Genomic DNA, 288,358 nt, shown 5'->3' with positions numbered 1-288,358 from the left:
CAAACTAATGTATAAGGTACAGATCTGAGAGTTGGACCATAAGGAAGGCTGAGCACCAAAGAACTGATGCTTTTGAACTGTGGTGCTGGAGAAGACTCTTGAGAGTCCCTTGGACAGCAAGGAGATCAAATCATTCCCATATGGTGCTAGTGGTAAAGAACCCTCCTGCCAATGTAGGAGATGAAAGAGATATGGGTTTGATCCCTGGGCTGGAAAGATCCCTTGGAGAAGGAAATGGCAACCCACTCTAGTATTCTTGCCTGGAGAATCCCATAGATAGAGAAGCCTGGTGGGCTGCAGTCCGAGGAGGGTAGCAAAGAGTCGGACATGACTGAAATGACTTAGCATAAAGGAAATCAACCCTGAATATTCCTTAGAAGGACTGATGCTGAAGCTGAAGCTCCAATACTTTGGCCACCTGATGCAAAGAGCCAACTCATTGGAAAAGAACCTGTTGTTGGGAAAGATTGAGGGCAGGAGGAAACGGGGGTGACAGAGGATGAGATGGTTGGATAGAGTCACCAACTCTGTGGACATGAGTTTGAGCAAACTGCAGGAGATACTGAAGGACGGGGAAGCCTAGTGTGCAGCAGTCCATGGGATTACAAAGAGCTGGACTTCACTTTGCGACTGAACAACATGGTGGATAAACAGCAAGGTCCTGTATTCAGTAGCCTGTGATAAACCATATTGGGAAAGAAAAAATAATATTTTAGTGCAAATACCCTCATCGTGCTTATTTTAGAATCATTCTCAGAATGATTTCTCTGTCCCATCGGGGCTCTCTGAGGGCAAAGACCACATCCGTGTCACTCTGCAGTGTCCTGGCAGAGAGCCTGGGAGTACATGGGTGGATGAACTGTTCTTAACTTACCAAGTTCATCTGTTTCCAAATCGTTGCCATTTCTCTTACTGCCAGTAAGACTAGAGCATCTATGGGACAAACAGAAATGATCCACATAATAGACCTGGGTCCATCACTCCCACTGTGATGGTTGCAATAAATATATTTTTTCAGAACACTTAATAAATATCACATGTTACACAGAGCCGTGAGTATGGGATCTTTCATTGAGTCGGTACAGCCTTGAAAGGGAAGAGGCAGGATGCTTTCAAAGATTTACAGCTGCTGAATCAAATATACTAGTAAAGGCAATAGAATATCTAAACCTGGTTTCCTCTCAAACTCTGTACTTCCTACTGGTATTTCTCATGAAGATGTCATTAATGGATATGGACCACCTTCTCTACTCCCGGTGTTGGAGTCTAGTTGTTCAAATATGGGAACTGAAAGGCTCTACTATCTCTAGTCAGTAAAGTTGCCTTCTATTCAAAGGGCACAGTTTTCAGCCCTGATTAGAAGGTTGAACCTGGAGAAGGCAATGGTAACCCACTCCAGTGTTCTTGCCTGGAGAATCCCAGGGATGGGGGAGCCTGGTGGGCTGCCGTCTATGGGGTCGCACAGAGTCGGACACGACTGAAGTGACTTAGCAGCAGCAGCAGCAGAAGGTTGAACCAGAAGGCTATTGAGAGTACAGTTGCTCCCACTGTGAATGAAAGAACTGATTACAGTGTGTGTATGTGTGTGTGTGTGTGTGTGTGTGTGTGTGTGTGTGCACTCAGTCATGTCCAGGCTCCTCCGTCCATGGAATTTTCCAGGCAATAATACTGAATTGAAGTGAAGTGAAGTGAAGTGAAAGTTGCTCAATCGTGTCTGATTCTTTGCAACCCCATGGACTATACAGTCCATGGAATTCTCCAGGCCAGAATACTGGAGTGGGTAGCTGTTCCCTTCTCCAGGGGATCTTCCCTGCCCAGGGATCGAACCCAGGTCTCCCACACTGCAGGCGGATTCTTTACCAGCTGGATACTGAAGCAGGTTGCCATTTCCTTCTCCAGGGTATCTTCCCAACCCAGGGACTGAACCCACGTCAGTTGCGTCTCCCGCATTGGCAGGCGGATTCTTTACCAGCTGAGCCACAGGGAGGGCCCCGTGTATCTGAGGGGAAATAATTGTTTTCAGAGTCAGATGTATGTAAGTAATTACTGAAATTAATTCAACAGCAGGGGATGTCAGGGGCAGCTTGACTTTTATGTGTTGTTGCCAGCTCCAGGGACATGTAGACTAATAGGACAATCTTAATAGTGCCAGTTTATTTTGTATTTTTCTCCAGTTTTGTCTGAGTAGCTCTGTTCTAAGTCTGCATTTATCTCCGAAGAAGCTGGCAGTTAATAAAAGGAGTTTGCCTGTCCGTATGCTTCCATCTGTCTTTTTTTTTAGATCCAAACATAGAGTTAGGGACAGTTGCCTCTGCCTGTCCTTGAGCTCTTCATTCATTCTACAGATATTTTCTGCGCACCTGTCAGATATTGATGGACTTAATGCGACTAACAATACAGGGTCCCTCTCTGTTTAGCTTTTTAACAAATCAAAAACTGTGTCCATGGGGGCTGCACCATTTTGCATTCCCATTAAGAATGTATGAGAGTTGACATGTATCTAAATCTTTGCTTACACTTGTTATTTTCTGGGTTTTCTTTTGTTTCTTAAGAGAAAAAGAGCCACTTAGTAGGTGTGAGGTGATGTTTCACTGTGGTTTTGATTTGCATTTTCCTAGTGACTAAAATTACTGAGCACCTTTTCATATGCTTATTGGCAGCTTACTCAAATCCACTGTCCAAGGAATTCCCGCATGGTACAGTGGTGAAGACTGCGCCTTCCAATGCGGGAGACATGAGTTCAATCCCTGGTTGGGGAATTAAGATCCCATAATTGGTGTTGTTCAGGTGCTAAGTTGTGTCCTGCTCTTTTCGACCCCATGGACAGCAGCACACCAGGCTTCCCTGTCCTTCACTATCTCCTGGAGTCTGCTCAAATTCATGTCCATTGAATTGGTGATGCTGTCTAACCATCTCATCCTCTGCTGCCCTCTTGACCTTTTGCCTCAATCTTTCCCAGAATCAGGGTCATTTCCAATGAGTTAGCTCTTCACATCAGGCCAAAGTATTGGAGCCTCAGCTTCAACATCAGTGCTTCCAATGACTAGTCAGGATTGATTTCTTTTAGGATTGACTGGTTTGATCTCATTGCTGTCCAAGGGACACTAAAGAGTCTTCTCCAGCACCACAGTTCAAAAGCATCAATTCTTTGGCACTCAGTCTTCTTTATGATCCAACTCTCACATCCATACACAACTGACTATTGGAAAAACATAGCTTTGACTATATATGCCATGAGTGGCAGCCAAAAAATAAATAAATAAATGTTAAAAAAAAAATCCTTTGCCCATTTTTCAACTGTGTTGCTTGTCTTTTTGTTGTTGAGTTGTATACATTCTGAATATTAAACTCTTACACAAAAAAATATGTAAGATCCCTGCCCTGATGTGTGATGGGAGAGATGCACTGAGCAGATGACCGACCAGGTGCCGATGCTGGGGAGTGTTTCATACCATGAAGGAGAACAAAGCCATGTTATGCGGGATGAGAAGGATGTGGAGTGGGGAAGGGAACTGGCTGTCTTTTATGGGCGTGGTCAGGGAAGAAACACTAATAGGATGGTAACTGAGCAGAAACTTGAAGGAAAGGCTGGGGGTGGATACTGGGAAGTAAAGTTTTCCAGGTGAAGGGGAAAGGCAGTGCGACCCCCTGGGATGAGGCTATGTTTGGAGTGAGTGAGGACCGTGAGGAAGGTGACTGAAGCAGTGAAGTCTGGGAAGAGCGGCAGGATGCAGGTGAGAAGGAGTGAGGGGCCAGACACATCAGGCTTCAGAGGACCTTGTAAGGACCTCAGCTTGGTGGGGAGAGAGGGGGAGACACTGGACGGCTTTGTTTAGAGGAGTGTTGTGAACTAGCGTGGGTTTTATAAGAATTACTTTGGTTGTTGGTCCGTGATGTGATCAATAGTGTCTACATAATGCCGCCACCGCCAGGTCGCTTCAGTCGTGTCCAACTCTGTGCGACCCCATGGACTGCAGCCTACCAGGCTTCTCTGTCCATGGGATTCTCCAGGCAAGAACACTGGAGTGGGTTGCCATTTCCTTCTCCAATGCATAAAAGTAGAAAGTGAAAGTGAAGTCACTCAGTCGTGTCTGACTCTTAGGGACCCCATGGACTGCAGTCTACCAGGCTCCTCCGTCCATGGGATTTGCCAGGCAAAAGTACCGGAGTGGGGTGCCATTGCCTTCTCCCGTCTACATAATGAGGCCTCCATAAAAACCCACAAGGATGGAGTTTGGAGAGCTTTTGGGGTGGTGAACACGTGGAGATGTGGGGAAAATGAGTTGCTCATAGAGAAGGTAGAAGCTTCATGCCCTTTTTCCATGTGTTGCTCTGTACGTGTCTTGCCTATATTTGTTCCTGAGTTATCTCCTTTCATAATAAACCAATGATCTACTGAGTTAAAAGAAAAAAAAAGAATCACTTTGGTTGGTTCTATGGAAAATCAGATGGTAGGAGAACAAAGGCAGACTCTGGGAGAACTGGGTGGAGGAGAGGAGCTCCTAGACCCACCCCGGAGAGACCATGGCAGTGGTCTGGAGGTCTGCGGAGCGACTCCACCCACTGACCCTCTTCATGTGCATATGTTTGTACTTTCCCCACCAGAATCCCAATCCCAGATGGGAAGGTGTGCTAACCGTTACTTCTGCCGCCCTTCTATAGACCCTTGGCATAGATGGATAAACAGAACAAGAGAGACAGAAATGAGGAGAAGGGAGGCCAGAGCAGAGACCTTGATCAAACCATCCAGCCCACAGATTGTAATGCCTTACCCTGACTTCTGGTTCCTTACAAGATACTAGGGAATCTTTCTGAAATTCTCTGGATCAGATGGATTTAAATCACTTTATCTGATAGATATATGGGATACTCTGCTTTGATTTCAGATGGTGAGGGTATGCTTTCCTGTATGCCTCCATTACTTGATGTCTTTGGCCAGGGTTTCTGCTCTTGGTCTGGTCCAGTAGAAAGCAGAACACACAGTCAACTCTGCACTGTCCAGCTTTGGACCCCTTGGGCAGACTGGCATTTGGCACCCCTTCAAAGCAGATCTGTCTGTATTTGTTCTATGAGACTAAGAGGGGTTGGTTTTTATATTAATATACAAAACAGATTCATGTAATAATTCATGTTTGCCAGAGAAGTGTCCTTATAAAATTGTCCTTACCAAATTTTATAGGAAAGCAGAAACCTTTCCTTCAAGTTTCTGCTCATTTGTATCTTATTTCTCTGTGGTTCTTGTTCTCTCCTGTTTCTTCTGTCACTTCGTGTACAAGACAACTCCTCAGGAAGTATTTTGAAGGGTTTTATATGTAAATAGCAAGAATCCTGTAAGCATCATGACTTCATGCATTATTCAGGTCTAAGATTTCAACTTACTGCCTGCTGAGGGCTGAAATTAATTGCCTACATCACAAAAAATTCTTAAGAAGAAAAAACCAGGACAGAGCAGTGTTAAGAGAGTTAAGAGGGTTTGCTTGCTGTTTTGTTTTGTGCTTGTTTTAATTCCCCATCGAAGGTAATGCCATGTGTCGCTTGTATAAGAATTCTGTTTGGAAACCTGAGTTAACAGGCATCCTTTTGTAAAATGGGTTCCAGGGATATTTTAGTTTACATAGAGATTTCCATCCCAGGGAGCCGACCCTGGCCTCTCTCATCTGTCTCCCCACCCTGAACAATCCCATAGTCTTTGGAAGCTTGTCTAAGGATTTAATGGGTTTTAAAAATTTTTTATTGAATTGTAGTTGAGCAGATGTAAGCTTATATATATACACAATATATGAAGAGAGACTAAATAAGCAACTAGCACAGTTCACTGTGCTACTATGTAGCTAGACAGTAGCACAGGGAACTATATTCAGTATTCTGTGATAAACCATAATAAAAAAGAATATATGTAAAAATGTATATATAAGGATTTTTTTAAAATCTCAAGTTACCTATTGGGCAGAAGAAGTAAGAAGACATTTTTCCGCTTTCTATTTTTTCTTTTATCTTTTCTTCCTTAATTCCTCTGTCCATGGGATTTCCCAGGCAGGAATACTGGAGTGGGTTGCCATTTCCTACTCCACACAATATTCCCGACCCAGGGATGGAACCCACATGTCCTGCATTGCAGGTGGATTCCTTACCACCAGCACCACTGGGTCTCTTTTAACTGGGAGTAGGATGACAAGTAAATACGAGACACAGATTCCTAAGCTGAATCGACTTAATCCAAAAGCAAAAAACAACATATTCTTCCAGGCCTGGGACCAACTACAATTTGCAGCCTCAGCATGGCTATAAGACATGTGTTTCTGTTAATAGAATTGATGTATTATGAAAGGTTCCAAAGAACATCCTTTGGTTGATGACAGGAAAATTAGGAACAAGCGGAAGGAACCTCTTATTGACTGAATGGAACCCCCAGCTTCCAGACTTTATCCCAGGCTTCTCATCTCCAGGTGTTTTATTGGAGTCAGAGGAGCTACATGTTACTAGAATCACACAGAAACAAGGTGGGAAATGGGTATATCCATTCTTCTGTCAATGGACATTCAGGTTGCCTCCATGTCTTGTCTTGGAGCAGGAAATGGAAACTCACTCCAGTATTTTTACCTGGAAAATTCCATGGACTGGAGAGCCTGGGGGGCTCTTTGTGTCACAAAGAGTTGGACACAGCTGAGCACACACGTGCACGCTTGTCTTGTCTATTGTGAACAGTGCTGAAATGAACATGGGGGTGCGTGTACCTTTCCAGTTGGTTTTCTCTGGATATATGTCCAGGAGTGGGATTGCTGGATTATGTGCATGACAAGATCTGCTTGTCCTTCTTACTGGTTGGACATCTCATAGCATCTTCAAATTGGAGCACCTTCCTGGGCTTGTTTTTGGAGCGGGGTCAGGAGGGCTCACCCTCACAAGGACCAAAGGGCCTCCTTAGAAGTGGGCATTCTAGAATCAGCCTAAGTCCTTTATGCAAATGGCAGGAGCTCTGGAAGGCAGACTAAGAACACCAGTGTCGTCAGGTTTCTTACTCTCTCTTACAGAAGAGCCCCAGTTCTGTACTCACAATGGAGATTTGCCTAGACTGGGTCTAGAGAGTTTGTTGCCTTCTCCCATAAGCCTTTGGCAGAGGTACACCTTTTAGAGAAGTGAGAGGCAGTCATGGAGATTTCCCCAGCTTTTGATGATAGTTTTAAATTCCTTGTGCCCAGATCTTTGTGATCAACTTGGACCTTCAGTAATGCCGTGTCTTAGGATTTTTGACTTGCAGATTTGAGGACAAGCATTCCCTCAACCATCCTTAAGCTGTGTCTCATATTTCCCTTCTGTTCTTAACTGGAATGGGATATTCTTGTTTTGACCGGAGTCTGGGTCTATAAGGCAGCCAGTTTTGAGGTGTAATTTGTACCCAGGCAAGCTTGTACCTGGATCTCAACATCCCTCCCATTAGATATTTGCTTTTTGTTATTATTAGTTTGCTCCTTTTTAAATTTCACTTTGAGGTTGATTTATTTCTTTAATTTTTTGCCTGGGCCACGTGGCATGTGGGATCTTATTTCTCTGACCAGGGATCAAACCCGACCCCCTGTATTGGCTGCATGGAGTCTTAATCACTGGGCCACTAGGAGGTCCCATAGAGATTTGCTTTTATTTGAAAGCAACAAAGGTCAAAGCTTTAGACTCCTGTCAATGACAGTGCCTTGAATATAGCCTCTTCTCTCTGCCCCTGAACCACGGGAAAGTCAGTGGTTGTATAATAAATTCCATGCCAGTTTTAGTGATGTTTGGACGTTCTTGTTGTGGGGGGGGGGTTGTCTGTGTATGATGAGGGGCCCAGTGTAAGTCTATTTTGATTCTCACTGTGCTCTGGGGAGTTTCAGGGGCTGTCTGAGTTCAGCAGGGACAATGTCTAGTCCTTAATTGAGAAATCAGTTTGGAATAGTTTGTGTTTAGCATAACTATTAGGTGGTACCGTTTGGGAACACCTGTTCTGTGGGTCAAAAACTGTCAGATATCAGCAATTATGTATGTTTTAATGGAAAAGAGTATGAAATCATGAGGTATTTATTCATTTTTCTCTTATAGTTCTATCACAGTACCTTAACATGGTGACTGGTAAGATCGTTGGAGAAATAATTGAGTGAACGAGTGAATGAATGAATTTGGTGCCTATTTGAATTGCTCATGTCTAGCTCAGGCTCTGCATATGTTTCTGTATGCTGCATCCATATCCTTAAAATCAGAAGATGACCCTTCATGACACCCGAACTGGCAAATGGTAAGCTGTCTTGTTTAGCTCAAGCATATAATGTGAGCTGATGAGTGGGCAGAATGAGTCAGGGGCTGGTGTTGGCATGAGATTATGAAGAGCTTGGTGAACCATGCTTAGGAGTTGGGACTTTAGTCTTTAGCCATCTGGGAATTATCTCTGGGCTTTGAAGCAGAGGAGTTAGATGCATATCTGTATTTTATTTTACTTTACCTTTTTATTGCAGTATAATTGCTTTACTCTACTGTGTTAGTTTCTGCTGCTCAGCAAAGTGAACCAGCTATATATATATATATACATATATATACACACACACATACACATATACATATATCCCCTCTTTTTTTGAATTTCCTTCCCACTTAGGGAAGCTCTGAGCATTTAGAGCACTGAGCAGAGTTCCCTGAGCTATACAGCAGGTTCTCATTAGTTGTATATTTTATATATAGTAATGTATATTTGTCAGTCCTAATCTCCCAATTCATCCCATCCCCTCCTTCCTTTCCCCGTTGGTGTTCATATGTTTGTTCTCTACATCTGTGTCTCTATTCCTGCCCTGAAAATAAATTCATCTGTACCATTTTTCTGGATTTCACATAAGAGTTAATACATGATATTTGTTTTTCACTCTGCATGACAGTCTCTGGGTGCATCCACATATCTCTATTTTAAAAGAAAACAATGTTCTTAATTTAATGGACAGAATGCTAATATTGAAGAGAGAACTATTTACCTCTAGGAAAGGGCTAATTTATGTGCATTCAATCCTTCCCATAACACAGTATAAGCTTGATTATATGTGATTAATAATTGCAGTTTGCCTGAATGCTGCGTTTTCTTGGCTGGGATGTATTTATAGATCATAAAAGATTTATCTAGGTTGCACATACCTGAAGAGTGATTAGCTGTTGCTGGTAAATGTCAGGACAATGAAGGTGGATGGTGTCTTTGGCGAGCCCACTTCAGGAAGGTGGTGTGGGCCACATTTAGAGACCCTGGCCCCAGTTCCACGCCCTCAGTGGCTTTGTCCTGCTCAGCAGGCGTTTCTGACTGGTTGTCACAGCAGCGCCAAAATGTGAGCTAGACGCCCCGCAGGATGATCAGCCCAATTTCTCTGGCAGTAATACGCTACCCTTCCCTCTGATCGTTTCATTACTTTGTAAGCCTGCCGTGACCCGAAGGAACTTTCAGGAAGGGAAGGTGCTTGATAAGTAAAGGGACAGGTGAGAGGAAGTCCTCTCCTTTTCTGCCCTCCTTTCTGGCCACTGGCCTCTCTGCCCTCACTGTTGCCGCCAAACCTTTGGGTGGCTGTGTTCACCTGGGGGTGGGGAGAGGCATTCCTATCTTATCATCAGTCATTCAGAGTAAAGATTTATTTCTGTTTTGCTTATTTATTTATTTTTGGCGGCACTGGGTCTTCATTGCTCTGCGTGGGCTTTCTCTAGTTGCGGTGAGCGGGGGCAGTTCCCTAGTTGCCTCTCACTGCGGTGGCTTCTCTTGTTGCAGAGCACGGGGTCTAGGGTGGGCTCAGTGGTTGTGGCACACGAGCGTAGTTGCCCTCTCAGATCTTAGTTTCAGCATGTGGGATCTTAGTTCCCGGACCAGGGATCAAACCCATGTCCCCTGTATGGGCAGATAGATTCTTAACCACTGGACCACCAGGGAAGTCTGAGAATAAGGATTTCGTGCTCACCTTTAGAGCTTCCAGAAGTCTCCGATGCCATGTGCCAGCCCAGCCACACGGGACAATGACTAAACACTTGCTTAAACTGGTGATGTTTCTGTTAAGTGTTACCAGATGCTCAGTGCCCAGATTCAGAATGAAGTCAGAATCCAAGGTCGCTCCATTACACTGGGGAAGGGGCATAGGGCTGCCCAGAGTTGATGTCCTTCCCAATGCTGCTCAGCTAGTGAGTGAACAAGCCAGGCTGGGCCAGGGACTCCTGACCTGAGCTCACAGCTCTACCTCACTGTACCTCCTTCATCCTCTTCCTCAGCAACAGTGTTGGTGAGCTTTTTTTTCTTTTCTCTTTTTTCAGTTTACTTGGAGCTTCCCTGGTGGCTCGGACAGTAAAGAATCTGCCTGCAGTGCAGGAGACCCAGGTTCAATCCCTGGGTTGGAAAGATCCCCTGGAGTAGGGCATGGAAGCGCATTCCAGTATTATTGCCTGGAGAATCCCATGGACAGAGGAGCCCAGTGGGCTGCAGTCCATAGGGTTGCAAAGAGTCGGACACAACATTTTATTGGACTCCCTCTTCTGGAGTATTAAATGTTATCATCCCATATGTTACTGAATAGATTGTCATTACCGCAGGGGACATAACAGAGCCACGAAAACTTTTCCTTGAGATTTAAACTCTGAAGGATATTCTCTTAGGTTGGAGGATTTCTCTTCTGCCAGCTTATCTCTGTCTTGCTTTTATCTGCCAGTGTCTCTGCAGAAACATCAGTAGGATTTCATAAAAGCAGAGAAGTAAAGGATAGAGTTTTGAATGTCCTTCCAAGGGTGTCCCTTCTCTCCTCCATCGCCTTTGGAGCTCTCTTAAGCAGATGGTTATAGCCCTTGTGCCCCCAGGATTTCTGGCGAATTCTGAGAACCCCAGGGGCCCGTGTTGTTACAGAAGAAGATGTTGGAACCAGCATGGAATGTGAAGATTTGACCTCTGGGTTGCAGATTGGTTTTTTGTTTGTTCTAATTTTTATTATAGGATAGTTGATTTACAATAAATATTGTGTTAGTATTAGGTGTAGAGAAAAGTGATTCAGTTATACACATACATATATACATTCTTTTTCAGATTCTTTTTCCATATAAGGTATTACAGAACATTGAGTAGAGTTCCCTGTGCAGTAAGTTGTTGATTATCCCTTGTTGATTATCTGTTTTATATACAGTAGTGTATATGTTAATCCCAGTCTCTTAATTTATCACTTCTCCCCACATTTACACTTTGGTAACATAAGTTTCATTTTGAGATCTGTGAGTGTGTTCAGTTCAGTTCCGTTTAGTCGCTCAGTCATGTCCGACTCTTTGCAACCCCATGAACTGCAGCACACCAGGCCTCCCTGTCCATCACCAACTCCCGGAGTTCACCCAGACTCATGTCCATCAAGTCGGTGATGCCATCCAGCCATCTCATCCTCTGTCGTCCCCTTCTCCTCCTGCCCCCAATCCCTGTCAGCATCAGAGTCTTTTCCAATGAGTCAACTCCTTGCATGAGGTGGCCAAAGTACTGGAGTTTCAGCTTTAGCATCATTCCTTCCAAAGAACACCCAGGGCTGATCTCCTCTAGAATGTACTGGTTGGATCTCCTTGCAGTCCAAGGGACTCTCAAGAGTCTTCTCCAACACCACAGTTCAAAAGCATCAATTCTTCAGTGCTCAGCTTTCTTCACAGTCCAACTTTCACATCCATACATGACCATTGGAAAAACCATAGCCTTGACTAGATGGACCTTTGTTGGCAAAGTAATGTCTCTGCTTTTGAATATGCTATCTAGGTTGGTCACAACTTTCCTTCCAAGGCCTTGAGAACCCCATGAACAGTATGAAAAGGCAAAATGATAGGATAATGAGAGAGGAACTCCCCAGGTCAGTAGGTGCCCAATATGCTACTGGAGATCAGTGGAGAAATAACTCCAGAAAGAATGAAGGGATGGAGCCAAAGCAAAAACAATACCCAGTTGTGGATGTGACTGGTGATAGAAGCAAGGTCTGATGTTGTAAAGAGCAATATTGCATAGGAACCTGGAATGTTAGATTCATGAATCAAGGCAAATTGGAAGTGGTCAAACAGGAGATGGCAAGAGTGAATGTCGACATTCTAGGATTCAGCAAACTAAAATGGACTGGAATGGGTGAATTTAACTCAGATGACCGTTTTATGTACTACTGTGGGCAGGAATCCCTTAGAAGAAATGGAGTAGCCATAATGGTAAACGAAAGAGTCTGAAATGCAGTACTTGGATGCATTCTCAAAAACAACGGAATGATCTCTGTTTGTTTCCAAGCCAAATCATTCAATATCACAGTAATCCAAGTCTATGCCCCAACCAGTAACACTGAAGAAGCTGAAGTTGAACGGTTCTATGAAGACCTACAAGACCTTTTAGAACTAACAACCCCCCCCAAAAAAGATGTGAGTGTGTTACTGCTTTTAAAAAAAAGTTTATTTGTAACATTTTCCTATTAGGTTCCATGTATAAGTGATATCATAAGGTATTTGTCTTTCTCTGACTTACGATAACCTCTAGGTCCATCCATGTTGTTTCAAATGGCATTGTTTTGTTCTTTTTTATGACAGAGTAGTATTCCATTGTGTATATTTGCCACATCTTCTTTGTCCATTCCTCTGTTGATGGGCATTTAGATTGCTTCCATGTCTCGGCTATTGTGAACAGTGACACAGCAAGCATAGGCATGCATGTATCTTTTCAAAATTATGGTTTTCTCTGTATATATGCCTAGGAGTGGGATTGCTGTGTGATATGGTATTTCTGTTTTTAGTTTTTTAAGGAACCTCCATACTATTTTTCATAGTGGCTGAACCAACTTACATTCCCATCAACAGTGTAGGAGGGTTCCCTTTTCTCCACATGCTCTCCAGCATTTATTGTTTGTAGACTTTTTGATGATGACTCTTCTGACCAGTGTGGGGTCATATTGCATTATAGAGTGCTGCAAATAAAAATAAACGTTAGTCACTGAGGAAACACGTGTGGCCTCCAGGTGGCAGAGCCTCCCCCACTGTCTGTCTTCAGTGGACCTGGATTCAGCTGTTTATGCTCCAGGGCAAATCCTCCAGCACTGGGTTCACATCCCTGTGAATGAAGTCAGGAGTCCTGGCTTGGCCTTACCACATAGAGTGTTGAGTGTTTGCATTGTGGGAAACTCATTTAACATATTAAAAAAAAAATTTTTTTTTTGTCTTTGTGGCTTGCAGGATCTTAGTTCCTCAACCAGGGATTGACCCTGGGCCCCAGCCATGAAAGCACTGGGTCTTAGCCAGTGGACCTCCAGGGAATTCCTTCTTTTAGCATCTTTGGGCTTCAGTTTCCTAATTTGGGAGAAGTTTTTCAGGCTATTATGTGAAGACAGCATGAACTAATATATATGTCAGCCCTTGGAAACTGTAAAGACCAACCCACGTGGACATTAGGGATATTAGGGTTTTTTTTTTTTTTAATATTATTTATTTGGCTGTGCCAGGTCATAGGTGTAGCTTGCAGGATTTTCAATCTTCGTTACAGCTTGTGACATCTAATTCCCTGACCAGGGATTGAACCTGGGGCCCTTGCATGGGAGCGAGGAGTCTTAGCCACTGGACCAGCAAGAAAGCCTCTATCAGGGACCTTCATGTGCGGTTCTTCACAGCATGTGTCCTGGCACCATCCCTTTGCCAGAACACAGATTTGAGGACCTTCATGTGCAGTTCTTCACAGCATGTGTCCTGGCACCACCCCTTTGCCAGAACACAGATTTGAGAGCAAAGGCTTTATCTGTCCCAGTTTTGAGAGTTTCTGCTTCAGGATAACTTTCCTGACTTATTCCCAACCCATTCTGATAACATAATGTATATATTAAAAAGCGCAAATGGATAAGTGCTACAGACTGTCCATGATGATAACCCAACGTGGTTCTTACTGGTTCCCACCTCAACGTGATTTTTCTCCAGCCTTTCTCTGTGCTTATAGTTAGTCATTTCATGGAGAGAGACCAAGCCTTTTCTTCCTGTTCTTTCTCCCCTAAAACTGCTTAAATATGCAGCAAACATCCCTGGATGACCAGCTCCTCCATGGAAGACCGCAGGAGGTCTTCAGCTATTCACGTGCCTGGGACGGGACGAGAAGCCTCGTCTCCCATCCCCAGCCTCTCCAGCACACTTTCCACCCGGTTTAAAGGGAGAACCCGTCCAGCTGAGGAAGAAGGAAGTAACCAGCCTCTTAGGCGCACTCTGGGCAGGAGGAAGGACGCATTCCTCTGAGTTGGCCAGTTCCCTGTGCACCTGGTAACAAGATGATACAAACGGGCAGAGGAGGGCAAGAGGAACTGGAACGCTGCTGGAGGGGGCGTCTGCAGCTGCGGGATGTTTTTGCCAGATGCAGACATGTTAGCTGAGGCTGGTGCTCACTCTCCACCAACTCTGCAAACAGCGGACCACCCAGAAGACGGACAGGCAGGTGGGGCAGCAGCGTTTCCGGTGCTCAGACCTGCAGTTGTGTGCGTTCAGCTGTCAGATCAGACTGATCAGACTGAGGTCTTCTGTGTCTCATTTCCCACAGCATAAACTTGCCTTTTTCACTCAGAGCTGAGCCTTTGCCCGGAGTTTGATTCCATCTGTTAATACCAGCAACTTTAACTTGAGGGAAATATTAGAAGCCTGTTATTTTTAAGACAAAAGAAGGAATCTATGCCAGTTCCTCCTCTGCCTCCATATTTAGAGGGAGGCCAACTAAATGATCCTCAGCTTTGGAATCCAACAGGAACTGGGAGAAAATTGACTTGCCTTTTAAATCCTCCAAATCCACACTTCATGCAGTGATTTGAAGCAGGGTGTTAGATGTTAGCAGCACCAAGTGTTCCTGGTTAAGTTTCTTAAGCCAGCTCCACATCAGAGGAGGGATGCCCTATAATTAGAGAGGCTGTTTAGATGCTACAGGCAATTCTCAGTGGATGCCCGATTGTGTTAGTTGTTTCCACAGAAACAGTGTGCAACTGATGGTCATTTCTGGGGACAGCACTGCTGCTGCTGCTGCTGCTAAATCACTTCAGTCGTGTCTGACTCTGCGACCCCATAGATGGCAGCCCACTAGGCTCCTCTGTCTCTGGGATTCTCCAGGCAAGAATACTGGAGTGGGTTGCCATTTCCTTCTAACCCTTAAAGCAGGTATGCACTGACCCGGAGGCCCACAAGGGCCATTAATTTACAAACAGCTATTTCAGCTGTTTCTGAGTCTCATGAGTGATGGAACATCAGGGAGTCTTGGTGGTGAAACTGAGCGGGACCCTGTGGGGCTCCTGGCACTGATGTCTTTTCTGTGTCCCCCATTTCTTGTTTGTCGGGAACAGACTTCAGCCTCCGTGACCTTCCCTGAGTTCCAGCGGGAAGGGAGGGGGTGCAGAGACAAGGGAGGAGCAGTCAGGAAACAGTAGTGCAGCCTGGTGGAGCAGGGTCCTGCTTCTGCCTCAAGGGACTCACATAACAATATCTTTATGCTCTTTTCAATAAATGGAAGATGTCAGCATTCTTCATTCCAGAGAAGACCACCTAAGGCCAGATTAAAGGGATGCGGCCCGTGCATAACACCCTAATCTTGTCATCAGTCCCACCTTGAACAATTGCCATGAAACGCCTCACCAAATCTTCCTGGGTTGGACACACAGGTTTTGTGGGCATGAGCTTGCTGTGTCCCCCTTTGCCTGACAAAGCAATGAAGTTATTCTTTTCTACTTCACCCAAAACTCTGCCTCTGAGATTCAATTTGACACTGGTGCACAGAGGCCAAGTTTTTGGCCTCAGTGGGGCTCTGGTGGTACCACTGGCAGTTGTGGAAGTAGATTTTTATCTAAAGGGGCAGATATGGCAAGTGATGGCTTTTAATGGCAGGAGGGATGAACAGCTCTTTCACTCTGTCTACATGGATACACATATCTATACATACTTACACACAGACTTATCTCCATAAATACACATAACGGACAGGGAAGAATTATGCCTCCTTACCTGCTGCTCTGAAGAAAGCTAAGCGCCGAACAATTGATGCTTTTGAACTGTGGTGTTGGAGAAGACTCTTGAGAGTCCCTTGAACTGCAAGGAGATCCAACCAGTCCATCCTAAAGGAAATCAGTCCTGGGTGTTCATTGGAAGGACTGATGTTGAAGCTGAAATTCCAGTACTTTGGCCACCTGATGTGAAGAGCTGACTCATTGGAAAAGACCCTGATGCTGGGAAAGATTGAGGGCAGGAGGAGACGGGGACGACAGAGGATGAGATGGTTGGATGGCATCACCGACTCAATGGACATGGGTTTGGGTGGACTCCAGGAGTTGGTGATGGACAGGGAGGCCTGGTGTGCTGCGATTCATGGGGTCGCAAAGAGTCGGACACGACTGAGCAACTGAACTGAACCTGCTGCTTTAACTGGTCAGAAGGCCTTTGTTGGTATCCAACTTTCTTTTCACACTATGTGATATGACTGCACCGTTACGCAGGTACTTGGCTGATGGGGGTTTTTTATCTGATGGTATATCTTAACCTTCATTCCTAAAAGGTCTAAATTATCAGTGGTGCTTTTCAGGTTGCTGTCATTTCCATGAATTTACTACTGAACCTGGAATTACCCCCAGATAATCAGGAGCAGACCATCTAAGCTTAGGAAACTATAGCAGGTTTGGGGGAAAGTGCCAAGGGCTGAGGTGAAGTTAGTGGTCATTCAGTACAAATGGACCAGCCATGTATGGCGTGTGTATCAATATTAATGAAATAGAGGTTTTGCTTGGTGAATATGAATAAGGGAAAGGGGGTAGGTGGGAATATATCAGAGAACATGTACGAATGTTGACTAGCCATGTGGTCCAAGCTGGATGAGGAGTGGAGGGCGGGCATAAAAGAGAAACAGGGTATAAATTAGGTAATGTTGATAGACTCGAAGCCAAGAAAGGTGATGTAACTTGACATCACATTACCTTTTTGTTTGTTTTTTTTTCACTCAAGAGATAAAATTCTATTGACCTGGCGGTCTGGGTTCAGGGTATTTCCCAATATCATTGTGTGCTGTTCTACAGGTGATTTACACTCCTTATGTCAGAGCTAGCAACTGGGAGACCATATGAATTTCTTGTTGCTGTTGTTAAGTCGCTAAGTCGAGTCTGACTCTTTTGCAACCCCATGGACTATAGTCCACCAGGCTCCTCTGTTGATGGGGTTTCCCAGGCAAGAATACTGGAGTGGTTTGCCATTTCCTTCTCCAGGGGATCTTCCTGACCCAGAGATCGAACCCGTATGTCCTGCATTGGCAGGCAGATTCTTTACCACTGAACCACCAGCAAAGCCCATATGAATGTCTTAGGCACACTTCATGTGAATGAGAAAGGATTGGAAGTGTCAGAACATGGGACTCGGTATTCTGAAGGGCAGCAGGTTGTCTTCATTGATAAGAACATCCCTGGAGCCCAGCTACCTGGGGGCCAGCTATAGACCTGCCACTTACTCACTGGAGGAATTTGATAGGTTGTTCAGCTTCTCCACACTTCGGTCTTCTTATCTGTAAAGTGGGAACAATAGCAGTATCTCTCGTAGGGAGATGATGAGGACGAAGGAGTTTATGTGTGTAAAGCACTTAGAAGTGTGCTTGGGAAAATCTAAAAAAAGAGGGATATATGGGTACATAAATCACTGCAGATGGTGACTGCAGCCATGAAATTAAAAGACGCTTACTCCTTGGAAGAAAAGCTATGACCAACCTAGATAGCATATGCAAAAGCAGAGACATTACTTTGCCAACAAAGGTCTGTCTAGCTATGGTTTTTCCAGTTGTCATGTGTGGCTGTGAGAGTTGGACTGTGAAGAAAGCTGAGCACCGAAGAATTGATGCTTTGGAACTGTGGTGTTGGAGAAGACTCTTGAGAGTCCCTTGGACTGCAAGGGGATCCAACCAGTCCATTCTGAAGGAGATCAGCCCTGGGTGTTCTTTGGAAGGAATGATGCTAAAGCTGAAACTCCAGTACTTTGGCCACCTCATGCGAAGAGTTGACTCATTGGAAAAGACTCTGATGCTGGGAGGGATTGGGGGCAGGAGGAGAAGGGGACGACAGAGGATGAGATGGCTGGATGGCATCACTGACTCAATGGACGTGAGTTTGAGTGAACTCCAGGAGTTGGTGTTGGACAGGGAGGCCTGGCGTGCTGCGATTCATGGGGTCGCAAAGTGTTGGACACGACTGAGCGACTGAACTGAACTGAACTGATAGATGATCCATTTTGCTGTACAGTAGAAACTAACACAAAATTATAAAGCATCTATACTCCAATAAAGATTAATTAAAAAGGAAAAAAGATATGTACTTGGCACATCATGAATACTCAGGAAGTATTAGCTATTAATCTTGTATCTCGGAGGATACTTTTATACCATGAAGTGGGGGCTGGATTTATTCCTAATTCCATCTGACATACGTGGAACGTTCTGCTTAGTTTCCTCTTTGTTCTGTGTTGTCTCTACTTAAACTTCACCCAAGCCAGGCTGGCAGAAGGCGCAGCATGCAGCTTCTACTGATGAAAGCAGACCTTCAGCACCTTGTCTACTTCCTAACATTTGTTTGACAACCCAGATGTTCTGGAAATATTTCCTTTCCCCTTCTCAGTGTTCTCTGCACAGATGTTACTATCTGTGGGTCTTTCCTAAACTCACTGGTCTCTTAAGAAATCAGAAAACCTTAGCAAAGCTCTTGCTCTTCTTATCCCCCAACACCCTCTGACCTCGCCCCCTCCCAGCCTCCCTGGAACTTCAGCCAGTTCCTCTCTGTTTTACTTCTGAGGAAGAAGCAATTGTAAAGATGCACTGGGAGAAGATTCTGAAATAAAGATGCCCCCCTGGCTCTGTTCCTCCTGAAGTCTCGTCTCCTCCCCATTCCTTTTTTTTAAAGGGTAAATTTTATTTTTTTAATTAAATTTTTATTGGAGTATAGTTGTTTCACAGTGTTGGGTTAGTTTCTGCTGCACAGCAAAGTGAATCGGCCATATGTATACATATACCCCCTCTGTTTTGGATTTCCTTCCCATTTAGGTCACCACAGTGTACTAAGTAGAGTTCCCTGTGCCATACAGTTGGTTCTCATTAGTTATCTGTTTTATAGGTAGCAGTGCATATATGTCAATCCCAGTCTCCCAGTTCATCCCACCCTCCTTCCCCCTGTAGGGTCCACATGTTTGTTCTCTACGTCTGTGTCTGTTTCTGCTGGAAAACCCCCCACCCTGCGGTCCCAAGCACATTCAGACTCCTCCCCATTCATTTCATTGTCCATCCTTCCTCAGGATTTAGGCCTTATTACCTGTGGAACTGCAAAGAGTGTAGCTCCTTATCTATTTTGATAGGTTTGAGTCTCTCCGTTTCCAGAAAGTCTTTATTTGTGGGATGTGTGAGGAACTACCACCCTGCATGGTTAGAACAGGGCCCTGGGACAGTGGTGGGAAGCAGGGCTGGAGAGGTGAATTGGAGGCACGTCTTGAATCTGGATGTTCAGGCTTCACCGACGCATGTTACGCTGGGATAGGACCTCACTCAGTGCTGCACCAAAGAAAGGCACTCTCACTAAGACGGTAGTGGATGGAGCCTCTGCCATCCACCCTTGAGGGGATGGCACAGTGGCGTCAAGGAACCCTCTTACAAAGCCACTTCTGTGACCTAACATCACAGTGATGGAAACAACCGCTTCCATTTCTGGAGCACCCACCTTGGAAAACGCACTATACATAGTAAAGTAAAAGGTCTCTCAGTCGTGTCTGACTCTTTGCAACCCCATGGACTGTAGCCTTCCTGGCTCCTCCGTCCATGGAATTCTCCAGGCCAGAATCCTGGACTGAGTTGCCATTTCCTTCTCCAGGGGCTTTTCCCAACCCAGGGAGCGAACCCAGGTCTCCCACATTGTAGGCAGATTCTTTACTGTCTGAGCCACCAATAAATCCCCTATATATGAACAAGTTCCACTCCAAGAGTGCGTTTGTAAGTTCAATTTGTTCCTAAGTCCAAGAGAGTTAGCCTAGGTACCCAACTAACACAATCGACATTATAGTACTGTACTATAATAGATTTATAATACTTTTCACACAAATAATACATAAAAAGCACACAAAAATAAAGATAACATTTTTAATCTTACAGTACCTTGAATAGTACAGTAGTATAGTACAACAGCTGGCATACAAGGGCTGGCATCAAATGAACAGGCAAGAAGAGTTACTGCCTGAAGGAGGGAGAGGAGATGGGAGATGGTAGAGCTGAAGTATCATCAGCGATAGGAGACGGAGGGCAAGCTGCAGTTTCACTTACGCCTGACATTGACAGAATGCATGTTCTCATCTTTCAAAGTTGGCAACTTGAAGGTTCGTATGCAGGAGACTTACTATATACCCCAGGACCTCATCCAAGCCTCACAGAAGCCAGGGGCAGCAAATATCACCTTATGTTTTACAGAGGAAGCGTCTGGGCTCAGAGAAATGAAGAGACGGCAGAGGCAGAACCGAGACTTGAGTCAAAACCCCTTCCGTCTCGCCCCACTTCATACCACCTATCATAAATAACCTCCCCAGTCTGCGAGGTCAGTTATGGAACCTGAACTAAGTCATGATTGTGGAAATTGAGAGGAGGAGGAAAAACTCAGATGACTTGGTGATTGGATTTGAGGAGGAAGAAAATGAAAAGGAATCCAGGATGATTCCCAGGGCTTGGGTGTGTCTGAGCAGTAAATACTGGTGTGATCTACAAATGTAGGCTGCTGTAGGAAATGCGGATGTGGTTGGTTGGTTGTTCAGTCCTCAGTAGCATCAGACTCTTGGCGACCTCATGAACAGCAGCACGCCTGGCCTCCCTGTCCTTCACTATCTCCCCGAGTTGGCTCAGACCCATGTCCATTGAGTCAGTGATGCCATCCAACCATCTCATCCTCTGTCATCCCCTTCTTCTGCCCTCAGTCTTTCCCAGCATCAGGGTCTTTTCCAATGAGTCGGCTCTTTGCATCAGGTGGCCAAAGTATTGGAGCTTCAGCTTCAGCATCAGTCCTTCCAATGAATATTCAGGGATGATTTCCTGAAGGATTGACTGGTTTGATCTCTTTGCTGTCCAACAGACTCTCAAGAGTCTTCTCCAGCACCAGTTTGAAAGCATAAATTCTTCAGCGCTCAGCCTTGTTTATGGCCCAACTCACATCTGTACGTGACTACTGGAAAAACCATAGCTTTGAGTATACGGACCTTTGTCAGCAAAGTGATGACTCTGCTTTTTAATATGCTGTCTCGGTTCATCATAGCTTTTCTTCCAAGGAGCAAGCATCTTTTAAATTTGGAGCCCAAGAAAATAGACATGATAATTTTGCAAACATGAAGGAGATGAAGAAACTAATTGGTGCCTATACATTCAAGGCACATGCCAGGGCTTTCCTGGTGGTCCAGTGGTTACGAGCTTCCAGTGCAGGGGATGCAGATCAGTCTGTGGTTGGAGAACTAAGATTGTATAAATCATGCAGCTCAGTCAAGGGGAAAAAAAATCAAGGCATTTGGCAAGTGGAAGTGATGTGGTGATGATGGTGGTGGTACAGGTGATGTTATAAGGGTTGTGATGGAGATGGTGCTGTTGATGTTGAATGTGTTGCTGATGGAAGTAGAAGCGAAGGTGGTTTTGAAGGTGTGGTGATGGCCTTGGTGGTGGTGATGGTCATGATGATGGTGATGAGGATGGTGGAGGTTGAAGTGGAGGTGGTTTTTGGAGGTAGCGGTGATGGTGGTGGTGGGTGATGGTAATGGAGGTAGTGGTGATGGTAGTAGCAATTGCATAGAAGGAACAACAATTGGAGTGAAGACAAATTGTTGACATCATCATCATTTTTTCATACTTTCCATTTTTCTGGTTGAGAGGGAAAAGTATGAACAGAGAAGGCAGAAATCATACCGTGCACTACTGATTGAGTTGTGAGACTGTTATGGACAGGCTAAAACTCAAGCTGCCAGAGTATACTTAGTAGTGGTTTCTGGGAAGCAATGAAGAACAGATTTAATAATTTTGAGTAAGAATTTGGCTCTTCTTGACATAAACTTAGAGACACCTGAAAATGCAGTCGTAATTTGAAGCAGGTTTTGGTGAAATGCACTGACTACATTTTGGTTCGGAGACCAACATGATAAGAGCACAGAGGTGCTTTCTTTTCCAGCACACCTACTTCCATGAAGATTATCTTCTCCAGGTGGGAGGCACCTGCCCAGCGTGTGGAACAAAGCCCATGTCCAGTAACTCTTGGATGACCAAAGGAACTAATGCGGAAACGTTGGCATGGAATGGAGAATGGAAATATTCTGCACCTTTGAATTGACATGAGTTTGTTATCACAAGCCTGATTTAGAAATAGTCACCAAGTTCACAGCCCAGAGCATCCTACAACTCTATTAACAGAGTTAATAGAAAGATCTTAGAATGTCAATGAGCTTTGACTAACATTTGCTTTCCATAATATGCATCCATTGTAGGACAAGTATTCTGAAGACCCAATGTATTCTGAATAATTGGTTGTGTGAACCTTATTTCTTAATTAAATAAATATAAACTAGATTTTATGATGTTCATAAAACGTGACAACTGAGTGACAGTCAAGGGAAAGAAACAAAATCAAAACAAATACCATTATGACCACCATTTCTATAAACAACAATTACCTTTGGGTCAAGATTCTGAATAAAACATTTCTGAAAAGAGCCAGACCTTCTCACATACTTCATTTCCCTCCAGCACCCCCCAAGGCACTTCCTCAGCTTCTTCTGTAACATCTCTAATAGCAGCTATTGGAGATGATCTTATTATGTATATGTACCCATAGCGCCCTCTTGCTTTCTGTATCTTGTTCCTCAAGGGATATTTTTGTGTGAAACCCACTCTAAAAAGTCAAAGGGCACCCAGGAAGCTGGTGTTGCCTTTGAGAGAGATAATCAAAGAGGGTTGGTGAGTTTCCCGTTCAGAATCCCTGGGATATTTCTGGTCAGTTTCTCTACGTATTTTCCAAGGAAATGTGCAGAATATTTCCTGAATCTGTTTGTTGTTATAATGAAACCAAACAGTCCTGGAACAACGTGATGTTCTAACTTGGAAATAAATAGAGTGAAAGTGTGGCGCACACACGCACATTTCTACTCTATGGGGGGGAGACGAGAATGGTGGGGGAGGGGAAAGGTGGTCCTTTTATCTCCATTTAACATGATGAACTCAAAGTCAAATGTGGTCTTCCCGGGGATTCCCAATTGGTGCCTTGTAAGGGGGATGGATCATGACTGTATGTCTTTCCCCAGAACCTGTAACTTCTGCCAGAAAGGGCAGTGCCAGGATAGAGCAGGGACCTGAGCTAAGCCACTGTCATCCATTCCCTTTGTTACATATCCTTATCTCTAAAGAGGGAGTTTTCCTAGAGCTCTTCTTCGAAAGTGAAAATCATGCCTGACTCTTTGCGACCCCATGGACTGTAGCCCGCCAAGCTCCTCTGTGCATGGGATTCTCCAGTCAAGAATACTGGAGTGGGTAGCCATTCCCTTCTCCAGGGGACCTTCATGACCTAGGGAATCCAACCCGGGTCTCCAGAATTGTAGGCAGATTCTTTACTGTCCGAGGCACCGAGGAAGCCCACAGAGCTCTTCCGTGGTGGTGAGCGAGCTCATCAGCCTCCTCTCTTATCCCTCTTCATTTCATCAGGCACACTTCATCCTCTTGGGTCTTCTTTGAGTCCCTGAAACATGAGCAACTTCCCACCAAATGGTCTCCACCCATGCCTTACCCACTGCTGGGAATGCTTTTTTGTCTAACTTCTTCATCTCAGATGAGCTAAGTCCTCCTACCCTGGTGGAACTCGGAGGAGACATCCATCCCTGAGCCACAGAAGCAGCCAAGTATGTCTTTCCACATCATTCCAGAAAGGCATCAGAAGATCCATAAGTCTAATAATGGCAGACGTTCTTCCTCCTTTAGCGACAATTGGGCAAAGTGTTTGATTTTTGCCGTGGCACTATCTAGATGAGCTTAAAATTGGCCAAATGCATTTTCTGCCTCAGATTCAAGAAGCCTAAAGCATAGATTGGAGGAGATCTGTTCTGCTCAACAGAGAGGAGAATGCCTTATTCTCACACGACTTTTCACTGGAGGAGTGCGTGATTGCCATGCCACACGTAACTGCCATGGTAGTTTCTGGGTTCAACTTCCAGCCCTTCAGATAATAACAGGAATGGGGGCTTCCCCGTTGGTCCAGTGCTTAAGAGTTCGCCTTCCAAAGCAGGGAGCGCAGGTTCAATCCCTGATGGAGGAGCTAACGTCTCAAATGCATAGAGGCCAAAAAACCAAAACATAAAGCAGAAGCAGTGTTGTAACAAACTTAATAAAAACTTAAAAGGACGTATTGGTACTGAATTTAAAAAATAAAGGATGAATGTATATGTACAACTGAATCACTTTGCTTATACCTGAAACTAATACAACATTGTAAACCAACTGTACTCTAAAATAAAAATTTTAAAAATGAAAAACGGCATTAGTACCAATGGTTACGTAGAATGAATTTACTCTTCACCTTTCCATGTGGAGGAAAAAGAGGAACCGCGTATCTTCCATTTCCTGGGACTTCTTCAGAAAACAAACACTCTATCTCTTGAACAAAAACTTGAGGGTTTTTTTTTAATTCTTATTTATTTGCATTTTTAAAATTTTTATTGAAAGATAGTTGATTTACAATGCTGTGTTTCAGGTGTACAGCAAGGTGATTCAGTTTATATACATATATTATTTTTTTACATTCTCTTCCCTTATAGGTTATTGTGTATAGTTTCCTGTGCTATACAGTAGGTCCCTGTTGTTTATTATTTTATGTATAATAGTATGTATGAAAGCTTGAGTTTTAAAGTCATTGCATTCTTGGAAACAGAGCAGGATCTCAGACCAGATTCATCTCTGGGTTGATTTGGGCGGAGGGGGGAAGACTTGCTATTGTTGTTTATCTTATTCCTTGTTTGGGAGAAGATAGGAAAACAAGGTTAGGGATGTGTCCTGGACTGTCTGAGCAAGGAAGGATACAGAAGGCCTTTTCCAGAAGAGTCCAGCCTTGTGCAAGATCCATCCTTTCAGCACATGTGCTCATTTCTTGGTCTGTAAACTGTCAACATTATTTCCTCCCCAGAGTGGATAAAAGATGAGTGAGCGAGGGCCTGGGCTGTGCCACGCTTCACTGTCTAGAAGGTGAGCCTCAAACAGGTCTGAAAAGCACCGAAACCCCAAACGTTGCCGCCACCGTGACTGCTGCCGGTGACATGACATATCCGGCTCCCTCCATGCCCCCTCTCATTCCTTCTGCAATTACACAGCCCGCTAAACATTCCCAGGAGTTAAGCTGCCCAAGCAGCTGTCGACTTCCCGCATGAAGATTCCAAACCGCAGCAGTTGAAGTCTGAACTTCTGCAAAAAATACTTGGCAGGAAACATCCACAGATGGCCCAACAAGCTCATTGATCTGCTTGTAACTGAAACAGAAGCCAAACACATGCGAGAGAAGGAAGAGTGAACGGAGCAGAGCCTGGGAAACTCACTGAATCCACATCGTGCAAAATGACATGTCCTTCTGTACACACGTTCTAGTGCATTGGAAAACCGGCTGGAAATATACGTGTAAGATTAGACTCCCTGTAAATAGAAGGCAAGAATGGTGAATGTAGCTTGGGGTGACATTTGGAAGCCAGCCTTCTAATTGACGTGTGGGAGAGACACCAGTGCATTCAAGTTCAGTCTGCTTGTCCAAGTTTCCAAGGAAAGGTGACTCAAGAGAGGATGTGCATTCGTACCTCGATGACTCCTCCCAAACCCTTCTCAATGTGTCCCTGATGTTGCCTGGGCAATTCTACTTCATGATTATTCATGAGAGAAATGAACTGCATGTGAGCATCTGCCTCTGATCACAGCTACATCTGGCCTTCAAGGCCACCCTCAGAGGCCAAGTATTGTGAAGTGTGGGTCATGGGCAGATGGACTTTGGAGCAGGCTGTGGACCCTACACAAGACTGTGAACCCTCTGGGCTGTGGTCCAGGAATGCCTGCAGAACACTGAGCTGGGGGGTCATGTATGGATGGGTGAGCCTTTGTGGAAGCCCGGGTTTCCAGAGAAGTTCCAGCATCTTATTGGAGAAAAAAAAAGAACAGTTTGGCCACCGCGTGAATGTGTCAGCATCACCTCTCCCCAGTGGCAGCACACTTAGTCACAAGACACCCAGTGAATTTTCCTGTGTGGGGAGGGGAGAGCCAGTGAGGAAGCCCAGTTTTCACAGCTGGGCAGGATGCTGCCAAAGGGACTTACTTCTAGCTCTCACAGCATCCAGACTATTGAATTGGGAGCTCCATGACTGGGAGGAGGGGGCAGATTGGGAGAGCAGCGTATAAGATACCTGGAGGGCATTAAAGGACATGGTTCCAGCCGACAGCATCCTTGGTTCCATCAGGAAGCCAGCTCATGAGCCTGGGGAAAAGCTCACCCCCAGATCCCCCCAGCTGGCCCGTGTGCATCCCCAGCATGCCATGCGCCAACCCACGCCTCACTCACTCTGTGGCAGTTCCCTGTGTGAGCTCCCCAGGACCGCGGCAGAAAGTTGGACCAGTCTGCCCACAAGGGTGAAGCCACAAACTTGAATGGTAGTGCCACCTTCAGGAAGACACAGGAAGGGCGATCCGCAGTCCACATTGTATATAGAGAAGGCTCTCAGGCTTAAGAACTCTGCCAGGAGAAGGAGCAGGAAGCTTGGGGCGGGTGTATACATACAGGTCTGAGAAAGCCTCAGAATCTGGCAAAACTGATGAAAGGTATTTCTACCCTGAAGGCATTTATTAAAAATTAGAGGAAGTGAAAGGGAAAGTCGCTCAGTCATGTCCAACTCTTTGCGACCCCATGGACCATAGCCCGCCAGGATCCTCTGTCCATGGGATTCTCCAGGCCAGAATACTGGAGTGGGTACCCCTTCCCTTCTCAGGGGATCTTCCCAAATGCTACTTCAAATATGCAAACAACAGTGCAGAACTCCGAGGACCATGAGAAATCAAGGAAATGTGGCACCATCAGAAAGATCAGTTACTAGGATCTTCTAGTAACTGAGCCCCAAAGACATGGAGATCTGCAATTTACCTGATAAAAAATTAGATATAGAACTTTTACAGAAACTCGTTGAGCTACAAAAAAGCACAGAAAGATGAGTCAGTGAAATCAGGAAAGCGGTACACAACCAAAATGAGAAATTTAACAAAGAGATAGAAATCAGAAAAAGAACCAAACAGATTCCGGAGCTGAAGAATTCCATGAATGACGTAAAAAATCAATAGAAAGAATCGACATTACAGTAGACTAAATAGAAGAAAACAGCCAGTGAGATTGAGGAGAGGAGCTTTGAAATAAGCCTGTTCAGGACTTCTTGGTGTTCACAGGTTAAGACTCTGCCTTCCAATGCAGGGGACAATGGGTTTGATCCCTGGTTGGGGAACTAAGACCTCACGTGCTGCAGAGCAGCTAAGTCCACACACAACTAGAGAGCCTGAGGGCTGCAACGAGAAGCTCACTCACTGCAAAAAAGACCCAACACAGCCTAATGATAATAATAAATATATTGTTTAAAAAAGAAGTGACTCAGTTTGAGGAGACAAAAGAAAGAAAGGGAGGAAAGAATTTTCGCCTATGTGTTCTATCTTCTCCCATGTGATCTATGAGACAGTGTTAAGAAAACCAACAGCTAAATCATTGAAGTTTCAGAAGAAGAGATAGAGAAGGAGGTAGAATGATTATTTAAAGACATGATGGCTGAGTGCTTCCCAAACTAGCAAGAGATTTGGAATTCCAAGCTCATGAAGCTAAAAATCATCCTATTATTTCAAACCAAAGCAACCTTTTCTAAAACACATAATAATAAAAATGTCAAAAACCAAAGACAAAGAGAGAATCCTAAAGGCAGCAAGAGAAAAGACTATAATGTACAAGGAAACCTCATTGGCTATCAGCAGATCTCAGCAGAAACCTTACAAGCTGGGAGGGAGTGGGATATTTTCAAAGGGCTAAAAGAAAAAAAGTGTTGACCAAGAATACTCTATTCAGCAAAGTTATCCTTCAGAAATGAAAGATAAAGACTTCTAAGACAAACAAAAACTAAGGAAATCCATCCCCACGAGATCTGCCTTAAAAGAAAAACTAAATTGAAAAGACACATGCGACCCAGTGTTCATAGCAGCAGCACTGTTAACAATGGCCAAGACGTGGAGCAACCTAAGTGTGCATCGACAGATGGTAAAGAAGATGTGGCATATGTATATATATATACACACATGTATATATGAATATTCAGTTCAGTTCAGTTCAGTTCAGTCGCTCAGTCGTGTCCGACTCTTTGTGACCCCATGAATCGCAGCACGCCAGGCCTCCCTGTCCATCACCAACTCCCGGAGTTCACCCAAACTCACGTCCATCAAGTCAGTGATGCCATCCAGCCATCTCATCCTCTGTCATTCCCTTCTCCTCCTGCCCCCAATCCCTCCCAGCATCAGAGTCTTTTCGTCCCTGGGATTCTCCAGGCAAGAACACTGGAGTGGGTTGCCATTTCCTTCTCCAATGCATGAAAGTGAAAAGTGAAAGTGAAGTTGCTCAGTTGTGTCCGACTCTTCGCAACCCCATGGACTGCAGCCTACCAGGCTCCTCCGTCCATGGGATTTTCTAGGCAAAAGTACTGGAGTGGGGTGCATTGCCTTCTCTGTTTTCCAGTATTACTCAGTCATAAAAAAGAATGAAATAATTCTATTTGCAGCAACATTGATGAACCCAGAGATTATCATATTAAGTGAAGAAAGTCAGCCAGAGAAAGACAAATGTCATATGATATCACTCCTACATGGAATCTAAAGAAAAGATACAAATGAATTTATTTACAAAATAGAAATAAACTCACAGACATAGAAAACAAACTTATGGTTACCAAAGAGGGGAGACAGGGGCAAGGATAAATTGACAATTTGGGATTAAAAGATATACACTACTATATATAAAATAGATAAACAATAAGGCCCTAGTTTATAGCACAGGGAACTATATTCAGTATCTTATAAAAAACTGTAATGGAAAAGACAGCATATTAAAAAGCAGAGACATTACTTTGCCAACAAAGGTCCCTCTAGCCAAGGCTATGGTTTTTCCAGTAGTCATGTATGGATTTGAGAGTTGTACCATAAAGAAAGCTGAGCTCCAAAGAATTGATGCTTTACAACTGTGGTGTTGGAGAAGACTCTTGAGAGTCCCTTGGACTGCAAGGAGATCCAACCAATACATCCTAAAAGAGATCAGTCCTAGGTGTTCATTGGAAGGACTGATGTTGAAGCTGAAAGTCCAATACTTTGGCCACCTGATGTGAAGAGCTGACTTATTGGAAAAGACTCTGATGCTGGGAAAGATTGAAGGCAGGAAGAGAAGGGGACGACAGAGGATGAGATGGTTTGATGGCATCACTGACTCAATGGACATGGGTTTGGGTAGACTCCAGGAGTTGGTGATGGACAGGGAGGACTGGCGTGCTGAGGTCCCTGGGGTTGCAAAGAATCGGACACGACTGAGCAATTGAACTGAACTGAACTGAACTGAACTGAACTGAATGGAAAAGAATCTGAAAACGTATATTCTGGATCACTTTGCTGTACATCTAAAACACTGTACAGTTTTTAAAAAATAAATAAATAAATAAATAAATTATCATATTGCTTAAGGATTTGTGAAAGAAAGTAACACTCTCTACTGAAGATCTCTTTGTTTAGAATCTTAGGGCAGGTAGGAATTTTACAGAGGGGCTAGGAATAGAAAATGGGGCTTCCCAGGCGGCACTGGTGGTAAAGAACCCGCCTGCCAATGCAGGAGGCCTATGAGACACGGGTTGGATCCCTGGGTCAGGAAGATCCCCTGGAGGAGGAAATGGCAACCCACTCTAGTATTCTTGCCTGAAGAATTCTATGCACAGAGGAGCCTGGTGGGCTATAGTCAATGGGGTCACAAAGAGTGGGACATGACTGAAGCAACTTAGAATAAATGCATATTTACATTTAATTATAATATACCCTGAAATGAAGTCTTTCTCCTTTCCTTGGCTTTAGTTCATGGCACATGGTGACTTGTAAGATACTTTTCACCGAAGTACGCAGACTGACGCAAGTGTTCTCTTGTCCTCCTTATGCAGTGATGCTCTGGTAAATATTTTACCACCAAATCTCCAGGAGGGGAGGCAGAGCTCTTCTTGTAGCATTTGCCAATGTCTGTGGTGTCAGTGCTGCCACACTGCTGTTTTCAGACTTCCAAAGTGACATCACCAAATGTGTGTTTGGGAGAAGATGCACATAATGATCTTATGAACCAGCAGGAGTTAGCCTGAAACATCACTGCATACCATTAATAGATTTCTACTGTTATTTGGAAATAACATGTGCGTTCATTGCTAAGGGAAATATACTGAATTTTGCTTAAGTTTGGGGAAAAAAATTTGAAAATGTGCTCTTGAATCATTTGAATTTCTGTGAAAGGCTTATAATTTTTTTAAAAAAAGATTGCCTGTGTGTTCCTTTAGATGTGAAAAAAGGAAGGTAAATACAACTACATATTCAACATGGCTGATTTATCTTTAATTATAAACTGACGTAATTAGGGGAGGTTCCATTTTAGAGGTTCCGTGAAGGATGATTAGTTTAAGGGGAGAATTGCAGAATACTATGAGAGTTAAAATATTTGTGAGTCATGAGTGATTCAGTTTTGTTATTCTGTTTTGGACAGAACCATCAATCTCTCCTTGGGTTCATGTACACTTGACATTTGATTGTTTTGAATCTGTGTTTTGTTTTTGTTTTTTTAATCAGCCTCAGAGCAAGAGATTTAAACACTAGCAGAATTTTAGGTTGGCCTGAGAAGGGATGTTCTTTCTTGGACATTTGCGGGAGAATTGAAGAGAAATTTTTCATCAGGTAAATATAGACACAAGATGCTGCTCAAGGAGTGTCTTTTACGCATAGTTCCTTTATTTTAAAACCGTATTTAGAAATGAGTAATTTTAAGATGTGATTTACATATCGGTGTGTCTGGGTGTTTAAGGATCTTTCAAGAGGAGATCGGTACTGAATTAATGCAAAAATGTGGTGGAAAAGAATTCGTGAAGACTGTGAAATGAACAGATCAATGTGAGGAGGGCAGGGGGGTTGCTTCTGTCCCCCTGACTTCTCTTCTCTCCAAAGAAGTGCATTCATCTTACCTTCTCCTGCTTGTGGTCGACTAAGAGCTCAGGTTGGTATCTGCTCCAGGAAGGAAACTTGTCAGAATTTCCTGGAAGAACCTTTAAAAAAAAAAAAATCTGTATTTGACTGCGTCAGGTCTCAGTTGTGGCACTCGGGATCTCCATTATCTTATGCAGGGCGTGGTTTCACTGGTTGTAGTCACCTTGGGACATGTGGGATTTTAGTTCCCCAACTAGGGATTGAACCCCCACCCCCTAAAGATTCTTAACCATTGGACAACCAGGAAAGTGCCTCCTGGAAGAGCTTTAATGTGCAAGGTTTCTCTCTGCCTTGGGGAAGATTTCCTAGTCTGACCTCCCATCCCATCTTCATTGATTCGTATCTCTGCCCTCTTTGCCCACTGCTGCCCCTATGTCTGTTAATGTATGGAGATGCCTTCACCAGATGTACTCTGGTCCCTATGTACCCTTACATATGGACTGCTCAGAGGACCAATGGAGAGGGCAATGGCACCCCACTCCAGTACTCTTGCCTGGAAAATCCCATGGATGGAGGAGCTTGGTGGGCTGCAGTCCATGGGGTCGTTAGGAGTCGGACACGACTGAGTGACTTCACTTTGACTTTTCACTTTCATGCATTGGAGGAGGAAATGGCAACCCACTCCAGTGTTCTTGCCTGGAGAATCCCAGGGACGGGGGAGCCTGGTGGGCTGCCGTCTATGGGATTGCATAGAGTCGGACACGGCTGAAGTGACTTAGCAGCAGCAGCAGCAGCAGCAGCAGCAGCAGCAGCAGAGGACCAAAAGTCCTGGCTGCTTTCTTTTCTTCTTATCTTTTACATTATTTATTTATTTGGGCTGCACTGGGTCTTGGTTGCTGTGCCGGGACTTTCTCTAGTTGCAGTGAGCAGGGATTACTCTCTAGAACCTGAGTCTCCTGCATTGACAGGCGGATTCTTAACCACTGGACCCCAGGGAAGTTCCTGACTCTCATTTTAAAATTGACGAAACTGAGACTCATGGAGGTCAAATGACTTTTGCCCAAAGTCACACACGGATACATGGCAGACCAGGGTGCCAGCTATTCTGACAGAACAGTCAGAATTTTGATGTATTAGTTTGCTTTTCCTTTAATGAAAAGCCATCATTGCTTATTTAGAGGAAGACCACAAACAGAGCCAAGGAGGTCTGAGTGAATTGTCTGAATCACATCATATCAGTTGGCTTGGCTGCGAGGGAGCAGAAGCCAGGGTTGGCAGGAGCTCACAACCCCTCTGGAAGCTTCTGCCTGGGCCAGGCACGTGTTATGTCCACACACATCAGCTGCAGCACTCCTGACTGAGCTCAGGGCACTGGGAGGAGGCTGTCTGCTTCCCACACAGGATCACAGGGCAGGAAGGGGCAGGAAGGAGGTAGGAAGGGGCATGCGACTTCTGGCACAGTAATACAACTACCTCTTTCCCCCAAAGCCTGTGCTGCCTGGGCCTTCAACTCTAATCCAGTAACATTACCACAACCCAGTAGAGCCAAGTGTTAACAAAAACAAAATCTCTTAACTGCCACAGTCTCATGGAGACGTCAGGAGTGGAAAAATCAAATTCATCACCAAAAAATCTGACTTGTGACCATCTGTAGCTGACCAGTTATGAAAATGTTTAGAATGATGTGATGAGTCAGCTGTGGTGTAGAAATGTCTCGTGGTTAGCAGCAGCATCACAAAAACTCTGGTGCGGGGGGTGGGTCCTTTCTGTGTTCTATGCCCATCTGATGCAGAAATGAAGCCCAGTCACTTCCTATGTGAGCCTGGTGTCTGATCTTTAGACCGTATCTGACTTGCACCCTTGGGAGATATAAAATCCTCTAGCCTCTTATATTAGGTGATTAACAATTATACTCAGACAGCTAAACCAGCTAGTATTCTGGTGAGGGTGTGGACATAATAGTGATAATAACTAGAAGGTACAGATGAGCTGCTAAAAATAGCATCCTTGCCTATTCTATAAGAAGTAAACCTCCATCAGGCAGCAACATACATCAGATTTTTATCCTTTGCACATCCCCACCAACAGTAATACAGTCCTCAATGATTTAAAGAGCAAAGCTACTTTTTTCTCTTGGAATCTGACTGTAATTTGTGAGCTGCCTTTGTACAAGCACCCTGGCTGGAAAGGTCCATTGGACAATGTCTCTGTGATTCTTAGAGGTGAAATTGAAGCAAGAGAATGACTCGTACCCTTATTACTACTGAATGGAACTTGGGGTTCTCGTTTCTTACGGAATGAAAACAAATCCTCAATATCTTCTCTTAAAGAAGACTGCATTGGCAGTCAGTGATAATATCTCTATCATATAACTGTTTTACAGTTCTCCACTCAAAAATAGAGTTAGCTTGGCAAGCTGCTTGGTCCCACTGGGCTGGCTGCCTCAGGGCTGGATCCCTCAGATGTGCTCCCTGCAGGAAGCCGTCTGAGTATCTGACATCCGGGGCTTGATGGTGTGACAGGGGACAGAGCCCACAGCAGAGCTGCAGTGTCGTAGAGGTCAAGGAGCTTTCCTGCTGAGGGTCTTCAGTGCTCATTTTACCAATAGCTTTGATCGCTTACTGGATACCAACCAGTGTACTAGGCACTGAGGATTCAGAGACAAATAACGGAGCATCAGTGAAACCTCCCTGTGGCGCTGCTGAACAGTGCCCTGATGCTTTCTAGGCATTCAGCTCTCCTGGGTGGGGCAGCAAAGATGACATTGTGTCCAAGACTCAGTTGTGTTGTTCAGTCGCTCCGTCATGTCTGCTTCTGTGCAACCCCATGGACTGCAGCACGCCAGGCTTCCCCGTCCTCTACTGTCTCCTGGAGTTTGCTCAAATTCATGTCCATTGAGTTGATAATGCGATCCTACCATCTGTTGCCCCTTCTCCTCCTGTCCTCAATCTTTCCCAGCATCAGGGTCTTTTCCAATGAATCAGCTCTTCACATCAAGTGGCCAAAGTATTGGAATTTCAGCTTCAGCCCTTCCAATGAATATTCAGGGTTGGTTTCCTTTAGGATTGACTGGTTTGATCTCCTTGCTGTCCAAAGGGACTTGCAAGAATCTTCGCCAGCACCACAATACAAAAGCATCAGTTCTTCAGTGCTCAGACTTCTTTGTGATCCAGCTCTCACATCCGTACATGACTACTGGGAAAAACCATAGCTTGACTGTATGAACCTTTGTCCACAAAGTGATGTCTCTGCTTTTTAACATGCTGTCTAGGTTTGTCATAGCTTTTCTTCCAAGGCGCAAGTGTCTTTTAATTTCATGGCTACAGTCACCATTAGCAGTGATTTTGGAGCCCAAGAAAAGACTCAGAATTTACCTTTATTAATCAAATATCTTCCACCCAGTATTTCTGCTGAGCTTCCCCTACAGCTCCTTTGCACACATTTGAAGGTAAATAGAGAAGTCAGAGGATGAGATGTTTACTTGAGTAAACTCCAGGAGATAGAGGAGGACAGGGAAGACCGGAGTGCTGCAGTCCATGGGGTCAAAGAGCCGGACACGACTGAGTGACTGAACAGTGAGAGAAATCAGGCTTGACTTTTTTGGTCCTCTTCCCACAGTAACCTGAGGACATGTTGCCCCCTAGAGGTTAAAATAAGTCATTACCTTGCAACACAGTCCTGTTTAGTAGCATTCTACTTTAGGTGAGGAAATAATGAAAACAAAGATGATGAAAATGGAAATATTCTAGAGAAAGAATGAAGCTAAAGGAATTGTGAATCTGGAGATTCATAGTTCTGATGATGGGGACTATAGGGGTGTGTGTGTGTGTAGGTATAAGATACACTCATCTTTTCTCAGTTCTGTTTTGTTTCATAAGATCACCCTGGTGATCTCCAAGTGGCAGTGCCCTATGCCAGATTCTAGACACTGTGTTTTCTGGCCTGTCACTTTTACTGGGATTTGGATGGGGGCTGTCTCAGAAAATAACTCAGTGTGCTTCTTTTGTGTCGCCACACATGGCCTGCCTGTCGTGAATGATGAAACCAACACTGCTTTCCTTTTACAGACCCACACCTGACCTGGCCACTGAGGTCCTTCCTCTTCCTTATCATCCTGCTTGTATCAGTCAAGGTCACCCAGTTTATGGCGCAGTGACAAGCGACCTGCAAATCTCAAGAGTTGGTAACAGTGTAGGTTGGTTTCTCACTTTAGTGGTGCGTGCATTTTGGGCAGACTTCACTCTGACTCACATCATCTTTTTTTTTTTACGTGTTTATTTTTGGCTGCACCGGGCCTTTGTTTGTGTGTGAGGGCTCTCTCCAGTTGTGGCGAGAGGGGGCTACTCTCTAGCTGTGGTTCTTGGGCTTTTCACTGCAGTGGCCTCTCTTGTTGCGGAGCATGGGCTCTAGACCTGCAGGCTGCTGTAGTCGCAGCTCTCAGGCTCTAGAGCTCAGCGGCCACAGCACACAGGCTCCGTTGTCTCAAGGCATGTGGAATCTTCCCGGACCAGGGATCAAACCCATGTCCCTGCATTAGCAGGCAGATTCCCAACCATTAGACCACCAGGCAAGTCTCACAGCGGTCACATTTCAATGTGCCACCAATCAGATGAGTGTTCTTGACTTCATGTACTCAGGAGGGGCACTCTTAGTTCCTTATCTGTGTCTGATATCCACCCACCCCATGCAGAGGCAGCTCATGTTTGTGTAACAAGATGGTCTGGTGCGCCAAGCTTTCCCAGCTCCTGACTAATCATTGCCTGTGAGACCCACCGTGTCCTGACTCCACTCTCTTGTCTACTCGTGTCCTTAATCCACCTTCTTTGATGCCAACAGAGTTATTTTCCTAGAGAGCAGCTCTGTCACTTCCATTTGGGAAGGCTTTTCCTCATATTCATCACTCATGGATTATAGTCAAAATTACTTATGAGGACTCTTCTGGCAGTCCAGTTTTTAAGAATCTGCCTTCCAGTGCAAGGGTCATGGGTTCCGGTTGCTGAACGAAGATCCTGCATGCTGTGGGGCCGCTAAGCCTGTGTGCCGCAACCACTGAGCCCACAATTAGAGAAAGCCCAAGTGCCGCAAGGAGGAGACCTTGAGCCACAAAAAGGCCCAGTGCAGCCAAAGTAAAATTAAATAAGTTTTTAAAAAAGTACTTAGCATGCTGCTCACAGCCTTCTCAGGTCTGGCAGTAACCTACCCCTCCATCTTCCTCCGTAACTCACACAGCATCACTTACTCTAACTGCACAGAACCACTAGCTCCTCTGGGGACATAAAGGATATGGTTAATTAACAGTGTGGCCTCTGAAGTTGCACAGCTGCATGATCCTAGGCTTCTGGGTCAGCTGTTGAATGGGGATCAGAGGGTGCACTTTTCAGGGTTCTGTGACTTCCAAGGACTCAATGTGTGACAAGCTTATGCCTGGCTGATGTGGTGCTCGATTGATGGGGACTGTTGTTTCTGCTGCTGTGACTGGTTTTATTATTAGTATTTGTTTGGCTGTGCCATGTAGCATGTGGCTTCTTAGTTTCCTAACCAGGGATCGACCCAGGACCCCCTGCATTGGAAGCATGGAGTCTTAACCACTGGACCACAAGCAAAGTCCCTGTTACTACTGTTTTAGATGAAGTATCTTTCAGATTCACCCATCTCAACCAAAGCTGCTTCCTCTGCCTTGAAGACTTCTCCCACCCCACCCACACCCAACCTGTTGAAGTCTTCGTTGTCTTTCTGCTTGAACTGATTCTTCAGTAGACGTAACCGCAGACTTACATGCCATTGTTAAGAAATGACACAGTGATCCCAGGCACCATTTACCCAGGTTCTCCTGTACTAGCATCTTACAAAACTATAGTCCAACCAGGAGACTGACATTGGTACAATCCACTGATGTTAGTGTCAGTGATCTGACTTGTACTTGTGTGAGTGTGTGTGTATGATTTTATCATATGTGTAAGTTCAAGGCTCTATCATCACAAGGGTGTCTCGCTGCCCTGCTATAGTTGCACCTCCACCTCCCACCGCAATCCCCCTTCCCTAACCCCTATGACCACTCATCTGTCCTCCATCTCTATAATTTTGTCATTTCAAAAACGTGGAAGCATACAGTATGCAATATTCTGGGGCTGCCTTTTTGCTCTCAGCATAATTTCTGGGAGAATCATCCAAGTTGTGGGCATTCATAATTTGTTCCTTTTTATTGCTGCCTACTCATCTTTGAAGGCCTCCACAACACTATCTCAGGGCCCCTGACTGGAATTAATCACTTGTTTTTTGCTCTTGTATCAGCCTTGAATACCTCTCTGTGATTTGAAGCTATTTAATAACCTGGTTTTGTATTTGCATAACTCTTCAGGGTTTGAAAGGTACTTCTGCGTGCATTATTTCACGTCATTTTGTATAAATGTCTCTTTCTGGTGCCTTTGTGCACATCTTGATGCCATCAAGCTGTGCCCTCTCCTAGCTTTGTGAAGGTAAAAGGCAGCACCTCTCCTGGTGTCCCCCAGTGGTTGCTGATGTGAGAATCTTTCAGGCAGATTTTGTGTGTGAAGTCGTCTCCTGACGTGATCCAAGTGGACTGAGTAATCCTGTCATTTTGGTGCAGCTAAAAGGGCTGTTGTTCCTGGTTCTGTGTAAAAGAAAATCATAGAACAAGGAGATTGTTTTTTAAAAATAAGATGATATCATCAATACACTGATTTAAAAGCCTCCTATGGGGAATGATAGCTTAGGTGTTGTGGTATGCAAGTATTACCATAGTGAAAGCAGAGTATTAAAAATAGGGTGCCCTAGGACTCGATGGACGTGAGTCTGAGAGAACTCCAGGAGTTGGTAATGGACAGGGAAGCCTGGCGTGCTGTGATTCATGGGGTCGCAAAGAGTCAGACACGACTGAGCAACTGAACTGAACTGAACTGAGGTTTTCTTTAAAGGGAATAAATTGAACACTAGTTTAGAGCGGAAGAGATATGTAGGTGTGGCAGTGTTCCTTTTTAGTACGAATTTGTAAAGATTGAAAGAGAGTGTTTGTTGCTCAGTTGTAGCTGACTCTTTGTGACTTCATGGACTGTAGCCTGCCAGGCTCCTCTATCCATGGAATTCTCCAGGCGAGAATAATGGAGTGGATTGTCATTCCCTTCTGCAGGGGATCTTCCTGACCCAGAGGTCAAACCCCGGTCTTCTGTGTGGCAGGCAGATCCTTTACCATTTGAGCCACCAGAAAAGATTATATGTTGCCCAATAATGCACTGGAAGTGTCAAAATAAAAATCTACTTAAACATCACATGTATTTAATGCATACCTAACTGCATACACACATTTATGGCTAAGGTCCTAACATGGCATGAGTCAGATATGCCTGGTGATTTGCAGCATGCCTTTAAGAATCTTCTGTCCATTACTCCAGCCAGAGGACCAGGGCACACTCTACAGGCCTGACATCAGGTTGGTGTCCCAGGCCGAGGGCTCAGATGGGAGAGGTGATTAACAGAAGTCGGAAGAGCCAAGAGGAAATGTTGGCCTGCTGTGTCCTCAACACTGCAAAAGCAATGTTGCAATGGAAAAAACGAGTTGGCATCAAGATCATAAAGAAGAGTCAAATCTAGAAAGGTCAGGAAGGAAGAGATTCAGAAACGCAGTAGAAGTCAGGAAGGAATGCAGATTCCCAGCAGGGCCGGGTTCTGCCCTTCAGTGACTCTAATCACCTGGCTAAAGAGATTGCAGAGGCCAGCCCCGAAAGCCACAGTGGTTGTGGGTTGAGTTCTTCAGGAGGAGGCTGGTCAGGGGGGCAGCCCATCCACAGGGTCTCCGAGGTGGAAGGTGTCGGTTCTGAAAGTCAGGACTCAGAAGGTGGGATGAGGGTTGAGAATCAAAGTAGATTTCGCAGAGTGCTGGAGAAAAACTGGAAATGAATAAGAGCAGTGTTGGGGCCATGGCTGAGAACCTACTTCCGTGGGGGAAATATACAAAGAGGAGGTGATAGTTGAGCTTCATTTTGAAAAATAAATAGGGATCAAGTGAAAGGGGATTCTGGACAAAGAACCTCCAAAAAGGCAGTATGGAAAAGGCAGATTATAGGTTATGTTCAGGGAATTACAATAGTTCCTCGGTGCTGTAGTGTGCGCCTGTCCCCTTACCCAAGATTTGAGTGTCTGGAGATAAAGGGTTGCAGCTCGCATCTTTTTTGCTTTGTCATAAAATTTAGTACATCTCAGTTGACTCATTTAGAGAACGGGCTTTAAAGACACCATGCAAGAGGTCAGAGTTGGTCCTAAAAGATCTCTGAAGTTGTCCATAAAATGCAGTCAATTCAACACAAACACATTATTCTCCTGCATTGGAAGAGATCAATATTTCTGCAGCTGAACACAAGGTGTAGTGGTGGATCTGCACCTATGCTCATCAGGAGAGGGGAGAAGTAAGCAACAGAGCAGAAGATGGTATTCGCAACATACATACCCTAAAAATTCAGAATATATAAGGAATGCTTTCAGATAAAGAAGAAAAAGACAGCCCGCTTATGCTGACATGACCTAAAGATATCAAGAAGCACTTTACAAAAGAGGAGCTCCATTGGTTAATACACATGAAATGGTGCCCAGCCTTGCTGGTCATCAAGGAAATACAAACTGAAACAAAAATGATACCCCGGTACCTCCATTCAATGGTCATAGTTTAAAAGAAAGTAGTAATACAGTATACCCCCAAACTACCAGATACCTGGGCAATAAAGACACAAATAAAAGGTGTACAAGGCTTTCAATGAAAACCGTAGACATCGCTGAGAAATGCTAGATGGAGGAGGCCTAAGTAAATGGAAAGATACATCATGTCTGTGTTATGACATCAATACTAAGACATCAGTTCCCCACAGTTGCTCCATAGAGCTGGTGAAATTGCAATCAAAGTCCTTGAGAACTTTTATTTAGAAATTGATAAACAGATTATAAACTGCATAGCAGAGAACCTAGTAGCAAAGAACAAGTTTAGAAAACTAGACCACTAGATTCTAAAAATGATGTTACACTGATTGAGAGAGTGAGGAATTGGTGTTAGGATAAACAAATAGACAAACGAACACAGAGATCATAAATACAGCAGCTCCTGAAGCTGCTTGAGTTTTCCTGAAGATGCCAATGGCACAATAATATGGAAAAAACCTTTTCAATAAATGATATTGAAACTACTGAATACTCAGTTGGGGAAAAAATAAACTTTGGCCTATACCTCTCACCATAAACAAAAATTACTTCCAGATGAATCACTGCTCTAAAAAAAATTTTTTTTTAACTCTCTAAAAAAGGATAGAAAAAATATCTTTATTACCGAGATAATATTTCTTAGAAGGGGCTTCCCTGGTGGCTCAGCAGTAAAGAATCCGCCTGCAATGCAGGAGTCTCAGAAGACCCAGGTTCGATCCCTGGGTTGGGAAGATCCCCTGGAGAAGGGAATGGTAACCCACTCCAGTATTCTTGCCTGGAGAATCCCATGGGCAGAGGAGCCTGGTGGGGTGATCAATGGGGTCGCAAAGTGTCGGACATGACTGAAGCGACTTAGCATGCACACAGTATTTCTTAGAAAGGACCCAAAAAGCCTAATAATGAAAGAAAAAAGTGATAAATTCATGTTAACAAATATAAAAACTTGAAAACTAGTAAGCAAAACCAGCCACAAGCTGCAAAACATATTTACAATGTGTGTGTCTGAACAAGAACTTCTCCGGTAGAAAAATCATTCTTTCAAATTAATGATAAAAGTTCAAACCACCTGACTTTTTTGAATGGGCAAAAGACTTAATAGGCATTTTGCAAAATAAATTACCCCAAATAGACAATAAGCATGTAAAAAAAATTGTTCAGCATCATTGTTCTCAGATAACAGGGTGTTAAAATTCCAGTTTCTAAGAAACAGACTCACAGACATAGAAAACAAACTTATGGTTACCAAAGGGGATACTGGGGAGGGGGGAGATAAATTAGAAGTTTGGGATTAACATGTACACGCTGCTGCTGCTGCTGCTAAGTTGCTTCAGTCATGTGCAACTCTTAGCAACCCCATGGACTGCAGCCTACCAGGCTCCTCCGTCCATGGGACTTTCCAGACAAAAGAGTACTGGAGTGGGGTGCCATTGCCTTCTCCAACATGTACACGCTACTAGAGATAAATTAGGTTAAGAGTAGGGACCTACTGTACAGCACAGGTAACTCTACTCAATATCTTATAACAACCTATAATGGAAAAGAATCTGAAAATATATCTGAATATAAAAGTATATATAACTGAATCACTGTGCCGGATACCTGAAACTAACCCAACATTGTAAATTAACCATACCTCCATGAATCAGGTTATACCACCTAAAGATTCTGTCCCCAAATCCGGTGTTGTTGTTATTGTTGTTTTTACTATATGTATACAATTACCAAGCAATTAACTCAGTTCTGACACTAGCTACCAAGTGTCACACCCAACAGATTTAGGACTCAGTCCTACAAAACTGCCCGCCAAACCTCCCACTTTAAAACACCAATCACAAGTCCATGCTGCCACCCGTGCTTCTGACTGACTGGCTGTAGACTGGAGGTTTCCTCTACCGTCTCTTGGGTTTGATTAATTTGCTCGAGTGGCTCACAGAACTTAGAAAAATCACCAGTTTACATCCACACGCACCCACTCAGTGATTAAAATTTTAAAAGAGTCTCAATCTCAAATGTTGGAAAGGATGTGGAGCGAGTGAAACTCTCATCCACTGCTGTTGGGTGTGTCAGTTGATACAGACACTGTAGAAAATGTGGGACAGTCCCACAGGTTGTGCCATGCTACCTTTATATAGTTCAAAAAGAGGCAAAATGAATCTTCAGTGTTAGAAGTCCAGATATTGGTTAATTTGGGGATAAAGGAGGGAATAAAGATAAGGACTACCAGGAAGGTAATTTCTGGGTCCTTCCTGCTCTTGATGTATATGCTTAGCATCTGTCATCTTTCTGTGTTTGTGTTGTACTGGAATGAAAAGTTGATCGAGGGGACTTCCCCGGTGCTCCAGTGGTTAAGAATTCGCCTGCCAGTGCAAGGGACACGGGTTTGATCCCGGGTCTGGGAAAATCGCACATGCTGAGGGGCACTAAACCCAGCACCACGACTGCTGAGCCTGTGCTCTAGAGCCCACGCTCTGCAACAAGAGAAGCCGCCTCAACGAGAAGCTCACACGCTGCAACTAAGGAGGATCCCCCGCTCACCGCAACAAAGACCCAGCACAGCCAAAGATAAATAAATTAATTTTTTTAAAAGTTGATCAAAGTGTTATTATCTCTTTCAGATGGGTTTTCAGATTTTAGAAGCAATGGGAAATAGTTGAATACTTGCATGTCTTGTTTGCATATCCGTCTTTGTGGTTTTCCACTGTGAGGGAAGCGTCACCTTGGAGCTATAAGCCATCTTCCCCCACCCAGCTCCCCTCCTCCCCAGTCCTGTCTCAGCAGCTGCTATTTCCTTGCTTGACATCCTCGTGGAGAATTAATGGACACCATGTAAATAAATAACTTAGGCCAAGGTGAGAAGCAAATCAGAGATGGAGCTAAGGTTGAAGACTATGGCTGTCATACATCTTATCGGTCTGAGCTCATGGTTGTGGAGAGGAGTCCAGCCCAACATCCATCAGCATGCATGTTGGCGATCACATTTCCCAGCTAGAATCTGTAACAAATTCGCCCGCAGCATCTTCTTCCTTATCGGAGAGAGGAGTCTGGAGGGGAAGAGCTTTTAATAGACGCCAAACTAGAAAGCATTTGGCAGATGGCTGTGTTCTCTGGGGCCAGGCACTTATTAGTCAGCCTAATTTAGAACAGATCACTCTTCTCTTTTTATAAATAACTGTTGATGCTCGGCAAATAATATGTAATAATAATAAGGTTCTCTTGTGCAAACAACGTTTTTGTTTATTCTAGACTATGGATCAGCTCAGGGGAGTGGGGCGGAGGACAGGCTGTGCAGCTCTTTTCCTTCGAAGCAGCTGAGATGGGGAACATCACAAACATTGCTTGAACACAGAGGTCAGAAGGGAAATATTTAGCAGGAGGGAGTTTTGGAGCACATGGAGCATGAACTTCCTCTGACAAGGCGGAGGTCAGAGAAGACTGCTGTCCTGCCACGTACCGGTCTTTGCCTCTCTCTTTCCCTCTCTCTCTGGGTGTGGGTGTATTGTTACTTTTTGCTTATCACCAAATTAATTCATGCTCACTCGCATCTAAGTAAGACAAACAGAAAGAAAGCACCTACCACCTCATTGCTCAGAGTTCATTTTTCCAGTGTCTCTTTCTGTATGCATATGCTTTTAAAGACAAATTTGCTAGTGTGCATCCTGTCTTTTAATTGCTTTCACAGCTGAAAAATATGTTTTGAAAATCTCCTCATATGGTGGCATAACCTGCTTCAACACCATTTGTATTACTCCCTAATAAATTGCTAATTTAAATGGCCTCTTTTTGTTACATACCTTGGTTATTTAAACTATTTAGTTGCTCTAAGCAATGCTGTGATGAATATACATTGGTATACATCTATAATTGTTTTACCTAAGACAATTTCTGGAAGTGGATTTGTTGAAATTGAGGGATATGCAGATTTAAAAATTTTTTGGCCTGTATGGGCAAGTTGACATCGAGGTTGTAATTCTTACCTGCAGTCTGTGGGCAATTTATTGGAGAAGGAAATGGCAACCCACTCCAGTGTTCTTGCCTGGAGAATCCCAGGGACGGGGGAGCCAGGTGGGCTGCCATCTATGGGGTCGCACAGAGTCGGACACGACTGGAGTGACTTAGCAGCAGCAGCAGTGAGCAATTTCATTGCACTCTTGACAGCATTGCATATTAACATTTCATCTGATAGTTCTAATTTGATTTGATGGAGGAAACATTTTATGTTGTGATGTTAACCATAGTTTTCTGAATTAACTTTTCTAATATTTTGTGAATTTTATCATGCTATTACATTTTCTATTATTAATAAGTTGGAGCTTTTACATATTAAGGATCTTATGCTACAAAATTTTTTCTTTATTTTGCATTTGTCTGTGAATTTTGTTCACTATGGTTTATCATGCTTAGAAAGGGTAATCCCATTCTAATATTATATGACTATTCACACATATTTCTTTTAGAACTTTTATGTTTTAATTTTCATGCTAAAGTTCTAGTGATAGTTAACAGCTATTGAGTGCTAACTTTGTGCTGAGTAAAGTACTGTTGGGAGTGCTTTACATTTATACAATCATTTAACCCTCCTTACTAACTATGATGTCATTTAATCCTCCTTACTATCTATGAGGTAAGCTACTATTGCTGTGCCCATTGTATAGACGGGTAAACTGTGGCAGAGAATAATTAAGTAACTTATCTAGGGTCCAGAGCTAGTAATGAAGGTGGAACTTTAATATAGTAAGTCTGACTCTGTGCATAATCTTCTCTCACCTTCAATTTTTTCCTGGTAGTGTCTTTTTAAAGAATTAGAACAACTTGCTTTTTTATTTACTAAAAACTCACCCCAAAATAGCTGGAATAATTTAGAAAGAATAAGATCATAAATTTCTGAAAGAATCAGTTCAGTTCAGTCGCTCAGTCGTGTGCGACTCTTTGTGACCCCATGAACTGCAGCACACCAGGCCTCCCTGTCCATCACCAACTCCCAGAATTCACCCAAACTCATGTCCATCGAGTCGGTGATGCCATCCAGCCATCTCATCCTCTGTCGTCCGCTTCTCCTCCTGCCCCCAATCCCTCCCAGCATCAGAATCTTTTCCAATGAGTCAACTCTTTGCATGAGGTGGCCAAAGTACTGGAGTTTTAGCTTTAGCATCAGTCCTTCCAAAGAAATCCCAGGGCTGATCTCCTTTAGGATGGACTGGTTGGATCTCCTTGCAGTCCAAGGGACTCTCAAGAGTCTTCTCCAACACCACAGTTCAAAAGCATCAATTCTTCGGCACTCAGCTCTCTTCACAGTCCAACTTTCACATCCATACGTGACCACAGGAAAAACCATAGCCTTAACTAGACGGACTTTTGTTGGCAAAGTAATGTCTCTGCTTTTGAATATGCTATCTAGGTTGGTCATAACTTTCCTTCCAAGGAGTAAGCGTCTTTTAATTTCATGGCTGCAATCACCATCTGCAGCCCCAAATCTACTCTACAAATCTACTCTACAACAAGTAGAACAATGTAACTTTTTAAAAGACCCAGAGAAGTGAAATGTCACTTGGATTCCTGAGGGAGCTTTCCTTTGACTTATGTTTAAAGACATCTGTTGCAAAGAGTCTGACACAACTGAGTGACTTTCACTTTCATTATGCTGCTTCCCTTGTGGCTCAGCTGGTAAAGAATTCACCTGCAATTTGGGAGACCTGGGTTCGATCCCTGGGTTGGGAAGATCCCTTGGAAAAGAGAAAGGCTATCCACTGTAGTATTCTGGCCTGGAGTTGCAAAGAGTAGGACAGGACTGAGCGACTTTCACTTTCACTTTAAAGGCATCTAGAGACCTGGATGAAGATTTTTCACTCGCTGGAGGACCAGTTCTATGGAGGAAGCGTTCTTCACCATAGGGTCCCCAGCTCTTCAGAATTCTAGTTCCCTGCAGCACATAAAACAACAGAAAATTTTGACATGGGATTAGTATTGGAACATGGCTTCCCTGGTGTCTCAGTGGTAAAGAATCGACCCGCAATGCAGGAGACATACTTTCCATCCCTGGGTTGGGCAGATCCCCTGGAGCGGGAAATGGCAACCCACTCCAGTATTCTTGCCTTGGAAATCCCATGGACAGGCGAGCTGGGTGGGCTACAGTCCATGGGGTCGCGAAAGAGTTGAAGTTGGTGACTAAACACTGGAACTAGCACTTTGGCATTCTGTAATTTTCTGCTTTCTGCAGGAGGGGTTCAGTCCTGGCCCAGCTGATTAAGAGGTGAATGAACATAGGACTCAGCCAGTAAAAAAAGAACAAAATAATGCCTTTTGCAGCAACGTGGATGGACCTAGAGATTATCCTTCTAAATGAAGTAAGCCAGACAGAGAGAGACAAATACATATGATATCACTCATATGTGGAATCTAACATATGACACAGACGAACTTATTTACAAAACAGAAGCAGACTCACAGATAGAGGATAGACGTGGTTGCCAGGGCAGGGTGGGGGAGGGGTGGACTGGGGGTTTGGGGTTGGCAGGTGCAAACTATTACTTATAGGATGGATAAATGACAAGGTCCTACTGTGCAGCACAGGGAAGTATATTCGATATCCTTGGATAAACCATACTGGAAAAGAATATTTTAAAAATGTGTGTATGTGTGTAACTGAGTCACTTTGCTATACAGCAAAAATTAACACACCACTGTAAATCAACTATACTTCAATTAAAAAAAATAAATTTAAGAGAAGAGCTGAACTTAGGAAAAAGCAGAGCAGGCGTTGGACAGTGATGTTAGGCATTTTCCAGGTTAGGAGTAAGATGGCGGCTCTCTTCTGTTAAGTGACTTAATAATCAGTGACTTAATTAATGCTTCGGAGAAGGCAATGGCACCCCACCGCAGTACTCTTGCCTGGAAAATCCCATGGATGGAGGAGCCCGGTAGGCTGCAGTCCATGGGGTGGCTCAGAGTTGGACAGGACTGAGCAACTTCACTTTCACTTTTCACCTTCATGCATTGGAGAAGGAAATGGCAACCCACTCCACTGTTCTTGCCTGGAGAATCCCAGGGATGGGGGAGCCTGGTGGGCTGCCGTCTATGGGGTCGCACAGAGTCGGACACAACTGAAGTGACTTAGCAGCAGCAGTAGCAGTAATGAATGCTTTCTCTGAAACCCATTGCTTTTACGGATACAGAACACATTCAGTGCAATTCACAAGCAGAACAACTGCTTTGAGCAGGTCAGTGTCCTCAGTGACCCTGGGAGACAAGTAGCCCATCTCATGGAGGAGGTAGGTGGGTATATACTCAGATGAGGGGAGAAAACATAGCCCAGAATACTTGAAGTGTATTCGACAGGAGAGAATAAGCACGGCAAGATAAGTCAGCTTTTTAAGATCAGAGAGAGGGACTTCCCTGGTGGTGCAGTGGTTAAGAATCCATGCATTGACCACAAGAAGCAGAGGTTCAATCCCTGATCAGGGAACTAAGATCCTTCGTGCTTCGTGGTACAGCTGAGGAAAAAAAAAAATCACAAAGAGCTCTGAAAGCCGCACGAGAGGATAATTTATTCTTTCATTTAAAAAATATTTACTGAGCAGCCAGTGGATGGCAGGTACCATTCTGCCATCAAAGATGTGGGAAAAAGGCCAAATTCCTACTCTTATGAAAAGTATTTTCTAGCGGGGAAGACAGGCAAAAAAAGTTTTTAAATAATAAATATCAGGTAACATTAAGTACAATGAAGGAAAACAGGATAAAGAGAGCGAGCTGTGGTCCTCAGCCTCAACCCTGCCTGCATGCTGCAATCTTCCAGGGAGGTTTGGAAAACACTGATGCCCAGATCCCTGCCTGAAGACAAGGGGATTAAAACCTTCGGGATGGGCCCTGGTGGTGATATTTTCTAATGTCCTGCCCAGGTGAGACCACCAAGTCAGAGAATGAGGACAGGGCCCTTCACTAGATGTGCTGGTCAGAGAGGGCCTCTCTGTTTGAGCAGAGATGAGGCTGGATGAAAGGCCATCCTGTGGATACTCGGGAAAGCTATGTTGCCAGCGTCCAGCTCCACATCAGGCACTTAGGAGGCATGAAGGAGTGAATAGATGAATGGACAGACTGCATCAGTGTATAGGATGATGTCAGCGAAGCTTGTCTGGAGAGGATTAAATTAACTGGGCACCTTATGTTGGGGGTCACCAAGGCCACCCCAAGATTACACAGTTTCCTAGAAGGCTCACCATTGAGCCTACACAGCACTGAGGTTTCTTATAGCGAAAGGATACAAAGGAAAAATCAGCAAAGGGGACAGGCACGTGCTGCTAGATCTGGTGGAAACTGGCTATGAGCTTCAGAGCGGTTTCCCTCTGTGGAGTCACACAGGACACACTTAAGACCTGGGGGGGCAAGTGGCGACAATGCATGTGAAATGTGATCCACCAAGAAGCTCGTGAATGTAGCACCTGGGTCTTTCTTACGTGCTCGTCCTGTAGGCACTCTTGCCTGACACCAAGAATCCAGACTCCCAGGAGGAAAGTAGAAGCAGAAAGTGTTCGGTAGAAACCACGCTTGTGTTCTATCTGAAATCTGAGTCCCCAGATGCCAGCCTTTTTAAGGAGGGCCATCTTAGGCCTGCTGTGTTAACGCTTCTTCCACACGATGCCATCTACTGAGGGTGAGATGGCTTCTCTGTGTTCTAGAACAACCCTATGTAGTTCCCAGAGGGACCATTTCTTGTAAGTTGTTTAAAAGTTTCACAAAACTAAAATCTGTTATGCATGGCTGCATATAGGTTTGAGTTTTGCCTTCCTTGAGATATTAGGACAATTTTTGAGAAATGTTAATATGCCACCTCTGACATCTAGTCCAGTTCAGACTCCATTTCAGGTTCTTACGTAAGATGTAGAAAGCCCAAGTGGACAGCAAATCGGACTTATTCTTCTTCCTGAAACAGTGCTATTTATTCCCCAAGTGTTAGTTGCTCAGTCATGTCTGACTCTTTGCAACCTCCTGGACTGTAGCCTGCCAGGCTCCTCTGTCCGTGGGATTCTTCAGGCATGAATACTGGAGTGGGTTGCTATTTCCTTCTCCAGTGGATCTTCCCAACCCAGGGATCGAACCCCAGTCTGCTATGCCTCGTGCACTGCAGATGGGTTCTTTATCCACTGAGCCACCTGGTTGGGGAGTTAAAATCCCACATGCCTCCAGCCCCAAACAACTAAAACGTGAAGAGCAGAAACAATGCTGTAACAAATTCCATAATGACTTTTAGAATTGTTGTTGTTCAGTCGCTTAGTCTTGTTAAAATTGTTGTTCAATCGCTTAGTCTTGTTCAATTCTTTGTGATCCCGTGGACTGCAGCACACCAGACTTTAAAAATGGCCCACATCAGAATAATCTTTAAAAAATTCAGCAGTGGAAACGACTTGATGTGTTGGCTTTCGCATTCCTTGTTCTCTAATTCAGATTCAGGGAGCACTACCAAGCCTCTTCGGTTTATCTAAAAACTAAGAATAATAAGATTGACCTTGTCTGTCTCACAGCCCTTCCCTGATTAGTTTTGCCCAATGGCAATTTGATTTACACCTGGCGTTGCTGCCAAGGAGTCGCTGTTCTCCTGGGTTGACAAAATAATTCACTGCATGGTGAGCTCTTTAGAATCTTTGATGGGTGGACTTGAAAATTCAGAGAAAGAAGGATGACACGGAATGTGGCAGCTATTAATTGGACTAGATGAAATTTATCGGTGGACATTTTGCGCAGGGTGGCAATTCAATTATGGAGTGACCGTGTGGTGTCACGGACACCGTGTTTAGAACAGTCAGTAAGGCTGAGCCTGCGAGAATGACAGTCAGCATGCTCTTGTTTGATATGCCTGTGGCATCTTCCCTGGCTTCGTCTTGAGTAACAAATTACCAGAAGAAGGCTTCTAATAAATGAAGAAGTAAAACTCAAAATAATGACAGAGCCTTGTGAGCTGCTGAGCGATGTCCTTTCTAAAGCCTTCCAGATGTTCATTGTGTCTCCTGCTCCATCCGGTGTAGGTGGAGACCCAGACGCTGGACTCAGCACTGTCCATCCCTCGTCTCGTGCCATGAGCGATTCACCTCACGTCTCTTTGTCCTTCAGTGGCCCCACAGTGCCTTTCAAATCAATTCCAAAGCAGATCACAAGGGTCTTCATGCTTGCCAGCTGTTCTTTGAAGAAACCCCTCTTTGCCTCAAGTTCACCCAATGAACCACTTGCTAAGTCCTCTGTAATGTCCAGACTGTTGGCCATGGTGAGTCCTTGCCTGAACATCCCTCTATAGATCCTCCTCCCTCCTCCTAGCTCCAAAATAACACCTACTCATCCCTTAGCTGTTTACAGTTTATTATTTCCTCCCAATGGCCATTCTCACCCTTCTGGGAGCCCCACAGTGTCCCCTGTTCCTCTGTAGCCTAGCACTTGCTTCATCATATCGCAGTGATCTTTGTCCCCGGCAGACGTGAGCCAAGTCACGTCAAAGACCACATCTGCCTTTCTCACCACTCTGTCCCTCACTGCCTCCCGGGGACCCGGTCATGGTCGTCCCTCAGCAAATGTATATTAAGTGAGGTAGATAATCGTAAGGATAAGCTCATGATACTTGAGGAGGGCATGGCAAGCCACTCCCATATTCTTTCCTGGAGAATCCCATGGACAGAGGGGCCTGGAGGGCTACAGTCCATAGAACTGGACATGACTGAAATGATTTAGTCACGTGTTGAGATTTAGCACTCATGCGCTAGAAGGTAGACTTAAGAAGTGCTTATATTTGTAACTCTGTTTCTGTTTTGAAGACAAGTTCATTTGCATCTTTTTAATTTAGATTCCACAGATAAGTGATATCATATATTTATCTTTGTCTGACTTACAGATGTAGAAAACAAACTAATAGTTACCAGGATATAAGGAACGGGGAAGGGATAAATTGGGATTGACATATACACACATATGCTACTGAATGGAACTTGGGATTCCATGATTTTGGAGCCCAAGAATAGAAAATCTGTCACTGCTTCCACTTATTCCCCTTCTATTTGCCATGAAGTGATGGGACCAGATGCCATGATCTTAGTTTTTTGAATGTTGAGTTTTAAGCCAGCTTTTCCACCCTCTTATTTCACCTTCATCAAGAGGCTCTTTAGTTCCTCTTCACTATCTGCCGCTAGAGTGATACCATCTGAGGTTGTTGACATTTCTCCCTGCAATCTTGATTCCAGCTTGTGATTCATCCAGTCTGGCACTTTACATGATGTACTCTGCATAGAAGTTAAGTAAGCAGGGTGATATACAGCCTTGACGTACTCCTTTCCCAGTTTTGAACCAGGCCATTGTTCCATGTCTGGTTCTAACTGTTGCTCCTTAACTGGCATACAAGTTTATATCAGGAGACAGGTAAGATGGTCTGGTATTCCCAGCACTTTTTTTTTTTTTTATTCTTCCAATTTTATTTTATTTTTAAACTTTACATAATTGTATTAGTTTTGCCAAATATCAAAATGAATCCGCCACAGGTATACATGTGTTCCCCATCCCGAACCCTCCTCCCTCCTCCCTCCCCATACCATCCCTCTGGGCCGTCCCAGTGCACCAGCCCCAAGCATCCAGCATCATGCATCGAACCTGGACTGGCAACTCGTTTCCTACATGATATTTTACATGTTTCATTGCCATTCTCTCAAATCTTCCCACCCTCTCCCTCTCCCACAGAGTCCATAAGACTGTTCTATACATCAGTGTCTCTTTTGCTGTCTCGTACACCGGGTAATTGTTACCATCTTTCTAAATTCCATATATGTGCGTTAGTATACTGTATTTATGTTTTTCCTTCTGGCTTACTTCACTCTGTATAATAGGCTCCAGTTTCATCCACCTCATTAGAACTGATTCAAATGTATTCTTTTTAATGGCTGAGTAATACTCCATTGTGTATATGTACCACAGCTTTCTTATCCATTCATCTGCTGATGGACATCTAGGTTGCTTCCATGTCTTGGCTATTATAAACAGTGCTGCGATGAACATTGGGGTACACGTGTCTCTTTCCCTTCTGGTTTCCTCAGTATGTATGCCCAGCAGTGGGGTTGCTGGATCATAAGGCAGTTCTATTTCCAGTTTTTTAAGGAATCTCCACACTGTTCTCCATAGTGGCTGTACTAGTTTGCATTCCCACCAACAGTGTAAGAGGGTTCCCTTTTCTCCACACCCTCTCCAGCATTTATTATTTGTAGACTTTTGGATCGCAGCCATTCTGACTGGTGTGAAATGGTACCTCATAGTGGTTTTGATTTGCATTTCTCTGATAATGAGTGATGTTGAGCATCTTTTCATGTGTTTGTTAGCCATCTGTATGTCTTTTTTGGAGAAATGTCTATTTAGTTCTTTGGCCCATTTTTTGATTGGGTCATTTATTTTTCTGGAGTTGAGCTGTAGGAGTTGCTTGTATATTTTTGAGATTAGTTGTTTGTCAGTTGCTTCATTTGCTATTATTTTCTCCCATTCTGAAGGCTGTCTTTTCACCTTGCTAATAGTTTCCTTTGATGTGCAGAAGCTTTTAAGGTTAATTAGGTCCCATTTGTTTATTTTTGCTTTTATTTCCAATATTCTGGGAGGTGGGTCATAGAGGATCCTGCTGTGATGTATGTCAGAGAGTGTTTTGCCTATGTTCTCCTCTAGGAGTTTTATAGTTTCTGGTCTTACGTTTAGATCTTTAATCCATTTTGAGTTTATTTTTGTGTATGGTGTTAGAAAGTGGTCCAGTTTCATTCTTTTACAAGTGGTTGACCAGATTTCCCAGCACCACTTGTTAAAGAGATTGTCTTTAATCCATTGTATATTCTTGCCTCCTTTGTCGAAGATAAGGTGTCCATATGTGCGTGGATTTATCTCTGGGCTTTCTATTTTATTCCATTGATCAATATTTCTGTCTTTGTGCCAGTACCATACTGTCTTGATAACTGTGGCTTTGTAGTAGAGCCTGAAGTCAGGTAGGTTGATTCCTCCAGTTCCATTCTTCTTTCTCAAGATCGCTTTGGCTATTCGAGGTTTTTTGTATTTCCATACAAATTGTGAAATTATTTGTTCTAGCTCTGTGAAGAATACTGTTGGTAGCTTGATAGGGATTGCGTTGAATCTATAAATTGCTTTGGGTAGTATACTCATTTTCACTATATTGATTCTTCCAATCCATGAACATGGTATATTTCTCCATCTATTAGTGTCCTCTTTGATTTCTTTCACCAGTGTTTTATAGTTTTCTATATATAGGTCTTTAGTTTCTTTAGGTAGATATATTCCTAAGTATTTTATTCTTTCCGTTGCAATGGTGAATGGAATTGTTTCCTTAATTTCTCTTTCTGTTTTCTCATTATTAGTGTATAGGAATGCCAGGGATTTCTGTGTGTTGATTTTATATCCTGCAACTTTACTGTAGTCATTGATTATTTCTAGTAATTTTCTGGTGGACTCTTTAGGGTTTTCTATGTAGAGGATCATGTCATCTGCAAATAGTGAGAGTTTTACTTCTTCTTTTCCAATTTGGATTCCTTTTATTTCTTTTTCTGCTCTGATTGCTGTGGCCAAAACTTCCAAAACTATGTTGAATAGTAATGGTGAAAGTGGGCACCCTTGTCTTGTTCCTGACTTTAGAGGAAATGCTTTCAATTTTTCACCATTGAGGATAATGTTTGCAGTGGGTTTGTCATATATAGCTTTTATTATGTTGAGGTATGTTCCTTCTATTCCTGCTTTCTGGAGAGTTTTTATCATAAATGGATGTTGAATTTTGTCAAAGGCTTTCTCTGCATCTATTGAGATAATCATATGGTTTTTATTTTTCAATTTGTTAATGTGGTGTATTACATTGATTGATTTGCGGATATTGAAGAATCCTTGCATCCCTGGGATAAAGCCCACTTGATCATGGTGTATGATCTTTTTAATGTGTTGTTGGATTCTGATTGCTAGAATTTTGTTAAGGATTTTTGCATCTATGTTCATCAGTGATATTGGCCTGTAGTTTTCTTTTTTTGTGGGATCTTTGTCAGGTTTTGGTATTAGGGTGATGGTGGCCTCATAGAATGAGTTTGGAAGTTTACCTTCCTCTGCAATTTTCTGGAAGAGTTTGAGCAGGATAGGTGTTAGCTCTTCTCTAAATTTTTGGTAGAATTCAGCTGTGAAGCCGTCTGGACCGGGGCTTTTGTTTGCTGGAAGATTTTTGATTACAGTTTCAATTTCCATGCTTGTGATGGGTCTGTTAAGATTTTCTATTTCTTCCTGGTCCAGTTTTGGAAAGTTGTACTTTTCTAAGAATTTGTCCATTTCTTCCACGTTGTCCATTTTATTGGCATATAATTGTTGATAGTAGTCTCTTATGATCCTTTGTATTTCTGTGTTGTCTGTTGTGATCTCTCCATTTTCGTTTCTAATTTTGTTGATTTGATTTTTCTCCCTTTGTTTCTTGATGAGTCTGGCTAATGGTTTGTCAATTTTATTTATCCTTTCAAAGAACCAGCTTTTGGTTTTGTTGATTTTTGCTATGGTCTCTTTTGTTTCTTTTGCATTTATTTCTGCCCTAATTTTTAAGATTTCTTTCCTTCTACTAACCCTGGGGTTCTTCATTTCTTCCTTTTCTAGTTGCTTTAGGTGTAGAGTTAGGTTATTTATTTGACTTTTTTCTTGTTTCTTGAGGTGTGCCTGTATTGCTATGAACTTTCCCCTTAGGACTGCTTTTACCGTGTCCCACAGGTTTTGGGTTGTTGTGTTTTCATTTTCATTCGTTTCTATGCAAATTTTGATTTCTTTTTTGATTTCTTCTGTGATTTGTTGGTTATTCAGCAGCGTGTTGTTCAGCCTCCATATGTTGGAATTTTTAATAGTTTTTCTCCTGTAATTGAGATCTAATCTTACTGCATTGTGGTCAGAAAAAATGCTTGGAATGATTTCTATTTTTTTGAATTTACCAAGGCTAGCTTTATGGCCCAGGATGTGATCTATCCTGGAGAAGGTTCCATGTGCGCTTGAGAAAAAGGTGAAATTCATTGTTTTGGGATGAAATGACCTATAGATATCAATTAGGTCTAACTGGTCTATTGTATCATTTAAAGTTTGTGTTTCCTTGTTAATTTTCTGTTTAGTTGATCTATCCATAGGTGTAAGTGGGGTATTAAAGTCTCCCACTATTATTGTGTTATTGTTAATTTCTCCTTTCATACTTGTTAGCATTTGTCTTACGTACTGTGGTGCTCCTGTGTTGGATGCATATATATTTATAATTGTTATATCTTCTTCTTGGATTGATCCTTTGATCATTATGTAGTGACCTTCTTTGTCTCTTTTCACAGCCTTTGTTTTAAAGTCTATTTTATCTGATATGAGTATTGCTACTCCTGCTTTCTTTTGGTCCCTATTTGCATGGAAAATCTTTTTCCAGCCCTTCACTTTCAGTCTGTATGTGTCCCCTGTTTTGAGGTGGGTCTCTTGTAGACAACATATGTAGGGGTCTTGTTTTTGTATCCATTCAGCCAGTCTTTGTCTTTTGGTTGGGGCATTCAACCCATTTACATTTAAGGTAATTACTGATAAGTATGTTCCTGTTGCCATTTACTTTATTGTTTTGGGTTCGAGTTTATATACCATTTTTGTGTTTCCTGTCTAGAGAATATCCTTTAGTATTTGTTGGAGAGCTGGTTTGGTGGTGCAGAATTCTCTCAGCTTTTGCTTGTCTGAAAAGCTTTTGATTTCTCCTTCATACTTGAATGAGATCCTTGCTGGGTACAATAATCTGGGCTGTAGGTTATTTTCTTTCATCATTTTAAGTATGTCTTGCCATTCCCTCCTGGCTTGAAGAGTTTCTATTGAAAGATCAGCTGTTATCCTTATGGGAATTCCCTTGTGTGTTATTTGTTGTTTTTCCCTTGCTGCTTTTAATATTTGTTCTTTGTGTTTGATCTTTGTTAATTTGATTAATATGTGTCTTGGGGTGTTTCTCCTTGGGTTTATCCTGTTTGGTACTCTCTGGGTTTCTTGGACTTGGGTGATTATTTCCTTCCCCATTTTAGGGAAGTTTTCCACTATTATCTCCTCAAGTATTTTCTCATGGTCTTTCTTTTTGTCTTCTTCTTCTGGAACCCCTATGATTCGAATGTTGTAGCGTTTAATATTGTCCTGGAGGTCTCTGAGATTGTCCTCATTTCTTTTAATTCGTTTTTCTTTTATCCTCTCTGATTCATTTATTTCTACCATTCTATCTTCTAATTCACTAATCCTGTCTTCTGCCTCTGTTATTCTACTATTTGTTGCCTCCAGAGTGTTTTTAATTTCACTTATTGCATTATTCATTATATATTGACTCTTTTTTATTTCTTCTAGGTCCTTGTTAAACCTTTCTTGCATCTTCTCAATCCTTGTCTCCAGGCTATTTATCTGTGATTCCATTTTAGTTTCAAGATTTTGGATCAATTTCACTATCATTATTCGGAATTCTTTATCAGGTAGATTCCCTATCTCTTCCTCTTTTGTTTGGTTTGGTGGGCATTTATCCTGTTCCTTTAACTGCTGAGTATTCCTCTGTCTCTTCATCTTGTTTAAATTGCTGAGTTTGGGGTGTCCTTTCTGTATTCTGGCAGTTTGTGGAGTTCTCTTTATTATGGCGTTTCCTCACTGTGTGTGGGTTTGTACAGGTGGCTTGTCAAGGTTTCCTGGTTAGGGAAGCTTGTGTCGGTGTTCTGGTGGGTGGAGCTGTATTTCTTCTCTCTGGAGTGCAATGAAATGTCCAGTAATGAGTTATGAGATGTCTATAGTTTTGGGGTGACTTTGGGCAGCCTGTATCTTGAAGCTCAGGGCTGTGTTCCTTTGTTGCTGGAGAATTTGCTTGGTATGTCTTGCCCTGGAACTTATTGGCCCTTGTGTGGTGCTTGGTTTCAGTGTCGGTATGGAGGCATTTGATGAGCTCCTGTCAATGAATGTTCCTTGGAGTCAGGAGTTCCCTGGAGTCAGGGTTTGGACTTAAGTCTCCTGCTTCCGATTATTGGTCTTATTTTTACAGTAGTTTCAAAACTTCTCCTTCTATACAGCACCATTGATAAAACATCTACATTAAAGATGATAAGTTTCTCTACAGTGAGGGTCACTCAGAGAGGTTCACAGGGTTACATGGAGAAGAGAAGAGGGAGGAGGGAGTTAGAGGTGACCCAAATGAGATGAGGTGAATCAATAGTGGAGAGAGTGGGCTAGCCAGTAGTCACTTCCTTATGTGCACTCCGCAACTGGAGCACTCAGAGATGTTCACGGGGTTATACAGAGAAGAGAAGAAGGAGGAAGGTAACAGAGGCGGCTAGAAGGATAAAAGGGGGGAATGAAAAGGAGGGAGACAGATCCAGCCAGTAATCAGTTCCCTAAGTGTTCTCCACCATCTGGAACACACAGAAATTCACAGAGTTGGGTAGAGTAGAGAGGGGTTAGGGAGGAGACACAGGCGACCTGGTGGAGAAAAAGGAGGGTCCAAAGGGAGAGAGAGCAGTCAAGCCAGTAATCTCACTCCCTAGTGAAAAATGGGTCCTGAAGATTGGGTCCTTAAAGGTACAAAATTGGTAACAAATACATAAAAGCAAAAATTAAAAATCTAGAGTAGAGTTTGGAATTTCAAAAATACGATGTTAAAGAAAAGAAGAAGGAAAAGAAAGAGAGAAAAAACGAACAAACAAAAACAAACAAGGTCGCGAAAATTATAAAGAAAGTACAGGTACAAAATTGATAACTAATACCAGAAAGCGAAAATTAAAAATCTAGAGTAGAGTTTGGAATTTCAAAAATACGATGTTAAAGAAAAGAAGAAGGAAAAGAAAGAGAGAAAAAACGAACAAACAAAAACAAACAAGGTCGCGAAAATTATAAAGAAAGTACAGGTACAAAATTGATAACTAATACCAGAAAGCAAAAATTAAAAATCTAGAGTAGAGTTTGGAATTTCAAAAATACAATGTTAAAAAAAAAAAAAGAAGAAAAATAAAGAGAGAAAACAAATGAACAAATACGAACAATGTCACAAAAATTATAAAGAAAATACAGGTACAAAATTGATATCAAATACCAAAAAGCATAAATTAAAAATCTAGAGTAAAGTTTGGAATTTCAGATATACAATGTTATATAAAAGAAGAAGAGAAAGAAACAGAGAAGAAGAAAAAAAAAGAAAAAAAAAGTCACAGAAATTATATAAAAAAAAACTATAGGTACAAAATTGATAACATATACCAAAAAGCGAAAATTAAAAATCTAGAGTAGAGTTTGGAATTTCAAAAATACAATGTTAAAGAAAAGAAGAAAAAAACAAAAAACAAACAAACAAACAAAAAACAAGGTCAAAAAATTATAAAATATATATATATGAAGTTTGCTGAAGAAGAAAAAAATAGGGTCTTTTTTTTTTTTTTTTGCAAAGTAATAGGTTATAAAAGTGAAAATTAAAGGAACAATAGAGGACTTAAATTTTTTTTTTTTTTTTTTAGTTAAAAAAAAAAAAAAGAATGATCGTAAAAATAATAAAAATATATCTAGGACTTTTTTGTTTTTTTTTTTGTGGGTGTTGTGGGTTCAGTTCATTTTTGGCTAGTTCCTTGGTCAGATTTATATTTCTCAAGATCTATAGGCCCCTTCCTATGTAGTCCGTAGTAACCACAGGGTTTTGATCTATTGCCTGTAGCTTCCAAGGCGTTTCCCTCTGTTATATCTTCTTCTGTTTGCTAGTCTCTTCAGTATCTGGTTTCCGCCCTGACTCAAAGGGCACGGTGGAGGACACTTTTTTTTTTTTTTTTTAGGCTTACTTGTTCAGTCGCGCTGTGGGGATGGAGGGAGGGATGCTGCAAACAAATAACACTGGCGTGGGCTCGCAGTGCCTCAGCCACCCTGGGTCTGCCCCCGCTAACGGCGCGTGTAGCCTCCCTGTCCACACTGCTCGGACTCTAGGTTGTTCCGCCGGGAACAATCCGAGGCTGGCCCTGGGCTGCATGCACCTCCCAGGTCCAAGCCGCTCAGGTTCAGGCACTCGGGTAGTCTTCAGAGGCGCAGACTCAGTTGGGCCTGCGTTTTGTGCTCTTCCCAGGTCCGAGCGCCAATTTGCTCTTCCCAGGCGAGCGCCAATGCTGCGACTTATCGCCTCCCCGCCACTCGGTTATCTGGATGTAAAACCGGCGCACCTTCTCAGGCAGATGTTGACCGTCCAGACCCCCAAGAAGTTTTAGTTAGCAAATAAGCCTGCTTACAATTTTATAGATAATGTCTCTCTGGGGCTGCGATTGCCCCCTTCCGGCTCTGGCTGCCTGTCACCGGAGGGGGAAGGTCTGCAGCCGGCTATCTCTGTTCAGTCCTTTGTTCCGTGCGCGGGCCTGGCGGTCTTAGGTTAGGGCTGGCTTTTCGCGTGGTAGGTATCCCACAGTCTGGTTAGCTAGCCCAAATTATTTCGCTCAGATAGCGCTCAGGGTATTCAGGCCAGATTCTTACTCTCAGCGATGCAGCCCACGCCGCACCTCCCCGCCCAGCCCCGGTTTGCTAATGGCGGATGCAGGCGTCTGCGCTGCTTCTCTGCTGGGGGAGTTACCGTAGGGCTCGCAATCTGCGAGTTTTAAATTGTTTATTTATTTTTTCTCCCTGTTATGTTGCCCTCTGTGCTTCCAAAGCTCGGCACAGATTCGGCAGTGAGAAGGTTTCCTGATGTTTGGAAACTTCTCTCTTTTTAAGATTCCCTTCCCGGGACGGAACTCCGTCCCTCCCTCTTTTGTCTCTTTTTTTTGTTTGTTTTTAATATTTTTTCCTACCTCCTTTCGAAGAGTTGGGTTGCTTTTCTGGGTGCCTGATGTCCTCTGCCGGCATTCAGAAGTTGTTTTGTGGAATTTACTCGACGTTTAAATGCTCTTTTGATGAATTTGTGGGGGAGAAAGTGTTCTCCCCGTCCTACTCCTCCGCCATCTTGGCTCCTCCCCCCCTTCCCAGCACTTTAAGGACTGTCCACAGTTTGTTGTAATCCACACAGTCAATGGCTTTAACGTAGTCAGTGAAGCAGAAGTAGATGTTTTTTCTGGAATTCCCTTGCTTTCTCTATGATCCAACGAATGTTGGCAATTTAAAGACCTACTGTAGAGCACAAGGAAATCTATTCAATACTCAGTAATGACCTATATGGGAAAAAGAATCTTGAAAAGAGTGAATGTATATATATGTATAAGTGATTCACTTTGTTATATAGCAGAAACTAACACAACATTATAAATCAACTATATTCCAATACACCCCACTCCAGTACTTTTGCCTGGAAAATCCCATGGATGGAGGAGCCTGGTAGGCTGCAGTTTATGGGGTTGCTAAGAGTCAGACACGACTGAGCGACTTCACTTTCACTTTTCACTTTCATGCATTGGAGAAGGAAATGGCAACCCACTCCAGTGTTCTTGCCTGGAGAATCCCAGGGACAGGAAAGCCTGGTGGGCTGCCGTCTGTGGGGTCGCACAGAGTCAGACACAACTGAAGCGACTTAGCAGCAGCAGCATATTCCAATAAAAATTTCTAAAAAAGAAATATTTTAGGTGGTCCTGAGTGCCTGAAAGGGCTCAGGGACATAACTGAAATCGACATAACTCTTACCAGTTCTGTTCTTCCGGGCTTCACTGAGGGCGTGAGGGACTTGCTGGGAGAGAATGAAAATCAGAGCCTAAAAAAAAAGGAGGACCTATTGGGTGGAGTGAACAGAGGGGCAGAATCTTGCATTTTACCAAAGCTCCCCTCTTGGCCCCAAAGGCTCATGGGAGATGCTGCTCAAAAACCAGGAAGGAGCTCACTCCACGGGCCTGAGTCCCCTGAGGAAGTCGGAGTAGACAGAAGCTTATTTCAGGACTGATGTGGAAAACAGAAACACCTGGAGGAAGATTTCTGGGTCCAGAGGCAGAGCACTGGAATCAGCATAAACAGGAATCCCTTTTTAATCAAATGGGAATATTTGCTGCCTTATAGCACATGGTGAAGAACAGTTTGGTCTTAAGAAGGAGTCTGGGCTCCTGTGCTTTTGATAAAATTGTTATGTCAACCTCAAAAAGAGAGTATGACACTTCAGCATGTGGGACCCTATGGCTGGAAGTCTTACAAATACAGTGTTTTCCAGAGTATGAAATGCGGCCCTTGGGGAATGCCCTGGTGGTCCAGTGGTTAAGAATCTGCCTTCCAATGCAGGGGAGGCAGGTTTCATCCATGGCAGGGAGCTAAGATCCCACATGTCTTGGAACAGTTAAGCTGACTCACTTTGCTGTATACCTGAAACCAACACAACATTGTAAGTAGAATATATTCCAATAAAAATTGGAGAAAAAAAAAGTTGGATAAAGTGACTTTCAAGTCATAAGCTTCTATAAGTCTTTTTTTCCCCCAAAGTCCAATCTGAATGCTCAACCTTTCTTTACTTTTTTAGTTGTTATGTGTTATTAAAGAGTTAGTGATGTTTTTTCGAGAATGATAATGTGCCTACTGATGGGAGATGTTCCAAGTGGCCATGATACTGTAACTGTGATATTTACATGAATGGTTTCCAATAGTAATTTAATCCAGAGAATTCCCTGACTCCTGTCCATCAGCTTGTCCCTCCTGATTTCCTCCAAAAACCAAAAAAAAAGAGGCATCCTTGATCTTGTGTAAATTCTGGGACATCCATTTCTTATGCTCTTTTCTTCCTCTCCTTGAAGAACACCCCTGAGAGCTATGTTCTTGTGATTGATATTTCAAAAGGAATGTGAGCTGCCTCATACCACTGGCCAAAATCAGTGGAATCAGGAGCAGCCTTTTGGGATGAATAAAAACAGTTTCAAATATTTGTATAAGAAGTCACTGCAATCAAGAGAGAAACATTTACAATGTAAATACCTTGTATTTTGTCGTGCACATTGATTTTAACTGCCCCAAACAGTCCGGTCTCCAGCAGACCAGGTGGTACCTGGAAATGCAATCCTTTTGGCAGTATCAATAGTAAGCATGTGGTGCAGGTAGCATTTTATGCCTTTCCCCAGAGAGATGCCTGATGCTGATTCTCTGCCATGGTGAGGTCTCAGGGCTGCCAGGTTTTCCCACACATCCTGACCCCGTATGTCCTTTGACCCTTATATGGCCTTTTGAACCAGAAGTGAAACCACCCTCTGATAGTATTTGCTCAACCAAACCCAAATACGTGGAACAACGAAGTCCAGGGAAGGAGATTTATTCTTTCAAGTTTCAGTTAACTGATTGATTTAAATTTTTCTCAAATGTAAGGGCTAATTATCTGTACTTCCTGAGGCAGGATATGTATGAATGGAAACTCATTGTAAATAAAGCAACCAATCTGTTTTTTTTTTTTTCCCCCATTTCTTAAGGAGTAGCCCAATTTGATGACCCAGTTAGAGGGAAAGATGATATTGCTTTTCAGACTGCGAGGTAGGAAGGACTGGTGACTGGGCTTTCTCTGAGCTTCTCTGTATCTCCACACAGTGCTATCCCATCCTCTCATACATTTTTGCCAGGCCCATGGGTCTGCACTTTGTCTACTTTTATGCTGTCTAAGTATATTTAGATACCTGTGATCCCAAGATTTTTTAAAAATGTGTATTCCCCTTCTTTTTCATCCTTCTCCCCTCCCATATCTTCCCTCATTGGATAATATCATCAGAATATATCCCATTGAAATCTGCCACTGATTATCTAAAAGTTGGCCAGGTGTGGAGAAGATTCCAAGAAAATGGTAGCAGTGACAGTGTAGCGTTTCTGTCTGTATCCATGACAGAAGATGGATAGAGAAGCATAGAACAGATATAGGTGCAATACAAGGGAATGTTACTCAACCATAAGAAATGAAATAATGCCATGTGCAGCAACATGGGTAAGCCCAGAGGTTATCATACTAAGTGAAATATCCTACCAAGAGAAAGACAAATATCCTATGACATCACTTATATGTGGAATCTTAAAAAAATGATACTAATGAACTGATTTATGAAACAAACTCACATACATAGAAAACAAATTTATGGTTACCAAGGGGAAAGATGCAGAAGAAGGATAAATTGGGAGTTTGGGATTAACATATACATACTACTATATAAAAAATAGATAATCAGCAAGGACCTACTTTATAACACAGGGAACTCTATTCAGTATTCTCTAATAACCTACATGGGGAAAGAATCTGAAAAAGAGGAGGTATATGTGTATGTATTACTAAATCACTTTTCAGGTGTGTTAGTACATCTGAAACTAACACAACATTGTAAATCAATTATTGTTGTTATTCAGTTGCTAAGTCACGTCCAACTCTTTGTGAACCCATGAACTGCAGCACACCAGGCTTCCCTGTCCTTTACTATCTCCCAGAGTTTGCTCAAGTTCATGTCCATTGAGTCAGTGATGCTATCTAACCGTCTCATCCTCTGTCACCCTCTTCTCCTTTTGCCTTCAGTCTTTCCAGCATCTGAGTCTTTTCCAATGAGTCGGTTCTTTGCATCAGGTGGCCAAAGTATTGGAGCTTCAGCTTCAGCATCAGTCCTTCCAATGAATATTCAGGGTTGATTTGCTTTAGGATTGACTGGTTTGATCTCCTTGCTATCCAAGGACTCTCAAGAGTCTTATCCAGCTCCACAATTTCAAAATCAGCCATACTCCAATGTAAAATTAAAATTAAATAACTAAGCAAAGACAGAAGCCCTTGAGGATTTGTAACAAAATGAAACAAAAAGATATCCCAGGACCCCAGAATACAGGCAGGTGGAGACAGACGATGAACAAGCCAGAGGTCCTGCCTGCTGGCGGCACCTGTGAGGGAGAGAAGGAAGGGATGGGCAGCTTGCTGATGAATGTGAGAACAAGAGGACTCCAAGTGGCCAACAGGTCATCTCTGGAAAGAGCAGACCATTCTAAGGACCTCTAACACAGGATCGGGTTTTATTCTCTCTGATACCAGGTCAATGGAGGGGGCCCAAGGCAAGAAAGACTGAAGGAGCTGGAGCCAGAGTCCTTGTGGGTGGGTGCTGGAGATGACCCCCCCACCAGACCTCCCTCCAAGGACAAAACGCACCAGGGGGCTACTGCTTAGGGGTCAAGACTGACCATGATGGGGATAGACAGGAAGGAAGAAAAGGGAAATTCCAGAAAATGGCTGGGAAGGGTGACAGAGCCAGGACAGCCCAGAGGCAAGCTGCCATCTATGTAAACTACGCACAAAATAGAAGCCCTGTGGAGCTAGAGAAACTTTCCCAAATCCCATCTCACTCTAAAAGTTCAGGGGAAAAAAAAAAACCAAAACAATTTCACATCAAAATGAACAACAGAAAAATTCTATAGTCAAATCCCATACAGAGTTTAATTGGAAGAAAAAAGAGACTAAGGAGCAGAATAAAACCCTTACACAATAAAATCATGATGCCAAGACATGCCCAATAACAGTGTTACCTAATATTTCAAAATAGTGGGAAATTCTCTAAGACATGCAATAAACAACAGAATTAACCACAGCTCAGAAATGAGGTGGGACAACTCAGGAAAGAATTCAAAAAGAAAGGAAAAGTAACTTCAGAGATTAAGATCGATGTCAAAGGAACACAGGAACAAACAGACCTAACGTAATGGCTTAAATAGAAGGTAAAAAAGAGGAAACTGTTACAATGAAAAAGAAATGACTAGATGAAAAAATTTGTTATAAGTGTTGAAGATGGACAAAAAGATCAAACATACGGTTAATAGGAGTCGCTTAAGAAAAAACGCAAAGTGACGGGATGGAACAAATACTGAAAACTATAATTCAAGAGAACTTTCCCAAAATAAAGACAAATTGAAACTCCATATGAAAAGAGCATAATGTGTATCTGAAAAGAATGACCTCAGAATAGCCAACACTAAGACATTGCCTTGTGAAACAACTGGATTTTAGAGATAAAGAAAATATATCGTTAGACCCTTAGGAAAAAAGAATACATAATTTCAAAGGGAAAGAAAAAAGAGGTTATTATCCGTTTTCAAACAGCAATCCCAGAAGAGAATGGTACTCCACATTTATCTACACAAGTGGAAAAAAAAAAAAGTGTGATCCAAGGGTTTTATATCAAGTATAAAAGACAAAAACTCTTAAGAACTCAGGGCATATTGTTCCCATGAACATTTCCTGTGGAATCTTCTTGAACACTGTCTTCAGACAACCAAACAACTAGCAAGGTGTTGACATAAGAACTAGTGTGGAGCTGGGATGAGCTCAGTGTTGGGATGATGTTATGACAGTGTAGATAGAGCCATAGGGAGAATACATTGAGAACCTGGGCTTGTATTTTCAGCATTTATGTGGGACGTTGTATCAGACTTATTCAGAGACTGTTGTGTGTGTTCTATTGGATAAAGCAAATGAATAATTGTGATAGACTGTATTTTAATTCGGTCATCCCCTGTAGCCTTTGAAAGCCCATATTCTGAGTGTGCAAGATCAGGGTCAGTCAGTCAGTCAGTTCAGTTGCTCAGTCATGTCCGACTCTTTGCAACCCCATGAATCGCAGCACACCAGGCCTCCCTGTCCATCACCAACTCCAGAGTTCACTCAGACTCATGTCCATTGAGTCAGTGATGCCATCCAGCCATCTCATCCTCCGTCGTCCCCTTCTCCTCCTGCCCCCAATCCCTCCCAGCATCAGAGTTCTTTCCAATGAGTCAACTATTCACATGAGGTGGCCAAAGTACTAGAGTTTCAGCTTTAGCATCATTCCTTCCAAAGAAATCCCAGGGCTGATCTTCAGAATGGACTGGTTGGATCTCCTTGCAGTCCAAGGGACTCTCAAGAGTCTTCTCCCACACCACAGTTCAAAAGCATCAATTCTTCGGCGCTCAGCCTTCTTCACAGTCCAACTCTCACATCCATACATGACCACAGGAAAAACCATAGCCTTAAGACAGTAAATAAGAGCCCTGAAGTCTTGGACTTGAATTGGAAGTCTCACTATGAACTCAACAGTTATTTCACAGATATGTCTAATATCTGTCTCCTTAGGAATATTTTCTAGTTCACTAGTTCAATATTTTCTAGAATCACTTGCAAGCATTCTTGCAAGAATAGTTGATTCTAGGTCTTGACAGAAAATATACAAAATGAACCTGGGATCTCTTGGAATATCAGACAGTGAGGAAGCTATCAGAAATCATGGTGTCAGACTTTCCTGGTGATGCAGTGGTTAAGACTCTGCCTTCCAATACAGTGGGGGCATGGGTTCAAACCCTCGTCAGGGAACTTAAGGTCCCACATACTTCGGGGTGCAGCCAAAAATTAAACAACAACAACAAAAAAGAATCACAGGGTCATACTCAGTTTTCCCTAAAAGTATGAAAACTATAAATGGACTTCTTTATTTCATTATCTGTATAATAAATATTTCACTGGCAAAGCATAAGACAAAGCAGAAAGAAACCACAGGGCCATGCAGGGCCACCAAAGCAAATTTAAGAAGAACAAATTTGATGTTTGACACCGTCCCTCCACCTTCCAAATCTAAGTGGCCATCATAATTAGAACTTTAAAAAATAAGATCTTTGTCAGTTTTCCTTATACTTACTTTCCTGTCAGAAAATTTTATTTAATATACGGGCATGAAATGCCATCATAACCATTTTCAGTGTTTGGTATTCTAAAGATTTTAATCCAGCCTGCAGCCTGTCCAAGAGCTCTGACCCTTAGCTGCCCCTGATGCTGTAATGACAAAAAATATCCACCAGGGGGCAGAATAAGCAAGTACAGGTAGAATTCATTTCCGTTTTCCTTTGTTTTATTGTTTTAAGACAGCTTTAATTTATTTCAGGGAGAAATATCAGGGACAGATTGTCTAATGAATATTTCTCTCATGACCTGATCCTTGTCCCTTTCTTTTAAAGGGTCTTGATAAATTTCCCTGCCCTTCTGAGTTAAAACTGCTATTTGTTATTATATGTTGAATCAGATAGTTAGCTGATCTCTAGGCTTTTTCAAATATGAGCCATACACACTAAAAACATCCAAGGTAAACAATTGGATTTTAAATTAGAGTCATTTAATTGGAAGCAAGTTCCATCACTGTGTCGACTAAAAATTATAGTCAGAACCTGAAGGTAGAGACTTATTTTATTTGGTAGGAATGCTTAGGACTCCAAGCCTGGGAGACAACATCTCAGTAGCTCTGAGAAAACTGCCCCCAGGAGGTAGGAGTGGGAGTCAGGCTATATACAAGTGTGCAACAAAGGAAGCAGGCCCTCTTAACAGCAAAGATCAGATGTCAAGTTAAGGAATTTAGCATTCTGTGTGTGGGAAGGTGGAAGCCTCTGGGCTGCTGAATCCACTCTTTTCACTTGCACCTCAGCCCTCTGGGCCCAATCCTGTTTCCTGTTCACCATGCTCCCCTGAATCCCCCCAGCTCCTCAGCAGTCAGACTGCAGTTTGGGAGCCCTCATTCACGTTTGGAGGCCAGAAATCACTGATGGTTGTGACATTTCTTGTTTATTAATATGGCAGGAGACATTGTCATTTCACAACTGATATTAACAAGTTTGGAAAGCGTTAGTTTCTCATTCTTTCACTGAGTCAGTTCTTATTGTAAAGTTTTAAAGGATTTTCTTTGTTTATGTTACTGTCCACAAATTCCTCACTCATGTCCGGAAATTCCGGCTACCTTCCAAGGTCAGATCTCCACATCCGTGGAGTTCATTAACCATCTTAGATGCTATAATATTGTTGTAGGGTTGCAGGAAGGCGGACCCCTTCCAGGGCCCGAAACTGGGCTCTTGTCTAACACTTGGAAATGAATTGTCCGAGGAGACACATGTGCTGACAAAGCAAGGGATTTTATTGGGAAGGGCACCCAGGTGGAGAGCAGTAGGGTAAGGGAACCCAGGAGAACTGCTCTGCCCCGTGGCTCGCAGTCTTGGGTTTTATGGTGATGGGATTAGTTTCCGGGTGGTCTTTGGCCAATCATCCTAATTCAGAGTCTTTCCTGGTGGCGCACACATCACTCAGCCAAGACAGATGCTAGCGAGAGGGATTCTGGGAAGTGGACGGACACGCGATGTCTCCTTTCGACCTTTCCCGAACTCTTCCTGTTGGTGGTGGCTTATTGGTTCCGTATTCCTTATCAGGATCTCCTGTCATAAAACAACTCATGCAAATGGTTACTATGGTGCCTGGCCAGGGTGGGCAGTTTCAATCTGTGTGCTTCCCCTAACAGTAGTAGAGTTTCTTGGATTGTCTCATATCCCGAGAAGACCAGAGGAAATAAGCTTATGTGACTCACTGAGTTGGGCTGTCTGAAGAATCTTCCCCTGCACCCTTTCAGCATCTACAGCAGAGGGTCCTAACATGGGGCTCCATCAGTGACCCATGGGACCTTGGGTCTGCATGCTATTCTGCAGCCTGCTTTGTCATGAGGACCAGGGGATGAAGAGCACATCTTCCTATCAGGGGAGGTTTTCATCCATCTCTTTAGAAATAACACCTAAAATTACATATTTTCAGAAGTTCTTCAGATGAATCTGAGGCACAGCCAGATTCACAGATCCTTGACCAAGCTGGAGGATGCTATGAATCTCTTAGTTGGCAGTTAGACTGTTCACATGTGTGTGTGTGCTCATGAGCACAGCTTTTCTGGCACTAAGAATCATGGTTTTCATCACACTCTCGAGAGCCTGGAGCCCACAAAGGGGCGTGAACCATTGCTATATCAGAAGTGCCTCCATCATGGAGTCCTGATGTGGCCGAGTCCACGCTCTTTCTGCTCTCTGCATCAAAGGCCAATGAATCTGAAAAATGAGGTGTTGAGGCAAGGAATATGACTTTATTTGGAGAGCCAGCTGACCAAGAAGTTGGCAAACTAATGTCTCAAAATAACCCTCTTGTCTGGTCTGGATGCCAGATTCTTTTATGGATTAGAGATGGGTGGGGGAGGTGAGGAAACAAAGTAAAAAAGTCCATTCATCTTGCAAATATCTCCTAGAATGGCAAGCCTCAGGCAAAGGAATGTGTTAATTTCTTTCTTCCTGCAATCTGCAGGTGGACAGGGTTGTGGACAAAGGCACTTTAGCTCACTGGTCAGGCAGAAGGGCAGGATTCTCTGAGGCAGGCCATTATGTATGATTATAATAACAAAAGCAATGGAAAGCAAGTCAAAGAAGCATTTGCAACATGGAATAAGAATCTCCCTGCAATACCCACACCTGTGCAAGAGAACCGGTCACTGTGGTGGTGACGAAGTGCTTCTCTCTTCCATTCAGTTCTACCCATTAAAATTTCACTGCGTTGTGCAGGACCCTTGAGTGGGCACAGGCTCCTGGTTAATAAAGGCTGTAGCCAGACAGGCACTCTTTAAAAAAACAAAACAAAACAACTATTTGGCCGCATCACATGGGATCTTCTTTGCAGCCCAAGGGCTCTAGAGCTCAGGCTCAGGAGTTGTAGTGTACAGGCTTGGTTGCTCCATAGCATTTGGGATCCTCCCAGACCAGGGATCAAACCTATATCCCCTGCATTGAAAGGTGAATTTTTTTAACCACTGGACCACAGGGGAAGTCCCAACCAGGAACTTTTTAAAAATTATTATTAATTTTTTAATTGAAGGATAATTGCTTTATAGAATTGTGTTGTTCTCTGTCAAACCTCAACATGAATCAGCCATAGGTATACATATATCCCCTCCCTTTTGAACCTCCCTCCCATCTCCCTCCCCATCCCACCCCTCTAGGTTGATACAGAGCCCCTGTTTGAGTTTCCTGAGCCACACAGCAAATTCCCATTGGCTCTCTATTCTACATATAAGTTTCCATGTTACTCTTGCCATACATCTCACCCTCTCCTCCCCTCTCCCCATGTCCATAAGTCTATTCTCTATGTCTGTTTCTGCATTGCTGCCCTGTAAATAAATTCTTCTGTACCATTTTTCTAGATTCTGTATATATGTGTTAGAATGCGATATTTATCTTTTTCTTTCTGACTTACTTTACTTTGTATAATAGGTTCTAGGTTCATCCACTTCATTAGAACTGACTCAAATGCATTCCTTTTTATGGCTGAGTAATATTCCATTGTGTATATGTACCACAACTTCTTTATCCATTCATCTGTTGATGGACATCTAGGTTGCTTCCATGTTCAAACAGGCACTTTTAGAACCAGAAGGCGTGAAGAGATTTGCGAGTTTCTTCAATGACCTAGCCTGCAGCATGCTCTTTGGGAGATTGCCTGGCTCCAGAAGGTGCTCAGAGAACCTACTGAACATTCTCATGTCTGCATTTTATGTTCTTTCAGTTGAGCAGCTCATGTGCTTTGAGGAGTTGGCAGATTCTTGACTGTAATCAATCCATGAATATAAATGAGGTGCTAGCTTGGACAGAGTTTGGTAATGACTTTGATTGTGTCAGTAGTTGCCAGAAAGATAATGGTTATAAACTCCAGTTTCTGAGTGGCTTAGGCAGTCTAGAATCACAGCTTCATCCAGATTAATTTTTCTGGGACACACAGGATCTTGTCAGTCTTGATTCTGCTGCTGCTGCTGCTGCTGCTGCTGCGGCTAAGTGGCTTCAGTCGTGTCTGACTCTGTGCGACCCCATAGACGGCAGCCCACCAGGTTCCCCCATCCCTGGGATTCTCCAGGCAAGAACACTGGAGTGGGTTGCCATTTCCTTTTCCAGTGCATGAAAGTGAAAAGTGAAAGCGAAGTCGCTCAGTCGTGTCCAACTCTTCGAGACCCCATGGACTGCAGCCCACCAGGCTCCTCCATCCATGGGATTTTCCAGGCAAGAGTACTGGAGTGGGGTGCCATTGCCTTCTCTGGTCTTGGTTCTAAACTAAGGCAAATACTATTAAACAGCACTGAACTGCAGTGAATGTCATTTCTCTTCTCCTCCGGACAGCAGAGCTGTAGACCACTGTCTCTTCTTGTAAGCCAGAAAATGTCACCATTAGAATGGACCAGGACAGGAGAAAGGACACAGTTAACTAAGACACACCAGGCCTGATGAGAGAGAAAACATAAATCTGTTAGAAAGACAGATGTAGAAATTCTAAATAAATGACTGGCAAATCTAACCCAGAAGTATATTAAAAACAGTAATGTAGCATCAATCAGTAGGGCTAATCCAAACCCTAACCCTATCATTTCATACTAGGAAAGCTGTTCATGATCTATTCAGTACTAATGTATCATCAGTGAGCTATTAACATGTATTAACATGAGCTATTCAATACTTATGTATTAACAATGAATATCCATATGATTCTCTTCTTAGACGCTTAAAAAGCATTCAATGTAAGAACTGACTCCCGATTTTAACTAAAACAGTTCTCAGTAAACTAGAAATTAACAGATACCTCTTCCCTCCAGTGAAAATGTATGTCTGAGACCTGAGGCCCACATTGCAGGTATTTCTATTCCTACTGAAGTAAAAAGCAGTCAAGGACACCCACTAGGATTGTCCTTATTTACTGTTATCCTGAAAACTCTGACCAGTATAGAAAGGACACAGAAGTAAGAGGAGGCATTGGACCGGAAGCTGAAAGACTATAAATTGTCGATGGTAATGACTGCCCAGGTGGTGCTAGTGGTAAAGTGAAAAAGTGAAAGTCTCTCAGTTCTGTCCCACTCTTTGCGACCTCACGGGCTGTAGCCTGCCTAGCTCCTCTGTCCATGGGGATTCTCCAGGCCAGAATACTGGAGTGGGTTGCCACACCCTCCTCCAGGGGATCTTCTCAACTCAGGGATCAAATCTCTGCCTACCAATGCAGGAGATATAAGAGACACAGATTCAGTCCCTGGGTCAGGAAGATCCTCTGGAGGAGGAGATGGTAATCCACTCCAGCATTCTTGCCTGGAAAATTCCATGGACAGAGGAGCCTGCCAGGCTACAGTCCGTGGGATTGCAAAGAGTTGGGCATGACTGAGCATGCACATGCGTGCATGCACACACACACACACACACACAATGAATCTCTACCTGGAAAACCCAAGGGAATCAATAAAATCTGTTAGCGTATAAGGGTAGCTCAGCTGATAAAGAATCTGCCTGGAATGCAGGAGACCCCGGTTTGATTCCTGGGCCAGGAAGTTCCTCTGGAGAAGGGCATGGCAACCCACTCCAGTACTCTTGCCTGGAGAATCCCCATGGACAGAGGAGCCTTGTGGGCTACAGTCCATGGGGTCACAAAGAATTGGACACGACTGAGTGACTAAGCACACACAAAACAGCATAATAGGCAGTGTAGTAATAAATATAGCTGATGGTGACATAAGATATTTGAAAAAAATAAAATGTTTTCCTACTTACTAAAAATAACCAGTAGGAAATACATTAATTTTAAATCCTATTCAAAGTAGACACAAATGTAAAAGGTTTAAAATAAACTAAATTAGAAGAATGTAACATCTATGACAAAACACGAATAAATAGAAAGTTTCTTACCCTTGTGTATCTGAAAGTGGGGTCCAGCTGCTCACCACTCAAAAGCCAATAAAGAGTCAAGGTTTGTGGGAAGGAAAATTTGCTTTATTTTGGCTGCTGGCAATCAAGGTGGGGGGAGAGCAGATACCTGACCAAAGGCCAACTCCCCCTCCTTCCTGGGAGTCAGTGGGCAAGAGCTTTTATAGGTGTGGGGGTGGGGTGGTTAGATGCAGAAACAGCGCGGTCAGCCTTGACAAGTCATCTTGAAATTGGTCATATGGTGGTCTGACGGGCGTCATCTTGATTGTTTTAGGTACAGTTAATCCTTAGTTCCAGGGTTGATTTGTTTCCTTTTCTTTGAGGCCAGTTCTTGGGATTGAGGCAGCTGATGTCATGGCTACAGTCTGGTCATCATGTAGTTAACTTCTACCTGGCAGGGGTTTCAGTATCTCACAGGATATGGCTCAGAATATTATCTGTAGCCCTTGAGGAGGAACTAAAAGTCCTTAACTTTGCTAATGACTGAACTGTTACTATTTGGTCTCTTTGACTGTTTTCCTTTGTTTCTGCATGTCCTCATTTCTGTGAGTAAACTCAGTCTTTGGCTAAAGTTTTTCCACAGACAGAAGTCAGTCCAAGGATATGGTGGTGGGGCAAGGATGCGAGAGTCCTGCTCAGTTTCACTTGTGTTGCAAAATTCTATATTATACAGATGCTTACCAGAGTTAGTCTGATTTAAATAGTGCTTAATTTATGGATTAGCATTGGGTTTTTGCAGGGAGGAGCCTGAAAAACTATCAAAATTCACTTGAAAGCAAAAACAGAAGATAATCAAGAAACTTTCAAGAGGGGAAAATGCTAAGGAGATATTTGCCTTAACGACTCTTCAAATATCTTTTATAAACTACAGCAATTAAAATATTGTGGTATTGTCTGAACATACATATTTTAATAGAAAAGAATAGAAGATAGATTTATGAACAGGTAAGAATTAAAATAATGATAACAATTACTGAAAAATGCTAAGAAATGGATGGTTTTTTATTCAGAGATGAAAGAGAATTTTATTTCATTTATTGTTCTTTACTTGCTCTGTCGTGTCTGACTCTTTTGCAACCCTATGGATTGTAGCCTGCCAGGCTCCTCTGTCCATGGGATTTCCCAGGCAAGACTACTGGACTGGGTTGCCATTTCCTACTCCAGGAGATCTTCCCTTCTCTAGGGAAGGTCTTCTTCCTGACTCAGGGATCAAATCTGCATCTCCTGCATTAGCAGGCAGATTCTTTGCCAGTGAGTTAATACCTCCAGTTCAGTTCAGTTCAGTCGCTCAGTCGTGTCCGACTCTTTGTGACCCCATGAATCGCAGCACACCAGGCCTCCCTGTCCATCACCAACTCCCAGAGTTCACTCAAACTCACGTCCATCGAGTCAGTGATGCCATCCAGCCATCTCATCCTCTGTCGTCCCCTTCTCCTCCTGCCCTCAATCCCTCCCAGCATCAGAGTCTTTTCCAATGAGTCAACTCTTTGAATGAGGTGGCCAAAGTACTGGAGCTTCAGCTTTAGCATCATTCCTTCCAAAGAACACCCAGGGCTGATCTCCTTCAGATTGGACTGGTTGGATCTCCTTGCAGTCCAAGGGACTCTCAAGGGTCTTCTCCAACACCACCAGGCCTTAGCTAAAGGGACCAGGGATGCGAGTGCAGGAAAGTCACGGAAATCAGGTAGGCCCTGTGCAGCTTTCTGGGAGGATAGCAAGTAATAAGTCTCAAAGCCCTGTGTAATGAGCCAGGTCTGCTGGCCTGAGGCTCCGTCCACACATTTCCCTGGGGAACCTGGCATGTGAAGATGATTTCCTCTGGCCACGTTTGTGCTAATTAAGAGTGAGGTGTCCCACATGTTGCTGCTCTTGGATGTCCACGTAGTGCTGAGTGTAGTAACACCTTGAGAAAATAAGTAGTCATCAGAACAGTGACCTAGGTCTCGTGCTGAGCGTCTGTAAACTCCAGGTCCCCATCACAGCTGTCCTACCTGTTTGCAGACAGTTTGCTCCTTGGGGAGCTTTCCTCTGCCTTGCAGGTTGCTGTTGATGCCTTTGCCCCCGCAGATTGTCTTTATTTCTAAGGCTTCACAACATTTTGAACTTTGCTCAGTTTTTTTTTTCACCTGGCAGTATTCAATATTTCTATCACAAATTGCCCTGTATAATTGGATGCTGATGCAAATATATTCGTTCTCTCCTACACACCAAGGCAGGTTGGGAAAGTGGCGCATCTCTTATCTGCTGGATGATGCTGATGCACGGGAGGAAGTGGAGGAAAGCCGGGGGCTCACGGTTGATTGCAGGCAGGATAGGGAAGGAAGACCAGAAGGAGACCTCCTGTAGGGCAGGGTCTGCTCCTCCGAGGCAGGGTGAAAATGTGACTTGGGGATGGGTTCGGGGAACGGGATGCCTACTGTGCTGGTGATGGTGATGGGCAAGGAAAGCACAGGGACCAATGAGAGGGATGCGCTTGAAATTCCTGGAGGAAGGGTAGCCTGGAGCCTCCGTCCATTCCGTATGAAACCCCCTCCTCTTGATAGATTTCCCAGAAGAAATTCTTTCTATAGGGGAGGAGACCAAGAGCAGAACAGATTTTTCAGCTGACCCATCAAACAAGCTGGACATATTTTTAAATGCAAGTCCCTTTCTCTCCCATATCACCTCTGAACTGAACTCTGATTCTCCTCCAACTCTGCCAGCCCTTCCTCCCGAGAGGGTCCCCTTCCTCCTGAGAGGGTCCCAGTGTCCTCTGAGTCACTCATTTTCTCTTTGCTCAGTACCCAGGAGGGGAAGGGCTTATTCAGAAACTGTCAGCTTCTCTCAATTTTAAAAATCAAAGTAATATTCCTTCTAGAAAAGAAAGAGGAAAAAGATCTCTCCTGTATAATGCATTTAAAAAAAAAAAAGACTGATTAAAATGCAGGAGAAACTGTATAGAGAAGCGATCTCATTGGTAGAAACGTTCCCCTCTCTCCCCCCTCCCCTGTTTCTTTTTGTCTGTCCCTCATCCCTCCTTCCATCTCCCCTCCACCCCAGCTGTGAGTGACAGCTGAGCTGCTCACCACGGCTGTTCCTCCAGGCACAGTCATTAGAACCCTGGTCATGCAGCTTACCCCAACAGTCCGACTTTAAATACAGTTGCCCAGGCTTTTCCAGTTGTCATTTTCCCTTCTTGTTCAGCAGAAGACAGGGTTGCTTCATTCCTACCGGCCCATCCCTGGTGGCAGAGATGAAGAAAGAATCCTCCGATCCGAGTGGGACATCCGGTGGGCCAGTTCACCTGTGCTCTCTGTAGGAACATCACCAGGTTATTGCTGGCACTTTTCTCAAGCACAATTGTGTTTCGCATCCCCGAGACACTGAGAAAGATATTTTGCTGACATTTTGCACTAGAAACTGTGATATTTTAAGACAGTCTTTTCTTTATTTTACGAAAATAACATCTTATAAAAAGTAGCAATGTCTTTCTGAAAAGGGCTCCTAATTTAAAAAATGAAAACAATTATAACTCCATCGTATTGTCTGTAAGGAGAAGAGCATCTGAGCTGTTGATAGAACCCCCTCTGTGAGAAGCTGTGGTCCTCGGATACAACAGCTAGGACAGCCTCCTGAGAGAGTTGCTGGTTTCATTTCGTGGCCAGCTTATCTCTAGCCTCAATTAAAAAAAAAAAAAAGGCTTTATTTTTTAGAGCAGTTTTAGGCTCCCAGTGAAATTAAGAGGGCTCACAGTGAAATTAAGAGGGCTTACAGTGAGTTCCTACATCCCTGCTGTTCCCCATCATCACCCAAAGTGATGGCTTACCTTAGGTTCACTGTTGGTGTTGTACATTCCATGAGCTTGGAACAGTGTGTAATGATGAGTGTTTGCCACGATTGTGCCATAAGGAAGCCTTGATTTTAATACAAGGGAAAATAAGAAAGTCCATCTCCACAGCCAGCAGTTGCCCTGGCAGAGAGGGGTGTGCCATCCTGGATGGGATGGTGTGTGCCTGTCCCTCATGGTAGGCGGCTTCTGTCCAGCAGGACAGGCTGGGAGGGGGCCCAGGGATCTGAAGAGATTGGGTGGCCCTGAGGCCACAGCTCCTGAGCTTCTGTGACCCTCCAGGTTCCTCAGGATAGAAGGGAGCAGGGGAAGCCCCTCTGACCTTGGGCAGCAGAGCGTCGTGTCAACAGCAGTTATATCTGGGACTCTTGAACGATTTTGCCTTGGCTCACACTAAGGCATTTTAAGGTCTTCTTTTAAAAATGCTTCATCTTGAGGTTCCTTTCTGAATTTGCATTTCTTCAGTGCTGTTGGTTGCATGGGATTAAAAAAATATCCCTAGGGGACTTCCCTGGCTATCCAGTGGTTAAGACTTTGAGTTTCACCTGCAAGAGGCACAAATTTGATTCCCGGTCCGGGAGCTAACATCCCACAGGCTGTGCAGTGCAGCCAAAAATAACAGAAGAAGAAATATCCCCAGACAAGCAGCAAAAATGTAAAAACTGCCCGGCTCCCCAGTCCAGTTGCATGCCCAAGGGAGACAGGATTTTAAAGGAATTTTCACCTCCTCTTACTGATGTCGGCTGCCCCTAGCCCATAGGAGGATCACTTAGGATTCTAGGTCACTCGGGGGTCCACCTAGAGATGGAGAGATGGCTCCTGTCCCTGGGAATCAGACCCATTGCAGGGGCCCCATCAGGACCACATACCATTGCGACTAGAGGATTCTTCATCATCCTTTGGCTCCATCTCAGACCCCGAGCACATCCCTGCCACTCTGCCAGCTGTTTGCTGCAACTATGGCTAGAATCACGATGAAAATAATAACTAACACTTTAGAGCTTCCTGTCTGGAGCTTTTTATGTGTCATTTCATCTCATGACATCCTCACAGCATTTCTCGGAGAAAAGTGTGATTGGCATCGATGTTTTTCACGTGAGAAACTGAGGCTCAGAGAGGCAAAGGAAGTGCTCAAGGTTCCCATAGCCTGCAAGGGCTGCAGCCCTGGTGGGAAGGTACACCGCCTCCAGGGAGCCCCCCAAGGATGCAGATAAGCAAGTTCTATAAAGAGGTGTTGTCCACATCCATGTGTGGGTGAGTTTCTCATTGACCTGCAACCAAAACAGAACTATTTTGACACTTTTTTTTTAAAATTTTGGTATGCAGGGCTTTCTCTAGTTGCAGCTCGAGGGCCCTAGAGTTCGAGGGCTCAGAAGTTGTGGCATGTGGGCTTTCTAGTTGTGGTTCTTGGCCTTAGTTGCTCCATGGCATGGGATCTTAGTTCCCAGACTGGGGATTCAACCCACATCCCCTGCATTGAAAGGTGGATTCTTAACCACTGGAACCACCAGAGAAGTCCCCCAACACAGACCTATTTTGATCCCTCTTGGCGTGCAGCTCCAGACTTCTCATGTCAAGAACAGTACGTGTAGTGGAGTCTTGCAACTACAGAACACCTTTAGCTTTTCAGAACGCTGTCACGTCCATTATAAAACAATAACTGTTTTGAAGCAGGTCGGGCTGCCATCTGCAGCCCCCTTCCATATCAAGCAGAGGGGAAATAATGACTGAATATATCCCTTTTGCCAGGAAGTCACATCGTTTATTTCCCTCCCACACACCACTTGGTGAGGTGGATGTCATTGATCCCATTATACAGATGAAAAAGGTGAGGCATGGTTTGGCTAATTTGGCTAAGGTTCCCCAAAGGAGCTGACCTGATGCCCAGCCCATGTTCTATCCCCTAGTCCAGAGGACTACAGACTTTTTCTGGAAATGGTCAGTATTTTAAGACTTTGTGGGCCACGTGGTCCCAGCTCTGCCATTGCAGCCCAGAGAGCAGCTGCTGACAATAGCTAAGCAAGAAGGTATGGCCGTGTCTGATGAAGTTGCACTGACCAAGACAAATGGCAGGCCAGACCCTGGTCCACACAGCTGTTTGGAGACAAGAACCTCTGATGTAGCTGAACTTCCCTCAGGCCATCCTAAAACCACAGCCCCAGGGCCCTGCACCTTAGGGCCAGAATATGACTTTCAGACGATCTAAAGGTTTGTTACACCTTCGTGACATCGAGCTTTTCAGAGAACCGGAGGTGGCCAGGGTGCTCCCTCTTGGTCCCTGCAAGTCACCCCACACGACCCAGCCAGGCTGCAGTCACCTCTCCAGGGACCTCGAGAGCCCCGTGTCCTTGTTTCCCGTACTGAATGAGGTGGAGGTGCCGGGCTGTGGCTCTGCCCATCCTGGAAGTATTGGTGTCATCCTGGCCACCATGCCTCGGCATTCCAAGTGGACAGGACTGCTGGCCAGAAGGTCACCGTTATTTACAGCAGTGGCTCTTAATGACTCTTGACATGTGGAACATAGCGTCTGTGATTCCATTGCTGACTACCTGCCCGGAAATGCAAGGTGAAGGTTCAGGGCTGCAGTTCACCATTCCTGGTGGATGGTGAGGCTGGAACGGCTGGTGACTTTGGGGTCTCAGGAATCTGACCCACCCCTGGAGACTCTTTCCAATCAGATGACTTGAAGCTGGAGCAGACACACAGCCAAACCCCTCATCCCTGCCTGTTGAGGGGCTCAGGTGTGGTCCATACTGAGGAGGGGCATGACTGCCCACCTGCCTTCACTGGCCCAGGGGTCAGGGCTGTGGGTACTATACACTTAGCATCAGGACAGGGGTCAGGGCTGTGGGTACTATACACTTAGCATCAGGACTGGGGTCAGGGCTGTGGGTACTATACACTTAGCATCAGGACCGGGGTTGGGTTTCTGGATGCCTTAAGCATAAAGGAAATTCTGATAGAGGACCCGAGGTGTTTCTTGGAATCCACAGAAGTATGAGACAGCCAGTCTAGGCAGGGGAAATCAGGACCACCATGATGCGTGACCCTCAGCACAATGGCCACCTTCAGGAACCCAGCCCCACGACTCCCGGTCTGTGTGTCTCGGCCGGTGTTCCAGTCTCCAGCAGTAGGAAGTCAGCTGGCCTGGCTGTGGTCAGGTGTCTCTCCTGGATCAGCAGCTAGAGCTGGTACTGATGTCCCTGTAGACAAGCCCCCAGGGGAGACCCTGCCCCAGGAGGCGTGGCTGCCTTTGGAGGGCTCCTTTCCTATGGCTCCAGCTGTGTCAGAGCTGTGGTCAGGGGCCTGGGCTCTCAGCCCAGCTCTGTAACCAGTTAGTGATGTCACCTTGGAACAGCTGTCCTCCACTCTGCTCAGGTTTCCCATCAGGGCCTCTGGGCTCTGGCATTTGGTAGCCGAAGGGGTGCTGATCTCGGCCTGGAAGCTTTGTTGGATCCCAAGTATTCCTGGCTGTGACTGGCTGAGAGTAATGCCTTGGACAGAGGCATCCATCCTGCTCCCAGATACCTTGATAACCACGGGAACCACAGTCCCACTGCCACCTACCAGCTTCACGGAAAGTCCAGGCTCAGAGGCTGCTAGCCTTTGGTCCAGTGGATAACTGCAGAGCCCCACATATACCCAGTAATGAGAGTGAAGCATGTTATCCCTGAGTGGACATCACTTTATGTCATCAGCCTGTACATGTCTTCTCCAGCCCCATCCTCAGTCTCTATGATGGTTAATTTTTGTGTCCACTTGGCTAGGCATATTACTCAGGTCAAATACCAGTCTAGATGTTGCTGTGACTTAAAAAAAAAAAATCAGTTGATTTGTAATCGATTTATAATGTATTAGTTTAAATCATTTATAATTGATTTATAATGTATTAGTTTCAGGTGTACAGCAAACTAATTTAATTATGTGTATAGTTTTATATACATGCATCAGTTCAGTTCAGTTCAGTCGCTCAGTCGTGTCCGACTCTTTGCGACCCCATGAACCGGAACACGCCAGACCTCCCTGTCCCTCAACAACTCCTGGAGTCCACCCAAACCCATGTCTATTGTGTCGGTGATGCCATCCAACCATCTCATCCTCTGTTGTCCCCTTCTCCTCCTGCCTCAATCTTTCCCAGCATCAGGATCTTTTCAAATAAGTCGGCTCTCTCATCAGGTGGCCAAAGTATTGGAGTTTCAGCTTCAACATCAGTCCTACCAATGGACACCCAGGACTGATCTCCTTCAGAATGGACTGGTTGGATCTCCTTGCAGTCCAAGGGACTCTCAAGAGTCTTCTCCAACACCACAGTTCAAAAGCATCAATTCTTCGGTGCTCAGTTTTCTTTATAGTCCAACTCTCACATCCATACATGACCACTGGATGCATACATATATATATATATATATATATACACGTACTCTTTTTCAGATTCTTTTCCTTTATAGGTTATTACAAGATATTGAATATAGTTCCCTGTGCTATACAGTAAGTCCTTATTGTTTGCCTATTTTATATATAGTAGTATATATATGTTAACCCCAAACTCTTAATTTAAACCTCTCCCATCTCTTCCTCTTTGGTAACCATAACTTTGTTTTTTATGTCTGGGAGTCTGTTTCTGTTTTGTAAATAAGTTCATTTGTATCCTTTTTTAAGATTTGACATATAAATGATATTATATGATATTTGTCTTTCTCTGACTTCACTTAGTATGATAACTCTAGGTCCATCCATGTTCCTATAAATGGCATTATTTCCTTCTTTTTATGGCTGAGTAATATTCCATTTTGCATATGTACCACATCTTCTTTATCCATTCATCTGTCGATGGACACTTAGGTTCTTTCCGTGTCTTGGTTGTTATAAATAGTGCCGCTATGAACATTGGGGTTCATATATTTTTCCAAATTATAGTTTTCTCCAGATATTTGACCAGGAGTGGGATTTCTGGATCATAGGGTGACTCTGTTTTTAGTTTGTAAAGTCATCATCTCCATATGTGAAAGTTCTTTTTAGATGAGATTAACATTTAAACCAATAGACTTGGGGAAAAGCAGATCACCCTCCATGACATGGGTGGGCCCTATTAAACCAATTTGAAGGTCTTAAGAGAGAAAAAATTGACCTCCTCCAGGAAAGTGGGGATTCTGCCTGCAGGTTGCCTTTAGACTCAAACTGTAGCACCAGCTTTCCCCTGTTGGCCGGGCCTACAGATTTTGGATGGTCCAGCCTCCACAATCACACGACCCAGTTCTTTAAAAGACCTCTAGGCAGATGTGAAGGCCCTGTGTTTCAGGCCCTGTACTGGGGACGTCACCCGCGTACCCATCTCATTTCCTCCTCACCGGAGCCTCGTGAAGCTGGGGGCCTGCTCCGTTACTGAGGAGGACACTGAGGCTTCCAGAGGATAAACCGTGTGCTGGGAAGGGAAGTTGGTCAGGCTCAAGCTTAATAAAACTGATGCCCAAAGCAAAGCTCTTTCTCCCTTACCATGCCACCTTCCAAGTAGGGACTGAAGCCCAGGCACCAGCACAAAGGTGAAATTTCAGCCATTGCAGATCATGCATTTTGGCCAGTGGTCCATAGGAGGCTTCCTGGTAGTTAAGCCACCAACTGTCAGGCAAACCTTGGGGTATAGCGTGCCCATTCCCACAAACCCAGCCCCAGGTGGACAGCAGACCCCTCCCAGGCATCCACCCCTTCCTGGGCATAGAGACAAAAGTTCAGGCTCCCTTGGCATCCTCCATGCTCTCGCTGTAGTCCTGTGCATGTCCTGGCCCCTAGGAGCCCCAGAATCCAGCTTCAGAGTTGCAGGATCCACAGCACGTACAGAACAAAAGCTGCAGAAGCATCTGGGCAGAGTTCAAGGAAGTGCATTTACAGCAAGTACTTACACTGTCAGTAAAGCATCACTTCCTTTCCTCCCAAGTCATTCTGACGTGGCCCTGCCGTGGGGACAGTCGCCCTCTGAGGATCTTGGCAAGCCAAACACGTCCTTGCTGGGTGATGCCAAGAGACAATTAAGAAATTTAATTTGCACATTCATGCTTAGCTCACTTCAGAGATCCTTCCGTACATCCTGTGATAACGTAAGTAGGTTAAGTACCTCACAGCTTCGAGACTCCTCATTTTGTGCAGTGGTTCTCAAACTGTGACCCTGGTACCAGCAGCATCAGCATCTCCTGGGAGCTTGGTGGAAACACCCATTCCCAGGCCTCTCTTCCGACATCCTGAGTCACAAACCCCCGGGATGGGGCCCAGGAATCTGAGTTGCAGTGTGCCTTCCAGGCGACTCTGATGGATGCCTCCCCAACATAGCCATGTGTGGTGCTCATGGGATCACTGAGGGACATCTGGAGAGTAGTAACGCCTCAGCCCTGGCCTCAGAGGTCCTGCTTTCTTGGTCTGGGGGGCACCTGAGTACAGCAGCGGTTCTCAGACTAGGTGATGTCTGTGAAATCACCTGGAAAACCTATTGCTGTTGTTCAGTTGCCAAGTCCTGTCCAACTATCTGCCACCCTGTGGACTTCAGCATCCCAGACTTCCCTGTCCTTCACCGTCTCCCGGAGTTTGCTCAGATTCACGTCCATTCAGTGTTGCCATCCAACCATCTCATCCTCTGTCGCCCCTTTTCCTATAATGCATGTCTGTTCCATGGCTGGACCCTCAGGGATTCTGAGTCTGTGCAGCAGGGCTTGTCCCAGGAATCTGCGTTCAGAATACACTCCCTAGATGATTTTTGACATTGATGGTCTGCCAACCTTAATCTGAGAAACACAGGCTCAAAACACCCAGCTGGGGATTTCCCTAGCAGTCCAGTGGTTAAGAATCCATCTTCCAATGCAAGGGACGTGGCTCGATCCATGTTTGGGGAATGAAGATTGCACATGCCACAGAGTAAACAAGCCATGCCTTGAGAGAAGCCCCCACGCTGCCATGGAGACCCAGACCAGCCAAAAAAAAAAAAAGCATCCAGCTGCACTTATAGCCACTCTGATTCACAGAATACAGAACACAGATATATTCATTTCCTAGGGCTGCTGTAACAAAGAGCACAAACTTGGTGGCTTAAAACAAAAGGAGTTTTTGGATTCACAATTCCAGAGGCCAGAAGTGAGCAGTCAAAATGTTGTTAGGGCCACATTCTCTTCAGAGTCTTTAGAGGAGGATTCTTGCTTGTTTCTTCCTGGCTCTGGCCGCTCCAGGAGGTCCTTGACTCAGCCATGAAACTAGTCTCTGCCTCAGCCAAATCCTCTGTATCTCTCCCTCCGTGTGTCTCTGTGTCTCTCCTCCTCATCTTATAAAGATGCCACCGTGCTTGGATTAGGGGCCTCCTGGCCCAGCATGATCTTGTCTTAACTAATTAGCAACTTCAAGGACCCTATTTCTAAACCAAGTCACATTTTTTGTTTGTTTGTTTTGCTTTTGGGCTCCCCAGGTGGCTCAGCGGTAAAGAATATGCCTGCCAGTGCAGGAGACTTAAGAGATGCAAGTTCGATCCCTGGGTTGGGAAGATCCCCTGAAGGAGGGCATGACAGCCCTCTCCAGTATTCTTGCCTGGAGAATCCCATGGACAGAGGAGCCTGGTGGGCTACAGTCCATGGGGAGGCAAAGATTTGGATGTGAGTGAGCACACACACATAACTAAATATGTATATTATATATATATTTCTTTTCCAGATTCTTTTCCTGTTATTTCCTGTTATAGGTTATTACAGAATATTGAGTAGAGCTCCCTGCACTATCAGTAAGTCCTTGTTGATTATCTATTTAAGGTATAATAGCATGTATCTGTTCATCCCAAACTCCTAATTTACCCACTCCCTTTTGCCTTCAGTAACCATAGGTTTGTTTTTGATGTCTGTGAGTCTGTTTATGTTTTGTAAATAAATTCACTTGTATCATTTTTTAGATTCTACATATAAGTGATATCATGTGATGCGTGTCCTTGTCTTTCTGACTTACTTCACTTAGGATGATAATCTCTAGGTCTATCTGTGTTGCTATAAATGGCATTATTTCGTTTTTAATAGCTAAGTAGTGTTCCAGTATGTATGTCCCACATGTTCTTTATCCCTTCCTCTATTGATGGACGTTTAGGTTGTTTCCATGTCTCGGCTATTGTGAACAGCGCCACTATGATCCTAGGAGTGCATGTATCCTTTTGAATTGGCGTTTTCTCTGGATATTTGCCCATGAGTAGGATTTCTGGATCACATGGCAACTCCATTTTTAGTTTTTTAAGGAACCTCCATACGGTCCTCCATCGTCTTCTATCAAGTCACATGTTGAGATGCTGAGGGTTAAGATTTCAACATCTCTTTCTGGGGGACACAGTTGAGCCCCAACCATGGGCCAGGTCTGAGGGAACTCCAAATGCTCAGGTGCGGGAGGGAGTGGGAGAGGTGAGTGGGAATCTGAATGCTCCAGATTAAATGTGATTCATCCCTGCCTCCTGGCCAGGACAGGGACAGGAAAGCAGCAGGCACCGCCCTGGCAGACACTGGGCTGTCTGTACCCGGCTCTTCTGCCTTCTCTCCAGCCCCGTTTGCTCCATGTGAAATCTCTTGGCACTTATCTCCTCTGCAGAGCAGATAGCCCTGCCAGGCAAGAGAACAAAATGACACAGAGCTCTTGTCTGGTTTGGTTTTTCTTGAACAGCCCCAGGGCACTCAAGTGTCCAGGTCATCCCTGAGTGCAAGTTTTCTCCTGACAGTGGGCTGTGTCCTGACCTTTCCTGACCTCGAGCCTCCATCCATACCGCTTCCTAACTTTCAAATTCCCACCTGCCCTTCTAGCTAGATCCTGACCAGAAATATCAGGATGTCTTGCACTGCGGTCAATGTCACATGCCCGAGGACCCACCTATCATTCTTTAATGATTAATTTGAGATCATTTAGACTCACAGGATGTTGTGGAAATTGGATGAAAAGGTCCCATGTGCCACGTGTGTACCCTTAGCTAAGGATTCTAATGTCTAGCTTATCAAAGAGTGGAAATCCCAGTTCATCATCACATCAAGGGTAGGGGAGTGGCTTCAACAGAAGCTGTGATCTTCTGCTCCCTACTTCAAAACTCATGAATGAGAATCATGAAAATATCAAACATCTTCATGCTACCATTATCTGCCAGGCATGGTTCTAAGCGTATGTGTGTATGTGATCAGTCATGTCTGGCTCCATGAACTGTAGCCCACCAGGCTCCTCTGTCCATGGGATTCTCCAGGCAAGAATACTCGAGTGGGCTTTCATGCCCTCCTCCAGGGAATCTTCCGGACATGGGATTGAACCCATGTCTCCTGCACTACTGCTGCTGCTGCTAAGTCGCTTCAGTCGTGTCCGACTCTGCACGACCCCATAGATGGAAGCCCACCAGGCTCCCCCGTCCCTGGGATTCTCCAGGCAAGAACACTGGAGTGGGTTGCCATTTCCTTCTCCAATGTGTGAACGTGAAAAGTGAAAGGGAAGCCACTCAGTCATGTCTGACTCTTAGCGACCCCATGGACTGCAGCCTACCAGGCTCCGCCGTCCATGGGATTTTCCAGGCAAGAGTACTGGAGTGGGATGCCATTGCCTTCTCCTCTCCTGCACTGCAGGCAGATTCTTTACTGCTGAGCTATCAGGGAAGCCCATTGCTCACCATAGGGCCAGATTGGGAAAGGTGGGATATTTGATATTACTCCAAAAGCAGTCATCATGAGGATTAGAAAGTCCTTGGGAACTTTCAGGATAAGACTTGGAATTTTTAAGTACATTTTTGCCTTGACCAAGGGCCATTCTGACCATAGTCCCTGCCTTTAGGAGCTGTGGAGTCACCTGCTAGGCCATTAAGACTCTTTCTGTGAAAAACAAGGGCTTCCTCTTCGTGCTGACAGATTCATCACATCTGAGAGTAAGAAGATGGGCTTGTGAATGGTTTCTCCCCCTGGACACTGGGCGAGGTGCCTGTGGGTGCTGAAGAAGGGGAACTTCCCTTCTGTTCTCATATCCACTGCTGGCATCTGGGACCTTCCTGCCAAGTAGCACAGGGCTCTCTGGGTAATTAGAACAAGAGGCCTCTTCCAGACGTTGCTGGACTGGGTGGGGTGGGGGGGGGTGAGGCTTAGCCAGCAGAGGCTGGGTGGGTGCAGCCTCATCTGTGACGACCTCAGACGGAATAGAACTAAGGTGATGGTTTCAGTGAATAGAAGAATTTTAGGGAATGTTCCAATTAGGCTGCAGGCCCATATTCTTGACTCTTATCTTGATGAAGCTGACAGATGGAAGCTTGAAAGTGTCTTAATGTGAAGAAAAAAAATAAGTTTTAAAAATCAAACCTTAATCACTGGGACAGCAGTCTTGATTCAAATGCTCAGCTAATATCCATTTTCTTATCAGCACTGAATTGGAACACATCCAAGGAAGAATAAGTTATGAGCCCAGGGACATGGCATTAACACTTAAATTTTGACAAATTATGTTAAAAATAACTTCACAATTCAAGTTGAATTAAAGAAGAGGATAAGGGGAGGGGTATATAGCAATGTGAAGCATGCCAGTTATCTGAGACAGATTGCAAAGCCTCTTTGACTTCAGCAGTGGAATTCAGGAGTACTTCCTTCGAATTAATAGCTGGAAGGGCCTTGTGTGTGCGTGCTCAGTCACTCCCCTGGTGCAGGTGCAACCTGGGTGACTGCAGGGAGGTCCTGTGTTGCTGTTGCCGTGGTGCCGTGTTGCCATGGGAAGATGCCCTGTCCCTGTGCTGGCGATCTCCTTGTGGCACCAACTCTGCACGTCTGTAAAAAGGATGTGGGACCAGTCAAGGGGGGTGCCTGGGGCCCCTGCTTACCCTGAGCTTATGCCAAGGGCAAGCAGAAAGACTTCTGTCAAGACCAAGACCCAGTGGAGGGCTTTCCTGATGGCTCAGTGGCATAGAATCTGTGTGCAAATGCAGGAGACATGGGTTAGATCCCTGATCCAGGATGACACCACTTGCCTTGGAGCAACTGACTGTGAGTCTGTTCTCTCAAGCCTGGGAGCCGCAACTGCTGAAGCCCACACAGCCCGGAGCCCGTGCTCTGCAACAGGAGAAGCCACTGCAGTGAGAAGCCCGACACCGCGGCTGGAGAGCGGGCCCCCAGTCACCAAAGCTAGAGAAAGCACTCACAACAGTGAAGACCCAGCACAGACAAAGATAAATAAACATGCTTAATTATTAAAAAAAAAAAAGACCCAGTGGAGGTCCCTACAGAACTGCTAGGCCCCCCAACCCTACTTCTTTAGTGTATGTCAACCTGACCTTGTATCAGTGGATTAACAAATGGGCAGTTGGAGGAATTCCCTGGTTTTCCAGTGATTTCCATGCCAAGGGCCCGGCTTCAGTCCCTGGTCAGGGAACTAAAATTCCTCAAGCTGCACAGTGCGGCCAAAAAAACAAAACCAAAAAACCAGTCGTTTCAGCCAATTTGGATGCGTAACAGTTTATAGAATATATATTATATATATATATGTAAAATGCATGATGCATTATAATAGCTACTATTTATTGAGCACCTACTATGTGCCAAACATTGTTTATGTTGATGTATTACAGACCCTGTCTTTTTAAAAATTTATTTTATTGAAGTATAGTTGATTTATAATGTTGTGTTAATTTCTGCTGTACATCATAGTGATTCAGATATAGATAGATAGATAGATAGATTTTTTCATATTGTTTTCCATTATGGTTTATCCCAAGATACTGAATACAGTTCCCAGTGCTATAGAGTAGGACCTTGTGGTTTATCCATCCTACATATAATAGTTTGCATTTGCTAATCCCAAATTCCCAATCCATCAGTCCTCCTCCTCCCCTCCCCCACAGCAACTATAAGTCTATTCTCTAAGAATGTTGTTAGTCGCTAAGTCGTATCTGACTCTTTGCAACCTCATGAACTGTAGCCAGGCTCCTCTGTCCAAGAGATTTTCCAGGCAAGAATACTGGAGTGGGTTGCCAGTTCCTCCTCCAGGGGATCTTCCCTACCCAGGGAATGATCCTGCGTCTCCTTCGTCTCCTGCATTGCCGGAGGATTTACCGCTGAGCTATAAGACACCATCTTATTTAATCACTCTGGTGTCTCTAGGAGAGAGGTGGTTATGGTCTTCATTTTGCACATGAGGAAGCTGAGATTCAGAGCATCAGCCACCTGCCTGAGGCCAAGTACCAGGTGCCGAAACAGATTCCACTCCACTGCATGCATGTATATGAGTGTCTTAGCAGATGCAAAAGCTCATATCTCCCAGTCAGAGGCCCTGTAGAAACCCTATCACTGAAGAAAGCTCAAAATATCTGCAACCAGAAGGCTGTAAGTTCTCCTTGATGAACAGGAAGTCCTGGAAGATGTTTGTAGGAAACGTCATCCTTGATAACCTGCCAACGTGATTCAGGGAATAGCCCGATGCCTGCCCACCAAGAGCAGCGTTCTCATCTGAGCCACATGGGGAACGCTTTCACTATCAGGGACCATCAGGCAGAGAACAAGGGATAGAAAGCTGAGATTCTTGTCCAAAAAATATTTCAGTCCCAGTGGGAACCGAGAGGTCTTATCACCTGATGGACCAGCACATTTGGAGGTGGATTTTGCTTCTGCTCACCATCCTGTATTTTCTTTTTGAGTGTGAGCTCAGTCATATCCGACTCTTTATGACCCCATGGACTATAGCCTGCCAGGCTCCTCTACGGGGTTCTCCAGCCCAGAACACTGGAGTGGGTTGCCATTTCCTCCTCAGGGGATCTTTCTGACCCATGGATTAAACCTGTGTATCCTGCATTGACAGGCAGATTCTTTACTGCTGAGCCACCTGGAGCTCTCTTGTGAATTTCAGAATTTTCTTAGGCTCAGAAATGTGCCTAAGCTTCTGTATCTCAAGTGGAGATGTCACCATAGTTACCCTGTCCAATAAACTTTTTTCATTTCTATGCCTCTCGTTCCCATATATAATTTTATTCAGATTTCTAATCAAGAAAGTTTCGGCAGTATCTACCCTGGGAAAATCCTCTTCAGTTTGATCAAAAAGAACACTCTGTATTAGCTATTTTATTCTCTCATCATGTTTAGAAGAAAGAGGACAATTAATTAGTTTTCATTCTTAGCTGCTGCCTGTGTGCATGCTCAGTTGTGTCCGACTCTTTGCAATCTCATGGACTGTAGCTCCCCAGGTTCCTCTGTCCATGGAATTTTCCAGGCAAGAATATTGGATTGGGTTGCAATTTCCTACTCCAGGGGATCTTTCTGACCCAGGGATCAAATCTGCACCTCTTATGTCTCCTGCGTTGGCAGGTGGATTCTTTACCACTGCCCCACCTGGGAAGCCATTCTTAAAAACCATCTTAATTTCCTCTTGTGCATTACAGGCAGGAAGAAACATTCCTTTACCTTTGAGTGAAGAAAACAAGACAGGGCAGGAGAAAGTCAGTACTTAGGGCCGCTCTGCAAGACTGTTTATGTCATCCTGTCTTGGAAGAAATGCTGGGTGCATATCAGTTGGTTAGAAGGGAAGTCTGGGTATGCCAGCGGTCTGAAAGACTGTCTCTGGATTCTAGGTGGCAAGAAGCCATGGCCAGAAACTCAGTGGTCCTGAGCATGGCCAGGTCAGGGCAAAGGGAAAAACCCTGGGACCAGTGCAGGAGTGTAGGAATACAGGGATCAGACCCAGACACACAGCACATCCTCTTTTTATTCCCAGAGCAGCCTCTTTCTTCCTTCCTGTTTGAAGTCTCTCCCTCCCTTCACACCTGCCAGGCTCCTCTGTCCCAAGAGCAGCCCTGAGCCCATCCTTACCCTTCAAAGGATTCAGCCTTCAAAGGGCTTCCCAGTAACATGTGCTGGGTACCCATTCCCCATCCACCTGAGCCCTATTAGTCAGAGAAGTTAGAGGGGTTCAGAAGCAAAGTGTGACCCTTTTCTGTGACGTCAATGAATCTCCTTCCTGAAATGTGCTAAAATTCTCCATGAGGCCTGTTCCACCAGGAGGCTCTGAGGACTTTATATACACTTCTGCTTTGCCCACTCCAGTATTCTTGGGCTTCCTTTGTAGCTCAGCTGTTAAAGAATCCGCCTGCAATGCAGGAGGCCTGGGTTTGATTCCTGGGTTGGGAAGATCCCCCTGGAGAAGGGAAAGGCTACCCAGTCCAGTATTCTGGCCTAGAGAATTCTATGGACTGTATAGGCCATGGGGTCACAAAGAGTTGGGCACGACTGAGTGACTTTTACTTCTGCTTTGGATGGTAGGTTTGTAGTCTTTGCCAACGGGGAAGAATTTCATGGCCGTTGCTGATGGCTAGTGATTTCAAGTGTTTGAAGTAGTCCATTTTTTTAACAGAATTGTTTTTTTGACTGAGCTGAACCTTCACTGCTGCACGGACTGTTCCCTAATTGTGGCAAGCGGGGTCTGCTCTTTAGTTGAGGGATGCAGGCTTCTCGTTGCGGTGACTTCTCTTGTTGCGACAGCGCAGGCTCCAGGGCACGTTGGCTTCTGTAGTTGTGGTTCTCGGGCCCTAAAGCCCAGGGTCAGTAGTCATGGTACACATTCTTAGCTGCTTGGCAGCACGGGGGGATCTTCCTGGATCAGGGATAGAGCCCAGGACTCCTGCATTGGCGGGCAGATTCTTTACCAGTGAGCCAACAGGGAAGCCTGAAGTTAGTTCATTTTTGAGAAAAGGAAGCTGGTCCACCTCTTCCTAGAGTGTCTGGATGCTACTCTCTTCTATGGAAAAGCCAGTTTCCAAGCAGGGATAAAGAGAAGATCTTTGCGATCTTTGTTGTGATGATGAGAAGAGAGTCAATCCCACGAAACCCGGGTTCAACTTGTGAAACTGGCAGCCCCCTCCTTGGCCATAAATGTGCCAAATAGGTTGGTCCCTCAGGCCCCCCCAGTTTCCACTGTTTTGAAAGAACAACATCCCCATCAGAACAGACTGGAAAGTCCTTTCAGAAAGTCAGCCTGCATCAGAGCCCTGTGCACTCTGATGGCTCCCAGAAGAGCACCCAGCCGGGGAGCTGACAGGGAGCCCCTGGGCAGCCTTGTCTGTCCCAAACCATCTCCTTCAGAACCACTACTGCTCAGTCTGGGCACCTGTGAGAAACTCAGACTTCTGGGCCTCACCCCAGATGTACTGAATTAGAACATCTGCAGGTGGTAGCCAGGAACCTGCTTTAAAAATTCTCTCCAAACAGACCCATGGTTGCTAACGGGGAAGGGAATGGGGGAGGGATGGATTGGGAATTTAAGATTAGCAGATGTAAATATAGCATGGATAAATAGCAAGGTCCAACTGTATAGCACAGGGAACTATATTCAATATCCTGTAATAAACCTTAATGGAAATGAATATGAAAAAGAACATATATGTGTGTGTGTGTGTGTGTGTATCACTTTGTTGAACAGGAGAAATTAACACAAAATTGTAAATCAACTATACTTTTCTCTGGGTTCTTGTTATAGTCTCTAAACCCTGATAATTACTGTTTCAGGGGTTCCAGTAAGCTTTTCCTCATACCAGAATGGCTCCATAGCTGGAATTCTGTCTTTGGAGGATTACCCTTGGGGATCTTGGAATGTTGGTTTGAATTTGGATCTTCTGAGTCTTCAGGTTGAATCAGAAATGGTACTAAAGGGGAAGTACTTTCAGACCAGGTCCTAATGACACATCAGCTTCCATAGTACCTGTGACATCTCGTGGTCTGGTACAGATTTTCTCTCTTGCAAATAATACTATCTGAACTACAGTTTTTCTAGTTATGGTTTCCCTTGCAGTTCTCACAACTAAAGCAGAAAATCAGTTCATGGCTAATTTATAGCCACACATCATTCAAGGCATACTTTATTCATCAGACTTAACTCTTTCCAGAAACTAAATCCAGGCCCTGAGAATATAAAATACCATTCTGGCAGCTTGTTTCAAAACAGGAATTCCAGCAGTGTTTGAGCAGTGACAACATTTTAGTAATAAGAGGACCATCCCCCAGTGTCTTACAGAGTCACCTGAAAGGCACTGGTCGTTTGGATGTGCTCTTTCCAGTGTATATAGTGATACTTCACTGTACACTTGGGGTGCTCATCACATAAAATCTCAAGGCTCAGTGGGGAGAGGCAGTACCCAGCCCCCACCCCGGCACCCACGCCCCCGCCTCTGGCATCTGCAGTCAATTGACTGCGGGCGTCAGAATCAACTCTTACTAGCACTGCACTTGGAATAAAATCTTCTGATTTTTAATGATAACTGGCTGTTTTCAAGCAGCCTTCATATTGTTTCTGTCATTGAACTTCACAGCAACCCTTTAAGATAGGAGAGTTGTCATTTTCTGTTTTTTAAATAGATTTTTATTTTAGGACAATCTTAAGCTCACAGCAAAATTGAGCAAAAAGCATAGAGTTCCTATCTACTCCCTCCCCCACACGTGTCCACCCTCTCCCATTATCAACATCCCCACCACAGTGGTACGTTTGTTCCAGTCAGTGAATCCATACTGGCACACCACAATCACCCAAAGTCCATCATTTACCTTGAGGTTCACTCTTGATGTTCGACATCCTGTGTAGACATTTGGACAAGTGTCCAGTGACATGTGTCCACCTTGTCAACATGCTGCCGTGAAGGCGTCCTGTCCCCCACCTATTCATTCCTCCTTCCTGCAAACCAGGGGCGACCACTGATCTTTTCACTGCTCCACAATTTTGCATTTTTTGGAATGCCATACAGCTGAACTTCCGTCTCCTTTTGATGGACCTGGAAACTGATGCCCAGAGATGTGTGTGACATAGTTAAGAACCTCAGTCTTAGGACTCCTAGACCTACACTCCCTCCATGAACCACTGCCTGTGCCTTGCCTCAACTGTGATGACCTCAGACTCGAGTAGAATAGAACTAAGGTGATGACTTCGGTGAGTAGAATTTTAGGGGATGTTCCAATTAGGGAGCAGGTCCATATTTTTGATTTTTATCTTGATGAAGCTGACAGGTGGGAGCTTGAAAGTATCTTAATGTGAAGAAAAATAAAGACAATGTTTTAAAAATCAAACCTTAATTATTGGGACAGCAAGCTTAACTCAAATGCTCAGAAATGCTCAATTAATACCCACTTTCTTATTAGCACTGAGTTGGAACACATCCAAGAAAGAATAAATTTTTATGAGCCCAAGGACAAGGTATTAACACTTAAATTTTGACCAATTGTGTTAAAAATAACTTCACAACCCAAGTTCAATTAAAGAGAATAAGGGGAGGGATAGATAGCAGTGTGAAGCCTGCCGGGTATCTGAGACAGACTGCAAAGCCTCTTTGACTTCAGCAGTGGAATTCAGGAATACTTCTGTAGGATGAATAGCTGGAAGAGGCATTGTATGTGCGTGCTCAGTTACTTCAGCTGTGTCTGGCTCTGTGTGATCCTATGAACCCACCAGGCTCCTCTGTCCATGGGATTCTCCAGGCAAGAATACTGGAGCGGGCTGCCATCCCTCCTTCAGGGGATCTTCCTGACCCAGGAATTGAACCCATGTCTCTTAGGTCTCCTGCATTGGCAGGCGGGTTCTTTATCGCTAGCACCATCTGGGAAACCCAGATGAGGCATTGTTGGAGCACAAAGTAAAAGCATGCACCATTCTACTGGGTGACATGAAATTGCCCTCCGTAGTAGTGAGGGGGTGAAGCAGATTCTGAAAACGTGGGTAGGAGGAGTCTTCACTTCAAAGAACAGAAGCAGCCTGAAGAAAAGTGAACATTTGGGAGGCCAGCCAATGTATTTATAGTATAAATTTACTTTTTTCCTCTTATTTTTTAAATTATGAAACTATGATTACACATTTACAGGAGACTTGGAAAACACAGAACAAAAGTTACCATATAGGTACCTATCAGTTCAGTCCAGTCGCTCAGTCCTGTCCGACTCTTTGCAACCCCATGAATCACAGCACACCAGGCCTCCCTGTCCATCACCAACTCCCGGAGTTCACCCAGACTCACGTCCACTATATATTACAATTATTTTTAAGTAGATAAATTAAGATTTTTTAATTGGAGTTTCAATATTAAGCTCTCAAAAATTAATAGAATGGGTATACAGAAAAGTAGAAGGATATAGTAGACCTGAAAAGCACCGTTAACCAATTAAGATTTGTATCGTTTGTACACAACAATAGTATAAGTTTGAGGCCATTCACAATACACTGCGGATGGTGACTGCAGCCATGAAATTCAAAGATCCTTACTCCTTGGAAGAAAAGCTATGACAAACCTAGACAGCATATGAAAAAGCAGAGGCATCACTTTTCAGGCAAAAGTCCATATAGTTAAAGCTCTGGTCTTTTCAGTAGTCATGTATGGATGTGAGAATTGGACCATAAAGAAGACTGAGTGCCAAAGAATTGATGCTTTTGAGCTGTGGTGTTGGAGAAGACTCTTGAGCTTCCCTTGGACAGCAAGATCAAACCAGTCAATCCTAAAGGAAATCAACCCTGAATATTCGTTGGAAGGACTGATGCTGAAGCTGAAGCCCCAATACTTTGGCCACCTGATGCAAAGAGCTGACTCATTGGAAAAGACCCTGATGCTGGGGCAGATTGAGGGCAGAAGGAGAAGGGGGCAACAGAGGATGAGATGGCTGGATGGCATCATCAACTCAATGAACATGAGCTTGAGCAAACTCCAGCAGATAGTGAAGGACAGTGGAGCCTGGCATGCTGCAGTCCATGGGGTCGCAAAGAGTGGGACATGTCTTAACAAGTAAGCAACAACAAATGTGCACCTCAGGTGTGTATTGAGTTGCATGGTACAGATGAATCTAATTGCAGGGCAAATGAGATGTTGACACAGAAAATAGATATATGGCTGGAGGTGTGGTGGGGCTTGGGAAGAAGCGGGAAGGGGAGGGTGGGATGAACTGGAACATTTGGATTGACATATATACACTACTATGTGTAAAATCAATAGCTAGTGGGAAGCTGCACGGGGAGTTGAGCTCAGTGCTCTGTGATGACCTAGAGGGATGGGATGGAGGTGGGGTGGGAGGGAGGAACAGGAGAGAGGGGAAATATGTATACATGCAGCTGATTCACTTCATTGTACACTGGAAACTAACAACATTGTACATTGTTGTACGTTTATAGAACTTCCCTGGTGGCTCAGATGGTAAAGCGTCTGCCTACAGTGCCGGAGACCCGGGTTCAATCCCTGGGTCAGGAAGATCTGGAGAAGGAAATGGCAACCCACTCCAGTATTCTTGCCTGGAAAATCCCATGGACGGAGGAGCCTGGTAGGCTACAGTCCATGGGATTGCAAAGAGTTGGACACGACTGAGCGACTTCACTTTCACTTTTCACTTTCGTGCACTGGAGAAGGAAATGGCAACCCACTCCAGTGTTTTTGCCTGGAGAATCCCAGGGACGGGGGAGCCTGGTGGGCTGCCGTCTCTGGGGTCGCACAGAGTCGGACATGACTGAAGCGACTTAGCAGCAGCAGCAACATTGTAAAGCAATTGAAATGCTAAGTCATTTCAGTTGTGTCCGAATCTTGGAGACCCCATGGACCACAGCCCACTAGGCTCCTCTGTCTGTGGGATTCTCCAAGCAAGAATACTGAAGTGAGTTGCCATGCCCTCTTCCAGGGGATCTTACCGACCCAGGGATAGAACCCATATCTCTTATGTCTCTTGTATTGTCAGATGGATTCTTTACTGCTGGCACCACATGGAAAGTGCCAAAGCAACTATACTCCAATTAAAAAAAAAAAAAAAAAGATGTGATGATGGCTCCTTTCACTCTATTACTGATGCTTTTTTCCCTCTCTTGGCTTGAGCCATTCATGGAATCCTGCTGGTTTTCATTTCCACCCTCTGGGAAACAAGACTTTCAACAAAGCCTCCTGTTTTACATACTGTAGGCTCGGGGGCCATGTGACACTGTCTGAAGACGGCATTGCCAAGAGGTCCCCATTAAGAGATGAACGGAGGCCCTGGGGTAGGGTCACGCAGTCCACTCAGCTGCCCGGAAGGCTGCCCATTCATACTCCTGTTTTGCTGTAAAGCATCCTTCAAGCAGGGGACGGTCTCGCCCTGCTGAAGTCATCCATCCTTGTATGGTATTGACCAAGTCCTGGGTTTGGCTACCATGGCTAAGTGACTTTGAATCCACCAACATCCGTTTATATGATGTGGTCAGCAAACAGAGAGTCAGTGTAGGGATGGGGCCAAGTCTCAGTGGATGCGCAGCAAGTTCCAAGCCATGGGCTGATTCGGCCCTCTACTCTGAGAAGTGGGACAAGCAAGGTACCCTCTCCCGGTGCTGCTTCCTCCTCCCAGTGTTTTCAGATTCTCTCTGTGGGCCAGCCTGGCACCTGTTTGATCTGAGAGAGACCTAAACCCGGAGACTTGCGGTGTCCTGTGGCAGGTATAGAGGGTAGACACGCTATCGGGATCACTGGTGACAGTTACAATTCTTCCCCATCAGCCTGATCACGTATATGCTGTTCTGTTGACATAACTTACATCTGGTGAGTCTGCCGTTTCAGCAATTATTTTCAGTAACTGCGGAAATAGTGACTCACTGCGTGCAAAGTGCTGGGCTAGGCACTTGGTGAACATGCCTCACCTAATCCTCATGGCACCCTTTGCAAGGTCATAATCTCTGTTATTATCATGATAATAAGCACCATGGCAGGGGGCTCAGGGACAAGCCTGGCACTTGAGAAGCAAGAGGCTGTGCCTCTTCCCTTTCTCTCAGCTCCTGCTGTGCTCTCTGCTCTCTGGCCTGGCTCCTGTTCTTCCTTCTCTTTGGTTCCTCCTTCCTCCTCTTAGCTACTCCAGCTTTCCTACCCTCCACCATGTGCCCAGCTCTCCTGGCTCTGGACTCCAGGGAAATTGACCTGATATGCACAGCAACTCCTCTATCAGAAGGGGAAATCAAGCTCATGTCCCTAGTTTCTCGATTCTGGAGCTCTTGTCATTATCTAGAGGCACCTCTTTAGGGGCCCCAGCTATCACCTGCTGACCCCACCTGTGTGAAAGGTTTTTAAATCAGATGCTGTACCTAAAGCTTCTGTAGGTAAACAGAGACCCATCCAGGCTCGCCCATACAAGCACAGGGTTATCAGAAGGTGACTCAGGAGGGGAAGAGAGAGGATCCCAGACACAGAAAGTGAGGGTGAGCAGCTTCTGGATACACACAGGGTCAGCGAGACCTGTTCAGGGCTTAGGAATAGACGTGAGCCCTTACATAAGAAACACTGGGCATCTCCAGACTCTCTCTGTGATAGGGGGTGACTTTACTTCCCCAGGGCATCCCAATCCTAGAATGTTCCAATTCTGGTGATTTTCACCCCATTTCCCTGTTTCCTACTATGTCCAGTTCTGCAGAAGAGCAATTAGAAAGACAGACAACAGGGAGTTCCCTAGCAGTCCAGTGGTTAGAACTCTGTGCTTCCATTGCAAGGGGCATAGGTTCAATCCCTAATTGAGGAACTAAGATCCCACATGCCTCACAGCACAGCCAAAAGGAAAAAAAAAAAAAAAAGACAACAGGTGTGTCTGCACATTTGGAAAGAGCATATTTGCCCGGAGCTGCATAAGCAACCTTCCAGCCAGGTGCCTGATGAGCTAGAGACACTCCTTTCCGAGCAGGAGATAAAACAACAGCTCAGCATTCCTGCTTCTTAAAGCTTCACGCAGCTGTGAGCAGGGCAAAGAAGACCAACCACAAGCAAGTGGACCAGTGGGAAGGGAAGTAGCAAGAGATCACACGTGGCCAGAACCCTTCCCTTCTCTGCTGCTTCCTCCATCCTATGGCTGTCCTGGCCAGGCCTTCCCAGGAGCATTTGCCAAGATGGTCTTTGTCAAAGAACCCAGAAACCATCCCAGTCCCCGACTCCTTCCCTCCAGCTTCCCCAGCCACAGAATGATTCTGACTATCACTCTACAAATTAACCTCTTGCCTCATTTCCATCCCATTCCCCCTGTACGATGTCTTGATTCAAATTTGACTTTATTCTACCTAGTTTCCCCCACTTCTGGCTCCCAGCGTGGCCCCAGCAAGGGGCAGAAGGAAATAAAGGAAAATTTTAATAATCCAGATTTGTCGAGGCCTTGAAACCACCTGGACTCGGTTCCTACCCGAGAAACTTGTCAATATTATCTGCAACGCTGTGTCCCAGGCTTGAAGTCTTCCGAACGTCTGCCAAATAAGACATAATGCTCAACTTTCAGGTTGCGTATTTTTTTTTTCACTCAACAAGTAAATGCTCAGTAAACATTCACTGAATCAAGGAACAAATGAGAGAATGAGTAACAGCCTGGTGTGGGTCACCAGGTGGTGCAGGGAGAATGGGAGGCATTTGCTCATCTATGGAGAATCCCAGGGTGTAGGGTGACAACTCAGTGGATCCTGGGCTGTGCCTGCCCCAGAGAGCACTGAAGTCCTTGTTCTAGAGCATCTGCAGAGATGCTTCAGAATCTTCATTGACCTTGACTTCATATCATTGATTCCAGGAATGAGAAGAACCAGATCAAGTTGTAGTATGAGTGTATTTGCAGTAATCTGTTGTGATGAAAAGCCAACAAGAAAAACACAGACAGCTGAACAACACCCACGTTTTTTATTCTTAAAAGATTAAGTGTATTTATCCCTGTGATATCCCATACACACCAAGGTCATCATTAACACTGAGCTGTTAGGAACGCCCTCCAGGTTTCCCCCTCACCTGTAACATACTGTAAATATACACACAGAAGGATGTGTTGACACGTGAATACCAACTCACACCCCAGAGGCACTGGAGAGACTTTTTGGTAGACTGTTAAACCTAGTGAGTATCAACTCTGGTAGCTCAGGTGATCTCAGAGGAAAAAGAAAAGAAATATCTAGAACAGCCCTCAATCGATGTTTTCATGTCTTAATTAAGAGAGTTGACTAAAGTAAGAAATGAATTCCTGTGAAGGTGTTTTGCTCATTTTCCTGTTGATTACCTGAGTGAAGTATTTCTTTTTAAAGATGAAACTGTTGCAGGAAACTGATGGATGGGAGCGTAAAACATTCATGGCAGATGGATGGGATTGCACTCCAGTCTCTTAGGTGCTTTGGAGCTGGTCTTTGTAGGAATAGAGCAGAAACTTAGCATCCCCGGCCAGTTGGTCCAAGTGTTCAGGCCTGAGGCGTCTTACCGAGCCCTCCCCCTGCCGGCGCCTCAGAAGGCAGACCATTCATCAAGAATTTTGTATCCAAGGCGCAGAAGTTTGTTACCGAAGATGATGAATGCTGACATGGATGCAGTTGATGCTGAAAATCAGGTGGAACTGGAGGAAAAAACACGACTTATTAATCAAGTATTGGAACTCCAACACACACTTGAAGATCTGTCTGCAAGAGTAGATGCAGTTAAGGAAGAAAATCTGAAGCTAAAATCAGAAAACCAAGTTCTCGGACAATATATAGAAAACCTCATGTCAGCTTCTAGTGTTTTTCAAACAACTGACACAAAAAGCAAAAGAAAATAAGGGATTGATATCTCTTACGTCTTACGGAATTGCTGCTGATCTTTTTTTTTCTTTAAAACTTGGATAGATTCCAAAAGTTACAGTACTTTTGTTTGTGGCTTCACTGAGTATTTATGAAGATAATGTCAGATCTAGGCAAAATTAAGAGCATAACAGAAGACTTCCATGAGTTTGTGTATGATGTTAGTCTATGAAAATGTGCAAATGTAGAGACTTTATAATTAGAAATGCATATATTTATGAAACTTGAAAATGAATGTTTTATCAAGTTTGTTTTGCTTTATAGGGTTAGCATTGTCTTATATTATAGGCATAGAGATACAAGCAAGTAACTACCGTGTTGTGAAAAAGTAACCAAAATCATGTACTAAATGCACAGCTTTATTTACCCTGTCTACCATCGTGTGCCTCTCTTCCATTTGCTTTCCTCCTGTTTTTCCTTCCCCTAGGGAAAAAATTGGTTTCACGTTTGTAAAAAGTAATTTCAGTAGCTAATCATCTAGGAGAGTAGCCTGAACTCTAACTGTTGAAACTTAACCAAAATAAGATACTTTCTCAGTTAGGGCTTATTTATTATGTTTAGTAGTAGTAAGGATAGTAGGTTTCTCTTACATTAATTGAAAATGGAGGCTATAAAAATGAAGATTTTTCTTTGAATTATGGTATGGGGAAGATTTGTTATTAAAAACTTCCTTTGCACAAAATAACCCACTTGGTATCTGAAAAGATGAGTTCTGGTTGTGTGTGTGTGTTTGAAATAGAAAATTTTGAGGAAAAATAGAAATAGGGTGGGAAAAGTACTTCGTAAGTACCTGTAACCAACTCCACATGTTTCTACTCCAGATTTATGTTCTCTCTGGCACAGATTGCATTTTGGAAGGAACATTTTAAAAAATGGATTGTTTGGCTAACCTTACGTAAACCACACCTGGAAGAGAATAGAGTTTGGTCTCAGGTTTATTTGTAGTACCAGCAGATCAATTTTGCAAAGTCCATTAAGAGTGGATTAGTATCAGAGTCATGAATAAGATGGGAGAGTTTTACATGTAAACTAATTGATGCTTTCTCAGTATTTTATCACTTCTCCCAGAAGTTTCTGCAAACCCAACTACTGGTTTGCAGAATTTTAGTTACTTAACCGTTTTTTAAAATTTAGTTTAGTAGGTTCCATTTGGTAAGGAAATCAGTAGTTAATTAAAATGTTAAATAGGAAAAGAAATCCACTAATATAGTTTATAGTTATTAAATTTAGGCTAATCATGGAATAATCTTATGTTTGTATTGGTGTAAGATTTGATGACTTTAGCTGTATGAATATATAATAGTCATACTGCAAACATTTTGCATCTCTTTGTGACCTAATTTTCAAACATTTAAAATTGTGTTGCAGTTACGCTTTGCTGTTTAATAAAAAGCTGTTTCAAAAAAAAAAAAAAAAAGAAACTTAGCATCCCCCTTCTGAGCAAATGTATATTTAAACTTTATTTTTGGCTGGACTGGGTCTTCATTGCTATGTGAGGGCTTTCTCTAGTCATTGTGAGCGGGAGCTGCTCTCTAATGCATGGGCTTCTCATTGCAATGCCTTCTCTTACTGTGGAGCACGGGCTTTTGGCATGGAGACTTCAGTAGCTGCAGCACGCGGGCTCTGGAGTGGGCTCAGTAGTTGTGACACATGGGCTTAGTTGCCTCCAATCATGTGGGATCTTACCAGACCAAGGATAGAACCCGTGTCCCCTGAATTGGCAGGAGGATTCTTAACCACACTGGACCAGCAGGGAGGCCCTGAGCAAATATTTTGAAAAAGCAAATGCCAGAAATCCTAATAGTTGAAGCTACACTAGAATGAGTTTCCACATAAATGTCAAAGCACTGGACTTCGCTTGTCTGTACCACTGCAGTCAGCCAGCCCAGGGGCGCTAACAGCTGGTGGAAAACTGGGCCGTGTGGACATCAGAGTCTGAGGATCACAGTGAGCAGTGTAGAGTCAGTGTTTTAGTTGGCTCACCATCCCTTTACTGATATGTACTCACACTATTCTCTGATGGCTCAGAGGGTAAAGAATCTGCCCACGATGCGGGAGACTGGAGTTCGACCCCTGGATTGGGAAGATCCCCTGGAGAAGAGAATGGCTACCCACTCCAGTATTCTTGCTGGAGAATTCCGTGGACAGAAGAGCCTGATGAGGTTGCAAAGAGTTGGACAAGACTGAGCGAGGAATTGCATTGCATGTAGACAATGGTACTGTAATCCCTGAACCGGATGGTCTAAAATTGTATGTCATTCATGTGTGCTTAAACACACCTGGCAGTATGCAGAAGCTGGCTCATGCGAGCTCACTAGAGGCAATGGTACACATCTTCCAATTTCATGTCCAGTGACTTCATATTGGTAACCTGAAATGGACGATAGAGTGGGGGTTTCTGGATAATAATAATAACAACTCTGTGTTGAACCTTTTGTGTAACTGACAGAATGTTTTCTAACAGTGGTTGCACATTTTCCAGTTCTTCCAGCACTGTACGAGGTTTTCCTCTCAGTTTCTGCACATCCTCTCCAATCCTTGTTGTTGTCTGATGTTTTGGTTCTAGCCATCCAAATGAGTGTGAAGTAGTACCTCTTTGGGGTTTTGATTTGCATTTCCCTGAGGCCCCAGATAATCACGATGGTGTGATCACTGACCTAGAGCCTGGAATGTGAAGTCCTGGAATGTGAAGTCCTGGAATGTGAAGTCAAGTGGGCCCTAGAAAGCATCACTATGAACAAAGCTAGTGGAGGTGATGGAATTCCAGTGGAGCTATTTCAAATCCTGAAAGATGATGCTGTGAAAGTGCTGCACTCAATATGCCAGCAAATTTGGAAAACTCAGCAGTGGCCACAGTGACTGGAAAAGGTCACTTTTCATTCCAATCCCAAAGAAAGGCAATGCCAAAGAATGCTCAAATTACCATACAATTGTACTCATCTCACACGCTGGTAAAATAATGGCCAAAATTCTCCATGCCAGGCTTCAGCAGTACATGAACCGGGAACTTCCAGATGTTCAAGCTGGTTTTAGAAAAGGCAGAGGAACCAGAGATCAAATTGCCAACATCTGCTGGATCATGGAAAAAGCAAGAGAGTTCCAGACAAACATCTATTTCTGCTTTATTGACTATGCCAAAGCCTTTGACTATGTGGATCACAATAAACTGTGGAAAATTCTTCAAGAGATGGAAATACCAGGCCACCTGACCTGCCTCTTGAGAAATCTGTATGCAGATCAGGAAGCAACAGTTAGAACTGGACATGGAACAACAGACTGGTTCCAAATAGGAAAAGGAGTACGTCAAGGCTGTATACTGTCACCCTGCTTATTTGACTTATAGGCAGAGTACATCATGAGAAATGTTGGGCTGGAAGAAACACAAGCTGGAATCAAGATTCCCAGGAGAAATATCAATAACCTCAGATATGCAGATGACACCACCCTTATGGCAGAAAGTGAAGAGGAACTCAAAAGCCTCTTGATGAAAGTGAAAGTGGAGAGTGAAAAAGTTGGCTTAAAGCTCAACATTCAGAAAACAAAGATCATGGCATCCAGTTCCATCACTTCATGGGAAATAGATGGGGAAACAGTGGAAACGGTGTCAGACTTTATTTGTTTGGGCTCCAAAATCACTGCAGATGGTGATTGCAACCATGAAATTAAAAGACGCTTACTCCTTGGAAGGAAAGTTATGACCAAACTAGATAGCATATTAAAAAGCAGAGACATTACTTTGCCAACAAGTTCCATCTAGTCAAGGCTATGGTTTTTCCTGTGGTCATGTATGGATGTGAGAGTTGGACTGTGAAGAAGGCTGAGCGCCGAAGAATTGACGCTTTTGAACTGTGGTGTTGGAGAAGACTCTTGAGAGTCCCTTGGACTGCAAGGAGATCCAACCAGTCCATTCTGAAGGAGATCAGCCCTGGGATTTCTTTGGAAGGAATGATGCTAAAGCTGAAACTCCAGTCCTTGGCCACCTCATGGGAAGAGTTGACTCATTGGAAAAGACTCATGCTGGGAAGGATTGGGGGCAGGAGGAGAAGGGAATGACAGAGGATGAGATGGCTGGATGGCATCACTGACTCGATGGACATGAGTCTGAGTGAACTCCAGGAGTTGGTGATGAACAGGGAGGCCTGGCGTGCTGCGATTCATGGGGTCGCAAAGAGTCGGACACGACTGAGTGACTGAACTGAACTTAACTGAACTGAGGTCTGTTGATGCTGTGATTATGCTGTGAAAGTGCTGCACTCAACATGTCAGCAAATTTGGAAAACTCAGCAGTGGCCACAGGACTGGAAAAGGTCAGTTTTCATTCCAATCCCAAAGAAAGGCAATGCCAAGGAATGCTCACACTACCACACAATTGCACTCATCTCACATGCTAGCAAAGTAATGCTCAAAATTCTCCAAGCTAGGCTTCAACAGTACATGAACCAAGAACTCCCAGATCTAGAAGTTCAAGCTGGATTTTGAAAAGGCAGAAGAATCAGAGATCAAATGCAAACATCCCTTGGATCATAGGAAAAGCAGGAGAATTCCAGGAAAACATCTATTTCTGCTTTATTAGCTGTGTCAAAGCTTTTGACTGTGTGGGTCACAACAAACTGGAAAATTCTGAAAGAGATGGGAGTACCAGACCACCTTATGTGCCTCCTGAGAAATCTGTACGCAGGTCAAGAAGCAGCAGTTAGAACCGGAAATGGAACAACAGACTGGTTCCAAATTGGGAAAGGTGTACGTCAAGGCTGTATATTATCACCCTGTTTACTCAACTTATATGCAGAGTACACCTTGCAAAATGCCGGACTGGATGAAGCACAAGCTGGAATCAAGATTGCCAGGAGAAATATCAACAAATTCAGATATGCAGATGACACCACCCTTACGGCAGAAAGCGAAGAGGATCTAAAGAACCTCTTGATGAAAGTGAAAGAGGAGAGTGAAAAAGCTGGCTTAAAACTCAACATTCAGAAAACTAAGATCATTGCATCCGGTCCCATCATTTCATGGCAGATAGATGGGGAAACAATGGGAAAAGTGACAGACTTTATTTTCTTGGGCTTCAAAATCACTGCAAATAGTGACTGCAGCCATGAAATTAAGACACTTGCTCCTTGGAAGAAAAGCTATGACCAACCTAGACAGCATATTAAAAAGCACAGACATTACTTTGCCAACAAACGCCCGTCTAGACAAAACTATGGTTTTTCCAGTAGTCATGTTTGGATGTGAGAGTTGGACCATAAAGAAAGTTGAGTGCCAAAGAACTGATGTTTTTGAACTGTGGTGTTGGAGAAGACTCCTGAGGATCTCTTGGACTGCAAAGAGATCCACCCAGTCCATCCTAAAGGAAATCAATCCATTCATTGGAAGGACTGATGCTGAAGCTAAAGCCCCAGTACTTTGGCCACCTGATGCAAAGAACTGACTCCTTGAAAAAGACCCCGATGCTGGGAAAGATTGAAGGCAAGAGGAGAAGGGGATGACAGAGGATGAGATGGGTGGATGGCATCACCAACTCGATGGACATGAGTTTGAGCAAGCTCCGGGAGTTGGTGATGGACAGGGAAGCCTGGCGTGCTGCAGTCCATGGGGTTGCAAAGTCAGACACGACTGAGCGACTGAACTGACCTGAGGTCTGTGGATGCTGTGCATCTTCTCACATGCTTTCATTGGCCGTTTGTATATCTTTTTTGGAGAAATGGATATTCAGATCTTTTGCCCTTCTTTTTAAAGATCTAATTGTTTTGAAGCAGTTTTAGGTTTATAACAGAACTGAGAGTAAGGCACACAGATTTTTTACACACCCCTGACCCTGATACATAAATAGTCTCCACTATCAACATCATTTACCAAAGTGGTCCATGTTTTACCAAGAATGAACCTACATGGACACATCATAATGACTCAAAGTCCATAGTTTACTTTCAGATTCCCTCTTGGTACCGTACGTCCTATGGGTTTGGACCAATGCAGATACCTATGTCCATCATTATAGTGTCATACAAGGTATCATCACTGCCTTAATATTCCTCTGTAGTCTGTATATTTATTTATCCCTGCTTCTAACAAACCCTGTCTCTGGCAACCACTGATCTTTATACCATCTCCGAGTTTTGCCTTTTCCATAATATAATTTAGTTGGAATACTACCGTAGGCAGCCTTATCACATCAGGTCTTTCACTTACTACGGTGCATTTAAGGTTCTTTTATGTCTCTTCATGGCTTGACAACTCATTTCTTTTAGCATAGAATAATATTCCTTTGTCTGTGAAGTGAAAGTGAAAGTTGGTCAGTCATGTCCAACTCTTTGTGACCCCATGGACTATAGCCTGCCAGGCTCTTATATCCATGGAATTCTCCAGGGCAGAACACTGGAGTGAGTAGCCTATCCCTTCTCCAGTGGATCTTCCCAACCAGGGAATCGAACCAGGGTCTCCTGCACTGCAGGTGGATTCTTTACCAGCTGAGCTACCAGGTAGTCCATTGTCTGGATGGACCACGATTTATAGACCCATTCACCTATTGAAATACATCTTCGTTGGCAATTATGAATGGTTATCAGTTCAATTCAGTCGCTAACCCTATGGACTGCAGCATGCCAGGCCTCCCTGTCTATCATCAACTCCCAGAGTTCACTCAAACTAACATCCATCAAGTCAGTGATGCCATCCAACCATCTCATCCTCTGTCGTCCCCTTCTCCTTCTGCCTTCAATTTTTCCCAGCATCAGGGTCTTTTCAAATGAGTCAGCTCTTTGTATCAGGTGGCCAAAGTATTGGAGTTTCAGCTTCAAAATCAGTCCTTCCAATGAACATTCAGGACTGATTTCCTTTAGGATGGGCTGATTGGATCTCCTTGCAGTCCAAGGGACTCTCGAGTCTTCTCCAACACCACAGTTTAAAAGCATCAATTCTTCAGCACTCAGCTTTCTTTATAGTCCAACTCCCACATCCATACATGACCAGTGGAAAAACCATAGCCTTGACTAGATGGACCTTTGTTGACAAAGTAATGTCTTCGCTTTTTAATATTCTGTCTAGGTTGGTATAACTTTCCTTCCAATGAGTAAGCATCTTTTAATTTCATGGCTGCAGTCACCAACTGCAGTGATTTTGGAGCCCCAAAAAATAAAGTCTGTCACTGTTTCCCCATCTATTTGCCATTAAGTGATGGGACTGGAGGCTGTGATGTTAGTTTTCTGAATGTTGAGCTTTGAGCCAACTTTTTCACTCTCTTCTTTCACTTTCATCAAGAGGCTCTTTAGTTCTTCTTCGCTCTCTGCCATAAGGGTGGTGTCATCTGCATATCTGAGGTTATTGATATTTCTTATGGCAATTTGATTCCAGCTTGTGCTTCATCCAGCCCAGCGTTTCTCATGATGTACTCTGCCTATAAGTCAAATAAGCAGGGTGACAATATACAGCCTTGACGTACTCCTTTTCCTATTTGGAAGCAGTCTGTTGTTCCATGTCCAGTTCTAACTGTTGCTTCCTGACCTGCATATAGGTTTCTCAACAGACAGGTCAGGTGGTCTGGTATTCCCATCTCTTTCAGAATTTTCCACAGTTTATTATGATCCACACAGTCAAAGGCTTTGGCATAGTCAATAAAGCAGAAATAGATGTTTGCCTGGAACTCTCTTGCTTTTTCCATGATCCAGTGGATGTTGGCAATTTGATCTCTGGTTCCTCTGCCTTTTCTAAACCAGCTTGAACATCTGGAAGTTCCCGGTTCATGTACTGCTGAAGCCTGGCATGGAGAATTTTGGCCATTATTTTACCAGCGTGTGAGATGAGTACAATTGTATGGTAATTTGAGCATTCTTTGGCATTGCCTTTCTTTGGGATTGGAATGAAAAGTGACCTTTTCCAGTCCTGTGGCCACTGCTGAGTTTTCCAAATTTGCTGACATATTGAGTGCAGCACTTTCACAGCATCATCTTTCAGGATTTGAAATAGCTCCACTGGAATTCCATCACCTCCACTAGCTTTGTTCATAGGGATGCTTCCTAAGGTGCACTTGACTTCACATTCCAAGATGTCTGGCTCTAGATGAATGATTACACCATCGTGATTATCTGGGTCATGAAGATCTTTTTTGTACAATTTTTCTGTGTGTTCTTGCCACCTCTTCTTAATATCTTCTGCTTCTGTTAGATCCATACCATTGCTATTAACTGCTATAAACATCTGTGTGCAGGTTTTAGTGTGGGCATAAGTTTTCAACTTCTTTTGGTAAATACCAAGAAGCATAATAGTTGGATCCTATGGTAAGAGTATGTTCAGTTTTGAATGAAACTGCCACACTGTCCCCAAAGTGGTGTACCATTTTGCATTCCCGAAAACTATATAGGAGTTCCTATTGTTCCACATCCTTCCTGTATTTCGTGTTGTCTGTGTTCCAGATTTTGGCTATCCGAATATGTGTGTATAGTGATATTTCATTGTTGCCTTAATTTGCATTTCCCTGATGACATATGCAATGGCACCCCACTCCAGTACTCTTGCCTGGAAACTCCCTTGGATGGAGGAGCCTGGTGGACTGCAGTCCATGGGGTCGCTAGGAGTCGGACACGACTGAGCGACTTCACTTTCACTTTTCGCTTTCATGCATTGGAGAAGGAAATGGCAACCCAGTCCAGTGTTCTTGCCTGGAGAATCCCAGGGACGGCAGAGCCTGGTGGGCTGTCGTCTATGGGGTCGCACAGAGTCGGACACTACTGAAGCGACTTAGCAGGATGACGTATGATGTGGAGCATCTATTCATATGCTTATTTGCTATCTGTATATCTTCTTTGGTGAAGTATTTGGTTGGTGAGGTATTCTTTGGCCCATTTTAAAATCACTTTTGCCTATTTTTTAGTGGAGTTGTCTTTTTATTATTGAGTCATGAGAGTTCTTTATATATTTTGGATACTCATGCTCAGTTGCTTCGGTCGTGTCTGACTCTTTCTGACTCCGTGGACTGTAGCCCGCCAGGTTCCCCTGTTCATGGGATTCTCCGGGCAAGAATACTGGAGTGGGTTGCCATGCCCTCCTTCAGGGGATCTTCGTGTCCCAGGAATCGAACCGTGTCTCTTACTTCTTCTGCATTGGCAGGTGGGTTCTTTACTACTGCCACCTGGGAAGCCCCTATATTTTGGATACAAGTCCCTAGTCAGATATGTGGTCTGGGCATATTTTCTCTCCTTTCATTTGTTATCTTTTGGGTTTCTTAATGGTGAGAAGCATATGAGTTTGCTCTTTTTCCTTTGCCTATCTTTCTGACAAAAAGCCTTAACAGATGCTCTAATTCAGAAGTCCCCTCCCTACTCTTTTGGCACCAGGGACCAGTTTTGTAGAGGACGGTTTTCCACGGATGGAGGGTGGGGATGGTTTTCAGGATGACTGAAGCACGGTTCATTCGTTGTGATCTTTATGTCTATATTATTACATCGGCTGCACCTCAGACCATCAGGCATTAGATCCCGGAGGCTGAGGACTCTTGCAGCCTAATTCACCTGATTCCCCCTTGTGAAACCCCCTCTCCCAGAAAGCTTTCGTGTGGAGCTAGGAAGCACTCACATTGTCTTTTAAGAGACTGAATTTTTCTTTTCCTAGAGGCACAACTTCCTTTTCTAAAAACGAGTCACTTTAAAGACGTTATAATTTACCTGAATCTTGTCCAAAGTTTAAAATTGAAGTCCAAGAAAGAGTAGCCTCTTTATTTTACCTCCAGAGGAGTCTCTGAAATGCAGGCGGGTCCCATCCATCTAAAACGCTCTCGGCTTCCAAGCAGCAGCTGCAAGACAGACCTCATCATTCTGGCCGTTTGTACTTCTACGGGTATATTTAGGTTGTTTCTATTGAGTGTTCCCAGAATAGCCATAGTCTTTGGTTTCTCTGCATTCCTCTGAGCTTTATTCCTTCCTGGCCCAAATTAAGAGTGATGTACTAGGTGATTTCCAAAGCTCTTTCCGCCTTGAAGGGTCTGTGTTCTTAGTCACTGTCCATGCTCTCCTTTGCCTGGGCACACAGTGTTATCTGGAAGCCATACTCAGTGTAAGCAGGACTGAACTGTTGCCAAAATGCAGAAGAGGTCCCAGCTGCGAATCGGATTAGGCTCAAGCCCTCTGAATCCCAGTACGTTTCTATCATGCTCAATAGCTAAGTCGTGTCTGACTCTTTGTGACCCTATGGACTGCAGCCCACCAGGCTTCTCAGTCCATGGGCTTCTCCAGGCAAGAATACTGGAGAGGGTTGCCATGCCCTCTTCCAGGGGATCTTTCCCACCCAGGGATCGAACCTGCACCTCTTAGTTCTGCCTGCATTGGCAGGTGGGTTCCTTACCGCTAGGGCCACCCGGGACTCCTCAAATTCATAGAGACATTTCCTACAAATATATATTTGGGTGAAGACAAGTTATGTTTACATATATCCTTTTTTGGCAGGGTTGTGGGCAAATATTTTGCAATGAAAGTGACTTTTTTATCATAGTTTATGCTAATGCCTTAAGTTACCTTTTTTGTTTGTTTTTGGGTTTTTTGCTTGTTATTTCCAGTTAGCTTTGAGGATAGTTGAGTTGAACCCTCTGTGGTTTATTTTTCCCACCTTATGAATGATTTGAATAATGCTTCCAGGACCACAAATGAAGTGTGCCTTAAATTCTGAGAATGCCGCTACTAGGGACAGATTTTCAAGTTCCAGTCATCATGTCTGAGATGTTTCAGGCTGTTACTCATCCCAAATTAGAATTCTGCTATCAACAGAGTGTTTGATGCCAGCTCACTTTAAATAAGCAGTCAAGGTTAAAACAAAAATCAATGAGTGGCTCTTGTATTTCCCATAACCTGGACCCCAAACAGAACTGCACCAGGCTTGATTCTCACTGCCAAAAGCGGAGTATTCAATACTTGAATGCAAGTGTCTGTGATGGTTTCCTTTTTTCTTATTTTTACTTTTTTTAATTAAGAAATTCTGTTGAAGTATCATTGGTTTACAGTGTTGTGTTAGTTTCTGCTGGACAGCAGAGTGATTCATATAAATGTATTTTTTCAATTCTTTTCCATTATGGTTTATCCCAGGATATTGAATGTATTAATAGTTCCCTGTGCTATACAGTAGGACCTTGCTATTTATCCATCCTATATATAATAGTTTACATCTGCTAATCCCAAACTCCCACTCCTTTCCTCCTCCATCCCTCTCCTTCTTGGCTACCACAGTCTATTCTCTATGTCTGTGAGCCTGTTTCTGTTTTTCGGATAAGCGCATTTGTGTTTTATTTTAGATTACAAATATAAGCGACATCATATGGTGTCTTTCTCCTTCTGACTTACTTCATTTAGTATAATAATCTCTAAAATCATCCATGTAGCTGCAGATGGCATTATTTCATCCTTTTTATGGCTGAGTAGTGTTCCATTATACGTGTATGTACCACACCTTCTTTATCCATTGATCTGTTGCTGAACGTTTAGGCTGCTTCCATGTCTTGGCCGTTGTAAATAGTGCTGCTGTGAACACAGGGGTGCATGTATCTTTTTGAATTACAGTTTTGCGTGATGATTCCCTTTGGATACTGTCTTTTTGTTTCCATCTTTATAGTTTTACAAGAAGAGTGGGCTCAAAGGAGGGGTAGAGTGGAGACGGAAAGGGGCATGTTTTAGACGGCGTAAAGAAAGAAAGAAAGCTTGAGAGAAAGGGGGATATTGACTTGTGTCACATTTTGTACATTTGAGCTTTTAGGAAGTAGAGAGAACAGATCAGACCAAATAAACCCAAGCTGGGAAGTATTTTAATAAACAATGGGTAATGGGTATACACAAATCCATTAATAAAAACTATGTCTAATAATAATTTTTGCCCCCTGCCCTGAAGCTGAAGTGATGGGGCAGCAAGGAACCCAGCCAGGTGCAAGGAGACAGCCATCTTCCCATCCAAGATGGAACGATTAGCCTTTCCATTAGCCTTCCGGCTGGCCCATTAGCCTTTCCACTCTTGTATACTCAAGGGTGGGCTTCCCTGGTGGCTCAGACAGTAAAGAATCATCTGCAATGCAGGAGACCCGGGTTCGATCCTGGGTCCCCTGGAGAAGGAAATGGCAACCCACTCCAGTATTCTTACCTGGGAAATCCCATGGACAGAGGAGCCTGGTGGGCTACAGTCCTTGGGGTTGAAAAAGAGTCTAGAGACTAAACAGCATCAGTACTCAAGGGCGAAATCTAAACCTGCATTGAAGCAGGAATAAAAAGATGAGGCGGAGAGAGGATGAGGAAGGATTTCACTAACACTGGAGCAAAGGCAGAAGCAGTCAGTCTAGGCAACTGGTCACTGCTGAGCCCAGGAATGTGTGTTTGTTGCTTAGTTGTATCCAGCTCTCTGCGACCCCATAGACTGTAGCCCTCCAGGCTCCTCTGTCTGTGAAATTTTCTAGGCAAGAATACCGGAGTGGGTACCATTCCCTTCTCCAGGGGATCTTCTCTACCCAGCAACTGAGCCCATGTCCCCTGCGTCTCCTGTGTTGGTTCTTTATCACTAGCGCCACCTGGCAAGTCCCCAGGAGAGTACCATCCAGGTAAGAGGGGTTCAGTGTCTCTCACCCGCTCAAGAGCTTCCAAGGTCTGCAGTCCTTCTCGCCTGCGGGAAGAAGTCAGTGCTGTTCTTAAAGTACCTTTCTCATCCTCCCTTCTCTTTGCTCATGACTAGTATTATCTGAAAATTTACACAGTAAGGATACAAAAAGGATGTGAGAAAGCAAAATATTTAAAATACAGAGAATGGAACTGTGTATTTATTTTTGATGTTATAATAGACACTTCTACAAAGACAGAGGAACAATGGCTTTAAAAGCATGGACCTAAAAGTGTTTTCTATAAAAAGAATAGAAATTGTCTAAATATTTTGAAAGAAAAACCAGCCACACCATTATTTTATGCACTCCTGTATATGAAAACTTTTCCTGTTTTTGTTAGCATTTTATCTGTTTACAAGAAACACATTTTTAGACCCTGAAGATTATTCTTAAGTATCAAAATTGGTTTCGACCCCACCCCATCCTCTACTGAACTGAACTTCTAAAAGCAGACAAAGTTCTCCTTTAGAGAAGTCTGGAGGAGAAAGTGAATGAATCACTATTTTTATTTTTGGTGGTGAGAGGAAGAAAGAGGGGGGGAAAGAGGTAGCCTCTTTAGTTTTTTATCCAGTGTGATAAAATGTGTACTTTGCTTTTTCTCTAGCACGTTCCCTATCTTACTGAATAACTTGTTTCATCACATATATAACACATATAACTTGTGTTATACACAGCTCTTTTGTGTAGATACACCATACTTTATTTCCTATTTCCCTGTGGTTGAACACTTAGGTTGTTTCCAACTTTTCGCTGATTAAGAATAAAACTTGGATGAGCACCCTTGTCATATATCTCTATTCACACCAGATGATTTCTTGGGAAGAATTCTTAAAAATGGAAATAGTGGGTAACAGATCAAAACGTTTTTATTTTGGAGGAATTTTAATAGATACTGCTAGCTTTCAGAAAGGGTATATTTTTGCTTCTACCAGCAGTATATTGATTCAAAGATAATCATCTTAAAAGCAAAACGGGGATTGACAAAAATCCAAGAAGAAATTTTGACTAGATAATTTCAAAGGTTCCCGTTAGCTAGAAAATTACGATTGTGTTGACATGCTGTGGCCAACCTAAACCAAATCTGGTGGTCTCACCAATGAGTGCCCTGGACTGGTCACTAACCCATCACCTCAAGTGTGCCCTTGAAACACTGAGAAGCTCACCTTTGTCAAAATGTCAAGGAGTTTCTTGTTTGAATATAGTTTTGGAATCCAGAAGACAGAAATACTCTAATACCAAGGAGCTAATTTTAGGAGCAACCATTTAGGGGGTTCTCTAGTGGCTCAGATGGTAAAGAATCTGCCTGCAGTGCAGGAGACCCAGGTTCTATCCCTGGGTCAGGAAGATCCTCTGGAGAAGGAAATGGCTACCCACTGCAGTATTATGGCCTGAAGAATTCCATGGACAGAGGAGCCTGGTGGGCTACAGTCCAGGGGTTGCAAAGAGTAAGACACGACTGAGCGACTAACACTGATGCGAGCATTGAACTCTCCAACCCCCACTGGACACCTCGAGGCTTGTCCCCTTGCTCTACATTCACCAGTCATTTGGGAGAGAAAAGCTAACTGACTGCCTCAATCAGGAGTAGCAGAATGTAACCTCGAGACCTCTGGCATCTTCTCACTTTTATCCAAAATCGATGGTAACGTCTCTTTCAGCCTCCAAGCAAACAAGAGACTTGGTCTTAAGCAGGACTTTGGTTTGTTTGCTTAAAAAAAAAAAAATGAGGTGTGTTCCTCATGTCTGATTAAAATGTGGAATATGTTTATAACTTTGCCCCGCACCAGCTCCTCTGGTGAGCCCTGCAACCAGGCCCCCGCATGCTCAGCACAGGCCAATAGATGTCTCATGCAAAACAAGAAAGAAAAGGACAATTCTCACTGATTTTTGGGGGGAAGACACAGTTGTTTCTTTGGGGCACTTTAGACTTTTTGGCCAGTGGGTCCCTTGGTAGTAATCTCTAATGGGCAGAGTGGTCACGCTCCCTCGGGGAGTTGGTAGAGAGTTCTAGGGGAATTGGTAAGCTGTGCTCTGAGATGTGGCCTCAGCGTGTCATGCCACGGAGTATCACTGGTCAGAACTCACTGTCACGGAGCAGGGAGCACACCCCCAGAAACAAAATGTGCTCTTCATGAAAGACTTCCAGTGAAGCGATTGGAAAGAGAGTTCCAGAAGCAGGAAGGGCAGAGCCACGCTCTGGTCCCTTCCTTGCCAAGACCCCATCAGGGCCCCGCTTTCTGTGAAACCGGAGACTGAGGTGGCAGAAACAGCCAGAAGCCAGGATGGGACATGAGGGCTTCTATTTTATTTTTTTCTATCATATTTTATATTTAGTTTTCTGCCTGGGCTGAGGGCATCCTTAATTTTTTTAAAAATATCTATTCATTTATTTTATTTTTTGGCTGTGGCGGGTGGGGATGGGGGGAATCTTCGTTGTGGCCCAAGGACTTTCTCTGGTTGCAGGGAGTGGGGCTGCTCTTTGTTGCAGTGCACGGGCTTCTCATTGCAATGGCTTCTCCATGGAGCACAGGCTCTAAGGTGTGCAGGCTTCAGTGAGGGCAGCGTGTGGGCTCAGTGGTTGTGGCTGGCGGGCTCTGGAGTGCAGGCTCAGTAGTTGTGGCACGCAGGCTTAGTTGCTGCCGAGCACGTGGGATCTTCCTGGATCAGGGATGGAACCCCTGTATCCTGCACAGATTCTTGAACTTTGGACCACCAAGGAAGCCCCTTGAGTGCTTCTAAAGAGAGAGAGCAACCTGGCCAAGAGTGAAGCCCTCTGCTGGGAGCAAAGTGGTCTGTTCTTTGGATGGAAGCAGAGGACCCCAATAGCCAGAGGAAAGTTCATCCTCAGGGGGAGGAAAGAGCCAGACCAAGATTTCAGAGAAGCCAGTCAGCGAGGAGGAGGGTTTTAGGCATGAGAATTCCAGGGTCAGGTCAGCAGAGACACTTCCCAGGAGTTTTGCTTGGTGGGGTGGATGGTGGACCTGGATGGTGGGTTGAGGGAAGGGCAGGCAAAGGTGCTGTGTGGGTGAGGGGCGTGTGACAGCTGGGACTGGGAAACTGTGGGGAGGGGAGAAGGAGGCATGACCCCCTGTGCCATCCCTACAGGAAATGCAGACTCTGTGATTCTTGGAGGCTCCTGTTACTTTCATGATATATGGAGGGGCAGGGCTCAGCCAGGCTTCAGGAGAGCTGAGCTGGTTCCTGGATCCTCCAGCCTAAGTGAAGAGCCAGGTCCTCGGGAGAGGAAAGAAGTCACTGGGCATCAGTGATGCCCTGAAGAGCTCACAGGGCATTTGTGCTGCCTGAGATTCCTTGGACAAATGGGTGAGATTTCCCTGGTGGCTCAGACTATAATGAATCTGCCTGCAATGCTGGAGACCCTGGGTTGATCTCTGGGACAGGAAGATTACCCAGAGAAGGGAATGGCAACCCACTCCAATATTCTTGCCTGGAGAATTCCATGGACAAAAGGAACCTGGTGGGCTACAGTCCGTGGGGTCACAGAGTCAGGCATGACTGAGTGACTAACACACACTTTTCCTGATTCCTGAAGGAACTGTTTCCGGGGCTGGTTCAGGACAGCCATCCTGACAGAACTTGCCTCTTGCAGTCCTGCTGAATCTACTTCTCTGCAGTGAGTCTCTAGTCCATCTCAAGCTGGCAAGTTCCAGCTCTTTCTGCTCTGGTGATTCTTCATTCCTTCCCTCCATGATGCTTACAGAGGCTCTGTCTGTGGGCAAGACCCCTCTCTCAGGGCTTTCACAGCCCAGCAGGGTAGGAGGAGAAGGGGGCGACAGAGGATGAGACGGTTGGATGGCATCATCGACTCAATGGGCATGAGTTTGAGCAAACTCCCGGAGATAGTGAAGGACAATGAAGCCTGGCGTGCTACAGACCATGGGGTCGCAAACAGCTGGACACAAATGAGTGACTGAACAACAACAAGGAAGCTGAAAAGAGTATAAAAATAGCTGCAGGGTAGGGCAGAGAGGATCACAGCCTCCGATAATACAAAGGGTGTTAAGAGCAGCTCCTGATCAGTCTGAGACATCAGAATTTCAGAACCTCTGTCAGCCCCTCTTGGAGCCTGGTGCTGCCTGAACAGGATCTTGCCTGTGGGTCCTGACTGACACTTAGTAACTCAAGAGTGGAAAAATTTGGAATTTCGTTGATGGCCCTGTGGTTAAGACTGAACTTCCGATGCAGGGGCCAAGGGTTCCAACCCTGGTTGGGGAACTAAGATCCCACATGCCGTGCAAATGACAAAATGAATGAATTCATTAATTGCTGCATACTTAAGGAAAAAAAGTGTGGGTGGCTCCTTCCCAAATCCACACATTTTTCCTCTTTTAAGCTGAGTCTTAAGGCCAGTCCCCTTGTTTCACCCTTGGAAACAAACACCACCAAGGGAGTCCGCCCGGGGTATTGATGGGGATCTGATGTAGGTCAGTCTCCTGGTTCCCACCTTGCAGGGGAGGAAGAGCAGAGGGATCCGGCAGGAGGCCAGCTGTGGTGGATGAATCATCCGGAAAACGGCAGGCAGCTATTTCTGAGCCAAACGCCACCCGATCTGCCTCCTCACCTTGAGTCCAGTGTCCTGGTCTCCAGAGCACTCCCTCTGAGATGGAGCCAGCGAGGGACAGAGAGCCCGGGCAAAAGTCACCTTGGTCACTCCTGCTACCTCATGGGCAGAAGGCATGGTCTGGGAGGAGGGCAAAGCCGACAATTCTATAAAAGCTCTAAACTCTGGGTCTGTGAGTATCCCCTCCCTCCCTCCCTCCTTCCTGCCTTCCTCATTCCTTTCTGCCTGCTTTGAGCACCTGCTTTGTAAGCCATATTCTGTATCCAGCCCTGGAGATGCAACGAACCAGGGGTGGCCCTTCCCCATGAAAGAACCTAGAGGGAGAGACTGAAAGTAGTGCCTGATGTGTTCTGAGTGCCTGCCATTTGCCACATACTGTTACAACCACTCACCGTGCATCAATTCCTTTGCTTTTCACAACAGCACCATAAGGTATCTGCTCCTTTGATCCCATTTTTAGGATGAAATGGCTAAGCATGGAGAGATTGAACATCTCACCCTAATGAAACCATTTATAAGCAGGGCCCCCTTGCATACTGGCTCACAGTATTGGGAGGTCTTTGTGAAGCTGGTACATCCATTTCCCAAGGCGGAGGAGAACCATCGTTTCTTTTTTTTTTTTTTTCTTATTGGGGTTCAGTTCAGTTCAGTTCAGTTCAGTCACTCAGTCGTGTCCGACTCTTTGAGACCCCATGAACCACAGCACACTAGGCCTCCCTGTCCATCACCAACTCCCAGAGTCCACCTAAGCCCATGTCCATTGAATCAGTGATGCCATCCAACCATCTCATTCTCTGTCGTCCCCTTCTCCTCCTGCCCTCAATTTTTCCCAGCATCAGGGTTTTTTCAAATGAGTCAGCTCTCTGCATCAGGTGGCCAAAGTATTGGAGTTTCAGCTTCAACATCAGTCCTACCAATGAACACCCAAGACTGATCTCCTTTAGGATGGACTGGTTGGATCTCCTTGCAATCCAAGGGACTCTCAAGAGTCTTCTCCAACACCACAGTTCAAAAGCATCAATTCTTCGGCACTCAGCTTTCTTTATAGTCCAACTCTCACATCCATACATGACCACTGGAAAAACCATAGGCTTATCTAGACGGACCTTTGTTGACAAAGTAATGTCTTTGCTTTTTAATATTCTGTCTAGGTTTGTCATAACTTTCCTTCCAAGGAGTAAATGCCTTTTAATGTCATGGCTGCAATCACCATCTGCAGTGATTTTGGAGCCCAGAAAAATAAAGTCTGACACTGTTTCCCCATCTATTTGCCATGAAGTGATGGGACCAGATGCCATGATCTTAGTTTTCTGAATGTTGAGCTTTAAGCCAACTTTTTCACTCTCCTCTTTCACGTTCATCAAGAGGCTCTTTAGTTCTTCTTCACTTTCTGCCATGAGGGTCATGTCATCTGCATATCTGAGGTTATTGATAGTTCTCCTGGCAATTTTGATTCCAGCTTGTGCTTCCTCCAGCCCAGCGTTTCTCATGATGTACTCTGCATAGAAGTTAAATAAGCAGGGTGACAATATACAGCCTTGATGTACTCCTTTTTCTATTTGGAACCAGTCTGTTGTTCCATGTCCAGTTCTAACTGTTGCTTCCTGACCTGCATATAGGTTTCTCAAGAGGCAGGTCAGGTGGTCTGGTATTCCCATCTCTTGAAAAATTGTCCACAGTTTATTGTGATCCACACAGTCAAAAGCTTTGGCACAGTCAATAAAGCAGAAGTAGATGTTTTTCTGGAACTCTCTTGCTTTTTCAATAATCCAACAGATGTTGGCAATTTGATCTCTTGTTCTTCTGCCTTTTCTAAAATATATATTTTATATTTTATATATAAATATAGCTGATTAACAATTTTGTGATAGTTTTAGGTGAACAGCAAAGGGACTCAGCTATACATATACTCTTATCCATTCTCCCCTAAATTCCCCTCCTATCCAGGCTGGAGAACCATAATTTCTTGAATACCTGTTGGGGACCAGACATGGTGTGGTCTTTCTACACCCTTCATCTGTGCTGATACTCAGTTAGGACTCTGAAGTCCCAGGAGGGGGAACCCCAGGCTACTTCAGGTGTCCACCTAGGAGCCCCCACCCCCAGCCACGCTGCTCTTCGAGGATGTCTGCCCCCTGTTGTCTGCCTCTGAGCAAAGACAAGCTCTTGACTAGGATCCATAGAGGAAGCTACCAGACATCCTGTTCCAGCCTCTGTGTGCCCTCCATTGTCCGTCATGATCCCAGCTCTGGGCTCGGCATGACCACAGGGCCAGCTGTTGTCTAGTGACCATGGAGCAGGTATGGAGATGCCTGGACGGAATGTGTCTGGAAGCCCTCTGGTGACATCCAGTGATCCTGCTTCTTGATGTCTTGCCCGGAGTTATCCAACCTTGACATTCCTCCTCAGAGAAAGAGGAGAAATCCTAATGGGACACCAGTGAGCCCAAGTTTGTTGGTAATACACCTCACCCAAGAAGAGAAGGGAGATGTGAAAATAGAGAAGGCTGCCCTGCACCTGCGCATGAAGTTACTGAAAAAGGTTATGTTATTCCTGCCAGGTCAGGGCAATGAGCTGCCCGATGCATGAGGGTTAATTTCTTTTAATCATTAGATTTTTTCTCCTTTGCAATGGTTGCTCCTCTCTGAAAGCTTCTGAATGCTGCAGACTGACTTACTTGGGTAAGAGTTCATTTCTGGTTCCTGGAGCTACTTTAAGTGATAATTTTGAAACTCCGGTAACCACAGGAATAATTTGTTACTTTTCCTCCTTAATACTGTAAAGGACTGTGACAGTGTTAAATATTTCAGAGTGAATTAATTGAAGTGGTCTGTTTTCTATCTGTTTAAAATCTTGACTGGATTTTAAATTTTTATTATGTATCTTGAACAGATTAAGTAAATGTTTTTGCACACAAAGAATGTTATTGTTAACAATATTTTTCAGATCACATGGATTATGACCCATGAGTGAAGTATAATCAAACCAACTTAGTTGATCACAATCAGTGGGTTTTTTTTTTTTTTTTTGCAATGAAAGAACAGAATTGAACAAAATGAATAGGAAAAGAATAGCCAAAACATGATAAAAGGTATATTTTATTAAATATTAAAATCAGTTATATATAGTTGTGTATGTAAAACATATGCCTAATTTTTTAAATGATGTGTAATTTATAGTTGATCCTTCTTTTGTATTATACAACTTTATGTATTTTAACAAGTGTAAATGTACTTCTAGCTTTGTCCAAAAAGTGAGAAAACTACTTAAAGCAAAAATCTGCTTAACTAAGTGGAGATATTCACAAAGAATAAGTTTCATTAAGATCTTTAGAGGCATTGACATTGTTGTATCTAAAAAGATAATTTCACACACCACTGATTTTAAAGCCAAACAGAACCTTGGAGACTCTCCAGTCAATGGTTTTCAAAACTTTCTTTTTGCAGTGACAACTGTTTTTATAAGCCAGATCTACCATGGAACCCCAACAAGTAAGGTAGAGTTGCTTTGCACAGAGACCAGGAAAGAGTTTGAAAACCCTCTTGTGCCCAAATTAGGAAACTGAGGACAAAAGTGGCTGAGTGACCACTGAAGGTTGGTCACTCCAGCTGGCAAGGCTGGAGTTCAGACTCAAGCTCTTGGCCATTGTTCAAGGTATTTTCCATGCTGTCTTGCATGGAAACTCAAGAGAGTCATAAGTACAACTTAACCCCACCAAAGAGATTGGATGCCTTAGTTAACTATCGTGTGAAAGTGTTAGTCGCTTCAGTTGTGTCTGACGTTTTGTGACCCCACAGACTGTAGCACGCTAGGCTCCTTTGTCCTTGGAATTCTCCAGGCAAGACTACTGGAGTGAGTTGCCATTCCCTTCCAGGAGATCTTTCCAACCCAGGGATTGAATCCAGGTCTCCTGCATTGCAGGTGGATTCTTTACCATCTGAGCCACCATGGAGGCCCTATATGTATTCACATACCAGCAGAGAGGAAGGAATAGGCCAGTGACCCCTATGGATGGCAGAATCGTGAGTCTGCTCAGGAAGTCAGGTTAGGTTATTTGGGCAGCACGAGTTATTTAGGGAAGCTGGAGCCTGAACGTAAGCCCAGAGCTGGGAGCTCCATGCCAGGAGGAAGTGTGGTAGGCCTCCAGAATTTGAGGAATTGGCCAGGCCCTACATTGCACCTGCTTCGGGGTGATTCACCCAGCTTATCTGCCTCTTTCTTCCTAACGGGCCATGGGTAGGCCCCTACTTGTGGGTTGCGACTGAAATATAGCCACTTGGTGGTAGGAGAAACCAGCTGTTTCATCTCCTTTCTTCTCTGGGACCCCTCTTCCACTTCTTTCTCTTTGGTTTGCAAGTGGGAAGTGGGGAGATAGCAAGAAGGTTGTTAGGGGCAGGTCAGGGAGTATAAAAATCGGGTTTGTGGTGTGTAAATTCTGCATCAAAGGTTTGTTACCCTCGTATCTATTCACTGAACTTACTTCAAACACACAGAGATCATCTGGTTTCTTTTTTTTCCAGCTTTACCCCATTTATTTACATTGCTTAAAATATTCTATTACATAAACACGTGACAGATTACTTCTCTGTTGATAGACTTGTGTCATTTACAGTTTGTGGCTACAAGGATCTCTAATACTATGCACACGTTTATTTGTGTCTCCTGATGTTGTTGCTGTCGTTGTTTAGTCCCTAAGTCATGTTTGTTTGTGACCCCATGGACTGTAGCACAGTAGGCTTCTCTGTCCTCCACTGTCTCCAGAGTGAATGAATTTGCTCAAATTCATGTCCGTTGAGTCAATGATGCTACCTAAACATCTCCTTCTATGCCATCCCCTTATCCTCCTGCCCTCGGTCTTTCCCAGCATCAGGGTCTTTTCCAGTGAATCGGCTCTTCACATCAGGTGGCCAAAGTATTGGAGCTTCAGCTTCAGCATCAGTCCTTCCCATGAATACTCAGGGTTGATTTCCTCTAGGACTGACTGGTTTGATCTCTTTGCATTCCAAGAGACTCTCAAGAATCTTCTCCAACACCACAGTTCAAAAGCATCTATATATTTCCCTAGGGGGGACCTGCTGTCCAGCACAGGGAACTCAGCTTGGTGTTCCATGATAACCTAGAGGGGTGGGACGGGAGGGGTTGGGAGGAGATTCAAGAGGGAGGGGATATATGTATACGTATAACTGATTTACTTCATTGTACAGCAGTAATTAACACAGCAACACTGTGAAGCAATCATACTCCAATTAAAAAATAAAAGGAGACTCGTTTCATATATGATATTATACATGTTTCAATGCCATTCTCCCAAATCATCCCACCCTCTCCCTAAAATAAAATTTTTTAAAAAATAAAATAAATAAAAATAAAAGGAGAAACACTGAAGAAAACAAAAGCAAAATAGAACAGAGAAGCTAGACTATCTATTCTCCATGAGTACACCATACCAGGCTGCCACAAACTGCCATTAAATATCCCACGTCCTCAACTGCATTGAGGAAAACAGAAAAACAAACAACAGAGTGGGGTCAGAGACAAAGAACACGCTTCTGTCAGAACAGCGGCCATCTGATGTAGAGCTGACGAAATGCTTGACTTTGATGAGTGAACCATACATTTTTAGAAGATGGCAAGGAAGAGCTGTTAATGAATATGACCTGGAAAATGTCATCCCAGATCTGCTTTCAGATTAATCTCTGTAATACTAAATTTAAGACAGGTGGATGCCCAATAATATTGTTCAGTTATTGGCTCCCACTCATACTCTCCAAAGGGACTTCCCAGGTGGCTCAGTGGTAAACAATCTGCAACGCAGGAGACCTGGGTTCAAGACCCAAGGATTTTCCCTTGGGTGGGGAAATCCCCTGGAGAAGAGAATGGCTCCCCAATCTGGTATTCTTGCTTGGAGAACCCCATGAATAGAGGAGCCTGCCGGGCTACAGTCCTTGGGGTTGCAAAAGAGTCTGACACGACTTAGTGACTAAACAACAACATACCCTCCAAAGAAGAAGAGAGGTCAAGTGATCCATCCTCTGTCCTGGATATTGTTTATTCAGAGTTGTTTCCATTGATATTTCAAGGATCATGTCTCGTTTTTATTGTTATTGAAAGAATTATTAGCACTTTTTTTTTTTTTTTGTAATTTGAGATTTGGCTGTTGAGTGGGAAACTTGGTGATTTTCTAGGTATCCCTGAATTAGATCATTATAGCCTAGCTCCAGCATAGAGTTTTAAATTGTTTGAATTTTTAAGATACTGGTTTATACGCATACACCAGTACACAGTTAACTTTCTAGAATACTCTTATGTATGTCAGTTTTTAAATATGAATCCCCATCACACCTTGGAGAAGGAAATGGCAACCCACTCCAGTATTCTTGCCTGGAGAATCCCATAGACAAAGGAGCCTGTAAGGCTAGAGTCCATGAGATTGAAAGGTTGTTGCTGAACGAAAAGACACCTGGATTCTTGGCCTCCAGAGGAGAAGAATTCAATCTGGGGCCAGAGACGAGGCTTGATCGCTCAGAGCTTTTGTGTACTAAACTTATATTAAAATATAAAGGAGATAGAGAAAGCTTCTGACATAGGCATCAGAAGGGGGCAGAAAGAGTACCCCCCTGCTAGTCTTCAGCTGGATGTTATATAGTCACTAGCAGTCTGTTAATGAAAGAAAGGTATGTCTTAAAACTCAGAATGGCACCAGGCCTCTCACCCATAAGATGCATTTAGGGATAATCTTGGCACCAGATGATTCATCCCAGGCCATAAAATGATTAACTTGAATCTTGTAGAAAGGCAGATTACCATACAAATAGTTTTGTTTACATAGATTAGGGGAACAATATCTGAGTATAACATACTGGTTTGTCAAGTAGTTTCTGAGCCATTCAGTTCAATTCATTCACTCAGTTGTGTCCGACTCTTTGTGACCCCATGAATCGCAGCACGCCAGGCCTCCCTGTCCATCACCAACTCCCGGAGTTCACTCAGACTCGTGTCCATCGAGTCGGTGATGCCATCCAGCCATCTCATCCTCTGTCGTCCCCTTCTCCTCCTGCCCCCAGTCCCTCCCAGCATCAGAGTCTTTTCCAATGAGTCAACTCTTCCCATGAGGTGGCCAAAGTACTGGAGTTCAGCTTTAGCATCATTCCTTCCAAAGAAATCCCAGGACTGATCTCCTTCAGAATGGACTGGTTGGATCTCCTTGCAGTCCAAGGGACTCTCAAGAGTCTTCTCCAACACCACAGTTCAAAAGCATCAGTTCTTCAGCACTCAGCTTTCTTCACAGTCCAACTCTCACATCCATACATGACTACTGGAAAAACCATAGCCTTTACTAGACGGACCTTTGTTAGCAAAGTAATGTCTCTGCTTTTTAATATGCTATCTAGGTTGGTCATTTGGAGAAGGCAGTGGTAACCCACTCCAGTACTCTTGCCTGGAAAATCCCATGGACGGAGGAGCCTGGTAGGCTGCAGTCCATGGGGTCTCGAAGAGTTGGACACGACTGAGCGACTTCACTTTCACTTTTCCCTTTCATGCATTGGAGAAGGAAATGGCAACCCACTCCAGTGTTCTTGCCTGGAGAATCCCAGGGATGGGGGAGCCTGGTGGGCTGCCGTCTATGGGGTTGCACAGACTCGGACACGACTGACACGACTTAGCAGGTTGGTCATAACTTTCCTTCCAAGGAGTAAGCGTCTTTGAATTTCATGGCTGCAATCACCGTATGCAGTGATTTTGGAGCCCCCCAAAATAAAGTCTGACACTGTTTCCACTGTTTCCCCATCTATTTCCCATGAAGTGATGGGACCAGATGCCATGATCTTCGTTTTCTGAATGTTGAGCTTTAAGCCAACTTTTTCACTCTCCTCTTTCACTTTCATCAAGAGGCTTTTTAGTTCCTCTTCACTTTCTGCCATAAGGGTGGTGTCATCTGCATATCTGAGGTTATTGAGATTTCTCCCGGCAATCTTGATTCCAGCTTGTGCTTCCTCCAGCCCAGCGTTTCTCTTGATGTACTCTGCATAGAAGTTAAATAAGCAGGGTGACAATATACAGCCTTGACGTACTCCTTTTTCTATTTGGAACCAGTCTGTTGTTCCATGTCCAGTTCTAACTATTGCTTCCTGACCTGCATATAGGTTTCTCAAGAGGCAGGTCAGGTGGTCTGGTATTCCCATCTCTTTCAGAATTTTCCACAGTTTATTGTGATCCATACAGTCAAAGGCTTCTGAACCATTAGGCAGAACCAACTTGAAGACAGAGTCTGGGGTAAATGCATAGTACATTAGCATAGCTTAAGACAAACATTTCCATAAGAAAAATGCATTGGTTAGCTCAAGGTTTGAGAATAGTTAACTTCAGGTGAAACCAGGTGTCATTTTGGTAACACAATATTTTAAGAGAAACCTTTTAACTTTGTATGGAGAAGAAAAAAATATCGCTAGTTTCCTCCTGCAGCTTAAGAGAGATAAAAATGTCTGACACTTGCAGCCTATTTCCTCCCTTTGGAGACCCCTGGCCTTCCTACCTGTTACCCTCTCAGGATCACACAGAGTTTACATGACTGAAGCTACGTAGCCTGCATGCATCACACCTACTCCCGAAAAAGATGTACACTGAGGAGTATCAGTGTTCCTATGGAAAGTAGCAGGGCCTCCTGATTTAAAAAGAAGTGGAGGAGGCTTCCCTGGTGTCCGGTGCTTAAGAATCCAAGCTTCCACTGCAGAGGGCATGGATTCCATCCCTGGCCAGGGAACTAATTCTGCAAGCTGGTGGTGTGGCAAAAATAAATAAATAAACATAATATTTTTTAAAGGAGTGGAGGAAGTTTGTTTTTTATTTGAAACACAAGGTGAGGGAGCACACAGGCTGATAGAGTTGAATAGAGAAAAACACTCAGTGCTTAAAACTAAGGGGAAGAAGTTGAGAACTGGTGCCATACCATCTCTTTGATAAGCAGAAATTGAAAGCCACAAGGAGGTGATGACCTCTTGGGTAGCAAAATGTCCTAGAGTGAAATTAATGGCAAGGGTATTTAGTAATATTTAATTATCTATCATCGAAAAAGCAAGAGAGTTCCAGGAAAACATCTATTTCTGCTTTATTGACTATGCCAAAGCCTTTGACTGTGTGGATCACAATAAACTGTGGAAAATTCTGAAAGAGATGGGAATACCAGACCACCTGACCTGCCTCTTGAGAAACCTATATGCAGGTCAGGAAGCAACAGTTAGAACTGGACATGGAACAACAGACTGGCTCCAAATTGGAAAAGGAGTATGTCAAGGCTGTGTATTGTCACCCTGCTTATTTAACTTATATGCAGAGTACATCAAGAGAAACGCTGGGCTGGAGGAAGCACAAGCTGGAATCAAGATTGCCGGGAGAAATATCAATAACCTCAGATATGCAGATGACATCACCCTTATGGCAGAAAGTGAACTAAAGAGCCTCTTGATGAAAGTGAAAGAGGAGAGTGAAAAAGTTGGCTTAAAGCTCAACATTCAGAAAACGAGGATCATGGCATCCAGTCCCATCACTTCATGGGAAATAGATGGGGAAACCATGGAAACAGTGAGAGACTTTATTTTGGGGGGCTCCAAAATCACTGCAGATGGTGACTGCAGCCATGAAATTAAAAGACGCTTACTCCTTGGAAGGAAAGTTATCACCAACCTAGATAGCATATCAAAAAGCAGAGACATTACTTTGTCAACAAAGGTCTGTCTAGTCAAGGCTGTGGTTTTCCCAGTGGTCATGTATAGATGTAAAAGTTGGACTATAAAGAAAGCTGAGTGCCGAAGAATTGATGCTTTTGAACTGTGGTGTTGGAGAAGACTCTTGAGAGTCCCTTGGACTGCAAGGAGATCCAACCAGTCCATCCTGAAGGAGATCAGTCCTGGGTGTTCATTGGAAGGTCTGATGCTAAAGCTGAAACTCCAATACTTTGGCCACCTGATGCGAAGAGCTGACTCACTTGAAAAGACCCTGATGTTGGGAAAGATTGAGGGCAGGAGGAGAAGGGGACGACAGAGGGTGAGATGGTTGGATGGCATGACCGACTCAATGGACATGAGTTTGGGTAAACTCCAGGAGTTGGTGTTGGACAGGGAGGCCTGGCGTGCTGCAGTCCATGGGGTCGCAAAGAGTTGGACACAACTGAGCGACTGAACTGAATTATATATTTGAATTACACTTAAGATTGCAATAAATAGAAAATATATACCTAAAAGGGCTTCCCAGGTGGCACTAGGGGTAAAGAGCTTGCTTGCCAGTACAGAAGACATAAGAGATGGTGGTTCAATCCCTGTGTCATGAAGGATCCCCTGGAGAAGGGCATGGGGCCCACTCCAGTATTTTTACCTGGAGAATCCCATGGACAGAGGAGCCTGGTGGGCTACCATCCATAGGATCACAAAGAGTTGGACACAAATGAAGCAGCTTCGTGTGCACACATGCACAGATAATTAAAAAACCAGCTAGGCAGATACTTATTGGACATTTTGGTTGTGACCTGTGCAGCAAAATGAGTTTGGCAGTCCAGACAAGCATGAGCACGATGAGCTCTCCTAAAACCACAGTCAAATGAAAGGAAATGGATTACAGATTACTGTGTCTCCTACCTCAACTGGAATAGTTACATGGAATTTTTACATTTTACATTTTATAACATAAAAGAATAGCATAGCAGTTGTAGGTGCAGGCTTTTGATTTGTTCAGAGTTGCTCAAGGGAAAAAATGGAGACACTGATGTAGAGAGCGGATTTGTGGACACAGTGGGGAAATTGTGCGACGAATGGAGAATGTATCGACATAGATACAGTACCATGTGTAAAATAGGTGGCTGGTGAGAATTTGCTCTCTAACACGGGGAGCCAAGCCTGATGCTCTATGATGACTTGGGGGAGGGGGGATGCAGGGAGGGGAGGGACGCTCAAGAGGGAGAGAATATGTATACAAAGGCTGATTCAAGTTGTTGTATGGCAGAAACCAACATAACATTGTAAAGCAATTTTCCTCCATTGAAAAATAAATAGAAAAATAAATCCCTGCTCAGCTGGTTTCTATATTACCTGGAACATTTAGTTCATTTCTCTTAGCCTCAGTTTCCCCATTTGTAAAACTAAGTAACAACAATTTTGCAGAGCTTTTGCGAGTAGAAAATGAAGTGATTTATGTAAAACACTTAGCACAGTACTTGATACATAGTGCTCATAAAATGGGTAAGTTATGATGTGATGTTTATTTTATTTAGTTATTGTGTATATGGCAAAAGTTGACTGATGAAACAACACGTGGGAATATTATGCTGAAAGGTCTTCTTTAATAGATGAGTTTTTTTGGGGTTTTGGTTTGCTTTTTGTTTGTGCTTAATTTTTACAAAGAAGGGAACGGTTTATTGACTTACTGTGGTGTCATCTCTAGGGTCCTGGGGATAAGGTCCGAGTAAGAGGCGCACAGTGCGAAGGCCACCACTAGAGGGCCTTTCCTTTGCTAGAGCAAGGAGGCAGCGACCCAGGGAAGCCCTGGCTTTTTGGAGACCCAGCAGTCATGCTGTTCTTTTCGGGAGTTCTAGAGAGCAAGCGAATAACAGGAACCCTACAAAAGCAACTGGTAGGAGCCACTTCCACCAGAGATCTGGGAGCATGCAGGTGGATGTCAGCAGAGATACCTGGTAGGTTCCAGGCTAGGGAAACCGGATTGCTGTAAGACCCCTCTCCACCTCTGCCATCTCTGCCATGCCACTGAATTACCCTTATGGGGGATAAAAATGACGTCATAGAGTGGAACATCCACTTTGTGACAGGAAACCAGTAGAGTGGGAGGTAAGGGCTTAACAGTAACAACAAAACCCACCTGGAATCAGCACGGAGCCTTCAGATTCCCAGTGGAGACAGACCAAAACGGATGGCTGGGCCTGCGTGAATGAGATGCCCCTAAAGCCCTTAGAGTTCCTGGACCACACAAGTCCTGTGCATCCTTTCCACAAGGATGATGGCTGGGCACCTGTGATGATGCACCATCATGAGATAAACGTCCTGGGGACCGGGTAGTCACTCAGGGATCGCCCAGCCAGTGATGCAAGAGGTATGTCATTGCTTTTAATCAAGCATCATTGGCCAGTAGCTTACAGGTGGGTCAGAGTAGAAGCGGTGAGACCAGGGCTTGCAGAGGCAAAAGCTGCCGCAGAAACCTAGGATCTGGGCCGAAATGAAGCTTGCCCTGCTTCCCAGGCAGTCGGACCTCTCAGGGCTGGGGCACCAGGGCAGGGGCAGGAGTCCCAAACCTTTGTTTTCTCGTGGCAGCCTTGCTTCTCTGGACTTGGCATCGTCCTCAAAAGGAAAAAGAGCTGTCCAGGGGATCAGGCAGAATAACGTGCCCCCAGACTTCCAAAGAAGTTAATGCCAGCCTGGGAAAGCTTTGCTTTTTTCTGACTCCTCTCGTAAACCAATACTTAAGGATTTTGCGCAGGGAGGAGGCTAACTCCCCATCCGAAGTCAGTAGCTCCCAGTTTAAACTTGTGAACCTCTGAGGCTAAGTTCTCAGGGCCTCGCCTCCCTTGCGCTGGTCTCAGCAAAGGACAGGGGCTGCCGGGGAGCTGCGGGCCGACCCCCGCCCCGACCGGAGGCAACCCTCGGGGCCGAGCTCCGAGGGAGGAAGCCGGGCTGCGGGGCTGGGCGGGCGGCCCGGGGCGGGGGCGGAGCAGGTGAGCCCGCGGGGTGGGAGCGGGGAGTGCACTTGTACGTGACGTTGGAGTTTGCGGCAACCTCGGAGCGGGAGGCTGTGCGCGCGGGTGCGGAGTGGGTGAGCTGCCGGCGACGATGCGCTCCGCGGGGCGGCCGCCGCAGTGAGCCCTGCGCGGCGACGGGAGCCCGGCCGGCGGCCCCGGGAGGCAGGGCCGGGGCGGCCAGCAGCTCGCGCTCCTCCCCGGAGGAGGCCAACGGGCCCGCGAGGCGCGCTCCAGCCGGCCCCAGGATGTAGGCGATCGGCGGCGGCGCTCCTGCAGGCTGACGGCTCATCATGAAGAAGCACTCGGCCCGGGTGGCCCCGCTCAGCGCCTGCAACAGTCCGGTCCTGACCCTCACCAAAGTGGAAGGTAACGGACCGGGTCGGCGGGGCCTGGAGCGGGGATCCTCGCACCCTGTTACCTATGCCCCTGGGGCAGCGCCGCGCGCCTCCGGAGGTGGCGGCTCGGTCGCCCGACTGCCACGAGAGGCTGCGGGGAGGGAGTCGCGGGCTGCCCACCCGGCTGCCTCCTGTCCCGCACTTCAGCTCCTTCGAGGCCTGTCCGGAGTCCCCTGGGTTGGGAGCGTCACCCCACCTCACCCCATCCCGCCCCCAGGCAGACCAGAGGCATAGCTCAGAGAAGGCTGGCTGCCGCAGGCGAGACATCCCGCCCAGCGCTCTGAGCCTTCGCCAGCCCACAAGCCAAGCGATGCCCCGCTCCGTGGCAGGGCCAGCAGGTGAGCGAAAAGCCACCAGCAGCCTGGAAAACGTTTCTTTCCCCCTACTCAGGGGATTTGAGGCAGAGACCCATAGCGGCTCCGGAGAGCAACCTTACTCAGACCCAGCGGGCACTCGGCTGGAGTAAAGAGGACCTTGCCTTTTTATGGGGAAAGGAGGAAAAGCAGAGGGAGACAGCCTCAGCCCCCAACTCCTCCTCCCAGGAGGCCAAGGTGGACTGGCTGAGTCTCCTTAGGCCAGGTGAGGGCTGCGAAGGGACCGTCAGTGGGTTGAGGAAAGCAGACCCCTTGTTCTAGACTAAGGATCCCAGTGCGAACCTGGCTTCTGCTATTTCCCTGTGACTGGAGCTTGGAGCTGGGACGTCTATGTGATGGTTTCTGAGGATCCTGTATTCCCTCCCGAGCTCTTGTTTGTTACTAGGAGAGAGGGAATCTGAGAGGGAGAGGAGGCTGGCAGGGCACCTGCCAGTAGTCATCCTGGTACTATTGCCCCCATACTAGAGAGGAGGCCTCTGAGGCCCAGAAGGGTGGATGCACTTGTCCAAGATCTACAATGGTAGGTGGAGAAGCAGGAATGGAATCTCAGCTGTTGGAACCAAAAGCCATGCTTTTCAGAATATCACTTTGCACTAACCTGCAACTCAACAATTTCTTATATTCTATATATTTCTTAATACTTAACTATTTCTCCTTTCCTACCTTTAGAAGATTGTTGGGATTTTTTGTTTGTTTGTTTTTTCCTGCACATGGCTGTCTCTCCCTTCCCCCATCCCAATTTTAGGAAAGACTTGGTATGAGTGACCCACACCTGAATTTAGTGCATGTGCTACCTCTGAGGGGGGGGGGTGTGGAGAGAACGCGTTAGTCGCGCAATCGTGTCCTACTCTTTTAGACCCAATGGCCTGTAGCCCGCCAGACTCCTCTGTCCATAGGATTCTCCAGGCAAGAATACTGGAGTGGGTAGCCATTCACCATTGCATATTCAAGTCTTCCTGAGGATCTTGCCCAGAGGTATAAGTAAGTTGGGGAGGGAAAGAGTTGGATATTTGTGTCCCTTGGGGAAGCTGGAAGTGTCTTCTTGTTCGTGGGGTCTTCATGGGAAGTACCTCTGTCTTCACTGATGAAGTCAAATCAGTCGGCCCTGCTCTTTAGTTATGGGGTACCTCCCCCAGGCAGCCCCCAGCCCACCTTGGGCAGGACACCTCCCAGGGGGCACACAGAACCAGGCTGGGCATGAATGGCAAGGCCTCCAGAGCTGGGCAGTGTGACCTCAGAGGTACTGCAGAGGGCAAGGGTGACTTGCCAGGCCCAGGCCCCCCTCCAGCCAGGCCTAGGGTTGGCCTCCAAGGAGTGAAAACGGGGATTCCCTCCCCCAAGTCCCTTAGGGCTGCCTCCAGGTGAGCCTTGAGTCTACTCTTCACATGGATCGCCTAGCAGAGCCCAGGTTTGCTTTCTTAATTAACATTTGCACATACATGTCTGTGGCTAATGGGAAGTATATTAAACTAAGAATTGGGCAGCTCAGGGGATTAGGCTCCCCCCTTGCAGTGTATAAATCATAAACACTGAGCCTCAGTTTCCTCGATTGTGGAACAGAACTAACAATCTACCTCAGGGGACTTTGGGAAATGAATGCATTCAGGTCAGTAGGTAGGTAGGTAGGTGACAGTACCTGGCTGGCACATGCCTGGCACACAGTAGGTGCTTAATAAATGTCTGGCAATCCTCCAGTCACAGACTGTCTCACACCTTTGGTGAACCTTGTTGCTGCTCTCAAAAAGAGTACATGTGTGGGGTATCTGGATGTTTTTGGAAGTATCCGAAAGCATCTGCAGAGTTCCAGTGATACTAGAAGACCTCCAGTTGCCTTTTTGTATGGGATACCTGTGTGTGTGTCAGAGAAAGTCTGCAGGGCAGAGCTAATTAAACCTGCCCTGGGTATACCTAGACTCTCATGTAGCTCTTTCTGTCTGTCTGCTTCTCTTCCCTTGGTATTTGTGTTCAATTTGGCTTGGGGTCTATTTTTTGAAACCATTTGCATCTTGTGTGCTAGTTTTGGAAGTGTTGAATCATTTTGTTTTGCCTTGGATGCACAGGATAAGGTGGTCCCCCTACTGTGGCTGTCTCTGTGTGGATGGCAGACAGGCTCCAGTGATGGAAGGCAGTTAGCAAAGAATATTTATTAGCTTGTGTGGTATGTCTTCTAAGGGGAGGCAAGAAAGCCCCAGCATGTGGTACATATAAAACCAAAATAGAAAATACAACTCTTGGTGGAACTCAAGCACAGGATGGTGGACAAGATGACTTCATTTACTCAACAAATACCTCCTCTGATCCTGCTCGGTGTCCCTGGAAGTGCAAATAGGAGCAATGAAACTTCATTCTTTGAAGGAGGTGGTAAATTCTGGTTCAGAACTGAGGACAGAGAATTGCAGGGACACTGATAACTGGATAATCTGAGGAGGGGGAGGGGAAGGATTCCTGAGGAGGAGGAAGAGGCCTTCCTGAGGAGGAGGAGGAGAAGGGGGAGGCTTTCCTGAGGAGGAGAAGGGGGAGGAGGAGGAGAAGGGGGAGGCCTTCCTGAGGAGGAAGAGGAGGCCTTCCTGAGGAGGAGAAGGGGGAGGAGGAGGGGGAGGAGGAGGAGAAGGGGGAGGCCTTCCTGAGGAGGAAGAGGAGGCCTTCCTGAGGAGGAGAAGGGGGAGGAGGAGGGGGAGGAGGAGGAGAAGGGGGAGGCCTTCCTGAGGAGGAAGAGGAGGCCTTCCTGAGGAGGAGAAGGGGGAGGAGGAGGGGGAGGAGGAGGAGGCCTTGCTAAGGATGGGGAGGAGGCCTTCCTGAGGAGAATGGGGTGGAGGAGGGGGAGGAGGCCTTCCTGAAGAGGAGGAAGAGGCCTTCCTGGGGAGGAGGGGGAGGGGGAGGAGGTGGAGGCCTTCCTGAGGAGGAAGAAAAGAAGGAGAGGGAGGCCTTTCTGAGGAGGGGGAAGAGGCCTTCCTGAGGAGGAGGAGGAGGCCTTCCTGAGGAGGGGGAGGGGGAGGAGGAAGCCTTCCTGGGAAAGAGGATGAGGAGGAGGAGGTCTGCCTGAGGAGGAGGAGGAGGCCTTCCTTAAGGGGGAGATTTTTCTGTGGAGGAAGCCTTCTGAGGTAGAGTCCTTGCAATTGAAGTGAGAATACCTGTCAGGCAGGGAGGGAGGGGAGGCTGGTTCAGGCAGAGGGAAGGGTAAGTGCACAGGTCCTGCCAGAAAGCGTGAGAAGGGGACTGCGCCTGGGCTCTGGGAGGAGTTGCGTCTTGAAAAGGGACTTCAGCCAGGTTGACGGCATCTCTCCTGTCTGACGGCACACCTTGTTTTTTTTCATCTTCCTTTCCTGGCGTTCCCCCTGGACCCAGACACTGGATATTGATCAGTAACACATCTTTACTTGGATCATCTGTATTCACAACCAACTAACTCATGTTCAATAAAATTGCATTCAGTAGGAATTAATGGCTGAGAACAGGACAATGAACTCCCCCAGGAGGCCGCCATGGCCTGTGGACTGGATTTGGGGCCCACCTCTCCTGCTGAAGCAAATGACTTTGGCTTGATGATTAAAGCTCTCTGGGAATCAGTTCTTTCGAATGGAAATGAGGGTGATGATCTGTCTCCAGTAATAATGAGAGTAATAGTTTCCTGCTAATGAGTGTTATGATAGGTTGCAGGTACTTTGCTTGGGGAGATGGCTACATAATCTCTTTGCCTTCTAAAGGAAGGAAGCATTATTACTGCACTTTACAGACAAGGAAACTGAGGCATCCGGGATTCACTCATAGAAGCTGTGCAATGAGAAATCAAGGGTACTGTCAATTCCCTGGTAGTCCAGTGGTTAAGAATTCGTGCTTCCACTGCAGAAGGCCTGGATTCAATCCCTGGTCAGGGAACTGAGATCTTGTAAGCTGCAGCATGGCCAATAAACAATTTTAGATAAAATTCTATTAGAAAAAAAGGAAGAAGCAAGGGTGCCGGGCTACACAGGCATATTTGCCTAGCGCTTTGTAAGTGCTCAGTACCTATCTCCTCCCGTCACAGTGTGACTAGGAGGTCTGGACCACTGCGGTGGCTCCCAGGGCCCACTGCTGTTGCTATTACTACTGCCTCTGCGTCAGGGCGCTCAGCCTGTCTCAGCCTCCCCCAGCCTCGAGCTGGCTCCTTTGTTTATTCATTTATGACTGTGTTAGGTGTTTCTTGCAGACCGGGGCTTCTTGCTGTGGTGTGTTGCCCTGAGGCATGTGGGATCCTAGTTTTCCAACCAGGGATCGAACCCATGTCTCGTGCATTGGAAGGTGGATTCTTAACCTCTAGACCACAAGGGAAGTCCCTCTGTTTTTTGGTTTTTAAAAGATGGTTTCATTTATTTTACTTTTTGGCTGTGCTGAGTCTTTGTTGATTCTAAGGTTTTTTCCTAGTTGCGATACGCGGGCTTCTCTTTGCGGTGACTTTTCTGGTTGTGGAGCCTGGGCTTTAGGGCATGTGGCTTCAGTGGTTATGTCTCTTGGGCTCTGGAGCCCAGGCTTAATAGTTGTGGCGCACGGGCCTTGTTACTCCATGGCGTGTGTGATCTTCCCAGATCAGGGATCGAACCCATGTCTCCCGCATTGGCAAGCTGATTTTTTATCACTGAGCCACCAGGGAAGCCACTTCCTTTGTTTTTATTAAAGGAATAAGACTGTTATTCGGGGACGTGCAGCCCTGAGGGTCAACCTTAGAAACCTCTTGTCTTGAGAAGTATACTGCCAAAGGATTCCCATGCCCAAAATGTCTCCTAGGTTGCATCGCTCTAGGCCTAAAACCTCAAGGACAAAAATCACTCCGGTATTGATCCAGTGTGTTACCTAATATGTGCAAGAGAAGGAACCAGATATTACTGGAGATGCTAAGAGGAACCAGTTATAATTCTTGACCCAAACAAGTGAGAAATGTCGCAAAGAAATATTGCATGTTGGAAGGTAATTGTTTTTTTTGGTCGGGCCCACTGCATGTGGGATCTTGGTTCCTCCACTGGGGATGGAGCCTGGGCCCTCTACATTGGAAGCCCAGAGCCTTAACCACTGGACTGCCAGGGAAATCCCTGGAGCTCACTTTCGGCTGGGACACGGATAGCCACTCCTGTCACTCTTACCCTTGCTTTGTCAAAATGACATAATCTAACAGGACACTATTTCCTGCTGAGCCTGATATGGTCTCAGCACCCTTCTCATCACTGAACTCCAGGTGATTGTGTTTCCTTTCAAACTGGTCTTCTGGGAGCATGATCGCAGCATCACGGTAGAGGCCACGCCTCTGCCCTCTGGTGTCATCGTGTGCTATGCTTGGTTGCTCAGTTAGGTCCAACTCTTTGCGACCCCCATGGACTGTAGCCTGCCAGGCTCCTCTGTCCATGGGATTCTCCAGGCAAGAATACTGGAGTGGGTTGCCATGCCCCTCCTCCAGGGAATCTTCCCAACCCAGGGTCTGAACCCAGGTCTCCTGCATTACAGGCAGATTCTTTACTGTCTAAGCCACCAGGGAAGCCTAATAATACTAGAGTGGGTTGCCATTCCCTCCTACAGGGGATCTTCCCAACCCAGGGATCAAACCCAGGTCTCCTGCATTGCAGGCAGATTCTTTACCATATGAGCCACTAATGAAACCCTGGTGTCTTAGGGGAAAGGTAAGAACATGGGCTTCCAGGCAGGGTAGCCCTGCAGACCAAGATGCAGAGTTAGGAGAGGGTAGCATTTGGCAGAGACCTGTGGGAGTCTGGTGGGGACAGAGCTTACGTTATTTAAAGAAGTCAGGGGAAGAAGGTCCAAGGTCAAGGCTGGCCACAGTCAAACTTGGAGGGCCTCTCGAATTCTGGGCCTGGAGAGTAGACTGAAACTAGTAGGAAGCGGGAGGTGTGGAAGAAGAGAAGGGAGACACTGTCTGAGTCTGGGATACATGGCTCTGATGTTCACAATGAACCATGAAGGTGATTTCACCAATCACAATAAATATTTATAAAGGAATTAGAGTAGAATCAAAAACAGTCAAGTATATCACAGACAGAGTTGAAGTTGGAGGGCAGAAAGGGAGTCATCCAAGAGGACTCTAAAGATGAAGATGCTTTAAATTCCCCGGAAGTCCAGTGGTTAGGACCCTGCACTTCCACTTCAGAGGCACAGGTTCGATCCCTGGTCAGGGAACTACGATCCTACAAGTTGAGTGACATGGCTCCCCCTAAAAAAGTTAAATAAAAATAAATGAAGATTAAGATGTCATTGGCAGTCACAGCTGGGGAGACAGGGGACGCGTCACATTTAGACAAGATGAGAGTGGGGCCTTGGCAGTGCCTTTGAGTGCAGGTGTTTGCGTGTAGGAGGCGAGAACCTGGGAGAAAGAGGTGGTGAAGGCCGAGTGACAAATCAGGTTGGAGATGGCACTGTGGGGATGAACGGGCTGGCCCAGAAGCCTGCTGGCCACAGACATTGGGAAGATGGAAGAGGCAGAACCCAGATCAAAGGGCGTCATGGAAATCCCAGGAAGAAAACCAAGAATGAGAAATTGTGCTGCAGTATCAGACAGGGCCAAAGGAAGCAGGTTTTGTTTTGTGTTTTGACCTCACTGTTCAGTTTATGGAACTAAAACCCTCGCCCTTGACAGTGAGAACAGGGTCCTAAACTCTGGACCCCACGGCATAGTTTTATAGAAACAATTTTGCTGGTTCACAGACCAGATTGCAAGGGGTGAATGTTTGGCAAAGGAGAAGAAAAGCAGAGGCCAGTAAAGGTATTATTGGTCAGTAAGAGAGGTGAGGGGAGTTAGGTTCTCTTTAAGGGGAAGGGGAGAGATTTGGGGAGATCTGGTCAAAGTGTTAGTCATTCACTTGTGTCCGACTCTTTGCAATGCCATGGACTGACAATAACCTGTCAGGCTCCATTGTCCATGAAATTCTCGAGGCAAGAATACTGGAGTGGGTAGCTATTCCCTTCTTCAGGGCATCTTCCCAGGCCAGGAATCGAACCTACATCTCCTGGTTGGCAAGCAGATTTGTTATCACTGAGTCACCTGGGAAGCCCTAGGGAGAGCTGATGTTTCTGTAAATTGGAGGAAGGAGTCTAGTGCCGGGGCACGTCTGGAGTTGCCCCAGGAGAGTGTGATTGAGGCAGCAGAGACCGGAGGCAGAGGGGCTTGGGAGGACAGACCAGGCCAGAGAAGGGATGGTTAGCCTGGTAAGGAAGAGATGAGATCAAAGACCTCAGAAATGTCGGCTGCTGGGGAGGGAAGCCGAGGACGTGAGCTGATGACTTGGGTCTTCTCTGTAATGTACGAAGTGGCACCATCTGCCAGAAATGATGGATGGAGATGAAGGCTCGCAGAGGTGAGAAAGGGTTCGGAGGAGCTGTGTGGGAGAGCCCAGGAGAGATATAACTCTTAAAAGCCTTTTTGGCAAGTGATCCATTCTCACTGGTTAAGACACCGTGTCACTGAAGGGGAGTGTGGAGGAAGAATGCCCTGTGGGCACAGGATGCTGGCATTTCATGTCCTGCTTCCCTACTAACTAATTCTCACCTCCTGGAAGCTGGGCTTCTCTTTTCTGAAAAGAAAGGGGATTAAAGTAGAGCTTCCATGGCTGTTTCAGCAGAAAGAGTTTATGAGTCTAGTAAGTAGCTTACTCATTAGCAGGGACTGGTTTATCTAATGAAATCTCTTTACTATCAGAGAGCTGATAGAGCTGATAGAGACTGAGGGAACAAGACCCAGGGCAAGTCAGAAATTTGAACTGTGTGTGTGTGTGTGTGTGTGTGTGCATGTGTCTTCATAGAGGAAGTAGTGCATGCATGCTCAGTCCTGTCTGACTGTTTTGTGACCCCATGGACTGTAGCCCGCCAGGCTCCTCTGTCATGGGATTCTCCAGGCAAAAACACTGGTGTGGGTTGTCATTTCCTCCTCCAGGGGATCTTTCTGACCCAGGGATCAAACCCAAGTCACTTGTGCCTCCTGAACTGGCGTGTGGATTCTTTACAACTGCACAATCTGGGAAGCCCCCTGTGTGTGTGCATGCATGTGTGTGTATATGTGTGCTTGTATGTATGTGTGTGTTCTTGTGTGTTTGTGCATGCTGTATTTATGTATATGTGTGTACATGTGTGCATGTGTGTGTGTGTGTGTGTTTCAGGGGTGGGATTTGGCATCTGGGCAGGAAAAGGAAGAAAAGTTAAATGAGTACTTAGATTCTATGAATCTTCATCAGCAGGAAAGCAATGGACTCCAGACAATAACCCCCCATGATGGGGGTACAGAAAGAGGTCTAGAAAGACCCCAAAGAGGAGCGTGCAAATTTCCAGCTTTGCCTGGAGCTGGCCTGGATGTTTCCGTATCAAAGCCTCTCTGCCTGGGATGCGCTCAGCCCATCACCCTCAGCCCAGGCAGAGGGTGGAGCGAAGCCAGGGAGGACTTTTGATACCTTAAGCTGACCGCACATGGGTCCTTGAACAAGCACCCTCAGTCCTGCCTTAGAGATGGATGTTTTATGACTCTGCTGAGAACCAGATGTTTTAGAAGACAGTGCTTTGTGCATCAAGATGAGTTGTGTAACCACCTAGGCCACTAGTTAAAATATCACCCTGTTTCCCTGCTCCCCTTCGGAGGGGGTGACTCCATGTACCCCTTCTTTCCTGGGGGGCTGTGCTGCACACAGTTTGCCTTCCTATAACCCCCGTCTCCCTGTGAGGCACAACAGCCTGACTCCCACCACACAGACTTGAGAGAAGAGGAGTGTGTACATAAGTTGGTGTTTGTGTGCAGGTCCCAGCAGTGCAGGAATATCCCCCGATCTTTCTGGGGTGAGTGCCTGCTGTGAACAAAGGTATGATGTGCCTGGGCAGGCGGTGGAACCCTGGAGGCTAACAGGCCACGACTGGCAGGTGCGGGGATTAAAACTGATCCCTTCCAGCCCAGGTGTCTTCAGACCACAGATCCAAACAGGCCCTTGCTCCCCTCCCAAGGTGGCCTCTTCCCTCCCCCAAGGCGCTAAGGGCATTATCTCAAGCTTACCCATATCCACTCACCTTCTCAGAAGTCATGTTTGCTTTGAGCTGTGAACATTCCAGAATTGTTTTAAACCCACTGCAAGAGGCAGTGTGGTTTGGATATTGGGAGTTACTTGGGGACCTCTAAGAATGTGAGGAGTGGGGCGGAAAGGCCAGTACTAGTGTCTGTTTTTGGAGGTGGTGATGATGGCTGGGGAGCAGGCCAGATTTGGGGCTGATTCAGACTAGCGCTGCAGCCAGGTAGAACTTCCAGTGAAGTTCCTTCTGCCAAGCGGCTCCACCCCCTTTTAAAAAGCAGCCTTCCTTCACCTCCCAGTTCTGTATCCACACCAGGGAAATAATTTTGTTTTTTAAAAACAACTTTGCAACTGCCATGTTGTCATCTATCTCTGCATGTTAATCTCCAGGAATTACAGCAACTAAGTCGCTTCAGTCGTGTCCGACTCTGCAACCCCTTAGACAGCAGCCCACCAGGCTCCCCCATCCCTGGGATTCTCCAGGCAAGAACACTGGAGTGGGCTGCCATTTCCTTCTCCAATGCGTGAAAGTGAAGTCGCTCAGTCGTGTCCAACCCTTAGCGACCCCATGGACTTCAGCCTACCAGGCTCCTCCGCCCATGGGATTTTCCAGGCAAAAGTACTGGAGTGGGGTACTATTGCCTTCTCCAAATTACAGCAAATGCTTAAGCAATTCAGGGAAGTACCTGGTATTTCTAATGTAGTCATTCATGGCAGTTATTTTTTTCTTTTATTTTTTTAAATAAATCTTGTATTTTAGAGTTGTTGTTGTTTAGTTGCTAAGTCATGTCTGACTCTTTTGCGACCCTATGGACTATAGCCTGCCCGGCTCCTCTCTCCAGGGATTTTTCAGGCAAGAACACTGGAGTGGGTTGCCATTTCCTTCTCCAGGAGACCTTCCCAACCCAGGGATCAGACACATGTCTCCTGCATTGCAGATGGATTTTTTACCACTGAGCCACCAGAGATGCCCTATTTTAGAATAGTTTAGATTTACAGAAAAGTTGCAGAGATAGTACAGAGTTCTTAAATACTTCACATCCAATTTCTTCTATTGTTAACATCTTCTATTAGTATGGTACATTTATCACAATTAATGAGCCAACATTGATGCATTATTATTAACAAAAATTCATATTTATTCATATTTCTTTGGTTCTTTGCTAATTGCTAAGTCACTTCAGTCGTGTCCGACTCTGTGTGACCCCATAGACGGCAGCCCACCAGGCTTCCCCGTCCCAGGGATTCTCCAGGCAAGAACACTGGAGTGGGTTGCCATTTCCTTCTCCAATGCATGAAAGTGAAAAGTGAAAGTGAAGCCGCTCAGTCGTGTCCGACCCTCAGCGACCCCATGGACTGCAGCCTTCCAGGCTCCTCCATCTATGGGATTTTCCAGGCAAGAGTACTGGAGCGGGGTGCCATTGCCTTCTCCGTCTTTGGTTCTTACCCACCATCTTTTTCTGTTCTAGGATGCTGTCTAGCATGCCATATCACATGCCTCTTCAGTCTTCTCTTGGTTACGATATGGCGGCATTTCTTCTAAGAGGTTATCACAATAAATACTCATCCACAGCTTGTCACCACTTCCTGCACAGTGACAGCTCTCGGTCTGTGCCTCACACCGTCACAAACACAGTGCACTCCCCGCTGTAACACCCTCAGGCCAGTCTGCTCAGGCTGCCATGACAAAGTACCACCACCTGGATGACTTAATAGACTATTTTCTCACTGTTCTGCAGGCTGGAAGTCCAAGATCAGTTTCAGTTTTAGTTCAGTCGCTCAGTCGTGTCCGACTCTTTGCAACCCCATGGACCACAGCACACCAGGCCTCCCTGTCTATCACCAACTCCTGGAGTCTACCCAAACCCATGTCCATTGAGTCGGTCATACCATCCAACCATCTCATCCTCCATCGTCCCCTTCTCCTCCTGCCCTCAGTATTTCCCAGCAACAGGGTCTTTTCTAATGAGTCACCTCTTCGCACCAGGTGGCCAAAATATTGGAGTTTCATCTTCAACATCAGTCCTTCCAATGAACACCCAGGACTGATCTCCTTTAGGATGGACTGGTTGGATCTCCTTGCAGTCCAAGGGACTCTCAAGAGTCTTCTCCAACACCACAGTTCAAAAGCATCAATTCTTCGGCACTCAGCTTTCTTTATAGTCCAACTCTCACATCCATACATGACCACTGAAAAAACCATAGCCTTGACTAGATGGACCTTTGTTGACAAAATAATGTCTCTGCTTTTATGCTGTCTAGGTTGGTGATAACTTTCCTTCCAAGGAGTAAGCGTCTTTTAATTTCATGGCTGCAATCACCAAGATCAAGTTGTATGCAAAGTTGGCTTCTGGTGGAGGTGCTCTTCCTGGCTTATAGACAGCCACTTCTTTGCTGTGTCCTCATGCAGCTCCTCTCTATGTCCACAGAAAGAGCTCCCTGCTGTCTCTCTTCCCATAAGGCCACCAACCCTATCAGATCAGGGCCCCACCCTATGACCTTAGAGGCTTCAACTGCAAATGCAGCCGTTGGAGGTTACAGTCTTAATGTATAAATTGAAGGAGGACATAGCCATTCAGCTCACAAAAGTCTTCATTTCATGTTGGTGAACCCCAACCCAGAGTTCCATACACACTCAGGATGCTCCAAATGTAAAAAGAGAGTCTGTCCTTTTGAAAACTTAAAGCCCCTCTTTAGTGATCGGCAGATGTGACTAGGGTGGTCAGCACCAATCACTTCCAAAGGGAAGAATAAGGATGCTGTACATTCCTCTGGATGCTTTGGGGTCAGATGGATGCTTGGAACTGCATTCAGCCCCTCACTACTCTGTGACCTTGAGAGACTAACTGTGAGACCCTCAGCTGTCCCACAAAAGAAGAACAGTCATATTTTGCCAACATTAAGGCAAGTTTTGAAAAAAGCTGTGTAATCTCCTGGCAGAGAGCATATACACTGTATGTATAACTGTCACTTGGGGAATTCCCTGGGGGTCCGGTGGTTAGGACTTCATGTTTTCACTGCCAAGGGCCTTGGTTCAATTCCCTGGTTGGGGAACTAAGATCCTACAAGCAGTGCAATGGCAGGACCATGCAGTCTAAAAAAAATTAAAAAAAAACAACAACAAAACTCGTCACTTGCCCTTTGCTTCCCCGTGCCCTCTTCTTCTCCCTTACTCAGGGTCAGCTTTAATTATCTGTGGAGTCCATCTTTCCTGGGGCCCATTGCCAGACACAAGTGTGACTGAGCCTTCATCATGCATGAATAATGGGAATATTTTCTGACCCAAAGGCCAGGAATACAAACAGAAGTTTGACAAGTGCAGGTGGGCATCATCCATCAGGATATGTGACATCAGGATTGCTTTGGGGACACCCAGGGCCCGGGGTGGCCTTACACATATGGCAGCCTTTTCTTCCCTTCCCGCGAAACCATGTCTTAAATGAAACAGTCACACGTAAATTCACTGAGCAAGTATTTAATGAGCAGATGAGGTAAACAAAACCGAAACTGCATTTTGGGGAGATGAATTACACTTGCAAGTGGCCATAAACAAAAGCTTTCTTCCAAGCTCCTGATTTTATAAAAGCTGTTTCATTGGGTGACCAGGCCCTGAAAGGATATATGCGTCAGTGATCAGCAAATGGGGAAATCGCTCATCAAGCCCTCTTCCCTGGGCAATCCAGAAAAAGAAAAGGGTGGGGGCTCTGTTCCCAGAGCAGCCATCAATTGTGTCTTATGTGGGTCAATTTGGAGACATTGACCCATCTACAACGTGGATACCGTAAACCCCAACACTTGGATGGACAAGCTCCCCTAGGAAAGAGTGTGTGTCTGCCTTATGCCTCACAGCTAGCTAGCAGCAGGTAAGTCGCTTCAGTCGTGTCTGACTCTGTGCGATTCTCCAGGCAAGAACACTGGAGTGGGTTGCCATTTCCTTCTCCAATGCATGAAAGTGAAAAGTGAAAGTGAAGTCGCTCAGTCGTGTCCGACTCCTAGCAACCCCGTGGACTGCAGCTTACCAGGCTCCTCCATCCATGGGACTTTCCAGGCAAGAGTACTGGAGTGGAGTGCCATTGCCTTCTCCAATGCCTCACAGTACATTTCAATAAATTGGCTAAAACTTTAGTCCATCTAAGAGAAACAAAAACATATCTGTACAAAGACTTAAGTCCCCAACATACAAACAAGTTCTGTTCTGAGAGTGCATTCTTAAGTCTGATTTCTGCCTAAGTCCAACAAAGTAAGCCCAGGTACCCAACTAACACAATCTGCTATGTTGTACTGTACTGTAATAGGCTTATAATACTTTTCACACAATACATAAAAACAAACAAAAAATAAAACATTTTAACTTTCCAGTGCAGTACCCTGAAAAGCACAGTAGTACAGTATGACAGCTGGCATACAGGGTCTGGCATCAAGTGAACAGGCAAGAAGAGGTACTGCCTGGAGGAGGGAGTGGAGATGGGAGATGGTAGAGCTGAAAGATCATCAGCAATAGGAGACAGAGGGCAAGCTGCAATGTCTCTCACTCCTGGCACTGATGGAATGCACGTTCACATCTTTGAAAGTTTACAACTTGTGGGTTCATGTGTAGGGGACTTAGTGTATATATGAGTGTTCATAGCAGTGTTATTCACAGTAGCCAAAGAACGAGAAACTGTACCCTTGTCCATCAACTGATAACTGGATAAGCAAAATTTAGACTAGCCATTTGCCCTACTATCCAGTTATAAAAAGAATGAACTCCTGACGCATGCCGTGAGTGCCATGGAGGAACCTCAAATACATTATGCTGAGTAAAAAGTCAGATGCAAAAGTCGACAAATTTCTATGAAAAAACCAGAGTAGGCAAATCTGTAGTGATAGAAGACTTGTGGTTGCCTGGGATGGGGGCAGGGGTCTGGGGAGGGACTTCAGAGCACTCATGAGGACCCATTTTGAGATGATGGAAGTGTTCTAAGACTGGATGGGGTGATAGATTCACGATTCTGTAGATTTACTAAGAATCGTGAATTGCACTTCTGAAACAAGTGAATTTTGCAGTTAGGAAAATTAGTCCTCAAAAAAAACTTTGAAAAATTAACCGTGTAGGTCTTACTGATGGAGGTGTCATGGGGCGGTCTCTTCTCCTGTTCTCTTCAGGATGATAACCCCTCCACTTCCAGGAGCCTGGGACCAGGCCAGCCCGTGGATTATCCTTGAGTCCAGCTCTGAGTCCCTTCTCCTTAAGACAGTGACTCTTGCACTTTGTAAGTGCAGAACTTCCTGCCTACTTCTTCAGACAAAGAGTCAACAAGGGTCTGCTTTTTCTGCTGCTGCTGCTGCTGCTAAGTCGCTTCAGTTGTGTCCGACTCTGTGCGACCCCATAGACAGCAGCCCACCAGGCTCCGCGGTCCCTGGGATTCTCCAGGCAAGAACACTGGAGTGGGTTGCCATTTCCTTCTCCAATGCATGAAAGTGAAAAGTGAAAGTGAAGTCACTCAGTCGTGTCCGACTCTTTGCGACCCCATGGACTGCAGCCTACCAGGCTCCTCCATCCATGGGATTTCCCAGGCAAGAGTACTGGAGTGGGGTGCCATTGCCTTCTCCGCTGCTTTTTCTAGGGGACCTCAAAAAAGAAATATTTGTGTTCTGTCTCTCTCTTTTTTGGCTGTGCTTGGTCTTTGTTACAGCACGTGGACATTTCTCTAGTTGTAGAACACGAACTCTAGAGCCCGCGGGCTCAGTAGTTGTCAAGCAGAAGGCCAGTGGGATCTTAGTTCCCTGACCAGGGACTGAACCCACATCCCCTGCATTGGAAGGTGGGGTCTTAACCACTGGACCACTAGAGAAGTCAGCATTTGTGTTCTCTCAGAGGCTTGGAAGAGCCAGTTTGTGGGAATTTGAATTAGAAGTGAGTGATTTTCCAATTATTCTTGCTTTCTTGTTGGAGAAATGACTTTCACTAACTAAACCTAAAAGGCCCTCAATTCATAATTTTCTCAGCAAAAAAACAATGGACACCTCATGGGACAGAGGACTTGCCTGGGTCCCAGAATGAGTTAGCCACTAAACCAGACCTCCAAGAGTTTCCTCCTGCTAGGTAGGGACACAGCCTCTAGTTACTGCTTGACTGAAGAGTACAAATTTTTCTAGATCCCTTGTAAGAGAGAAGTATCAGATGTGATTTTGCAGGTAGGACTAATGTCTGGTTCCAGCAAATTGCATGACACTGAACACTGGCTCAAACAGTAAAGAGTCCACCTGCAGTGCAGGAGACCTGGGTTCAATCCCTGGGTCGAGAAGATGCCCGGGAGAAGGGACTGGCAACCTACTCTGTTAATTGATTATAATATATAATATTGTAATAATTATTGGCTTCCCAGGTGATGTTAGTGGTAAAGAACCTACCTATCAATGCAGGAGACTGAAGAGACATGGGTTCGACCCCTGGGTTCGGGAGACCCCTGGAGGAGGGCATGGCAACCTGCTCCAGGATTCTTACCTAGAGAATCCCATGGACAGAGGAGCCTGAAAGGCTACAGTTCATAGCATCACAAAGAGTCAGACACAACTGAAGCAACTTAGCATGGATGAACACAGCTCAGGATGGAAGTTTACACACAGGTATGGTTATATCTTAGCATGCCGTGGAGTATGCGTTGTGTGTAAGAGAACACTCTTCCTACGCACACACATGCCTTTCTCCAAAATGCTCAGTGGAAGCAGCTCCAGTGACAGTAATTGGGAAACGCCCACCTGTCCCTCAGCTGCTTCAAGTGAATCAAGTGGTGTGAACAGGACGTGTAGAGACAACACAGCCAAAGGGAGATGCACGATGCCACAATGACCACATCTGTCAGTACAACCATGGGGTCAAAGTACATCATCTCCTTTGCACTGAACCCAGAACCCTTGGCTCAAATGCAAGGTTAGGATGGCCAATTCAAGATCATAAATAGAGGGCTTGTTAGTGGGAAGGGGGTGTTGGCGAGTAAGGGTGACCTAAAGAGCATTTTAGTTGTGTCATCGTGGTCACAGGAGCTGAGACAGGATGCAGCATGAGGCTCATTCAGCCCTGATGACTTTGAGACACTCTGCAGTGCCTCTTTCAGGGGTGATAAGGAGTGACCAGAAACACTTGGTTACTTGTGTTGCTGTGACCGAGAAGTCACTGGTACAGAGGAGTCACTTGTAATTTAGGAGGGGAGAGAAAATACACCAGAATTTCTTGCACAGGAGTATACAAGAGGATTTTGAAAGGGGAAACTGGCCCCCTCGGTGTCATTCTTCCTTTCTGAAATCTAGCATCAGTTGGACAGCTGCTGAAAATAACCTTAAGAATGGTAGCATGGGATGGGATGTGTTTGCTACCTTTCAAATACGGGAGAATAAACACGTCTGCTAACCAAAATCATTGTGTCATTCTATCTTTATTCTTTAATTTTATCTGTTTGTTATGGACACTGGGGCATGTATAATGTATGTTTACTTCCTAGAAAAAGTAAATTCCAAAATCTGAATTTGCAAAAGTCTCTTCTGCTAGCCTGGCAACTTCTTCTGCCAGGGCAAGATTGGGCATTGCAGTGGCGCAAGGCAGTGGGGGATTTCAGAGCTCACCATCTTCCTCACCACTCTTGGGGCAGACCGGGTCCTGATCCTGATCTTTGCTTCTCTTGTTCTTCATCCTTTCTATCCTGCAAGACCCAAGCCAAGCTTCTGCCTCCTCTGATCTTTCTGGGATCACAGCCACACTAGTGTCGCCCTCTTCAGAGTTTGCCTTACAGTCAAAATTTCTCCATTTGTAATTGTTCTGTAATTCTTTCATAGATCTGTTTTGTCACTCCCAGATAGACTGTAAGTTCCTGAAGAGCAGGATGCAATCATGTTTTATATTTATTTATTGACCACCAAAGTTCTTGGCACAGGGCGGATGCTTCATGGTAACTTCCTAGCAGATTGAAATGCTCCTAGGATGTGTTGCAGTATATGCAGCCCTGTAAGATTTAGAAATACGTGCTCTTATGCATCCGGTTAGATGACTGCTGGCCAAAAATACAGTATAATTCCAGTTTTGTTGTGTGTGAATGTGTATGTGTTGTGCAAAGATACAAATTTTGCTGGGGAAAATGCAGCAAAATGTCCAGTGATATCTCTAGGTACTAAGATTCGAATATGCAGTGCATTGTTTTTATTTATGCTATGAAATACTTTTGTAATGATTCTGTAAACAATATTTTTAGTTTACATGAGGTAGGTCTGGTTTAAAAGAAGTATTAGGAATGAGTGAGGTAATGAAACTGGTAAGTGATTTATCACTATATGAGACTCCAGGCCATGAAATGGAAAGCTTGCAATGGGTTTGAATACCTCTAATTCTTTATGGTCTAGTCCAGTGTTTCCAAAAGTGTGTTCTAGGGGACCGCAGTCCTACCACAGGTATTATGTTGAAATAATATGGGAAGCACACGTTCTCCAGCTGCCTTTTGGAAATCCACTACATCTATTAGTCCTGTAGCAAAAGAATCTGTTTCCCAAACTTCTGATCATGGGATGCTTCTTTCTGATAATACCGTACCTGTTAATTGCATTATACTTAGGGAAACATAGTTCTATCTTATTTTTTAATAATAGAGTGCAGAATGTCTTTATTTTGCTTGTGTATTATCAATATGCCCTGGTCAAATGAGCCAGAGAGGGTAAAAAGTTGGATATAATTTCTTTAATCCAAATATATAAAGACATTTAAATCGTACAGTTTTTTAAAAGAGATATTTAATTTTACATTTTTTATGAGCTCAATTTGTTTTGTTTGTTTGGCTGTCTTGTTTTGTTTTTTCCCTTGCGGCCTGTGGAATCTTTCCCATCCGGGGATTGAACCTGCATCCTCTCCACTGGAAGGCAGAATCTTAACCACTGGACCACCAGGGAAGTCCTAACAGTACAATATTACATGATTTGGTGATCTTTCCTTCATTGTAACACCGCGTAGCATCAGCCATCACTTCATTCTTTAAGTTTTCAAACTTAATTGGCCATAATGCAAAACTGGATGAGAAAACATGTTAGGAGCCTGAATTTTTTTTCAGCCTCCTCTAGGTTCTATTCTTAAATGGCCAGTTAATACTGTGAAACTGCATTTCCTTTCTATGTGGACTTTTTTCTTTTCATCTCCATAACTGTCTTCTTGGTATGAGTTTCTGATAGTTGATGCTGGTGGTCAAGGAATCTCCCAGCCCTAACACTGCTTGAACACTCAGCAGTGACGGGTTGCAGAGGCTCACCCCAAATGTCAGGGAGTTAGTGTATACACTGAAACATGTGTGTTTCTATCTGAAAATGGAAGTTGTGGGGATTCACTGGGAACAAAGACACGATGTCCTGGTGGAAGGGTATTAGGCAGAAGGAGAGGGATCTTCCTTGCTTTTGCCCCCTCTGCTTCTCCCCTCTCTGCAGCCCATGCCAGAAACACACAACTTGTTGGAAGCTCAGAGGTGGTCAGCATATGGTTTTCCAAGTTCTTTCTGACTCAGATGTATACACACATGAAAAGGAAGAGGAGGAGGGAGAATAAATATTAATAAAGCAGGTACAGAAGCACAATATGTTTACTAGATGGTGTCAAGAATTTGGGGTCAGTAAAGGAAATTATCTCTCCTTTCGAGCTACAAAGTCTTTGGATTACCCTTGGCTAAAAGCGATATAACCGAGGACTTCCGTGGCAATCCAGTGATTGGGACTCTGTGCTTTCACTGCTGAGGGCCTGGATTTGATCCCTGGCCAGGAAATTAAGATCCCACAGGCTGTATGGTGTGGCCAAAAAACACAAAAGAGAGATACACCCAGACTTGGCAATTAATGCTAGGATTAGCTAACACCTATATAATAGGCTGGAGTTTCCCAGGTGACTCAGTGGTAAGGAATCTGCCTGCCAATAAAGGAGACTAGGGTTCTATCCCTGGGTCAGGAAGATCCCCTGGAGAAGGAAGTGGCAGCCCACTCCAGTATTCTTGCCTGGGAAATCCCATGGACAGAGGAGCCTGGCAGGCTACAGTCCATGGGGGTCGCAAAGAGTCAGACGTGACTTAGCAACTAAATAATAACAACATATAATAGGCTACCTTGAATCAGGATTTTGCCTCATAGAATTATTATATTTCTGGGACTTTCCCTTGGTCCAGTGGCTAAGACATCACACTCCCAATTCAGGGACCTGGGTTCGATCCTTGCTGCTGCAACTAGAGATCTCACATGCTGTGCTTAAAGTTACCAAGATCTTGAGTGCCACAACTAGGATCTGGCATGGCCAAATAAGTCAATAAATATTTTTAAAAGAATTATTATATTTCAGACAGTGTAATATACAAAACTTGGTTTCATAGTATTAGAGCTATTGAAATTGCAATTAAGTTTAAACAACTTCCATAGAGTATCATTTGACCCCAATATACTCTGTACCCATCTCCTGGACCACTGTGGGGTCTGCCCTCTTTCGGCTGAGTGCCTGGCTGGTCATATAAAAGGCAAGTAGGCCATCTCTTGGAAATTCGCCCCCATCCATGGTCACACCTTACACAAGTTACAGTTCTGTTTAAATTTCCAGCTGACTGACCTGCACACAATCATGAATGGAAACCAAACAGTGGGAGAGAATGCCTTTTCCACTTTCTCAGGGTCTGTGGGAACAGTACTGCTGCACAGCCACGCTCTGAGCTGCAGCCTGGCTTCCAGAAGTCACACGGTCCTCCAGCAGATCGTCGGAGAGCTTTCAGAGCACCAGCTGCCAGAGGCTGTGGTTTTTAAGTAACAGTTCACAGTGGGACTGACGGCCATCAGCTAGGAGTCCGTAAGAGCAAATAGAGGAGTAAGAGTGTTATTGTTCAGTCCCTCCTGTGGTATCTCTTTGCGACCCCATGGACTGTAGCACACCAGGCTTCCCTGTCCTTCACCATCTCCCAGAGTTTGCTCAAACTCATGTCCATTGAGTCAGTGATGCCATCCAACCATCTCATCCTCTGCCGTCCCCTTCTCCTCTTGCCCTCAGTCTTCCCTAGCATCAGGGTCTTTTCCAATGAGTGACAGATATATATTTCTTTTTTTTTTTTTTTGCCACACCCCACAGTCATGTGGGATCTTAGTTCCTCACCGGGGATCAAAGCCACACCCCCTACATTGGAAGGGCAGAGTCTTAGCCACTGGATCACCAGGGAAGTTCCAGGACGGTCTGTTTTTGCTCTACATGCAAAAGAAGATGAGACTCTCCGCATCCATGCCCTTAAGTGCCAGGCAAGGAGGAGCTTCTGTCATCATAACAGGAGCTTCTAGAGGTCGAGGCCTATGACCTTCTCAGGAGGGAATCCCCAGCCCCTAGCACTGCCCAGTGCCAGAGTCGCACATCAGTCCCTGTGAGCTGAAATATTAGTGAAATATTTGGAAAAATATTTCAACCACTCTGCGTTCTGGAGAAATGTTTCCGCTTCTCCAGGTGTGCACAGAGATCACCTGCTGAAATACAGATTCTGATGCCAGGATTCCTGAGATTTCGCATTGCCAACAAGCTGGGGGTGGTGCTGATGCTGCCAGCCCCATCTTTTCAGGTTCAAGTTTCTAGAGGATTCTAGAGGAAGAGTAGGACACGACTTGGCAATCAACAACAATTCTAGAGGATAAGAAAACCAGAGACAATGTCTTCAAGTTTTGTTTCAGGAAGCTGTCCCCAGGCCCCCATTCCCCCCATCCCCCCCAACTCTCCTCCCCAGGGTGGCAATAACAATCGCAGTGGGGGAGTCGGTTACCCTCTTGGCATCCCTCCCACCCCCACCCCCTTCAGCCTGGCCACGTGAAGCTGTGGAGGCCGCGTGAAGGTGTGGAGGCCCCAGTTAACTTCTCCCTTCTCTGCCGCCAGGGGAGGAGCGCCCCCGGGACTCCCCGGGCCCGGCGGAGGCCCAGGCGCCGGCGGGGACCGAGGCCGGTGGGAGACCGAGCCGCCACTGCTGGAGATGCTCCCGCGCGCAGCTCAAGAAGATCTTCTGGGGTGTGGCGGTGGTGCTGTGCGTGTGCGCCTCCTGGGCGGGCGCCACGCAGCTCGCCAAGCTGACCTTCAGGAAGTTCGATGCTCCCTTCACCCTGACGTGGTTTGCCACCAACTGGAACTTTTTATTCTTCCCCTTGTACTATGCGGGGCACATCTGCAAGTCAGCGGAGAAGCAGTCAGTGAAGCAGAGATACAGGTAGGCACCTCCGCTGGGATGCAGGCTCAGCATGGGGCTGCTCTCCGGAACGCTGATGCTGCTGGGTGGGTGATGAGATGGGCCAGCAGACACAGTAGGAAGTCACCGTGTCTCTCGTTGTCTTAGTGAGGTTCCAGGATCAGAATTCATTCCCTTCAGAAGTGGTGAACACCCTTCCTCCGCCTCTAGCCTTTCACCCCAGGAATTCCTTTCTAGTAGGCTGGAGAAGGCAGCAGCTTCCAGAGATGGGCTGTGGTAAGTCCCCAGAAAGGGTAGAAACGGGAAAACTGTATGGCTCTGTTATCCTCCTCAGACTGGGCTGAGGATAGGTCCATGGAGCCAGGTGACATGGCTACTCCCTGTAACTTACCTTCTCAACCCTGCGGGTGCTCATGGCAAAGACTTGATTACTCATTTCCCCTAGGCACAAGCCATTTCCTCTTTTGATTATGTGGTTGGAGGCAGGTGTCTGAATATCTGGCAGTGTTGCCATCAAAGTCAAAGCATGGTCTGAACTTTGTTGACTGTATTTATGCATGTGTATTTTCTCATTGAAATGACCTCCCTTTGAAAGAGGTCAGAAGTCCAGATGCCAGCCCTCTGCCACCATGTACAGCAGGGTGCCCCAACCTCCTCCAGAGTCAGATGCTTAGTGTTGGCCCTGGGTTATCATCTATGCCCATCCCTAGATCTCATGGTCACCCAAAGCTGAGGTCCTCTGTGACTATGTCAAGGACCTTACTATTGGCCCAAATCACATCTACTCAGGAAAAAAAAAAAAAAGGAAAGAATACTGGTCAAGGTGACCAGGTGGGCCCGGGGAATTTCTCTTTCATCAGCCTCAGAAATGGATAAAAATTTGGAAGTTGAGGGTTGTTCACTCCTTCACCACTGCCTTCTTTCCACCCCACCCCCTTACTTCCACCCTACCAAACCCCCTGTACAGTCACCGTGTCCCATTTATCATCTGGTTCAAACTTCAGCCCTGGTTGAAAAGTTGCCTTTAGAAGTTGCAAGGTAGCCAGAAAACATCGTTGAGTCCAGGGAGTAAAGAGGTTTTAGGAACGAAGGTTACACGCTGATCAGAATTTTTTTCTGAGATTCTACCATTTTGTCAATGTCAAATTCAACTTGGAGGTGTCAGGCGCCAAAGGTTTTGAGTGTTCAGAGATAATTTGGACTGGCTCCTTTAAAAGGCCAAGTGGTAAGTCAGAGCACTCATTCTAGAGGAAGGAGCACTGGTGAGCTTTCAATGACCAGCACCCCTTAGTGGAAAGGACTGGGAGCGAGTTCTGGAGAGAGGCATGTGACAGCCTGGAACCCAGAACCGGAGCCCAGGCCTGGGGCATTGTCAGTGTTGACTTAAATCAGTGGCTTCATGGCCCAGCCAGATATCTCTCGAGAGGCACTTAATGTACCTCTTCTGAACAGCAGCTAAAAGCAGACTGAAACAGATTGGTTTAGAAACTTTAACAGAGCCCCAGATTGTCCCAAAGTCAAGAGAGAAATAATGGCCTGCTTTTAGTCACAGAGAAAAGCAAACATTCAGTAAATAATGCATTAATAGTAAAGTAGCCCTGAGTGTATTCAGTTTGTAATTAGGAGTTTGCCTTTCTTTAAACAGAGTAGGATAGTATGCTACTGCCTCTCGCAAAGTGGGTGTATATGCCCTTTCTTCATGGAGAATTACTGGAGGGAAGATGAAATGGTTTTTCTCTGCTTTGTTCAAACATGTGGACTCAAAGAGGGCATCCCTGAGAGGCAACACCAGCTACTGCCCTAAGCATGTGTCTTTAACATAATGCTCTCCTTGGGACAAGACTGGCATCGCTGGCCATTTAGTGCAGGCCCAGCACCATTAATTAATTGTGCTGAAAACAACACAGAAGGAACCAGGCTCAGTTGGTTAAAAGGTCTATGGGGAAAAAAAACGAAAGATCACTGAAGCAGATTAAACATAGAAAGACGTCATACCTTGATTTCAGCTTATGTTCTGCCTGTTAAAAATATCTGGGAAAAATCAGAAGAGAATCATAGTGATTATTACGTCAGCTGAAGAACAGTGGAGGGGAGGGGGCAAAACCATAACTTGATTAGAGAAGCCAGGTAAAACCTTGACCAATTTCTGTACTAAAGCTGAGCTCACCACTAAAAAAAAATCTTTCCGGTTATAAATTGTGTTCTGCTTGTGTCTAAACAGAGCTGCTGATTTTACCAGTCAATGATTGGGCATGTCAGTTAATCTAGGCATACCACTGGAGAAGTGAAAGAATATTCTTTCTCAGAAAAGGGAGAGGAAAATGTTAGCATCACAGACTACCTAGAAACTCATGACTATGTCACATCTCAAACTGGGAGGTCTTTTTTTATTGGCTTTTTTTTAAATTATTGACATTTAGTTGATGTACAGTATTATATAAGTTTTAGGTGTGCAATCTAGTAATTCACAGCTTTTAGAGGCTATACGCCATTTATAGTTATTATAAAATATTGGCTGTTTCCCCACATTGTACTGTATATCCATGTAGTTTGTTTTATACCTAATAGTGAGGCCAAATCAGGCCTCCATACCCCAACACCAAATTAAATCTCCGAGGCAGAGTTTTGGGTGAAGTAGAAAAAAATAGCTTTATTGCTTTGCCTGGCAAAGAGGACCACAGCAGGCGAATGCCCTCAGAACTGTGTGTCCTGACCTGGGGGGCAGGGTGAGGAGTTTCATCTTAATGGTTCAGAGAGGATGTGAGCAGCTCACGGATATTCTTCTGATGGGTTGGTGGTGAGGAAAGTGGGAGTCAGCTTCATCAACCTTCTGTTGTTCCAACGAGTCCGGGGTCTACATGCTTGTGGGCAGCCCGCAGTTACCTTCTCCCACCTGGTGGGGGTTTCGGTATCTGCAGAATGGCTCAATCACACTTTTCTGTGCATCCCTGGAGGGGAACCAGGACCCTGCCCCAAGGCCACACTGTTGTTTCTTGCCTGTTCCTTTCTCATCCCCGAATCCCCTCCCTTCCCTGATTAGCATCTGTTTGAACCTGCTCATTGGAACTCAGGGAAGGTCATGGAGGCTGAATGAAGCCTGTTTCCTGGAATCAAAAGCTGGGGGTGTTGACTTAAAAAATAGTGATAATCTAAAAGTTGAGAGTTACGTTTTATTCAGTGAGGATTTTTAGGACTTCAGGGCTGGGAGACAGCATCTCAAGTAACCTGAGAGACCTGCTCCTGGGAACCGGGGCAGGGGATGGTAGGGGGAGTGGGATGGAGGCGGCAAGGTGGGCGTGGGCAGTGTCAGGTTATATAGAAGTTTGCAACTAAGGGCAAGTAGTCTGAACGTCAAAAGTATTTTTGTGAATTTAAGAAAACCAGATATCCCAAGTTAAGGAATTTAGCACTTTTCTACTATGGAAAAGATGCAAGCGTCTGGGCTCACTGAAGTCATTCCTTTCATATGCGTCTCAGCTACCCTGGGCCTGTATCCTGTGTTTCTTCACGCGTGAGTTCCTCAGTGCTCACCACAGGGAGGGGCTGCAGCCTGGTGGCTGCCAGATGGTGCAGGTGTTCCTCTCCTTCCCGAGAGCCCCGGAGGGCTGGAGTCACTGATGACTCTGACATCCTTGTTTACTGCTACACAGGGAATACTCCATTTCTCAGGGGATACAGAAAAGCTTTTGTGCCAGGAGCCCCATTGGGTCCTCTTTGGTATCAGTAATTTGTACACCTTAATCCCCTGTCACATTGGGAGTTCTTTAAACAGATACTAGGGTTCCCAGAAATGAAGGCAAACTGAAATCGCATCTTCCGTGTTTGTACTTTCATTGAAATGAATGGAAAATCTAGAGTCAATTGAGCACGTGTATCTCTGGGTGAAAGTTCAGCAGGAAGCTGGGGAGAGAAGGAAAAAGGTGAAGCTGGCCAGATAAGCCAACTTTTCTAGTGGTTTTCAGGAAACAATCAGGTAGAAGTTTCTTTCCTTCGCGACCTCCCCACTGAGGCTAGTTCCCCAACATGAGGCTAGAAAAGTCAGCCAAAGCACAGGGAGGAAATCACATATTGCCTCAAACTCTGAGCTGCTCAAATTCTGAGTCTCTGGGATCTTGTTGATGGGCCGATGATGATTCCGTAGGTCTGGGTGGACGTGAGGTTCTGCTTTCTTAATGAGCTTCCAGGAGTTGCTGGTGCTGCTGGCCCATGGGCTGCCCTTGGACTGTCAAGGCCCTGGAGTTCTTGAATCTCAGTTACACGGGTTTTAAAATGCTGCTGATCTGCTGAAATGTAGGAAGCAGGACTCACCATACCATATCAATCGGCAGGTGACTCTCTTTGGGCCCCAAGGATGTTTGAGTCCTGATCTGCTGCCACTTGTGAGGAAGGGGAGGCTCCTTGGGCAAGTCTTTTAAGATCCAGGAGCCTCAGATGCTCATTTGTAAACAGAGGGTGATGACACATGCACCATTTAGCACAAAAGATTGTTGTGTGATCAAATTAGACACCTGCCCTCAAGGCTGTGAAATGCCATAAAAATGCCAGGAACTGTCACTGTGTTGTGATATCCTCTCTGGGGTACAAGGCAGCTGATAAAGTAAGCACGGGCTGCCTTGTACCCCTGCCTTGTACCAGGACTGCCCGCCCCTGCAGAGTCATGCAGGTATTACACCTCGCAGAAATCAACTTGCAGGGACTTCCCTAGTGGTGCATTGGTTAAGACTCTCTGCTTCCAATGCAGTGGGTGTGGGTTTGATCCCTGGGTGGGGAACTAAGATCCCACATGCCTCACAATGCAACCAAAATAATAAAAAGAAATCAGCTTGCAGGTCTGCTGGCTGCACAATGCATTCTAGAGTGATCAGGCCTTCCTGATACCAGGCATTGTTGTCAAGAATTGGAGTGTGGGTGTGAAAACCTCCCCAACCCAGCTGTCCTGAATTTTCAGCCTCAAGCCTGTGGTCTCCCCAGTAACCGGCTAAAAACTTCCTTCTTTCCCCAGATCATCAACATCCCCACCATCACCTTCCCTGTTTCTCACTGACAGCCAGCCACAGAGATGCCCTGAGGAGTGCTCAGTACTCAGGGAGGGTTCTGACCAGAGGGATGCATGTGAGTGCTGTGGAAATTGCAGGCGGGACCTGAGAGGGGGTTCAGCTCCCAGGAGTCCGTGTGAAGCCGGGTGCAGAGGAAGGCACGGAGGGGAAACTATGTCAGGTTCGTGACCTTGGAAAGACTGTCACGGGCAGGCATGATGATGACATGCAGCCTTCTAGCTTCTCTGACCCTGAGACAGGTGGACGGTGTCTCTGATCCCAGAGACCGCCACGGCAAGCAGGAATCAGCCAGAGCAGATCTGGGGCACTCACAGCCTTATTAGAAGGTCTTTCAGGAATTTCTCCCAGTGGTGACCTCTTTTCATGAGCCAGCGCTAGAACCTTCTGCTAACATGGGGCTGCCAGAAAAGTGAACGATGCTGTGGTGACCGATGTTTCCTTCTGCCTTACATAGTTTCAGCCTTCTGGAAGCTAGCCCGTTGATTCTGCTTCAGAAACGCCCACAGACATTCTGAGCCAGGAAAGGGGAGAACGCAGTTTTGGCGCCTCCTCTCTGTCTTCGGTCCCCAGGGGCCAGGTGTGTGCTCCTGGCTGGACAGACTTACGTGGTATCCACAAGGGGTCTCGCAGCTGTAACGTTCAAAGTCTAATGAGCAAGGCATCCCAATCTGGAGGCCTGTGCCTTCTGGAAATGGTAATTGCACATCTTCCCAGGGACACAATTATCCATGGTCCCTGTCCTCAAGGAGCTCATATCCCTGGAAGAGTCAGATAGACAAACAGGATGAGGGTATGCGCAGGGGCCCCAGGGGAGAGGCCCAAGTACTTGGGTCCTGGGGCAGATGAGGGGTTTCTTGGAGGAAATGACCAAGGAGCAGTCTCTTAGAAGAGGAGCAGTTGGACCTGTAGGTGCTGAATCCTGGGTGCGTATGGGCGGAGAGCCTGGTGCCTGAGAAGCTCTGATCCTGTGTGGGAGGTGAGTGGGGAGGTCAGGAGGACGGGAGGGCAGTGGGAGCAGACTCTGTGACTCCAGCGCATGCAGAGAGGTTTAGAGTATGGTGTGAATGTTGGGAGGGGGTGGGAATGGCAGAAAAATCATCAGATTGGATCTTTAGCAATACAGTAAGTCTCCTTAAATCTTATTAAAGATTAATAAATCTTTAATACTTTTAATAAAGTATTAAAAATACTACTGTATTTTTCAAGGTACTGTACTGTAAGATTTAAAATGTTTTCTTTATTTTCTGTGTTTGTTTTTTTGTATTATTTGTATGAAAGTAAAGTTTGGTCAGTCATATCCAACTCTTTGCAAGGCCATGGACTATACAGTCCATGGGATTCTCCAGGACAGAATACTGGAGTGGGTAGCTGTTCCCTTCTCCAGGAGATCTTCCCAACCCAGGGATTGAACCCAGGTCTCCTGCATTGCAGGCTGATTCTTTACCAGCTGAGCCACAAGGAAAGCCCAAGAATCCTGGCGTGTATAGCCTATCCCTTCTCCAGGGGATCTTCTCAACCCAGGGATCAAACCCAGGTCTCCTGTATTGCAGGTGGATTCTTTACCAGCTGAACCTCCAGGGAAGCCCTGGTATAAAGAGGTTTATTTATTACTTCTGTGAGGAGTCTTATAAACCTGTTACCGTACAGTACTGCATAGCTGATTGTATTAGTTGGGTACCTAGGTTAGCCTAGGTTAGCCTAGGCTAACTTTGTTGGAATTATGAACCAACTGGACTTAGAAATGCACTGTCATAACAGAACGTGTTCATATGTAGGGGCTTACTGTACCACTATACCTCTGTCAAGGATAGGACTGAGGGCAAGTGGAGGCCAGGCCCATTGAACAAGCACAAGCCCAGTGTCTGTGTGTCAAGGATTTGACTGAAAAAAATACACAGCATAAGAATTGAGAATTATATTTTATTCAGCAGACATCCTAAGAACTTAAGCCTGGGATACAGCCTCTCAGTTCAGTTCAGTTCAGTTCATTTCAGTCACTCAGTCGTGTCCGACTCTTTGCGACCCCATGAATCGCAGCACGCCAGGCCTCCCTATCCATCACCAGCTCCCAGAGTTCACTCAGACTCACGTCCATCGAGTCAGTGATGCCATCCAGCCATCTCATCCTCTGTCGTCCCCTTCTCCTCCTGCCCCCAATCCCTCCCAGCATCAGAGTATTTTCCAATGAGTCAGCTCTTCGCATGAGGTAGCCAAAGTACTGGAGTTTCAGCTTTAGCATCATTCCTTCCAAAGAAATCCCAAGGCTGATCTCCTTCAGAATGGACTGGTTGGATCTCTTTGCAGTCCAAGGGACTCTCAAGAGTCTTCTCCAACACCTTCTTCACAGTCCAACTCTCACATCCATACATGACCACTGGAAAAAACATAGCCTTAACTAGATGGACCTTTGTTGGCAAAGTAATGTCTCTGCTTTTCAATATGCTGTCTAGCTTGGTCATAACTTTCCTTCTAGGGAGTAAGCGTCTTTTAATTTCATGGCTGCAATCACCATCTGCAGTGATTTTGGAGCCCAAAAAAATAAAGTCTGACACTGTTTCCACTGTTTCCCCATTTATTTCTCATGAAGTGATGGGACCAGATGCCATGATCTTAGTTTTCTGCATGTTGAGCTTTAAGCCAACTTTTTCACTCTTCTCTTTCACTTTCATCAAGAGGCTCTTTAGTTCCTCTTCACTTTCTGCCATAAGGGTGGTGTCATCTGCATATCTGAGGTTATTGATATTTCTCTCGGCAACCTTAATTCCAGCCTGTGCTTCTTCCAGCCCAGCATTTCTCATGATGTACTCTGCATATAAGTTAAATAAGCAGGGTGACAATATACAGCCTTGACGTACTCCTTTTCCTATTTGGAACCAGTCTGTTGTTCCATGTCCAGTTCTAACTGTTACTTCCTGACCTGCATACAGATTTCTCAAGAGGCAGGTCAGGTGGTCTGGTATTCCCATCTCTTTCAGAATTGTCCACAGTTTATTGTGATCCACACAGTCAAAGGCTTTGGCATAGTCAGTAAAGCAGAAATAGATGTTTTTCTGGAACTCTCTTGCTTTTTCCATGATCCAGCGGACGTTGGCAGTTTGGTCTCTGGTTCCTCTGCCTTTTCTAAATCCAGCTTGAACATCAGGAAGTTCACGGTTCACATATTGCTGAAGCCTAGCTTGGAGAATTTTGAGCGTTACTTTACTAGTGTGTGAAATGAGTGCAATTGTGTGGTAATTTGAGCATTGTTTGGCATTGCCTTTCTTTGGGATTGTAATGAAAACTGACCTTTTCCAGTCCTGTGGCCACTGCTGAGTTTTCCAAATTTGCTGGTATATTGAGTGCAGCACTTTCACAGCATCATCCTTCAGGATTTGAAATAGCTCACCTGGAATTCCATCACCTCCACTAACTTTGTTTGTAATGATGTTTTCTAAGGCCCACTTGACTTCACATTCCAGGATGTCTGGCTCTAGGTCAGTGATCACACCATCGTGATTATCTGGGTCATGAAGATCTTTTGTGTACAGTTCTTCTGTGTATTCTTGCCACCTCTTCTTAATATCTTCTGCTTCTGTTAGGTCCATACAATCTGTCCTTTATCGAGCCTCTCAGTGCTAAAGAATTACTCTGAAGATGTATGAGAGGAGCCAGAATATATAGGAGTTTTTGCAACAAAAACCAGATAGTCAGAACATCCAAAGATTGCCTTCATGCTTAGTTGCTCAGTCATGTCCTACTCTTTGCAGCCCTATTGACTGTAGCCCACCAGGCTCTTCTGACCATGGGATTTCCCAGGCAAGAATACTGGAATGGGTTGCCATTTCCTACTCCAAGGGTTCTTCCTAACCCAGGGATTAAACCTGCATCTCTTGCATTAGCAGACAGATTCTTTACCACTGGAAAGCCCCATTAAAAGATTACTGTTAATTAAAGAAAACCATATATCTCAGAGTTAAGGAATTTAGCCCTTTCCTATGTGTGGCAAGATGTAAGAGTCTGGGCTCTTTGAAATCATTCCTTTGATACAGCTTAGCTACCTGGGGCCAGTATCCTGTGCTTTCCATCCTGAATCCCTTCGGGGTGCAGGGTTGAGGGTGGCTGAGGGCTTGGTGACAGGTATCCTGTTTGTTTCCATCCTGAGTCCCCTCAGTGCTCACTGTCGGGATGTCTCTAATTTGACAGCTTGACAGTTGAAATATCCTTTGTTTACTGATATGGCAGGTGACATTTTTCATCCACAAGGCATCCGGGCATGTGTGGGTGACACAGATGTTGTTCCTGAACTTAGGAGCTCACATCCAAGTGGGAGAGACACCCACTTGGTATGAAAAACAGAATGGGATGTAAAGAGAAGGCAGGGCAGACTGTCTGGGCTGCGGGCTTGAGTGTGAGGACAGGCTTCAGTTGACTACAGGACTAAGCAGACAGTTAATGGACTTACCGTCCCACTATCCATGGGGAGACCTTTAGGCGCTGGGTCAGGGGACTGGGGCTTTATTCCCCAGGCAGTGGGAGCCTCTGGAAGTTTTTGAGTCCAGGGCTGATATAATCAGAGCTGCTTTCAAAAGTAAGAGTCGGGGTGCTTATTATATAACTGGGCACAGAACATGTGCCCATCTCATATCAGAGGCAGAATGACTCAGAATTATGGTTTTTGTTTCTTTGTTTGTAATGCAGACCTAGAAGGCCGGGTCTCTTGCTGTGAATTGTCAGCTTTTCCTTCAGCTGAAAGCAAACTCTTAACGTTGGTGAAAAGCATTTCAGTGATTATTTTCTTGTCTAACTCGGGCATTCTGGAAATTGGAGGGGTATTTTCTTTCCGGGAAACACTGGTATGTTTTTCAGGCCCGTGGTGAACATGAAGGCATGGCCAAGGTCGCCCTAATTAGCGATGCCCCAGCATGCCCAGCCCTCCTGGCACAGTCGGGCCTCCCACCTGATGGGAGCTGATGGGCCTCCTTGCTCGCTTTTTCTTCCCTGAGCCCTGAACATGCCATGACCCATTGCTGCCACCAACATTTCTTCTCCAGGGGGTGAGGGCACTCTGGAAACAGGGCCACAGGGGCCCCTCCATTCTAGGAAGACAGAGACAGCCCTTCACTCGTGCCACAAAATCCGCCAAGGGACTGCTGTATGTCAGGCACTGTTCTGGCTGCTATGGAAATAGCCGTGACCCAAGCAAATGAAAAGCCTGCCTTTGTGGAGCTTACCTTTTGGTTGGGAAACAGACAAAATAGAGTAGGTCAGATGGTGCTGAGTGCTCTGGAGAAAGATGGGGCAGGGCTGGAGCAGGTGTGCTGGATGCAGAGGCATTGACATCAGGCTGGGAACCTGTGTATCTTTCTGGAGGCACTTGTTACACCAGCATCTCCTTGCCCCATCCAGACCCAAATGCCTGGGTTAGCCCCAGTTACTCACTGATTCATTCATTCTTTGTTCATTCCTACAGTAATGTACACTTGTGACTATTAATTCTGACCATGCTGTGTAGGGTGGTTCTGGGGAGGGGAGGTTCTGAGCATTTTGCTGCCCCTCAGATGTCTAAAGCCCCAAAGATGAAGCCATCTTTGCATCCCAGGATGTTGGAGTCCAGTGGCAAGGGAGTCTGACCAGATTAGGCTCTATGGGGTCCAACAGTCCCATGTGATCACCAGCTCCTGGGCCAGGGATGGAGGAGAGGGCAGGATATCCTGCAAGCAGTCATCTTTTGGGGTCTTTCCTGGTGGCTCAGCAGTAAAGACTACACCTGCAATGCAGGAGACATGGGTTTGATCCCTGGGTGGGGAAGATCCCCTGGAGGAGATCTCAGCAACCCACTCCAGTATTCTTCCCTGGGAAATCCCATGGACAGAGAGCATGGCGGGCTCCAGTACATTGGGTCGCAAGAGTCAGACACTAAGCAACTAAACAGAAGTAACAACAGTCATCCTTTTGCCATCCGTCTTCCTCCTAACTTGAAGCAGTCTTATTTCCCATCTTATTTCTAAGAATAAGTTTCCCATCTTATTTCTAAGAATTATCCACCCAAAAAGCAACACGCTACCTCCAGAGCCCTTGCAATTGATGTCATGATGGTTGTTTGTTTTTTGTGACTGGTTTAGAGAAAATGGGCACAATATTTGGTAGCTGTGGTTTTTCATTTAGCCTGTGTCTTCTGCTTGGTGGCAAATAATAGTAATTATGGTGGCTCAGACAGTAAAGCGTCTGCCTGCAATGCAGGAGACCCGGGTTTGATTCCTGGGTCAGGAAGATCCCCTGGAGAAGGAAATGGCAATCCACTCCAGCACTCTTGCCTGGAAAATCCCATGGACGGAAGAGCCTGATAGGCTATAGTCCATGGGGTCGCAAAGAGTCAGACACGACTGAGCGACTTCACTCAGACTCACTCACTTACTCATGCATAAATATCTTCAAGGGGGAAAGGGTAGGAATAAATCAGGAGGTTGGCATTAACAAATATACACTACTATATATAAAATAGATGACCAACAAGGACCTACTGTATAGCACAGGGAACTCTACTTAGTATTTGGTAATAAGCTATATGGGAAAAGAATCTGAAAAAGAAATATATGTGTGTGTGTGTGTGTGTGTGTAACTCAATAACTGTGCTGTACACCTAAAACTAACACGATGTTGTAACTCAACTATACTTCAGTTGGGGCTTCCCTGGTGGCTCAGTAGTAAAGAATCTGCCAGCATTGCAGCAGACATGCATTTGATTCCTGGGTCGCAAAAAGCCCCTGGAGGAGAGCATGGCAAACCGCTCTAGTATTCTTGCCTGGAGTACTCCATGGACAGAGGAGCCTGGCAGGCTGCAGTCCACAGGATTGCAAAGCGTTGGACACGACTGAAGCAGCTCAGCATGCATGCACATACTTCAATCAAAATTAAACATTTAAAAAAATAATCATCATACCAGGAGACGTTGGTCAGGTTTGCTGCTGGGGCAAAGCTCCTTCCCCCTACAGACACACACACATAGTCAGGTGAGCATCAGAACCTATAGTATAGGCACAGGACAGTCCATAGTCAATGCTCTGAATCTAAGATGTCATAATGGTCCCGCTGTCAGCAGAGGCAGGAATGAGATGGGGGCAGCTGATAAAGGCTTAGATAGTCTCTGCATGTTTTAAGACAGCATCAGAAACATTCAGGGATGTGTCCTTGGAGAAATGAAACACAGAGCATCATCCCTGTGCCCCGCAGGTTGTGACACTGACCTCATGCATTTATGTCACGTCCCCGCTGCCAGATCCCTGCTGCTCTGTCCTGTCATCATGGTATTTGTAGTTTAGCTCACTTTGTTTCCCCTCGGGTGTCACTTGCACATCTCGGTTCAACAACTACCAGCCTCATCACAGAGAAGTTGAGTGACAGCCAGACACAAGCAAAGTTGACTCCAGACCATCCAAGAGTGGCTTTTCAGCTTCCTCTAAGGCAAATAGGAAACACTGCATTAGCTTCTGATCTCCTCTGTTCTCGTGCACTTCAGTCCCTGTTCAACCCCCAGTTGCCGGAGGTCTCTGTTCATCCCTGAACAGATATCAAGAGTTTATCTCTTCAGTGCAGTTGTTTTTCGGGAGGTTATGCTCTTTACCCTTGTAATTTCAGAGCGTGTCTAATTCAGCTGCAGCTGTGTGGTTTTTCTCAGGCAGTTTCATTGAAATTTTTCCAAAGGTTGACTCCAGTACTCATATTTGTGGACTTGAAGAATGCTGGCCACTTAAATAATTGCCATAATTGGGTGATTATGGCTCTTTGAGGGTCAAGATACCACAGGCTGGGTTTATCAATAAGAGATTTAGTAACAATGTTAGCACAAAGCAGCAGGGTCCTTCCTTGTGAACATTTGCAAGATCGGTATTAAAGGCATAAAAGGTGGAGAACAGGGAATCCCCGGGTCCCAGAGGGAGATCTTCCAGGCAGTGGGTCTTGAGGGGCAGTTAACATTGTATGTCTTCCCTGTAGCTCAAGCAGTAAAGAATCTGCCTGTAGTGCAGGCGATCCGGGTTTGATCCTTGGGCCGGAAATATCCTCTGAAGAAGGGAATGGCAATCCACTCCAGTGTTCTTGCCTGGAGAATCCCATAGACAGAGGAACCTGGCAGGGTACAGTCTGTGGGATCGCAAAGAGTCGGACACGGCTGAGCGACTAACACTACTGCTAACATTGTACAGGTCAGGTGATGGGGAAAAATTTCCTGTGCATTGCATGAGGGAAGGTGCAGAGAGGTATGTGCGGGCGTGTGGGGTTGTAGGAAGAGGGGACACTGCTAGAAGCCACCAGGAGGCACAGACCCCTGCCATCCCACCAGCTCATGTCAAGCCATTTCTTACTTTCAATGTGCTTCCTAATCAAAGAATCAAGACTAAAGCCAGCTCACAGGCGCGTTAGAATTTTAACATCTTACCACATTTAGGAAAAAAGATGCCTGCATGGAGATCTCGAAGATGAAAAAGGAACTTTGACGATTCTTTAACCCAAATCATCCATACTAATCAGAGCGGCCACGGATGCTCAGAGGAGGGGCGTGAGACCTTTGTTCGCTTCAATCCCAGACCTCTCCAGAAATGCTAGCAGGACAGAAATGATCGATACTCTTTCCTCATAGGAAGGAATGTGGAGGCAGCACCAGACAGGATAGATTATGCGGGGGGAAGGCGGAGAGGACGCTACCAGCCTGTCTTGGAGTACTGGGATAAAATGATAAGAAGGTGGCTTGCCGTTAGTCAGCTGATGTTTGAAACCCAGCTTTGCCTTTATTTGGCTATATTGCAATGATTCAGTAAACCAAAAGCTCTAAGCCTCGCTCCTTAGCTATAAAATGGAAACCGTAATACCTACCCCTGAGGGTTTCAATTGACGTTTCCCTTATTCCAGGCTCTCCTAGTTTCTGCAGAGATCTGGTGTTTGAACTGAACACAATTAAATATGCTAGTGTCTATAAAACCTCAAACCTCACCTGGTCCAGAGGTTTCTGACCCATCTTTGGTTGACTCCAAATGTGAAATTCCAAACTCACACAAATCCCACCTCCTGCTCTCTGCAGATCATAATATGATGGTGATGGTGATGGTCATGGTAGTGGTGATGACGGTGATGAGATGAAGGTGATGGTGATAATAATGATGGCGATGAGGATGGTGATAATGAGGATGATAATGATGGTGATGGTAATAATGCTAATGATGACGGTGGTGATGGTGATGGTGATGGAGAACATTCCGACCTCACACTGACTGAGTCTTTCTCCTCCTGAGGATTCAGATAAGTTGTGTAGCCAGTGGGGAGCCCACGGCAGAGAGGACAGCTTCATGTCTTGTTATTATTTTGGCCTGTTGGGAAAGAGATATTTCTTGGCAGAAGCGAGCTTTGAGACAAGTTTTCCAGGAAAAGGGCAGAGAACTCATGTGGTCCATGCCATGGTCATGTCATCTAGAGAGATCTGAGGCTGAGACAAAAATGCAAGGTGATTCGTATGTCTAGGTGGCAGTGTCCTGTCAAACTCTTGATGTTATTTTTGGCTTTTGGAAGCTAAAACAGAAAAGGGGGTGGAAATGCTGGTACTGTGCAGATTGCTAAAGCACAACCCTGTTGCATCATTTTTCTTCCACGGGCAGCACCCTAGCCTTGATTGCATACAACGCAGAGCTGAATTGGAATGACCACCCCTGACCATGGGCACAGACATTGTAATGGTTTCCATATCCCTCACCTCACTTCCTTCCCCACATAGTATTTGCACACCTACTAGTGCGATGCTTGCACCAGGCACGAAGCATGCAGAGAGGAACATGGCAGAGGGAAGGAATCCCAGGCATTGAAGTCTAACTGGTTCAGGTTCCCAAATCCACTGTTTACAAATCCGCATGATGAATCACCACTACCCAGTGGTCTGTGGTGACTTAAATGGGAAGGAAATCTTTAAAAAGGGGGGTTATATGTGTACTTATAACTGACTCACATTGTTGTACAGAAGAAACTACCAAATATTATAAAGCACTGTACTCCAATAAAAAATTTTGAGAATAGTAATATGAAAATCATATGACTAAAAAAATTCTGCATGACTCCAAAGTTTCATTTCTGTTCAGTGACCTGATATTTAACAATGGGCCAATAATGCCTATTTCCACAGGCTGGCTGTAGGATCAGGGTACTTGTTCGAACTTGACCGTTGATTGGCACTGACTTAACAGTGGTCACAGCTCCTCCCACTACTAGAACAATTATTGCCGGGGTGGTGGTTGTTAATTTCCATTCTCTACCCTAACAGCCTTACTGCACGTACCATACTCCTCTGAGCTATTTCACTTCTAACTGAGTCCCAGAGCAAAGAACTTTTCATTGCACATTCATTATCTCCTATATTATTTCATGATATGACATTCACTCCTCAGTTAGGGAATTGGGAACTTATGGGAAAAGCAATCACTGGAAATTGTTGTGCCTGATTTTTTTGTGGTTCTAAACTTTATTTCCGTTATTTTTATATTCGTTTCCATTATTGTTTATCACAGGATATTGAATACAGTCCCCTGTGCTGTACAGTAGGACCGTGTTGTTTATGCATCTTAAATATAATAGCTTACATTTGCTAACCTAAGTCTCCCACTCCATCCCTCCCTCAACCCCTTCCTCTTTGTATTATGCCTAATTTTTATATTTTAATTTTTGTTTTGTTTTGTTTTTGTATGCCTAATTTTTAAAGCAAAATCAAACCATATTCTCTTATATAGCCAGGGTCTATGCTGAGCATTTCAGAGAGTCAGCCTCCCCACTTCACTAAAACACTTATTTTTGGCCATGCCAGGAGGCTTGTGGGAATCTTAGTTCCCTGACCAGGGATTGAACCTGGGCCTTTGGCAGTGAAAATGCAGAGTCCTAACCACTGGACCACCAGTTCTGTTCAGTTCAGTTGCTCAGTCGTGTCCAGCTCTTTGCGACCCCGTGGACTCCAGCACGCCAGGCCTCCCTGTCCATCACCAACTCCCGGAGTTCACCCAGACTCACGTCCATCGAGTCAGTGATGCCATCCAGCCATCTCATCCTCTGCCGTCCCCTCCTCCTCCTGCCCCCAATCCCTCCCAGCATCAGAGTCTTTTCCAATGAGTCAACTCTTCGCATGAGGTGGCCAAAGTACTGGAGTTTCAGCTTTAGCATCCTTCCTTCCAAAGAAATCCCAGGGCTGATCTCCTTCAGAATGGACTGGTTGGATCTCCTTGCAGTCCAAGGAACTCTCAAGAGTCTTCTCCAATGCCACAGTTCAAAAGCATTAGTTCTTCAGCGCTCAGCACCAGGGAAAGGCCCCAAACACGTTTTGTCTACTTCAAGTATGAACCAGAGCAGACCAGGCCCCCGTGGGCCAATGTTCCCCTCCACTCACCACCCGGGTCTGTCTGGGCCTGCGGTGCTTGGCTGCATGGCAGGGCTGGGAGGGGAGGGGGGTGAGTCCCCAGCTGAGGGTCCCTGAGAAACTTCAGGTGCACTTCCCAGTGTGGACCCCTTTGTTCCAAGAGAGACTCCAGCGGTTGGTGGGTCTCCTGTACCTCAGAGCCCTTGAACCTGGCCCTGCCAAGGTCTTTGTCATTGAAAGTACACATTGCTTTAGTGGCCACACTTCATACCATTTAGTTGAGTTTGTCACAAAAGATGACAAATCTAACTGCCTTTTTTGGATGTTTGTACAAATTCTATTCTCGTGCTTCCTGGACCTTTTAAAATAGAATTATAGTCATTACATTTACCTCCTCAACTGTTTTAGAAAACAAAATGATTTATGTACTTACTGTAACATTTCAGAGCACATCAGGACCCTTTCATGCTTTTCTTTTCTAAGTGCCTGACTTTATGACACTTACATTGAATGAGTTACTCTTCACCATACATACGTAATTAATTTATAGCATAAATGAAATTAAAAGCACTGGAAACCAAAGCTCCCTCATTGCAGGAATATCTCATGAGGACCATTCTATGGAATATTTTGTTGTGCATTTCTCTAGGTCGAGGGAGGGGTGTGGAAATGCAAGTGAATTTTTTCAGTGATGAACTTTAGATGCTCCATCCAGAGGATGGAGACCAGCTTGTAAGTATTTTGTTATGGATTAGTGTTGAGGGAGGAGGATTGGGTCTTGTCACTGTTTTGTTGGTTATCTTTCAAGGGTTTGATTTTATGAAAGTTAGGTGAAAGTTGGTGTGTTTAAGCCCAGCTTGGAGAGAACCCTTGTTTCTTGGTGAAGGTGTTTTCTCCTTCACCTGGAGAAGGAGATGGAATAGAGAGCAGATGGAACTGACAAGGCAGACTGAGGGGCGTGTGCATACATGTGTTTTACAGGATCCTTTTGAGGGACTTGTGAGGCTTTGTAGATCTTCCTTGGAGAGGAGGGACGGAGCCTTGTAAGCTTCCTGGCCAAGCCCCCAGCTCTCCAGGGGAACCAAGTCCCTGGCAATTCATAGTCACTGGCACCCTGAAGAACTTTGGGATCATCCTGCAGCAGAGATGGTGACATCTATCATGAGGTCCCTGCTCTTCCTACTACATTGTGGTATTGTTGCCAGGAGAAGTGTCTGGCTAGGAACTATATCTCCCAGCCTCCCTCTGCATCTACATTGGGCCAAAGGACTTCCCCCAAAGTGGTCAACAAAGGTAACTCAAGGGCGAGCAAACATTTCCCACCTTCTTCTTCCCTGCCCCACTGACTGCCTGCACAGGATTCCCATTCTCAAAGATGGAAGAGACTCTGGTTCCCAAATGTGACAAGTTTTTCAGTAACTGAGGTTAAAACAAAACAAAAGACTACCTAAGAAGAGCTGACTCTACTCACTGTCTTCTTTTTTCTTCCTGAGTTCGTTCTTGAACCCACTACTTTTCATCCTCACCACTACTTGCAAATCCACCACTTGGTGAAAGTGGATCATGCAAAACCACGAGGGATCTCCACGCCGCCAATGGCAGTGATCAAAATCAGCCTGCATCTTGTTTAGCCTGGATGGAACAGCACCAGTATCCTGTGGTCCTTTTTGAAATGCCAAGGGCAGAAACAGCATGGTGTACATACATTTTTGGCAAGGCAAATAGGAAAATCACCAAGTGGTAAAATTCCACCTGTCTTCCAACACCATGCATCAGAACTGAACTTGTCTTGTGCTCAGCCACTGAATCAGTGGGGCTGACACAGCCGCTGATATGCTCATTAGTACAGTCCCCATGTTTCTACCCCAGATGGAGCTGAAGTCTGTCTGAAAACCTGTGTCATCCACCACATGCATTTCAGCATCCTCACTACCCAAAAGCTTCATGGAGTTGTATTTTTATTCTGAATACACCAAGTCCCCTACATATGAAGAATTTCCATTCTGAGAACGCATTCACAAGTCCAATTTGTTTGTAATTCCCACAATGTTAGCCTAGGCACCCAACTAACACAATCGACTGTACAGTTCAGTTCAGTTCAGTTCATTCACTCAGTCATGTCCGACTCTTTGTGACCCCATGAATTGCAGCCCTCCAGGCCTCCCTGTCCATCACCAACTCCTGGAGTTCACCCAAACTCATGTCCATCGAGTCAGTGATGCCATCCAGCCATCTCATCCTCTGTCGTCCCCTTCTCCTCCTGCCCCCAATCCCTCCCAGCATCAGAGTCTTTTCCAATGAGTCAGTTCTTCACATAAGGTGGCCAAAGTTATTGGAGTTTCAGTTTTAGCATCAGTCCTTGCAATGAACACCCAGGACTGATCTCCTTTAGAATGGACTGGTTGGATCTCCTTGAAGTCCAAGGGACTCTCAAGAGTCTTCGCCAACACCACAGTTCAAAAGCATCAATTCTTCGGCACTCACCCGTCTTCACAGTCCAACTCTCACATCCATGCATGACCACTGGAAAAACCATAGCCTTGACTAGATGGACCTTTGTTGGCAAAGTAATGTCTCTGCTTTTGAATATGCTATCTAGGTTGGTCATAACTTTCCTTCCAAGGAGTAAGCGTCTTTTAATTTCATGGCTGCAGTCACCATCTTCAGTGATTTGGAGCCCCAAAAAATAAAGTCTGACACTGTTTCCACTGTTTCCCCATCTATTTGCCATGAAGTGATGGGGCCAGATGCCATGATCTTTGGTTTCTGAATGTTGAGCTTTAAGCCAACTTTTTCACTCTCTTCTTTCACTTTCATCAAGAGGCTTTTGAGTTCCTCTTCACTTTCTGCCATTATACTATAATAGGTATATAATACTTTTCACACAAATAGTACATAGAAAGCAAACACAAAAAGTAAACAGTTTTAATCTTATGGTACAGTACCTTGAAAAGTACATAGTGCAATACAGTAGCTGGCACTTCTTAGTACTGCCAGCTACGTCACTGCTGCTTTTAGGCTTGCTTCCACACATCTTGGACTTGAAATAAAGATACTGTACTACTTTACTCTCTATGTGCAGTAAAGCACACAAAAGCACAACCACGTATAGAGGATGCATGCATGTGACAATGTATGCCAGACACGTGAACTCACTTATCTGATTGGACTTGGGAACACATGTTCCTGTCTTTGAAAGTGTGCAACTTGAAGGTTTGTCCGTAGGGAATTTACTGTATAATAAAAATGGTAAAAGCCTCTCTGGACAGAAAATGGCAGCCTTTAAACACAAGAAGGGGGTGTCACCTGCAGATCCCCAGCACCTAACTCAGCCCCTGGCACAGAGCACACACTGCATGCTGGTAGGAGAGAGGGCAGGAGGAGGAAGGGGTTACCAGTGGACAGTGTCAGCTTGTAATTGGCATGTGCACTGATGCTGAGACCAGCTCTCAGAAGGCACTTGCCCACAGGGGCGGGGAGGGCGGCTCTGAGAGAGATGGGAGAGATCCTCTGTCCTTACAACAAGCCATGCCCCCTCCAGCCAGAACAACTAACTGACCCCATTCTGAAAGAGCTCTTTAATGATGAAACAGTTTCAGAAAAAGGAGGGCTTGATTATCAGATATGTTTTGGAAATTAGGTCTGAAATTAGCACACTTCAGTTCAGGGGATGCCCTTTGTCTGATTAAAGCCGGATAAAAAACCCATCCTCATGAAAGTTCAGTGTGGCATTTTGGTTAGGATTTCACATTCTTTGAAAACTACCTTCTCCTCACACCCCAGAATGGAGGCGTTCAGAAGATTTGTGCATTCAGGGTCTTAAATGTCCGGCAGACATTCTAACCTGCTGTGAGAGTTGAGATTTTTTATCTGATTCAGCTACCATCGCTGTTTAACAAGCTACCCCAAACTTCCTGGTGTTTGAAGGAGAAGCACGCCTTCTGTTATGGTCTGTGGGTGAGGAATTCCAACTGAGCACCAGGTGTGGGTTTTCCCCGCTCTGTGATGTCAGAAGCGTCCGCTGGGAAGATCTGCTGGGTGGGTAACTCGGCAGCTGGGGCTGCAGTCCTCTGGGGGTCTCCCGGTGTGTGGTGGTTGAGGCTGGCTGTCACCTGTTACCTCCACTGCGGCTGTCGACCTGCGCACCTACACCTGCCTGGCCTCTGTGGGCAGCCTGGGCTTCCTTACAGCATGGTGGCCCAGGGGAGTCAGACTGCTGCCACGATGGCTAGGAGCCCCAATGCGCAGTGTCCCAGGGGAACGGGGCCTCGTTCCTTTTAGGACCTGGTCTCGGAAGCCACCTGGGATGTTTTCACTGCCTTTTTCTTCTGTCACAAGCCCACCCAATTTCTTTTTATTGCTTATGTTTTTGGTTGCACGAGGTTTTGTTGCTGCGTGTGGGCTTTTTCTAGTTGCGGCGAGTAGGGGCTACCCTCTATGCTTCTCCTTGCAGTGGCTTCTCTTGTTGCCGAGCACAAGCTCTAGGGTACATGGGCTCAGTACTTGTGGTGCAGGGGCTTAGTTGCTCTGCGGCATGTGGGATCTTCCCGAACCAGAGAGCGAACTCACGTCCCCTGCATTGGCAGGTGGATTCTTAAGCGCTGGACCACCAGGGGAATCCCCATGCAGTTTCAAAGGGAACATAGACCCCACCTCTCAACTGGAGGATGGTGAGGTCCCTGGAGGAGGAGTGCCTAGAATGGGAGGTTTTGTTGCCACCACCTTTGAAGAATACACAACATCTGAAGCCAGTGTGTGCATGGAGGAGGCTGGTGGACACCCCTCTGTCAGAAAGAGCTGTGTCTGGGCTACCAAAGGCAGGCAGGAGCCTTGCGGGGGAGGCGGAGAACCTGGTTCTGGAGGAGGATTCCATCAGGGAAGCAGCGGAGCCTCAAGGCACTTCTTTCCCCTGACTTGGAGAGACATCAGAGCCCCAATGCCCTCCTGATGCCGGTGGACATGACCTGACCAGCCGTCCAACCCATCTGGGCATCTGTGGGGTCTCCAGGTCAGATTCTGCTCCAGCTTCACCCCAGACATCTGCCACTGCCTCTGCCATCTTCCTTCTTTGAGAATCAAAGCCTTTATCAGTAAAGCAGAAAACAATATCAACCTGGGTAGAGAGGGCTAACAAATGTGATAATAACTGATTCAGAGAGTGCCAAACTACTCCAAAACTGCTCAGTTACAAGAACAAACACATTGTGTGTTTACGATCTGGGTATCACCTTGATGTCTTTTTCTGTACTGATTTTTCCCTTTCTAAAGATGTGAATTATTTTTATGCAAATGATGTAAGGATTGCAGTATTACAGGTCCCTGACAGCACAGGAATTTATAACTCAAGTCACGTCCTTTGATGCACTGGACCTGGCATTAACAAAAAACCGCACGGAAGATCAAAACAGCCTTGTGCTGGATTAAAGCATGAATAGGAAATTACTCCCAGAAGCCTCTGGGATGGCAGAGCAGAGTGTCCTTGTGGCTCTGTGGACTGAGAGCTGGGAGTCTCTCTTGGCTGCCAGGTGTGTTCAAGTCAGGTGGTACAGGTGAGGGATAAGGCCAGACCACGTGCTGTCCCAGGGGCCAGGGGGGCGCAGGGGAGACGACAGACATGGCAGGATGCGGTAGTCTCGAAAGAGGGAAAACCACGGCTGAGTCCAAGACTTGGGAGTTCACGGGGCTGGAAACCAAGGTGTGGAACCAGATGGGATGAAGCGCAGGCAGTAAGCAGTTAGGGGCATGGGTGTAGTAGGTGTTGAGTGCTGGGAAAAGAAGAAAGAAGGATGGGGCAGGGGAAGGGGGAAAGAAATATAACAGTTCTTTTTCAATAGTAATATTTATTTCCATTTAAGCTTTAGCACATCTTTTTTTTCTGGCCACACTATGAGGCATGCAGGATCTTGGTTCCTTGACCAGGAATCGAACCCGAGCCCCCTGCAGCGGAATCATAGAGTCCTAACCACTAGACCACCTAGGAAGTCTCATAACAATGGTTTTAAACTTCGTTGTTTGATAGTTAGTTGATTGGCTGGCTAATTGATTGGGCAATTGGGCAGTTGATTGGTTGGCTAGTTAGTTTTTGGCTTGAGGGTATTTAGCATAGAAATACTTTCTCCTAATTAAAAAAAAAAGATCACTCAGGGGAATGCTAGATAGGAAAAAAGATTCAAGAATCAGTGCTCTCCATACATTATTATTATTAAGATTATTATTACAGAAATTGCTTTACAAAGCTATTTCACAGCACAAGAAAGTATTTTTTTCTATTTTTAAAATTTGAAGAAAATTCTTCAATCCTAACAATAGTTTTCTCCAAGTAGTGAAATTTATGAGTGACTTATTTTATATTTTTCTATTTTCCAAATTCATTAATAATTCTAATTACCATGATAATCAGAAAAATGATGACTTGAAAAAAAGAAGGCCGTTGTATTTTCCAAGCCTGACAATGACCTAGGCTTTATTTGATTTTGTGATGGACTTGTGGCTGAGCCAGAGTACATGGCGATCTACATGCTTTAGAACAAGACAGAGAAGTGTTCAGCAAAGGCTTGATTAATGACTGAATGAAGAATTGGAGAGAAAACATAAATCATGATGAGTTAAATAAAATAACTTTAACTTTTCAGGATTAATTTTTAAATGAATGGTATAAAAAACTGAGCTGAGAGGGAGAACAATCACAACGAACTTCAGCTGAAAAACAAGACCTTATGGAAGAAACCTGCATTAGCTTACCGGGACTGCCATACAAAAACACCCCAGACCAGGTGGCCTACACAATAGAAATGTATTTCTCACAGTTTGGGAGGCTAGAAAAAAAAAAAAAGAATCAGTGCTCCATTATCCCACATCCCAGTCCATAGGTGATGTTGACACTTCCGCCCAGGAAGATAATGGATATCATAGGTGTCCCCACAGAGGAACTCGGGCAGATCTGGGTGCTTATTGTCTTGGGTCTGTGTCCCCCAGAATGTGTTCCCCGAATGTGAGCGGTGCAGAGTGTTCATTAGGCTTCTGTGGGCAGATCCATTGGTGAAATGCATGGTGTTTAAGGCCAGTAATTCTTGGTCTTGAAGTGTTAACACACACTGGAACTTTACAGGTGACATGTAATATGGGCTGTCTCCCACCACAGCCCTTTTTCTACTGAATGTAACACATGTACTAATATTCTGGGAGGTATGCTTTTGAACATAATTTTTAAAATTATTATTCCAAATAGAAGAAAAAGAAATAGATTGAATTCTTAACAAAAAAGAGATGCAGTATGTGGCGGTTGGTAGAAAAGAGGAGAGCATTTGGCTGAGACAGAAGGAAGCAGAGGCAGAGAGCAGAGCAGCTGGGCCATGGTCCCCAGCAGAGGGAGGCCAGAGATGAATCCAGCTTTTTAGAGGTGACAATGCCAGCCAACTCCAGCGGAAATACAAGAGCAGTAGGATATTCTTGACCATCTTTGGATGCCTCGTTAAGCTAGACTTTGGTCCTCTGATAAATCTTTGACCTTCTTTAGAAATATTTCATTGCTCAAGAGGTAAAGGAAATAACTAGGACTGGTGTTATCTGACCAATAAGGAAAAGCAATTTGGCAAGTGACAATTTCAGGGACACAAGAGAAAGTGGGACTTCCCTGGGGTTCCAGTGGTTAAGACTCTGCACTTCCACTGCAGGGGGCTCGAGTTCCATCTCCAGTCAGGGAACTAACATCCCACATTCTGTGTGGGATGGCCAAAAAATAAACAATTTTAAAACAGTGTAATATTAAAATATATATATATATAAATAAAATCTTAAAAAGAGAAAGTGACCGTGTCATCCTAAAGTTCGTGAAAGGGAAACACATATTTATAGACGTAGAGAGACCTTAAAATGAAAGCTCCTTTGGATTTGACCCTTTGGCACTGTGGGCTAATAATGGGAATAACCACCAGATGGAAGCTATATGGGAGAAAGGAGCCCATTTACAAACTCCACCAAAACAAGCTGAAATCCCTAGTAATAAACATAACAACTTTTATAGTACCTCTATGAAGAAGACTTCAAAACTCTGGAGACTCAACAACATAAAAATGTCAATCCTCCCTACATTAATTTCTGAGTGTAATGGTATCCAAATTAAAGTACCAAAAGGTTTGTTTTAGAAAATGGACAAGAAAGTCCTGAAAAACATCCCACTAAGGGGAACTCGCTATTCTAGAGGTGAAAAGCTGATAGGAGGTCACGTTTTGGAGGAATTAAAGCAGGGTGATGCTGTCATGTGATTAGAGGACTGTGCAAACGTCAGAGCATCACAAGTAGACCTGACTACATAAAGAGTGTTAGTATATGATAAATGTGCTGTTTTGTGTCAGTGAAGGAAAGATGAACTACTTAATAAGTGACGTTGGGACAATTGGGAAGCCATCCAGGAAAAAAATAAATTTGACTACTGTAAGCCTAAACTCCAAATGGAATTTAATTGTAAAACTTAAAATATTATGACTACTAGATAAAATATGAGGTAATCCTTTTATTGGCTTTCCAGATGGCTCAGTGGTAAAGAATCTGCCTGCGATGCAGGAGACCTGGGTTCAATCCCTGGGTCAGGAAGATTAGATGAAGAAGGAAATGGCTACCCACTTCAGTATCCTTGCTTGGGAAATCCTATAGACAGAGGAGCCTGGCTGGCTACAGACCATGGGGTCACAAAGAGTTGGAGACAATTTAGCAATTAAACAAGAACAACAGTAAATCTTTATAACTTTTATTATTCTTCTCACTTTGATTCAAAGTCTAGAAATCATCAAAGAAAAGATGAACAAATTATAAATAAAACTACATTAGAAAAAAAGTTTAAAGACTGCTGCTTGGCAAAAAAAATAATAATCACCATAAACAAAGTGAGAAAAACAAACTAAAAAGTTGGGGGAAGTGGTTGCAATTCATTTAATAGACAAAGAGTTAAGTTCTCTAATAAATAGCTTTTATAAAGCAATATGAAAATGACCAACAACTCAATAGGAAAATGTACAAAAGATGTAACAAGTAGTTCATAGTTCAGGAAATTAAAATAGCTTATGAATGAATGAAAAATTATGAGAGAAACGCAAATAATTAAAACTGGTACATGTTTTTTACCTATTTGATAATATGCTGTGTTGGTAAAACTGTAAGAAACAGGTACTTTACTCCTTTGCCAGTGAGGTGTAAATTAATAAACCTTACATAGGTTTAATTTTTGTAGTAGTACCTACCACAATCACAAATGCATATCCACTTTGACCTAGGACTTCACCTCTAGTAATTTATGTTACAAGATATACAAGAAAGCCTGGATCATGAAGTATAAAGAAAGTAGCATTGCAGCATTGTTTGTAATTAACTAAAGATTAGAGACAGTCTAAAATATTCATCAGTTAGAGGCTGGCTAATGAGTTTATGTGGAGAAGGAAATGGCAACCCACTCCAGTGTTCTTGCCTGGAGAATCCCCGGGACCGCGGAGCCTGGTGGGCTGCCGTCTGTGGGGTCGCACAGAGTCGGACACGACTGAAGCGACTTAGCAGCAGCAGCAGCAATGAGGTTATGGTACAGGCTTACAGTGGATGCCGCTCAGCTGTCAGTAGCGGGTGCTCTCAGCCAGTGTCAGCTAAAACCACTTCCCATCCCATTTTGACCCATCTTCCACCTTTCTGACCTCAGTTCCCATCCTCTACTCTCATACATTCCATAAAATACCAGTCAAATCATGAATATCAAAATCACGAGTGTTGAATGAACATGACACTTATTTTTAAAGTTTTCACAGATACTAGCCCTACTTCTCTCTGCCAGTGTGCTGAGAACAGCTATGACTCATACTGCAAAGATGGAGCAGTTTAATGGTACTCCGTGTAAGGGAAGACAGGCAAGAGTTTGGCATTCTCACATGCTGTGGTGGGAGGATCGATTGATACAATAGTTCGGGGGTCAATTTGACAATGTCTATTAAAGTTTTAAATGCCCATTAATCCACCTATTTCTACTTCGAGAAATTTATCCTGTTGACATCTGTGTATATAAGGATGCTCACGTTTGCTTTACGCTTGGCTTCAGGTTTTTGGGTCAATGTTGAATGGCAGTCAGAAACCAGGTTCTAATGACTGCTTCTGTCGGGGGCTCCTCTTCTTATCTTCAATGCAGGCTTGTCTGTGACTGTTATTACCACCACGTGACTATTTTACAGCAATAGAAGAGATATCAACCACTGGTCAGCCAGTAAAAAAGAAGGACCCCACAGGTAGAAACCAAAGCCCATTACCCCAAATGAAATCATGACTTCTTACAGACCATGGCCTAGAACATTAGTTTTCCAGTGATGATAACTGAATGCTCAGAGTGTTAAACTCATCTCATGAACATACATCATGTGTGTATTCTGTTTAACCTAAATAACCAAAGAAATTTACTAAAGTAAAATTAACTGGAAAACATTGATTTTTACTTAAAGTAAGAGGTAAGTCCCAGATGTCTTTTTATGCCAAAATTTTAGGAAAACTCAAAACACCATCCTTAACTGTGTTGACTTTTACTGCATGATTCTAAAGAGAATTATTTTTACAAGAGCTTTATCTGTTTTTTTTTTCCAAGTCTCCTTTAAATACTTTAATATTTAGACCGTTCTTCTTTAAATCTTCTCTGAAGTCCTCATCCTTGTTAAGTGTCTCTTCTTTAGCCGCTAGCTCTCCTAAATCTGCTGACCTCCATTGCTCAGTGGTTTTGTATATGACTTGATCTGCTCTGCAACATCAGTGCCGTGAATTACTGGTTTGTTTTGGTTTTGTTTGGGGGGCGGGGCAAGATTTGCCACACACTTTGCAACAAATTGCCCTGTATTTGCACTCAGCAAATGAAGATGGACAAGGATGTCCAAACAAAGGATGGACATAGATACTAGTATTGAATGGGGAAAGATATTTGAGTAGGGAATATATTTTACATCACAATAAGGGTTGGTTGACTAGGTAATAATTTCATGTTAGGATCATTTTTTTTGCTTTCATATACAACTTTGTAACTGCAGACTGTAATAATAAAGGTGTGAGAATGCCTTGGAAAAATAGGATACATTTTTAAAAATCACATAATGTAAATGAAACCAAACTGAACTAATGGGTTAAAGAGTGGATGGTCCTGCTGGTGGGACTCAAAAAGATATTGACAGGACTTCCCTGGTCCACTGGTTAAAATTTCACACTTCCAACACAGGGAACCAGAGTTTCGATCCTTTGTCAGAGAACTAAAACCCACATACCTCAAACTAACCTCAGATATGCAGATGACACCACCCTTATGGCAGAAAGTGAAGAGGAACTAAAGAGCCTCTTAATGAAAGTGAAAGAGGAGAGTGAAAAAGCTGGCTTAAAACTCAACATTCAAAAAACTAAGATCATGGCATCCGGTCCTATCATCTCATGACAAATAGATGGGGAAACAATGGAAACAGTGACAGACTTTATTTTCTTGGGCTCCAAAACCACTGCAGATGGTGACTGCAGCCATGAAATTAAAAGACACTTGTTTCTTGGAAGAAAAGTTATGACAAACCAAGACAGCATATTAAAAAGCAGAGACGTTACTTTACCAACAAAGGTCCATCTATTCAAAGCTATGGTTTTTTCAGTAGTCATGTGTGGATGTGAGAGTTGAACCATAAAGAAAATTGAGTGCCAAAGAATTGACACTTTTGAACTGCGGTATTGGAGAAGACTCTTGGGAGTCCCTTGGACCTCAAGGAGATCCAACCAGTCCATCCTAAAGGAAATCAGTCTTGAATATTCATTAGAAGGACTGATACTGAAGCTGAAGCTCCAGTTCTTTGGCCACATGATGTGAAGAACGAGACTCATTTGAAAAGACCCTGATGCTGGGAAAGATTGAAGGCAGGAGGAGAAGGGGATGACAGAGGATGAGATGGTTGGATGGCATCACCGACTCAATAGACGTGAGTATGAGCAAGCTCTGGGAGTTGGTGATGGACAGGGAAGCCCAGAGTGCTGCAGTCCATGTGGTCGCTAAGAATCAGACACGACTGAGCTACTGAACTGAACTGAAAGATCTCGCATTCTGCAACTAAAACAAAACACCAAAAACAACCTGATATTGACAAGATGAAAACAATCAGCCCATCAGCCTAAATCAGCAAGGAGAGATTCAACACACAGTACCCTTAAGACATCACCTATTTAAGAAAGTGGTTTCAAATGTTGGGTTTAGATTGTACCTGTGGCTTATTGTTGCACCTGTGCTTACAAAGACAAGTTTTAGTCTTAGTTCATTCATGTCCTGATCAAGGCAAGCCGACAGCATCAGACAGCTGCTTAAGAAGCTAAAGTCATTCTTGTCTGGGTTAATTACACGACACCATCCTGACTGGTGGAGCTAAGAGTCTCCCTGCACTCTGCACTGATAAGACCATATGGGGTAATGTTTCCTAGATAAATTTTGATAAATCATCATGCCCAGAGGAAGGTGTATGGGATTACTGAGGCGAGGAGGGGACTGAAAGCCATTTCACATATTTATCCTGGATAAACTGAGACTTCAGCAGAGCCTGATAGCTGCCTTCAGACCCCCAACCTAAAAAAAAAAAAAAAAGGGAATTCTAGCATTTTGCTGTAGGACATGAAGAGTTCACCCCATGGAAATTCTAGTTCCTACTGTTGTATTCAACCTTCATTTTAAAAGACTTCATCACTTACGTCCTACTTCTTCCTCCAATATACTGCACAAACCCTAAACAAAAGCATGTCATGGGCCTTTACTGGTAGTCCAGTGTATGGGAGTCCTTGCTCCTAATGCAGGGCACATGGGTTCGATCCCTGGTCGAGGAACTAAAATCGCACATGCTCACCACAACTCCTGAGCCCTCATGCTGTGATGAAGACCCAACGCAGCCAAAATAAACTTAAAAAAAAAGAATAAAGCATATCACTTTTAGTAGCAAGCTAACTGCTTCCTTCCTCCTATTAGCTAATTGAAACCAGCAATAATAAGAGCGAATGAAAAAGGGTTTTTATTCAATCCAAGCTGCGTACATAACTGACCTGATGCTGCTGCATACAGTTGCAGGATGCTTTATACAGATGCAGGCAGGGGATGCTAGGGCTTCTCCAGGGCAAGGCTGCTTCAGCATCAAGAAGCCGTCTCCAGACTGATGCTGACACCCTTGTCTAGGCAGTGTTTGCTATTTTCATTCTCTGGTGGTTGTATCTCTATTAGTCAGACTGTTGCATTCACTGAAAGCTTTGTTTTGATGTTGATGCCCTTCCCCAGTGAGATCACAGCTTTGATACAGCGAAAGCACATCAATTCAGGCTTCTTGAGTTGAGAGTGAATTTTGATAGAGACTAACCTGTGGTATTTTGTGTGCTCAGTAGCTCAGTCATGTCCGACTCTTTGCAACCCTATGGACTGTAGCCCACCAGGCTCCTCTATCTATGGGATTGTCCTGGCAAGGATATTGGAGTAGCTTGCCATTCCCTACTCCAGGGGATTTTCCCAACCCAGGGATCGGACCCACATCTCCTGCGGCTCCTGTATTGCAGGCAGATTCTTTACTCCTGAGCCACCAGGAAGTATTTTGAGTTACTCCTAAAGAAAAAGTTTGCAAGGAAATGGATAATGGGAGAAGGATGGGGACTCGGTGTCCTTATGTCCCATTTCTCCTCTATGAAGAAAATGAACAGATTTGTGCATCTTTTTGAAGCACTCATTTCTTGCAGTTAGTTGGTGTGATAATTGAATAATCTGTCTTCTGTATATCAGGTTCTTCAGTACTGGTTTCAGTGCCTCATCAGTTCTCAGAGTTTACTGCGTTGAAGAATCACCCAGAGAGCTGGTTAAAATGTTGATTCCAAGGCTTTGTGTCTACATATTCTCTTTTCATCTACTGGGGACAGACCAGAACTGTTGAACTTATCACAAACATGATTCTGCCCCAGGTGATTCCACAAATTGTGAAAGGCTGCCAAGTAGACTTAAAAGTGGAAATCTTTCTGGCTTACTTCACTCTGTATAATAGGCTCCAGTTTCATCCACCTCATCAGAACTGATTCAAATGTATTCTTTTTAATGGCTGAGTAATACTCCATTGTGTATATGTACCACAGCTTTCTTATCCATTCATCTGCTGATGGACATCTAGGTTGCTTCCATGTCCTGGCTATTATAAACAGTGCTGCGATGAACACTGGGGTACACGTGTCTGTTTCAATTCTGGTTTCCTTGGTGTGTATGCCCAGTAGTGGGATTGCTGGGTCATAAGGCAGTTCTATTTCCAGTTTTTTAAGGAATCTCCACACTGTTCTCCATAGTGGCTGTACTAGTTTGCATTCCCACCAACAGTGTAAGAGGGTTCCCTTTTCTCCACACCCTCTCCAGCATTTATTGCTTGTAGACTTTTGGACAGAAAGAAAAACACCAATACAGTATACTAATGCATATATATGGAATTTAGAAAGATGGTAACAATAACCCTGTATATGAGACAGCAGAAGAGACACTGATGTATAGAACGGTCTTTTGGACTCTGTGGGAGAGGGAGAGGGTGGGATGATTTGGGAGAATCGCACTGAAACATGTATAATATCATATATGAAACGAGTCGCCAGTCCAGGTTCGATGCACGATACTGGATGCTTGGGGCTGGTGCACTGGGACGACCCAGAGGGATGGTATGGGGAGGGAGGAGGAAGGAGGGTTCAGGATGGGGAACACATGTATACCTGTGGTGGATTCATGTTGATATATGGCAAAACCAATATAATATTGTAAAGTTAAAAAAAAAAAATAAATGTCCAGGTGGTTGAAAAAAAGAACTGAATGGAGCTCTGTGGTGACCTGAATGAGGAGGAAATGCATAAAAGAGGAGATATATGTATACATACAGCTAATTCACTTTGCTGTACGGTAGAAACTAACACAGCATTGTAAAGAACTATATGCCAATAAAACTTCTAAAGAATAATCCAAAAAAAGTGGAAATCTGCCCCCTCTGTTCTTCTTCCATATATTCTCACTTGAAGGAAAAAACAAGTCCACCAATTTAGGCTGAAAGAGTGAAGTTTTCCTTTGTAAATATGAAAACACATAATCAACATAGACAAATTTGCAGCCACATGGGTGGAACTGGAGACTATCATTGTAAGTGAAGTAAGTCAGAAAAAGAAAGACAGATACCATATAATATTACTTACATGTAGAACCTAAAACAGGACAGGCTTCCCAGGTGGTGCTAGTAGTAAAGAAGCCGCCTGCTCATGCAGGAGACATAAGATACATGGGTTCGATCCCTGGCTTGGGAAGATCCCCTGGAGGAGGGTATGGCAACCCACTCCAGTATTCTTGCCTAAAGAATCCTATGGATAAAGGAGTCTGGCAGGCTACAGGCAGCACGGAGTCAGACACAACTGAAGCAACTTAGCATGCAAAATAGGACACAAATGAACCAAATGGAAACAGAATCACGAACATAGAGAACAGATTGCCAAGGGGTAGGCAGGTTGGAGCGAGGGATGGGATGGGAGGTTGGGGTTAGCAGATATAGCTGTTAGATAGAGAATAGGTAGACAGCAGGGTCCTATTCTATAGCACAGGGGACTGTATTCAGTATCCTGGGATAAACCATAATGGAAAAGAATATAAAAAAGAATGTGTGTGTATATATATATATATATATATATACACACACACACACACACACAGAAGAAATTAACATAACATTAAATCAATTCTGTTTCAACAATAATCAAAGTAGTTAGTTAACATAGTAAGGCTAATATGAGAATTAGATGAGATGAGTCCTTTTGAAGGTGACCACATGACTTGTGCGGAGAAGGCAATGGCACCCAACTCCAGTACTCTTGCCTGGAAAATCCCACGGATGGAGGACCCTGGTGGGCCACAGTCCATGGGGTCGCTAAGAGTCGGACACGACTGAGTGACTTCACTTTCACTTTTAACTTTTCTGCACTGGAGAAAGAAATGGCAACCCTCTCCAGTGTTCTTGCCTGGAGAATCCCAGGGACGGGGGAGCCTGGTGGGCTCCCGTCTATGGGGTCGCACAGAGTCGGACACGACTGAAGCGACTTAGCAGCAGCAGCAGCAGCGCATGACTTATGGGAAGAGCTGGCAGACCTTGGTCCCTACTCTCTTCCTCACTTCCTGCCCACCAGGATTGTTAATTATTAAGGAGCAGGAATGAGGCACTGGACTGGACTGCTCTGTGCTCGCCTCCCTCAGTTGTACCCCCAAGAATATATACACAAGACCGTGTCCATTAGAGGGAAGAAGTTAAAAATCAAATACCAGTGTGTTTGGAGACATTCTTGCACCTCCCCTAAGGAGATACATGGATAAGGAAACAGAAAAAATTAAAGGACTTCTGTAGTGTCCTGTCACCAGCAGGTCAAAGACTCAGATCTGGGTTTGTAGGCAAGAAATCCTATGCCTTATGTCCTTATGAGATTGACATCTCTCCGTCCTCTAAGTCTTCCCCAGGACTATTACCTGCATAAGTAGAGGAGGCTCTTGGTGGTCAGATATTTACACAGGCTCAGCCTCAGATGTTTACTTAGCTCTCCTTACGTGCCAAGTTCTGTGCTGAGTGCTGGATGTAGGGCAAAATGATGAGTAGGACATAGCCCCAACTTGCAAGTCACCCTCTGATGGACAGGGACAAACCTGCTGTGGCACTGGCTTTGTATCTGGGTAAAGTGTTTATTCTTCTGAGCCTTAGTTTTCTCACCTGTGAGATGGGGCTGATAAGACTTGTAACAGTGTTGTTTGCTCTGACTCTACGAAATAATTTGAGAATTCATGCCTTAACAAAGAGTGCATGTATGGTGATTGTATAAAAGGTTAAACATTGTTAACGTTTGGCAAAGCCTGGTAAGGCCTATGAGGAAACTCTTTGTACTATCTTTGCAACTTTTCTCTAAATCTAAAATTAGTTCAAAATAAAGTGGTAAAAAAAAAAAAAAAGTACATCTTGGGCTTCCCAGGTGGCAGTAGTGGTAAAGAACCCGCCTGCCAGTGCAGGAGACATAAGAGATGTGGGTTCAATCCCTGGGTCGGGAAGATCCCCTGGAGGAGGGCATGGCAATCCACTCCAGCATTCTTGCCTGGAGAATCCCATGAACAGAGGAGCCTGGGGGACTACAGTCCATGGGGTCGCAGAGTCAGGCACGACTGAAGCGACTTAACACGCAGCATGCAAAAGCCCTAGCCCAGTGGCTGGTGTGGGGTTGGGCTTTCGGGTATGGGTCTTTCTACAGGAGAAGGAAACAGCTCCACTTCCTTCCAGGGTCCTCAGGGTGTCCTCGGCATCTGATTTTGTCAGAATCAGGACCCGAGTGTACCAAATGAAGCCTCTTTCCTGCCCATCCCATCAGCATGTTTCCTCTGGGTAAACTGACCTGCAGCAGCTTCTGGATGACACGAGGCTGGTTCCAGAATGAGGTTCTGCTTGTGGCCTCAGGGCAGATACCAAGACCCAGGGCTCTGGTCCCTACCTTCTCCTTCTCGCTTCCCTCCTGACACAGGCCCCAGATGGTGGTTCCTGGAACTCCATCTGCCTTAGGGAAACAGGACTGTTTGTGTTCTAATATTCAGTTAGCCAGAGAGAGATGAGTTTTTGTTAGGCAAACAATGGGTTTGGCCTTGGAACAACAGCAGGCTGCTTACGTGTCTAGGTTGTTGGAGATCTGGGTTACGGTTAGTATTTGGAGCAGGTGTGCCTGTGGTCACAGGGCTCTGCATTTGATTACCTTGCTAATGGGATCAAACACATACACACAAGATTGCTGATGAAAGGAAAGAGTTGCTATGTATAGTAACTCAAATGCTTGACCCTGTAACCCGGCTGCACCGGCTGCTGTGGGGACCAGAGATGCTCTTGAGAAAGAGACTTGCAAAGGCAGAGGAAAAACCTGGGAGTTAGTGGTGGGAGTTGGGGAAGATTCCGTTCTGATGAGAGTGAGGGCTAGGGATGTTTAAAAGGGAAATTTTTAAAAGAAGGATGTCCAAGAGAACTGGAAGAATTTTAAAGGGAAGCAGACGTTTCTAGTGAGAATTTTAACTCTTAGAAAGAATGGTTTCCAATGCAAAATAAGTTCTCTCTTCTGCCTCCTTTGTGAAACCTTAAGTAAAATTTTTCCTGCTTCCCAGATGGTGCACTAGTAAAGAATCCACCACCAATGCAGGAGACATGGATTCACTCCCTGGGTCAGGAAAATTCCCTAGAAGAGAAAATGGTGACCCACTCCAGTATTCTTGCCTGGAAAATCCCATGGACAGAGGGACCTGGCGGGCTACAGTCCATAGGGTCACAAAGAGTCGGACATGACTGTTGCAACTTAGCACATCCTGCTTAATCCTCTGCTCTGGGCTCTGTCACTCTGGGAAGGGGCAAGAATCCAGAGCTTGAAGTGAGCCTTGGACCCAACATTAACCTTGGGGACCTGTGCCCCACCCTCAGATTGGGAGCTTCCATCCTGACAGCCCTAGGGGGCTCAGGGGCTCAGCGATGAAGTGAGGATTGGTTAGGTTGACGACATTAAAATTAAGAGTATCTTGGGACTTCCCTGGTATTCCACTGGTTAAGAATCCTTCTTCCAGTGCAGGCGGCACAGGTTCGATCCCTGGTTGGGGAACTAAGACCTCACCATATGCTACATGTTGTGCCAAAAAAAAAATTAAGAATATCTTTTAGAAAAAGGCACCATACATTGGGAGAAAATATTAGCCATGCAAATTACTGACAAAGAGTTAATATCCTGAAGGCCACCAGCTATGATCCTCTCTGAGCTCTCCCCCACCCCAGGGAGCCCAGCTCTGTCTCCTCAAGGACTGCACTCCAGCAGCTGCCTTCACTCCCTCCTGCTCATCACTGTTGACCTCTTGGTGTAACGTTCCCATCAGCTAACCATAATATAGTAGCTCCAAGAATTTGCGAAATCCCCTTGCCCCGGGGCCACCTCATTAATCTCTGAATAGAGAAAAGTTCATCTGCAGAGCAGTCTTTACTGGTTGTCTCCCTTTCTCTCTTAACCCCACAATCACCGAGATGCCTTGATCAGAGCAGACGTGCCAAATCCAGAGTCATTCTCAGTTCCGGTCTTCCCCTCACATGGTCACACCTCCCTTCTGGAAACACTTTCTTCCCCTGACTCCTGGGACCCCACACTCTCTGTGTCACCCCTCAGTCCTCCCTGGCTCTTCTCCCTCCTCCTCCCTGACCTCTGAACTGTCCAGGGCCTCCAAGCCCCGCCCTCTGCCTTTGACTCCCCATTCTGCGCCTCTGCTCTTGGTTTCTCTTCTTTCTAGAGGTCTCTCTGCCTGTACCTGCAGAGCTCAGTCAGGTCTCCACTCAGATGTCCCTCTTCCAGTGAGGCTTTTCCTATTCCTAGAGCTCAGCACTCACTCTCTCTGTCTCTGCTCTCTTTACTCCACAGTACTTAAGAGCATCTAGTCCACTCTTTATTTACATGAGTGTTTGCTTGTGTCCTCTCTCTTTTAGGATGTATGTTGGCTTTGTTCACTGTCATCACCCAGAACCTAGAATAGTACCTTGCAGAGAATAGGCATTTGATTTGTGTGTCGGGGGATCAGGCATGGGGACTGTTTATTTTGCCTTCAAGTTTGAAAGATGTTTTTACTGGATATAGAATTTTTTCCTTTCAGTATCTTAAAGATGTCTCTCCAGGGACTTCCCTGGTGGTCCAGTGGTTAAGACTCTATAGCTCTACCCGCGGGGGCCACAGGTTCTATCCCTGGTCAGGGAACTAAGATCCTGCATGCTGCACCAGATGGCCAAAAAGGAAAACAAACCAACATGAGGTCTGTCAATGTTAGACAGAGCTTTGTTTGAGGCTCAAGCTCCACTATGTATGAGCTGTCCTAATTTGGCAGTTTATTTAATCTCTCCAAGTCATATTCTTTTCATTGGTAACTTGAGGAAGCCAAGTTTCAGAAAGTACTGACTTCAGGTACTTCAGGAAGTACTGACTTCAGAGGGTAAGATCTCAAGGTCAAAGTTTCTAAAGCACTTTGCAAGGAGTAAACCATGCAACAAATCGCAAGGAGTGAACCACGCAACAAATGCCAGTCCCTTGCTCCCCTTTACAGTACAGCTAGGCAAAGCAGAGAGGGGAAGAAACATGGAAATTCCATGTCCTCAGAGGAGATCACTCCCTCACTGGTTTATTTCCAGAAAAGTACCAAAAAAAAAAAAAAGTCTCTCCGTTATCTTCTGGTTTGCATAGTTTCTGACAAGAAGCCTGATGTAGTTCCTGTCTATGTTGTTTCTCTCTTTTTACATTTTTATTGGAATATAGTTGATTTGCAGGCTTCCCAGGTGGTGCTAGTGGTAAAGAACCTGCCTGCCAGTGCAGGATATACAAGAAACTCAGGTTTGATCCCTGGATGGGGAAGTGGGGAAGATCCCCTGGAGGAGAGCATGGCAACCTGCTCCAGTATTCTTGCCTGGGGAATCCCGTGGACAGAGGCGCCTGGGGAGCAGTGGTCCATGGGGCAGCAAAGATTCGGATACGACTGAAGCAACTGAGCACTCAGGGATAGTTGGTTTGCAGCATTGTGTTGCTTTTTTTTAATTGTAGTAAAATATCCATGACATCAGGTCTACCATCTTAACCATTTAAGACTGTATAATTCAGTGGTATTAAGTACTTGACTCTGTTGTACAACCATCACCACCATCCATCTCCAAAACTATTTCATCTTCCCAAACTGAAACTCTGTCTGCATTAAGTAACAGTATCCCTCTTCCCCTCCCTCAGGCCCCTGGGAGTTACTGCTCGACTCTCTGTTTCTATGTATTTGATTATTCTAGAGACCTCATATAGTATTTGTCTTTTGGTGACTGACATTTCTCTTAGAATTATGCCTCCTGTGTCACTAACATTATGCCACCTAGCTCTATGCATAATAGTCCTCAAGATTCATCATATTGTATCCTATGTCAGAATCTCCTTCCTTTTTAAAGTTGAATAATATTCCATTTTGTGTTGATACCACATTTTGTTTATCTATTAATCCATTAATGGACACTTGGATTGCTTCCATGTCTTGGCTGTTGTGAATAATGCTGTTCTGAACATGGCTGTACAAATACCTCTTGGAGTCTCTGTTTCAGTTCTTTCTTATATACCCAGAGGTGGAATTGCTGAATCATATGATAACTCTACTTTAAATTTTTTGTCACACTGTTTTGAATTGCAGCAGCCACACCGATTTATATTCCACAAAAATGCACAAGGGCTCCAGTTTCTTCACATCCTCATCAATGTTTATTATTTTCTCTATTTAAAAAAAATTTTTTTTTTTTCATTTTAGCCCTTGTAATGGATGTAAGGTGATATCTCATTACAGTTTTGGTTTTCATTGCTCTAATGATTATTGATTTTAAACATCTTTTCGTATGCTTGTTGGCCATCTTATTTCACCTTTGGAGAAACATCCATTCCAGTCCTTTGCTTGTTTTCTAATCAGGTTATTTGGTCTTTTTGTTGTTGCTATTGAGCTGTAGGAGTTTTGTTAATGCATTCTGGACATTAACCCACTATCATCAAATAAATGATTTGCAAATATTTTTTCCCATTCTGTAGGTGGCCTTTTCATGCTTTTGATGGTGTCCTTTGACCTAAGACGTTTTAAATTTTGATGTAATCCAATTTATCTACATTTGCTTTTGTTAACACTTTTGGTGTCACATCCAAGAAATCGTTGCCAAATCCAACGTCATGAGGCTTTTTTTACTCTTATGTTTTCTTCTAAGAGTGGTATAGTTTTAGGTCTTATGTTTAAGTCTTTTATCCATTTTGCATTCATTTTTGGGTACAGTGCAAGGTAAGGATCCATATTCATTCTTTTGCATGTTGTTTACCATCATTGGTTGTTGAAGAAACTGTCATTTTCCCCACTGAATGGTCTTGGCAACCTTGTTGAAAATTGCTGGATTATATATGTGAGGATTTATTTCTGGGCTGTCTGTTCTATTTCATTGTTTTGTTTGTCTTTATGCCAGTACCATACTGTTTTGATTATTGTAGCTTTGTACTATATTCTGACATCAAGAATCAATTTTCCTCTTCTTTTTCAAGATAGTTTTGGCTATTTGGCATCCTTTAAGATTCTGTATTAATGTTAAAGTGGATTTTTTTCTATTTCTGGGTACCTAGATTTCTCCAATACTCTTGCCTGGAAAATCCCATGGATGGAGAAGCCTGGTAGGCTGCCGTCCATGGGGTCACACAGAGTCAGACACGACTGAAGTGACTTAGCAGCAGCAGCAGTTTTTAATCAAATTTTAAGATGTTTAAATATCTTGCTTATTATTAAAAAATATAATAGAAAAATTAACAAAGGGTTTAACCTGGGTGCCATGGAAGAGAAAACCTGTTGGCCAATGAAATGCTCAACTTCCTTTAGTGATCTAGGAACTTTACGTGAAGACCTATGAGAGATGCCTTCTGTGCCCATCAGGCTGGCAAAAATTAACAAGTCAGGCAGTGCCATGTGCAATATCTAGAGCTTGTACTCATTGGTAGAAAGCTAAGTTGGTACTATCCCTTTTAAAAACAGTTCATAGCAACTGCAAAGTCTGTAATAAAAGAATACCAGAAAACAACCCAAATACCCGTGTGTGTATGTGTGTTATTCACTCAGTTGTGTCCAGCTCCTCGCAACCCCATAAATTGTAGCCCAGCAGGATTCTCTCTGTCCATGAGATTTCCCAGGAAAGAATACTGGAGTGGAGAGCCATTTCCTTCTCCAGGGATCTTCCTGATCCAGGGATTGAACCCAGGTCTCCTGCATTGCAGGCAGATTCTTTACCTCCTGAGCCACCAGGCAAGCCCAAATACCCCTGTAGCAACACGGAAATAATTTGTGTTATACACACACAATAGAATGCCATAGAGCAGTGACAATGAATGAAACTCAGCAGTAGGCATCTCTAAGGATGATTTTCTGGAACATAGTGTTAGGAAAAAAAGAAAAAAAGCAAGTCACAGAAGAAGATAGTGTAATTCCATTGATGCAAAGTTTAAAGCATACAAAGTTAAACTACGTATCGATTAGTGGTATATATATGTAGTGTATATATTATAAAGAAATATATAGGAAAGATAAGCCCAGGATAGCAGTACTTTATTAGGGGAAAGGAAGAAAAAGAAGGACATATTGTCTTAGTTCTTTTGGGTGGGAATATTTGCTTTTATTTTAAAATATCTAAAATGGATTCAAATGGATTGATACCATCAAATAACCATTTACATCTACTATATGATTTCAGTATGGTTTGATACAATTATAAAAAGTAAAATGATTAATGTCATATTTAACTTAACATTCAGCTACTCATTCATTTATTGACAATTCAGTGCAAAATTTGCATTCTCTAGGATTATGTATGTATGCTCTATCATGGCTGACCCTTTGCAAGCCCATGACTATAGCCCACCAGGCTCCTCTGTCTGTGAGATTTCCCAAGCAAGAATACTGGAGTGGGTTGCCATTTCTTACTCCAAGGGATCTTCCCAACCTGGGGTTTGAACCTGAGTCTCCTACATTGATAGGCGGATTCTTTGCCACTGTGCCACCTGGAATTATCACATGTATTAAGATGTATATTCCTAAAAGGAAAAAGATAAGCAATTGGAAACTACAACTTAAAAAGCAAAGTTAATTTCATTTTTATAGTATGAGACATTAATGCCCATATCCAAAAATACAATTCATAATAACTAGAGATTCTGCTTTTGAAGCAAGTTCATTACTGACCTTACTATTAGAAGCACACTGTAATTTTACACACAGAGTTCTAAAATATTATCATAGACTACAGGAGCATCTTAGTAACATTTAAATATATATATAAGGTGGCCATATTGATTTAAAAATTATTTCCTGAAACACTAATCAGTGAGGCATATGAGGCATGTTTGCCTCCAGTCACTCTTTTGTTAACATGCTTATCCTGTTCAAGGGTTTCCCTGGTACCTCAGATGGTAAAGGATCCACCTGCAGTGCAGGAGACACGGGTTCGATCCCTGAGTCTGGAAGATCCCCTGCAGGAGGGCCTGGCAATGCACTCCAGTGCTCTTGCCTGGAGAATCCCATGGACAGAGGAGTCTGGCGGGCTACAGTCCATGGGAGTTGCAAAGAGTTGAACACGACTGAGCAACTAAGCACGGATGTTATCCGTTGGAGGATTATTTTCCATCTTCTTTCACTGACTCACTTTAGCTTTTGCATGAGTTAAGAGGTGAACTTTCACGTTATTTGATTGAATAAACTTGCAACAGCCTTCAAACAGACACACACAAAGTTTCTCCCCAGTACATGTATATACAAATTGGACAAGGAGAAACATTTTCCCACACAGTTCAAGAGTACATGTAAATGGCTTCACTTCAGTATGAACCAGAAAATGGCTTTTTAGTTTTGCGCTCTCCTTGAAGGCTTTCCCACATTCTGCACATCCATGATCTCAGGGACTGTGAACTCGGAGATGCTTTCTCAGGAATTCTCTATTCTTGAACTCTCTTATGTATCAATTGTGAAGACAATTATTTTTCTGGAGCATTGTATTCTTTATTTGTGCTTGGCTTCATTCTAGTACGTTCTGTGAGCTGTTTAGGATCTGGAAAGTCAGTGCTGGGTATTCCTCCAGGAGGAAGCTTCTTGCCTGTTTTGTACTCAGAAAACTCAAGAAGTGGATTCTGTCCAACAATCTGTTGAGGAAGTTCTTGTTTTGCCTTTTTTTTTTTTTTCCTCATGTATTCCAAGGAACATTCAAGAAATGAGCTTGCCATAAGAACATGTTGAGAAAGCTCTTGTTCCAGTCCTTCTTTCACACAAAGGACTTAAGAAGTGAGTCTTCGTCTGTGATAGGTTCAGAAAACTCACTTCCTATTATGCATTCTATGTAAGAGTCAGAGAAGGAATCCTCTTCAGCAACCTGAACACTAGCCTCATAGAACACATCCTCATCACATAAGGTCCACGTTGTATCTGGAGGTTCCTGCTGGGCTGGCGGTACCTTGTCCCCACTGACGGCTCTTCTCCCCAGGCCTTTCTGGCCAAGTGTCTTTTCACTTTTCTTCAATCTCTGGTTCACGGCCTCCTGCTAGTTCCCTCTCATAAGGTTTGCACCAGGTTAGAGCAGTCACTTCCAGGCAGGAGCTCTCTGTCTGAGTTGTCTTCAGCCAGCACCCATGCTCCTGTGATGCACTACATCTCCTATTCCAGTTCCTTCCAATGGTAAGACATAGAAGAAACCTCTAGCTGTGCTCCCGACAGAGGGTTGAAATCAACCCCGCTTTACCTGGAAATGTTCTAGACCTTAGGCTGATTGTTGAGCATCCTTTTGTTTTGCTTGATATATGGTGTAAATGTTTGCTTCTTCACCTCTAATGTTAAATTATGCTTTAAAGAACTAGAATCCAGCTGTAAAAAAAAAAAAAAAAAATGGATAGAGCTATATACCAGAAGGGGCTTCCCAGGTGACACTAGTTAGTAAAGAACCTGCTTGTCAGTGCAGGAGACATAAGAGACACAGGTTCAATCCCTGGGTCAGGAAGATCGCCTGGAGGAGGACATGGCAACCCACTCCAGTCTTGCCTGGAGAACCCCATGGACAGAGGAGCCTGGCAGGCTACAATCCATAGTGTTGCAGAGTCAGACACGACTGAAGCGACTTAGCACCCACACATTTGACAGAACTGTTCCCTCGTATAAAACTGTGAACAGGAGTAGTCCAATTCTCCTACCCTGCCTATAACTAGTTAGCGCTCTCTTAGAGGAGATCCTCGAAGTCGTGATCTCTGAGAGGCAACATTTGGAGAGGATCCTACAAAGTGGGAGGAAACCAGAATGGAACAGAATATATCCACCAGATCCACCGGGTGGCACTTTCTTCAGTGACCCCGTAGTCAAGTGCAGGGCTGGCCCAGGCTGACTACACAGAATTCTGTCTTTTTTTAACTTGTTATTTTATATTGGAGTGTAGCCGATTAACAATGTTGTCATTGTTTCAGGTAGACAGCAAAAGGACTTGGCCATACATACGCATGTATCCATTCTCCCCCAAACTCCCATCCAGGCTGCCACATGACATTGAGCAGAGTTCCCTATGCTACACAGTAGGTCCTTGTTGGTTTTACATTTTAAATATAGCAGTGTGTACAAGTCGATCCCAAACTCCCTAACTAGCTCTTCCCATCATCCTTCCCTGCTGGCAACTGTAAGCTCATTCTCTAAGTCTGGGAGTCTGTTCCTGTTTTGTATCTCCCCTTCTTTATTTGACTTTCTTCACTCAGAATGACAGTCTCTAGGCCCATCCGTATTGCTGCAGACCACTCTGCTTTGAGTCCCTCCAGCCTTATTTGTCCCAACCCCCATGCATCTCTCCAGGGCTGCCATGCTGCCTTTGGCATTCCTGGCACAATCTGGTAAGCGGCAGAGCATAGCGTTCCTAACCTTCACTTCCTGAAGTGTAAAACCCTATGCCCATTTTCACTTATGCTCTAGGACAAATTCAGTAACAAGTGTTGTTTTGGTATTTTAAATCCCAATTAATGTGCTTGCGTGCTCAGTCACTTCAGTCGTGTCCGACTCTTTGCGACCCCATGAACTGTAGCCCACCAGGCTCCTCTGTCCATGGGATTCTCCAGGCAAGAATGCTGGAGTGGGTTGCCATGCCCTCCTTCAGGGGATCTTCCCCACCCAGGGATAGAACCCACATCTCCTGTGCCTCCTGTACTGCAGGCAGATTCTTCATGCCTGAGCCACCAGGGAAGCGCAATTAGTGTGTAAGACCTCCCAATGAATACCTTTATTTTTATGTATGGACATGTTTCAGTTCCTCTTGGTTGTGCAGACTTTGGGGCACCCCTCAACTCATACTGATGCAAGAAACCATCTCACAGGCCTTGTGCTTCTGCCACAGAGTCAGAAAACCACCCTCAGGAGGAGGCTTCCTTGGCAGTCCAGCAACAAGGCTCAGATGGCAGGACAGTTTATTTGAAAGCAATAGCCTGTGTACTCTTTGGTTTCTTTATACCATTGGAATTTTATTGCAAAATTTAAAATTTAATAAAGTTCAAATCATAAACTTCCTAAAATAGTAGGAGACTAGCCGGAGAAGGCAATGGCACCCCACTCCAGTACTCTTGCCTGGAAAATCCCATGGACAGAGGAGCCTGGTGGGCTGTAGTTCCTGGGGTCACTAAGAGTCAGACACAACCAAGCGACTTCACTTTCACGTCTCACTTTCATGCATTGGAGAAGGAAATGGCAACCCACTCCAGTGTTCTTGCCTGGAGAATCCCAGGGACAGGGGAGCCTGGTGGGCTGCCATCTATGGGGTCACACAGAGTCGGACACGACTGAAGCGACTTAGCAGCAGCAGCAGCTGTAAATTTAAAGATGTGGAGAAATATGAGTTGATTTAATCCATTGAGTGACTCTGGTACTCACCACCAAAAGATATTCTTTTTTTTTTTTTGCATGCCTGTGCTGGGTCTTTGTGATGGTACACAAGCCTTCTCTAGCTGGGGCATGCAGGCTTCTCTTGTTGCAGAGCACGGGTTCTTTGAGCTTGGGCTCGGGAGTTGTGGCACATGAGCTTAGGTGCTCCGTGGCACATGGGATCTTCCCGGACCAGGCCTTGTCTCCTGCATTGACAGGCAGACTCTCAACCACGGGACCACCAGTGAAGTCCACTGGGGTAGATTTTTGATCTGAGCTTATCTCTCCTGTTGGGCAGAAGTCCTGGACAGACACAGGGCTGAGAAGGCAACTTCTATTTACAGACCACCAACATGGTGGCTCAGACAGGAATGAATAGGTGAAGGATCTGCCTGCAACACAGGAGGCCAGGTTCCATCCCTGGGTAGGGAAGATCCCCTGGAGAAGGGAATGACAGCCCACTCCAGTATTCTTGTCTGGAGAATTCCATGGACAGAGGAGACTGGTGGGCTGCAGTCCATGTGGTCACAAAGAGTCTGACACAGCTGAGCGACTAACACTTTCAGAGACCACCAACAGTTGATGAGTTATCCTTTATTCTTCACAGATATTTTTTTTTTTAAAGTTCTTGAAATACTTGTTGTGGAAATCTTGTGAAGACAATCAGTACAGAAACTGAAAACATCTAGAGTCTGGTCTTGATGAATAGATTCATTCCTGGAATTATTAGTAAATAATAATTACCTTCTCTGAATCAGAGCTTCTTTCTTTTGCAACATAGAAATCATACTTCCTTCTCTTTTTTTATTCTACAGGTGTGTGTGAGGTCCTTTGAGACCCATAAAAATGCTATAAAATTTAAACTGTATTCCTTCAAATAAAATCTGACTAAATCAAAAATCTCATTCAGCAGAGATTTGAGTCTCAAGCTCCATCATAGCATTAATAGACTTTGCTTGCAAAGAAAGACTAAAATATCACCAATGAATTGATCTGGTGTCATCATCCCAGTGAATAATGATAATGCCTTGACCTTCAATTAATTTGGGGATTGAGCTCTCCTTAATAAACATGTTTGGACCACAAGCAAAGAGAGGGTGAAACCCATTGTATTTAAAGATCACGGGCTGGTCATCGTATTGGAATACTCTGAAACTGTGTAAACTTGACAGAGTATGAAAAGTAGGATGACAAAAGAGCAGTGGGGACTTCCCTGGTCAAACAGTGGTTCAGGATCCACCTGCCAATGCAGGGGACATGGGTTCGATCCTTGGGCTGGGGACTAAAATCCCACATGCCACAGGGCAACTAAGCCCATGTGCCACAGCCACTGAGCCTGTGTGCCCTAGAGCCTGCACTCTGCAAAAAGAGGAGCCACCATAGGAAGCCTGTGTGTTGCATCAAAGACCCAGCACAGCCAAAAATAGGTAAAATTTAAAAAAAAGAGCAGTGGCTCTCTATCAATGAAACTTTTTTTTTTTTAAGATAGGAAATAGGACATAAGGGTTCTAGAAGCAGAATAACTCATGTCAGCCGTGGACCGCAGGATCAGGAAGGTTAAGAAGTTGCACATCAAGGACATCTTTAACATTTCCTTTCCACACCTTGGCTTCCTTGGTGGCCCAGACTGTGAAGGATCTGCCTACAGTGCAGGAGACCCAGGTTCCATCCCTGGGTAGGGCAGATCGCCTGGAGAAGGGAATGACAACCCACTCCAGTGTTCTTGCCCAGAGAGTTCTATGGACAGAGAGCCTGGCGGGCTACAGTCCATGGGGTCGGAAGGAGCCAGACACAGCTGAGCAACTAACACTTTCAGAGTAACTAACACTTTCACTTTAGCATACCTAGCTGCTGGAGCACTGTTCCACCTGTGGCCTCTTTATTGGTGGTCCTCCCTTGCATTTGAATCTGTCCTGAGACAGCAGGAAGGTGGGCTGAGCATGGGGTGCAAGCATTGGCCAATCCAATCACCATCAGATGGACTGTGAAGGAAGTCAGGAGATGGATGTAAAGTCGGACTTGGTGCTCTTAAGATCTCTTCCACCCCCTGAGAGTATGTGTCCTGCAACTGCATCAGAGCTTTATTGCTTTTTCTGAAGATGTGTAAAAGCAGTGTCAAATCTTTCTTAAATCCCTCCTGTTTTCCTATCCTCCCCCACCTCCGTTGTCATGGTGACCACTGTTTTGTACATTTGCTTTCCCAATGAAACATTGCCTGGTTCCATGTGCTGTCTTGGTGGGACCTGATTGCCTGCCCCTGTCTGTCGTTTTTCTTGCCTAGTGGCTGCCTCTCATTCTACTGGTTTGGACAGTAAAGACACCCCTAGTGAGTCTCAGGGATCAGCATGGTATGAGAAGTGTCAGATGGATTTTGAAGTCTTCAGAGTGTAACGAAAAGTAGGGTCTGGCTGCTTGCTGCTCAAAAAGCCAGAAAATTTGCTTTATTTTGGATGCTGGCAGCCATGGATGGGGAGAGGACAGACTCCAGTCCAAAGGCTGGCTTCCCCCTCCAACAATCAGTGGGCTACAGATAGGAACAGCGTATTCAGCTCTTGACAGTCATCTTGGAATGGGTCATCAGTGACCTGACCAGCATCATCTTGATTGTTTGAAGTACAGTTAATCTTCAGTTCCAGGGTTGATTTGTTTCCTTTTTTTTTTTTTTTTGAGGCCAGTTCTCAGAACTGTAGTTTATGTCATGTCTACAGTCTGGTCATCGTGTAGTTAACTTCTTCACCTGATGGGGATTTCAGCATCTGCAAAACAGTTCACAGAACATGGTTCAGAATATTTTCTATTGCCCTTGAGAAGGAACTAGAGGACCTTGACTATGCTTAATGGCTAAAGTATTATTGTTTGGTCTCTTTGACTATTTTCAAGCTTCCCTGGTGACTCAGCTGGTAAAGAATCCACCTGCAATGCAGGAGACCTGGGTTCGATCCCTGGGTTGGGAAGATCCCCTGGAGAAGGGAACGGCTACCCACTCCAGTATTCTGACCTGGAGAATTCCATGGACTGTATAGTCTATGGGGTCGCAAAGAGCCGGACACGACTGAGCGACTTTCCCTCCTACTTGACCGTTTTCCTTTGTTTCTGCATTTTCTCACTTCTCTGATTAAACTTATCTTTGGCTAAGTTTTCCCACAGACAAAAGGCAGGTAGAGGACATGAGGGAATGGGCAGGCCTGTAAGATCCTGCTCCTTTCCAATAGGATGGTGGCAGCCCCTGGAATTCATTAACAGGAAGGGTCTGAGGCTAGACCCCATGGTGTGAAGTGACTGTGGAGTCAGCATTTACCAGACGCTGCTCTTCCTTCAGTGTCTTCTCTGTCCCCTCCATCTATTATGTAATCATGTGAACATAATGTTACCATCTGATACCTCCTGTGCTCTGGAGCCCCACTGATACTGGCTCACTCTAGCTGACCTGTCTTTTTATCTGTAGGTAAAAGTCCCTCCTTCAATGCATTAATTTTTAAGCTGAAGTATACCCTGGTGGTATACTTTTACCAGATGGTAAAGAATCCGCCTGCAGTGCAGGAGACACGGGTTCATTCCCTGGGTAGGAAAGATCCCCTGGAGAAGGGGCATGGCCACCCACTCCAGTATTGGTGCCTGGAGAATCCCATGGACAGAGGAGCCTGGCGGACTGCAGTCCATGGGGTCGCAGACTCAGACACGACTGAGCGACTCTTTCCCTTTCACTTTTATAGTTAATTTACGATGTTTCAGGTGTGTAGAAAGTGGTTTGGTTTTACATATAAGTATATATATTTATTATATCTAGAGAGAGAGAGTGTGTATACACATACACACACACATATATATAGTGTTCTTTTTCAAGTTTTTTTCCATTGTAGGTTATTACAAGATATTGAATATAGTTCCCTTTGCTGTATCTGTTGTTGTTTATCTGTCTTATATTTAGTAATGTGTATCCATTAATCCCAAATTCCTAATTTATCCCTCCCACTCTTTCCCCTTTGGGAACTGCAAGTTTATCTTCTATGTCCGTGAATCTATTTCTGTTCATAAATATGTTCATTTGCATCATTTTTTAGATTCCACATGTAAGTGATATCATATATTTGTCTTTCTCTGATATTTCACTAAGCCTGATAATGTTGCTGCAAATGGCTTTTTTGCTCTTTTTATGGCTGAGTAATATTCCATTGCAGACATGTGCCCCATCTTCCTCATCCATTCATCTGTCAATGGACTTTTAGGTTGCTTCCATGTCTTGGCTATTGTGAGTTGTGCTGCTGTGAATATTGGGTGCATGTTTCTTTTCAAACTAGAGTTTTCATCTTTCCCAGGTATATGCCCAAGAGTGAGCTCAATGCACTGATTTTTATTTGACTCACTCCCAAAGCCAAACATCTGACTTCCGATATATCTTTACACATTTTTTCTACCCTTTGCATAGGTGGTTGCATATCAAAATGTGAGGGTCTGGAATCAGGTAGGAATGTGTCTGGGGGATACTTGAAAGAACCTGTGGGACCTTGGTGAAGGATGGCAAACTGATAAAATGAAATCTGGAGTAGCTGGAAATATGGGGAAAATAAATAGCAGCCTGGCAAGTTCCCCCTAGCCCAGGGGTGCCAGGAGACAGCTCTGGGGGGTTTCCAAGTCGAGGAAAAGTGTAGACTGACCAGTAGGACAGTTTTTGAACCTTTCTTTCTCATCACATACCACTTAGTAACATTGGTGTACCAAATAGGCCATTCTCTAGGACATAGTATTTTGGTTAAAAATTCATTTGTATACATTTAAGTATATATATTGGAGAAGGCAATGGCACCCCACTCCAGTACTCTTGCCTGGAAAATCCCATGGACCGAGGAGCCTGGTAGGCTACAGTCCATGGGGTCGCTGAGGGTCGGACACGACTGAGCAACTTCACTTTCACTTTTCACTTTCATGCATTGGAGAAGGAAATGGTAACCCACTCCAGTATTTTTGCCTGGAGAATCCCAGGGACAGAGGAGCCTGTTGGGCTGCCATCTACAGGGTCGACAGAGTCAGACACGACTGACGTGACTTAGTGGCAGCAGCAAGTGTGTGTGTGTGTGTGTGTGTGTGTGTATATATATATATTTAGTAATTTCCCTACATACAAACCTTCAAGTTGCAAATTTTCAAAGATGCAAATGTATGTTCAGATATCCAGGCACGCAAGTTAGTTCACACGTCTGTCGTACTTTGTCACACGCGTGCTTCCTCTACCAATGGTTGTGCTTTTGTGTATTTTACTGTACAGCACTGTCCAGAGTACAGGAGTAAGCATCTTTGTTTCTAGCCCTGGGTGTCTGAAAGCAAGCTTAAAAGCAGCAATGATGTAGCTGGTACTACTGTACTCTCCAAGGTACTGTACTGTAAGATTTAAAACGTTTTCTTTTGTTTGTTTGTTTTTGCTTTTTATGTATTATTTGTGTGAAAAGTATTATAAACCTAATTCGGTAGTGACTATATAGCCGATTGTGCTAGTTGAGTACCTAGGCTAACTTTGTTGTCCTTACGAACAAGCTGGACTTACAAATGTGCTCTTGGAATGAACCTCACTGGTATGTAGGGGACTTGCTGTAGAGATGAAATAAGCAACTTATGAACTAGCTCAACACTTAGTCATGGTTTATTACAGGATAGTGAATATAGTTCCCTGTGCTGTAAAGTTGGGCCTTGTTGTTTATCCATGCTAAATGTAAGAGTTTGCATCTACTAACCCCAAGCTCCCAGTCCATCCCTTCTCTTCCCCTCTCCTCCTTGGCAACCCCAAGTCTGTTCTCTGTGTGTGTGAGTCTGTTTTGTATGCGCATGCTCAGTTGTGTCCAACTCTTTGCAACCCCAGGGCTGCAGCCCACCAGGTTCCTCTGTCCATGGGGTTTTCCAGGCAAGAATTCCAGGCAGTAAAATTCTGACTGTTTTCAGGAGAATATTTTTTCTAATTAAAAGAATCTTGTTGGAATTTTGGTCCTGTTATGAGAGGCAAAAATCTTAATAAAGGCTCAATATGAGCTATGACACGTAGAGACATGGGTGGAGGAATCAGGAAAATGGGAATAGATACAAAAAAAGACGTGATCTGGTATTTCTGGGGAAATTATGTTTCTTTTGGAACAACTACACATGACATGTTAAAAAAGAACCCAAGAAACTTCACAAGAGACAGCACATAATCAGCTGCCAAGTGAAGGAGCTAGGCAGTGATTTCAGGAGAGGGGACTTGGGTGTGAACACGCCCAGTGGAGGCGTGAGACCTCGGTGCCCCCTGCTGACTGCCAGTGCTGCCCTGCTCTGCACATCTCCTAACCAGCCGTGAAGTGCCACCCCAGCAGAGGCAGGTGTGATGGTGCAATCAGTGTTCTCAGAGGAGGAGGAACTCCCTGGCCAGTGGCTTTGCCTCAAGTCATCATCTATCCTGTCCTCACAGACATTCACCTTCAGTGCTGCAGATGGAAGACCGAGAATTCTGCATTTCACATCTCCTTATTTCAGTAAGATTCCAATTGCATTTCCCCTGCACTTCTCATTTTATGTCATCCCTAGTTAAGGGGACTCGCATGCTTTTTTCAATATTGTGGAGACAGAGGGGTGTTTAAAATGCCTATGAACATTAAATGTATATACATGTATACATACCTAGGTACATGGATACATATATAGATATATGTAGGTGGTAGATAGATGGAAGGATAGATAGACAGTTAGATGGACTGATATATGTGGTACATATATATCTGAATATGTGTGTATACATTGAAGGAGATCAGCCCTGGGATTTCTTTGGAAGGAATGATGCTAAAGCTGCAACTCCAGTACTTTGGCCACCTCATGCGAAGAGTTGACTCATTGGAAAAGACTCTGATGCTAGGAGGGATTGGGGGCAAGAGGAGAAGGGGACGACAGAGGATGAGATGGCTGGATGGCATCACTGGCTCGAAGGATGTGAGTCTCAGTGGACTCTGGGAGTTGGTGATGGACAGGGAGGCCTGGCGTGCTGCGATTCATGGGGTCACAAAGAGTCAGACATGACTGAGCGACTGATCTGATCTGATCTGATCTGATGGCTCAGATGGTAAAGAATCTGTCTGCAATGTGGGAGACCTGGATTTGATCCCTGGATTGAGAAGATCCCCTGGAGCATGGCAACTCACTCCAGTATTCTTGCCTGGAGAATCCCCATGGACAGAGGAGCCTGGCGGGCTACAGTCCACGGGGTCCCTAAGAGTTGGGCACAACTGAGTAAGCACAGCACAGCACAGCATATACATTTGTATATGTGTGTGTGCTCAGTGCAACCCCATGGACTATATCCCGCCAGGCTCCTCTGTCCATGGGTTTTCCCTGGCAAGAATAGTGGAGTGGGTTGCCATTTCCTTCTCCAGGGGATCTTCCTGACCCAGGGATCAAACCCAAATCTCCTGTGTCTCCTACATTGCCAGGCACATTCTTTACTGCTGAGCCACCAGGGAAGCCCCGGAGATAGAAATATATACACAAAAAAGATGATGGTGATAAGTAACACTGATTCAGCATTTGCTACATTCAGTATGTGCCACATACTCTTCTCAGCACTGTGCCCCTACTAAATATTATAAACCTAGTTGGAGCCCCTAGTAGGGGAGTAGTGACGGGATTGTCCTCATTTTCCACGTGAGGCTGAGGCGCTGGCGGGTTTCATCACTCACCTGCCCAAGACACACATCTATGAAATGAAGAGTCAGAATCTCCTTGGAGGCCTCGGCTCAGAACCCAAGCTTCCATGGGAATTGCCTCCCTGAGGCAGCGCTGGGGGAGGTGGCTACTGGGAGAGGTCACGGTCACTGACTTAGCATTTTTTTACTCCTTCACAGCCAATGAGTGGAATATTTTTATACATCAGAAATCGGTGGCAATCCACATAGAAGAGACGGTCTAAGTCTCTTCTATTTTAGAAACACTGAAACACAGCGTGTATTCAAGGTTCTCTGGCACGACCTGGCCTTGGACTGGCGCTAAGCCCTCCAAGCCTGTCTTTTTTCATCTACCCTGAGACATGACCCCCAGAATCTGCGTGCTCAGAGCAGGGCCTCAGGGCAGAGGAGACAGTGGGTGGTGGGGTCCTGGGGGTGGTGCCAGGAGCCCCCCAGCATCTCTGTGGATCCGTGTCCACCTTGCCTGAGGGACATTACACGCAGACTCTGACGTCACAGCCTACAGTACGTGCTCTCTGAACAACTCAGTGGGCACCTCCATGAAGGCAGGGCCCCTTCCTGTTGACCGAAATACACCATAAGGTCCTAGCCCAGGGCCTGAGTTGGAGAACCCTAACCCTCGCCTGAGATGGGAGATCACTAGAAACACAGTGGGCATGTGTGCAAGACCACGTGGAAAGAACCCTAGGCCACATCAGTGCCAACTCTCCTCCTGGTAGAATCTTTCTTGAGACAGGTCACTTTCTGTGGCTCTGTTTCTATTTTATAATGATCTGCAGGCCTGGAGGAAACAAAAAAAGGATCATGCAGAATAGTGGGTAGGAATTACGCTTGAATTAAAAATGAAAAATGAGGACAAATCTTGACTTGGATGTTAGTGGACTCCAGCTCAGGCCTTGTTATAAATAATACTTGGTGCCCACAAAGGCCGACACCTGGCCGTTTACCACCAACAACCACGGTGAAGGCAGGTGGGGAGTACAAAGGGGCCCATGTGGAACAGCCAGGGCAGCTTCGGGGCGTCTTTCCACCAGGGACTTAAAATAGCCATTTCTCAGTTGCTTAGGAGGGAAAGGAGAAAGGCCAGAGGCATTCTGATAGGGACTGTGCCTCCATCTCTGACATCACTGGGAGGAGGGTGGAAGGCCTTTACAAAATCCATTGTCATACACAGTCCAACAAGAGTAACCTCAGTCCAACTGACGGATGCCGTGGCTGGGAGGGTTCATATAAGGGGGCATAACCACAGTGCTTGTGCATGTTGGGGGCGATATCTTCTCAGGAAAGAGGAGGTAACTAAGCCTAAACTTGAAAGTGATCCCTTGTTATTAAAAAAGCCCTGTTCAGTACAGTAATGTATCCCACATAGTGGCCTTATACCACCCCTGGATCCAAAATTTGATCCAAACGCCACCCACCACGGCTGCAGAGGGAGGAAGAGACAGAAGAGCCTGGGTTGGGGATTTTCTTTTCTTTCTTTTTTTTTTACTAAATATGTATTTATCTGGCTGCACCAGATCTTACTTGCAGCACATGGGATTAACTTAGTTGTGATGTGGGGTATCTAGTTCTCTGACCAGAGGTGGAACCCTGGCCCCCTGCATTGGAAGCGTGCAGTCTTAGCCACTGGACCGCCAGGGAAGTCCCTGGCTTGGGGCTTTTCTTTCCCCCTGATCTTTAGTGGCTTTTCTGTAATCTTGAGCAAATCACTCAGTCCTCCTTTTATCCAGCTGCCGCATCTGCAAAGCGGGAGGAGATTCTTAACACCTGCCTTGTTTCTTTTCTGCTTTATCTTGTGATCGTTGATTTATTCAACCACTTCCTTGTTCTCCCTGCCCCCAGTTTTATTAAGACATTATTGACACATAACTTACTCGTTTCTTCAGCAAACATTATTGAGGATTTAAGTTGTACCAAGACCTGTCCCAACCGTTAGTGATCGCTTAGCCAGCAAGACCCAGAGCCTGTTCTCATGGGGCGTGCGTTCTTGGGAAGGCAGCAGGCAGGGAACACATACATGCACGCACGTTCATATAGAGGTGCACACGCATGTACATATGTATGTGCTCAAATAAGTGCAAGCATGTATGTCATATATAAAGATATGTGTGTGCACATATAGTGTATACATTAATGCAGTTTCAAATGATGCGGGTCCTCTAAAGAAAATTATTTTAAAAGATTCTGGTGTGATGAGAAGCTTAAAAGTGAGTAAGACCAAAGCAGTGCAATGTGATGGGGAGCCAGGGATGGAAGTGAGGGAGATAACGTTGCCTCGACGGCTGGGGAAGGAACTCGGGTTTTTTCTTTCATTTTGATTATTAATTGGTTTGTTTGTTCATTGTTTGCCTGCCCACTTGAGTGTCAGCTTTAGGAGGGCCTTTGTCTATCTGGTCACCACTTAATCTCCACTGACTAGAGTAATTCCTGCCATGTCAGTTCAGTTCAGTTGCTCAGTCTTGTCCGACTCTGCGACCCCATGAATCGCAGCATGCCAGGCCTCCCTGTCCATCACCGACTCCCGGAGTTCACTCAAACTCATGTCCATCGAGTCCATGATGCCATCCAGCCATCTCATCCTCTGTCGTCCCCTTCTCCTCCTGCCCCCAATCCCTCCCAGCATCAGAGTCTTTTCCAAGGAGTCAACTCTTCGCATGAGGTGGCCAAAGTACTGGAGTTTCAGCTTTGCATCATTCCTTCCAAAGAAATCCCAGGGCTGATCTCCTTCAGAATGGACTGGTTGGATCTCCTTGCAGTCCAGGGGACTCTCAAGAGTCTTCTCCAACACCACAGTTCAAAAGCATCCATTCTTCGGCGCTCAGCCTTCTTCACAGTCCAACTCTCACATCCATACATGACCACTGGAAAAACCATAGCCTTGACTAGACGAACCTTTGTTGGCAAAGTAATGTCTCTGCTTTTCAATATGCTATCTAGGTTGGTCATAACTTTTCTTCCAAGGAGTAAGCATCTTTTAATTTCATGGCGCAGTCACCATCTGCAGTGATTTTGGAGCCCAAACAAATAAAGTCTGACACTGTTTCCACCGTTTCCCCATCTATTTCCCATGAAGTGATGGGACCAGATGCCATGATCTTCGTTTTCTGAATGTTGAGCTTTAAGCCAACTTTTTCACTGTCTACTTTCATCAAGAGGCTTTTTAGTTCCTCTTCACTTTCTGCCATAAGGGTGGTGCCATCTGCATATCTGAGGTTATTGATTTTTCTCCCGGCAGTCTTGATTCCAGCTTGTGCTTCTTCCAGCCCAGTGTTTCTCATGATGTACTCTGCATATAAGTTAAATGAGCAGGGTGACAATATACAGCCTTGATGTACTCCTCTTCCTATTTGGAACCAGTCTGTTGTTCCATATCCAGTTCTAACTGTTACTTCCTGACCTGCATATAGGTTTCTCAAGAGGCAGGTCAGGTGGCCTGGTATTCCCATCTCTTGAAGAATTTTCCACAGTTTATTGTGATCCACACAGTCAAAGGCTTTGGCATAGTCAATAAAGCAGAAATAGATGTTTTTCTGGAACTCTCTTGCTTTTTCCATGATCCAGCAGATGTTGGCAATTTGGTCTCTGGTTCCTCTGCCTTTTCTAAAACCACCTTGAACATCTGGAAGTTCACGGTTCACGTATTGCTGAAGCCTGGTTTGGAGAATTTTGAGCATTACTTTACTAGTGTGTGAGATGAGTGCAATTGTGTGGTAATTTGAGCATTCTTTGGCATTGCCTTTCTTTGGGATTGGAATGAAAAGTGACCTTTTCCAGTCCTGTGGCCACTGCTGAGTTTTCCAAATTTGCTGGTATATTGAGTGCAGCACTTTCACAGCATCATCTTTTAGGATTTGAAATAGCTCCACTGGAATTCCATCACCTCCACTAGCTTTGTTCATAGTGATGCTTTGTAAGGCCCACTTGACTTCACATTCCAGGATGTCTGGCTCTAGGTGAGTGATCACACCCTCGTGATTATCTTGGTCGTGAAGATCTTTTTTGTACAGTTCTGTGTATTCTTGCCACCTCTTCTTACACTTCTTCCTGCCATGTAGTAGATGCTAATTTTGCTATTGTTAAATGAATAAATGAATATACAATGTATACATATTTGTATACTATCAAGGTATACATATGACTTGATGGCTTGCTTTTTTCACTTAATGATAATGTCTTATGGATCTTTCTTTTTTATTATTTAGTTTTTATTGCAGTATACTTTACAATGTTGTGTTAGCTTCTTCTGTACAGCAAAATGAATCAGCCACATGTATACATATATCCCCTCCCTTTTGGATTTCCTTCCTATTCAGGTCACCACGGTGCATTAAGTAGAGTTCTCTGTGCTACACAGATGTTCTCATCAACTGCCTATTTTATACATACTATCAATAGTGTATGGGCTTCCCAGGTGGCGATAGTGGTAAAAAGCCAATGAAGAAGATGTAGAAGACATTGGTTTGATCCCTGCAGAGACACAGGTTTGATCCCTGCGTCGGGAAGATCCCCTGGAAGGAGGGCATGGCAACCCACTGCAGTGTTCTTGCCTGGAGAATCCCATGAACAGAGGAGCCTGGTGGGCTACAGTCCATAGGATCGCAGAGAGTTGAACACAATCGAAGTGACTTAGCATGCACACACATCAGTTGTGTATGGAGCTCACATTTTATTAGAGCTTTGGTTGGGGTGGGGTGGGTACCGACATGAGGCTGTGGGGAGAGGAGGGGGTGCGGAGCTCTGTGTGACCTTGTCAGCCTTTCATAGCATGTTACTTTAGAGACCCTATCTCCAATCCCATTCCCTGTTTTAATGTTGGGGAAATAAAATCCAAGTCATTTCAGCGTTCCTGGGAGCCACCAGCCTCCACACTCCCACCAGGGTTCTTTCACTGCACACTCCTCTGCTCCTGTGGGAATGGCTGGTTCATTCCCACTCCTACTCCACGCTCCTCCAGCCACCAGCCAGTCTGCTCTCCCCTGCTTCGGTTCCCTTCACCCCTACGGCCACCAGCTTCCCCAGCTGGAGAGCCCCTCACCGTGGGTGCCCTGTGCTGCTCCCCGCGGTGGACCCAGCCCATCATCCCGGGGTAAATGGAGGCCTCTCAGCCAGCTGCATTCCCCAGACAGGTGTTAAGTGGCAGAGAGTTCTCTGTCATTGCCCTGCCCCAGCAGCTGCTACAGCTCCCCCCTCCCCATGTTCCAGGAATCCCTCCCCAGGGGAATCTGGAGGTGCTGACAAAGCCACTAAGTTCCTGGGGTGACCCGGGCAAAAAGAGGAAACTGGCAAAGTGATGACAATCCTGCTCTCATTTGCAAGAGAAAAGCTGCTTCAGGCAGGCACGTTTCTGGAAAGTCTTTAGGAACCTCATGCTTTTCAAGGGAACACTTTGGGGGAGCTTGTCCTTTTAAGGAAGTGGGAGGGTCTCAAAATATGCCAAGTGGTCCACCGGCAGCACATCACTTGGGAGCTTGTTAAGACGCAGAGTCTGAGAACTGGCTTCCACAAACCACAAATAGAGAAGAGTTCACATACCGCCACTGAAGATTCTGCTTGACACAAGGAGAATCAAAGATCCCGCATGCAGCAACTGAGACCCAGTGCAGCCAAAAAAAAAAACTTTAAAAAAAAGCAGCAACAAAATATGATTCCCAACAAAAGTCCCAGATCTTGAAGGGTATGTTGACTCTGTTCATCACGGTCCTTGTGGCCTCTGCTGTGAGTCACAGGGATGGATCACAGTAGATGTGGAGAGATGCTGGTGCGTCTAGAAGAGTGATGGGAATTCTGCACTAGAGGGACAGGATCTCTGTGTGGCCTGGGGTCTATTCACTGCCCCTTGAAATTTTGCACGAAGAGGGACGGTGATGCATCTATAATATGCACTTTGAAGGTCCCCAAGCAGCGCTGTCAGGAGAACTCCCTGCCATGGAGGATATGCCCTGACTGCCCCGTCCAGCAAGTCCCCCACTCAGAAGCCATTTACTAACTACCGCATGCTTGGAATACAGCTAATTTGACCCATATACTGGATGTTAGTTTTCTTTCATTGTATTAATTTATATTAAAGAAAAAACTTGTGGTTTAGCTGTATTGTACAGTCTAGCTTTAGGAAGAATTTAAAATGCTTAACTTGAAAACGCTGGAAGAAGGGTATGTCTTCAGCGTTTACAAATATGTTGAGATGCTGTCATGGACAAGGGTGGTTACACTTTTACTATTTTTAAAGTTGCTTTAGAGGGCAAAATTAGAAGTCTTCAGGAAGGCTGGACTGACTTTTGATGACTGTGAATATAGTGAAGACAGTGGAGTCTGATTTCTTTTTTTTATTATTTTTCATTTTTATTGAAGTATGGTGGTTTATAATGTGTTCATTTCAGGTTTACAGCAAGGTGATTCATTTATATATATATTTATATATTCATTTATATATATGAGTATATTTAAATATATATTCATTTATATAAATGTATTTATATATATTCATTTTAATATATTTAAACATATATGGCTTCCCCAGTGGTTCAACTGGTAAAGAACCTTCCTGCCAGTGCAGAAAATACAAGAGACGTGGGTTCAATCCCTGGGTCAGGAAGATCCCCTGGAGAAGCAAATGGCTACCCACTCCAGTATTCTTGCCTGGAAAATTCCATGAACAGAGGATTCTGGCGGGCTACAGTCCATGGGGTCACAAAGAGTCGGACATGACTGCATGCACACAATGTATATATATATGCATGTGTGTGTGTTTATATATTGCCTGTCATATTTTCTCCATTATGGTTTATCACAAGGTATTGAATATAGTTCCCTATTGTATACACAATGGCGCCCCACTCCAGTACTCTAGCCTGGAAAATCCCATGGACGGAGGAGCCTGGTAGGCTGCAGTCCAGGGGGTCGCTAAGAGTCGGACGTGACTGAGCAACTTCACTTTCACTTTTCACTTTCCTGCATTGGAGAAGGAAATGGCAACCTATTCCAGTGTTCTTGCCTGGAGAATCCCAGGGACGGGGGAGCCTACTGGGCTGCCGTCTATGGGATCGCACAGAGTCAGACATGACTAAAGTGACTTAGCAGTAGCAGGACCTTGTTATTTATTTCATTTAGTAACTTGTGTCTGCTAATCCTGGAGCCTAATTTCTTGAGTTCAAATCCTGCTCCACCACTTCGTAGACCGTGGCTCCCATAAACAAGAGTTATGAATGTTACCACTATGTTGTTGCTATACTAAGACACAATAAAGACGGAGTATCTCAGTCCTGGAGCTGTGCAGCAATGGCTCGGCCTTCCCCTTGGCTCCCAGAGCTTCTGGAACTCCAGCAAGTGCTGCTGGAGGTGAAAGAGGGTAAGATGAGAGACAGGTCACGCCAGATGTCCCTTAAGAGCAGTGATACTTATGGCTGAAAAGATCTGAGAGCAGCCACAGATGGGGACCTATCCAGGTGGAATTCTCCGAGATGGGAGCAGATGCCAGCAGAGAAGAGTCCGGGGCAGGGGAGATGTGCAGAAACAGAGGAGTAACTCAGGATTGTTGGTGCCTCCAGCAAAAGAGATCCTGGGATCTTGATGGGCAAATCTACAGACATCAATTTGAGCAAACTCTGGGAGATAGTGAAGGACAGGGGAACTGGCTTGCTGCAGTCCACTGGGTCACAAAGAGTCCAGCACCACTTAGCAACTGAAGAACAACACATAGCACTAAACCAAGGCCAGAAAGCTATAGGAATAAACAAGGTCCTACTATATAGCACGGAACTATATTCAGTGGGTTGTGTATGTGTTTAGTTGCTAAGTCGTGTCTGATACTCTGCAACCCCATGGACTACAGCATGCCAGGCTCCCCTGGCCCCCACTATTTCCCAGAGTTTGCTCAAATTCATGTTCATTGAGTCAGTGATGCTGTCTAACCATCTCATCCTCTGCCACCTTTTTCTCCTTTTGCCCTCAATCTTTCCCAGTATCAGAGTCAGCTCTTCACACCAGATGGCCAAAGTATAGGAGCTTCAGCATCAGTCCTTCCAATGAATATTCAGGGTTGATTTCCTTTAGGATTGGCTGGTTTGATCTCCATGCAGTCCAAGAGACTAAGAGTCTTCTCCAGCACCACAATTCAAAAGCATCAATTCTTCGGTGCTCAGACTTCCTTATGGTCCAACTCTCACATCTGTACATGACTTTCTGCCATCAGAGAGGTATCATCTGCATATACTATATTCACTATCCTGTGATAAATGCAAAAGAATATATGTATGTATAACTGAGTCACCTTGCTGTACAGCAGAAATTAGTACAATGAAAATCAACTATACTTCAATACTTTCTTTAAAAAAATTAAAAAAAAAAAAAAACAAAGATATAGGAGAGTAATTTAGACCTGTATTCCCAGGACTGAGGACCCAAAAAGAAAGTCACTTGCTTCCTCAACGATCGAGAAATTAAAGAAGATGCCTCTTATGTGATACAGAGGAGATGGCGGTAAAGATGACCCAGCAGGAAGAATAGATCCTGCCTAAGATCTGGTCAAAGGAGGAGCTTGGGCATAAAACTAGGGACTTTTGGAAGAGATTTTCAGTGAAGTTGACTTGTGTTGCATGACATGCACCATGTAACAAATATGTTTGGTTGGAAGCTGGTGCACTTAAATACATGGGGGTTTCAAAGGCATTTTTAATAGCCACCCGTGGGTCTCCATACTGCAGTCAGGGCTGGGTAGTGTAGCAGAAAACAGAAGAAGAAAGCCCTCTATTCCAGGATCTCGGTCTCTGTAAGAGGACTGTCTTGTCCCTGTGGATGAGGGTCGTGGTGGCGCCAGGGGGCAGAAACGTCAGCAAAGCGGAGACAGACTCCTTCCCGTCTGGTTTGGAGGCTTTCTGAAGCACAGTTTCAGATGTTGTTGTCTGACTAGGGACATTTAGAGCACAGGTGGCTCACCCGGCAGCTTCGTTCTGTCTTCTTGTGATTTTGTAGAGAGAAGAGAAGGTTGGGTGAGACACTGAACGTGGAGGCAAGGACTTTGTGCTTTAACCAGGATCTTTAGGCAAAGGGCAGATCCCTTACACCCAGACACACAGGACCTCTCAGCTGAATTTACGTCAGTCCTGCGTGAGTAGATTGGAGAAAGAAATGGCAACCCACTCCAGTGTTCTTGCCTGGAGAATCCCAGGGACGGGAGAGCCTGATGGGCTGCCGTCTATGGGGTCACACAGAGTCGGACACGACTGAAGTGACTTAGCAGCAGCAGCAGCAGCAAGTAGGAAGTGCCTCCACTTAGGACCCTTTGATACCCTTCTAAATTACCATCTTTGGCCTGGGTTTGCATTCTTGCCTGAAGCCTTATAAATGCTGATCTCACTTTTCTAAAGAGGAAACAACAGAGGGTCTCCTCTCATCCTCCCGAAGCCCCTTCATTGTAGATTCCTCTTATTCTTTTCATCAAGTGATCATGGCCTCCTAAAACAGACAGTGGTAGACCCTGGCTAGGAATTAGGACGAACAAGATTCCTGCTTCTAAAGTGGGTTTCTGGAAGGCAGAGACAGTGAAGCCTGAGAACAGGAATGGCTGAGAAAGGAGTTATCAACTCTAAAAGGTGGATGCTACATCATTTAGGAGAGAGGGAACCAAAGCTAGAATGTTGTTGTTTAGATGTCTTTCTCCCAAGATAACTTTATGCAGACTTGCTCAAACTCATGTGGTTTTTAAAAATATTTATTTATTTATTTGGTTGCATTGGGTCTTAATTGTAGCACGCGAGATCTTTGTTGTAGCACGCCGGCTTCTCTAGTTGCAGCTCACAGGCTTCTCTCTAGTTGTGGTTCACGGACTTAGATGACTCATGGCATGTGGGATCTTAGTTCCCTGCTCCAGGAATCGAACTCACATCCCTCGCATTGGAAAGCAGATTCTTAACCACTGGACCACCAGCAAAGTCCTGACTCTTGTGGTTTTCAAAAAAGAAATGGGAAGACAGAGAGGAGAGGAGTAGGGGGCTTCCAGCTTTCAAGTCCCTGTTAGACTGGGGGCCTGAGAGCCAGGTGGGCAGGCGGGGCCAGCAGGTCCCAGCAGAGTGGTTGTGGGGCGCCCAGAGACCACTGGCAGGGCAGGATGGGGAGCAAAGCATAGGGTCAGAAATGGCCAGGAGCCCGACACAGAAGTGCTGGTGGGCAAGAGATGGGGGGGAAAGCCAGGCTACTCATGGAGTGGGCCTGGGGGTCAGCTTCCCCTACAGGCTAGGTCTAGAATAGGAAAAAAAAAGTTATGGCCAAAGACGTTCTCCTGATTGAGAAAGACAGACTAAAAATTCTAATTTGGGAATTAGTTCCACTTACAGTTGTGTTACCAGAAGTTGGCTTTGCTCCATTATGTAAGTAAGCAATGCATGTGTATCTTGCAGCACGTGAGTTAAGACTTTCCTGGATTTTTGCTGGCATGTCAGGCACCATTACCAGGGCATCCTTGCTTCATTAACGGTGTCCAGCAACGGGCCCATTAACTGGCCTGGTGGTTCTTGTGGCTGGAGAGGTCTGCTCCTCACCCAGCTCTGATCACCAGGGGCAGGAAGAGCCCCACCTTTATCCGCTAGGGACCACTTTCCTTAATAGAACATCTTAGCATCTCAACGGCAAAGAATCTTCATTTTCCCGTGTACTATTTAAAAAACACATTTATTTATTTACTTGGCTGCGCCAGGTCTTGGTTGCAGCACACCGAATCTTTGGTTGCAGCATGTGGGATCTATTTCCCTGACCAGGGATCAGACCTGGGCCCCTGCATTGGGAGTGCGGCGTCTTAGCCACTGGACCACCAGCGAAGTTCCTTCCCAGGTACTCTTAGTGGAGATGGTTCCTGCTTCATTTTCAGCTCAAGGCTTCACCCCAGATGAGGATGCCCACTACATCGCTGTGGGCACCAAATGGACTCCCTCCTAGACAGCCCACACTTTATCTCCTTGTTCCTATTCACCACCTACTTTCAGATGTCTGAGCATGTTTGCAGTACGGAGGGGCTATAATTAGAATAAGCTGATGGCTGTGTTTTAACCCTTCTACTGAGATTTCATCCTTAAATGAACTGAAACTCGCTTTGCCAGTCTGTTTATTGGAGGCCAGTGGAGAGAGGAATAACGGGATGCCCCAAGGCCAGGAAGTCACAGCACAGTATTCACTGAGCCCCCGTGCTTTCTGAGACGGGAGGGAGTAGAACAGGAAAATAGCTGGGTAGTACTGAATTAGACAGACAGGAAGCAGGGTGACTGGACCCTAGATAGCCTGGCGAACTCTCCCTAGGCCAGGACAGTTGTTTGACTTTGCTTGTTATTATCAACAGCCCCGTTTCTCAAACAACTTCCCAGTTGCCAGCAGGGTGCCGAGCACACATACCTACTGTATGACATTTCTACTGCATAGTCTTCCTAGGAGGTAAGTATTATGGCCATATTCTCTTTAAGGATGAGCCTCAGAGAGGTTCAATAACTTGTCAGGTATCACAGGCAGGATCTGAACCCAAAGTGCCTCCAGATGCGGCCTTGCTGGAATTTGCCCGTCAGTCCAGTGTCTGGGACTCTGCACTTCCACTGCAGAGGGCACAAGTTCAATCCCTGGGCGGGGAAGTAAGATCCTGCGTGCCACGTGGTGTGGCCAAGAAAACACAGATGCTGCCTCACTGACAGCATCCTCATCCTGTCTGCTCTAGCTGGGTCCTGGGACCTCCAAATGATTGCCTGTGGCTTCAGCATCAGCAACCGTGGTCAGTGCCAGATGTCCTCCTGAAGGCAGCAGTCAGCGTGGGGACAGCAAAGTGCTTTTCCAGGCAACTTGTGTCCTTACTTGAGTTTAATCGGCTGAGTTGTGTATCCCTAAAGTACATATGATGAAATCCTAAACCTCCAGAACTTCAGAATGTGACTTTTTTTTTTTTTTTTGGAGACATGGCTTTGAAAGAGGTGTGTGTGTGTGTTAGTCACTCAGTCATGTCCAACTCTTTTGCGACTCCATGGACTGTAGTCGGCCAGACTCCTCTGTCTATGGGATTCTCCAGGCACGAATACTAGAGTGGGTTGCCATTCTGTTCTCTAGGGGACCTTCCCACCCAGGGATTGAACCTGGGTCTCCTGCATTGCAGGCAGGTTCTTTACAGTCTTAGCCACCAGGGAAGCCCTTGAAAGAGTTCCAAGATTAAGTTCAAATGAAATCATTAGGATGGTCTAATCCAATCTGACCGGTGGAAAAGGAGATTAGGACACAGATATACATAGAAGCCCCATGAGGACACAGGGAGGAGACAGCCAGCGGAGGAGAGAGGCCTCAGAAGGAACCAGCCCTGCCACCTCCTTGATCTTGGACTTCCAGTTCCCGGAACTCTGAGGACATAAACATCTGTTGTCTCAGCCACCCAGCCAGCGGTGCTGTGTTACAGAAGCCCTCAAAGGCTAATACGCGTGGTCTAAGGCTTCTGTTTCCTCTCCGTCCCCAGTTCGCAAAGAAGAGGAAGGATATAGAGTCAATCTGCATCAATCTCTGGAAAAACAGAGATTCAATGAGATGTTAAAACAGACTTTTTTATGCTTCTGGCCCAAAAAATAGCTGGTAGTTTAATCATAACAATAGCTTAAAATAGGATCTTTAGACTTGTATCAAAGAATCCGTATATATAAACAAAGCGGGAAGCTCAGTTTTTCTGTTGAACTGGAAACAGGTCCATGATAAGTGGTCACATATCCCATGCCTCCAAGGGGACCTTTGAAATGGTTCGACATTTTGCTTGGAAGGAGACACCCTACGTTATCAGCTCCTGGGAATCAGTCATCTCCAGCTTGTGTGAAAATCTCTGTGTATTTTGTCTCAGGATTATAGCACATTGTGAAGGCCCAGCCAACCACTTCCTCATCTATTATGCATCATGTCAAATTACTGTCAGAGCGGCCGCCCTGCCCGAGGAGCAAGGAGCAGGCTGGGACCGCCCGCTGCAGCTGAGCCAGGCTCTTTGCCCTTTTTCTGGAGCATCTGTTTGCTCTGGTGCAGGGTGGACAGGAGGATCCCAGCCTCACAGCCCTGTGGATCGAGCTGCCAGGCACTACAAAGGGCCCGCCCAACGCCTTTTGATATTGTGGTGCCAGGATGCACACAGCCACTCTCTAAAGGAAAGTAGCAGCCCTAAATCCTTCACCAGGCAGTCTCTGCTATGCTCAGTTCTGGAGGGGGGAAAAAAAAAGATCAAAGGACCCACCACACTGATGAACGTGTGTGCATATTTTCGCTTCGGTCGTGTCTGACTCTTTGTGACCCCATGGACTGTAGCCCACCAGGCTCCTCTGTCCATGGGATTCTCCAGGCAAGAATAGTGGAGTGGGTTGTCAAGCCCTCCTCCAGGGGATCTTCGTAACCCAGGGATCGAACCTGCATCTCTTACATTCCCTGCAGTGGCAGGCAGGTTCTTTACCACAAATGCCATCTTGGAAGCCCCAATGCATAGTCCCTGATATTAACCAGGACTGCAGCCTCAGATGCTCATCTGGTCCATAAGCCTGACAAGTTCTACTGGGCCTTTAATTCGTGATTCAGGTACGATTGGAGCTGGTGGTTCGCTCACCCCTGCCCCTCTCCATGGTCTAGAATAGAGCCTTCCCAGGGCTCCTCCTGTCAGAGGACTGACTCCACAGCCCTCTCCCATCAGCCTGGCCCGAGCCCAAGGGCACATGATTACAAGGCAAACCTGGATTTTGCAGGAACTCTTTTGAACAAACGATATCACTTTCTTAGGCTTTATCCAGCAAATATTCTTAAAACACAAAGGACAGGTATTTTCTGCTAATTACTGTCATTTTCTCAGAAGTGATAAACAATTTCACAATCCATGGCTAATTAGCAGCCAGGACTTTAGGTCTACTTGAAGCTTCATTGAAAACACTGGGGAGGACTTCCCTGGTGATCCAGTGGTTAAGAATCTGCCTGCCAGTGCAGGGAGCATGGGCTCAGTCCCGGTCTGGGAAGATTTCGTATGCCACGGGTCAAACAGCCCATGTGCCACAGCTACTGAGCCCACACGCCTAGAGTCCATGCTCTGCAACAAGAAAAGCCGCTGCACGAGAGCCCCATGCACCACAAAAAAGGGTAGTCCCCGCTGGCTGCAATTAGAGAAAGCTCAGGCCCAGCAACAAAGACTCAGCACAGCCAAAAATAAACTTTTAAAAAATAAAGACAAAGCACTGGGGAAAACAAAATAGTACTAGGGGCCACGAGAAAACTAGATTGGACTAGTTGTCCCTTAGAGAAATCCTAATAATGGTGAGGGTGAATGGATTCCATAATGTGGGCCACCATTGAAACAGACAAACTCTGGAACGTGGGCCTAGTCTGGTGGATATTTTTATCAGTGATTTTGGTAAAATCATGAAAGTTACATTTGTTAAAATTGTAAATGACTCAAACTCTAGGAGGATTAATGATGTCTTGGGGGCTTCCATGGTGGCTCAGATGGTAAACAATCTGCCTGCAATGCAGGAGACCTAGGTTTGATACCTGGATTGGGAAGATACCCTGGAGGAGGGCATGGCACCCCACTCCCGTATTCTTACCTGGAGAATCCCCATGGACACAGTCCCATGGGGTCGCAAAGAGTCAGACGTGTCCAAGTGACGAAGCACAGCACAGCACATGGTGAAGCCAGGACCCAGAAAGATCTGGCTGGCTAGAAAGCAGGGCCAGATACAATAAGAAATGTGAGAAGAGTATGTGTAAAGTGTCGGCACAAATCCACAAAACGAGAAGCAAGCTGGACGGAGGGGAGGCGCAGCTCCACAACCACACATATGTGAAAAGGACTGCAGTTGACTATAACTGTAAAATGAGTTATTTGCATGATGAGGCCATCAAAAAATTTTGTTTAATCCAGGTTATATAATGAACTGCAATAATTTGAATTTAGGAACTGACAGTTTTGTCCTTGTCTGCAGTGATCGGATCATACTAGTAATGTTGTACGCGGCCGTACTTCGAGAAAGACAAGAGTGAGACTTCCCTGGTGGTCCAGTGGCTAAGACCCGCCGCTCCCAATGCAGGGGGCCAAGATTCCATCCCCGGTCAGGGAACGAGATCCCACATGCCCCAGGTAGAGTCTGCATGCTTCAAGAAGCCAACTAAGACCCAGCACAGCCAAATATATAAATAATAATAGTAATAAGAGGTAAGGTTCATTGAGGGATTACTTTGTACAGGCACTAATCATAAGTACCTTATACAAAGCAGTTCATTTAACAGCCGTGTGAGGTGGATATTACTGCTGTTTCCATTTCACAGATGATGAAGCTGAGGCACATCAGCAGGGAGTCTGTGTAACTGGCCCAGGTAACCATCCTATCCAGTGCTTGGACTCAGGCTCTTGAGCTTGTGTTTTTAACTGCATTTTTTTACTTGGTTCCCAGCATCATTGAAGGGCCATTGCAATGTCATGAAAACTTTTGCCCAAGGATATGAGACTTCAAAATCTGAATGGGATCATTTACTTTGACTCCAAGCTTAAATTCCATTTCCTTCATTTGTGTTGACTTTGGGTTGAAAGACAGTGGCCTCAATGTTGAGGATGGTGTTGGGCAAGCCTTTGTTACCCAGATGGTCAAGGGCAGTGTCTGCACCACAGTGTCAACTCCCCACCTCCAAACCAGGGCACCGCCCCCATGAAAACAAAGCACTAAACCTCACAGCCTTAGGACACTGAGATCACTGAATGCAATCTAGACTTTGGTAGAACTTTAATTAAATGTTCAAAATATAAATCATTATACATTTAGTTCTTAAAAAAAAAAAACACTTTTGATTCTTGCAGTGTAGCAGCTATTAATAAAGTTTCTGAAATGCAGTCAGACTAATCCTTGTGTCTACTGTGATTTGGTACAAAATGCTAAGGTCGTTTTTAGTTTATTCTGTTGACAGCATGAGAGATTAGACTCAAGCCTCAAAGTATCTTCTTTAAATTGAAGTCTGTCCTTTTATTTATTTTGTATTAATTCGTTTTTAATAGTGGTATAGTTGCGTCACAATGTTCGGTTGGCTTTTACTGCATAGAAAAGTGAGTCGGCCATACATATACATATGTCCACTCCCTTTTGGACTTCCTTCCCATTTAGGTCACCACAGTGCGTTAAGTAGAGTTCCCTGTGCCATACGGTATGCTCCCGTTAGTTGTCTATTTTATATATAGTATCAATAGTGTATATGTGTCAATCCCAATCTCCCAGTCCCTCCAACCCCACTCCTTTCCCACCTTGGTAACCATACATTTTTTCTGTATGTCTGTGTCTCTATTTCTCCTTTGCATATAGGGTTATCTATACCATTTTTCTAGATATCCATACCATTTTTCTAGATTCCACATATATACGTTAATATATGGTATTTGTTTTTTCTCTTTCTGACTTACTTCACTCTGTATGAGAGCCACTGGGTCCATCCATGTCTCCACAGATGACCCAGTTTCATCCCTTTTTGTGGCTGAGTAATATTCCATTGTGTATATGTACCACATCTTTTATATCTATTCCTCTATTGGTGAACATTTAGGTTGCTTCCAAAGTCTGTCCTTTCAAAAGGAAAGAATGGGAAGGGTGACGAGGGTAATATAAGGTATTTCTACCGTGGCAGCTGCTTTGGTGATTACTGAACTATTTTCTCTCATTTAGCTACTACTTTAGTCCTCCAAGGTTGCCCATTTTCCTGATGAAGAAATTAAGGATCACAAAGATTCCACAAGTTATTTATGACCCCACCAGTATAAGTAGTGAAGCAGTGTTTCATTTTTATCTCTCTGGCTTCAAAAGTTATTGTTTTATACACCAACCCATGCTGCCTTCTGATCAAGGCTCTATGAACCAAAGGCCTTGGTTTCGTTGACCGTAACTGTGGTGCTGCCCTTTTCAGATGTGATTGCTCCCTCTGAAGATCACCAGAAGCCTCTGGCTTCCCCAGTTTGGCCAGAGAATTATAAGCATCACAGTGCAGCTCAGAGGGAAAATGGGGAAGGAGAAAGTGTATATATGATGAGCACAATTCTGTAAGTCAGACGTGGTGCCCAGAACCTTGAAAGGCTAATTAACTGGTGTCCAGTGAATGATATTGTATTAAGCTTCCATGGGAGAGGACTGCCCTCTCTGGGGTCCTGTGCTGTGCTTAGTTGCTCAGTCATGTCTGATTCTTTGTGACCCTGTGGACTGCAGCCCAGTAGGTTCCTCTGGAGTGGGTTGCCATGCCCTCCTCCAGGGGATCTTCCCAACCCAGGGATCAAACCCAGGTCTCCCGCATTGCAGGCAGATTCTTTACTGTTGGAGCCACCAGGGAAGCCCTAGGGGGCCTTTGTCATCAGATCTTCCAGTCAATATGCAGACCAAGTTGATGGGAGAAATATCAAGATATAGTCTTGAACTTCACATGTTCTAAAGAATAGACCCTTCACCAGAGATTCAAAAAAGGCACGGGATTACTATAGATGTTGTGGGCAAGGGCCGAGAGCCCAGCTTGAGTCGAGTGCCTGATCCTCCGCCTTCCCCTTCCCCACCCCCATCCCCTGCCGCCTGCCCACACACACACTAATCACCGGGACCAGAAAGGCACCTGCAGTTCAATCCAGATGGCCGGAGGTCACTTCTCAAAAGCAGAATTGCACACAGATCACCAGGAGAACTTGTTCTCTGCAGATTCTGATCTCAAGGAGACGCTCTGGAGTGAAGTCTGAGATTCTACGTCCTTACAGTCTCCCAGCCGATGCTGATGCTCCTGGTCCGTGGACCACCCCACGAGGACCTTGGCTAGAGCTTGCACCTTGGCTAAGGGTCCACCAGGAAGAGGAGCAGTTTTCCCAAAAAAACAGAGAGGGTTAGCACAGAGCTGGCCACTTAAAGGGACTTTTGTAGTTAGAGAAACCACCATCATTTGTGTTCATCCCAATCAAGATATTCTTGCATTCAGAAGGCAAAAAAAACTACAGTTGGTACCTGGTGCTTTCCAAATACATGTAAAGGCAAAAGGCAAAACCATCAGGAGCTGGTGAAGGTCCTTGATGTATGGAGGACAGAAAAGAAGCACTGAGCTCTGAGGTGGGATGAGAATCACAGGGGAGCATGAGGGAGATGCTCGACTGTCCTGGCTCCAGGGAAACCATAGCTCAGATACATGCGTCTGGGCTTGGCTGCACGTCTGACGGCTTGGGCTTGTATGTTTCGGGATGAAGCAGGCAGAGATTCGTAAGGCCTTGATTTAATTCGACTTCCTGCAAGTGTGGTTCTGATGCCTGTCAACGGCCTTTTGTGCTGAGTTTTGACCCCTTGGCACATTTAGACCCGCGACGGGCAGAGTAACAGTTGAAGCAATTGATCTCTTCCGCGTTTGGCTGAGGACAGCTGAAAATCCATTTGGCTTCTCACCTGTGGAGCTCCACAGGCCAGTGGGGTCACCGTTCTGGGCTTTCAACAGAACATGGGGAAGATTCTGGCTGCCTAAGTCATCTGCTTTCTGAAATGTTACCAAGAAATGATTAAAATAATTGTGATGCTTGATGGAGAATTCTGGGAGGCTAGAACAGACCTAGAATCCTGACACTCCCAAATCCCTGCCTTGGATGGGAAAGGGCCCTGCAAGCTTGCAGTGTGGGGCCCAGGCCCACACTGAGCTGGTGTCTTTTTTTCTAAATTGAAGTACAGTTGCTTTTCAATGTTGTGCTAATTTCTGCTGTACAGCAAAATTATTTTAGTTATGAATATATGTACGTTCTTTTTTTCTATATTCTTTTCCATTACGGTTTATCCCAGGATATCGAGTATAGTTCTCTGTGCTGTACAGCAGGACCTGTTGTCTTCACACGCTCAGAGTGAGGGGCCGTGGCTGGCTGGGTGGCCCCTGTGAACAGAGGGGAAGCCGCAAAGCAGGCTCAGCCTCTCCTCCTGCTGCTGCACAGACCAGAGCCCTCGGTCCAGCCTCTGCTCCAGGCCGTTACTTAGACTCTAAGCCATTAGAATATGAATTAGCACTGCACACAGGCACACTGGTGAAGAATCCACTTGCTGGTGCAGGAGACTCAAGAGATGTGGGTTGGATCCCTGGGTCTCGAAGATCCCCTGGAGAAGGAAATGGCAACCCACTCCAGTATTCGTAACTGGAGAATTCCATGGACAGAGGAACCTGGTGAGCTACAGTCTAGGGGGTCGAAAAGAGTTGGACATAACTGAGCAAGGACGGAATGCAACAGTACATGAATCACATATTCATAAATGATTGACTGTCAATGGATCTTGAACTGATCCTGCATTTCATACATGAAAAAACTGAAGCCTGGAGACATGCAGCTAATTCACTGTTAGACTAAAGACTCTTACATTCATTATCAGATTCCCTAAAAGGGCACTTAAGTGAGATCTTGCTTCCAGATACCTCTGCTGCCCCCAGGCAGATGGGGGTCACTTTCCTTTGGAAGCCTCCACTTTCCTAGAAAACATAGACAGCCTCTCTCACAACCAGTTGGATGTTCTGGATGTTTGTAGATTCTGGGTGAACAGAAAGAATATGGGAAATAGGAAGGCCCATCAGGAAGCTCCTGAAGTAAACAGGACCCCTGAGAACAACTCTTCCTGGGGTGCAGGCCAAAGTCTAGGATGGGATGAAATGGGAGCAGGAATTCAGGTGAACCCTGAAGTTCTCACTAAGCCAGAGAAACACCCCAAAGTAAAGGCAGCTCTCGCTCAGCCATTTTTTTGTTACTATTCCTTTTTTTTTTTTTTTGAACTTTTTGTTTTGTATTGGGAGATAACCAATTAGCAAACAATGCTGTGGTAGTTTCAGATGAACAGCAAAGGGACTCAGCCACACACATATATATATAATATGCATTCTACCCCAAACCCCCTCCATCCAGGCTGCCACGCAGCTTTGAGAGTTCTATGTGCTATACGGTAGGTCCTTGTTGGTTATCCATTTTAGATACAGCATTGTATACATGTTAATCCCATACTCCCTAACTAACCCCCATCCCCAGACAACCATAAGTTCATTTTCTAAGTCTTTGAGTCTCTGTTTTGTAAGTAAATTCATCTGTATCATTTCTTCTTAGATTCCACATGTAGGGGATGTCATACGATGTTTGTCCTTCTCTGTCTGACTTACTTCGCTCAGTATGACGCTCTCTAGGTCCATCCGTATTGTCTCTTGGCCATTTTTGAATCCGTGAATCTCAAAGAATCACCAGTCTTCTTCAAGGTGTACAGTGCATGTCTACAGTCAATAGTCAGGACCAAGTCGTACGTATTTCAACAATTCCTCGGGTCCAATCTATTTCTAAAAGGAGCTGTTGATTTGTGCCATGGAAATCCATCCAACTCTGAAAAAGTCCATGCTGTTCATTTGGACAGAGGCAGTTCTAGCTGTGTGTGTAAGGGAGAGAGAGAGCGGAAAACTGCCTGCGAAAATCAGCGGACACATATCCACACACCAGTCTCCTGGTACCAGCCTTGAAAAGCTTTACAGTTAATATAAATCAATCCCATCCAAAATGGCATGTTATGAAATTGACCTTGTCCAAAACCCTTCTGTCCTTGAGATACAACAGAATCTCATCCTTTGTAAAATTGTTCTCCTTAGTAACAACCCTGATTTTTCAGCCCCCATTGAGCTTGTCGCGTCTTTGTTTTAACTCCCAGTTCGAAATCAGGAAGACACAGACTGTTCACCTGCCACTGAATTATAAAAATCTTTAAACTCTTCAGTTTGAAGGAAGCTATTTTTTAAAAGCAAAAAAACCCATTGATAAGTCAGAGGTAGAGCCTTAAGGATAACTTCCCTGAATTTTTCTTTCTGAAGACAAAGCACACTCTTGCCTTTAAATAGTTTGGGCACAGCTCCTGAAATTAGCAAAGAGCATTGCCTACACATCTGCATAATTAGTTGCAGGGAATATACCCTTAATCCACATACTCGTTTCTACAAAAGGCAGAGAAGCAGATTTCTTACGGTCAGCACTCCACACAGGCCCCTTCCACAGTCACTGAGCAGGAAGTGGCGAGGGAACCACTGCAACAGGCTGGGCTTGGTTTTCTCACTCTGTCCGGGCCAGCTGAGTGGGTGGTAAAGATAAGCCCATTTACCCGGTACATCAGCCACCACGAAGGTTTCACCAAAATAAATGTGGAGAATGGGGGAGTGAATCGGGAGCCCCTAGTTCAACTGAGCCCTGCTGCAAACCAGCTTTGCAACCCTGGACAGAGCTCATCACCTCTGTGCCTGAGGTTGCCTACCTTTACAAAAGAAAGTCAGATTTCCAAAGTCCTTACCAACATGGACAGTCCAGTTTTACAATATCCATTTACTAAACTTTCTAGCAGCATAAATGTGCTAATGTTGCCAAATATGCTTAAATATCAAGAACTGAATTGTGGTCATTTATTCACCAGTATACTTTGAGTCGGGCACTGTCCTAGGCCCTGACAGATACAAACGTTACTAGTGAAAGTGAAAGTCGCTCAGTTGTGTCCAACTCTTTGCAACCCCATGGACTTAGTTCATGGAATTCTCCAGGCCAGAATACTGGAGTGGGTAGCCTTTCCCTTCTCCAGGGGATCTTCCCAACCCAGGGATCGAACCCAGGTCTCCCACATTGCCGGCGGATTCTTTACCAGCTGAGCCACCAGGGAAGCCAGGTTCCTTCATCTAGGAAGAAAGCAGCAGTCAGTTGGAAGAGGTGGTGGTGGTTTAGTTGCTAAGTCATGTCCGACTCTTGCAATCCCGTGGACTGTAGCCTGCCAGGCTCCTCTGTCCATGGGATTCTCCAGGTAAGAATACTGGAGCGAGTTGCCATTTCCTTCTCCAGGGGATCTTTGCAAACAGAATTTTAAAACCTTGGGGAGATGTGAGGGAGCTGACACAGAATTTTGTGGGAGCAGATTTACAGGGTGCTGGGCGGAGCTGGAGATGGAAGAGGAAGCCCCGGGTGAGGAGGTGCCTGGCAGCTCTGTAAAGGGGATAGCAGTGGCATGATGTCTCTGAATTTCTGAAGCCCATGAGAACCAGGCTCAGTGCAGTACAGAGAAATTCCTGATTCCTAACAAGGCAGGACCCTGCCTCTGTGAGCTCTGCTGTCCTGGCCAGGTCCTAGGTATGACTTCCTGCAGCCATCTTTCAAAAACAGACCATCAGGACAAGATATTGCTTATACTCCTCTGAGAAAGATCCAGGACATCAGAAGATACAACAGGAGCAACAAAGGGACTGAAGTCAAGCTAAAGGTCTTTTGGAATTCCATAGCATAATATCATGATCCCATCATACCACCATTGCATCTCTGTGGACAGATCTGTGAAACAGCTGTATGCAGTAGCTCACCGTACATTGCATTCGTTCCTTCAAAGCTTGGACATTGAAGATTGCCATTCTGGCCACTGACCAAATGTCATTGCCTTTCATTGTGACAGAAGCAGAGAGCACCCCAGTCATTGGTCCTGCCCCCAGTCTCAAGCCTTGGACTTTCCATTGCCAAGATGGGAGACAGACAGGGCCAGAGGGAGAAATGCTCACCCAAGGTCTTTAGGAAATTCCATTAGATTTGGGGAGTATCTGCCAGTTGTCTCTCCACATGGATAGAATCCTAGGTCCCAGAAAGGTGGTGTGGAACAACAGAAGTGAGCACACAGGTTCCCTTGTTGAACAAGGCTTTTTTCTTGTTGAACAATTTTTATAAACTTCTTCCTTGTGATGAACTAAATGGGCCCACTCCGAAGCCCCAGACAAATAGCCACCCACTGGGAAGAAAGCCAGTCCAGCCAGCAGGTGAATGCAGGCATCGATTACAACTGTGGGGCCCAGTTCAGGAGTCCAGCAGGCACCATCAGATCCATACCACCCCATCCTCATGAAGTTGAAGCCTCACCTTCTTTTTGATGACCAAGGAAATGTCCACAGATCTGCCATGGCTTCTCCACTGTGATAAAAGTGTTGTTGAGTCAGGTGTTATAAAAATATATTTCTGGTTTAAGTCTTGACAGCTTAGTGAGACTCAAAATGAATCTTTACTGAAAGGCAGAAAAATGGATGCAAAAGCTCAGGGGCTTCCCTGGTGGTCCAGTGGTTGAGAATCCACCTGCCGATGCTGGGGACACATAGATAGATAGATAGACCAGGGTTCGATCCCTGGTCCTGGCAGATCTCACACGCCTCGGAGCAACTAAGCTCATGAGCCACAACTACTGAGCTTGTGCTCTAGAGCCTGTGAGCTGCAGCTACTGAAGCCTGAGCGCCCTGGAGCCTGTGCTCTGCAGCAAGGCAAGCCACTGCACCACCGCTAGGGAGTAGCCCCCGCTCACGGCAACTAGAGAAAGCCCGCGCACAGCCTTGAAGACCCAGTGCAGCCAAAAATAAATAAATAAATCTTTAAAAATTTTTAAACGCTCAGCAGCTGTTATTTTCTGAGACCCGTTTATCAAGTGCTGGGTGCTGTGTCCCTCAGCTTCACAGCGGGATGTGTTTCATTAATGCAGTACGCTGACTCTTCCTGAAACTGGTCCTATCTTAGGGCTAACAGCTCTCTTTAGAGCCCAACTCCAGCTTGTCTCCTACCAGCTCAGGAGAGGCATCCTATGCTACAACAGATGGTCCGGTGATGTCTTCCTGCTACAGGAAACCACGTGTCCAGTCTCACTGGGTTAAGTGGACCACAAGCCAAAGTTCCCAGAGCAGCTTTCTTCTGGGCACAGATATTTGAATGCACTCCTACAACAAGCAGAGTAGTTTCTGATATTGAGAGGCTGTTTCAGACTGGGAGGAAATGCACACCAATTCTGGGGGCCTGTCCTTCCTAAGTGGCCAGAGGACTTCAGCTGGTACTTTAGTCTCCACATATAAGTGGAAGCTGTGGGATCTTGCCCACCCAGAAATTGAACCCAAGTCTCCTGCATTCCAGGAAGATTCTTTACCATCTGAGCCATCAGGGGAGCCCATCATTCAGTGTATTAGAACCCAATTTTGATGCTGGTGGTAGCTGGTAGAAACCAACCTTGTGGCCTGAACTATTCATGTACTTCTTCATTCATATCCTCAATGTGATACCAGAAGGACTTAATGCTTTTCATGAAATGCACATGTAATGTGGGTGAGGGTCTACCCCCCACCCCTTGCCTGGGAGGGCAGGGATGATGGCTCCCCTGGGAGATGTCTGTTATTTGGGGAGACCTGGCAAAGAAATAAGTTGTTGTATTTTTGAATACCACCCTGTCTTTACTGCTCCTGTCTTCACCTTTGGATGGGACACAGAACTGCTTCACAGTGACCGGCAGTTTGGCCAGGAGCCCTGTGGACAGGGGCAGGCAGTCTCCTAGCACTTTACAGACACTCATGCTCTTGGATTTTGCACGCGAAACCCCCTGAACCCTAAACAGTGAACAGATCCCTGTGGAGGAGGCTGTGAAATTCCTAGTTAGTGGGACACGTATGCAATCTGTGCTTCTTAAATGTTCCCTCTCCAAGACGTGGTTAAGGCTTGTTCATTCCTAGGGGAAGATCTCTCAGAATTCTTTGTACACAATGAATGCCCTTCGTTTCTCTCAGATCCTTTCCAAGAATCCTCACCACTAACATCATGGAAGACCTATCTTTTTCTGCCTCTAACTGCCTCAGGCATGTGTTTTAGGAACAGATCAATAGCAAGATGGATGACAGATTGGTAGATAGATAGATGATACACACATAGATACAGATGCATGCAATTATAGACAGACTCAGTTTCTGGACTTACAGCTAACAGAGCACTGTACTAGTTGCTCAGAAAAACTACTTCAGTATTTTTCATTAATACTTCAGTATTTTTGTTGTGCTATAAAAGTTAATCTTTTAAATTGTTTAAGCAAATCTTTATAAATTGACTCTAAGGATACTTGGCTAAACCTGGATCTGCTGTGGAATCTGTAACATTAAAACATGCTCCTGGGAAATCCAAACATACTTTAACCTACTTATGAGCCATAGTGGCTCATAGTAAAATCCATTTTACTTAAAACTTCCCCAAAGATTTCTTAAAATGTTCAAAATAAACTAAAGCCTAATTCATAAGTTTGGTTAAATGGTCTTTACTGCCTCTGTCAGCTTAAAGCTCTAAGTGAAGGCAAACGCAAAAAAAAAGTTGGGGTTCAGGGCTGGGAAATAAACATTTACCCAGTAGTTCAAGACTTGTAGTGGATGCTACTCTGACTTTTGCCTGGTAGAAAGGTTTTATTTTCTTTCTTTTTTAAATATTCATTTACTTACTTACTTACTTAAATAATAACTAAGACCCAGCCGTGTTGTGTCTTAGTTACAGCATCAGGATCTTTGTTATGACAAGCCAGCTTAGTTACACTGTGGCATGAGGGATGAGACAGTAAAGAGTCTGCCTGCGATATAGGACACACAGGTTCCATCCCTAGGTCAGGAAGATCCCCTGGAGACGGGAATGGCAACCCACTCCAGTACTCTTGCCTGGAGAATCCCATGGACAGAGGAGCCTGGCGGGCTACAGTCCAGTTCAATTCAGTTCAGTCACTCAGTCATGTCCGACTCTTTGCGACCCCATTGACTTCGGCATGCCAGGCCTCCCTGTCCATCACCAACTCCCTGAGTTTACTCAAACTCATGTTCATTGAGTCGGTGATGCCATCCAACCATTTCATCCTCTGTCATTCCCTTCTCCTCCTGCCTTCAATCTTTCCCAGCATCAGGGTCTTTTTCAATGAATCAGTTCTTTACATCAGGTGGCCAAAGTATTGAAGCTCCTCCAACACCACAGTTCAAAAGCATCAATTCTTTGACACTCAGCTTTCTTTATAGTTCAACTCTCACATCCATATATGACTACTGGAAAAACCATAGCTCTGACTAGATGGACCTTTGTTGACAAAGTAGTGTCTCTGCTTTTTAATATGTTGTCTAGCTTATTCATAACTTTTCTTCCAAGGAGCAAGTGTCTTTTAATTTCATGGCTGCAGTCATCATCTGCAGTGATTTTGGAGCCCAAAAAAATAAAGTCTGTCACTATTTCCACTGTTTCCCCACCTATTTGCCATTAAGTGATGGGACCAGATGCCATGATCTTAGTTTTCTGAATGTTGAGCTTTAAGCCAACTTTTTCACTCTCCTCTTTCACTTTCACCACGAGGCCCTTTAGTTCTTCTTCACTTTCTGCCATAAGGGTGGTGTCATCTGCATATCTGAGGTCATTGATATTTCTCCCAGCAATCTTGATTCCAGCTTGTGCTTCATCCAGCCCGGCATTTCACATAATGTACTCTGCATATAAGTTAAATAAGCAGGGTGACAATATACAGCCTTGATGTACTCCTTTCCCTATTTGGAAGCAGTCTGTTGTTCCATGTCCAGTTCTAACTGTTGCTTCCTGACCTGCATACAGGTTTCTCAAGAGGCAGGTCAGGTGGTCTGGTATTCCCATCTATTTAAGAATTTTCCACAGTTTGTTGTGATCCATACAGGCAAAGGCTTTGGCATAGTTAATAAAACAGAAGTAGATGTTTTTCTGGAATTATCTTGCTTTTTCGATGATCCAGAGAATGTTGGCAACTTCATCTCTGGTTCCTCTCCCCTTTCTAAATCCAGCTTGAATGTCTGGAATTTCACAGTTCACATACTTTTGAAGCCTGGCTTGGAGAATTTTGAGCATTACTTTGCTAGCTTGTGAAATGACTGCAACTGTATGGTAGTTTGACGATTCTTTGGCATTGCCTTTCTTTGGGAATGGAATGAAAACTGACCTTTTCCAGTCCTGTGGCCACTGCTGAGTTTTCCAAATTTGCTGGCATATTGAGCGCAACACTTTCACAGCATCATCTTTTAGGATTTGAAAATTAGAGATACCAAGGGAACATTCCATGCAAAGATGAGCACAATAAAGGACAGAAATGATATAGACCTGACAGAAGCAGAAGATACTAAGAAGAGGTGGCAAAAATACACAGAAGAACTATACAAAAAAGATCTTCATGACCCAGATAACCACAATGGTGTGATCACTCACCTAGAACCAAACACCATGGAATGCAAAGTCAAGTGGGCCTTAGGAAGCATCACTACGAACAAAGCTAGTGGAAGTGATGGAATTCCAGTTGAGCTATTTCAAATCCTAAAAGATGAAGCTGTGAAAGTGCTGCACTCAATATGCCAGCAAATTTGGAAAACTCGACAGTGGGCTACTGTCCATGGAATTGCAAAGAGTCGCACATGACTGAGGGACTAACACACACACACATGGGATCTTAGTTTCCCAACCAGGGGCTGAACCATATTCTTTGCACTGTAAGGCAGAGTCTTAAGCACTGAACCACCAGAGAACTCCCTGAAAGGTTTTATTTTCTAATCTCAGAATTTTAAAGTTGAAAAGCATTCAAGTTTATGAAGTCCAACTCCCCTCTAATGCTGGAGTGAATATCTTTTACAACCAGTTTTTATCTGCTCATTGATAGTTTGAATCAAGATGCCGAGTGGCACAGGGCTCTATGAATAAGCTGTGCATCTTTGCTATTCTGCCACTGATCTTTCAGTAAAGTCCTTCAATATGTGCTGAAGTCTAAAGAACCACCCCTTGGGTGTGAAATGAGCATCCAAATACAACTCACCCCACCCCAGAGGTTGTAACCTAATTCTCTCCATGGGACCTGTTTTCTTTATGATACAGATATGCACTAATCATGGGCGTTGGTAGAGAATTTTAAGCTAACCCTTGGGTCATCATTAAACTTGCTCACATTCTATTATGAATTTTTCAGGAAATTTTTCTAAAATATATAGAAAACTGTAATAAGGAAGGTATTTGTCACCTTTTTATTATAATAGGGGGAAATGGATGTAATATAGTGTCTAATAATGGGGGGATACTCGCTTCCCTGGTGGCTCAGATGGTAAAGCGTCTGCCTGCAGTGCGGGAGACCCAGGTTTGATCCCTGGGTCAGGAAGATCCCCTGGAGAAGGAAATGGCAACCCACTCCAGTACTCTTGCCTGGAAAATTCCATGGATGGAAGAGCCTGGTGGGCTACAGTCCATGGGGTCGCAAAGAGTCAGACACGAGTGAGCGACTTCACTTCACTTCAATGGGGGGATAGCTGAAGCTCTCACAGTATAATTTATCAGCCTTAAATCTATGCAGAATATAGCAAAATATCCATGCAGGTATCCATGCAGAATACCAGTGACCCAGAGCTACGTAGATGAAACAAAAAATAATTCAGTAAGTAGAAAACCATGTAACATCAAGGAAACATTCTTAGGAGATGTCATTAGTTAAAAAGCCCGATATGGGCTGGTGTGACACAGTAGTCACACCCATGTAAACACATTTCTCAGGGGAGGACCTGGATTATCTCAGTCTGTTGGAAATTTATCGTGTATCTCTGTGCCTCTGCCTTCCCCAAACCCCCTATTACTGCACTATTGATTTACCAGTTTGATTTTTCAGAACTTATTTTCCGATTTTCTTATTCCTTTTACTGTCTTCTGAGCCAGAACCCACACATTTAACTTTCTTTTGTGTATCCAAATGTACTTAAATGACATTGTCTCTCTCTCTCTCTTTTTTTTTTTGCCATGCTGTGTGGCATGTGGTATTTTAGTTCCCTGACCAGGGATGGAACCCATGCCCCACTGTAGTGGAAGCGAAGAGTCTTAACCACTGAATCACCAGGGAGGTCCCATTAAATGACATTTTATATTAACAGGCCTTAAGACCTATGAAAGGAAGGAGATGAAAGGGTATAGCTGTGGTTACAGTTCTAATTTTGCCAATCATGATTTTTATTTTCAGTAAGTATAGTTTGTATTTGCAGCAGAAAGGAAGCCCAAATTAATCATTTCATTTAATTATAATTTTTATTTCATACATTAGTCAATCTCTCTTTTTTAATCTATTGACCTGCTGCCGCTGCTGAGTCATTTCAGTTGTGTCCGACTCTGTGTGACCCCATAGACGGCAGCCCACCAGGCTTCTCTGTCCCTGGCACTCGTCAGGCAAGAACACTGGAGTGGGTTGCCATTTCCTTCTCCAGTGCATGAAAGTGAAAAGTGAAAGTGAAGCAGCTCAGTCATGCCAACTCTTAGTGATGCCATGGACTGTAGCCTACCAGGCTCCTCTGTCCGTGGGATTTTCCAGGCAAGAGTACTGGAATGGGTTGCCATTTCCTCCTCCAATCTATTGACCTGCCCAAATCTATATATTTTTTATCTACTATGTGCATATGTGTGTTTCCCTGAAATTGGATACCATATTTTATCACCATCAATATATACTAACATGAATGGAAGCTTATTTAAGTACAGACTGTGGACAGGGATGAAGTGAAGTGAACTGAAAGTCACTCAGGCATGTCCAACTCTAAAATTGCAGTCGAATTCTTTACCAGCTGAACCACAAGGAGGGCGGAGGTGAACAGGGATGGTTGGGATCAAAAACATTGTCTGGTGGAATTATTCCAATGACCCTGATAAGAAAGAACCTGGTACAGAGATTTGAGCCAATAGCAGCAGCAGCATGTTTTTAATGGAAAACAGTAAAATGACAATTAAAACTAAATGGAGCATTAATTACACTAAATGTAAATAAATTAAAGTCTTGATTAAAAGATCCGTGGAAGTATAAACTGGCACAACTAATTTTGAAAACCATTATTCGTATGTGTGTGTATCTATGCGTATGTATGTTAAGTCGCTTCAGTCTTGTCCAACTCTTTGCAACCCTGTGGACTGTAGCCTGCCTGGCTTCTTCGTCCATGGGATTCTCCAGGCAAGAACACTGAAGTGGGTTGCCATGCCCTCCTCCAAGGGATCTTCCTGACCAAGGGATCGAACCACACCTCCTATGTCTCCTTCATTGACAAGTGGGTTCTTTACCTCTAGTGCCTTCTGGGAGGAGTGTATCTATATATAAGTATATAGATATCCTCAGACACTTCATTTCCCCTCTGTAATATATATCCAACATAAATGCATACAAATGTGCACCAAATATATGTAAATGTTCCTAGCAGCACTGCTCATAATCCACACCACTCAATGTCTGTCAACTATAGGATGAATAAATAGTGGTACATTCATAAAGTTAGATGCCACATAGCAAGTGAATTATTGGTACTTACAACAATATGGATACGATCTCTCAGACATAATACTGAGTGAAAAAGACCAGACACTAAAGAGTACATAATGTATGGTTCCAACTTTATTAAGATGAAAAAAATAAATATGGAGATAGAACTCTCCATACTGATTATATAATATTTAAGGGGGTAGATAATGACTAGGAGAGGGCTCAGGGGAAGCTTCTGGGGTGTGGGTATATATTCTGTATCTTGGTAGAGATGGTGTAACATGTGTGTTTTATTTTATAAAAATTAAACTGTATGTTTTACCTTTTGTGCACTTAAATATATGTTATATATTTTAAAAGGGTTTTCTAAAAAAAAAGTAACATTTTATTTACAATATTGTCAAAAAGAATTAAGTATTTAGGAGTAAACATAACTAAGGAGGTGAAAGACTTACCTGTAGGAAACTACAAAATATACCATAAAAAAATTAAAGAAGACACAAACAAATGGAAAGACATCCAGGGTTCACGGATGGAAGACTTAATATTGATAAGATATCACTGATGCCCAACTGCTGCTGCTGCTAAGTCGATTCAGTCGTGTCCGACTCTGTGCGACCCCATAGACGGCAGCCCATCAGGCTCCCCCATCCCTGGGATTCTCCAAGCAAGAACACTGGAGTGGGTTGCCATTTCCTTCTCCGTTGCATGAAAGTGAAAAGTGAAAGTGAAGTCGCTCAGTCGTGTCGACTCTTAGCGACCCCATGGACTGCAGCCTACAGCTATCTACAAATTTAATGCAATCCCTATCAAAATCCCAACAGCATGTCTTCTCAGAAATAATAAAATCTACCCTAAAATTTATACAGAATCTCAAGGGATACAAAATAGCCAAAACAATCTTGAAAAATGAGAACAAGGTTGGAGGTCTCACACCTCCTGATTACAAAACTTATAAAGCATAGTCATTAAAATTGGCTTGAAATGTGGTACTGGCATGAAGACAGACATACACACCAACGGAATAGAATAGGGAACCCAGAAATAAACCCTCACATATATGGTCAATGATGTTTGCACAGGTGCTAAGACCATCCAATGGGAAAAGGACAATCTTTTCTACAAATACTGCTAAGGAAAGCTGAATATTGACATGCCAAAGAAAGAAGTTAGATCCTAACTTTATACCCTGTACAAAAATTAATGCAAAATGAACCAAATTTCAAGAGGTAGCACTATAAAACTCTTTGAAGAAAGCGCGAGGGCTTTTTTTGGCATTATATTTGGGAATGATTTCTTGGGTATAACACTGAAAACACAGGCAACAAAAGTGAAAATTGGACGCCGTCGAAATTTAACATTCTTTTGCATCAAAGGACACAATCAACAGAATGAAAAGGCAATCTATGTAACGGAAAAAAATTGCAAATCATTTGTCTGATAAGGGGTTAATATCCAGAATGTATGAACCCCTACAACTAAACAACAAAAATAAACAATGAAAAAATGGGTAAAGGGCTTGAATAGACATTCTCCAAAGAATAGCAAACAAGCTTATGAACAGATGCGCAACATCACTAATTATGATGGAAATGCAAATCAAAAGCACAATGAGGTATCACCGTATATCCAACTAGTGTTGACAAGGATGTGAAAAAAATGGAACCCTTGTGCACTTCTGGTGGAATGTAAAATGATATGACCTCTAGGCAAAACAGTGTGATAATTCCTCAAAAAAAAAAAAAAAGTAGAATTATAGTATCCAGTAATTCTACTTCTGAGTTGTTTTTGTTCAGTTGCTAGGTTGTGTCTGACTTTTTGTGACCCCATGGACCGCAGCACACCAGGCTTCCATGTCTTTCACTATGTCGTGGAGTTTGCTCAAATTCATGTCCATTGAGTTAATGACGTTATACAACCATCTCATCCTCTGCCTCCCCCTTCTCCTTTTGCCTTCAATCTTTCCCAGCATCAGGGTCTTTCCAACAAGTTGGCTCTTCACATCATGTGGGCAAAATATTGGAACTTGAGCCTGAACTTCAGCATCAGTCCTTCCAATGAGTATTCAAGGTGGATTTCCTTTAGGATTGACTGGTTTGACCTCCTTGCTGTCCAGGGGACTCTCAAGAGTCTTCTCCAGCACCACAGTTCAAAAGCATCAATTCCTTGGCAGATTTCTTTATGGTCTAACTTCTGGGTTATATACCACTTTTGGGTATATGTAAAAAAGGATTGAAGTGAAGGTCTCAAAGAGGTATATGTATATCGATGTCCATAGCAGCATTATTCACAATAGCCAAGAGGTGGAAGCAACCGAAGTGTCCATCAATAGATGAATGGATAAACAGCATGTGATATATACACACAAAGGAATATTTTTTTTACACAAAGGAATATTATTCAGCCTTAAATGGAAGGAAATGTTGACACATGCCACAACATGGATGAACCTTGAGGGCATTATGCTAAGTGAAATAAGCCAGTTACAAAAGGACAAATACTGTATGATCCCCCTTATTTGAGGTACCTATTAATACAATAGACAGTTCATAGGGACAGGAAGTGGAATGGCAGTTGCCAGCAGCTGTAGGAGACAGGAATGAGTAGTGGTCATGTAGAGTACAAAGTTTCAGTTTTGTAAGATAAAAAGGGTTCTAGAGATTGGTTAGCTAACAATGTGAATGTTTTTAACTCCACTGAACTAAATAGCCGCTGAACTAAATAATTAAACATAGTTAAGATGGGAACTTCCCTGATGGTCTGTGGCTAAGGCTTCGCACTCCCAATGCAGGGGACTCGGGGTCAGTCCCTGTTCAGGGAACTCGATCCCACATGCAGCAACTAGGACCTGCCACAGCCAAATAAATACTTTTTTAAAGAATCTAGTGCATCAGTCAGTTCAGTTCAGTTCAGTTCAGTCGCTCAGTCGTGTCCAACTCCTTGCGACCCCATGAATCGCAGCACGCCAGGCCTCCCTGTCCATCACCAACTCCCGGAGTTCACTGAGACTCACGTCCATCGAGTCAGTGATGCCATAGATGTGATCAAAATTCAATGAGTCAGCATATGGGGAAAAAAGAGGGGAAATGGTTAAGATGGTACCTTTTGTTAACTGGATTTTACCATGGTTTTTAACTTTTTTTTAAAGAAATAAAGCAAACAGAGGAGGGAGAGAGAGAGAGACAGCATGAAACTTGGGATCCAAACTTAGCTGCACCTGATAATCATTTGGAAATTTTTAAAAATACAGCACAGTCTCATTTTAATGCAAATTTGCAGTAACAAAATACAGGTATGACTAATGTTTCATTTATGCATAAAATTTCAAATAATGTGACTCCCTTGAGATTTTTAAAGTTAAACAAGAATCACAGTTTCAACTAGGAGGGAACAAGGGAACTATAAATGCCAGGTGGCAGTGTTAACATGAGTTGCAAACAGAAACATGGTGCTACTGTGGGAAAATACATCAAGAAATATACATTTTGCATTATGGCATGCTGTCAGGAATGTCACCCTCATGTAAACTGCACCATCTCTACTGAATCCTAGGCCCCTCGAGGAACAGTACGATTGGACATGTTTACAGATGAATCCAAGCAGTTTGTATTTTTAAAAGCTCCCTGAGATTTCTAAGACTGATGGTGTGTGCATCAATGCTTGAAAATCAGTGGTCCTCCAGAAAGGAATAAGCACATTCATTCAGTTAAAAAAATTTATTTACACATATTATGGGCTAAGTTCTAGGGATATAAAATGAAGCAGAAATATAATGACCACATGGATCTTACATTCTAGTGAAGAAGTCAGGTGATTAAATAAGCAGTTACAATAAAGGACCCTACACCTATGATGTAGGACTTCCCTTGTGGCTCAGATGGTAAAGCATCTGCCTACAATGCAGGAGACCCAGGTTCAATTCCTGGGTTGGGAAGGTCCTCTGGAGAAGGAAATGGCAATCCACTCCAGTACTCTTGCCTGGAAAATCCCTTGGATGGAGGAACATGGTAGGCTACAGTCCATGGGGTCACAAAGAGTTGGACATGACTGAGCGACTTCACTTCTACACCTATGATGAGGCTTCCAGGTCATTGGAAACATACATCAGGCACTTCATTGAAGAGGGTGTATGAGCTGATACCCAGTGGTTGGAAAGAAACCACCTAACGAAGGAGGAAGAGTATTTCGAGGGAATAGAGAATCCAATGAGACTCAGAGCAGAATAAAGAGCATTGAAGCCAAGTGACCGAAATGAGTTCAAAGTGGCTTAAATTCTGAGTAGAGAAGGCAAAGTGATGGGTAAAGCTATGGGATGGGCAGAGGCCAGTTCAGGACAGACCTGGTAAGCCTGTGGGGAGCTGGGCCCTCATCCTAAATAAAAGTGAGGGAAAAGAAGGATCTCTGATTGTAGCATGGAGTGTGCAATGGGTTGAATTGGAGCAGAGGCAACTGTGAAGACAAGCTCCCAGCAGCCGTGGTCCAGTTGAGAAGGAACAGAGGCAAGTGTGGTCACAACAATAAGAAACTTAGGAGAAATAAACCTTGGTGATGAATTAGATGTGAAAGGGGAAAAGGAGATGTTAAGAGCCATTCCCAAGTGTCTAGCAATTGTGATACCTTATGGTGATTATACAGTGGAAGTGACAATCAGATTCAAGGGGTTAGAACTGATAAGAGTGCCTGAAGAACTATGGACAGAGGGTCATGACATTGTACAGGAGGCAGTAATCAAGACCATCCCTCAAAAAAGGAAATGCAAAAAGGCAAAATGGTTGTCTGAGGCCTTACAAATAGCTGAGAAAAGAAGAGAAGTGAAAGGCACAGGAGAAAACAAAAGATATGCCCATTTGAATGCAGAGTTCCAAAGAATAGCAAGGAGAGATAACAAAGCCTTCCTCAGCAATCATTGTGAATAAATAGATGAAGACAATAAAATGGGAAAGTCTAGCGATCTCTTCAAGAAAGTTAAGAGATACCAAGGGAACATTTCATGCAAAGATGAGCACAATAAAGGACAGAAATGGTATGGACCTGACAGAAGCAGAAAATATTAAGAAGTGGGGGCAAGAATACACAGAAGAACTGTACAAAAAAGATCTTCATGACCTAGATAACCACGATGGTGTGATCACTGACCTAGAGCCAGACATCCTGGAATGGGAAGTCAAGTGGGCCTTAGGAAGCATCAGTATGAACAAAGCTAGTGGAGGTGATGGAATTCCAGTTGAGCTATTTCAGATCCTGAAAGATGATGCTGTGAAAGTGTTGCACTCAATATGCCAGCAAATTTGGAAAACTCAACAGTGGCCACAGGACTGGAAAAGTTCAGTTTTCATTTCAATCCCAGAGAAAGGCAATGCCAAAGAATATTCAAACTACCGTACAATTGCAGTCATCTCACAAGCTAGCAAAGTAATCCTCAAAATTTTCCAAGCTAGGCTTTAACAGTATGTGAACTGAGAATTTCCAGATGTTCAAGCTGGATTTAGAAAAGGCAGAGGAACAAGAGATCAAATTGCCAACCAGAAAAACATCTACTTTTGCTTTATTGACTACACCAAAGCTTTTGACTGTGTGGATCATAATAAACTGTGGAAAATTTTTAAAGAGATGGGAATACCAGACCACCTGACCTGCCTCCTAAGAAACCTGTATGCAGGTCAAGAAGCAACAGTTAGAATTGAACATGAAACAACAGATGGGTTCGAAACCAGGAAAGGAGTACATCAAGGCTGTATATTGTCACCCTGCTTATTTAACTTATATGCAGAGTACATTACGCAAAATGCTGGACTGGATGAAGCACAAGCTGGAATCAAGATTGCTGGGAGAAATCTCAATAACCTCTGATATGCAGATAACACCACCCTTATGGCAGAAAGCAAAGAAGAACTAAAGAGACTCATAATGAAAGTGAAAGAGGAGAGTGAGAAAGTTGGCTTTAAACTCAACATTCAGAAAACTAAGATCATGGCATCCGGTCCCATCACTTCATGGCAAATAGATGGGGAAGCAATGGAAATAGTGACAGACTTTATTTTGGGGGGCTCCAAAATCACTGCAGATGGTGACTGCAGCCATGAAATTAAAAGATACTTGCTCCTTGGGAGAAAAGCTCTGACCAACCTAGACAGCATATTAAAAAAGAGACATTACTTTACCAACAAAAGTCTGTCTAGTCAAAGCTATGGTTTTTCCAGTAGTCATATATGGATGTGAGAGTTGGACTATAAAGAAAACAGAGTGCTGAAGAATTGATGCTTTTGAACTGTGGTGTTAGAGAAGACTCTTGAGAGTCCCTTGGACTTCAAGAAGATCTAACCAGTCAATCCTAAAGGAAATCAGTCCTGAATATTCATTGGAAGGACTGATGCTGAAGCTGAAACTCCAGTACTTGGGCTGCCTGATGCAAAGAACCGACTCATGTGAAAAGACCCTGATGTTGGGAAAGATTGAAGGCAGGAGAAGAAGGGGATAACAGAGGATGAGATGGTTGGATGGGATCACCGATGCAATGGACATGTGTTTGAGGAAGCTCCGGGAGTTTGTGATGGACAGAGAGGCCTGGCGTGCTGCAGTCCATGGGGTCACAAAGAGTCGGACACGACTAAGAGACTGAACTGAACTGACTATGGTGATTGAGCATTTAGGGGAAAGATGGAGCATTCATTCGGAAAGGCTGAACATTCAGCGTCTGGTGTCCAGGATGCGGATGGTACCAGATTGGAGAAGTTTCTTCACTAGACAGTGACTGGCTGGCCTTTGAAACCTTGATTGTAGATGAGATTGCTTCAGTCATTGTCTGCAGGGTAATAAGAGAGTGGACTAGAAGAGAACCCTGGAAGGTACCAAGGAAGCCTTGGGAGGGTGTGGAGAGGTGGGAGGAAGCCCAGAGGAGTGTGCTGAGTTGGAAGCCAAGAAGGGTGTTTCAGGGAGGAACAGTCAGTGATGGTTTCCAAGAGTAAGATGAAGACCTGAAAGTGCCTATTTGATTCAGCAACAGAAGGTCTCTGGTAACCGATCTAGGGGTTTGGGTGAGTGGTGGGAGCAAACACTGAATTAGGGTGAGCTGAGGGTGAGAGAGGTGGTCATGGGGGACATGAGTGCCATGACTCTTCTAAAAGCTTGGCTCTGAAAGAGGGCTGGAGAGAGGGAAAGGGGTTGATGAGATGCTTGCTCTTGCTTTAGGTGGGGGAGCATTTTGTTAATATTAAGCTTGGTGAGGCTTCAGTTCAGTTCAGTTCAGTCCAGTCGCTCAGTTGTGTCCAACTCTTTGCGACCCCATGAATCACAGCATGCCAGGCCTCCCTGTCCATCACCAACTCCCGGAGTTCACTCAAACTCATGACCATCGAGTCGGTGATGCCATCCAGCCATCTCATCCTCCGTCGTCCCCTTCTCCTCCTGCCCCCAATCCCTCCCAGCATCAGATGGTGAGGCTTAGACATGTTTAATGGTGATGGAAAGGATCCAGAAGAGAAAGGGGGCCATTGGGAGTGTTCACTGAGGAGTGAGCCCAGGCTGCAGTTCAGTCGAACTTGAACTTGGGAGCATCACTTAATCTGTCTGAGTTACAGCATCTTTTTTTTTAAAAGGAAAAAAGAAACACTTTATTTCCTTAAATATAAAGGGACAGAGAGGCCTGGCGTGCTGCACTCCATGGGGTCGCAGAGTCAAACATGACTTAGTGACTGAACAACAACAAAAACTTCATTGTGTCAGTTTAAAAGTTCCATGAGGATACTATCCCACCCTCATGTCATGTCTGTGCCGTGGGCTGGCTCCACTGCACACCTGAGGCTGAGCTGGTCAGGCCCAGCTAGCCTTCACCTCCCCTGCTCCAGGCCCAGTCCACCAGAGTCAGGTCAGCAGTGCCTGGCACAGCATCTCTTTCTGCTGGGGTGTGAGACAGGTAGGGAACTGGCTGGCGCAGAAAATGAAGACATCCCCCTTCTTCATGGGGTTCTCTGGCAACATCCCCTTACCTGGCACCTTCTTGTAGCCCTTGGGGTGGACAGTGTTACTGGCGGGGATGTTGAGCAGACAGTCATCTACGGTCTTCACCTCCACAGAGTAGTGGGTCAGAGCCTTACTCAAGGAGATGGAGATCACAAAGAAGAGGTTGTCGTTCTCCCTGTGGAAGCAAGGGTGCATTTTCTCCTTTATGATAAGGTGATGTCAGCTGAGATGATGTTGGGATTCAGGTCCTCTTCCTTCTCGAAGGTGATACACGTGCCCTGCCTTCAACCAGGCTTTACGTCATCCATGAGGATCTCGTCCCTGATGGTAGAGGAGTACCCATCCTCGTTCAGCACTCTTTGGGAGCTCTTAATTTTCTGAGTTCAGTCAAAGAACAGAGTAGGTTTTCTCTCTATCTATGGTTTTCAAACTGCACCCCTCAGAGCTGTCTCAGGACACTCATCATGGCAGCTTCAGCCACAGCAACCTCTCATGTGTTTTCAAACAGTTTTTAGTTTTTAGCAACTTAATACTGATACATGTACATATCTTGGAAAAGCAAAATAACTGTAAAAGAATTATCATAAAAATAGCAACTCCTGCTCCACACCTGCTCACTCTCAGTCACTCCCAGTTCTTATGGATATTTATGACAGTTAGATGCATTGATTTCTGTTAGACCCCATCCCCTCTTCACCTGAGTCTGTTCTCTCATAATGCTATCCCAGTTTTTGGCTAATTATAAATGGGCAAATTTAACTCATTGACTGTCTCCTTTTACCAGGAACTCCGGTTTCTCCTGCCAGCAGTATTTGCCTGTTTTTATTGCCTTTACCTTGATTTCCATTAATGCTTGCTATTTTTTTTAAAACGTTCCACCACCTCGAAAATCTGTCAGCATGTTCCCTGTGCTGATTTAATGAGGAGCCTCCCCTCCCAGGGCCTCTGTGACTCCCTGGTCTGCCATCCCAGGACCAGTGTTCAGTCCTGCCTGTGTTGGAGCCTGTTCCCTGCTTCCCTGTCTTCCTCTTGTTTGGTTTACACCCTGGTTTTAATGTAACCCATCCTTCTGTAGCTTGCAAGACCGTGTTTTGAGCACTGCCTAACTGAGGGTATGTCTATTTCATTCTCACATTTGATGGATGGATGGTTGGCTGATTTTAGAATTCTGACTTGAAAAATATTTTCCTTGAAAAATTGTTAAGGCCATTATTGCCTGGCTGTCTGATGCTATTATGATTTCCTATCCTTTAGCCCCAGGGCTTCCCTGATATCTCAGTTGGTAAAGAATCCTCCTTTAATGCATGAGACCCCAGTTCAATTCCTGGGCTGGGAAGTTCCCCTAGATAAGGGATAGGCTACCCACTCCAGTATTCTTGGGCTTCCCTTGTGGCTCAGCTGGTAAAGAATTCATCTTCAATGTGGGAGACCTGGGTTCAATCCCTGGGTTGGGAAGATCTCCTGGAGAAGGGAACAGCTACCCACTCCAGTATTCTGGAATGCTGTATTAGTTTCAGGTATATGGGCTTCCCAGGAGGCACAGTGGTAGAGAATCTACCTCCCAGTGCAGGAGGCACAAGAGACTTTGGTTCTATCCCTGGGTCTGGAAGATCCCCTGGAGAAGGAAATGGCAACCCACTCCAGTATTCTTGCCTAGAAAATTCCATGGACAGAGGAGCCTGGTGGGTTACAGTCCATGGGGTCTCAAAGAGTCAGACACTGAGTCAGACTGACTGAGAGTCAGACTGAGCAATTGAGTGCATCCTTTGGCCAGTTTTATTTCTCTAGGGAGCCTTAAGTCTTATCTTTATCCCTTTTTCGCCACAAGTATATGCCTTGTCATGGTTTTTCATTCATTTTGCTTGGTACTTGATCAGCCTTTTCATTATAAAGACTCACATCCTATAGTTCAAAAAAACTTTCTTGAATTATTTATTTTGTAATTTCCTCCATTTCATTTTTTCCATTTTCTCTTTCTAATGTTCTTTTCAGTTCAATATTAGACCTTCTAGCTTGACCTTCTCATTTTATCTTTTTTTTTTCTTTGTTTTTCTCTCTCACTCTCTCCCACTCCTTGAGATTAATCAACTTTATATTCTAACTCTTCTGTTAATTTTTTTTAATCCAGTTTTTTTTCTTTTTTTTAAATTTTATTTTATTTTTAAACTTTACAAATTGTATTAGTTTTGCCAAATATCAAAATGAATCTGCCACAGGTATACATGTGTTCCCCATCCTGAACCCTCCTCCCTCCTCCCTCCCCATACCATCCCTCTGGGTCGTCCCAGTGCACTAGCCCCAAGCATCCAGTATCGTGCATTGAACCTGGACTGGCAATTCGTTTCATGCATGATATTATACATGTTTCAATGCCATTCTCCCAAATCTTCCCACCCTCTCCCTCTGCAACAGAGTCCATAAGACTGTTCTATACATCAGTGTCTCTTTTGCTGTCTCGTACACAGGGTTATTGTTACCATCTTTCTAAATTCCATATATACATGTTAGTATACTGTATTGGTGTTTTTCTTTCTGGCTTACTTCACTCTGTACAATAGGCTCCAGTGTCATCCACCTCATTAGAACTGATTCAAATGTATTCTTTTTAATGGCTGAGTAATACTCCATTGTGTATATGTACCACAGCTTTCTTATCCATTCATCTGCTGATGGACATCTAGGTTGCTTCCATGTCCTGGCTATTATAAATAGTGCTGTGATGAACATTGGGATACATGTGTCTCTTTCCTTTCTGGTTTCCTCAGTGTGTATACCCAGCAGTGGGATTGCTGGATCATAAGGCAGTTCTATTTCCAGTTTTTAAGGAATCTCCACACTGTTCTCCATAGTGGCTGTACTAGTTTGCATTCCCACCAACAGTGTAAGAGGGTTCCCTTTTCTCCACACCCTCTCCAGCATTTATTATTTGTAGACTTTTGGATCGCAGCCATTCTGACTGGTGTGAAATGGTACCTCATAGTGGTTTTGATTTGCATTTCTCTGATAATGAGTGATGTTGAGCATCTTTTCATGTGTTTGTTAGTCATCTGTATGTCTTCTTTGGAGAAATGTCTATTTAGTTCTTTGGCCCATTTTTTGATTGGGTCATTTATTTTTCTGGAGTTGAGCTGTAGGAGTTGCTTGTATATTTTTGAGATTAGTTGTTTGTCAGTTGCTTCATTTGCTATTATTTTCTCCCATTCTGAAGGCTGCCTTTTCACCTTGCTAATAGTTTCCTTTGATGTGCAGAAGCTTTTAAGTTTAATTAGGTCCCATTTGTTTATTTTTGCTTTTATTTCCAATATTCTGGGAGGTGGGTCATAGAGGATCCTGCTGTGATGTATGTCAGAGAGTATTTTGCCTATGTTCTCCTCCAGGAGTTTTATAGTTTCTGGTCCTACGTTTAGATCTTTAATCCATTTTGAGTTTATTTTTGTGTATGGTGTTAGAAAGTGTTCTAGTTTCATTCTTTTACAAGTGGTTGACCAGATTTCCCAGCACCACTTGTTAAAGAGATTGTCTTTAATCCATTGTATATTCTTGCCTTCTTTGTCAAAGATAAGGTGTCCGTATGTGCATGGATTTATCTCTGGGCTTTCTGTTTTGTTCCATTGATCTATATTTCTGTCTTTGTGCCAGTACCATACTGTCTTGATAACTGTGGCTTTGTAGTAGAGCCTGAAGTCAGGTAGGTTGATTCCTCCAGTTCCATTCTTCTTTCTCAAGATAGCTTTGGGTATTCGAGGTTTTTTGTATTTCCATACAAATTGTGAAATTATTTGTTCTAGGTCTGTGAAGAATACTATTGGTAGCTTGATAGGGATTGCATTGAATCTATAAATTGCTTTGGGTAGTGTACTCATTTTCACTATATTGATTCTTCCAATCCATGAACATGGCATATTTCTCCATCTATTAGTGTCCTCTTTGATTTCTTTCACCAGTGTTTTATAGTTTTCTATGTATAGGTCTTTAGTTTCTCTAGGTAGATATATTCCTAAGTATTTTATTCTTTCCGTTGCAATGGTGAATGGAATTGTTTCCTTAATTTCTCTTTCTGTTTTCTCATTATTAGTGTATAGGAATGCAAGGGATTTCTGTGTGTTGATTTTATATCCTGCAACTCTACTATAATCATTGATTAGTTCTAGTAATTTTCTGGTGGAGTCTTTAGGGTTTTCTATGTAGAGGATCATGTCATCTGCAAATAGTGAGAGTTTTACTTCTTCTTTTCCAATTTGGATTCCTTTTATTTCTTTTTCTGCTCTGATTGCTGTGGCCAAAACTTCCAAAACTATGTTGAACAGTAATGGTGAAAGTGGGCACCCTAGTCTTGTTCCTGACTTTAGAGGGAATGCCTTCAATTTTTCACCATTGAGGATAATATTTGCTGTGGGTTTGTCATATATAGCTTTTATTATGTTGAGGTATGTTCCTTCTATTCCTGCTTTCTGGAGAGTTCTTATCATAAATGGATGTTGAATTTTGTCAAAGGCTTTCTCTGCATCTATTGAGATAATCATATGGTTTTTATTTTTCAATTTGTTAATGTGGTGTATTACATTGATTGATTTGTGGATATTGAAGAATCCTTGCATCCCTGGGATAAAGCCCACTTGGTCATGGTGTATGATCTTTTTAATGTGTTGTTGCATTCTGATAGCTAGAATTTTGTTAAGGATTTTTGCATCTATGTTCATCAGTGATATTGGCCTGTAGTTTTCTTTTTTTGTGGGGTCTTTGTCAGGTTTTGGTATTAGGGTGATGGTGGCCTCATAGAATGAGTTTGGAAGTTTACCTTCCTCTGCAATTTTCTGGAAGAGTTTGAGCAGGATAGGTGTTAGCTCTTCTCTAAATTTTTGGTAGAATTCAGCTGTGAAGCCGTCTGGACCTGGGCTTTTGTTTGCTGGAAGATTTTTGATTATAGTTTCAATTTCCGTGCTTGTGATGGGTCTGTTAAGATTTTCTATTTCTTCCTGGTCCAGTTTTGGAAAGTTGTACTTTTCTAAGAATTTGTCCATTTCTTCCACGTTGTAGTCTCTTATGATCCTTTGTATTTCTGTGTTGTCTGTTGTGATCTCTCCAGTTTCATTTCTAATTTTATTGATTTGATTTTTCTCCCTTTGTTTCTTGATGAGTCTGGCTAATGGTTTGTCAATTTTATTTATCCTTTCAAAGAACCAGCTTTTGGCTTTGTTGATTTTTGCTATGGTCTCTTTTGTTTCTTTTGCATTCATTTCTGCCCTAATTTTTAAGATTTCTTTCCTTCTACTAACCCTGGGGTTCTTCATGTCTTCCTTTTCTAGTTGCTTTAGGTGTAGAGTTAGGTTATTTATTTGACTTTTTTCTTGTTTCTTGAGGTGTGCCTGTATTGCTATGAACTTTCCCCTTAGGACTGCTTTTACCGTGTCCCACAGGTTTTGGGTTGTTGTGTTTTCATTTTCATTCATTTCTATGCAAATTTTGATTTCTTTTTTGATTTCTTCTGTGATTTGTTGGTTATTCAGCAGCGTGTTGTTCAGCCTCCATATGTTGGTATTTTTAATAGTTTTTCTCCTGTAATTGAGATCTAATCTTACTGCATTGTAGTCAGAAAAGATGCTTGGAATGATTTCTATTTTTTTGAATTTACCAAGGCTAGATTTATGGCCCAGGATGTGATCTATCCTGGAAAAGGTTCCATGTGTGCCTGAGAAAAAGGTGAAATTCATTGTTTGGGGATGAAATGTCCTATAGATATCAATTAGGTCTAACTGGTCTATTGTATCGTTTAAAGTTTGTGTTTCCTTGTTAATTTTCTGTTTAGTTGATCTATCCATAGGTGTGAGTGGGGTATTAAAGTCTCCCGCTATTATTGTGTTATTGTTAATTTCTCCTTTCATACTTGTTAGCATTTGTCTTACATACTGCGGTGCTCCTGTGTTGGGTGCATATATATTTATAATTGTTATATCTTCTTCTTGGATTGATCCTTTGATCATTATGTAGTGACCATCTTTGTCTCTTTTCACAGCCTTTGTTTTAAAGTCTATTTTATCTGATATGAGTATTGCTACTCCTGCTTTCTTTTGGTCCCTATTTGCATGGAAAATCTTTTTCCAGCCCTTCACTTTCAGTCTGTATGTGTCCCCTGTTTTGAGGTGGGTCTCTTGTAGACAACATATGTAGGGGTCTTGTTTTTGTATCCATTCAGCCAGTCTTTGTCCTTTGGTTGGGGCATTCAACCCATTTACGTTTAAGGTAATTACTGATAAGTATGATCCCGTTGCCATTTACTTTATTGTTTTGGGTTCGAATTTATACACCATTTTTGTGTTTCCTGTCTAGAGAATATCCTTTAGTATTTGTTGGAGAGCTGGTTTGGTGGTGCAGAATTCTCCCAGCTTTTGCTTGTCTGAAAAGCTTTTGATTTTTCCTTCATACTTGAATGAAATCCTTGCTGGGTACAATAATCTGGGCTGTAGGTTATTTTCTTTCTTCATTTTAAGTATGTCTTGCCATTCCCTCCTGGCTTGAAGGGTTTCTATTGAAAGATCAGCTGTTATCCTTATGGGAATTCCCTTGTGTGTTATTTGTTGTTTTTCCCTTGCTGCTTTTAATATTTGTTCTTTGTGTTTGATCTTTGTTAATTTGATTAATATGTGTCTTGGGGTGTTTCGCCTTGGGTTTATCCTGTTTGGGACTCTCTGGGTTTCTTGGACATGGGTGATTATTTCCTTCCTCATTTTAGGGAAGTTTTCAACTATTATCTCCTCAAGTATTTTCTCATGGTCTTTCTTTTTGTCTTCTTCTGCTGGAACCCCTATGATTCGAATATTGTAGCGTTTAATATTGTCCTGGAGGTCTCTGAGATTGTCCTCATTTCTTTTAATTCGTTTTTCTTTTATCCTCTCTGATTCATTTATTTCTGCCATTCTATCTTCTAATTCACTAATCCTATCTTCTGCCTCTGTTATTCTGCTATTTGTTGCCTCCAGAGTGTTTTTAATTTCATTTATTGCATTATTCATTATATATTGACTCTTTTTTATTTCTTCTAGGTCCTTGTTAAACCTTTCTTGCATCTTCTCAATCCTTGTCTCCAGGCTATTTATCTGTGATTCCATTTTGATTTCAAGATTTTGGATCAATTTCACTATCATTATTTGGAATTCTTTATCAGGTAGATTCCCTATCTCTTCCTCTTTTGTTTGGTTTGGTGGGCATTTATCCTGTTCCTTTATCTGCTGGGTATTCCTCTGTCTCTTCATCTTGTTTAAATTGCTGATTTTGGGGTGTCCTTTCTGTATTCTGGCAGTTTGTGGAGTTCTCTTTATTGTGGCATTTCCTCGCTGTGTGTGGGTTTGTACAGGTGGCTTGTCAAGGTTTCTTGGTTAGGGAAGCTTGTGTCAGTGTTCTGGTGGGTGGAGCTGTATTTCTTCTCTCTGGAGTGCAATGAAGTGTCCAGTAATGAGTTATGTGATGTCTATGGTTTTGGGGTGACTTTGGGCAGCCTGTATCTTGAAGCTCAGGGCTGTGCTCCTTTGTTGCTGGAGAATTTGCTTGGTATGTCTTGCCCTGGAACTTGTTGGCCCTTGTGTGATGCTTGCTTTCAGTGTCGGTATGGAGGCGTTTGATGAGCTCCCGTCAATTAATGTTCCTTGGAGTCAGGAATTCCCTGGAGTCAGGGTTTGGATTTAAGCCTCCTGCTTCCAGTTATTGGTCTTATTTTTACAGTAGTTTCAAAACTTCTCCTTCTATACAGCACCATTGATAAAACATCTACGTTAAAGATCAAAAGTTTCTCTACCGTGAGGGTCACCCAGAGAGGTTCACAGCATTACATGGAGAAGAGAAGAGGGAGGAGGGAGTTAGAGGTGACCCGAATGAGATGAGGTGGAATCAGTAGAGGAGAGAGTGGACTAGCCAATAATCACTTCCTTATGTGCACTCCACAACTGGACCGCTCAGAGATGTTCACGGAGTTATACAGAGAAGAGAAGACGGAGAAAGGAGACAGAGGTGGCCAGAAGGATAAAAGGGGAGAGTGAAAAGGAGGGAGACAGATCCAGCCAGTAATCAGTTCCCTAAGTGTTCTCCACCGTCTGAAACATACAGAAATTCACAGAGTTGGGTAGAGTAGAGAGGGGTTAGGGAGGAGACACAGGTGACCTGGTGGAGAAAAAGGAGAGTCCAAAGGGAGAGAGAGCAGTTAAGCCAGTAATCTCGTTCCCTAGTGAAAAATGGGTACTGAAGATTGGGTTCTTAACGGTACAAAATTGGTAACAAATACATAAAAGCAAAAATTAAAAATCTAGAGTAGAGTTTGGAATTTTAAAAATACGATGTTAAAGAAAAGAAGAAGGAAAAGAAAGAGAGAAAAAACGAACAAACAAAAACAAACAAGTTCGCGAAAATTATAAAGAAAAAATAGGTACAAAATTGATAACTAATACCAAAAAGCAAAAGTTAAAAATCTAGAATAGAGTTTGGAATTTCAAAAATACAATGTTAAAAAAAAGAAGAAGAAAAAGAAAGAGAGAAGAAAAAAAACAAACAAAGAAAAACAAACAATGTCACAAAAATTATAAAGAAAATACAGGTACAAAATTGATATCAAATACCAAAAAGCATAAATTAAAAATCTAGAGTAGAGTTTGGAATTTCAGATATACAATGTTATATAAAAGAAGGAGAGAAAGAAACAGAGAAAAAAAAAAGTCACAGAAATTATAAAAAAAACTATAGGTACAGAATTGATAACAAATACCAAAAAGCTAAAATTAAAAATCTAGAGTAGAGCTTGGAATTTCAAAAATACAATGGTAAAGAAAAGAAAAAAAAAAAAAAAACAAGGTCAAAAAATTATAAAAAATATATATATGAAGTTTGCTGAAGAAAAAAAATAGGGTCTTTTTTTTTGCAAAGTAATAGGTTATAAAAGTGAAAATTAAAGGAATAATAGAGGACTTAAATTTTTTTTAAAAATTTAAAAAAAAAAAGAAAGAAAGAATGATCGTAAAAATAGTAAAAATATAACGAGGACTTTCTCTGGTTTTTTGTGAGTATTGTGGGTTCAGCTCATTTTTGGCTAGTTTCTTGGTCTGACTTTTATTTCTGAAGATCTATAAGCCCCTTCCTATGTAGTCGGTAGTAACCACAGGGTTTTGATCTATTGCCTGTAGCTTTCAAGGCGGTTCCCTCTGTTATAGCTTCTTCTGTTTGCTGGACTCTTCAGTGTCTGGTTTCTGCCCTGACACAAAGGGGAAGGTGGAGGACACTTTTTTTTTTTTCTTTTTAGGCTCACTTGTTCAGTCGCGCTGTGGGGAAGGGAGGGAGGGATGCTGCAAACAAGTAACACTGGCATGTGCTCGCAGTGCCTCAGCCACACTGGGTCTGCCCCCGCTCACGGCGCATGTAGCCTCCCTGCCCACACTGCTCGGGCTCTAGGTTGTTCCGCTGGGAACCATCCGAGGCTGGCTCTGGGCTGCCTGCACCTCCCAGGTCCAAGCCGCTCAGGTTCAGGCACTCGGGTAGTCCTCAGAGGCGCAGACTCGGTTGGGCCTGCGTTTTGTGTCCTTCCCAGGTCCGAACAGCTCCGGTGATGAGGTGTTTGGCGAGCGCGATTGCTGCGACTTATCGCCTCCCCGCCACTCAGTTATCTAGGTGTACAACCAGCGCACCTTCTCAGGGAGATGTTGACCGTCCAGACCCCCAAGAAGTTTTAGTTAGCAAAGAAGCCTGCTTACAGTTTTATAGATAATGTCTCTCTGGGGCTGCGAATGCCCCCTTCCGGCTCTGGCTGCCTGTCACGGGAGGGGGATGGTCTGTAGCTGGCTATCTCTGTTCAGTCCTTTGTTCCATGCGCGGGCCTGGCGGTGTCTTAGGTTAGGGCTGGCTTTTCGCGTGATGATAGATATCCCACAGTCTGGTTTGCTAGCCCAAATTATTTCGCTCAGATAGCACTCAGGGTATTCAGGCCAGGTCCTTACTCTAAGCAATGCAGCCCACACCGCACCTCCCTGCCCAGCCCCCTCTTGCTAATGGCGTGTGCAGGCATCTGTGCTGCTTCTCCACTGGGTGAGTTACCACAGGGCTCGCAATGTGCAGGTTTTAATTGTTTATTTATTTTTTCTCCCTGTTATGTTGCCCTCTGTGCTTCCAAAGCTCGGCACACATTCGGCAGTGAGAAGGTTTCCTGATGTTTGGAAACTTCTCTCTTTTTAAGACTCCCTTCCTGGGACGGAACTCTGTCCCTCCCTCTTTTGTCTCTTTTTTTGTCTTTTATATTTTTTCCTACCTCCTTTCGAAGACTTGGGTTTCTTTTCTGGGTGCCTGATGTCCTCTGCCAGCATTCAGAAATTGTTTTGTGGAATTTACTCGGCTTTTAAATGCTCTTTTGATGAATTTGTGGGGGAGAAAGTGTTCTCCCCGTCCTACTCCTCCACCATCTTGGCTCCTCCCCCTTCTGTTAATTTTTTAAATGTGGCTACTCTATATTTAATTTGAAAAATTACTGCCATTTTTATAACCATTTATTATTGTGTCACGGATACAATTTCTTCTCTTCTCTCTCTAAGGACGTTACCTCCTCCCTAACCCAAACTGTATGAATCCTAACTATCCTTCAATTTTGTTGTTGTTGTTATTTAGTTTCTAAGTCATGTCCAACTCTTTGTGGCCCCCTGAACTATAGCCTTCCAGGCTTTTCTATGCATGGGATTTCCCAGGAAAGAAAATCCTTTTTTTGGATTCCTTAGAATTGGGAAATCCTTATCCAGGGGATCTTCCCAGTCCAGGGATCAAACTTAATCTCCTGCTTGGTAGGCAGATTCATGATCACTGAACCACCTGGAATGCCAACTATCCTTCGAGGTTCAACTCACAACTTTATCTTTTAGGAGACCTTCTCCAATCAGTCCAACTCTTGCCACTAGATAGGAATTCTATAGCACTATTATATTCCACACTACTTAATAGGTAATTTTATTTAAACTTGCATTACTTCCTTTTGAGGAATCAGTCTTATCTCCCCAATTTTACCATAATCTTTCAAAAAGAGGGACTATTTACTTGTTTTGTATCAGCTACAGTGCCTTGTCTAGAATTGTGACTATAACAAGTGATAAGCAGATGCTTATTGATTTGACTTAAATGATAAGCCATCCTTATCCCACCAAACCAACCTATCCCAGTGAGAGTTCTTTAAAGAGCACCAAGAACATAGGTATTTTTAAAATTACATAAGTGTAGAACTTACAGATTTTTATAGCTTTCCCTGTCTTTCACAGTGTTTCAGCTCAGTTCAGCCGCTCAGACGTGTCTGACTCTTTGCGACCCCATGGACTGCAGCACACCAGGCCTCCCTGTCCATCACCAACTCCCAGAGTTTACTCAAACTCATGTCCATTGAGTCAGTGATGCCATCCAACCATCTCATCCTCTGTCATCCCCTTCTCCTCCAGCCTTCCATCTTTCCCAACATCAGGGTCTTTTCAAATGAGTCAGCTCTTTGCATCAGGTGGCCAAAGTATTGGAGTTTCAGCTTTAGCATCAGTCCTTCCAATGAACACCCAGGACTTATTTCCTTTAGGGTGGACTGGTTGGATCTCCTTGCAGTCCAAGGGACTCTCAAGAGTCTTCTCCAACACCACAGTTTGAAAGCATCAATTCTTCTGCACTCAGCTTTCTTTATAGTCCAACTCTCACATCCATACGTGACTGCTGGTAAAACCATAGCCTTGACTAGACGGACCTTTGTTGGCAAAGTAATGTCTCTGCTTTTGAATATGCTATCTAGGTTGGTCATAACTTTCCTTCCAAGGAGTAAGCGTCTTTTAATTTCATGGCTGCAGTCACCATCTGCAGTGATTTTGGAGCCCCAAAAAATAAAGTCAGCCACTGTTTCCCCATCTATTTCCCATTAAGTGATGGGACCAGAGGCCATGATCTTAGTTTTCTGAATATTGTTTCATCTACACCTAATTCAGCAGTGATATTTTAGCAAATTCCTTTTATTAAGTGTTCCTTGAAGCTCTCAACATAAATTTCGTAGAAAAGCACAGTCATACTTTTCTCAGTCACACTTCATTGATTTAGAAAATATTTAATTGAATTATGCACTTGAACAACCAAGAACAGTGGACACAAGCAGGATTGGAAGCAAACACATTGAAATCTTGGCCAACATGATTTAGGCTGGTAGGACCTGAAAGGCTTGGGTATGCTAAGGAGTAAGTTGCCAGCTTCAGCTTTGTCCTGCCAGGAATGAATGGTGTTAGACTGTTGTGTCAGCCAAGTGGAAGCAGTCAAGAGAGTGTCTACTATCCTCTATTCTTGGTGTACCAAGAAGAGGTCTTTGGCAGAAATGGATTTGTGCTCATCATCTATCTTGGGTTCCTTTCCTATCAAGGGTGTATGTGGGTCATATACCCAAGCCAGCTGACATGGCTTAGTACATAGTCTTTGATCTGAAAACAACTCAGGTTTACTGACTCAGGGGCCAATCAACTTAGTCTCATTTGAACCAAAATCTACCCACCTGATCTGTAATCCCCTGACCATGAATCCTCAAAGGGCCAACAGAGCTCTGCTGGGCCTAGAAATCATGCCTTTTCCATCTCTGGGATGTAGTCCCACTCTGAGTGTGTGCTTAGTCATGTCTGACCTTTGCAACTCCATTGACTGTAGCCCAGAAGTCTTCTCTGTCCTTGGGATTTTCCTGGCAAGAATACTGGAGTGGGTTGCTGTTTCCTACTCCAGGGAATCTTCCCAACCCAGGGATCGAACCAGCATCTCTTGCACCTCCAACACTGGCAGGCAGATTCTTTACCAATGCACCATCTGGGCATTCTCTCCTCCTTACTTCCGATCAGCAGCCTGCACTGTTCACGTTCATTACCCAGCCATACTTGTTCCCCATCTGCCACTTCAACAGCCATTGCACTTCGGATGAGTCAAACATCAATTCTCAGAGAGGAGATATCTGAGTTGACTTTGTATGGCCCCCTGCCACAACATGACTCATTTTTTATAATAGGGGAAACTTGGAAATCCTCCTTGTGTTACGTTCCCTTTGGAAGGCTAACCTCTAAGTTTAATTCCAAGGTGTATGTGCTCAGTCACGTCCAACTCTTTGCAACCCCATGGACTGTATCTCGCCAGGCTCCTCTGTCCATAGAATTTCCCAGGCAAGAATATTGGAATGGCTGGCCATTTCCTATTCCAGGGGATCTTCCTGACCCAGGGATCGAACCAGCAACTCTTGCATCTCCTGTTGTAGGAGGCATATTCTTTACCACTGTGCCACCTGGGAAGCCCACTGATATTAATGACATTAAAAAATACTTGTCTTTCCTACTGATCATACTCAAGGGACTGACATCACTTTTTTGTGAGCCTTCATGATCACAAACATGAAGGAAGCTGCCCCTGGTCACCATCCCTGATAAAAGGAAGTGGTTGTTCAATCGCTCAGTCATGTCCAACTCTTTACAATCCCATGCCTGCCTTATACCAGGCTTCCCTGTCCTTCACTATCTCCTGGAGTTTGCTCACATTCATGTCCATTGAGTTGGTGATGCTATCTAACCCATCTCATCCTCTGCCGCCCTCTTCTCCTTTTGCCTTCAGTCTTTGTCAGCATCAGTATTTTTCAATGACTCAACTCTTTGCATCAGCTGGCCAAAGTACTGGTGCTTCAGCTTCAGCATCAATCCTTCCAATGAATCTTCAGAGTTGATTTCCTTTAGAATTGACTAGTTTATCTCCTTGCAGTGCAAGGGACCCTCAAGAGTCTTCTCCAGCACCTCAGTTCAAAAGCATCAATTCTTTGGTGCTCAGCCTCCTTCATGGTCCAACACTCACACTGGTACAAGACTACTGGAAAAGCCATAGTTTTGATCATATAGATCTTTGTCAGCAAAGTGATATCTTTGCTTTTTGTCATAGCTTTCCTTTCAAGAAACAAAGGTCTCTTAATTTCATGGCTGCAGTCACCGTCTGCAGTGATTTTGGAGCCCAAGAAAATAAAATCTGTCACTGATTCCACTTTTTCCCCTTTTATTTTTCATGAAGTGATGGGACTGGATGCCATGATCTTAGTTTTTTGAATGTTGAGTTTTAAGCCAGTTTTTTAACTCTCTTCTCTCACCCTCATCAAGAGGCTCTTTAGTTCCTGTTCACTTTCTGCCATAAGGGTGGTATTATCTGCATATCTGAAGTGTTTGATATTTCTCCCAGCAATCTTGATTCCAACTTGTGCTTTATCCAGTCCAGCATTTTGCATAATGTACTCTGCATATAAGTTAAATAAACAGGATGACAATATGGGAGAAATCCCAATAACCTCAGATATGCAGATGACACCACCCTTATGGCAGAAAGTGAAAAGAAACTAAAAAGCCTCTTGATGAAAGTGAAAGAGGAGAGTGAAAAAGTTGGCTTAAAGCTCAACATTCAGAAAACAAAGATCATGGCATCTGGTCCCATCACTTCATGGGAAATAGATGGGGAAACAGGGGAAACAGTGTCAGACTTTATTTTGGGGGGCTCCAAAATCACTGCATATGGTGACTGCAGCCATGAAATTAAAAGATGCTTACTCCTTGGAAGGAAAGTTATGACCAACCTAGATAGCATATTCAAAAGCAGAGACATTACTTTGCCAACAAAGGTCCATCTAGTCAAGGCTATGGTTTTTCCAGTAGTCATGTATGGATGTGAGAGTTGGACTGTGAAGAAAGCTGAGCACTGAAGAATTGATGCTTTTGAACTGTGGTGTTGGAGAAGACTCTTGAGAGTCCCTTGGACTGCAAGGAGATCCAACCAGTCCATCCTAAAGGAAATCAGTCCTGGGTGTTCATTGGAAGGACTGATGCTAAAGCTGAAACTCCAATACTTTGGCCACCTGATTCGAAGAGCTGACTCATTGGAAAAGACTGATGCTGAGAGGGATTGGGGGCAGGAGGAGAAGGGGACGATAGAGAATCAGATTGCTGGATGGCATCACCAACTCAATGGATATGAGTTTGAGTGAACTCCAGGAGTTGGTGATGTACAGGGAGGCCTGGCGTGCTGCAGTCCATGGGGTCGCAAAGAGTCGGACACAACTGAGTGACTGAACTGAACTGAACTGAACTGATACAGCCTTGACGTACTCCTTTCCCAATTTGGAACCAGTCTGTTGTTCCATGTCTGGTTCTAACTGTTGCTTCTTGACCTGCATACAGGTTTCTCAAGAGACAGGTAAGGTAGTCTGGTATTCCTATTTCTTTAAAAATTTTCCACAATTTATTATGATCCACACAGTCAAAGGCTTTAGCATAATGAATGAAGCAGAAGTATATGTTTTCCTGGAATTCCCTTGCTTTCTCTGTAATCCATTGGATGTTGGCAATTTGATCTATGGTTTCTCTGCCTTTTCTAAACCCAGCTTGTACATCTGGAAGTTCTCTTTTCATATTCTACTGAAGGCTAGCTGAAGGATTTTGAGCATAACCTTACTAGCGTGTGAAATGAGCACAATTGTCCGGTAATTTGAACATTTCTTTGGAACTGGAATGAAAACTGACTTTTCCAGTCCTGTGGTCGCTGCTGAGTTTTCCAAATTTGCTGGCATATTGAGTGCAGCACTTTAATGCACCATCTTGTAGGATTTGAAATAGCTCAGCTGGAGTTACCATCACCTCCACTAGCTTTGTCTGTAGTGATGTTTCCTAAGGCCCAGTTGACTTTGAACTCCAGAATGTCTGGCTAGCTCTAGGTGAGTGACCACACCATCATAGTTCTCTGGGTTATTAAGATCTTTTTTGTATAGTTCTGTGTATTCTTGCCATCTCTTCTTAACCTCTTCTGCCTCTGTTAGGTCCTTACCATTTCTGCTCTTTATTGTGCCCATTCTTGCATGGAATATTCCTTTGGTATCTCTAATTTTCTTGATTAGATCTCTAGTCTTTCCCATTCTGTTGTTTTCTTCTATTTCCTTGCATTGTTCATTGAAGAAGGCCTTCTTATCTTTCCTTGCTCTTCTCTGGGAAGAAGGAAGACTTTTGCAAATAGGGGCTGGAGAAAAGTGCATGGAAAGTGCAACTGAACTATTGTATGAAAATTAAAGGGCAAACAGAAATATCATGTCAATTAGATGAAAGTTCCGTTCATAGAAAGCCAAAATGGAGTCAATGCAGTTGAAATGGTTTCTCGGTAAATTTAGTGATTTGACTGATTTGCCTGTTGCTGGTTGCCTGTTGCTGAAGCAGCACAGAGTTCAGCAAACAGTGATGAGCTTTCTGTTTCTTCTATGGATGTAATGAACAAAGGCAAGTTGCATTTTAGATTAATGGAAAGAACAATCAAATTAAATTTACAATTGCATCCAATCCCCTTTGACTTTTGTTTTCATTTTTCTCCTTGATTGTGGCATTTTCATGTTATTAATAGGTGGCCTGGGCTGTGGCTGTTCTCCACCTTAGTGTATTTGACTTGTTCTAGTTCCATCTTTTCTCCCCTCCTCACTTGCTGGTATCTGGGCCACACTGGGCCCTGCTGTGAGCTTGGGCTGTGATGGCTATGGGAGCATGTCCTCTCACGTCCCTCTCCTTGGCCTGGCTCATCCAGCCCAGCAGAATGATGCTTTCTGCTCCTGGGCAGGGCAGCGGGCAGCTGTCTGCAGAGCCAGCCACTTAGTCCTCTGTTCACACCCTCTGCCCCCCACCTCCTTCCCTCCATCCACTTCTGCCTGAGCAAGGTTGGCTTTCTTTTTCTCAAGCAGTTTTCCAAATACCAGTGATCCTTCCCCTAGATTCTGGAAAGGTGATGTTGGAAAACGTTTGTCTGCAGGTTTCCTCATCTCCTTCTCTCTTAAGCCACTGAGCTCTTGGATCTGCTCATCCTTCTTGTGATCACCTCTCAGATGACGTGGGGAGAGGACCTTCCACACGTGAAATGACCAACTAAAAAGGCCCTCATGGAGAAAATGTACAGTTAACACTGTTGATAAAATAGACAAAATGTATTAGATGTGCCCAAGAAATGAATGCCACTCCCTGATCCCAGAGACAACTTCATTTGGAGGCAAATTTTTTAAAAATATGTTTTGGGGAGTTCTCTTTGAGTGTCCAGGCCCCTGAGAAGTAAGGCCTAGAGACTTCCTGGTCTAGAGACTTCCTTCTTTTACTAACCAAGTAGCAGGATCCCTTAGGTGGTCACCGTGGAACTGGGGCTTCTTCAGATCAAATGGTTCCACCATGACCTTCTCCGAAACCAACCATTCCATACCTAACATGGGCCAAAGGAATCATCCACAGTGGCCAGTCCTTGTGCTGGGAGCCTCGTGCAGTGCTTTCTTCAGTGGACTAGATTGAAGGGCTTTGGTAGAAAGACGTTGCTAAAATATAATAATAAATAAAAGGACTCCACCCCTTCCTGCATCTGCTAAAAACAAACAAACAAAAAAAACTGGGTAGAGGGGAATAAAAATGATCTGTCTCAACCCAAGAATATAATAACACTGCCTCTCTTTCCTTGTTTTAGGGAATGCTGTCGATTTTTTGGAGACAATGGCTTGACTTTGAAGGTGTTTTTTACCAAGGCAGCACCCTTTGGTGTTCTTTGGACACTCACAAACTACCTGTACTTACATGCAATAAAGAAAATAAACACTACGGATGTCTCCGTATTGTTCTGCTGCAACAAAGCTTTTGTGTTCTTGCTCTCATGGATCGTTCTCAGGGACAGGTTCATGGGAGTGAGGGTAAGTTCCTTATTCTCTGTCTTCCTCCCTCACTCAGTCATGCCAGCCAAAACCTGCCCATCGGCTTGCTTAACTCCATGTGCTGGACCGTTCAGCCTAAGCTGCTAACCACTCTCCTTCTGATTTGCAGCAGAAAAGGAGCCCAGCCAAGGGCCAGGCTCTTGGGGTGCCTTGCAAACCTTCTTGCTTGCGAACCATTTTAGACAAGCGTTCATTAAAGCACCTTTCATTTCAAGCATTTCAACAAGCATTCCCTAAACTGCGTGCCGGTTGGGGTCCCCCTTAGGGAAGGGGTGATGTATTCAGCCTGCTTCTCACAGTCCCTGCAGCCCAGAGCCCTCAGCTAACACTGCCATAACACTGATATCTAAAACTAAATGTCCTCATCCACGTGGACACGCCCTCTTGGTGGGCCGTTTATCTGGACGGTGCCTTCAATGCCCAAGTGGGCCAGACACACTTAGAAAGTGAAAGTCGCTTAGTCGTGTCCGACTCTTTGCGACCCCATGGACTGTAGCCCCCCAGGCTCCTCTGTCCATGGGGATTCTCCAGGCAAGGATACTGGAATGGGTTGCCATGCCTTCCTCCAGGGGATCTTCCCAACCCAGGGATCGAACCCAGGTCTCCTGCATTGCAGGTGGATTCTTTACCAACTGAGCCACCAGGGAAGCCCAGTTCAAATTCTAAACACACTTAAGACCCACTTAAGCACAGTTCAAATTTTGGAGGGATAGTTTCACTTGCTTCAACCCCAGAGGAAGGGAGAATGAAATGATACCCCTTGAATTACCTCTCATTGTCACCTCTGAGACTGAGTAAATTCCCTTAAAATAGAGTGAAATTTATCTAGTCATATTTTAGAACAATTATGTGAAATATGATAAATGTGCTATCAAACATGAGCCTACAGATAGAGGAGTCCACCCAGGATGAAAGGAATAGGTGACATTTAGCCTTGGAAAATGGCAACCCACTCCAGTATTCTTGTCCGGACAATTCCATGGATAGAGGAGCCTGGCAGGCTACAGTCCATGGGGCTGCAGAGTCAGACACGACTAAGGAACTGAGCAGACCCTGTGACAGAATCCTGTTGCCTTCTGCTTGTCGCCCTCTGGTGGCCAGAAGCTACCACTGCCCCACTATCACTTCGTCACAAACAGAGACAGAAAGGATTTGACCAGGCTAGATCTCTGGTAGTCAGAATGCATCACTTACCCCTCCTTGCACCCTCAGAACATGTAGGAAGGCCAGGAAGCTAAGAGTCCTTTTGGACAGCAGTCCCATTAGAGGGAACCCCGCTGGCACCCCGCAAAGGGGCAGATTCCAGGCTCTCTACTTGTGTCCTTGGCTCACTGTCCTGGGAACAATGACATCACCTTCATGGTGGCTTCACGCCCACCTAGTTACTCAAACAGCAGTGGGGACGTGAGTCAACTGCTGAGTTGTATTTTTAGCTTGCAGTAGGGGGAAAATTTGTTTTGAGGCTTCGTGTTAATTTTGGAATAAGAACTCAGCTCACTGAGCTGCCACCCAGAAAAGCTTTGAGCAAATAAACCACAGAATACATCTCCACAAGAGGTACAGCCAGCAGCAATCTGTCCAACAGCCTGCCCGACTGGATACTGAAGGCTCAGATGTGCTGGGGCCCATGGTGGCTTTCTTTTGAGGCCAAGAGCCAAGAAAATGCATGGCAGAGCACTCTCGGGGTGTGACTCTAAAAGTCCAAAGCAGATTCCAGACGGGAACACTACTGGGGAAAGATGCTGCAAGGTTCACTGTGCATCGTGGGGAAGAAAACGTTTTTGAGGTTGAGAGAAGGAGGTGTGAAAATACTGACTCACAGAAAGCAGAGTGACACACCCATATCTTTACCTCATTGCTATGCAAGATCCCCCTCACATCCCTGAGCTGTGATTTGGTCCTGCCATCCTGGCCACTTGCTTGGTCTGCACTGACCACTGCAGACCGAGCAGATTTTCATATCGAGGCCTTCGGCACGAGGCCAGCACTGAAATAAAGATCCAGGAGCCGGTGCTGGGGATGGAATTTACCAACCTGTAAAGCACCACGCAGTCCTAGGTCTCTCTGATAATTGTCATCCCTCCTAGAGGTAAGTGACGTGTCCTCTAAGATCGTCCCACTCCAAGTCAAGGTGGGGCACCCTCTTCTTATTGTCAGGAGTTCAGAGAGCTTGAAAAAAAAATATGTAAGATGCCAGCAGCTGGGCAGAATGACAGAGGTCACCCTGGGGAAACAGATGGAGATTTGAGCCCAGGATGAGGCCTAACACGCACGCTTCTCTGAGACTTCTCTCGGACTGCTAGGTTGGCTGACCACCACCTGCTGGGTCATCGCCAGGGACTGAAGGGAACTGACACTCATTTCCATCCTGATGGCTGAGCACACTGGCCTGAGAGTCGCCCAGACATAGAGAACAGATGTTTGTGGAGCAGGCGACATAGAGGGCCTGCATTATTAAGGCAGTGACTCAAATCACAAGAGTTTGTGGTTCCTGGAAAACCAGCAGCAGGTCTGTGTCAGGCAGACAGACCAGGAAGAGCAAATGTTTATCTTCAAATGCTGGGGAGGTTGTGGCCACACGTGGCATCAGAGGCTAGTGTTTGAGAGGAGCCCAACCTGGCCCCCATGTCACCCCTTGACTCTGCGCTTGGATATGCTTTTCACATGTGTCCTGGCTTTCCAGGCTCAGGGGTCATAACACAACAAGGAGGTGCTGAATCCTAGAGCTGAGGGACAAGGGTTTGGGTCCACTCTCATAAGCTGTTGAATGTTAAGCTAGTTACTTAACGTCTCTGAGCCGTAATGACCTCATTTTAAAATACAGTTGTTGGCAACTTCCTTGGCAGTCTGGTGGTTAAGACTCCACCCTTCCAATGCAGGGGGTACAATCCCTGGTCAGGGTACTAGGAACCCACATGCATGGGGTGAGGCCAAAAAATAAAACAGAACGTTGCTGCTGCTAAGTCGCTTCAGTCGTGTCCAACTCTGTGCGACCCCATAGATGGCAGCCCACCAGGCTCCCCCGTCCCTGGGATTCTCCAGGCAAGAACACTGGAGTGGGTTGCCATTTCCTTCCCCAATGCATGAAAGTGAAAAGTGAAAGTGAAGTCGCTCAGTCGTGTCCGACTCTTCACCACCCCATGGACTGCAGCCCACCAGGCTCCTCTGTCCATAGGATTTTCCAGGCAGGAGTACTGGAGTGGGGTGCCATTGCCTTCTCCAAGCAGAACGTTAGGACTCATCTTATAGAATAGTTGTAAGAATAAAATAAAGTGATGCATGCCTGACACATGAAACCCCATAAATGTTATCTTCTCTCACTGTTGTTATTCTTCTTATTCCTTCTCAGATAGAGGGGTTTGATGGAGCAGCCCACTTCTTTGGGTGATAGTGTCAGAGGTTGACAGACACTTAGGAAGGCAGTTGGGTGCAGCAAAAGCAGCGGGAGAATGAGAGCAAGTAGAATGCTGGGGATAGGAGAGACGGCCCCTCCTAAGCCAGAGCCCACCCAGCTGTGGTCAGCGGCTGGATAAAGGCCATGCCACCCGCAGTCCACATCTCGGAGGGGAGGGCAGATGGCATTCTTAGCTGTTCTGAACCACTCACTCCAGCTAGAGTGCAAGCCAGGAAGACTGGAGAAGCAGCAAGGAGGGCAGCTAAGGGATCATCCGAGGGGCCTCAAACCCCAGCAGCATGGTCCTGGGGAGCCTGGACCTTTTCCAAGAGCAGGTCCCACCTCAGTCTGACCCCAGCTGATGTTTTCCAGAATTTGCCCACTTGCAGCCTTTGGTTCAGTGCCACCCCTGAACAGTAACTCCTAGCGCTGACCTCGACTCCACCTTCTGTTTGGGAGGTTGTCCTCCGCCACCCGAGCACAGCTGGGGAAGGGCACAGGGCACACAGAGCGTGGGGGAGCATGGGGTGGGGGGCTCAGGGTCCAGATGCCTTTCCAGCCTCTGAAACAAGCAGGGTGAACTAGAGGGTCTGCTAATTCCTCCAGGCTCTCTTGGCATCGGTGAGGGCGGTGCAGGACTTGGGAGGGAAAGGCTGAGGGAAATATCCGTAAAAATTATCCCGTCCCTTCCCTTTTTTAAACGTCTCCAAACTGTAGAAATCTAAAACCCATCACAAGCGAAGCTCTGTTTGGCAGAGGGCATGCAGCCCATCACATTTCTAGCAGGAGTGGGAAGCAGTGCTGGTCTGAGAGGCATGCAGACTCCACCAAGGGCTGCCCCTGCCTCATCCCTTCCATGGTGCCCCGTTCCTCTCGGCCTGACATCTGATGGGGAGCAGTGTGGCTGTGGGGGTACAGGTGCATCAGGGTGCTGCTGGAGCCCTGAATCCAGAGCCCTGGGGGTGGGGCAGGCTATAACCACACAGGCAATACCATCATCAGGAGGTTAAATGGTGACATGCTGGCCTCAGGGTCTCCCCCATCCATGCTTCTTCCTCTTCTCCAGCTCATTTTTCCCAGAGTAGAGATGGCGGCTCCCCTCCTCTTGGTCTCAGGCCACTGCCAGCCATATGTCTGGATCCCCAAGTCTTTGTTCAGTGTGATACACTGGGGATGCAACAGGAAAGGGTGAGAAAGCAGGGGTGAGGGGAAGTAGGGATATCCACTTTATTCCATCCTGAGACTCAGCATTCTCCCCCAGGGAGGCTGGGATCTAGAAGATGAGGACTGTGTGAAACCACAGAACACACAGGGCCAGCCTTACTGGAGAGTTCCTCCTACAACAGGAAATAGGCTGGGAAACAGTTCCACGTGTAAACCAAAAGCCGGATATTTTAGAGTATAAAGTGTGAACTCCGCGCTTATTTTTTTAAAGAGATCTGGCATCGTCAAAGGAATTTCAGGCTTGGGGAAGGATGCTCAGGTCTTTCTCTGAGATCCGTAGTGTATGTTTCAACTCTGCTCTGCTTTCTGGGATATCAGACGCAAGGAAAACCACCAGCTTCCCCTCTGCATGGAGGTCAGGGCCCAGGTTCAGGGTCGGGAGTCCCAGGGAGCTGCCAATGCCCAGACAGTATGCCCTGGAATCGAGTTGCTTAAACCTATGACTCATGGAGAGGACCTCCAAGAGGAGAGGCTCTGGATGTGAGCAGCTAGGGGGTGAGCACTGTCCCCGTGCCATCTGCCAGAATGAACTCGCTGGCCTGGACTTGGCAAATATTGACCGGGAAGCCCGTGGCCACCCACACTCTCTATTTCTTGCCCCTCCCCTCAGCTCTTCTGCATAGCACAGCTCAGATGGAAGCTTTTATCTCTTTATGATTTGATCAATAGAGAAAGGAGAATGAGGAGGTCCGAAATCTGCCCTCTAAATCTTCGGGGAAGAATAACCCTGGTTCCCCTTCACTTCCTTAAATTTAATCTTTATGTTTGGAAAGACTCAGGTGCCTTTGGAGATGTGCCACGTCACCTGGAGTGGAGCTGTGTTCTTCCCCGTCCCCTCCCCCCCATTTCCTTCGTTTTCTAGTTGGTTCTCTGTTTACCCAGCTGCCCAGCCAGGTCCAACTGTCCCGTGCTGCATTTTTGCACTGTGTGGGTCCTCTGAAGCAGAGCCACACCCCTTGCCTTGCCTGCTTTTTCACTTATCCCTGTTCTCCTGGGGGGGTGGTCCCTTACTGTTCTTGTACCTCGTCTTCTGTCTTAGTGAAGAGCCATACACAGTGCACGTAGCATTTGAATACAAAACACACGCATTACATGATGATGAGTGATAAAAAGGGAAGCACTAAACCAGAAAGAGCTGGTGAACAGAGCAGGGCTGGCACTTCTCCAAGAAAGGATGACCACCTGCTCTCTCGGGGGCCCCTGTGTGAGGGCAGGTGTGTGAGGGCCCCTGTGTGAGGGCGCGTGTGTCTTTACACTGCCTGGGGAATGCACTACAGCTCAAACTGCTGAGCCCTGACACAGTGCTTTTCACCAACCTAAATACAACACGGTTCAACCCTGCAGGAAACCTCACTTCAGATAGCAGAGTAGAAATGGCAATGGCTTCAGAGGTGAATCCTACCTTCTATTTATATATAGAAACACTGACTTTGCAGTTAAACCTGAAGTGTGTATCCCAGCTCTATGACTTTCAGCAAGTTACTGAGATTAAGTGCCCATGTCTATAAAATGAAATAAATAGTAATATCTACCTAGTCTGAGGATTAAATGAGAAAGTACAGAAAACAACTTATTCCCTGATCACTCAGTAAATGTTAGCCACCCGATATTTTTGCAGAGAGCAGAGGTCATTTGAACAGTTTGTAAGAGAAAGAAAACTCCAGTAAATCCAGTTGTCAGAACTTGCACCCCCCACGTTTGTTCTGCCTCCAGCAGCCGCCTCCACCCACCCCCAACTTGCCAGCCAGCGACCTTTATGTAGCTCCAGGACCACCTCTGGTTATAACGGGTACTTACTCACTGCTAAAGCATTTCTCCTTTAGGAAATGTTATCCCAAGTAAGTTTCTCTCCTGTGCACTCTGACGACTTGATTTTGCACGACAGGAACGTGTAAAGATCCCTGGAGTCCTTATTCCACCTGAGGAGTTTGGAGGAGAACAGGGCTGGGGGCGGGGGCAGGGGTGGGAGCCGGGGGGCTGGAGTGGTGGGCCCTCCAGTAGCTGAGGAAAGGAACTGCAGGGCCAGGGTTAAGACACTGTATGTAGCCCTGATGGGCCAGTGACATATGCCCTTCCAGAAGGTTCTACTGCTTGTGTGTAAAAGAGGGCTACGATCCGTGGTCGTGGTCACTCTGTGTTGAGATGTGAAATACATAAAAGCGGGATCCTGAGAGGCACCTCCAGAAAGTTGGGAAGGAGCTAAGAGGGGGTCGTGAACAGGCCATAGTCATGACGGAAGAACCTGTCGTTGCGACTGTGACCACCTGCCTCTGGCGGCCCCAGGAATCACATGGCCGGCCCTCCCCCGACATGATGCCGAGTCGCGGCTCTGCTCCTTGCAGTCAACCGTTTCCGGTCCTTGGTTCACCCCAGGCTTTGCCGAGTGCCCCCTTCCAAGCAGGGACAAATATTCAGACAGGAAAGCAGCCTTTGCATGGTCTCCGAAGGACTAAAAGGGAGCCCTGCTGCCCTCCACGGCACCCTTGCAGACATTTCTACCCCTGTTGGCACGTAGGGGCCCCTCCGATTCCCCGCCACTGCTCTGACTGCCCTGTCTTCCTTCCATCCAGATCGTGGCTGCCATCCTCGCCATCGCTGGGATCGTGATGATGACCTACGCGGATGGCTTCCACAGCCACTCCGTCATTGGCATAGCCCTGGTGGTGGGCTCGGCATCCATGTCCGCCCTCTACAAGGTAGGCGCAGGGAGCGGGCCCTCTGGGCTTTCCTGGCCTGGCTGGCTCGGTGCTTTGAGGGAAACTTGGTTGGAGCTGGTGCTTGAAGAGGAGCACTGAGCACAGCGAGCCTGACAATGTGGAGATGTGCAGCAGCTCTTGGCTCTGGCTTTCCAGACGTTTCCATCGATGGCCATACATTGGCAACATTTGGGATAAAAGGGGTGGAAGGATAGGTGGATCAACTGAATTCAATGAGTGAATTCCTTATTTGGCCCAACAAGGGAGGATTGGGCTTCCCAGGTGATGCTAGTAATAAAGAACCAGCCTGCCGATGCAGGAGATATGAGAGATGTGGGTTTGATCTCTGGGTAGGGAAGATCCCCTGGAGGAGGGTGTAGCAACCCACTCCAGTATTCTTGCCTTATCCCATGGACAGAGGAGCCTGGTGGGCTACATTCCATGGGGTCACAAAGAGTCTGACAGGTCTGAGACTTAGCACCCACACACAGAGAAGGATCGGGGGCCCTAACTGCCTGCTTCTGTGTTTGGTCAGATAATTTCCCATAAGATTAGACATGAAAATTGAAATATCTCCTGCAGCTTTGAAATCTTTTATCACATGGTTTTTGAGGCCACCAGGATTCAACATGAATCCATGTGCATTTCAAGTATTGCTTTAGACTAAATAAATAAAAGCACAATTACTATCATATGGAATTATAAAATATTTTTGACAAAATGCTGGGAACCATTGGAGGTGTGTGTGTGCGAACTGCACGTCTCGAGAAGACAGTGATTCCCCCCACACTTATCTCTCACCCTCTCTGCTCCATCACACTTCTCAACGGCTCTCCCACTTTGCTTCCCCTTCTCTTCAGATCCCTAGTCAAGAATGCAAATATTTTCTGGTCTCCATGTTGGAAAACTGACCTGGTGGATTCAATGAAAAATTACATGGTAGCTTTGAGACTTAATGGCCTTTTGTGGATCCAGATAGTCAGACAGAGAAAATAAATGACTGTAGAAAGTTCTAAGAAAAGGAACTTTTCCAGCATGGGGAGGAACACATTTATGTGTTTGTAAAATGAAATAACTATACCTTTTCTTTTTTTTTTTTGGCTTTGGCCTGAGGCTTGTGATATCTTAGTTCCCTGATTAGGAATCAAACTTGTACCCCTCAACCCTGCATTGGGAGCTCGGAGTCTTAACCACTGGACCACCAGGGAAATCCCAACTGTACCCTCTTATCTTCATCAGCTCCCTGCCCTTTGCCCTCAGAGAGAGAAACACAGCCCATGAGGAATACATCTCACCCAGAGGATGCGATAGTCTAGCCCCATTCGTGACTCCAGAGCCACTGTCCAAATACAGAAAATACTTAAATACTCTGCTCTCTTCAATGAGCTGCATGCTAATGGGAAGCAGAGTGGATAGATACTCCGTCCACCACGAATACAAATATTCTGATTTAGACTTACATTTCCAACTCCTCCACTGGCTGATCTTTATCCAGACAGGCTGGTGGGCAGAAGGGTAAAAGGACTTGACTTCATTTCCCTTTGCATGCTTCCTGCCCAGAAATGTCCAGAGATACCCCAAAGAGATGTGAAATGACTGGAAGAGGAAGAAGGAGGAACAAAGCAGAGGCTGAAACTGGACCATCAGTTCTGTAACTGTGAACAATGTAGTTAACACGGAGGCTGGACGGGGCCCTGCTTTCCCTGGGAGCTCAGCTTCCCGCCTTCTCCAGCCACCTTTGTCCCTTTCCTGGCTTTTCATGCATCTGAGATGTGTACAAACAGGGGCAAGAAATCCATCGGGAGTGTTCCACTAAAACCCCATGCCATGTCTGGAATGTGGGTGGTGGACTGGAGCAGAGGTAAGCTGTGAGTGTTGTAAAACCTCTCCATTTGGTTTATAGGAAATGTCTTTGTAGCCAGATCCCTTTTTAGGGGGTGGGGCAGTGGTTTTCAAACTGTTCAGGGATGAATGTTAGGGGTTCCCGAAAGGAATGTGTAATCGTGGCTTGCGTGCGTAATAAGTCGCGTCAATCAAGTCTGACTCTTTGCAACCCTATGGACCATAGCCCTCCAGGCTCCTCTGTCCATGGGATTCTCCAGGCATGAATACTGGAGTGGGTTGCCATGCCCTCCTCCTGGGGATCTTCCCAGCCCAGGGATCAAACCCGGGTCTCTTAGGTCTCCTGCATGGCAGGCGGGTTCTTTACCACTAGCACCACTTGGAAGCCCATGCAATCATGGCAGATACTTCTAATTGGAGTGACTTCTAATTTATGTGGCTTTCTCATCTTCAATGCCATGAGGCTGCGATGTGGTGTCATGGATACAGCACGGAGGAATCAAGCGTGGTGTGAAAACCCATGATTCCTGAAAATGCTCTCTGTGTATCCGAGGAGTAACTCTCCATCGCCACATTACTGAGCATGGAGGAACCCTGCTGCCCCTCACTGAAGGCCACGTGAGGTGGAATTTACCGTCACGTGGCCGTTGGCCCCGTGGTCCAGCCCCAGCTTACCAAGGGCACTCGCTTCTCCCTGGCACGTTGGAGCCCAAGGCAGACTGTCACCCCCCCTCCTCTGCTCTCTCCGGCAGGTCCTGTTCAAGCTCCTCCTCGGCAGTGCTAAGTTTGGAGAAGCCGCCTTATTTCTCTCCATTCTGGGTGTGTTTAACATCCTGTTCATCACCTGTATTCCTGTCATCCTCTACTTTACCAAAGTGGAATACTGGAGCTCTTTTGATGACATTCCATGGGGAAACCTTTGTGGATTTTCAGTCCTCTTATTGAGTAAGTGGCGACTACCCTGCCAGAATCCCCAGAAAGCAGGGACTGACAGTGGGATCCAGAAACCCTTGCCCTGAAGGAGAAAAGCAAGTCTATTATTATCCTCAAGTTCTTCACGGTTTTCTAGGTCATTGTGTCGCAAAAAGGAAAGCCTTTGTAATGATGACACTAGTTCTAATTCCAGGACTAGGGTCGCTGTGGTAGTAACCATGGTCATGGCTGCTCTGAGCAGAGAACCAGGAGCTAAGGGTAATAACAGTACATTACTTATAGGGCTGCTTGTTCTTGTTCAGTCGCCAAGTCATTTCCAACTCTTTGCAACCCCATGGACTGCAGCACGCCAGGCTTCCCTGTCCTTCACTGTCTCCCCGAGTTTGTTCAAACTCATATCCATTGAGCCAGTGATGCCATCCAACCATCTCATCCTCTGTCACCCCCCTCTTTTTTCTGCCCTCCATCCTTCCCAGAATCAGGGTCTTTTCCAATGAGTTGGTTCTCCACATCCGGTGGCCAAAGTATTGGCTTCAGCATCAGTCCTTCCATTGAATATAGGGCTGGTTAGAAATTGGTAGATTAATAATATAATAGGGAAGAAACTTCTGTATTCTATTACAAGTTTATCACTAAAAGGATGATGCCTACAAGCTTAAATTATACATAATGCTCCCCAAGTAATGTGCATTAAGCTAAAATACCTTTGTTTAGCTCACAGGAAATAACCTGACTAGACCTACTTGTGAATGACTGTAGAGAGGAAGAAATTAACACATCCTCTCTGGAGACTGATGGGAACCAGGAAGTGTTCGACTCTACTCTCTCCCCTTTTAGTACAAAAGGAGCCTGAATTCTAACCCAGACTGGATGGTTCTTTGGGACATGAACTCACAATCTTCTCAGTTTGCCAGCTTTATGAATAAAGTTGTTATTCCTTGCTCCAGTAACTGACCTTTCAATTATTGGCCTGTCGTGCAGCAAGCAGTACAAGCTTAGAGTTGGTTAATAATCCACACAGAGCTCTTAGAACACTGCCTGATGATGTTCAGTAAATATTATCACTATTTGTGTCACCATCCCCATTACTTCATTATCATCATCATCCTCACCACCAGTAATCGCTATAAGGCTGGTCCTAGGCAGGGAAGCATCCAAGGAGGAGCCTCACCCATTTCTATCTAAAATGTGCATCCCAAAGCTCCTGACCATAGTCATCCCAGAATCACTGCCAGCAACAGAAAAAAGCAAAGTTAGTCAGATAAGTAGGATAGTCTCATCCTCTTTTCTAGTGCCTTCTCACTGGTTAGCTTTTTAAAATTTCTTTCTTCTTCTTCAGAGCTCAAGGAAGAGAAGAGGCCTAAGTAATCAGGATGTTTGGCCCTAATCCCCAGTCCTGGAGCCCTTGCAGGAACCCAAGTCAGAATAAAGAGCGAAACACCTAGACTCCAGCCTTCCCAGAGAAGCTGAGGTTGATAGGCCAGAAAGGACAGAAGGTCAGGGCTGGTCATGCATAACACCTATCTTTTTATTCTTTATTTCAGCATTCAATATTGTATTAAATTTTGGAATTGCTGTTACATATCCCACTCTGATGTCTCTTGGAATCGTCCTCAGCGTACCTGTGAATGCAGGTAAACTTCTATGGCTCTCTGTATCTGTTTATAAACGCACACACAAGCACACACGTGCACACACATACTCACATATATTCTTGCTTGCCTGGTACAGTGTACAGGTTTAACCTCCTGTATAGAAAGAAACCACTTGGGTAAAATGTTGACGTTTGTGACACATGCAGTATTTTCTTCAGAGTGGATTGATTTTCACATATAACACCAAGGTACAGAAAGTCTAAAATCATCTTTGTTTGAGCCAGTGTGGAGATCAGAGATGAATATCATTAATATTATTAATCAGTAGAGACGAATAGGTAGCAGAAAAAAACGTTTTTTAGTTTTCATAAGGAGCTTTCTAGAAGAGAATGTTAGCTCAGGGTATGGCAGGCATGAAATAGAGACACGTCCACAACTATAGAAGTATAGACCTTGCTCCCGGAGTCCCAGAAGAGAGCCCTTCATCCAGCTGCTCGGGACCCGGCTCTGTTTGTCACTGGGGACTCACAAGCACACTCAGTCGGTTCTTCTAAAGCGCGCCATCACCTCCCCCTCACCTCCTTCCTTTTCCTGGCTCATGCTGCTATGAACTTTGGGTTTTCCTCCCAGAATCTCCCTAAGTCATACCCGACCTCCCTGTAGAATCTGTTTGTGAGTCACTTCCCAGAGCACTCACCCCCTTGACCTTGGCACAGCTCCTGCCAAAGCCATCTCCCGACCTGCCCACTTCTGGGCCATTAGAGGACTAGGCTCCCAGGGAATGGCAACCCCATATCCTGTTCAGTCTGGTGATAATAAGCCTGGAAGCATAGGTAAAACCACAGTCAACTTCCAGAGGTCTTCCTTGCGTTGCATTCCATACGGTCTACATGTGTCTTACCCTGGTCCCAGACTCCTTGGGCCTGGCACCTGCCCAGAGGGAGGGTGACCACTCCCCTCTCATAACCTCTCTGGGCCCTTACTTATCCCCTAAAAATGAAGGTTGTCCCTGAGTCATCACCTTGGTTCATAGGAGGACCACATGAAATGATTTATGAGGCAGAACTTCCAAAGGCAGGAAGCCCCTAAGCAGCTGGAGAGCTGGTAGAAAAGTGGTCCAGCTTGTCTGTGTCCACACACCACAGGCTTCAGAAAAATGACTCATCAACATACCCCCATTGCATCTTAGTGTGTCTTTAGAGTCACAGAGCATTCTTATTTCAAGAATAAGAACTGTATCATACAGCCAGTGTGTGAGAGGTTAATCAGAATCCTCTGCAATGTAAGAAGGTCAGCAGTGTATCAGAGGAAGCAATAACAGTCAGTTCTCCAGGGGAGGAGGAGCAGAGGAGTCTGTGGTTCTCCAACCTGTCAGAGCAGAGCCCTTGCTGGGCTTTCTGACAGTCTCTCTAGCATAGCTCGTGGGACTGGCTGACTGGCTCTGATGGCTCACTGTAAAGAATCCACCTGCCATGCAGGAGACCTGGGTTTGATCCCTGGGTCAGGAAGATCCTCTGGAGGAGGAAATGGCAACTCACTCCAGTAGTCTTGCCTGGAGAACTCTATAGACAGAGGAGCCTAGTGGGCTACCGTCCATGGGGTTGTAAGGAGTCAGACACGACTGAGCAACTAACACTTTCACTTTCTTTCATTTGTAAATTAACAGGCTGTTCTGCCGGTATTAAAAATTAATGTTTCCAAATTAGAGGAAGATAAAAGAGGTGCTTTAATTCCACAAAAGAACTGCTAACAAAATGTTTTTCTCAGGTTTGCCTTTTACCTCTATGCCCAGCCTCTAGATGGAGGCGAGAAGTGCAGGAAGAAGGGGATGGGGCAGGAGGACTGGAGGAACAGGAAGTGGGATGACAGAGCAGCCCCCTCGTGGGGCAGACACGGCAGGGTAGGGGATGCAGAGGGAGGGCCAGCACGGCAGGCTTCAAAAGCTGCACATACAAGTCACAAGAAACTCTTTCACAAACTGAGTTTTTCAAAAAAAACAATCTGATTCTCCCTTGTGTGGAGTTCAGTTCAGTTCAGTCGCTCAGCTGTGTCCGACTCTTTGTGACCCCATGGACTGCAGCACGCCAGGCCTCCCTGTCCATCACCAACTCCCAGAGTTTATTCAAACTCATGGCCATTGAGTCGGCAATGCCATCCAACCATCTCATCCTCTGTCATCCCCTTCTCCTCCTGCCTTCAATCTTTCCCAGCATCAGGGTGTTTTCCAAGGAGTCAGTTCTTTGCATCAGGTGGCCAAAGTATTGGAGTTTCAGCTTCAGCATCAGTCCTTCCAATGAATATTCAGGACTGATTTCCTTTAGGATGGACTGGTTGGATCTCCTTGCAGTCCAAGGGACTCTCAAGAGCCTTCTCCAACACCACAGTTCAAAAGCATCAATTCTTCTTTATGCTCAGCTTTCTTTATGGTCTCACATCCATTCATGACTACTGGAAAAATGATAGCTTTGACTAAATGGACCTTGGCAAAGTAATGTCTCTACTTTTTAATATGCTGTCTAGGTCGGTCAGAGGTCCTAGGTTGCTCCATGGAGCAAGTGTCTTTTAATTTCATGGCTGCAATCACCATCTGCAGTGATTTCAGAGCCCAAGGAAATAAACTCTCTGTTTCCATTGTTTCCACACCTATTTGCCATGAAGTGATTGGACCAGATGCCATGATCTTAGTTTTTTGAATGTTGAGTTTTAAACCAGCTTTTTTCACTCTCCTCTTTCACTTTCATTAAGAGGCTCTTTGCTTTCTGCCATAAGGGTGGTATCACCTGCATGTCTGAGATTATTGATATTTCTCCCAGAAATATTGATTAAAGCTTGTGCTTCATCCAGCCCAACATTTTGCATGATGTACTCAGCATGTAAGTTAAATAAGCAGGGTGACAGTATACAGCCTTGATGTACTCCTTTCCCAATTTGCAACCAGTCTGTTGTTCCATGTCTGGTTCTAACTGTTGCTTCTTGACCTGCATATAGATTTCTCAGGAGGCAGGTAAGCTAGTCTGGTATTCCCTTCTCTTTAAGAATTTTCCACAACAGTGATCCACACAGTCAAAGGCTTCAGCATAGTCAATAAAGCAGATGTTTTTCTGGAACTCTTGCTTTTTCTATGATCCAGTGGATGTTGGCAATTTGATCTCTTGTTCTGCCTTTTCTAAATCCAGCTTGAACATCTGGAAGTTCTCAGTTCACATACTGTTGAAGCTTAGTTTGGAGAATTTTGAGCATTACTTTGCTAGCATGTGAGATGAGTGCAATTGTGCAGTAGTTTGAGCATTCTCTGGCATTGCCTTTCTTTGGGATTGGAATGAAAACTGAATTTTTCCAGTCCTGTACCCACTGCTGAGTTTTCCTAATTTGCTGGCATATTGAGTGCAGCATTTTCACAGCATCATCTTTTAGGATTAGAAACAGTTCACCTGGAATTCCATCACCTCCACTAGCTTTGTTCATACTGATGCTTCCTAAGGCCCACTTGATTTTGCATTCCAGGATATCCGGCTCTAGGTGAATGATCACACCATCGTGGTTATCTGGGTCATTAAAGTCTTTTTTGTACAGTTCTTCTGTGTATTCTTGCCATTTCTTCATAATATCTTCTGCTTCTGTTAGGTCCTTACCATTTCTGTCTTTTATTGTGCCCATCTTTGCGTGAAATGTTCCCTTGGTATCTCTAATTTTCTTGACGAGATCTCTAGTGTTTCCCATTCTATTGTTTTCATCTATTTCTTTGCATTGGAAAATATGCAAAAATTGCATTGGAAATATGCTAAGGAAGGCTTTCTTATCTCTCCTTGCTATTCTTTGGAACTCTACATTCAGATGGGTATATCTTTCCTTTCCTCCTTTGCCTCTCACTTCTCTTCTTTTCTCAGCTATTTGTAAGGCCTCCTCAGACAACCATTTTATGTGGAGGCCTGCCTCCAAATTTGCTTTGTTTGATTTAGTTGAGAAAAGAGAAAAAGAAAGCAAAAAAAGGAAAAGAAAACCAACTTTGGAACGCTTTTGATCTTTAGTTATGAAGAGAATGATGATCCAGATTTGTATGAACTGATGTGAATCCTGTTCTCATTTTGTTCCCTCATCTCATCGGTCAGAAATGAGCTTCTTGGGCCTTTAATAAATGTTCATAATCAGTGATGACATAGGTGGCATTAGAGCCTCATGTTAATAATACCCTGGAGTGGAGTAAAAGTTTGTATCTATTACTTTCAAAGAACCAGGTTGAGTTTGGTCTTTAGAACATAAAAATATGGGACTTCCCCGATAGTCCAGTGGTTAAGACTCTGCATTTCCAATGCAGGGGGCAAGGATTTGATCCCTGGTTGGGGAGCTGGGATCCCACATGCTGTGGGGTGCAGCCAAAAATATAAAAATAATCTTTTTAAAATGTGAAAAGCACCAATAATAGAAAGAAGAGAATAACATTGTAATTGTCCTGGCATCCCAGAGGTGGCCACAATCAATTTTGGTATATACTGGATTGGCTGAAAATTCACTGGGGTTTTTCCAGGAGAGCATATGAGAAACCCAAATGAACTTTTTGGCCAACTAGTATATATACAGGGCTTCCCAGATGGCACTAGTGGTCAAAAAAAAAAAAAAACAACCTGCCTGCCAATGCAGGAGATGGAAGAAACACAGGTTCGATCCCTGGGTCAGGAAGATCCCCTGGAGTAGGAAGTGGCAATCCATTCCAGCATTCTTGCCTGGAGGATTCCATGGATAGAGGAGCCTGGACAGTTACAGTCCAGGGGGGTCGCAAAGAGTCAGACGCACTGAGCAACTGAGCACACACACACATGTATACACACACACACGTCTCTAAGTGCCCCTCGTGTTTTGTTTTGTCTCTCAGACAAATCGATGTCCAAACTAAGGTGCCAGGTCAAGTCAGTTCGGCCACTCCCACCAGCCAGCGTTTCTAAAGGGGGGTTTGCTAGAGGCAGCTCTGCCTACCTGGTCAAGGCAGCACAGTGTCCACCCCACAGAAAGGGCTGCCCCAGGCCCTGGCCTGGCGGGGTCCCCCACCTCCTGATTGCCCAGGCCTGTCGGCCCCTGGGTAACCTCCGTTCTCTGTCTCCTGCAGTGGTTGATCATTACACCAGTAAGATCGTTTTCAACGGCGTCCGGGTAATTGCCATCATCATCATCGGCCTGGGCTTCCTCCTCCTCCTCCTGCCTGAGGAGTGGGACGTCTGGTTGATTAAGCTGCTCACTCGCCTCAAAGTGAGGAAGAAGGAGGAAGCGGCTGAGGGTGGAGCGGACCTGGGCTTGGGGCTTCAGAGCAAGAGCAGAAGGGCCCGGCCCTCCTTCGCCCGCTGACCATCTGCCCTAGGACTCTGCGGCAACCGCTCACGAGGGGGGTTCGGAATCTCTTCCTGACAGGGGGAACCTCAGTGAGGTGTACATACCTGTACAGTTTTGGTAATCTGCGGTAAGTTATATGGTATTTATTGGCATGTCCAACTTGCTTGCACTTTTTTCACATCAGATCTTTCACTTAAGGGTACTGATTCAATACGGGAGAGAAAAGAAGAACCTCTCCGCTCTTTTTACATGAATGTAAAGCAGCTTAAAATGATCCTTGCCTAGATTGCTTGGGATGACAGGTGTTCTCGACATGGCAGGGCAGATGTTTCAAATCTTTGCAACTGAAAATTACATTGCACACTGTGATTATTTCTCAGCGATGGTAGGTCATATTTTGTTTTATACCAGAGCTGCACTCTTAATTTTAAGGGATTTCAATGAACCAAAAGATCACTCTGAATTAATTGAGATAAATGGATTTCTGGATGGGTGGGTAGATGGGACATGAAGAGCTGGAGCAGAAAAGGAAAATGGACTTGGAAAACCGTCGACTGTGGCTAACCTGGGGGTGATGATTAGAGGAGGACAGGCCAAGCTGGGTAACAGAAAGGGGAAGTTAAGTCTTAGCCCCAGCTGGCTTGCCCTCACATGTCTGTGTAAGATCGTGCAAGAGAAATTACAGTGCCTTCTACAGAATTTTTGTCTTTACCTATGTGAAGCGAGGTGACATTATAAGTCACTGGCGCCGTCTTATCATTTAGATGTAGAAATCTTTAGAAACAAACAAAATACTATATATATATGTCTGTACGTACAAAAATGGCAAAGCTGATGACCAGTGTCACAGAACACAGGTCTCGGTGTGTATATGAGGCAGAGTCCGCAGAAGATGAATCGCTGGTTGCTTTTACTTCCTGACTAAGACCGAAAAATTATTTACTGAATCTGCAAACCTTTTTATGAAACTTTTAAGCACCAGGCTGTTTACTTCCACATTATAGGTCTGCCAGAAAATTCTATCTGTGATAGATCTGTAAAGAGGGATGAGGGGGTTAGAGTTTACTATTTTTGACGTTTACATTGTTACATATCGAAATGGAAACCTTATTTTGAAATGTTGTCATAACCCAATGGTGCACTCTGTAACCATGGAGTCTTTTGTTTCCTAGGGGAAAGGAGTACTCATGACCTAAACTTTTTAGCAAATTATTATTCTCAGTTTCCATTACCTGTTTGGCCAAACAGATGAATAAACTATTTAAAAAAGAAGCATTTTGTGCTGTCTTGGCGGCATCTTTGTTCCTTTCCCACTAGGTAGATCCGACTTTCTGGCTTCCTCACCTGATATTCTTCTCCCAGCAAGCCCCATCCTCCTGCACCCTCAAAGCACAGAAAGCCAGCCTGCCACTTCAAGGGAAGAAAGTTCTTAATGCAGATAAGAGTTGCTTTCACAACTTCCCTGGTGGCTCAGACGGTAAAAAAAAAAAAAAAAAACTGCCTGCAATGCAGAAGACCTGGGTCCCATCCCTGAGTTGGGAAGATCCCCTGGAGTAGGGCATAGCAGCCCACTCCATTATTCTTGCCTGGAGAATTCTGTGAACAGAGGAGCCTGATGGGCTGGAGTCCATGGGATCACAAAGAGTCAGACACAACTGAATAATTAACACACTTTGCTTTCACAAAAGTGAAATGCAGGGCAAAGGTCCAGCCCTGGAAGGAAGTGTCTCGAGGCAGAGTTTCCTCCTATCCTCCTCCCGGACCCGCCCCTCTCCAGGGGTGCCTGCCTCCCCCTCTCTGCATCTCTGGTATGGCTTCTGCCTCCCTGTCCTGTGCAACCTAGTCCCTCGGCTTCCTTGCACTTGCGCCCCAGAGTGGCAGCCTCAGTCCCTAAATTGACCTGGTCTTTTCAGCTTTGCTCCCACACCTGACTTCTGCCTGATTCTAGAAGGAATTTAATGTAACATGTGTATCACTGTTCCAGGCCGCTGCAGCCAGGGGCTCTGAGGTCTTGCATCTCTCATCCTCTGGCCACAGAAGGCCATGTTCTCTAGGGCATGTGAACCATGAGGCAGGCTTGGACTTGAGACCTTTTGCTGAAGTGCCTGCACCTGGACAAACCTCTCCTCCAGCAACAACAACAAAAAACCTGTATGGGACTAAAAATAACTGTGCACATGCACAGTTAGGGCAAATTATGACAGAGGATACACAATAAACCAAAAAATCCCAATTGCCATTTTTGAAGAGCCTGAAGCAAAAGTATCATGTCAGGAGGAAAAGCAGGGTACTGCACATGACCCCTCACACAGCACCTCCTAGTTCAATTCCATTCAGTCGCTCAGTCGTGTCTGTCTCTTTGTGACCCCGTGGACTGTAGCACGCCAGGCCTCCCTGTCCATCACCAACTCCCGGAGCTTGCTCAGACTCATGTCCATTTAGTCGGTGATGCCATCCAACTATCTCATCTCCTGTCGTCTCCTTCTCCTCCTGCCTTCAATCTTTCCCAGCATCAGGGTATTTTCCAAGGAGTCAGTTCTTTGCATCAGGTAGCCAAAGTATTTGAGTTTCAGCTTCAGCATCAGTCCTTCCAGTGAATATTCAGGACTGATTTCCTTTAGGATTGACTGGTTGCAGTCCAAGGTGCAGTTCAAGCTCTGCCTAGATCAGATCAGTCCTTCAGTCGTGTCCGACTCTTTGTGACCCCATGAATCGCAGCACGCCAGGCCTCCCTGTCCATCACCAACTCCCGGAATTCACTCAAACTCATGTCCATCGAGTCGGTGATGCCATCCAGCCATCTCATCCTCTGTCGTCCCCTTCTCCTCCTGCCCCCAATCCCTCCCAGCATCAGGGTCTTTTCCAATGAGTCAACTCTTCGCATCAGGTGGCCAAAGTACTGGAGTTGCAGCTTTAGCATCATTCCTTCCAAAGAAATCCCAGGGCTGATCTCCTTCCGAATGGACTGGTTGGATCTCCTTGCAGTCCAAGGGACTCTCAAGAGTCTTCTCCAACACCACAGTTTAAAAGCATCCATTCTTCGGCGCTCAGCCTTCTTCACAGTCCAACTCTCACATCCATACATGACCACAGGAAAAACCATAGCCTTTACTAGACGGACCTTTGTTGGCAAAGTAATGTCTCTGCTTTTGAATATGCTATCCAGGTTGGTCTAAGGGGTGGGCAAACCATCGAAGCTACTCCTCTGGCCCAACCCCTGGACATACTCCTTCCTTCACCCTGTGTAAGGAACAAGCTTGCCCAACCTCAGGGAGCCAATAAGCAAGAGAACCTGTTGTTTGTCCCTGCTTCCCTTGGCTGCATCAGGGGCCCTGGTAAAAGCCTTGTCTGAATTTCTTGTCTGGCCTCTAGTCAATTTCTATTGATTAATGAGGCCAAAAACTCTGGTTGGTATAAATGGAGAGGAGATGACAGCCTCTTTGGAATACCTTGTCCCGCCACCCACACATACAGCATCTACACCGGGGTCCCGACCTCGAGATTCTAATGCCTGATGATCTGAAGTGGAGCTGATATAATAATAATTGAAATAAAGTGCACAATAAATGTAATGCTTGAATCATTCTGAAACCATCCTCCTTCCCCAGTCCATGGAAAAATTGTCTTCCAAGAAATCAGTCCCTGGTGCCAAAAAAGTTGGGGACCGCTGGTGAAAGGTTGTTGTTGAATCATGCGAAGACACCAGGATTCTTGGCCCCTGGAGGAGAAGAATTCAATCCGGGGCCAGAGACGAGGCTTGATCGCTCAGAGCTTTTGTGTAATTAAGTTTTATTAAAGTATAAAGGAGATAGAGAAAGCTTCTGACATAGGCATCAGAAGGGGGCAGAAAGAGTACCCGCTTGCTAATGTTAACAATGAAGTTATATAATCCAAAGAATGTCTGGAGGTTGTAAAGACCTCATCAGACCTACTCCTATAATTTACATTTTAAGATAACCCTGACCTCAGGCAAGATACATCCTTGTAAAGACCAGGTCTACTCCCATAATTTACATTTTAAGATAACGGAAGGTTGAATCCAAAGACTGTCCTTAGGCAGGATACATTATTGTTATATAATCCTAAGGAATGTGGAAAAATAAAAAAAGTTTGTCCTTTCTTCCTCCTTGAGAATTCCAGACCCCTCTCTCCTTGGGGACCCCTAGACTCCCTATCAACCTGCCTAGGAACTGACTCTCTCACTGGTACATGGGGTCAGAACCTGGAGCGTGTCGCTGTCTAGGACAGGGCTGCCTGCCCATGTCTCCCTTGTGTGCTGTGAGCCCCTAGGAGTCACCTCCATGACTTCCTGGGCTCCCAACCCCTCCAGTTACACAGCCAAACATTTCCTGTGTAAGCCATAATGTGAAAACCTGGGAAACCATACACATGACAGATTTACCTTATTCTTCCATGGGCATAAAAGACTATGAAGACCCAAAAGATGTGAGAGTAGGGCCTGAAAGAGATATTTGTAAGCCTATCATCAGAGCTGCATTATTCACAGTCGCTAAGGGGTAGGAGCAGCCCAGGTGTGCATCAATGGATGAATGGCTACATATGGTAAATACATGTAGTGGAGTATTATTCAGCCTTCAAAAGGGAATGAAATTCTGATACAGGTTACAAGTTGGATGAACCTTGAAGACATTATACTAATGAAAAAAGCCAGTCACATAGGACAAATATTAACTGATTTCACTAATATGAGGTACCTAGCATAGTCAGACTCAGAGAGACAGAAAGGAGAGTGGTGGTTCTTAGGGACCAGGAGTGAGGAGTCATTGTTCAATGGGTACAGAATTTCAGCTCTGTAAGATTATTCAAAAGTTCTGGAGGTTGAAGGTGATAGATAATGGTTGTTCCACAATGTGAATGCACTTAATGCCACTGAACTTAGAAATGGTCCAAATGGTACATTTTATATTATGTATCATTTACTCCAGTAAAAAAAAGACTATGAAGATTAATATATGTGAAATTAAAAGGTTAAACCTTTCAGGAGAGGTTAATGTTTCTTCCAGAACATTATAAACATGAGTTGGGGTGGGGGTTGGAGGATTTGAGAGATTTTTTTTTTTTCTAGAAAGAATACAAACTACAACTCGTTCCACCCTCTCCACCCCTACTACGCAGATTTCAAGAACTGGGATGAGCTGCGACAAACCAAGGAAGGATCCATGAACAGAAACTCTTGGGAAGGGGTTCTTCCTGATGGAACCGTGGGGTGGCTTTGGGAAACAGCCTCCATTTTTGCTCTCACTGGGGGGATTGTCTGCCCTCTGGAGGACGGTCTGGAAAGAACTAAGGAATTCTTCTACCTTTGCTCCTTGGAGGAATATAAAAGTAAAACGAAGATGGAAGGCACAAAGAGGATATGGGGGCTCCGCCACTCCAGCCCTTCCCTCTCAGGATGTGGACATAGGAATCCAGCTGCAGTGCAGATCCGGAGCTTCTCCTTACCTGGGCTGTCACGGATAAAGAGAATGCAGAGACAGGAAGTTGTGGTTAGAGACCTACCTCCATAGAACAAGGGTGTTTCCAGACCTAGCCAATGATACATGGCATGGAGTTCTTTATCTTCAGTTTTGAATATAAATGATTTATTCTAAAACTAGAATGTGGTTGTAGTTGTACAGTCTTACAAATATGCCAACATTTCGTAAATTGTATACATCAAACAGGTAAATTTTATGATATGTGAATTATATCTCAGTCGAGTGGTTTATGAAATGGTTGCCTCACAAAATGATTTAAAATGTCTTTGCCAAAATCTTACAAGTATAAAGGACATTCGTGGGGTGGTTGGCTTGGTTTTGGCTGCCCAGCCTCTGATCCTTGTTGGAAGCAGCCTTTTGCTATTGTTGCAGGAGCTGAAGTGAGCAGAGTCTCCATCTCAGATGCCAGCATCCAGTGGAGAGGGAGAGGGAGAGAACTGAACTTGGCCAGTGGGCTGCAGTCTCCCAGGGCTTGGCCAGACCCCGAGGAACAGCCCGAGAAAGGCTTGCTGACCGGTCAGTCCCCAGGTCTCTCCCATTCCTCCTTTTTCCAAACAGGTCCTTTGGATACATACAGTCCCAAAGAGCCTTCCAAAAAATCCTATTCTGTTTAAGACAGCAAGATACAATTCTGTTGCTTGAGTTCAAGAACTCTGAATAATATGTGGGAGAAAAGTAGAATACTCAAAGAAAAATTGGACTTTTATTTGGGGGTTGTTTGTTTGTTTTGACTTTCTGGTACTCACATTTCTTGAATCTGGGCTCATTATGGCCAAGCAGGACTCCTTGATCAAACTGCTTTAAAGAATGGATGAGAATGATTCATAAGAAATACACCCACAATATATAAACAAAGAGGGTTTTAAAGTTTTTCACAGCGCTTAAAATACATTAAAAACAATTTTTAAAGAATAGTATTTGTCTTACATATTTCTTATATATTTTAGCATCGTCAAAATCTTGAGAAAGTCATTTTCTCGAGTTAGAATGGTGCTAAACTTCAGCTAAGGTAAATCTCTAAATTATCAAAAAGTGTGTTACTAGAATCATAACAAATGAAATCTTATGAATGCAATGTATTATGATGTATTGTAAATTTTAACTCTCAACAACCAAAAAAAATGTGAATTTTTTTTCTCATAGGTTTTCTGTAAAAAATGAGGAATACCCATGGAGCCACAAGCCAGCAAGGAGTGCATGTGTACTCCGGCAGCAGTGGCAGTACGAGTGTGGCCTCTGACACATGACAGGGAGCCCAGAGGGAGCCACAGGCCCAGCAATCTCATGAAAAAGGGCTGGAGGGAGCTTCCAGGCACTTCCTCTCTGAGAATGACAGGCACCCAGAAGAAGGGACTCTGAAATAAGAAAAAAATTAGAAGAACTTAAAAAAAAATCTCCTGATGGAAATTTCAGGAGTTCCCGGTGTTTATACCCCATCTATTAATAGTAACTCCACAAGAGACCCGCTGGCCCCCTAATATTTTTTAGGAATCTACGCTATGCTAATGACGTGGGGAATCTCAGAGGCTAGGGACAGACAAGAGTCAAAGGCCATGCTTGTGTGCACATACAGCAGTGCCTATGAGGGGAAAATTTAGGTATAAATAAAGAAATGCTGTTGTTATATCACTGTGGTGGTCTTTTTCAACATACACATGATACATTATCAGGGATTAGAGTTTGATGTTTTTTATGCCCCTGACCACTCTTTCGTGGTACCTTCATTTATGGGGACTGCAAACTCAGTTACACCAAGCAGATGTACTTGCATTCACTCCTCACTCTGTTAGCTGATTTCATCCCGTTAGTGAGAAAACTCCATGTATGATGTACCTGCCTTTGTAATCGAGTGTGCAGAGCGGGCAGCCTTGTGGGGATGCTGACAGCCTGGCACTTATCAAGGATTTTGCAAAATATCTATACCGTGTAGATAGCCCTGCTGAATGGGACTGCTTGAGATGTTGGATTTCCTCAAGAACCTCATGTGTGAGTGTGTGCGCAAGCATTTGCCACATTTACTGTGGGCTTTTGATGAGCACATCTTTCCAACCAATTAGGCTATTTCTATTTTTTTATTTTGTTTATGTAAAATATTCATGCGAACTAATCACTACATAATAATCACTAATGTTTAAAATGATACCATTTAGATTAGACATGTACTTATTCACCTGGGCTTCCCTGATAGTACAGAGGTAAAGAACCTGCCTGCCAATGCAGGAGACACAAGAGATGTGGATCTGATCCCCAGGTTGGGAAGATTCCCTGGAGGAGGAAATGGCAACCCACTCCAGTATTCTTGCCTGGAAAATCCCATGAACAGAGGAGCCTGGTGGCTTACAGTCCATGGGATTACAAAGAGGCGGACGTGACTGAGCACATACTTGTCTACCTACAGCCTGATGACTTTCTTCAATCTTTTATTGCATGCAATCACCATTTAGGGTGGATCTGGCGTCTTTCTCTAAAGCTTAATTTTTTAAATACAAACTTACCATTAGCACTGATTTAAAGTCCAGAGCACATTTGGACATTTAGCTGCCCCCAGACCTGGTATTATTGCATCAAAAGCATTAACACATTACTTTGGCCTGAATTTCTTATATTTTCTAACATTTAATTTCCTGTCTTTTTTTAGCAGAGTGAAAAATGCTAAGTTACTGTTCAGCAGTCTCAGCTACCTATTCTCTCAGATCCTTTATTGTCTCTTGCTAATGAGTATTGAGTGAAATGAAATTCTAGTGAATTCTAGGCTTTTTTCTGTTGTATTTTGCTTGGTGTTTCTATAAAACCTTAGAGAATAACCCACGGTCTGCCATCTTTTCCCATGCAGGACAAACGCTGCTAGGATTTCAGATGCCAAGAGGTCACTTACAGAAAATCTGACCGGGACTTCCAAGTAGGTGATGAGTGACAGCATTCTGAGGTCAGGGACAGTGAGCAGGCATCTGCTTCTTAAGTGCCAACTGTTAGAATCCATCATAATACATAGACTGCAGTGAAACCTGGTCCCCAGCGTCGTCAAGGATATGTTTGTGAAAGTGACTTACAACCTGCAGAATGTTCTATGGCTTCATTAAGTAATTATCAAGGGACTTTCACAAGACCATATGGCTGGGAGGGGCCAAGCAGATTGCCTTGTCCCCCAGGACTTGCCTGTGGGGAGACTGCTCAGAGAGAAAGGCTCTTAGGACAGACTTCTCTGCTGAGTGATTCTGTCTATGGCCCTTTTGGAAGAAAAGTCTCCTGAGACTTTCAAAGACTTCAATAAGCATGAAAGCCCTGTAGACTAAACATTTTCTACATAAGTTTCCTTCTGATATGGCTTTCTAATTAAAGTCAATGATAGGTTTTTTTTTGTCTTGTCTCCAAATACAGTCACTCCACCTAGCAATAGTAGAATACATGTTCTTCCCCAACGCACATGGTCCATTGGACAGACCATATACTAGGCCACAAAAAAGTCTCCATAAATTTAAAAGATTGAAATCATACAAACTATCCTTTCTGACCACAGTGGAATGAAACGAGAAATCAATAACAGAAAGAAACTTAAAAACTCACAAATTTGTGGGAATTAAACAGCACATGCCCAAGCAACCAATGCATGAAAAAAGAGATCACAAAGGAAATTAGCAAACACTTAGAAACAAATAAAAACAAAAAATACCATACCAGAACTTTTGGGATGCTGCAAAGGCAATGCTCAGAGGGAAATTTATAGCTGCACATTCATTCATTAAAAAAAGAAAAAGATCTTAAGTCAATAACCTCACTTTAGTCAGCAGGGAAAAATATAAAGAAGGGAAACTAAACCCAAAGCTAATGGAAGGAAGGAATAATAACTATTACAGTGAAAATAAGTAAAATTGTTATTTATTGTTTAGTCACTAAGTTGTGTCTGACTCTCTTGCAAGTCCCTGAACTTCAGCCCACCAAGCTCCTCTATCCATGGAATTTCCCAGGCAAGAAGACTGGAATAGGTTGCCATTTCCTTCTCCAGGGGATATTCCTGACCCAGGGATCAACCTGCATCTCTTGCATTGGCAGGTGGATTCTTTACCACTGAGCCACCAGGGAAGCAATAAATAAAATAGAGAATATAAAAGCAATAGAATCAACAAAACTAATAATTGGTGTTGTGTTTTTTAAGATCAATAGTGTTAACAGATCTTTAGCTAGACTGACAAAGACAAAAAAGAGAGAGGAAACTCAACTAAAATCAGAAATGACAGGGTGGAACATTACTAGTGAGCTTCAGTTCAGTTCAGTTCAGTCACTCAGTCATGTCCGACTCTTTGCGACCCATGAATCGCAGCACGCCAGGCCTCCCTGTCCATCACCAACTCCCAGAGTTTACTCAAATTCATGTCCATCATGTCAGTGATGCCATCCAGCCATCTCATCCTCTGTCGTCCCCTTCTCCTCCTGCCCCCAATCCCTCCCAGCATCAGGGTCTTTTCAAATGAGTCAGCTCTTCGCATCAGGTGGCCAAAGTATTGGAATTTCAGCTTCAGCATCAGTCCTTCCAATGAACACCCAGAACTGATCTCCTTTAGGATGGACTGGTTGGATCCCCTTGCAGTCCAAGGGACTCTCAAGAGTCTTCTCCAATACCACAGTTCAAAAGCATCAATTCTTCTGCACTCAGCTTTCTTTATAGTCCAACTCTCACATCCCTACATGACCACTGGAAAAACCATAGCCTTGACTAGATGGACCTTTGCTGACAAAGTAATATCTCTGCTTTTTAATATGCTGTCTAGGTTGGTCATAACTCTCCTTCCAAGGAGTAATTGTCTTTTAATTTCATGTTTTATGGCTGCAATCACCATCTGCAGTGATTTTGGAGCCCCCCAAAATAAAGTCAGCCACTGTCTCCACTGTTTCCCCATCTATTTGCCATGAAGTGATGGGACCGGATGCCATGATCTTAGTTTTCTGAATGTTGAGCTTTAAGCCAACTTTTTCACTCTCCTCTTTCACTTTCATCAAAAGGCTCTTTAGTTCTTCTTCACTTTCTGCCATAAGGATGGTGTCATCTGCATATCTGAGGTTATTGATATTTCTCCTGGCAATCTTGATTCCAGCTTGTGGTTCATCCAGCCTAGCATTTCTCATGATGTATTCTGCATATAAGTTAAATAAGCAGGTTAGAAACCTAAATATAAGAGCAAAAACCTTAGAATGCTTAGGAGAAAAGACACATTCTTATAAACACACAATTACCTTCATCAACTCAAAAAGGAATAGAAAATCTCAACAGAGGTTGAATTAAGTAATAAAAAAAACCTCTCAGCAAAGAAAAGTCCAGGACAAGAATGGCTTCAGAGCTGTAGTCTACCAAACATTTGACAAATACCAGTCTTTACCAAGCTCTTCCTATAAATAGACAAAATAAGAATACACCTTAACTTTTTCTATTAGGCCAGAATTATTCTGGTACCAAAGTCAGATAAAGGTATCACAAGAATAGATCAATATCCCCTGTGATATTCATTCAAAAATCCTCACAAAATACTAGTGAACCAAGTCCAACAATACATTAAAAGGATTATATGCTATGAACAAGTGAAATTAACCTTTGGAATACAAGGATAATTCAACATAAGAGAAATAATCAATGTGATATATCACATTAATAGAACAAAGGAGAAAAATGCACGTGATCATCCCAATCGATGCAGAGAAAGAATTTCACAAAATCTAACATCCTTTCATGATTTAAAAAAAAAAAAAAAAACACTAAGAAAACTAGGGATAGAAAGAAACTTCCTCAATACAATGAACATTATTTATGAAAAACTCATGGTTAACATCATGCCTAATGGTGAAAGACTGAAAACTTGCTTCCTAAGATCAGGAATAAGACAAGGATCACTGGCTTTGCCACTGCTGTTCAACATTGTAATGGAATTTCAAGCCAAAGCAACTGGACAAGAAAAAAGAAAAGATGTCTAAATTGGAAAGGAAAAACTAAAACTATCTCTATTTTCAGATGACATGGTCCTATATACAGAAAATTCTAAAGAATTCACAGAAAAGGTACTAGAGCTAACAAATGAATTCAACAAAGTTGCAGGGTACAAGATCAACACACAGAAATCAACTGTGTTCTGATTTCTGCAATAAAAAACCCATGAGAGAAATCTAGAAAGCAAGCCCATCTACCAATGGCACCAATAAATAAATAAAATACCTAGAAGTAAATTTAACCAAGGATGTGAAAGACTTGTACGTTTAAAACTATAAACATTGCTCAAAAAAAGTTAGAGACCTAAGTAAATGGAGGAATATCATATGTTCATGGATTGCAAGATTTAACACTGTTTAAGATATCAGTACTATCCAAAGTGATATATGGATTCAAGCCAGTTCCTATCAAAACTGCAATAGCCTTTATTTTTTTCAGATTTGAAAAAACTAATCTTCAAATTCTTATGGAATTTCAAAAGACCCAAATAGCCAAAACAATCTTGAAAAACAAAATCAGAAGACTCACACTTCCTGATTTTAAAACTTACTTCAAAGCTATAATTAAAACAGTGTGGTACTGGCATGAGGATTGACATATAGACCAATGGAATGGCAATGAGATCCAGAAATAAACCCAAATATTTATGATCAATTAATTTTTGACAAGAATGCCAAGCACATTCAATTGGCAAAGATCAGTCTCTTTATCAAATAGTCCTGGGACAACATGCAAAAAATGAAGTTCAAACCCTATCTTATGCCATACACAAAAA

At 44.6% G+C, this 288,358-nt stretch overlaps 1 protein-coding gene and 3 pseudogenes across 5 annotated transcripts; 2 read left to right on the top strand and 2 right to left on the bottom strand.

Annotated features, from left to right (window-relative positions):
- The first annotated feature begins 99,272 nt into the window (after positions 1 to 99,272).
- Positions 99,273 to 101,191, top strand: LOC147343179 (short coiled-coil protein pseudogene; annotated as a pseudogene). The gene has a single exon (XR_015156696.1). The product of XR_015156696.1 is annotated as a short coiled-coil protein pseudogene (transcript).
- Positions 101,192 to 129,694: 28,503 nt separating this feature from the next.
- On the top strand, positions 129,695 to 277,383 carry SLC35F3 (solute carrier family 35 member F3). Of its 4 annotated transcripts, XR_015157174.1 has the most exons (8): positions 129,745 to 130,076; positions 151,390 to 151,714; positions 258,865 to 259,084; positions 266,294 to 266,419; positions 267,980 to 268,280; positions 269,014 to 269,206; positions 270,739 to 270,828; positions 275,891 to 277,383. XR_015157174.1 is itself a non-coding variant. In XM_086382895.1 (7 exons), exons 1-7 carry the CDS (start codon positions 130,001 to 130,003, stop codon positions 276,124 to 276,126), a joined length of 1,266 nt encoding a protein of 421 aa, XP_086239021.1. In that variant the 5' UTR covers positions 129,761 to 130,000; the 3' UTR covers positions 276,127 to 277,383. The 4 variants fall into 4 exon arrangements, 3 of the variants coding, with proteins under 3 accessions (XP_086239024.1, XP_086239023.1, XP_086239021.1); XM_086382895.1 differs by lacking the exon at positions 267,980 to 268,280 and having other exon boundaries at positions 129,761 to 130,076; XM_086382897.1 differs by lacking the exons at positions 258,865 to 259,084; positions 267,980 to 268,280 and having other exon boundaries at positions 129,712 to 130,076.
- LOC147343178 (zinc finger protein 42 homolog) lies at positions 192,295 to 208,394 on the bottom strand (annotated as a pseudogene).
- LOC147343177 (dnaJ homolog subfamily B member 13 pseudogene) lies at positions 241,258 to 258,607 on the bottom strand (annotated as a pseudogene).
- Positions 277,384 to 288,358: the final 10,975 nt, after the last annotated feature.

Source organism: Bos grunniens, chromosome 28 (assembly GCF_055505025.1).
Source record: "Bos grunniens cultivar Pamir isolate PY7600 chromosome 28, Bosgru_T2T1.0, whole genome shotgun sequence".
In the NCBI taxonomy this organism is placed as follows: Eukaryota; Metazoa; Chordata; class Mammalia; order Artiodactyla; family Bovidae; genus Bos; species Bos grunniens.
This window is presented reverse-complemented; position numbering and strand designations above follow the sequence as displayed.

Excerpts from the sequence above, each read along its gene's own strand:
- SLC35F3 (XM_086382895.1), top strand. The coding sequence starts at position 130,001 with ATGAAGAAGCACTCGGCCCGGGTGGCCCCGCTCAGCGCCTGCAACAGT. Across the intron at positions 151,715-258,864 it reads TCAGTGAAGCAGAGATACAG|GGAATGCTGTCGATTTTTTG; the intron begins GTAGGCACCTCC and ends TCCTTGTTTTAG. Across the intron at positions 269,207-270,738 it reads ATTTTCAGTCCTCTTATTGA|CATTCAATATTGTATTAAAT; the intron begins GTAAGTGGCGAC and ends TCTTTATTTCAG.